The sequence below is a fragment of the Psittacula echo genome (genome assembly GCF_963264785.1).
Source record: "Psittacula echo genome assembly, chromosome: 2".
Taxonomy (NCBI): Eukaryota; Metazoa; Chordata; class Aves; order Psittaciformes; family Psittacidae; genus Psittacula; species Psittacula echo.
Window position 1 is genome coordinate 42,222,786 of NC_137737.1, and position 288,358 is coordinate 42,511,143.

The following is a 288,358-nucleotide window of genomic DNA, read 5'->3' on the forward strand; positions in this document are numbered from 1 at the left end:
TGTTTTTCTAAAGTTAAGAGTGAAGCTATTGAAGCTGATTTTAGCTTTAGGGAAAGAGGGATCTCACCAAGTATCGCAGATGATTTTTGTAGTGAAAAGTTTCTCCACAAACTAATTGAGCATATTTAATTAGAAAAAAGCATTAAAGCCCCTAAAGTACAATATTTCTGCCTTAAATAAGATTACAGAAAGTCAGATGGAATGGCTGGAAAAGGAAAAAATTATCAGGTCTCACAGCTGATTTCCCTGACTGCTCCTTGTTGGCTTACTGAGCACATTCACTTTTTCATCAAAATGGTCACCAGAATTTTGTTCTGCTCTGTTTGTTACAGAGCATCACAGACACTGCAGATCTTAAGCGACATCTATTCTCCCTCCTTCTCCCAGTGTGTTAAATTGCCATCTTGCAAAATGAACTAACCTTGCAATTTGGTATTAAAATAAACCACGATACAAGTCATTTCTGCAGCAGGAACAGAGTTTATGAAATGAATGCTGATACTCCCACACAAATATACATACGTGCACGCACTCCCACATGCAGCCATCCAAAACGAGGACTGAGTTCCAGCCTCTGTACAAATTTGCTCTGGGCTGTGCTCATTTCGGATGTGGAAATCTGTCGGTTCTGCGGTAAATGCCTTAGAACAGTGTGCAGGGCAGCCATAACACATTTGCAGAAGAGCAGTATAAATAGCAGGTCTGAGATAAGATGGGTGATAAGCTCTGGCTTACCAAACAGAAGATGCCTCTCCTGTTTGTGGAAGAGAACAGATGCTTTGCATATCTTTTAATGTAACTCTTAGAGATCTGTGCAGGAAAAAAAGTAGAATGTTGTGAATTGCCCAAGTCTGAAGAGTCCAAGCCTCACTTTCCAGAATGATTTTAACTAAAACATCATGATTGAAAAGACTCAGTGGTGCATAGGCTGCTTACACTTGCTGAAAATATTACCTGTAAATGATTGATGCTGAGCGCAAAGCTGAAGGTTACACAGGGTAAAACTAGAAGACCTCTTGCAAGTAAGTAAAAAAAAATACATTGACCTGAGTTGTCCTCAGCACAGTTATATGTGAAGGGTGCCCACTTTCCACAACCCCTGCCCAGCAGCACGGGATGGATGTACTTGAGCTGCCTTTACAGCATGATCCAGCTCCTGTTTCAATCTATGTAACATGCACCAAGGGCAGACAGAGTGAAGGACTTAGAACTTACAGCGCCAAGAGCTACGTTTTCCGTATCTTCCACTCTCTTTCATTAAATGTTTTCAAGGGACATCAGTCCCACAGATTTTGTCAGAGTTGGTATTTTAGCATACATTGGCAAAAAAGACACACCATTAAGTTCTGTATTGGACTGCTGCTGCAAACACTTATTGAATGTTTATTGGACTGAGGTAATGTAAAAACTGAACCACTGACTATAATATGACTTACGGAGAGGAACTACCGAATGAAGTTAGGTGTTGAAAACCAGTTATCCTCTTCTATTTCTGAGTAGTCCTTTTTTTTTCCTTTTTTCACAGGAAATCATCACTCTTTCTAGAGAAGGTAAGTTGAAATGTTCCTCTGAAATTAGCTTTCTTCTTGACAGTGATTGTTCAATCCTCCCTCTACGTCATTCGCATTAGATTCCAGTCTTTATGGAAGCCACCGATTTGTAGAATCAGTTGATTTAAAGCACTTTTTCCCGAATGTCATCCTTGCTCAGTTGAAACATAGGATTGAGCATCTCCAATTTTACAGAAATATACAGAAATTCTCTTTCTGCTTTTGTGTATTCATTTTGAAGAGGATTCTAGGGGAATGCTGGATTGGCTGAAGAAATTTCTTCATCTGTAGGATATTTTTCAGAGTTCAAAGACCAAAAGCTGTTAGCCCCAAAAGACCTCTTTACCATCTGTATGCAGGATGTAGTTCTGTGCATCATTACTCACTACAAGTCCAAGTGGCCACATGAGGATGTACGAGCGTCACAGTCACAAATAAACAACACTAGTGATGGCAATCTCAGTGGAGACCTGAAACTGTATTTGCCAGCCCACTCCTATCCATTGTCTGCCTTATTTCTTCATGTCAGGCCTCACTCTGCAATGCCAGAGGATTCCTGAGTCTAGATCAACCCTACAGAGTTCCCACCCCAATGCTGCAGTGGGAAATGGCTGTGTAATCTTGCTTGCCTGCTGTCCTTGCTCTGTAGATTTTGTACAACTGTTGAAGACTTTGCCCTGCGGTTCTCCAGCCGTGTGCCCTGTTGTCCATTAAAACTGTTTACATAAATAAAAAGATGGATGTTTTGGAGCCTGTACATATGACAAGAGGCTGTATTTTTATTGCCCCTGCTCCTCACTGTGCTGCCTCCAGCACATCACCTTTCTACTCCAGAGTGTAATCTGGCTGACATAGAGTCAAGCAGAGCGTCTCTTTTTACAAGTTATTAAAAAAGAGTCAGAAACTGAAATTTCCCTGGCTCCTCTTTCTCCTTCATTAGTATTCCCTTCTCATTCACTGTTAATAGGAGTCAGAGGAGATACCACATCTCGCCTTTGGCTTCACTGTGAATGTGCCATAGGGCAGAAGGACAGGAGCAGAAGGAGGGTAATTTGGTTTTCTTGAAGGAATCTTGTTTTTTCCAAGAAGAAAAATAAAAAGCATCATCTTAACTGAGTGCTTTGTTCGAATACTTTATCAGCATGGAAGCATGAGGAAGGGCTGCCTCAGACCTCAAAGTCCACAGTCAGTAGCTTCTACTATTTACTTCTCATTTCAAGTGGACAGCTCTGCATCAAACAGCAGAGCTGTTAAAAGGCAAAAACTCACTCAACCACACAGTATAAAGCAACCATTTACAAACAGAACTTATTTTGAGATTGTGATTTAGCTCCCAATTAATTCAAACAATTCAGCCCTTTGAAGTTTATTTTCCTTAGCTGACATCTGCAGATTCTTAGAACAAAATGTAACAGGATGTAGGTTTTTGAAACATTTTAACAGGAATTCTGGATTTTGCCTTCTGTACATAAAGGCGAGTGGGCAAATACTTATCTATATCATGTAATTTCATTGGCTTCAGGAAATATATGCTAATCTACATCAGATGACAATTTATTCTATTTTATGTAACTGGAAGCAAAGGCAAGATGATTTTAGTTTTGGAATGTATTTGGGGAAAAAAAAAAAAAGGCATTGGTAGAAAAACCGGGAGGAAGAATCTGGAGCCAAGGATCCAGACATACAAAGTATAGTCACCATGCGGTTGAATTTTTGGTCACACCTTCGAAAGTTCAAAAAAGTTGACAATCCCCTAAATTTCAAGCAGAGAGAAACCAGGGAAGAAGACAACAGGTAGCATTTTATTGCCGTACAAACTGGATTAGGATAGGGTGATAAGACTTTGGCAGTATAGTGTGCATTCATGATTTATTGCTTGATGAAAGTTTTGTTGAGATATCATTGGAAATACTATGAATGTTATTCTTGTCATAAACAAACAAAGAAACCCACCTTGTCTGTGCTCTTATCCAGCAATTATTCTTCCCTGATAGTTCTGAAGGAATTACATTAAGCTGTTCAAAAGCACAGTATTGATTAGGATGCTCATTGTAATCAGTGGGTTCATTACTGAAGGCAAGGTATTCATAGGAAACTTAGCTACTCAGTATAGCACGTGCTAGTTGAGATTTAATTTTCCTGATGCTTATAATTTTTTGAAACTTTACTCTTCAGATGAGTCCTCCTTTATCTTGTCTTTGTGCATTTATCTCTTATTAATTTCTTGCTCACTCCATTCTGGCCTTGACAAGGTGGCAGTCTGCTGTTGGGCTGTCTTCTGAAAGCTGTGGTTTTGAAGCTCTTGCTAAGAAGGTCCTCCATCTCTTACTTGCCACTGAAATATTCTAGGCACTGGCTATTAATCTGAAGGTGAGCAATACCACAACCTCTGGCTGAGATTTAGTAGACATCCATTAATCTGTACCCAAACACATTACTTCAGTGGCTAAGCACAAGAAGAATTTTTACTGTCTGAGTGAGAGGCTGCAGTCAAATGCTGCTCTTGCTGCAGTCAGAACATATTAACAGGCTAGTGAGCAATTCACCTCCTCCATGCTTGTTACCGCTCTCCTAGGGATGGCTGAGAGGCCTATCTCAGCTGTTCATTCTGCTGCAGGGCTGGGGATTTAGGCTACCTTTTAGGCTTTGTAACGCAGGGCCTGAAACACTACTATCTCCTTTTGGATACAGCCTTATTCTACCGTTATTAGGGGTGTTGTCCACTCAATGTTCTTATTTGGCACACCATTTATACTGGAAATTATGGGGAAGTGGGATTCATTCTGTGAAGGCAGCCCAGGTACTAGGTTATTTATTCCATTTGTTGCACTCTGCCTTTATAGCCACAAACGTTTATGGTTTACCTTTATTTTAATTTAAAATAAAGAAATTAATGGAAATTGTCTTAGGGGTCTGACTTCTTTTAGTATGTGCTCTTAGTTGCGGTTTTGCTCTCCCTGGCATAAGTGCATTATGCTGTGTGTCCCTGCCACAGTTCCAAGGCATTAACGGTTCTCAGTATATGTGTGCAATGCTTCCCAACATTCAAATCATGTCTGTAAAGTACAAGCAGACTGGACTGTGTTTGCAACCTTAACTTCAGCATCCCCTTATCTTTTCCCAACTGTGGATAAGCTTATAAAGCTTTTGAATAGTGTTTATTTAAAATGCAGAGCCTGCATCTGCATATTAGATACATCTGCATATCAGATGCAAGTTCTCCATAAACAATTAGGAGTCAAAGCCATCAATATGTTGTCTAACAGACAATTTTCTCCTAATCTAGAATAACATTTTCTGTTGGAGATAAGACGTGATCTTCCAAACATAAACTACCACTTGCCATTCCAAGTGTTTGGGAGGAAGATTCTAAAGTTGGAAAAAATCATACTCCGTATTTTCAGAAAAAGAGATCAGAGAGATTATAAACAAGCCCATGAAATAAATATCACCAGAAGATTCAGAAAAGAACTATTAAACTACATTGTAGCAATCACGTAGAAAATAATAAATTGATGAAAATCAGCCAACGTGGCATCTTCAAGAAAACTCCATATGAAACAAACTGAATTTTTTTATTTGACTCATAACTGACCTCATGGATAGTGATGAAGCAGTGGATGTGCTATATGTCTACATCAGCAACATTCATTACACGCTTAGCATGAGGTTCTCACCAGGAAGCTAAGGAAATACTGTGTAGGCAGCTCATGAGTGGGTAAGCAATTGCCTCTGAAGTCATTCTCAAAAACTAAGTATCAGTTGTACACTGTCAAACCAGGAGGACATTTCAGGTAGATTCCTGAAGGGTTCTGATCTCAGCTACAATGAGCAAATTTGGTAAGGAAATGAAAGGTCATAAAATAAGCAAATGACTGCAAGAAACAAGGAGATGGTTACAAGCATTTTGAAGAACAGAACAGGAATTAAAGATAATCTTGAAAAATCAGAGAGATGGCCTAAAATCAGTAAGGTAAAATTTAACAAATACAGTTGCAAATTACTACCCAGCAGGAGAGCTCAAATCCTCAAATAAAAAAAAAAAAAAGAAAATGGATAACCAGGAAGCAATATGTTTTGAAAGGTTATGAAGATTACATAGCATTACAGACTTGAGTAGTTGTCAGTACAGTGGGGAAGGTGAAAAACAGGCATGCCTCAATGTGGGGTGGATTAACAGAGAATTTTACATAGCCTGCAGAAGATTCATAGCAGGCTTGCTATATCCTTGCCTGGGACAGGAAGAGAAACAGGCTAACAAAATGGACAGTCCAGAAGAGAACAGAAGGGCCCACAACAGTTTTAGAAAGCATAGAAATTCGTTTAATTTAGCCCTGAAAAATGAAAAAAGGAGTAAGTCAAAGTGGTCTTTTGCAGACAGATACTGGCTTATGGTGATTGTATTCCGAGAAGAAAGCAAAGAAACAAAGAAAATAAAGAAGACTGAGCATGTTAGAGAACCCCCTCACCCTACACTTGGTGCTAAGGTGATGAAACCTGGAACAAGGTAGTTAGGGTGGCTGTGGAGTCCATCTGACTGGAAGTTCTCTGAGAGAAGGTAGATAAACAAGAGAGGGTCGTGTTGTATATAATGCTGCTGCAGTGCAGGAGTGATGACTGGGTAACCTCTGTGAGGTTCCTTTTGTCCCAGTGTTTCCAAGAAAATACCCAGTGGGTTTCAATTTCTCACTACAAGTGAATGCTAATTTACATGTAAGCTCTTCCATCTTCTTCCATCAGCTTCTAAGTAAGAGCTTTAGTACTCTGCATTTTGGCTATCTCATATTTCTTTTTTCTTTTTCTTTTTTTTTTTTTAATGTTTAGGTGGTGGTTTTACTTCATTTGTGAGAGGAAAAAAGGAGAACTAACGAAGCTTGGTTTACAATGGATTTGTGCTCACTATCTGTGTCATCATCTCCTGCAATAAACCCAGCATATCTCCCAGCCCCCATGTATTCTTTGCATCATATATTAAAGCCTTATAGCACTGTGCCCACCATCAACAGTACCTCCAGCTCCTTCTTGTCTTTTTGAGTTCTCCCCCACCAGCCCTGTTGGCTGTTCTCTGTCTATTGAGCAGGGAGGCTGTCCATGTGCTCCAGCTGTTTTGGGGTATATTTATGCTATTGGCCAATATGAGCAGCCAGAAGAAAGACCAAAGAGACAGTGTAACAGTTGAAGTCACTCTGCAGCACAAATATTAACGTGGGTTGCTTTCTTTGATCCACATGTGAGTTTCACATGATTTGTAGAAGCTTATAGAAACTTTGAGGCCTTTGCAATGCTGTCAGACTTAGCTGAAATTAACTAATGAGATCAGAAGCTATTGGCAGACAGAAGGGACTCATCAGACAGACAAAAATATGATTGCAAGAACATTATTTCCTTAGGTAATCAGGCTAAAAGTAAGAGTACCTTTATTTTAAAGTCGCTTTATTTTTCATCTGTTTTTAAATACCATTAGCAATGATTTTGATAAACATTTTGTTTCTGTTTTGTGAGAGAAATAAAATACACCATTCTCAGAATTTTAGCACTTAGTGAGTATACTGTTTTTATCACCTATTTAGTTTAGGACAAATATTAATAAATAGTTTAGGACAAATAATAATAAATTAATATATTTCACAGCTACGACTGTCTTTCCTTCATTCCAATTGATTTTAAGAGTGCAGTAATTCTGATGCTTCTAGCATTGCAAATAGTTCAGATAAACCAGGATCTTTTTGCATAGACAGTATTTGGAGAAAGTAGGTTACACTTACTCTAGTCTGTTAAAAAATGGTAACATTTTGCTCTGCTATTTTTTTCTACACTGTAATTAGACCCCAGGTTTAGCTCAGGCCACATCTAAATGCAGACTTCTAGCCTGATAAGTAATATAATGAATCAAGATCCTTCACACACAGGTACTTCGCATGCAGCAATTGTGATAGTTGTAAAAACTCAGAAGTATGCAGCACAGTGCCCAGATGCCTTGATTCCTTGCTGGTGGATGGCTTGAAGCAGCAGCTCTGGCAGAACTGAGGCAGAAACAAAGAAAACATTATCCAATCGCAGTAATTGTGTGTCTCGGGGACTCCCAGTCCATTTTCACATTTTAGCGGTCACAGCTGAACAGGTTCCTGACATGGTCAACTGACTATAAATGACACACCAGGATCATTACCGCATTTCAATATTAAGATAAAAATACAATGACCAAAGGTTCCTGCATCTCTTCCAACCCTTAGTAAACTCCTGTAAATAAAATGCCTGGTAGATTTCCTTAATGTAAGAGGGTACTATCTTTCCATATTGCCAGTGCCCCAGATCTGGGCACTGAATGGTGGGCTTTGTGTCCCACAGCACAGTTTTTACAAAGCCATAAGGAGATGCACATCTGCAATGGCTTAAAATCTGTTTGTACCTTACTTTGGTCCTGGCTGTACACAACAGCTGATTGAGAGCAGATCTGAACTGACTACAGGAGGGAGCCTGAGAGGATAAAGAAAGGCTCACTGAACCCTCTGCGATGCAGCTGTATGAGACTGAACAATAAACCTGGCACCCTTAATAAGAAAGTTCTCTAGTTAACCTCTCCTCCTCTCTCTCTGACTCAGTAGGACAGAAACACAAACAGAGAGGAAACAGGTAACAGGAAAAAGAGCCTTTTAACTCTTCAGATAGATTGCCCAGAGAAGCTGTGGCTACCCCATCCCTGGCAGTGTTCAAGGCCAGGCTGGACTGGACCTTGAGCAACCTTGGTCTAGTGGAAGGTGTCCTTACCCATGACAGGGGATTTGGAACTGGATGGTCTTTAAGATCCCTTCCAACCCAAACCATTCTATGATATGATTCTCTGAGGTCAAGAAATAGAAGGAGCTTACTATGCAGGTACACTAAAGGATTTTTGATTGTCCTAGCAATGTGTGAACGTGGCCATTTAGCAGGCTGAGTGCAATTTAGATGGATATTAATAGTCAGGCTACATTAAGGGAAGCGAATTACCATCAGGGAACTGACCTTTCCTTTAGAGCAGCCTGTGACAGTCAGTAAAGACAATAAGCACAGGCACACCATTAAAAAAATGCTTGTTTGTTTATGTTTCCATTGATATCTTCCCATGTAACTGATCCCATGTTAGTTCAGCTCAGTTCTAACAGCTGCTCCTGTCAAAAGCCCTGGTTCTCACTTATCCACAGCAAATAATGCATCTTTAGGTATTTGTTCAGTGCAGACTTGGAAACACAGACTCCCTGTGCTGTGCTAAACCATAAATATCAGCTTCTGAGTTGCTCAGTATATGTGCTTTCTAAATAATCTCACAGGCTATTCACCTGAGGGAAAGTTCAGAACAAGTAAGTTATTCTTAAGCAGTGAATATCCTCATCAGCTTATAACTTTCTCTCTTATCCACATGTGATACTATAATTATTAAAGGTTACCCTATGCAAAGATAAAGTGCATTTACATCACTAGGATTTATGGATTGCAAATGTGATTTATAGTTAGCTGTATTAGAATGACCATTCCTTTAAGTATAGTTTCAAATAATTCTAAAATAAGAGTATGCTTAAAGGAGCACATCTTGTCAGTGGTTTAAAATTAGATCATATATTTTGCATGACTGAAATCTGCTCCTTATAGGATGCGCATGCACATGTGTGTGTGGGAGAAAGAAAAAAGAGGATCCTCTTTTTACAACTCTTTTCATCTGCACTTTTGAATTTCAAAATGAGTTTTATATTAAGCCAGAATTGAATTAATTGTAATTAGAAGATTTTGCTGCAGGCCTCCTCCTCTAAAAATTCACCCTTTGCTACCTGCTTCTTGCCACAAACCCCTCATCAACAGTCAGATATTGAGCAGGTGAATACCTCTGCCAGCGATGATGCACAAAGTTAAACATCTGTTTAGATGCTCTGCAAACTAGATCCATATTACTGATCATGATGGCCCTATGACTCATGGCTTATCTGGAAAATCCCAACTACTTCTTGAACACATCTGTGCTTTTCCAAGGGTGGTTTCAGCAGAGCAAGTGGCAAACCTAGGCGATCAGCCAATGCTGTTTTGACTCCACGCAGGTGCTCTGCAGGTCAGTGTTGAAAGCCACTGGATTAAGGGCTTTCTTAGTTTTGAAAACAGCAGTAGGAATTAGCATCTTGTAATTAAAAAGGGAGGAAAGGAAAAAAGGAGGAAAGGTTATGGTTAAAGAAATACAGTCAGGCAACCACTGTAGTTGAAGGGAGAGGGACGTGACTCAGCTTCCTTTATGGTGGGATGTACCCTGTGTATGGGCCATTCAGGGTTATGTGTGAGGTGACATGGGGCAGCCCATGCAATAAGCCTGGGGAACGGGGTAGCACCTGCACACGATGGGGGCATCTGGGTCATGGGCCTGGAAAAGACAAAGTTCCCCATTCCCACCCAAGCCTCACACCCCTGCCAAACGCCTTCCTCCTCCGTCAAGTGCAGCCCGGCTGACCCACTCCCCTCGAGAGAAGACGAGGCTCAGTCTCATGCCCGCCTTCTCACAGACCCCCGCACTGTCTGAGGCGAGCGCGCCTCCCTCACAGCGGAGGACAAGCACCACCCCACTCTGCGAGGCTCTGGCTGCAGCCGCCCTACCCCTGAGCGCCGGGCTCCCCCTGTGCCCCGCGGCGGGGGTATTCTTACCGCCCCAGGAGCCGCAGCACGGCGCTTTCCGCCCGCCCGCCCCCGGAGCTGAGGCGCAGCGGCACGCCCCTCGCCCGGCCAGCAGGTGTCGCTGCCACACTCCCCGGGCAAGCCCCTCTCAGAGCCCCAGCCGCCGCAGAGCCGGCGCTGTGGAGCCCGCTCCGGGCCGGATTCCCGTCCGCGCGTTTCGGCCGGGGGAAAAGCAGAGCGGCTGCCGCTGCGGCAGACAGCTGCCTGCGCCCCGCCCCGCGCTGAGCCGGCAGCAGGTGAAGAGAGGTGCCTCGACGCCTCTCCGCGGCTGCGGTACCGCCCCCCTCAGCGCCGCACGGCGCCATCCTCCTGCCCCGTGAATGGCTGCCGGCTGACTGACAGCCGAGGCGGCCACACAGGGCGGCAGCTGCCCGGCGTACACCTATAAGGGCCGGCTGGGAAGGGGTGCTCGGCTGCCCGCGGCGGAGCTGCACGGTGAGCAGTCTCACCTAGGTAGGAGTCCTCGCTTGGGGAGCCGGGTGCTGGCTCCCCGGCAGCAGCCCCGCCCGCTGATCCCGCAGCAAGTGGCAGTCTCGGTCACCCCTCTCCAGCAGCAGCGCTTGAAGGATGCGGAGCGGCGGAGCGCGGGCGGCCTCGGAGCGCCGTGGGGGTACCCTGCGCTGCGCTGGGCGCGGGCGCCGCCGCCCCTGCGCGCTGCGCTGGGCAGCAGCTCAGTGAGCGCGGTGGCCGCGGCGGGAGGAGGCGCAGACGGGCTCGCTGCGGCCGCTGCCGTCGCCGGAGGGGCTGCGAGCCGCTCCGCGCCGGCGGCAGGGCTGCGCGGCGACCCGCGCTGGGGAAGGCGCGGGCGGCGCTGCCACAGGTGACTCGCGGGCCCGGGGCCGATCTCCGCCCCGCTGCCGCTCGGCTGCCCTTGCGTGTTCGTGCCCCTGCGCCGCGGCCGCCTGCGCGAAGCCCGTCTTCAGCCACTTCGCCGCGCCTGCAGGAGCGCCGGGGGACATGGCTTTGCTCCGGCTCCTTCTCCTCTTGCTCCTCGTCCAGCGGGGGCTCGGGGCCGCCGCCGGCCAAGGGCAGGCGGTGCGTAGCCAGGATTGGGCACTTAGAGGGAGACAGCGTGTTTACAACCACATCAAGAGCCGGGAGCCTCCGCCGGCCCCGCGGAGCCGCTCTACGGCGAGCACCATATTGGCGCAGCGGCTCGCTGAGGAGGTACCCCAGGACGTGGCCTCGTTCCTCTACACGGGTGACTCCCGGGAGCTGCGGCGTGCCAACTGCTCCGGGCGGTACGAGCTGGCCAGCCTGGCCGGGAAGTCGCGCTTCACCCCGCACCCGTCCCTGCACGGGGCCCTGGACACCCTCACCCACGCCACCAACTTTCTCAACATGATCCTCCAGAGCAATAAGTCGCGGGAGCAGAACTTGCAGGAGGACCTGGAGTGGTACCGCGCCTTGATCAGGAGCCTCCTGGAGGGGGACCCCAACATCTCCAGGGCAGCTATCACTTTCAGCACGGAGCCTTTCTCCTCCACACCCCAGGTTTTCCTCCAGGCCAGCAGGCACGAGAGCCAAGTCTTCCTGCAGGACTTATCCTCCTCTGCTCACCGCCTGGCCAACGCCTCTGTGGAAACGGAATGGTTCCACAGCTTAAAGCGCAAGTGGAGGCCACATCTGCATAGGAAAGTCTTGAACACGGGGCCCAGAACTTTAGAGAACAGCTGGAAGAGATGGGAGAGCTTCACTGCCGATAAGAACCACATCAGGTGGTCCTCGCCTTACCTGGAGTGTGAGAATGGGAATTACAAACCCGGTTGGCTGGTGACTCTCTCAGCGGCTTTCTATGGGCTTCGGCCAAACCTCCTCCCCGAGTTCAGGTAGGAGGAGTGTTAAATCTGTTTGCTTTCTATCGAGAAGGGGGTAGAATGGGGTTTTGGCTATGCCTCCTTCCTAGGGAAGGGCATGCTGTGTCTCTGGAGTGACCTGACCAACCCTTGCCAGACTGGCTAATCAGTCACACCGCAGAGCAACCTCAGGCCTTCCTGTTGAGCACTACCTTAGTGTATCTTAGGGAACAGTTGGGCACTAGAAGAATCACTTTCATCTCCATCTGTAAGATAGTGTTTGCTTTGCATGCATTGAAACAGATGTGCGTGTGGGCTGTACTCCTGGTGTGCTTCAGGTGGGGTGAGGAGAGAAGCAGTTGCCAGTTGCAGTTATTTCTAACTGCAAGAGGGAGATGTTTACCGAGGTGTCAATTTCTTACTACACTGTGTAATTAAGCATGGTTTGACCCCAGCTGTGATTTCTAACCAGTTGGGAATCAATGCTGTTATGCTGGTAAGCTGTGGTTTCTGGCCTCCAGAGCACATCCACTGTGGGGTGCTCAAACCTGGTCAGTATGCTTGTAGGTGAATAAGTATTTGTGACTGCAGTTCTGTCATAGTGCATGTGGCTACAGCCTGAACTGGCAGTTGGAAAGCTTGCTTTAAGGACACCCCGGTTTACATGGCTGTGGAGCAGATGCTTGGCATATGTAAAGAACTGCCTACTTTTTTATTCCTGTTACCCCAGGACTTTGCAGCAGAGCTGTGACTAGCAGAGAGGAGGGTATAAGAAGAACCATTCTTGGGTCTTTCTAGCAAAGGGGTATTTGTCCAAAGAGTGAGAGCAACCTGTGCTGTATGAGATGCCCAGTTTTCCCACTGGCACTTCTGTAGTGGTGCTCATTAATGACACTATCCCTTGGGGAATACGCACTGCCCAGAAGCAGCTGGCATTTGTCAGGGGTGAGAAGAGCATGGAACTTGTATTATGCTGCAAATCAGTAGTAGGTAAAGGTAGACAAGAACACAGCAGATGCTGAAGAGATTTTGCCATACCCAGGTGGTGAGCCAGTAATGTTCGTGAACATTGGTTGTCTTCTTGGCTTACACTGAAATCCCATGGTGTCCAACAGGTATGAATATTTTGGTTGTTTTTTTTGGAAGAAAACCAAACCCCGAACAACTCTTGACTAAAGAGTGGCTGCTTATTTCTCTATGGAATCACCTTTTGCTCTGAAACTTTCACACTTACAGGGCTGGCAGGGTTGAGGTACAATGAGCTCATCAGCAGGCTGCTTGCTGCTGAATTCCTCTCCAGGCCAAAACTCAGGAATAGATCTGTAGCAGGGATCTGCTGGACCTTGCAGGTGGTCCAGAAAAGTTCATGAAGCTTCTCATAGATCATTGAAATGTAGTGTTCTATTCTGTAAATTCATGATGCAGATGAAAACTAGTGTAGGTTGATACTCTCTTGTTGAGGACAGAGATTCACATAACCTGAAGAACTACCAGGCTGGGGTGGGGTGGCAGCTACTAACCAGCTGTCTGAGAATTTAGATCTTGATATCAATTTAAATCAAAGAAACTTCTGTCTTAACTTCAGTGAAGAGAAAAAACCAAAACCATATCTTTTAATCAGAAGAGTCTAAAGGCTCGATCTCAGCTCTGTGCCAAGATCCTGTGTTGCCAAGAAGCATCGCAGTGGTGTTGGTTTTTGCTGTGGTAGCTCTGGTGTGAGAATGCACTAGGTCCATTTTAGAGTAACCTTAGCCAACCAAGGCAACCAGTAGAGGTCCTCCTGGGTGCAGTACACAGCACTGCCTTCACTTGCTCATCTTCTCAGCCTCTGTTTACTGTGTGGGAGTCACTTCATTTGAAAAAAATAGAATAACCTGTTGTAATTGTGATACTTCAAAGGGCATCCGTTAAGCACATGTAAGCTTGGAGAACCTCTTCTAATTTAGGAGATCTTGTGATGGGGTATACTGTTACAAGGTCAAAGTGTTTTGTTATTGTTGTAGGGCAGCAATAGTTAGGACAAAACTAACAAAGTTTTGGTGCATCAAAACCAGAGATGAGTTGGTAAGCATTTCTAAGAAAATGGGTCAGTGTGTTTTTGGTAACTGAATAAGAAAGCTGGTGGAAGAAGTACATACATATACACACATATGCATGTGTTCTGGCAAGGCTAAATGATAGTTCCTCTGTGCCTAGTTTGAGCTATGTGGTCTTCTAAGGAAAGTTTATAGCAGATACATAGGAAATCCTATAGACAAAGTACTCTTCTCACGAGACTTGTGGGATGTTTGAATATTTGCACGATATTTCCTGTACTTGATAGGCACACAGCTTCAGTGTGAGTTCTTAAGAGAAGAAATGGTTTAAATTATAAGCATGTAATAAAAAAAATGTAAAATCTAATGGAGTTATTGGAATGCTAGTATTAATACTGTAAGGTGCCTCTTGAAATAAGCTTTATTTCCCCTCGCCATCTGTCTTTAAGTGACACAGTGGTTTAAGTCCTGTTTAAGGCTCATATGGTAAAAAGTGGAATGTATTAACCTCTGTGTTTTGAGAAAGCTACATTGGTTCTCCCAGCAAAGTATCTCTGAACCATCTGTTAGGAGCATGTTAACGGATCAGTTTGCATGTTAAAGGATCAGTTTACATGCTCTTTACATCTAATAGTCTGGCATAGAGGTCATTGGTGGTAAGTTAGTGCATGCCCCTTGAATTTTCTTCTAATAGTTTATGTACCTTCTTCTTTGCTGACATTAGGTTTATGACATGGTACATCAGGTTAAGAGACATTTAGGAACACGTTATCTCAGTGGAAAAGAATTCTTTCAGATTACAGCTGGGAGAAACTGTTGCTTCTGCTTCTTGGTATCTCTTCTGTTGCATGGGTATGTCATGTGGTGTAGCAATGGAAAGAGTTATGAAGGTAATACTGATGATTTCTACTGGTGTGTTCAATACATGCTACTAAAGTGCCATTGTCAATGACATTCTGAAAGGGCACGGGGAAAAAAAAAGAAGCTTCATGTTGTGAAGGGTTATAGTGCTTATGTCATAGGAAGTGAGTATTACAGGCAGGGGGGCCTCTTGCAAACAGCTTGCTATCCATCTTAAATTTCACCTCCCACCCTCTCCCACTTTCCTTTTCAAGAGATGACAGCCAAATGGTCCAAAGTGAAGGCGAAGAAAGGTGAGAGAATATGCCTGCTTTGCCAAGGCTAGCACTGTAGGCTAATACTGAGATGAAGTGGAGAAACTGAAGACAAGTTGATTGTGCTGACAAACATACCAGAAGCTGTCCAAGTGAATGGGACCACATGAGCCCAGTGCAGTGCTAAGCCAGCATGCTGACTGTCCACAGCTGCTTAGCAGTGCTTGCTAATGTTTTGGTGTTTACATTCACAGGACTTCGGACCACGCAAAGTGCAGGGAGAGAACATTACCACTTGCTTGCAAAATACAGTGTAGTCTTTCATTCAGAAATGAGGATCCACAGAGACTAGGAGTCATCACTTGATGGTAACCATTCCCATCTCCTTTCTTAAAAAGTCTAAGCTGATGCAGTTTGCAGCTGGAATTCACTATCTAGGATGCCTAATCACTCTACAACTCTACTGCTGTAGAGGGTAAAGCACCATAAAATTTGTCACTGATCTTTGGAGACCCTCCCCTCCTACTCCCCATTACAAGACTGAGCCATATTTCATGGCTCAGGGTGATCCAGCTGGTCTCTTTGCAGTCCTACTGTTGAAGCAGAAAGGTGTGAGAAGCTGCATGTTGTGAGCACATTTCCTTCTCTAAAAGTACTTGCTTGGCCCCTGGAGAGGAAATGTGGGGTTGTCATTGCTAGAAGGCCAGTGGGGAGGATCACTTGGTTTGGAAGAAAGATGTGCAAGTAGTCAGCTAATAGGAACATGCAAGTTTTCTTAAAAAAAAAAGATCCTCCTGGGTGGATGAGTCAATCTCCTGCTGTCACAAACCCTCTTAATGTCATCAGCTGACCAATATCCATCTTAAAGTACGTGAGTTTCCCTCTCGACTCTCTAGTCTACTGCCATGCTGGGCCTAATGGTTGCTGGGCCATGCTGGGCCTAATCAGCTGCTTCTGATTTCAGGTCTAAACTTAGTGCTCATCCGTTTATTTCTATTCCAGAGCTGCCTTCTGCCTGAAATAGCACTCTGCACTGATGTTTATTGCCCTGACCTATTTATAGGCAGTAGTCTCTTTTCCACCTTTGTTTACTAGACTACACAAACCAGCTTTCTTTAGTCTCCCGTTATGAGTTCTCTGTTGCCATGGTCCCTCTTTTCAAGTCTTGTTCCAGCATTTCTTGAATGTGGTTAGTCAGAATTGTGTGCAATGTTTCAGCCTTGTGCGGTGACATCAATTATCCCCAAACTCTGATGAATGAATTGCTGCTTTTGTAGTTCAAAATGTTCTCTTGTGTGCTGTTCTCATTTTCCTTAATGTTGTGTTTTAATATGTCAACATTTTGGGAAGTGGTCATTGTTCTTGTGCTGTTCTTCATCTAGGAGGTCAGAATAGCTTTAGGATTTTTTGGGGACTTTTTTTTTTCCCCCTTCCACCATGTTCCAGCAAGGGCAGGTAGGTTTTTCACCAAATCTGAGGCAATATTTGCAATGTCTTTAAAGGATTTTTGGGAGAACACAATGGAATAATGGCTGTTTTGGCAGAAAGGTGCACTATAAGCAAGGTAAGGTTTTTAAAAATTATTTTCATTTTGACCCATGATGTGTTCTGGAGCATTTGCAGATAACTTCATTCTGATGTGTGGCTGAACCAAGTGTTACCTCTTAATATTTTTTGTCTTCCTGACATTTGCTGCTTCTCTCAATTATTAGAGAGGTGTTTCTGAGTGCAAAGATTAATCTTCATTGCACAGTTAAATTTAGCTGTTTCTTTCCTAAAGGCAGTCTAATGTGGTGATTTCCACTGAACCATTAACAATGACTCTGACCATTCCAGCGTTAGGCCATAATGGGGCTCTTAGTTAAGGAAACATTATTGAAGGCAAATTAAACTGTAGAGGTAGAAGTATATATGACAAGTAAGTAATTTCTTGGGGAATACACATTATTTCATCTTCTGGTAAATATTTCATAGCTGTTAAATTGTTTGGTAAAAGAACTATAAATATAGACATAAAAAAAGTTTGTAAAAATCAGATTTTTCTTTCAAGTATGGCTTAATTTCTTCTTCTAGCCCTCTTTTTTAGTCTTTCCACCCACCCCATCTGCCTTTAGTCTCAGTACTGAACTAAGAAAGAAAATTGGTTTTAACTGTTTAAATAGGCTATAATTTTTTTTTATGACATGATGCATTAGTTTTATAATCCTAAAAACATTTTTAAATGGTGAGGCATTTATGTCTATAACATGCCGTGGCCTGTACAACATGATTGAAGGTGTGGGTGGATTTTGAACAGGTTTTAAAAATAAAAGTAACTTATTTCCTAGAACTTCTGAAAGTCTTGGTTTCATATTCCTGGAAAGAGGTGAGAAGAAACCTCTTCCTATATTTACTGTCTGCTCATAGAAACGTCCAACATGTTTCAGGTATTCTGTAGCAACCAATTATGTTTCTGCCTTTTTTTGTACGAGGTTGTGGATAAAGATAGGGAACTGGATGGCAGTGTAACAAAAGGAACATGATTCAGCTATCTTCAGTATTGGAGAAACAGAAGGTTGTCTTTGAAGGAAGAAGTTAAGTATGACTGGAAGATTGAAACACATACTGCATTTATGCCCACAATTATGTAGTACATGGTAAGATGCCATAAAAGGAGCTACCTTTTTGGGTCAGACTGCTGTTTCCACTCCTGTTCTCTGCCATCACCCCTTTTGGGCAAGGCTTCCAGAGCGGCGGGTTATGAAAGCCTTTTTGACAGGAATGGACGTGTGACAGTCCTTACTATCTGAGATTCTGCTCCAGGACTGTCACCTGTTCTGTCTATTCATGAAGGTGGGCTGAGTTAGAGAACTAAAAGTTCCTGGAGGTAAGAACAAAAGTGTTGCTGTGTTAGGTCAGATGAAACACTTACCTAGCCTTCTCTCCAAAAGCAGCTTCTGGCAGGTACTTAGGGAAAAACATAAGAGCAGCAGAAGTGCCAACTTCTCATATCTTGGATATGTCCCATTTATGAATAATAAGTAATGGAAAAGGAAGTTTTTCAGACTTGAGTCTTGATAGTAAGTATTTAGTGTTAGTAAGTATTTAGTATTAGTGGATTTAATTGACCTTCATGATTCTAATTCACTTTTAAGCCTTTTTCTCTTCTGCAATATGATTGGGCATTGGCTTCCATAATATAAATGTTTGGGGAAAAAAAGTGGTTTCCTGGTTTTAAATTTGCTTCATTAATCTAATGAAGATTCTTGTGTCAGATTTAGAATTACATGAAGTCACTGGTCACCCGCGTTCGGTCATATGTGAATGCATTGAACAAAGAAGGGGTAGTTGTGGTGTCCAGCTTGTTAACGTCCTTGCGTGTGAAAGCTGACGTTTGTCACATTGATACGCTCTAGAGTTGCTCAAAGGTTGGAGCCTTTCTGGCTCTGAAGTGGGCAGTGATGAAAATAATTTTTCTGCAAACGACTGTCTCTACTGCAAGCAGTTTTTATATCCTGGTTGTCTGTTGGCCTTACAGATTCTACTTCAGGCTTTCTTCTTCTGAGGTATTGAAAAGCCTTTTAGTAGTAGAGCCTAAGCTTTTAACGTGCTGCTTCTAAAAATGTCTTGGTTTTGTCTTACGTTCTTGTAGATTTGTATGTTCCTTGCCCAGGTTTATGCTTCACCATTTTCCTTTGTTCATTTTTTTTTTTTTTTTTAATGTTGGTTTCCACTTTTCATTTTTAAAATTAACTTGTTACCTCTAAGTCTTCATTGTCAGAAGATTGGGTAGTTAGGCTGAGGCCATCTCTCCCATGTAGGATCCTTCTGATTCAAAAGCTTTTCCTACTCCCAGCCTCTTTTATTAGATCACTTTCTGTGCTGTTCCTTGCGGTCCCTTTCTTTCACCTGTCTCCTTGACCCCATGGATAGTAATGGCAGCATTAAAAAGCCATGCTGGTTTCTTACTAAATAGCTTGAATTTAGCTGCAAGACTTCTTGTTTTTATAGGGAGAATCTAGAGTAAGTGGTACCCCACCATCACTGACACCTTGCATTCCTATACAAGGTGGTGCTTTGTGACAGAGTTAAGATGATAGCAGCAACTTGAATATCGCCAAGCAGAAAAAGAAATCACTGTCCCTCAAAGCAGGGGAAGCCAGGAAGCTCTGCCTAGGAAGCTCTCTGACTAAACTGCTGGGAAATCCCCAGAGAGGCAGCATTGCATGCCCTAAATCTGAAGGCAGGTTTCAATCTGAAATAATTCTTCAGACAGAGGGTTCAGCTTTAAGTATTCTGCCCTTGTAGTACTATTCCAAATGGCCTAGAGGGACTCGGTGAATCCTAATCCATGTGCCCAAACAGATACACCTTACATTTCAGTTAAGTTTATTTTGAATGAAAGCTGGTTCTCCTGTGAAAATGTGTGCTTAAAAGCAGCAGTCATACTTTGGCTGAGAAATTAGGTAAGTCTGTCTCTGTCCTATTAGTAAGAAATTAGTGGTAACTGCGTGACCAGATCAAAATCGCATTGTAGAGGTAATGTCTCAGTAGCCTTTTGTGAATCTGGCTGGGTATGCAGAGGTAATGGTTTCAAAAATGCCTAAGTGGTGCAGAAACCTAAATCTTAACTTTCAAAAGCAACTTGAACCTGCAGAAGGTGCTGATTGTGCCAATAAGACTTGAGGCTGAAAGTCACTTGTACATTTGGCACCAGGTTTATTTTTGGATGCTCAGTTGATGGTATGCTGAAGGAGCCTCAGGTGTCAGGTAGTATGCACTGTTTGAAAATTAATATTCTTGAAAGTGTCAGCCTCCAAAATGAGAATGGTCAGAAAAAATACCTGCTCTGGAAACATTTGCTATGCTAATTACAGTGTGCGTTTATCTAGAAGTGTGGGCATTTGCAGATTTGGGATGGCTGTAGAGTATTTAGGTTTTTATCTCCTTGTTTTGTGATAAGGAGGGCTTATGAAGGACAGCATGGAGGTCTGAGTGATCATGGCAGCACGAATCTAGGCAGACATTTAGATTTGGGTGATGGTGTCAGTTTCAGCCATGGCTTATACCTTAATTATGGCTGTGTGCAGTCCTTGTGAACACAAAAATAAGTGTACAAACTTAGAAGACAAACTTCAAATCCCTGTGTAACTAAGCTGTGATGACCTCTGTGCCAAAAAGCTTCTGAACATCTAGAGGACAAATATACTGTTTATAACCATTTAAATGTTGGCAGGCTACTTTTCTGTGCAGTTCTTGCTTAAGCTGGCTGGGAGGAAAGAGGACATTCTCCTTCTGCTTTTTTTATGATGTAACAGTATAGGCAAAAAAAATTCTCTGTAGATATAGGTTTTACAACATGCTGTTACAATGAAATATTAGAGCTACTGAAACTATCAAGATAGCTAGTAGGTTGGGAAAATAAGCTTAAATCAATTTCTGGCACAGATTTCAAGGCAAACAGCATGCCAACAAACAGTGGTACTGGAAATTAAGACAGACATGAAAGCCTCTTAAATCAAACCTCTGACCTGACAGAAAATCCTTGATGTCATCATGAATCATTGTCTATTATGTACAATTCAGCTAGTTCTTCCAACTGTATGTTGGACATGAATGTGCACTCTTTAAGCATCTGAGTTTTTTTTGTGTAAGGACTGTAAAATTGTGGCAGAAGACAAATGTTAATCTCCTTATAACAATAAATATACTTACTTGCAAGATGGTACACAATTACTAGTAATATTGTTATTAACATATCACCGTGACTTGAGTTCAGCCAGACAGCATTGTCAGTGTGGATTAATGGGTTATGCAGACAAGCTGAGTCTACTCCTAAGCCATTGATATTTGTCTTGATCTCTTCTCTCAAGATAGCGGAGCTGCAATTACTCCCAGTTAATACAATAAATGCAGCACTTGCAGGTAGTTGGTCCATCTATATTCTAGGAGGATGTGTTCTTCCATTTGTTCCGTTTTCTGAATGCTGAATCAAAAATAACTGAAAATGTGGGTGGCCAAACAGGCTGTGCCAGCTACTGTATTAATCACAGATGAATTTCAGAAATATACCAGCATGTTGGTGTACTCTATGTGTAATAGCGGTGGGGTACAAGTCTGAGGTGGTGGTTTAAAATGGCAAAGCATCCCAAATGAATGCAGTTCCCTAAATGCCGCATGTATGCTTACAGAAACTTTTCTTTTGAAAGTATTAGGTCAACAAGTAGTTGCAGACCCTGTTGCTACCTCAGCAGAACTGTGACAGTGCCATGAAGCGTGAACCTAAATTGCAGAGGCCTAGTGAAAACAAAATAATATGCACCATTGGGTTAAAAAATGGAAAGCTTATGGCAGATTGTAACTGCTAGGAAAGATTGTTTTCATATATGCCTTCTTCTGGATTATATGATGTTTCTTTCCGGTAGGTTTTGTCACCCTATAAATTCGTAAAGCTCTGAGAAAAGTTAAAAACAGAGTAACTTTAATCATATCAGAATTTGAGGTTGTGCTACAGAAGAGGCGCAGACAGGAGAAGAGCATAAGTAGAAATGTTTGTCTTGAGTTCATAAAAACTGGATTTTGTGGAAGGCAAACATTCATGTAAGAAAGATCTTAACACAAGAGAAGCAAAAGTAGAACGTGTTTAGTTGCAAATGGAAGAATTTTGTACTGTTTCTGGAAGAAGCAGTGTAAAAGTATTTTTAAAATAGATGCTTTTCAGGCCCCCTGTATGGCTTAACAGGGAACTCCTGACAAAACTCAAGCATAAGATGAAAGTGCATAGGAAATGGAAGCAGGGTCAGGTAACCCAGGAAGAATAAGGAGAGATGGTCTGAGCATGACTATGACTGTGAACGTGAGCATCTTATATTGGAACTAGTGTGGCCAGCAGAACTAGGGAGTTGAACTTAGCACTGGTGAGGCAGCACCAGTGTTAACTGTGTTCAGTTTTGGGCTCCTCACTACAAGGAAGACATTGAGGTATTGGAGCCGGTCTGAAGAAGGGCAGTGAAGCTGCTGAAGTGTCTAGAGCACAAGTCTGATGAGGAATGGCTGAGGGAACTCAGCCTGGAGAAGATGAGGCTGAGGGGAGACCTTGTTACTATCTACAACTATCTGAAATGAGGTTGTAGTGAGGTGGGTGTTGGTCTCTTCACCTGAGTTGTAAGCAATAGGATGATAGGAAATGGCCTCAAGTTGCACCAGTGGAGGTTTAGGTCAGATATTAAGAAAAGTTTCTTCACTCAAAGGGTTGTTGAATATGGCAACAGTGCCCAGGGAAGTGGTGTAGTGTCACCATCGCTGGAGGCATTTAGAAGAGGTGTAGATGTGGTGCTTAGGGACATGGTTTAATGGTGGACTTGGCAGTGCTGGGTTAATGCTTGGATTCTATGATCTTAAAGGTGTTTTCCAACCTAAATGATTCTGTTTCTGTGATTCTATGTCAAGGTGTGGTTAGGGAAACCAAAGCCCATATGGGGCTGAATCTGGTGAGGGATATGAAGGGCAGCAAGAAGCAGGAAAAACTGGAACTAGGGAGAATGTGGGTCTGCTGCTGAGTGGTGCAATGGACTTTGACAGAGGGTGTAGAAAAGGCCAAGGTACTTCTTGTCTTCCAAGAACTTCAAGGCTGATCAGCCTCACTTCAGTCCCTAGGAAGGCAATGGAACAAATCTTCCTGAAAACCACTCTGAAACACATGAAGGATATGATTGGGAGTTTATCAATGGTTTATGAAGGGGAAATAGTGTTTAACTAACCCAGTAGCCTCTTGTGTATAGATGACTGGAGTTCAGCTGGAGGCCAGTTACTATTGATATAACCCAGGGGTTGATGCTGGAGCTGGTTATGTTTAACATTTTTGTTTTGTGGTCCTGGTGGACACCAATTTGGCATAAATCACCAGTGTGTGTTTGCATCAAAGAAGACTGATTGTCTCCTGGACTGTGAGAGGAAGAGTATTGCCGATGGGTTGAGGGAGGTGATCCTTACTCTTTGTCCAGCCTGATGCAGGGGTGGTGGGTGCTTTCAGGAGTGCTGTGTCCACTTCTGGGCCCCTCAGTCCCAGAGACATGGATGTACTGAAGCTAGCCTACTGCAGGGTGACAAAGATGGTTAAAGATTGGAGCACCTGACAGGCAAGAAGGGCTGAGTGAGCTGGGACTGTTCAACCTGGAGAAGAAAAGGCTCCAGGGGGATCTTACTCATAGATAAATACCTGAGGGAAAAGTGTAAAGGAGACAGAGCCAGTCTCTTTTCAGGGGCAGTTGGTGAAAGTGCAGAAAGAAATACAAGAAATTGCATTTAGACATCAGAAAACTTATTTTGACACTGTGAGGGTAGTCAGACACTAGATCAAGTTTCCTAGAGGTGGTGAAGCCTCCATTGTTGGAGGTATTAAAAAACCCAACTGAACTGAGCCTGCTTTGAGCAGGTGGTTGGGTGGACAAGATGATCACAAGAGGTGACAGCTGCTATATAAATCTGCTTTCCACATATGTTTTGAACAAGATAATCATATCAAAGAGTTTTCAAAGGATACAAGCTATTTAATCAATTCTGATGTGAAAAATCTGGAAGTACCTTTCCTTTCTTTCCAGTATGTAGCTCTGGGCATTAGGATGCTCTTCTGCTTTCTGCCTTTTGCCCACTGGAACGCGCCACTGATTCTTCAGACTGCAGAATGTCTTGTATAAGACCACACTTAAATGCTTGCTCAGTGTGTGTACTGTCCTTAATTCCTCTGGCTTGTATCTGTTGTCCCTCTTACAAGTGACCTCTAGGTAAGTTTTCTTTTGGAAATTTTTAGATCCCTTTGTACTAACACTGTGCTTCTACATGGCCTGCTGTTGATACCACACAATCAAGTCTTAAGGTGTTTTTCCTCTCCTAGCAGTGATTAGTTTACCCTTGATTTGCAATGTGTACCTCTCTTGGCAGAAATGTTTGTAGAGGGAAAATGGAGTTTCCTGTCTTACCAGTTAAAAACAAAATTTACACAAGGGAAAAGCTTTCCTTGTAAAGAAAATAAAGACCCATTTCCTTAAGGTGCTTGAAAGTCTGTTGCAGTCCTAATCAGGATGAATCATCACTTTTTCCTCCTGTATAAACTGATTTCTTTAGTACACTCAGAATGATGCTAATGCTTGAGACCACCTTGGCAAATTGCTTTGCGTGTAACATGAGCTAGGAGAGCAAGGAGTAGTGTTGGTCCTGGTCCCACTAGTTGCTTTGTGCCTGTAAGCAGCCACAGTGAGATTATTCTCTTCTGACCCTAAGCATTCTATGATTCACTTGCAGAACAGGTCCTGTCTCAGCCCCCACAATAATATCTTTGCTCAGAAAGGTCCAGAAAATTAGAAGCCCTATCTGGTGGGATCTGCTTGTGACCAGATGAGGACTTTGTTATTTCTGTTTCCAAGAGCATCTGAGACAGATAGCCAGTTATCAGATTAAGATAAGCTTGTATGTTATGGCAGATTTTTCCCCTGAAGTCACTGGTTACCTGGAACCATCAAGGGGGGAAAAAACAAACAAAAAAACCAACCAACAAACCACCCCCAAAAAACCCCACAAAACAAAAAAACAACCAAAAACCAAAAAATGCTTCTTTGGGGGGAAATGTGATTTTGGCACTCCCTGGAGAAGCTGTTGTTCAAAACAAGAGTGGAAAGGCACAAAGCTGTAGACTAAAAATATTTCTGGATATTCTAAGAAGCATGATGTGTGCTATTTCAAACTGAACTTCCTAGAGCCAGCACTTCAGTATTTCACGTAGTTTCTAAGCATGCCCAGCATAAGATTACTTAGATTCTAGGCAGGAGATGGACGGGCATGAAGTGCACCTATACTGTGTAACTTCCTACTGGCAATCCTACATAACTTCCTAATGTATTCTTCTTCAGATCACTTAAATGATGTACTTGTGGTTTTCTTTCCAATGACTGTACAGCATGTCTGAAAATGAATGCCTAAATATAGCTGTTATGGACACTTTGCACTTGGTTGTACTGGAGCCAGGCATGAAGGAGCAATAATGTCCTGGGGTTTGATCAAGCTCCATTCCTATTCCTGTTCTGGTTTTGTTCACATGTGGTCTCTCTCAGATATATGGCTCTGTAGTTCCATCATTATTATTGTTCTGCATACACTGAGCTTTAATTAAAAGACAGAATATGGTTTGAGGTGAATGAGGTATTCTTGAGATAGAGGTTGGGTCATGCCTTTGGTAGTCCACAGTGTGAAAGGAGGGATGATGGTGTTTATAGTTGTGGAAGTTTAGACTGTGAAAATAGAAACTTTTGTTTCAAGTGGCTGAAATGGTTGACTTTAAAGGAATGGTAACCTAGACTTAAGAAATTGGTAAAGAGCATTCATTATGAGTGACTCCATGTGATGATCTAACTACCAGAAGCTCCATAGTGACATTTCTGCTAAGCCAGACAGCAGTGAAGCAGTCACAAATATGTGTTCTCACAAGATGATGCTATAAATATTCTACATACAAAGTGATTGTGGAGGTTATTTTAGAATAAAGACATTTTTGAAGGCTTTTTAAAAATATACAGCTGCAGTCTTACAGCTTTCTTTTCTTGTGATTTCTGAGATGTTTATAAAATAGTGTTGGCTTTGAAATCAAATTGTTAGCTTTTCATTCAAACAGATTTGAGGGAAACTTGATGAAAACTTGAATGTTCTTGGCATAGATCTAACACAGTTCAGACAGTCCTTTAGGGCTTGTGTGTTAGGAAACTTTATTTTTTCTTGGGGAGTTTCACAGACATCAGCGGCCTACTCCTGGCTTGTCCTGACCTTCTGATGATGTATTGGGAGTTATACCAGTTCTCAGGGAAGACCCTAGAGCAGCCTTCCAGGACCTAAAGAGGCCCTGCAAGAAAGCTGGAGAGGGTCTTTTTTATAAGCGCACGTAGGGATTGAACAAGTGGGGATGGCTTTAAACTGAAAGAGGGGAGATTTAGGTTAAGATATTAGGAAGAAGTTCTTTACTGTGAGGATGGTGAGACAGTGACGCAGGTTGCCCAGAGAAGTTGTGGCTGCCCATTCCTGGCAGTGTTCAAGGCCAGGCTGGATGGGGCTTTGAGCAACCTGGTCTAGTGGAACGTGTCCCTGCCAATGTCAGGGGGGTTGGAACTATGTGATCTTTAAGGTCCCTTCCAACCCAAACCATTATATGAAATTCTGTATTTTGAAGAAAAGAGTAGTTCCACTTTCCAGGTTACAGCATCATAAAACTTAAACCTGTTTCTGTAGTTGCTGTGTTCAAGGCTGTTTTTCTGTGTTTTCAGAGGTGTTGTCAAAGTGGACATCAATCTGCAGAAGGTGGACATTGACCAGTGTTCGAGTGAGGGGTGGTTCTCGGGGACCCACAGGTGTCATCTCAACAATTCCGAGGTATGTCTGTTCCTAAGGGACTGAGCTACACTTCAATAGCAAGTCTCTGCAGTATGAATAATTTTCTGTAGTATAAATGCTATCTGTTTTATGGACTTTAACTGTGGTTTGCAGACTGAAAAGATCTTTCTGTGCAACGCATTATGGTATGCATGAGTTTCGGGAGTGCCTGCATTTCAGGAGTATTGACATTAATATTCCTGATAAAACAGAAGGGAGGTTATTGTGCAGAAATCACAGCTATGAGGAAAAAGAATATTACCAGTGGAATGATTGATGAAGTTCTGCTTGCAAGTCAAACTGTTATTTTGCAGTCAAAATCAAAATAGGCTTTTAATGTCAGTGTCACTTTTGACTGGACTGCCTTGTGAAATACAGTATCTCAAATGCTAATAATAATTATTCAGAAATACATGGGCTTTTGGTAGAATGATACAGAATAACAGGCAGAATTGGATACTGTAGTTAGTTCTTAATAGGAATGCCAACATTTTGACTGAGCTGACTAAATGTTTCTGTTCAGCTCCTTCCTGCTTCCCCTTTCTTTTGAAGGTCTGTGTCTGGCTCCCTCTGTCAGCGTATCATAGATCATTCAGCCTGGCTAGTCATATTTGTTCAATGTAACTTTAAACCAAAATGCATTCAATGTTTTTTCTTTTTATTCTGGCATGCGATGTTGTTTTTCAAAGACACCCATTTATTTTCTGTGAGAGAAGGTACCTCATGTACTTCTGTGCCAATTTATCAAAGACAAATCTAAATTTAGGAAAAGCGTTGGTTTTGATGCATTCACCTACTCGCATTTTTGCGCAGGAAGAACTTGAAAATTTAGTTAACCTCCTCATTGGTATATATATATTTTTTTTTAATTCTCCTTAGAATAAACTTGAAATGAGGAATTGAGTAGTCTTTATTCAAGAGTAATTTTAAATATTTCTGAAAATGTGGTGGTGTGTGGTTTTTTGGTTCTGGTTGGTTTTTGTTTGTTTTTTACTTCTGAATGCAAATGACAGATACATTTTTCACGTTGGGATTCTGGGGTGTGGTGGTGTAAAGCTGGCTGTGCTCAAGCAATGCTGCTTTGTGAAGCAATAGGAAGCACGATGTTTGCTGATGTTACAAAGGATATTTTATTTTTCATACTGGACAGTTGCATGTATTTGTTTAAATAAGCTTACTGTGATGCTGTAGTCCGTAAAGGTTCTTGTTATGTTATGCAAAAAGGAATTAAAACACGTCTTAGGGCAGAAGTCCTTTAATGAGTGATGCTGTGTGTGCAAGTGGCTCATATTCACACCTTGAGGTGTTAACATAGGTAAGGAAATGAATGTCGCTTCATGAATGGTTTTTCAACTTGTATGTAGAGCAAAAACCTGCCAGCTCTTCTTCCTTCTCTGTGGCACTTTATTAGAGTGTTAAATCACCAATGCTTTCATGGCTAAGAGGATATATAGGTAATACAAATCTCCTCCTAATGAAAGTTGCAAGCAGGGAGTGCCTTTGTTTATTGCACCTGAAGAGGATGAGACTCCTTGCTTAATTACAGTGACTCTATGGATGGGGACTTGCTGGGAGCAATCTATAGAGAAGCTTTCTCTCTTTTTACCTTGTGGTCACCACTTTAGGAGAGCTCAGACTGATGGGCGCTTCTTTACAAGCAGGACCCATATGCTGCTTCTCACACTTGGTTTCATTGGAATTCACCCTGTAGAATAAGGGTAAATTATGTAGTTGTATGACAATGCTTTCCACACAGTTTGCCTTCTAAATACTAATGAAATTATATTCTCCATTCTTTATTCTATCTTCTTTGAGGCAGATACAAAAATACCTGCTGATGCTGGAATGCTCTGTTCCAGATTACAAAGTCTCTCTCCAGCAGATTAAGGAAGAGAATGGAGATCTCTGGATTTCCAGTTCTGCTTAAGTTAGATCCTCCTTCCTCTCTTTAGATTTTTAGGTGACTTTGGTGTTTAGTGCAGCATAGCCTTTCCAGTGACTGGTAAGCCTTTGCTGTAGGGAACTTCTGATTTGGTGCTGAGTCTGTTTACTGCGTAGCCCATACTACATGACTGGGCAACCAGTGTCATTAAATCTAAGGCATAAAGCTCCCTATTTCGGGCAGTCAACTCCCTTCTTCCCTAACACTATGAAAATATAGCAAATGACAGATGAAGGAAAACGGAGTGACTTAGAGAATGGACAAGAGGAGAAAAACAACTTATGGTCACTAAAATGCTTCTTTGCTTTGTCTTATGTTTCAGTTAATTTTATAGTGACTAAAATCTACTAGGCACATGGCAAGACATTTCCCTACTTTCTGTGCTGTCTTGAAGTGTTTATCTTCTAAATAAAAATCAGTTGAAAGGAGGGAGATGGAGGTGATACACGGATTGACTCCACAACTCATTAAAGTTGTAAAGTAGGTATGCTTTCATTCAGTGCTGAGGTGCATAGGGATCGCTCCTCCAAAGTATGCACACCTCAGTGTCGTTTCCCTCTACTTTTATCCTCTAAAGTTACACGCCTATACATATTCATGACCTATCCCGGCTTTGTATTATAATGAGCTAACAGCTCCTTTGCGCATGCGCAGTGCCCCCCCCCCCCCCCCCGGTCATGGGCGAGGATCTCAGGATGAAGTAAATGAGTCTTCTTCTTCTTAAACTTTTCACCTTTGGCACAGTTGGATGCCCCAGTAGTCACACAATTAGCTGAAACCAACCATATCTGTAATTCTTCTGTTAACTAGCGAAGATTTAGAACAGGGTGACCTTCCTGCAAAATTTATTGCGGGATGGGCAGGCAAGGAGTATCCCAAGCTAGCAGATGTTTGGGAGGCTCTTCTCTAAACTAATTGGTAAGTAGAAGGATGGTGTGAAATAACTCATTCAGGTTTAGTGGTGCCACTAAATCCTGTTATCTCACCACAGACCTACAACACAAATGTTGTTCTTTAAAGCTAAAGATACTTTAGAAGACTAGTGTGAAACAATTAACTCATGTTTAGTGGGGCCCCTGAATTCCACAGACTTATAACATAAACATTGTTTTCTTTCTACAACTCAAGCTAAAAAATACTTTATATTTTCCAGGAGCTAACGTTTCTTATATCAAGCCCCCTGTATCAGAGGTACGTTACAGTGGATGTAAACACATGATAAACCAGTGGTCTAAATGTGCTAGACAGAAAAAAGGAAGGAATGGATGGGACCTAACTTCTGTTAGGAAATAAAGAGGTGCTTGTTGAAAGTACTGTATCACTTTCATGTGCTGGGGCACAGAATCACTAGGAGATGATGCTAACTGTGACATGGGGATTTGGTTTTGGATCATCATCAAGAGTAACCCGATTGTGAGATGGAATAGTTGTAGTGCTAGTCCTTGCTTGAAAGAAAAATAGTGTGTGATTGGGGAATTAAAGAATATTAGGCTCAGGCACAAAATGCTTGTGCATGTTCCTTCTTTCCTTAGATTTTGTGTGTCCTTAGATTTAGGTGTAAGCAGTGGGAACTTTAGTTTCCCCATTTTTAAGTTGATGACCTAAATTCCTAATACAGTCACTTTTTTTTTTTTTTTCCCAGATTTGTTCTGTTTTGTGCACAGGACCATATATTCCTGATTTCACAGCAGCCTAAATGAACTGGGAGAACAAGAGTGCCTTCCTTCAAACTCAGGATGAACAGAAACTGCCCAGTCCACTTAGGCAGGAAGTTAGGTGAGACTTTACACAGGAAAGCCATACTGTAGCAGTGGCTGAAGTCTTTTTCAGTTCTGATTTCCCACCCCCCCTTTTAATTGTATCAGCCAAAAAGAGGCTGATGGCCAGGTTGTCTTTTCTTGACCTGGTGAAGCACAGAATTGCATTCTCCTTCCTGCCCTCTCTACTTTGACACCCAAATAGTCAACAGTTTCCCTGAAAAGATACATGCGCAAAAGATGTGGATTCAGTGGGGCTACAATAGATGAGGTGGGTAATATCTGCAGAGTTAGAGATAATTAAAATGAATTGGGTAGAGAATAAAATGATGCAGATAACGTTGAAATTAACAAACATTGAAAAATATAGTTACCCTATAACAAATCCAAATTAATTTCATTGTACAGGCAAGGCTGGTTATGGGGTAAGAAAATGTATGGTTTTGCCCTCTTTAAAGCCTTTCAATATTAATTTTTTTTAAATATATTACATTCCTTCCTCATACCTGCTGGCAGCAGCTGCTGGCACTTTTAGTAACAACTTTGGAGTCCTTGTTGAGACACCAACAATAAAATCAAGGCTGAGGAGAGTCTGAAGCCTGTTGAATCAAATGCTTCTAACCGGCAGCATCAGTCTGTGAAAAATGACAGGGGACTCCACACTGTTCCCCCATCCTTAATAAGGCTGCCAACAGCTTGCAGTGCGAGGCAGGTTTAGCTGACATCCCTTTGGGTTTCAACAGTATTCCACAAATGACAATATGCAAAAATATCTAGAGGGAATTAGAGAGGCAGAGTAAACAGAAAAGCTGCATTGCTCTCTGTATATAGTGTGTGTATATCTGTGTAGGAAGACGCATAGGCCTACTCTGTGTGTGTGTGTGTGTGTACTCTGCACAAACAAAAAACCAATTGAGAAAAGAAAACAGATGAGCAGTACAGCCAAAATCTGTTCTTTTTCTGTTTAGCAAAACATTTGGGACCATCGTATTTTATTGTACTGTATGTAGTGTTACAGACAGACTACCAAAAAAGAGGAAGGCAGGGGCTGGACAGATGCTTTGCTATACCCTTGTCAAACTGTGAAAAGGCTGTTAATACACATACTCTGGGAGGGGAAGCATGAGGAGAGATAAGCATCCCAAGTCATAACTCAGTGGGTCATACCCATTATCACTGGTTTTGCTTATTACTTGCATTTATTTTCTGTCCATTAGGAAAGATGCAGTCAGAATGAGAAAAAAGTTAAAAGAGAGCTGTTTGATTTAAACTGAGTGAACGGGATTTACACAATACAGTTAACTTCTAATTTGGAAATAATCATTATCCTTAGAGCTACAGATTGTATCCAAGGTAGGGCAAGAGAAGTACCCAAACCAGGGTAGAGAGCATACATGAGAATACATTTTCTCTTAGAAGAGAACAAGATATTTAGTGGCAGAATACAAATACTAAATGCCATATCAAATCCTGTGCTGAAGTAGCAATCTAAACCAGAAAGGGGAGCAGCTTATTTCAGTACACAGATAAAGAAAATGTAGCCAGTGCTTCTTAGCTCCAAAAGCAGAAAGGCGTATCTGTTCTCTGACTGATGGCTGCTTGCACAACTCAGTGTATTTGAAGAACATGCAGTAGACAAAAGAACATTTTGGATGCTATTTTAAAAATAACTTTGCCATCATCTGCATTCATGGGAAAAGTCCCTTTGACAGTATACCAGATCTAATCTGGCACTCCCCCAGACATTACATAAAATTACATGAAACAAGGTGGTGGTTTGTCAGAGCTTTCAGTGATAAACAAGGTGCTATGAAAACCAACTTTCAGTTTAGGGAAGAGTGAGGTTGCTTAGCTACAGCATCTTTGCCTTTTTAGACAAAAATTTTAAATGCCTCTGTTTTGCAGGAGCTAATTTTGGTTATCAGTGTTTTCTTCAAAGAAAATATTTCCAACAATTCCTTTCATCCTATTTAGCAGTGTTAACTTGAGCATTTAAATTAATCCAGGTCAGTTCTATTTGCTACTGTTTTCCTTCCCACAGAGTTAAGATGTGAAAAACAGTAGATGATTGGCTGAATGATGCTGTTTGACAAGAATGAAAATAGCAGGGAGGTATTTGGTTTCTCTTGCAGTTGACAGGCAATGATAGCATTGCATCAGTTACCAGTTTTCAGATCTGTGGCTACAGCTTTCAGATATTTCTCTGCTGGACAGAACATCCTGTTAGGCAACACCAATTAGCTGAACTGGTGGTTCTCCCCATTGTGTTTGGGAAGGAAAAGAGGTGAGGCCCAGAAGCTGAGTTAGCTGGGGGGGGGGCGGGATGGGGGATGGATGGACACGTGGACAAAATATACCTGATGGGAGCAAAGGGGAAGTCACAGAGAGGGGAATGGGCTTAGGGAAAAAGCTCTTCTGTGGGGAGAGACTGAGAAACTGGAAGGCTGGGGCAAGAAAAGGAAGATCAGGGTCTGTTGGAAGCCACAAAAAACCTTCCAGCAAGGAGCCTGGGCACTGTAGCCAGGCTGGACCGTTCTCCTTTGGCAGGATGGCTGTGAGTTACCTTTCTCAGATGTGAAGTGGCAGTCGCTATATCAGATCTAGGCATAAATAGCATGCAGCTTCGGTCAGGACTTTTCATTTGTTATCGCTACGTTCAGAGGACTGTGCCATGTCTGAAGAATGTCACTAGTAGCATTAAGCACAATTAGGTAAATATACCGCATTTCAGTATCAAAACTTCTGGTCCATCCTATAGAATCATAGAATAGTTAGGGTTGGAAAGGACCTTAACATCATCTAGTTCCAGCCCCCCTGCCATGGGCAGGGACACCTCACACTAAAGAATTGATATACTTATCTTGGAAGATACACAAGTAGTCCCATATATTGTGCAATAATATAAAGACTGTTACCCCTGTATTACAGCTGAGGTACAGAGGTAAAATTATCATCTCTAAACCTGGCTCAAGTTGAGGTAGTATCTCCAGGCATGTAAATTATCCCCTGCAGTTTGGTTTCTGCAGAATGGTGTGCTGAACATTTGACCTGAAAAGGAGTCCTGATGTGCACTAGCCAGGGCCCAGGCTGCATCATCTTCAGAGTGAGATTTTTGGGGTGCATTACAGGATGCACCCACCCTATGCTTCAGGTAAGAGTTAAGCAGCCTGATATATTTTTGAAACCTGTTTCCCACCAGCTTCAGAGTGTTGTTTATTATATTTTTCTTTATTTTCAATGATACTGATTTGTGATAGCTTTCTGGTAAAAAATGAAGCCACCTAACCTCCTTTTAGCTGAATGCACTGTTGCTGCGCTTGCTGTCATTGCAAAGGACACCAGCATCCTATGAACTGTGCAGACTCCATTCCTGACTTGCATATTTGGCTATTTGCTTACTCAAGCAACATACTGCAGAGGGTTGTTTTGGTTGATAAAATATGGAAATTCTGATCGTGCATGTATTCTGCAGTTAATAATTTTTGTTGAAAAAACACAGACTTGAGAAACAGTAAACCACTTGGAAAAAAAGGGTCTGCCTTTATTTTAAAAATTTTATTCAATGTAGCAAATGTTGCCTTTTTTTTATACTTCATGATACCTGCACAAGAGATGAGTTTAAATTAGCCTTGAGAAGGAAGTTCATTCCTCTCTTTCTCTAACAAATTAAAATTAGATTGAAAATGTATTAAAAATCCCGAGATGAAAAACTAGAGAGAATAGCTGCTGAGTTTTCATACTCAAAGCTATGTACTAAGGCATGGTAATAGCCTTAATGGAAACACACTCATTTAGTTTTGTTTTTGGAGCACAGTTTTATAGCACTAGACATTCAAATACCATCATTTTTGTTGGTGACTTCTGGTAGGCGGTGAATGGTTTTTTTGCAAATGAAAAAAAAAAAAAAGCTTTTGATTTACCAGTGCTTTTGTTCAAATCTCAGTAATTAATTTTTGGTCTTCCAGTTTGCATTTGCCAGTACTGTAAATTGATGACTCTTTGGTCATCCATTCGAGGAGCAGCAGGGGCTGGTTTCCCAGGTATTTCTCTTTACTCTTGTACTTGATATCTATTGTGTAGAGAAAAAAAAAAAGAGTAAAAAAAAAAAAGAGTAAAGACTAAGTCTTTACTCTTGTACTTGATATCTATTGTGTTTCTTCATTGCTTTGTCATCCTGTGCTGTTTTAGGTCATGAATATATTAAGTACCAGTATTAAGATGGGAATGCAGAACATTTGGTTTTTAATCTTTATTTCCTTTTTTATGTTTTAGATAGTTTATAAGCTGTTATTGAGCTTCACTGTATTACTGCTTTTCTTTCTTACTCATCTCCTTCAAGGTGTTACTCTTCTTTCAGTGAGTAAGTACTGAAAGAAAAAAACACTTCTCCTCAACATCTTAAGATAAATATTTACTATCTGATTTCTCTTTTATTTGCAAGAGATGATGAAGAAAAGTAGATATTACTGTAGAGACAAAAACAATTTTGTATTTGTAATACTGCACTATTTTTCTTGCAGCAGGATCAGGCTTTCTCTGCTAGGCTAGGGTTGAAATGTATTTATCTCTTTATATATCTTATCCAAGTATCTGATGATTAAAGCTTTGAAAGGGGTAAAGATCTGTAATATAGATGTGTTAGTGGGATTTATTTGGGGAACATACACTGCATTATAAAATGTGAGTTTTCTAAGCAGAGGAAATTGGTCTACAATGTATAGGATACTGTCCTTGTTGTGGTTTAAGCCCAGGCTGTAAATCAGAACCACGCAGTCCACTTTCCCCCTCCACCTTTCTTCCCTCCGCTTCTGGAGGGACAGGGAGGAGAATCAAAAGAATGCAACTCCCACGGGTTGAGATAAGAACAGTTTAATAACTAAGGTATAACACAAATCACTACTGCTACCACCAATAATAATAATGATAAAGGAAATAACAAGGAAGAGAATACAACCGCTCACCAACCGGTACCTCGCCCCCACCCCGCAGTGATCCAGCCCTTCTGGGAGCTCTCAGTTCTACATCCTGGGCATGATGTGCAGTGGTATGGAATACCTCTTTGGCTAGTTTGGGTCAGGTGTCCTGTCCCTGCTTCCTCCCAGCCCCTCCTTCTCCCTGGCAGAGCATGAGACTCACAAAGTCCTTGGTCAGGGTAAACATTCTGACCAGCAACTGAAAACATCAGCTTTATCAGTATTATTCCCAGGCCAAAAGGCAGAACACAGCACTGCACCAGTAGAAAAAATGACTGCTACTGCTAAACCAGGACAGTCCTAGAGATAGAGATTTGCTAAGGCTATTCAGTAAGCTGTTACTGGCTTGTTTGAAATTGGCATTTCAGTACTTGTTTTCATCCTGAAATGGAGTGAAACCAACACCAGCAGTGCATTTTCCTGAGCTAACATTAAAAAAAAAAAGTACATTTGGAAGTATGTGTGTATTTTGGAGAGCTGCCCTATGAAATTATATAATTTTAAAGACTAATAAAACATCTCTTTAAAATGTGCATTAATTTTAATGCTTTCTTATGGGGGGAAAATGAGATAAAGGCATTTTGACAAAGTCTTGTGGTAATGGAAAATGGCTTGGTGATAACATTTTGAGCAATTCTAGAAACCTATCTACCAGTCACAGGCACACCAAAAATGCCCCTTTTCCCTCTTGAGCAGTTTAGAAACTTTTGATATCATTTGTCCAGTTCCATTGCTAATCATATCTATCTTATTCCATTATGGTGTTTTAGCTCAGCCAGAACAGCTTGTTTGTCATCCAAGAAAGGAAGTCAAATAAAGCAGCACTCCAGAACTTGTAAACTTTTATAAGGCACAATAAAATATCTTTATATTCCAGTATGTACCAGACATGGCACAAATTGGTTTTAAGCAGGTGAGAGCAAACATTTGCCCTGAAGGAGCTTAAACTCCTGAATTCGTATTATTCCAGAGCCCTTCAAAGTGAATACTGCATTACAATAGCTGAAGGAGGTATTTCTTGGTATTTCAATTATACAGAATTTTTATATGGATAACTAATAGGATGCTTGTTTGAAATAAATGTCTAAATAAAGTGCTCCAATCATCCTGATATGACTCTTCCGGAGTGTTTTTATGAAAAACTTTTTCTTGATAATGGAAGGAAGTTTAATTTTAAAGTTGAGTTTTCTTGCAAGATAGGACTCCATAATAATTATTGCTTTCTAAGGGATTGCTTTACTGCTGCATACTCTGCATAATTCTAAAAAGCAATTTTAATGAAGTATTAGTAAGACACTTAAAGAATTGTTTTTATATATTTAGTGCGTATCTCAGTTATGTTTCATTTCCATAGGTGATTGAGAGTTGATTTTAATTATGCATCAATGGATTTTTCTAGCTGCTTTCTGACATGGCTTAACAAAATAATACATTATAACAGTGTATTTTGTTACAAGTGTGAAGCACCATGTATGTCAGTGAGATGCTATGGTTGCAGAAGGCTCCCTTTAAGCTAGAGCTACAAGCTTCAATGTCCTGTCAGGAGAAGAGCAATGGAAGGAGAGGAGGGCTTGAAAAGGAAAAGTTCTGTACAACAGCTAAATACTTACCTTCTTAGTAAGAGTTACTTAGTAAGAGTTACATAACACTGTTAACATTAACTCTTATTTACAGTGAAGTAGGATCTCAGTTGTCAATTGCAAACATCAAACATTTGGCACTGTGCTCTTATGCCATTCTGTTTATCTCCAAAGATACAAACACAGTTACAAAGGGCAGTCCTTGGGTATTTTTCCCCCTATAGTATTTCTTGCCTTGATTAAGTAATGAATAATTTTGGGATGCAAATGTCAGTATGTTTATAGTTATCCATTCAGATGTTCCATAGCTGTATGATTTCATAGCAATAGCTTTCCATTACGAATTGGTGTTTCAGTCTGGAGCATGCAGATAGTTCTCACTAGTATGATTTCAATCCTTGTTTGATCCGGAAGAACAGAAGCGGTAATCTGTGATCTCTGCAGAGATGTGTGGAGCTGCTGGCCTGTTGTGCTGGCCCTCAGAGCCCCTGTTGTGCTTTGTTCTATGACCACCTTTTTGGAGTATCCTCTGTAATGAGGCATTTTAGATCTTGGATGAAGAATGAAAGCAAATGGGATATGTTCTTCCCTCTTGTAACAAAGGCTAATCAGCACACCATTCATTGGATCATTCTCCCTTCATCACCTTCTCAGGTACTATTGATCTTGTTCAATTTAACCATCAGTACAAGCAATGTACTCACTTTAAGTACAGCTCTGTGGACATGGTCCAAATTGTTGAGGTCAGACTGGTTTCTGGCAGGCATTCATTCTGTTTTCTGGAGCACCTCTGTGCAGGTTAAAAAAATGTCTTTAGTTTCTGCTTCCTCTTTTGGAAAGGAGAACCCTTTTATTTTCTGAAATGAAGGAACCACTTATCTTACTAGTGGCATTTCCCTTCATTTTTTGGAATGACTGCAGACTTCACAGTGGTCATATTTTTACCTCTCAAGAAGTAGCTTTGTATTAATAGCCACCACTGTAGTGATGTGTTTTTAATATTTTCTTTCATTGGCGATGTCTTTGAGTGGAGCTGAAATCTGACTCTGTCTAGCGCCTGGTGCAGTGGGACCCTGGGGCTGTTTGGCCATCTTGGATTTTACCCATAATTATTTTTGCCTTTTGATACAGTGTCATAATTGGGACAGTTGGACTCTTTCCCTTTTACCTTCTCCCGCCATGCCAAATCCACGCTACACTTTTTTTTGAGGGGGGGAGGAGGTGGACCGATAAAAATCAAAACCCAAAGCCAGCAATCCCAGAAACTGTATAAATTTGTGCTCTTGATTCTGCAGTCATATTTTAAAGAAATAAAGCTTAGCCTAGCCTTATTTTTATATTGTATTCTTGGTATGGGAAAGTATGCAGATGGAAATGAAGCTAGTTGTATGCAACTCTTTGTGCGATAAATCTGCTTTTTGTTTTTTCTCCTCTATGAAGGGACTATTCAGTGAAATCCTTTGGAGTTTCAGCTTTCCTTTCTAGCTATATTTCTGATCTATTACTCTCTTCCTATTATTTTTGTTTTCTTACCAGCTCGTGTAGTGCCTCTAATAAATATGCTGGAATGTATTGATTGAAGTGATTTTTGAAACCAGCAGACACTTGAGTACTGTACAAGTGTGCAAATGTTTATGTATGCAGGGAAGAAGACTGCTGCTCTTTCCCTTGGACCTGGGCCTTCCTCTTTTATCTATATGAAATTCCTTCTGCTGTCTGATACAGGGCCACTAAGGAGGCTGAGTGGTTGACGGTATAATTAGACATTTGTATGTGTTATATTGCCGTGATGACGGTGAGTGCAAATGCATTGTAGAGTGGTGATACTTGCACTGTTGACCATAAAAATAAAATCCAAGTGGTCCAACATCTTCTCTCTCTGGTTTTCAAATGCAGACCAGATACCTTTCTGGAAGACCTTAAGTAGCTGTTCACGTGCTGTTGGGATCCAGGCAGAGTTGTTTTGTTTGGAGCAGTGTGGTCTAATACTCCTCTTTGACTTAAAATACAGTCAATGAAATCATAGAAGTGCTGGATCATTTAATCATATGTACCTTTGGTCCTGTTATTCTTTCAGTTGATGAGTGTTTTTGAAACACAGTAAATGCCTCACTGCCTTTGATGTCTTTTTTTCTAAATCAAATTGGCTGAGAGTCTTCCAAACCCAGATAATTTAACAACAGTCCTGTACAATTTTTAGTCTAACCCCATTTGAGAGCTTTTTCCTTTAGAACTGTTTTCCTTTCTTCTTCAGCCACTCATATTTGTGAAGTTTTTGCCATTAACAGCACGATGCATGTGGAAAAAACCCCAAAACTTCTGTAAAGCTTAAAAATGTTACTACTCAGTCATGAATTTCAAAACAAAAGGAGCTAATGTGGTTGCTGTAAAACTCCTGGTTACTAGAGTATAGAGCAAAGGCTGGTGCAGGATGTGTGGCTTCAGGTGGGTACTGGGAAGGCATCTGCCTCTTCTGTGAGAGGTGAAAATGCAGAAATGGCAGTATCTGGCTTGCCAAATCAGTCACTATTTCTATTTTGAACCAGTTCTGCTCATATGTATGAAAACTCTTGGCACAGCTGAACAAAAGTAGAAGAATAGCAGAAGAAACCTTTTTTCCTTCATGAATCTTCCTCAGACTTGTTAACTTGTTAGATAGTTAAAAGCCTAATTCAAATTAAGCTTGTTTCTGTAATGAAAATCAAAAGGAAAGATTTTCTTTGTGCCTTCTTAAATATCCTGCTACATTTCAGTTACAGGATTAGTCTTACTTATTTTCTGCATTGTGTCTTGTTGAAAGAAATGAGGCAATGCGCTGGTATGCTGTAACAGCCTGAGAGCCTTGTGGGGAGCACCACTGGACTGGTCACATCTCTCTCTCCCTGAAAATAGACTATGAGAAAGAAAATAACTACTAGATTTTGGATGCTTGCCTGAGACTGCCAGTTTGGCTTTGGAGAGGAAAAGCTACAGATATGAACTAAGTGAATCTTGTTCAGAATAGATACATGAAGTGTGGAGCCTTATAGTAACAGTCTTTGACAGTCTTTATGCAGAAGAAAACAGGTTTTTAAAGAAACAGAACAGCTATTTTAAAGCAGCTTGCACAGTTTGCACATTCACCTTAAGACACTGTGGGCAGGCATTGTGAGGAAAAAGTCCAGGTTCAGAACAGCAGACTTCAAATTTATTTGTCTTTTTTATTTTTTCTCCCTACCTGTATAAAGTAAACCACTGCTAACACTGATCTTGTGAGAGTTGACCCAAGACACTGTGCTCTGACTGAAAGGTAGAGATTGCCTACTGGAATGATGAGTTGTCAAGGCATCTAAAGATATCTACAATGTAGATTCCAAAGCGAGTACTTTTTCAGCACTCCTTCAAAACAGTGTTGTTTTTATCTCTTCTCCTTTCTCACAAACAATTGCTTTCTCTTGTCTCTGTCAAAATGCCATTAACTGACATTTCAGATCTGATGGTCCTGAATGTTGAGGCATTGTCTAATCTTCACAGGAAGGGCCCCTCATATAGCCTCTTCAGGAGAGATGACAATGAGGATGTGTTCTCTAACATGATGCCATGTGCCAGAGTTAGTAGTTTTTATGGAGACCAGTGCGAAGAACTTTTCCCTAAAAAAGCCCACTTGTACTGGGAAAATGTGTGGTGAGTTCTACATCACAGATGTAAGGTATACAGACATGTTTATTACCATGTAAGTAAACGTTCCACAAGCAAATGTAAATCAAGATTGGAGAGTTTGCAGTCAAATAGACTGTATTCAAGGAAAAGGGATAGGATGATAGGGGAAAACATGCCACTTAGTGGGAGAGGCCCATGGTTTTTCTGTTTTTCTTTCTAGGTATTTTACGTTTTGTAATGAATTTGTTTATCAATAACAAAGCAAGTGTTTAGGGCAGTAATTAACAGTACTGGGATGGGTTTAGACCTGGCTGGGCAATTTTGAATGGTCGTTTTCCTCATGCTGGATAGGAAACTTGGAAACAAATTGGAAACAAACTCTTTCTTATGGCTTACACTGAAAATATTTATAGTGACTAAAGGTAAGTACTTTGTCAGCTCTGTCCATGAAAATGATGCCATTAAGTTAGTTGTTTTATAAGGACAGTCATTTAAAAGTGGGGCTGTATTTGGCTGTATGCAGTCACATTTGGAGGGATTAAAGCATTAATGCCTAGTTTGTCAGCATACACAAGTGAATTCTGACAGAGGAGCTAAGTGGTATTGACGCATTGCCAGTGTACCTTGCTGTGTGCTATTGCTTTGTAAAACATAACTCAGCATCTTCTAGGTCACAATGAGAAGATACTTTCTTATGGTTTGGTGGTTTTTTTTCATTCTAGAACTTAAAAATTACAACAATATTCTATTGATAGAATAAAAGGTGCTTTCAGGTATGAGAAGCTATGAGGATGAGTGATCAGCAGGCATCTTAGCTAAAAAAACCCAACATGTAATGAAAGATAACAGGAGCCTCTTACTTGAGGATGTAATTATTCGACAGAGCATAGTGAGGATATTAACTAAACAAATCAGATGAGGGAAAAAGCCATTTTATTAAATTTAGAATTGTAAACACTGAGAAAAATGCAGCCCTATAATTTAATTGTTTTCATCAAGGAAAGTGAGCCAGTTTTATTCAGTAGAGTGCTATGTGGGAAGCTATTACAGTGTAAGTTAGAACTAACTTACATTTTAGACTCTTAAGTTTAGATTTCTCTTGTATATAAACTTCTATCAGACAGATTTTTAATTGGAAAATCCCAGGGTTTAATGTTAATTTTAGATTATCCAGAATGAAAGTAATGGCAAAGCTGTTCTGTAATAAGACATTATTTTACCCAGTAGGAGTATAGTTCTGCCATTACAGGAGACATGGCTTCCTAAGAAATTTTCAGAAAGAGCAGAGCAAGAAGTATTCCTGTAAAGATGTTAACGAGCACCTGTACAGTTAGGTGGTCTGAGGCTTTTCAAGTACACCATTATCTGCCTGCACCCTAAATTCCTACATGAGAGCCACAGTAACAGTTTGGGTAGGCCAGGCAGTCCTCTTCAGCTGCAGGACCAAACCTTCTGAGGGGTCTGGTACTGACTTTAAACACAATTTGAATGACCACAGAAATTTGGGAAGTGTTAACTTAAATTTTGGGATGAAATGAGGACAAAAAATTCTGCTGTATTTGAAGAGTTGTGTTATTTTACTGTGTTCTCACTGATGTTTGGCTGTAAAAGTTCACACTGCTGAGTCATTTATGAATCTCAAGGTTCATGCCAGAAAATGCTAGGAGCAAAGAATTAACTGTGCAAGTCTACAAGAATGCAACTAAATTTTTAGTGCATAAAACTGGCTTTATTGCTCAGAGGCCAAGATACTTTGTCTTCCAATTCCTTGAACTGGAAAACTCTGAAAACTGATTTTATTTTTTTTACTTCTATGCATTGATTTTGGCCAAATACTATTGGTTTGAATACTGGAGTGAAAAGGTGTTTGGAGAGATCACTGCAGGAGCTCCGAGATCTGAAGCTTGCAATTGTGTAAAAGTTGCCATAAGACCATAGGAGTTGGCAAAGCAACGTGTACCTGCACAAGTACGGCTACTACATGTAACAGCAACAGAAGCTGGTCTGGTGTGGGTCTTAGAAATGTTCAGCTTTGCTCCTCATTGGACAGTGCTGCAGCTGACTTAAGTTTAGGACTGAACTTCCCGTGGCAGAGCATTGCCCTACAAATGACTGTATGTTACCATATGGCCTCTGAATTCAGAAAGTATTGATTAAGGCCTTTGAAAGCATTATAGAAGTTTTCAGAACTTTCTAAAATGCTAATTTGTGGAGAAACTATTGTATTAAAAGTTCACAAGAATATGGTTGGTTTGTGGGGAAAAGGACCCTAAGTCCATTTAAAAAGATCTTTCTGAAATGCCTTTGTTTTTCACTTTTTTCCCCATGCAGTCCTCCTGAGCACAAATGGATGTTTATCTGCTACATGCATGAGTGCTTGAGCTTCTCTCCTGAAGTGAGGCAGATGTCCACCAGTTGGTATTTTCCCAGTGCAAGTGGCAAAATCTGCTATGCTGTTTTACAAGTGTCCCCGCAGCAGCTGGAAGTTTATTAGCATTCTGTAGCATCCTGTGGCCTTTAGGAGGACTTGACTTGCTGAGGACTTTCTTGGAAGAAAGTGGGAAAGCCATTACTTTTTTGCTCTGCCTGAGAAGTCAAAGCAGATCAAATGACTCCATTATGCAAATAAGTAATGGATACATTATTCATCTCTGTCGCTCCCAGTTCATGCATTTTGTATATGATCTATTTCCTTCCATTTAATGAAGCTAAGACCCACTTGTTCCTGTATTTTTATTATATCTTATTTTTATCTTTTTAATTTTAACAATGTTATTGCTGGTGCTGGCTTGTAAGAAGCCAGATCAGGGTCATGGTGTCCAGTCCAGTTTACCCAACATAAAAGGCTGGACCTAGGGCATCACTTTTGAGAGCTGTTTTACGGCTACAGTTGGTAACTGAGTTTGCTTTTATAATTGCATGCCTGGATGGGATGAGGAAAAACTGATTTGAGAACTGGGTATTTGAGAAAGCCCAACTGAAATTATTGTCTGGTAGGGAGCATATCTTGCTGCTTGTTTTATGCCTCACTCTAACCCTGGCAGGAAGATATAGAATACTTGAAGGTTATTGAAGATTAATGCTGACAGGTTAATAAAGGGTTACTTTTTCCTCTTGCATACACAGGGTTTACTTGAATGTGATTGCATAGACTCCAAGGAACTGCTTCCGAGTTAAGCTGTCAAATCATCACTGAACCTTGTGTTCCTTAGCAATTTCAACCTGAGGCATTGCTCTAGCAACTGTCACGTGAAAGGTAGTTAGTTCCCCAAGAGTCACAGAACATGACTCAGAGGTTTTTTAATTATTCCTTCTCCACTTTTCTGTTTTATGTTTGTGGCTACTGTCTAATTTCTGTATTTACTATTTTTTACAGATGTTTTCACTTTAACTTTTCACCCATACCAACCTCAACTTGAAATCTCAAAATTAATATGCTCTTTGCTTTTGCTTCTTTATATGAAACAAAATCAGGTTCAAGTTTTTCTGATCATATTCGTGTATCATGTAGATACCAATGAGTGAATACAGAACTAAGAATTCAATTGTTTATCCATTTGAAACTAAGTAAGTTGGTCTTTAGGTACTTGCCGAGCACCTTTCTCTGAAGCTCTGTGTGTGTATTGCTGGTAAAGTTAGGGGAGGGGAGAAATCCTGGGTAAGAAAGTACCATCTTTCTTCCTATCCAGGTCTATAGCAGGACCAAACTTACAAATAGCTTGAACAATTCAGTATTGTGTCTGAGTGTTAAATGCAAATAATGTATCTAAACAGTTTACAGTGCAGTGTTTAAATGTTTCAGCTTTAAATGTTGCTTTGACCTTACTTTTTCCAAGTATTTGTATGCACTTTGTGTACAAGAGTTGTCAATCAGTAGGTAGCAATGCCAGTAATGAAAGGAAAGCAAAGTAGTATGCACTTGCAGACTGTGAAAAGACTTGCAGGTCTTACCCTGTATGGTTGACTATACCAAAATGGAATTTTTATTTATGAACCATTACTATAACTAAATTCCAGGGGTTTTAGGTTCTGTGTTCCCACTGGAAAATAAGAAAAGTAGGTCAGAAGGCATGCCAGTAAATACACAAGCCGGTTTTGGAAGCAGAGCTCAGCTCTTGGAGACTTTGACAGTTCTGTTCTTTTGTGACTGTTACATGCTGAGCATGCTGAAGTTTCAGGTTTTTTTCCTCAGAATGTAGTGGGAAAATTGAGGAATTGCACTTCTCAGGAGTTTAGTGATAACACCTCTGTTATCTTTAGTGGCTATAGTGTGGTTAGACTTTCATGACGTGGTTAAAAAAAACCAAACCCAAATCAACAAAACAATGCTAGGAAGGAAGGCTTGAGAGCCTCATTTCTCAACAAGGCTGCAAACAGAGGAGAACCAGCAATGAAGGAGCCAACAGTAAGATTGGCTATCTGAAGTCTTTTGCTGTTAGATGAAAACTGACCTTGAATCTGTTTGTGTATTGGTTCAAGGTTTTGGAGGAGGAAAACATCAGGGACAAGATAGGACTTAAACCTCAATGGTACTGAAATACAACCTTAATTTTTAGCACAAGCTGAACTGCATTCCTAATAGGAAGTCTGGCTTAGAGCTGATTGAAGAAATGGGACAGTACATTGTAAAACTTCTCTTCAGTCAGAAAAGGGTACAAGACCACTCTCTTTCGATCTTTGTAGTGATTTTTTTCATACGCCTCTGGGAGGAGGCTTGTAATAGTGCAAAGGATTGTTTGACAGGTCCATCTTGTGTCACTCTTTTCTGGCAAAGGTATTTTCACATTTAAATAATGACAAAAGTGACAAAAGTTGGTCCATAAGATAGCTTTTGTCTACCTATCCCAGGTAGCAATAGTGAAGAAAGATAGGTAATGCAGTTTGGGGCAGATTATGCAACGTGTGTATGTTGCCTGGTTAAGTGCAGGTAGCTGAGTAGTTTCCTCTTCATGCTGAAAATATGATTTCCCAAGTGTTGCATAAATACTTAAAGGGCACCATGCTTCATAAGTAATGTGAAAAAAGTATGAACTATATAAGGAGAAAAAAAGCTGAGAAAAATGCCACAATGGATGGCATAATCTTGTCTGTGGTAGTCAAAAGGATGTGTCAGCATTTGTCCAAGTAACTGAACACTAGAAAGCTCTCTGGTCTGACAGACACAAAGCCAAGCCATTTTTATTTGAAGACTGAGAAGGGCATACAAAGAATGGTAAGAGTGCTTGCGCATCACCTAGTGAGCTTGGTGAGACTCCACAGGCAAAGGAAACTGGATGTGTTTGGGGCTTTTCATGATGGGGAGGGACAGCAACAGAGGTTGGGGAAATCAGACAGATGGGTTGAGCCCTGTGGATCTCATTTTTTTTTTTTTATCTACCGAGAATCTCTTTAGTCTCAGTTCTCTTGCAAAAACTGTAATTTCCCTACTAAGTAGAGTTTGCATTTTTTAACTTGTCAGCACTGACACAGCAGTAGAACTGATTATTAGTTTTAATAGACCAGAAAGAAATACTGGAATTTTTGTGTTGATGTGGACCGCTGTACAGGTCCCCTTACCACTGTTTAGTAGAAATAGGGAAATCTTTTTATGTCAAAATGATGTGGAAATTGTATCACAGCTCCGTTGTTAGAGACATGATGAATATAAATTTAATGAAATACGGGACCATTCCCATTGCATTCTCTGAAAAAGATGCTTATTACTCTTCCTTACTTCAGTTACACCTCAGTTCACAGACAGCTCTACTGGGTATAGTGATGTTAGAAAAAAGTGCTATTTAATGTAAAGAGGCACAGAATTTAGGAATCCTCATTTCTTTGTCACCCACTCTAAAGTGATTTTAAAACATCCATTTTTATTTAATCAGAAATTATTAAAGGCTATTTTCAGGCATTTTTTCTTTTGTCCTTCCACCTTCAATCAGTCTGTAGGATTCTTGTAATAAACATTTCAGTCTGGACAGTCATTTTTGCAGGGTCTGATACTAGCTGATTGCAAGGGATTCCTTGCTTAGAAGAGAAAGGTTGACTTGGTGGTTAACACAGATAAGAGCTGTTACACTCTGCATCCACAGCTTGTTTTGATTAAGATCAGTTGGTTTGCCATTGGGTGAAGACACATTTTTCATAAAGGCTTCATAAAAGCAAGAAAAATACATAGTTTTATGCATGTCTTTTTGGCATATAAAATATTTTTTTAATCAATAGCAATGCTGAGTAATCCTAATCTTTTTATTTCTTAGGAGAAATGATTCTCACTGCCACCCTCGTCCCAGCTAGCTCGACCTACCACGTGCATTAAAAGTAGAGTCATGTTTTTAACTCAAGAAAAGATATGGGATTCTGCCATCCATTTTTGCAGAAGGAACAACCATATTCTATCAGTCTGCTGTTACTTTTATTTCTGATAGTTTTTCTCTTGCTTTCAGGAAAGTCTTTTGTGGTTGTTTTCACTGTATTATCATTGTAATAAACTGCAGCTGCTGTTTAAGTCTTTTACCTTTGCAGAATGCCAAGATTGTGATTATTTCAAGGTCAAGCAATGAAAAATCAAAGGCACCAGCTGTAGTCCTAGCTGACTGAGTTAAAAATCCAGACTAGAAACCTTCTTGTCTTACATTATTACTCAGAGAGTATTCCAGGATTTCTTTGTTACATCATTTGTGAAACAATTCTGTGCAGTAATTTCCTGAGAAAAGAAATCAAAAAAACCAAGCCCTTGTGCAGCACAGGTTACCAAGTTACCTACAAATTCCTCCATGAAATCAGCAGGCCACAAGGCGATGACTTGGAGAGGGAGATCCCCTCTTTTTTTTTTTATCTTTCAATAGTCTGCTTGGTGGCATGATAAATAAGTCTCTTATTCCATATTTGTGTTTTTCTGTCTTTGGTTTTTCATCATAAATGTTGTATGCAGATTCATAGATAACATGTAAATATCAACCTCATCAGCCTTGTATCTAAAGATCTCCTTTACTGTTAACTTCTTCCACTATAGATACTTGGTTCGTACTCCAGTAAAATTTCCCTTCTTTGTGAAAATGTGTTTCGATCTGAACCACTCAGTCTTTTTTTATCATGAAGATGTCTTCCAGTAAAGCCCATTTTCTGGTGCTCAGCTCATTTTTATGGATCTCTTTCTGAATTTACTCCAGTGTACCACCGGTCCTTCACAAAACATATATGCCAGGAATGGGCATACATCCCAGAATGTGCTTCACCATTTCTGCATTCAGAGATGGTATCATCTCCTGACTTCACTATTTGATATTTTTCCTGGTATTATATTAAAATATTATGTTCTCTTTCAGTCTTTTAGGTGACTGGAATGTTTACCTTCGCTTCTGAGTGGCTCAAACTTTTTTTTTTTGGAAATAAAAAACCCAAATTGGATGGTATCTTTACTCAAACTGTGAACTGAATGTAGCCTTTAGTGAATAGGAAGGGATTTTCAAGAATTTTGTACATATTGATGTTTTTACTCATTTTTTTTCTGCTCTTGAGAATTTGAAATGTGAAATGCATGCACACAGTGTGTTTTTATAGATGTAACTGATAAGAAAAAGAATTTGAAATTTGAAATGAACTGCACTTGCAGGCCTGTGATGCGTCAATATTTACCTAGGATGCCTTCCTAAGTAGGTGGGTTACTTGAACCAACCATAATTATTTTTTTGGTTGGCCTATTGCTAATCTATTACATCTTGCAGCATTTAAAACGTGCCACTAGAAAGAGTAGATGACATGATACCAAATAGACATACCAATAGACATATAAATATAATATAAATACAATATTATAATTAATATTATTATAATTATATATTATAATTATTATAATTATATATCTATAATAATTATTTATTATTGATATAATAATTATTCAATAATTTATTATTAATATATCATTATATATAATATATTATAATTATTATAATAATTATCATTATATAATTATTATAATATTATAATTAATATTATTATAATTATATATTATAATTATTATAATTAATAAATATAAATACAATAGACATACCAATAAACATCCTTTGGAGGCGATATTTAACAATATAGCATGCCTAAGTATCAGTTTTCCTTGAAACTTTCCAAACATCCTTACTTCAGTTTGAACTGGATGCTGTAATCTTTGTATGTTATTCAGAGTCACTGTGCTAGTGCTTGATGTCATGTAATCTATTTTGAGGTTATGTAACTTCAGGTTTTAATAATTGGAATGAGCCAAGTCATTTTGTTGTATAAAGAGGCTACCGGTACTAGAAGTCTGTCTGGCAGGGAACTATTTATGAAACGAAGTTATTATTATTTTTAATGAATTAGATTATCACTGTATATTTCTGACCTTTGACTTACTCCTGTAGCTGTTACTGACATTTATTTGTCCATATCTTTTCTGAAATTTGAACATAAAGACTGTCTTTATGACAGGCTGTCTTCTCATTATGGCCTCATGAACGCCATAGTATATTAGTATTGTCTGCTTACTCTTGCAGCATTCACTCCTGATTATATACACCAGGATCAACTCTGCTGTCTTAGCAGTCAGTAGTAATTGGTGATGAATTTTAATTACTAGTTATTAACTTCTAATCCTTCAGAAGTCTGTAAGTTTCCTTTCCGTGATTTCAAGTTCAGTGGTTATCAAACTCTTTTGTGAAGATCTGAGTTTCAGTCATGTTCTGTGTAACTGTTTTCCCTAACACTGTCATCATCTACCGTAGCATCTTGCTTCTTTAGTTAAACAATTTCAAATACAGCTATGTTAAATTTCATGTTCTTTGAACCTTCATAACTGTCTGTAACGTTCCTATTTTCCTATGTAATCTTAGTAGCATTTGTTCTTGATTATGCCTTCCTTTTAAACAATAGTTTTCTAAGTTTGGCTTTCCATTTCTTAGGACATCAGTAGGAGTTTCTTGTAAGATAAAAAGGACCAAAATCTCTCTGGTCTTCTTTCTTTATAGTAGCTACTTACGCGTTTGATACTAGGTGAAGGTGACTGAGTTTATCAATTCAAATTAGGTATCTTTGACATATTATTGGAGTTACCTGCCCAAGCCTGGTTTTATTTAAGCGTCGGAAGACTCCATTAACCCTGCCCAGACTGTTTGCCCTGCATTTTTTGTAACTATGAGTTAGTGTGTTTAGGTGTCCAGAACTGAAGTATTTTGCATAATTATTTTGGGTGAAATTTTGTTCTGCTCATGTAAATGAGAAGATTTTTGCAGATGTTTCTGTAGCAGAAGGGCAGTGTTTCCTATTGGACGTAACACCTTTTTCCTTTGTAGTTTCAGCAGTAGGTTGTCAGCAGGAGGATGGCACTGGGGTACAGATGAAGCTTCAGGTTTGTAGTAGCTACATAATATGTCTAGATGTCTCTGTCTGGCTGGGACAGTTCCAAAACCAGAATGTCTTGGTACTGGCATCCTAATGGAAATAGTCAGGATGTTTTTGTCCTGGTGTTTTCTCAGGATGAGATCTTCTTTCTACAAACTCCTCTCACTCCACAGCTGCAGCTGTAGGAATGAAGCTGTTTCTGAGCCTTGACTGTGAAAACTGATGACTTTGTAGGGTTGTGGAACCTGTCAGAGAGCAGGTCTTACGAGCTAAGTAGCCATACAGAATACAGGGACCAAAAAAAAAAAAAACCCACACAAAAATCTCAAACAGGACAAAAAGCACATGTATTTGAAACAGAAGAAATGACTTCATATATATATATATATTCGTATAATAACCTGAGGTTATTCATTGAAGGCTTGAATTTCATCTAAAATACTACTGTTCATTATAAATCTTTTTTGATAAAACTGATTATCACGTGTTCTGTGACCTTTTAAAATGGACAGCACTTAACTTCTGAAGGCCTACAAATTGGTAAGGTCCAGCCAAATGAATGACCAATTCAAGAGATGCAGCATCACAGCAAGGCTGAACTGTCTTGGTCCTTTGGCTGCTTTGTAGCCTTTATCGCAACCCACTGATTTGGTGTGAGATACACCCATATGCACTGCTATGCAGTGCCTGTGTTGTTCTTCAGTCAGTGTTTTGGAGAGTGGAGATCATAGTAAATGGTCAGCAGCAGGAATGATTCATAGAGGGGTTAGGACTACATGTTTTACAGTGACTTTCTAGGTGTCTTGGCCCAATACGCTCCAAATAAAGTAGCTGGATCTCTGTTACCCTGAAGATGATGATCTGCTTCAGCCCTGAGCTACTGTTGTCAAATAGAAAAGCAAAATGCTGCCCTCTCTGTGATATAGTTAGCTATTACCAAAGGGCAGACTTGGTGGATCAAAATAAATCCTGTAAAAAATTTTAAGTGAAGACTTCATGAAAGTGGTGTATCCTTTTCAGTCTGCACAGCTAGGACAGGTTTTCACGTTCTTATAACTGATGGCCTGAGAGAAGCAGATCTTTTATTAGCACAGAAAAAGTAGATCTGTGATCTTCAAAAGTATTCTTAGCTTCTTCAACCAACTTCTGAGAGTTTACTCTGTTCTTATATAGTGTAAAATTTTGCTTCAAGTTAGTGACCGTTGCCCATGTGCAGCAAGCATCAGCATTTGTTGGGGGCTGGATGTGTTTTCTATGACTGTATTTCAGTTATATCTGGAAACTTGCTCACTGATATTTTTAGCTTGTTCTTGTCTTAGCAGATTTCTAATTTTTGCTCTTTTTTTTTTTCTTGCTTGTGTCTGAACAGCTTTGTTACTTCCTGCTGGCTAATGGCTTCGAGTAGGAAAGGCTGCTGCTGCTGTGGTAATGGATTTTGATAGGCATATTTCAAAACTTAAGCAAAATTATGATCTACTTAGGCTGTCACTAACATAACAGAATAAAGGTAATTCTGTAGAACAAATGAAAGCACTTTAATATTGTGAAGTTTTGCTTCTGATCTTCTGCAGGAGTCTTCCTAGAATTGATATGCTGGTATCTTGAAAACAGCAAAACCACAAACTTAATGTTTAAGGTTGATGTCTAATTTCTCCATTAGAGCCAACGCACACGAAATCCCACAAGGCTGATCAGGCTTAAATGCTGACTTGACTGGGGTGAAATGTCTTAGCTCCTTGCCCCTGCTTACTATAGCACATTTTGCAGGGGAAAAAGTAGTTTTTCTCTTGCCTGAGAAGACACCAAGAACCTGTGCTGACCACTGGGCTTCCATGAGGTGTTGGCTGTGTTTATGGAGGCCAGGAACTGTAGAGGTTTGGCTGCAATTGGCAGCAGTTTCCTTGATTGTGGTGTTATTTGGGGTATTTTTACTGCATTCTGCTGTAAGAATAATGACTGCAGTGTAGAGAGGCAGTGCCTATCTCTATGGCAGTTGTTTTTCTCTTAAAGTACCTATGCCATAATCCACTTTAATCTTGAAAATATCATGTGAGCTATTAAGTGTTTCTAATTTTAGGGCACATCTTAGCATCCTTATCTAAGTGGCAGATCATGGTCATGCATGAGAACTAAGATTAAAAGGGTTGTAGCTTCCTCCTCTTGCCTCCTTGAAAGCATTGCCTGGAGTGGTGAGTAGCATCAGTTGCTGGTGGTGGCTGATTGGCATCAGATTCCACTTTGACCCTTGCACTCTAGTCCACTGCACAGTAACAGCGCTGAGTATATGGAATGGGATCATAGAATCATTAAATGGTTTGGATTGGAAGGACCTTTCCACCCCCCAGCCCTTGTTTGTCTTCAATGTTTGAAAGGACTTAGAATATGAAGGCTAGTACTTTAGCACTGTTTTTTGAATACATTTTTCAGATAATGATCTTTCTAGTTTAAAAAGAAGTCAATGAAAGCACAATTTGGAACACGTGCGTCTGGTATGGTAAACACCAGCAGAACCCACTGGATAATGTTTGAAATGCAGAATGTGCAATTTGTCAGCAAGCATCATTCCGGAATTCAATCAACTACTAAAACAGTAAACAGTAATTGGAACTAAATCAAAGGGGGAAAAAAATCATAATGAAAACCCTCAAGTTGTTGTAGTTATAAATGTCTGGTTATTTTTATTTCTTATTTAAGCTTTAAATTGAATTTCGTGTTGATGAAGAACATAGTGTAATGTGCACAATAAATTAATAGCCAAGTGAGATGGTGTGCAAGGGGAAAAGGAGACATCTTGGATTCCTTAGCAAATACATCCATGTTCTTGCTTGTATTAGTGAAAATAGCCTGATTTTTCATTAAATCCGTAGTGGGTTTGAAAAGGATGTGTGTGTACATATGTATACATAACATAGCTGTTGAAGATTTGCATTTTATTTTGGAGAAACAGTTGTCCAAGAAGGGTGAACAGAAAAGGCCGTTTACTACTTTTCCTAAATAACAAACCAGAAAAATGCAAAAAACATTGAAACTTATAACATACGTAGCAGAATCGAGGTGGAGCTTTCTGTTTAAGACAGATGAATATCTCTTAAATTCAGAGGTTTTTAAAAATAGTTATGTACAGTATGGACTAGATGTCTATTGGGGATTTAGTGCATGAGTGTGTTAAGCGCAACCAGACAGTACCCTGTGCTGGTACGGGAGTTGGAAGGCATGTGATAGCTACCATCTGCCTCTGAGCCTGAAGTGTGTTATCTATTACCAGTGCCATCAAACAAGACTGTGCCTTTTGTAGGCTCTCTGATACAGATCAGCTCTGCTTACCGTGTGTGCATAACAAGGGTTACTTTTAAGCAAGGTCTGCTGTCTGTCTCCCAGGATTCTATGACATTATATGGCTATTGGAAGCCTGTGCTGATGAAACCTCTGCAATTTTGCTTCTTGTTATAGGGTGATTATTTCCTCCTTACTTTTAGCTCCCTTCCTTAGGACTAGCTCTATATTAGATAACTTCCCGAAGTCTGTGGCTATTTACCCTAGAATGTTCAATTGCCTGCCGTGTTCAGGTGAGAAATGCAGTTATAAGTAGCTTTCTGTGGAAAATATGTTGCACATTCCTGTTTCAGTCAGAAGTAGTTAAACATTTACATAAAAATCTTTTTAAATGGTTGGATATAAATATACACTGGCGCATGCACGTAACTCCTTTGGATGTGAGTGATTTTATTGATTAGTCTGTTACTGTATTCAGTGTTGTCTCCCATCCCTCCCAAACTGTGGAAGGCTGGCAGACCCAGAAACAATTCTGGTTCCTCACTATGATACTTGTGGCAATGAGTTGACTTCCTCACAAGAGCTCGGGGTAGAGCTCTGCAATCTCTGCTACTGACTACAGTTACAACCACCAGCTTTAATGATCTGGTGTAGCCTTTTGGGATACAACTCTCTCCCGGAGAAGGTGGCTCTGGTTTCTCACATTGCTTGGAGAACGCCATTCTGTACCAACCTTCTCTTCCAACACTGGTCTGTTACTGTGTACAAGGAGGTCAAGATCTGTCCGATTTTCTTTTTGCTCTTTCCCCCCAAGTGGTGACTTAGGCACCGGCGATACTTTCTCTTTCAATAACAATGATACTCTGGGAAGGAAGATACCAAATAGATGGAGCAGGTGACAAAAAGAAGCAAGGATTCCTTTGCGTGCTGAATAGTTCAGCACTGAATTTCCTTGACAGCATTGTGGAAGCTAACAGTTCACATGTTCAAAGAATGCCTGGATACATGGAAGCAAAATCAAATGGGGATTATAAAATCCAGTGGTGTACCATCTCTTATCCCTGAGCTGGAGGTTGGGAGAGTGTTGTAGAGAAGTATCATTGTATATTATTCCAGTCCTTATGGGCTTCCCTATATTTGATATTAGCAAAAGGTACCAGATTGAACGCTAGATGCCTTTGCACCTTTGGTCTGATTTAATGTCCTGTCCTGTGCTCTTGATGGCTTTTTTCAAAAGATGCTTGTAACAAGAAAGCCAGCTGAGTTCTCTAGCTGCATGGAACAGAAAGTGCTGGGGTGGTTGCTGGCACCATGTAGCGGCAGCTTTCCACCTTAGTGGAGAATAGGAAGGGTTAAAAACAGTAGTGATTTCTCTCTTACTTAGCTTCCTGAAGTCTCCCCTTGCTCTCTGCCTATCACCATGCATTACTGAGTCATAAACCTATGGATTTTTTTTTTTTCCAAGAGATCCTTTTACAAGCATCATTTTGGACAGGACACACACAACTGTACAGTGATCTCCTAGAAGCTGAATAATTATAAAGATCTGTGCTAAAATTGGATATCTGTGCTACAGCTCCTGGTATAAAGTCATCTTTCTAAATGATTATCTTTTGGGAGTGAATAGCTTCGTGAGTTCTGCTACAGACAACTTGTCATGTCCCTGAAGCAGGAAGTGGCTCCTAATACATGCCTGGCCCTCCTGGATGCTCAGTCTGGGGTTGTGCCACAGGTGATACAGGATCTTTCATGCAACCCTGGTTTTCCAGGGTGAACCAGTGGGATGACAGTTTCTTGTTTACTCCTTGCATGTTGGCTGAGCTGGCTGTCCTGAGCTGGTAACTCTTGCCAGCAAAGAGGGCTTACTAACTTGTCTGCAACACTCGCTACACACAGCATCTTTATGTGTGGAGCAGCTTTTCATGGCAAGGTATAAGCTTCTACTCTTCTAGCCTTTACAGTTTCAGCACTATTAAGCTATGAGCATGATTTAATAGCGGAATTACCACTCGCAGCACCTCAAGTAGCCCACACTGATCCAGTTTAGCTATCCTACTTGATTTATAGCTCCCCCTTTACCAAATAAACATCCCAGTATATCATGTAATGCATTTGCTACTTTTTTTTTTTTTAGCAATGGTTTTCATATACTACATGCATTTCACTGTGCACAGGGAAAAAAGGTGCCAAATTTGCTCTTTCATTCCTTTGTGTTTTGTGTGCACCTAAAATACACAAGTTTCTAGCTGTTTCAAATTATTATGGTATGCAAGTAATATGTACCATGATTCCAGATACAGTTATTTTCAGTTAAACCCATAAATATATCAATTTAAAGTGTCCTGTTCTTAGCTTTGTTAGTTCCACCTGCTTACTCAATGCTGTCCATACTGCTGGGATCACTGTTATTAGTGCTTGTCTACAGGTTTGTGCAATTAGCATAGACCTTTTTCAATACAAAGCAATTTTGCCTGTTGGCAGGTGTATTCTATGTTATTTTAATGCATGTAATATCAAGGTGTCTGAGACCTTGCTGAGCTGTCATAATAACTGTTAAAAGTCTTAGTGCTTGATATCCATATTCTCAGCTGGCAACATTCCACAGTCGTTTTAAGTGGTTTCTTTTGATGAAAATGGTGAAGAGAGAAGACCTTTGGTTCTTGCAGCAATGTAAAAGTGGTGACAAATCCTTTCCCTGCTATGGAGAGATCCTCTGGGTTCTCCTGTGAATGCTGGGTTTGCATTGTTTTTGAAAGGAGATTTGAACATGGTTTCTCACAGTAGCTTGGATTGGACAGTTGCTCAGAATATCATTCTAGACTACTTCTGGAACAAAATGAGACTGTAAAGCCAAGGCATAAAGTGAAAAATTGTCCTTTTAAATTTTATTTAAAACCCTCCAAGGACCTCAGATGTGGTGTAGTGGTTATCACTGGGAGTTTGCTACAGCTTCTGTATTGTTTCTGTGAAATTTTAAAAAGTTTCTAATCTATTTTTTGTCAATTTTGAGAATCCTTTAGGGTGAGACAAAGTAGGAAAATTTTATTTAACTCCACTGACTTCAATTTCTTCTACATCAGGCCCAAGCAGAGCCTCATATTTAACCCCTTTTGCTGCCACTGGAGTGTGGTATTCACTGAAGGGCTGATTTTGGTCCCTGTGGACTTCCCCTCATCAAATTCAGCCGTAATTATATTTTTTTTTGTTGCTGTTGCACTGGTTACTGCAGTGTGAAAGCAGTGAGACAGGGGAATGCATTGCAGCCGATTGCAGGGTGCTTTGTGGTACTGCTATTGAAAGAGATTACAGGGTACAAGTAATGTTTGAAATTCTTATGTAACCTTGTGTTATTTCTGTCTTTGCCGAAGTAATTATTTACTGTGAATTTGTGGGATGTAATCTTTTGATACCTACTTCTAATGTTGCCTCCTCCCATTTCCCGTATGACTTAAGGCTCCAGTATATAATACCTTAAAAAAAAAGTTAAAGGAAAAGGTTAATGCTTCATAGCCTTTGAAATGGTTTTCCTTTTTATTAAGCTATTCTTGGATAGTTCAAGGATCTGATTTCTGTTTCTGGCTGCTCTTGAGTTATTGGTCGCTAATATCACATCCAAATTCAAATGAGGGGGAAGGAAAGTAAAAACGTTATAAAATGAAATTATGTGATTTAATATGTTTGATATTGTGCCTCTTGCCAGGAATTGCATAGAATGCTTTCTACCATTTGGTAATTGAGAATTGCTGTGTTCCATTAGTGCAAGAGTTGTTCTGCTGCTGATGGCCTGTGGGATATTAACTTTCCTGGCCTTGAACGATTTTCTGTGGGGAGCTGTGGAAATTTGAATTCACGGAATCTGCATGAGAGTAGTTTTTATTCTTTTAATTCTTCAAAGATAAAAAGAATACAGTAAAGATTACAAAATCACTTTGTATTCCTCTATCTCAAAATAACTGAATGTTAGCAGTGATCAGAATTGATTTATTGATGTTATTGAAAGAAAATATTGGTGGGTTTTGTTTTCTTTCCTGCCTACAACCTAAAACTGATTATTGCTTTACTCCAGGCTATGGTTTGTGCATACATGAAGTTTCCTAATTTTGAATTTGGATTAAACCAAAGCTGAGAAACATGTTCCTATCCAAGAATACTAAGAATTGGAATCAGCCAGAACCTGGTCACTTGAGAAATTGTGCCACCTTACAATTGTTTGAGGCGAAGACTAGCCTATAAAGTGCAGTACTCATTTGGAAAGTCTAGGTGACTCAAAATCAGGTATCATAGGCTCGGCTGTGACTCACCAATTTCAAGGCTGTATAGAGAAGATACCAATAACCGATCTGATCACCTGCATAAATCAAAGCACAAAATGTCACTCGGTAATTCCTGCTGTGGAGGAAATTTATCTTTCTAGGGTGTAAGTAAAAGCTGTCAAGTCTGATAAATTGTAGCTGATCTCAGGTATTTCTTTGAGACAAACCACAATGTGAAATTAAAGACTCTAATCAATGAGAAATTCCATAGTTCCTTTGGTAATCTATCCCACTGTGTTACTCATGGCTGTGACTAGCTCGTAGTCTGCTGTTGGACTGAACAGGAGGTGTGATTTGAGTGGATTAAATGTATGCTAATGCTAGCCTTTCTCTATTTCTGCCTTTCTTCTCCTGCACTTTTTTCAAACTGTAATTCTCAACTTGAAGAAAAGTGCAAAGCGAAATGAAATGACTAAATTATAGTAGATCGAAGACAAGGAAGGATAAAATTATCAGTGGAGAGACAATGAAAGAAGAGAATCTCAATGATGACAATGAAAGGAGAGAATTTCAGGATGACGTGTGGTGAAAAGCACCTCATCGTGAAATATAGTGAACATTGCAGCTTCTTTGCCAATGGGCAGAAGTGATGCATATCAGCTGAGATAATTAGGGTGGTAGTGTTCAAATCGTTGAAGTTGTTTAAGTTTGATTGAGAACAGAATTTGGCCACTTATGATCTGTTTTTAGCATATTACTCATACAAAACCACGAAGATCAGTTTAGTTTTCAGAACAGATGTCCTTAATGTTTATTTGAGCAGTCTCGTCCAAATGTTCTGGAACTTCTGCTTGTCGTGCAGGGTATTTCTTGAAGATCTATTTGTAAAAAATCTTGGATAGGAAGGAAGGCGTTAGTTCTTGTAGAGCAAGTGGGAATTTAAGATTGCACAACCAACCCGTATTTTGAACTGGGAATTGTGGAAAAGGAAAAGATAGGAAGATATCTATCTTATCTCTTTATTAATTCAGGAAGGCTTGGCAAGGCTGGATTTTGAAAGGCACAACTCTGACTTCTGGCTCTTGCAGGGTTCTTCTCTGTCAGCTGGGCTTGTAATTCATGTTTTCTCCCTAATTCTTACCTGCCTGTTTGGTAACTTTTTGGAGCAAGCAGTTACAGTTTCTGGACATTGAACTCAAGAATGCTCTGCAATAGAAAGTAGTTTGGAGGAGTTCTGATTTTCCTTATGTCCTGTCCCCTGTCACCCCCTTTCTGAAAAAACAGATGAAAAATTAATATCATGCTGTAATTCCAGCCACTGAAAGTGGTGGGACCATTTTAAGTGCAGCAAAATGCTGTCAGAATTGATAAACTGTACAAGTGGTTTTAGGGAGATAATTCTGAATTTGAAGTACTGCTGGTTTCCATGGGTCCTTCCAGTTGCACTGCAGCCCTGTGTCTAAGATGATGAGAGGTAAATTCATGCATGTTGCTCCTTCATCTGTATAACTCCACATTATTTTTCAACTGTCTGCAAACACAAGAAGAAGCACAATATCATCTACTTCTGCATGTTTATTTTTGTAGTAAACAGCATTTTATGAGAAGTATTACTTTTTATTTTCTTTAAATTGGAACAGATGTTTGTAATTATGTATATTATGTATACAGCTGTTGTATTAACTGTTGTATTCTGAGCTGTGCTCTTAACCAGTGAAAACAGAACAATTTCCTTTTATTGACAATTTAATATTATGCTGCTCTAGTACCTTAAGGTGTAGCAGTTGTCCCTAATGTCATCATGTTTGAATATAAATAAATAAATACCAAAAAAGTCAACACTTGTGAACTTAGTTTTGAGAGCAGTGTTATTTTGGAGAAGTAAGATGGGTTATCCTGATCCTTGAATGCAAGGAGGATCTTTAACATCCTTTTGCTCAGCAACCAGGGATAGGCAGAAGGGACTTAGTTTTATCCTCTTATCAAGGCTATAAATAACTTCATAATTAAAATATATAGCCTTTGTGAGGTGAAGTTCTGAAGTAATTTCAATGTCAAATAGTATAAATATCTTATCATTAGACATATGGTTTGCTGATTGTCTGATTTGGGCTGTGCGTGGAATCTCCTGTAAGTGATGACTCTGAATTTCGGTGTTGGTTTCATGGAGGTCGTGAATGAATAGAGGCATTAACACTGCTGTGCAGCGATGCTAATTTCTGTTGTTAATGTAATTCAGGATCTTATCAATTGCTTGCAGGAGCAGCTTGTAGAGGTGGGGTGTGGTGCAGGGCATAATAAATGTCCTCGCTGTACACTCAGCACCTCTGAGTGATTTTTTTTCCAGAGGGAATGACAGCAGCTAAGGAAAGAACAGAAGTGCTTGCGCACTGGGAGACGGGGGCTCACAGGCTGAGCCAAGAGTATGGACAAGCCTGAGGCTAATCCAGATTTTTAGCTCCTAGAGCCACAGAAGTTCTCTTTATTGGTATTCCTTACGGATATGCATGTATTTGACTAAGGTGTAAATATGCTGGGTGCATTGTTCCCACATCCAGCCTTACCTTGCAATAGCTCTTGAAGTCTCATGTAAATTATTCCAGGTGGGTAGGAAAAATAATAGCAGCAAGACATGCAGTGGCACTTGAGACGCTTAAATATAAGGTCACCAAGTTTAGGGAATAGTCACTCTGGCTCAGAAAACTTTAGTGCTTTCTTGGAGCATCCTAAGCTTCAGTCCTGGGTGCGCTGCTGGTTGCTCTGCAAAGAGTGCAGGGGGTGGCAGCTCTCTGCCTGTGCCACTACTCAAACCCTCTCTGAGCAGCTTCACAGGGCTTGCACACTGGCTGAGAGCGCCGCCACTGCAATTTGCTTCAGCTTGCTCCCATCACGTTTTCCTTGCATTTTAGCACTGCAGTCAGGGAGCCAGGGACCAAAGAAAGATGATGCTTAAAGTGTTAAGGAGTTAACCTGCAAACCTGAATGGATGTGCTGGTCCAAATGGGAGCTGTGTGCTGCTGTGGCAGCAATTTGGGCCAGCTTAGTTAAAGATGGTATCTCTCTAAGCTGCACTGCATCCTGCGGCACCAACACACCCACTGCCTCCTGCTGTTTGATTACTTCTGTGCTCAGGGAAATCAGACTTTTATAAACACAAACACAATTGTGTCAGAGGAATTTATTTACTTCTTTTTCTGAAGGCAGCCCCAAAACCACTGACTCTATTAGTGTGCCTCAGGAAAAGTAGCAATACCATGTAATCACATATATACACACAAATTAGCAAGTCATTTTGGCTTGGTTTTGCTTCTGTTTCGTGCTTTTTCTTCTAAGTCGCCTTTACTTGCTGCTTCAAAATGAGTACTCTGTGGTGTGCCCTCAAGTTTGTTTTTAAGAGGTGACTGAAAGCTATAGAAAACTGAAGGGCAATATGTCTATAACAACTGAGGTAGAAAACCTGTCAGAAGATAGTATTAAAATTTCTATTAGTCAGTGGGAATTTTGCTGATTCATGCCTGCCAAGTATCTAGCCTGATGAAGAGGAAGAATCTGGGAGGCAGATCAAGTGTTTTGGCTGTGCTGAGGGACCAGGGAGCTCAGTCTCCTCAATGTGGATCATGTTATGATCAGTGATGGAAGGGACCTTAAAGATCGTCTAGTTCCAACCCCCCTGCCATAGGTAAGAACACTTTCCACTAGACCAGGCTGCTCTAAGCCCTGTCCAGCCTGGCCTTGAACACTGCCAGGGATTGGGCAACCACAATCTCTCTGGGCAACCTGTGCCAGTGCCTCAAAACCCGCACAGTGAAGAATTTTTTCCTCATATCTAATCCAAATCTCTCCTCTGTCATCTTAAAGCCATTTCCCCTTGTCCTGTCACTACATGCCCTTGTAAAAAGTCACTCACTACTGTGCTAGCAATAGCAGTCTACTTAAATGTACGCAACCTGCTTCTGGAGAGAGCTGGCACTTGATGCATTTTGTAAGTGGGCCTTTTCAGGCGAATTGAGCTGAGGCATCCTGTAATCAGAATATGTACAAGAGCTGGCTGCTGGGGAACTGTTGGCAAGATCTATACGTACCTTTGAGGTAATAATAGAAATGTGGGAGGAGGGCATTGCTCTGCCTGCATCCATAGTCTCTTATAAGAAAACAAACATCTGAATTGAAGTCCAGAGAAATTCCACACTGTAATAGATGTTTGCTGGCAAACCTACATGTGGTAGAATAAAACAATGCTGCCCCAGCCCTCTACATATCCCTGCTGTCAGAGGCCTGCACCTCTGTGACAGGGTGCTGACAAGGGATTATGGACATTGGTTTTCCATCCTGGACTTTAATGCAAACCCATCTTTACCAGCTGCTGATGGTAAGGCCAGAGTGAGAACTGAGTAATTCAGCTGTGGCTGGGGCAGAATAAACACCCAGGGCAGCAATATCCTCAGCAGGTAGAGCCAGCCCTGCTGGCTGTCTTTCTAAATACTCAAAATAATTAATAACAGATAAATTCTTCAGGAACATCTACGAAACCTGTCTGTTTTGCATGCTTATGTGCTTCCTGTCCTTACGAAGTATCTGAACACTCACAGCCTTTTAAAGCAGCTCTTTGTGTGACTGCCTGGTTGCTAGGTATGCACTGTACACTGTGTCTTCAAATGGTGATGCTTTCTCAGACAAATAGCTAGATTCTGGTTGGGAAGAAACTGCTGCTTTTCTTTTAAAGTGCAGTTGGCTATGAACCCAGTAGACTCGCAGAGCAGTTCAGATTGAAAGGGATCTCTGGAGTTCATTTGCATGTTCCTGGTCTTCCCAACTAAAATTAAATATAAAAATAAATTCAAGGGAATGTGAAGCAGGTTGAAGAGAGGGTATTTATAGACTGCCCTTGAGTAGTCTAGTCCACGCGAGAGTGTAAAAGGATGTGGCCAGAACAGCTGCAGGGGTGGGATGGTCAATTTGAAGAAAGAAAAATCGGATTTCTATAGCCAAACCTGGCAGCAAGGGGTGAAACTTGAAGAATAAAGTGATTTTAACACTGGAAGCATTCAAAGAACATTTTACTCAACAGTAGTGCAGATCCTGTTGGCAGCATTGGAAAAAAGAAAAACCCAAACAAAACTGTCTTCAAAGAGTTTAGAAAAGGAAACTGAAAATTTGGAAGGCGAGATCACAGAAGAGACTACCTAAAGAGTTTAAGGACATACAAAAAAGACAGATAAAAAGCCTGAGGTAGGGAAGTGCATTAATCCGGCAACAAAATGGATGATGAACTGTGCGATGCTGTTCAGTGTGCCCTCAGCTTTGGCACCAAGCTGGCAGTGAGGTCTGGGGTATGACAGACCATTTTGAGGCACCTGCTTCAGCACTGGATGGATAGGTTAGCTGAAATTTGATGGCTCAGACCAGATAATCAGATGGAGTTTTCTAGCTTACCTGTCTCTGTAGTAGCTGAATTTTTCTATTTAGTGGATTTTCTCCCTTGTAGCTCTGTGTAAGTCCCTGAAAGAAAAGCCTTGTACAGTCTACAAAGACTGTTTTGCCTTGTGGTTCACATAGCCTGGAGCACATGTGGTCCATAGATGACCTCATTTTCTCAGGGAAATTTGCATGACTTCTGCCATCGCATTTGGGTGCTTGATCTTTGCATGATTTCTGATAAGCAGAGTTATAATCTATGGCTTATATATAAATTATGACAAGCAGACTTAAGAGGTCATACTGTTTGTTTTAGATGATCCAATTTGATATTGCTGCTGTCATCAAGTGAAGCTTGATGGATAAATGCCATATCAAGTTTACATCTGGAAGCATTGCAATTTGTTATTCAATGTGTCATATTTATCCACTTCTGCTGAAAGCTTTAATGAACTGTAGGTCTTCTGAGTTTTATTTCTCCTGTGGTCAGTCATGAAATCGTTTATTGAATGGTCAATGAAGTCAGGCAATCAAGCACTTCAACAAAAAGCCTGACACAATTTGATTTGCCATAACACGAAAAGACGGATGTTATTTATTAAATAGGAGGTCTAATAATCAAAATATGGTGAGTCACAATGTCAGTGGTGGTTTTCTTTTGTGCTACTAATATACATGTTGACCCTTACTTTTTGATGATGTAATTCCCCCTACTCCTTGCCCTCCAAATTTACCTCTATGGGAAGCTCCTCTCCAAGTTATATATATGGAAAAGTAGGACAATTTCAATTCTTCCTTTCAGAAAGGTGCCTTCTCCTCCGGCTTCTGAGTCATCATGGCAGTGACTCACATGGCTTGCTTTCATGAAGATGAGTCATTCTAAATTTTCTGGAATTTAAGACTATCCTACTGTCTATCAGTGTGTTATCTGCCATACACTGCGTAATGTTCCGAGCCACAGTTGTAAGTAGACGTTAGAGAGGGGTAACAAAAGAGAGGTAAAGTCTTTAAGTAGGTGATGGTTAGTTTAATTTATCCTTTTGGGGGAAAGGGAAGATGGAAAAAGGTGATGGTGATAAAGTATAGATTATTCCTTTGACATTATCAGATGTTATTCCTTTGCCTGCCAAGCTCCATGAGCAGCGATTTGGAAGACAGTGCTTTAGAGAGATTCTTTGCCAGTTAACAGTGAGAAGGAGAGTGAAAAGCCCTTAAAAGACTGAAATAGCTGATGTCTGAAAATAAGCTTTTCCTCCTTCCAATAGCTGTAGGAAGCATGTCACCAGCTGTAGCAAAAGCCAAAGAAGCTGGATAGTGATCACGTGCTGTGTAAACTGCAAGAGTAAATACCCACCAATTTTTTTCTGTGAGCTGTTACTTCTTTTCTTCAAAGGACCCAGAGAAGAGAGGTAGCAGCGCAAACTGTTTCACTTTGATCATTTCACCATAGCCATGCACTCTGAGAAGGCTCCCCAGAGGCTGGGCAGGTTGTCTTTCTGCATCTTTGTACCTTTTATTCAAAGTAGGGGAATGCCACCAAGACGTAAAACCAGCAGGGGAGGAATAGTGTGTGTGTGTCTTCTTCGTCCAAGAGGAAATGTGCTGAAGGGCTTAAGCACTCTGTGAGGCAAACTTATATGTTAAGCTGGGCAATCGTGAGTTGCTGAGCTTTACTTCAATGCTGGGAGCTCAGAAGATGCAGCAGAAGTGGCACTGGGTCAAGAGGCAGGTTAGATTTAGTTCCCTGCTCTGCTGCTGACCTATTGTATGACTTCTGGCAAGCCAGCAAGGGCATGTTTCTTTACATGCTGCTGAGCCCCCCTGTTCATTATGGTCAGCCTTTCTTATTTTTTTCCCATGGAACTCACAATGCTTCACTCTTTTAATTTTAAAACACAGCCGAAGGAAGAGCTGCTGCTGGTATCATTGTTCTGCAGTGGCTCAGTAATTAAAACTCTCACCCAGGATGAAGGAGACCAGATTCCAATATGATTTCTGAGTGAACGCAAAACCACTCAGATCAGAGGAGTAGTGTGCCACCAGGCTAATTATATTCTTAGCTGAGGCACTCACCTTTCTGCTTGTTTACTTGATACTACTGTGTAACCAAGCATTCAAGATGAATCAGACAGGAGAAAAGGGTTGGGGAAAGTGCTGGTCTGTAGCCAAATAGTTAGGGACCTTCCTAGTTAGGGAGGAGACTTGCATTCTTCTGCTGTGTATGTAATTTCTTTGTCTTGTATGGTGAATCTTTAATTCTGTTTGATAATGCTTCAGCTACATGGCTAAGGAGTGCTCCTCATCTCTTCCTGCCCTTCATCTCCTTTCACATGCACGAAGTCCAGTGTGGCAGTTAATGCTCTTTGTTGGGATTTAAAAGATGTCTGACATGGTGCTGACAAGAGGGACCCAAACCTATGTCTTTCCATGTCCTATGTAACTGGTCTAACCTGAAAACTATTACAGAAATGGGGAAGAAGCACAGATGCTCAACCAGGCAACTGCAGCAGCTGCTTTCTGCAGGGAGTCTGCTTTGTCAGTACTTGGCGTGCCTGCCAGGCTCCATGCCAGGTACGGGGGGAGCAGCAACGTCAGGAGTGCTTAGGTTTGGTGCCTTCCTTGGCTGTCAGCATCTGTTCAGAAAGTTTACAAGCCTGGTTAGCTCTTGCTAAGGAAAACTGTCAACAGGCTTAGGGCCTTCATGACCCAACTTCTGCACTTGTTCTGCAGGGAATGGATGGGTGGGTCAAAAAGGCCCATTGGAAATGGAAAAGCGTTAAGGCTGAAGTCCTTCTGCAGTTTCTGGGTATGTTCCAGAGTGGTCTGAGATAATGGATACTCAGAGCTGAAGGCTGGGGTTAGCTTCTCTGAAGGTTTTGTCACCAAGACTTGAAAGGTTTTCAGACTTAACCAAGATGCTTGAACTTCCCTACAGTATTATCTTTACTTTAGAGCCACCTTTTCGGAAGATAGCAAGTCAGTGGAATAGGCAAAGATCTCTGTTGGGGAGGTTTGTGGTGCAAAAAGTTCTTTCTCCTTTATTCTTATTTTGACAGTCATGTTTTGGAAGGGGCTTCACAACTTTATGGAGTATCATTTGAAAGAATTAAAATTATTCTTAAAGATATTTGTTGCAACATGCATTTCTGTAGTTACTAGATTTGTTTAATACCCAACACCTTCAAGCACAGATGCTGAATTGGGGTCCATTTTTGGTCCAATTTGAGTCCACTGAAACAATTTTTAAGGCCTCAAACCAACTGGCAGTGTCCCTTTAAATTTGCTGCTGCACTGTTTTCATCAAGCTAAGTAGCACAATAGTCTGTGCCATGAAGAAGCTTAAAACATGCATATTTTATGACTATTTCAGAGAACTGCCACACAAAAGGAGAAGTAGGCTATGTCTACAGTATTATCACTTCACCTATTGTGACTTTACCAGGGATTTTTTTTTTTAGATAAAAGAAAAGCTGTGACATATGATCACTGCAGAGCAGGGTCAGAGATCATAGGAAGGGGGAGGAAAACAATATCTCACAGTGTTTGAGTACACTTACTTCTTGACACCTTGGTGCATGCCATCTGATCATCAAACCCTGTTCAGAGCTTTGTTCTAAGGTTACTGTTGGAGTCATTCTGAGCATATTAACCCCCAACACTAGTTTCTGATTTTTCGGGGCTAAATTATAGGAAATGTTGGCTGGGTGTTTCCTATTTTACGGTAACTCTGAAGGCTTGTGAAAGCTGGGAATTACGTGGGATTCACAAGGCATGTAGCATCCTTTACTCAGTTTCTATCAAACCTTGTGAAAACAGCTTTTCCTTTTAATGAAAATGAAGAGAAATGTTTGCTAAAATGAAAAGTAATAGTTGCCTCTTTAAAAATAGAACAGCACAGTCTGCATCCTTTTAGTGTTTTGACTCCTAGAATATTTACAGGTTAATTCAGCTATAAACCACCCTTGGGAATACTAGTTTAGATTTAGCATTATGCAAGTAAAACTAAGTCAGCAACACAGCTTGTGTTTGCTAGGCCATGTAGAAATATGTGGAGTCATATTATTGCATACAAATATATAGGAAGAACTGCAGCAGTTATTATCCATTGACAGAGGTGGCAGGCAGGGGCAGAGGCGACCTCCCGGCAAGATGTAGCGTGCAGGGTGGTTTGGGACCAGGTGGGTGTGCAGTGAAGCCAGCAGAGCTTACTCCTGCTGCTGGTGCCTCTTGCTGTGCAGCTGGGAGGGTGAGCAAGCACTCTCTGAGTCTGCGAGTCTGTAACTCCAGTGCTCAGCGTGTAGGATGCTTCTAACCTGCAAATAGCTGCAGGTTGCTGAGCACTCTGATGCTGCCGTTTATTTCAGATTCCTTGTGCAGTGGCCTTTGGAGGACTCTTTACACACAAATTTTAGAGGTGCTGTTAAGGCAGCTCTCATTGGAATTATTTTCCATTATTTACTCCTGGGTGTTGTTTCTGTACCATCTTTTTTACTTCCTGCTCCCATCTGTCTAGCCACTGAAGTCGCTGATCACACTGTGTGTGGATATCAGGCTGCTTCAGCTGGCTTCCCTCTGCAGCAGCAAAAACATGTGAGTGCGATGTCATCTGCTGGGTGCTTGCTTGTTTCTTCTGATTTCTGCTGCTTTGCTTCTCTTGATTTTGGTTTAACCAAAGTCTGCTATGTCCAGGTTTCAGCAGATGTCTGCTTCTTAGAAAACTCTTTTTTGCTTCCTATCTTGATAGGAGAGCTGTCAGGAAAGCTCAGGATAACTGCCTTGAGCTGCGTACCTTTGTCGCAGCAGCAAAGAAAGTGTGATGGAGTCCAACCAAACTGACCTGTAGGAAAAAAGACAGCATTCTTGGTATGCACTTGACTGCTGATTCCAGGCACCTTACATGCAGCCAAGTGCTTGACTTCTCGCACAGGGCATATAAGCCTGAGCATTGTGCTGTGGAGGCACATGGCCTTGGATCAGCTCACTGGCCAGGTGACCTCATGTTGACTTGAAGGAAAGTCAGCATGACTGGTGAATGAAGTTGCTAAGCCACTGGCCATCATATTTGAAAAATCATGGCAGTCAAGTGAAGTTCCCGATGACTGGAAAAAGGGAAATATAACCCCATTTTCAAGAAGGGGAAAATGGATGACCCAGAGAATTACAGACCAGTCAGTCTCACCTCTGTGCCTGGCAAAATCTTGGAGCAGATTCTCCTGGAAGGCATGCTAAGGCACATGAAAAACAAGGAGGTGCTTGGTGACAGCCAGCATGGCTTCACTAAGGGGAAATCCTGCCTGACCAATTTGGTGGCCTTCTATGATGGGGCTACGGAACTGATGGACAGGGGCAGAGCAGTTGACGTCATCTACCTGGATTTGTGCAAAGCGTTCGACACTGTCCCACACGACATTGTTGTGTCTAAATTGGAGAGACATCAATTTGATGGGTGGACCACTCGGTGGATAAAGAACTGGCTGGATGGCTGCACGCAAAGAGTTGTGGTCAATGGCTCCATGTCTGGCTGGAGACCGGTAACGAGTGGTGTCCCTCAGGGATCGGTGTTGGGACCGGTCTTGTTCAACATCTTTGTCGGTGACATGGACAGGGGGATTGAGTGCGCCCTCAGCAAGTTTGCCGATGACACCAAGCTGTGTGGTTCGGTTGATACGCTGGAGGGAAGGGATGCCATCCAGAGGGACCTTGACACACTTGTGAGGTGGGCTGATGCCAACCTTATGAAGTTTAACCATGCCAAGTGCAAGGTCCTACACCTGGGTCAGAGCAATCCCAGGCACAGCTCCAGGTTGGGCAGAGAAGAGATTCAGAGCAGCCCTGCAGAGAAGGACTTGGGGGTGTTGGTCGATGAGAAATTTAACATGAGCCAGCTTCAGTGTGCGCTCTCAGCCCAGAAAGCCAACCGTATCCTGGGCTGCATCAAGAGGAGCGTGACCAGCAGGTCGAAGGAGGTGATCCTGCCCCTCTACTCTGCTCTCGTGAGACCTCACTTGGAGTATTGTGTGCAGTTCTGGTGTCCTCAACATAAAAAGGACATGGAACTGTTGGAACAAGTCCAGAGGAGGGCCACGAGGATGATCAGGGGACTGGAGCACCTCCCGTATGGAGACAGGCTGAGAAAGTTGGGGCTGTTCAGCCTGGAGAAGAGAAGGCTGCGTGGAGACCTCATAGCAGCCTTCCAGTATCTGAAGGGGGCCTACAGGGATGCTGGGGATGGACTATTCTTCAGGGACTGTAGTGACAGGACAAGGGGTAACGGGTTAAAACTTAGACAGGGGAAATTTAGATTGGATATAAGGAAGAAATTCTTTACTGTGAGGGTGGTGAGGCACTGGAATGGGTTGCCCAGGGAGGTTGTGAATGCTCCATCCCTGGCAGTGTTCAGTGCCAGGTTGGATGAGGCCTTGGGTGGCATGGTTTAGTGTGGGGTGTCCCTGCCCATGGCAGGGGGGTTGGAACTAGATGATCTTAAGGTCCTTTCCAACCCTGACTATTCTATGATTCTATGATTCTAAAAGGCAGGATGAGCTCAATTCTGCAAGATTGACTACATATACCCTTTGGAGTCTGGGCAGGGATAGGAGCAGGTTCTTCAGGGAAGTACATTCTGTTATCTGAATCCCAAAATCATCTTGTCAAGTCCTCTAATGCACTGCTCATCTACCCCAACAAATGAAGCAAGGGTTACTCAGGCAGCAGGCACTGTCAGTGAGTACTGGGATTTGCCCCAAGTTCAGATCTAGCCTGTATCTTGAATGAAGAAGGGGTGACAGCCTGGGATTATACAGATATATTTTATGTTGTGATTCTTGTCTTTGTCTTGGTGTTTGCTGGGCAAGCCATCCTGAATTCCTTTCCTTGTTTCTGGTGTCAGAGCAGTGCTATAAGGGCCACAGAAACATGAATTTCAGGACCATGCAGTGGAGGTGGAAGACAAGGGCAGACAAGTCATCCCAGGAAGTCTGTTGCTATGTTCAAAAACAAATGAAAAGAAGCCCAGATGGTTTAGCTGAAATGGCACCAGGACAGAGCAGGATTTATAACATGGAACAATCAGTCACATCAATTCAGAGACAGGAAGATGTGTAATATTTATGATACATGGCTTGAGAAAACGGTAGAGAAAGGAGCCAGTGTAGGGCATTCAGAAATGCAGCTAATGACATGGCAATAAAAGGACAGCCCAGGGAGCCTGCAACAGAGAGGTACATGTGGCTCATTATGGCTGGAACATCACCAGCAGTGTCATGGAGTGGTGATCAGGAATGGCCCCACCCCCTGGCATGGTGTCAGTCTGTCAGGCATGGTGAGCTGTGTTAGAAAAGTCAGACAGCCAAGGGAAGCGCAAGAGGGGAGCAAGGCTGCAGTTTACTCTCCAAAGCTCTACTGGAAGCATCCTTTGCGGCTGATGTCTCCCATAGGAAGGAGCTGTGACTGAGAAAGCGAGGTCCTGGGAGCCATGGTACAGTGCAGGACTGTTGCTGAAAACACATTCTGAACTGTTGCTTCTTCTCATCAGTCAGAAGCTTCAGCAGAGCTGGTCAGAACTTGGAGCAGACAGATCACAGTTTATGCTGTAGTCCTTTGAGATACAACATATAAAGTATATATCACATTTGAGACAGACTCATGTCCTGTGATGCAAGGATTGGATAATGCAGGAGTTCATTTTTATGTTGAATAGCGGGATGGGTAACAGCTGCTAATGGGAATGAATAGTCAATAGTGACAGAAATGATCCTGGGGCAGATTGAAATTATTCCCATATGATCTGGGGAAGATTTGTGGTAGCAATTAATCACAGGAGGAAAGGAAGAAAGAAAAATAAAAGGAAACTACTACTGCTTGAGTAACCTTTGCCTTGTGGTATTAAAGGAGTGATGAAATGGGGAGCGATTAACTTAGCAAAGGGAGTGATGAAATGGGGAACAATTAAGTTACAGACAGCAAAGATGCTCTGAGCCGAGTTAGCTACTAAAGCAAAAAGAAAATGCAGTTAGAATGCTATAGACAATATTTCTTCAGAAATCTGTTTAGTGTCTTCATGTTGACATTTATGTAAAGCTTGGTTTAAACACTGTAATAAGGCAAGAGGAATTTTTCCACTAATCTTGACTGTATTTGGCTTAAATTCTTTATTGCACAACTTTGGTGTTTTTTTGTTTTGTTTTGTGTATATTACTTAGAACTGAGAAAACTGAAAAACAGATTGGTTTTAAAAATTGCCTTCTTAGGTATGTTTTTTTGCAGACATTCACACAATATTTTGGTGGCTAAGTCTTGGTTTGCCTTAGCTTTTCTCCGCAACTTATTATTACAAATTCAAACCACTTCTTCTGGTTTTCTTAGAACATGTTTGTCACTTACATTCCTTACGCTTATTTATATTGCAAATGTCTAGCTATTAGGCATTTGCCACTTGGTTTTCATTGTTCACACCATTATTTCTGTTGGCAAACTGCTTGGCTGAATATATGTGGGAGTTTGGATTAGAGAAGATTCATTGAAACTTTTACTCATTCTAGAGTACTATGTGAAAAATACAATGAAAAGATGTCAAAATGTTGTAATGGTGTCATACCATTCTTATGAATAATAAGGAGAATGCATATTTGGAATGACAGCTATTTATATTGCTAGCTGGTTAAGGAAAGCATGATTTTTTATTTATGAAAACAATACAATGATCCTAATGTAAACACTTCATTAGTTTCTAGATAAGTGTGTTTTTGAACCGAATGACTTGAAATGAAGAAGGTATATAAAATTTAAAACATTTTAAAGAAAGTCATTTTGAGAGAGGTATCAGGATGGTGTGCTTTCAGTCCACAGGCACTGAGACATGAAATAAAAAATCATGTAATTCCCAGACAGAAAACCTTATCCTTAATTTGGCTGAAAGTGTAAATATGTATCTGCTAATTAAAAATCTTATTAGAGTGTTATAAGGATCTCCCATTGCACCAGAAAGCAAATCTTAAATTCAGACAGAAGGCTAAGCACAAACGCAAATGTGTACCCATATCTTCATTGGAAAGAGTAGCAGCACACAAATCAAAGACATTTTTATTTGTCAGTAACGATAATGGTAAAACCCAGTAGTGGTTTATTCAACCTTGAGCTTGATTTTATTTTTTAAATGAAAAAATCACTTCAGTGAATTGACACTTCATTTCCTGCATTTTCTTGCTGTTTATGAGTTTCTGGTCTGACATTGAAACTCTTTCTTAGTGAAGGCATGTAATAATTATTAAAATTCTGGGGATTTACTAAAAGGAAAAAGAAAACAGATGTTGCCTGTGTTCTAGGCTCTGGCTCCTGTTTCTCCTAGAAGTCTTTTCCCACCACTGTTGCATTGCTTAGGGGACAGCAAAGACATGTTCCTGTTAGTGGGGAAAGAATATAGGTTTCTTGCAAATCCGAATGTTTGGAATTGAATCCATTGGGAAAACAAGATTAGAAAGTACATTTTGTTTTTCATAGGCAGTTCTCTGTAGTCCATCCTCATAATCTATCTGTAAAGTTGCAGCTGCAGCCTTGGTTAAGATTGAGGGCCATCTGATTAACAATGCTTGTCTGAACAAGGTGCAGCAGCCCCCCAGATGTGAAGACATTTCCAGTGAATTGAAATGGTGCCATTGAGGCTGCTCATCTTGCTATCAATGCTACAAATGTGGCAAGGGATGGTTCAAATGCTGCTGTGTTTTCTGGCTGGGTGTAGGTCAATGATGCATACCAAGTTGCTTATGCAGCTTTTATATCATCTTTGGATTTTGGGGCAGATCCTTTTAGGCTGCAGACAAGTGACTCCCTGGTTGGGAAAAGTCCATGAGGAAACGCTTATACTCTTGTTTATTTTGCTCAGGAAGCTGGTTTATGCAGATGATAATCAAAATGATTATTGATCAATAATCAATTAGTATTTATTATATCATTATCCTTGCTTAGTTGCTGCTTTGAACAGGGTAGGAGCCATGCTTGGAAGGAGAAGTCATGGCAGCAGTGGTGGGCATGAGTGCCTCAGAGTGCTATTAAATAGAGCAGCTGATGGTTAGCTGCATGGGGTCACTGGTTGGCTGGTATAGTCCCCTAGCTCAGAAAGCATGTAGTGTTGGGTTGTTCCCTTTCCTCTGAGGATGCCATCAATCGGTAGGAGCCCTTCTTTCTGCTGCTGGATGGTTACAGAGGCTGTTAGCATGCTAATGTCATAATGTTTGTCTGTTGCACTTGACTCAAATAGTGGAACTGAACACAAGAAATGCTTAGTTAGATCAACATAGCTATAATGAGATTAACCTATCTGCAGCTGTGGCAGTGCTTGTAGAGACATGGAAGCTATGGCAGAGATAAATGATCTTAAGAAAGGGAATGGGTATTCTTCTGATGATTTCTATGTTAAATTGGTAAGGTGTCAAATATCTTGGTCACTCCTCTGTTTCAGGTAACTGCAGTCACCTCTCTACCCACGTCATGCACTTGAAGTTGTGATTGCAGAGATGTGCAAAGCTCAACAGCAGAAAACTGCTGAAAGTGAGTGGTCTCTAATGGTGTTCAGACCTGCCCTGGGATAAAGAAGATTCAGATCTTGGTAGATTTCTGGGCACGCTGCATACCCCAGTGGTGCTAAATGGGGAGTCTGCTTCAAAGTGTTTTGGAGGCCAGCCATCCGGGTTAGGTGGGAGCAGTCTTGCAGCTTGGTGGGTAATGAGCACAGAATCTAGGGTTTCTGAGTGATGGGAGTGGGGGAAAACTGTGTTGGATACATTTCTATTGCATTTATAGCCTCATTTCCCATGGAAAAGATGCATTTGCAACTGGGTTGTGTGACTGTCAGGCCATCTCACAGAGAAAATTTTGAGCCAATTTGCCAATATGACAGTGGGATGGATGTCACAAACACGTTATGGTCTTACATGCTTTGCGAAGAGAGAGGAGTGGAGAAGAGTGAAAGCTCTCCATGAAGTGAAAGATGTGGAGTGATTTCATCTGCTTCACACAGGAGAAGCTGCACAAGTGCAGAGCATGTTGTGAGTGTCCCAGCTATGTGAGATGATTTAAGTAGAGCTCTCAGTGAAAGATAGAATCACAGAATGGTTAGGGTTGGAAAGGACCTTAAGATCATCCAGTTCCAACCCCCCTGCCATGGGCAGGGACACCTCACACTAAACCATGCTACCCAAGGCTCTGTCAGCCTGGCCGTGAACACTGCCAGGGATTGAGCATTCACAGCTTCCTTGGGCAGCCTGTTCCCAGTGCCTCACCACCTTCACAGTAAATCTAACATGAGGTACATCTGTTAAGAAACCAGACTTCCTTCATTGTACTGACTGTAGAATTGCTTTTTAGGTGGTAACAAAGGCATCTAGAGTAGCAAGAGAGATGTTAAATGCTTTTGTCACCCACCCTTTATATAGTCTAAGGTCTAAAAGCAAAGACTTTACATCCTGTCAGTACTGTCAAACACTGCACTGTCTGAGAAGGCATTTTTGAAAAAACTTAATTTCTAACAAAATTCAAGGGACGAAGCCTTGTACTAACCCATAAGCTTGCTGAATTCTTGCCTACTAACCATTCAGGGTATGTCCTGGGTTCAGCAGATTGCAGATTGCTTTGATGGGGCTCTGTTCCTCTGTGGCCTTTTGACTATTTGCTATACCGATAGCACACAAATGGGTAGTAAAGTGTTATACAAAGCAGCATTTCACTTGTCAGCTGCACCTCTGCTGATGATGTTTCCCACTAAGGAGCTATTGAGTTAAATGGTGCATGGTCAGCCCGCTGTATTTTTCTTCTCTCCCATGCAATGACTTCACCTCATTACCTCCCAGGTGAAACTGGAGCTGTCTGCATCAGCAACCTGCTGCTGATTTCAAAGAATGAGTTAGGATTTATGGCTGTTGACTGTGGAAGGTAGGGCATTAGAGCACTAGCCTATTTAAAATCTGTTATACCAACTTTTTGTTGCAATCACTGCTTCTGGAATTAATTGCTGGGCTTTCTGGGTCACTTTTGTTTTCAAATGCTGCAGTGTTAGTTGAAAAATATAGCAAAGGAGAGCAACAGAAGGAAAAACATATTAAAAATCTTCACTGTGACTCCTGAGAAATGGCACAGTAATCCTAGTTGCAGTGTTCAAATTGTGCTTACAGCTCTCCATTTATCAATTTTAAAAGTATATAGCTAACTATTGAGGTGTGCAGAACACAAAAAAGCATTAGTAAAAGAAGGGGAAAGAATAGTGGTTTGTTTGCTTCTCTTCGCTGGCTGCTTTTTAGGTAATGCAGACTGAACACTTTTAATTATCTTTGTAAGATAAGTTTGAAAACTCATCAAACCCTTATGTATTATTTTAAACCAGTTATTGAAAAATATGTAAATCCTTTAATTTCTATGGAGATGAGCAGTGACAAATAATTACAAGTGTAAGCTAGGATCAAGTGTATCTGCAAATAAAAGCTTGTGCTCTCCCAGGGTGTTTGCAGCTCTGGAGTGCCTGAATCCAGGCTGCCTAGTGAGAGGTTCCTTGGCATTCATCTCCTAGTAGGCTAATCCTATGCTGATAACACTTAAGAAGAAATCTGTTTTTCTTCATTCTCCCTCAGCATTCAGCATAACATATGTAATGCAGAGGCAACTACTAACGCAAAACATCTCTGGCTCAGCTTGTTCTGTAACTCTAAAACTTTAGTGTAGAAACTGAGGACGATGGGTCACGTGGAGCAATTCCACACGTGTTTAAGGAAGCTGCAGGCAAAAAACGACTGGAATGAAAAATTCTGTCCCCAAGCATAGTTTCATACTTCTGCACATGGTGCTATTTGCAGCACTGTTTCTTATGGGCCCCAGGTGGGACAAGCACTTCCTACAGAGCCCTTGGGAGCTTTTAATGTGATGGTACTTTATCAGGTTGCATGCCTCATTTCTTGGAGGTTACCAGCTTTCCAATAGCAGCTGCTCTGACTACACAAAAAATACTGCAAATGTGGTATACGGATCACTTGAAGTGCATTGGGAAGGTGACAGAAGTGGCACAGGGTTGTAGGGAGCTGGCTCATCCTGGCTGAGGATGCCGAGCTGCTTCAGCCAAGCTAAAGGTGCTTCTGAATTAGTGTTCTTTTTTGATTGTATAAGTTTTTCTGAAAAAATAGTTAGCTCATATAAGCCTCTGCTTGGTGACTTTTTAATTCCTAAGCATTTCATGTGTCCTGTCTTACGGGGAAGAACATTGTGATTGAGTTTGGCCTTCGTTCATCAATCAACAGTGATAATAGGTTTGATTTCAGTCATATCAAACTGATCTAACAAAGAAATGGAAAATGAGGGAAAAACACAGAAGCAGAAAAAGATTCTGAAGGAAATTAAAAACAGGGAAAGAAGAAGAAGATCAGCAGAGCAATTCCTACAGGTGCAGCTCTGGACTGTAAAGATGTCTCCCGAAAGGCAAAGGAGGCAGACAGGAGAGGACCCAGCACTAAATGGGAAAGCCCAGGAAGGGCATCTCCCAGAGCTCAGAAATTGTTACACCAAACTGCTCCCTCCATCCTGCTGCCTCACCCTTGCCTGCTTCTTTGGACTGTGAGTCCCTTGGACAAGGACCGTGTGTCTCTGCTGTCCCTCGCTCTCCTGAGTGGTATAAAATATTTCAGTGCTCAGTTCAAACATGTGAAAGCCTAGAGGGCACCCTGAATAGGAGAAAAGTATGTGGGGAAAAAAGAGTAAGGGTGTTATTTTGGTGTGAGGAAATGGGAAGCGAATTTTACACTTCAGCTCTACCCCACTAGTGTCACTTAATAAATCACTTTATTTAAGTGCTGCCATAAGGCATGGAAGTGCTGAGGAGGTGTGAATGGATCAGTAGCCTGGTAGCTAAAGGGTGCATCTGAGAGGTGAGATACCTTTTCTAAGGCATATTCAGAGACTTGAAATAAAATGCTTAGAGGAGCCTCTAGAGGAACAATTCTGAGGGTTAGAGCAATCTCTAGGGATACAAGATGTGAACTTGGGTCCTTAAGCACAAGGGAAGGATCTGGACCTGTGATGCCCACAGCACTATGGTAGGTATGAGTAGTCCTGGTTTGTCAGCGACCAGTTGGAAGACTACCATTCCTGCAGCCATTGTTGAACCAGTGTTTTAATTATATAGAATTTAAGCTCTCCCTCTCCTCACCAATATTTTTTACTGGTTTGGATATAAACAGTTTAAATATTAGCCAGACCATTCTTATTTTGCTAATAATAGTTAAGAAGTATTTGCTCACCCCTCCCTGTAGTAGTGCTGGAGCTTTTCTTCAGTCCATATCTCATCACTGTAAATTAGCAAATAGGAACAACCCCAACTTTTTGATGGAGGTACTAGTTCTGCTCTCCTGTTGGTAGAATTTGAGCCTTTGTGATATACCCACCACACAACATAAGTTTGTTAGGGGAACAAGTGGTGTCATTGCTATGTAGCTGCTGACAGAGCTGGTGCTCATCCCCAGGATAGGACAGGCATCAGCTGGGCAAGGCAGGGAGTGTGGGAAGGGTTCTTGGTCTTATCTGCAAATAATAAGTGTGGGTAGCTGAAATGGTCATTCCCTCATGGAGAAGGATGGCTGTGGTCTGTGTGTGATCAGTGGGTACCCCTGCATGGCTAGGAGCTGGGGTGGGAGTGCATCAGGCAGCAGGGGAGGAGCATAGGGGAGGTCAGGAGTAGCTGTGGCATTGGCTTCCTCCTTACAGACTTGGCTTCTCTTCGAAACTGAACATTCTCCTCTTGCTTCTGTTGAAACAAAAATAGTATTCGTGTCTCCCAGGCATGTGTTCTAGCCAGGATTTGGTCTGGTTAAAACTGAGGAGGACAGTGGACCACAGCCTTTGCCACTGGGTGGGATTGATGCTTTCAGGCCACTTACTGCCTCCTTATGATCTATATTAAGTAGGGCAGAAAGTAGGAAATTGTGCTGTGCTAGGTGGTTTTTGGCAGAAAAAATGCAATTTGCTAATAGCCTTTCCCCAGTTAAATGCTGTACAACTACATTCTTGTAATTAATATTTAATCAGACACTAATAGTACTTTATGCAGAATTCAGATGTGCTGGTGAGACTTTGCTGCATCTTGGAGCTCTGGGCTGTTGTGCCGCTTAGAGAACAGTTGTGTGTGTATTTAAAAATGATACATTGACAGATAGCTCTGCTTACATCTCTGCAGTCAATGTAGAGGAAATATATTATAACATAGGTAAACATGACTGCAAGTTGTTTCACTCTGAAATATAACACTGGCAGCAAAAAAAGACCTTTTGAGGCCACAGTTCCTTCAGAAGACAGGGCAGTATATTTGGGAAAATATGGTTAATGAAGTGGAACTGGCGCTGTTTCTTTTTAAAATTTTACCTACAAAATTCAAGGTTCCTAAAAATTACAGTCAGTTTTTCTCTTTTCTGTCCTCTCTATTCGATCTCTTAACTGTGCTGTCAGGCAGTGTGGCTTGATCTCTTCTGTTCCTGAGAATAAAAATGTGGACTGCACTGCTAAACAGGAAACCTTAAAACCAAGCCACAATTAAAATACTCAGTGATATTAAATTGAAAGCTACATGTGTACAATTAAGAATAATAATGAGGAAAAATCAATCTTCCTGGTGAAGTGAGTGTTGACGTACTAGGTATTGCTTTTAAGGTTTGAATGAAAATGCTTATAATCCTTTTTTCTTCGGCTGTCATTCAACCCAGTGTTAGTTACACTGTAGGGTTTCCCCAATGACATGTTTGTTGAGCTGTATGTAAGTGACAAGATGATTATGTCTAAATGATTGGTAAATGTGTTGGCTTTGAGGGCTTAAATATTTGTATAAATGATTCTTCCAAAAGCTGAGGAATGCTTGACATCCCCAAAGATAACAGAATGACAGCTTTGTTATGCACCTTGTTTTAGGACTATGTTTTGATTGTCTTGCTCACTTTGGTAGTTTCTTATTCCAGCAAGGCAACCATGAAAATCCAAGCAACTATTTCAGAGTAAGCAGCAAAACAGTATAGAGAAGATGGCATAATCTCCCATGCAAAGAAGGAATTTCTGTTGTAGCCATATGATATATGCAGCTATGATGCCTTCTTCTCTGAGAGCAAATGGGGAGAAAATATATCGGAAGTTAGTATCTTCATTTGAGAAGTGCCTGTTACCTCTGTGAAAGAGGTAATTTATTTGGACAATAAGTTTAATGCAGTTTTGTTGTTCTGGAGGATGAAATTTTGCAGTAAATGTCCTGATTGAAATCTGCATGATCTTGATAGGAGAATATTCTAACGATTTTAATTTCAAAGGAGCTGCTGAAGCATTCAATTAAGGAGATGTGTGTAATGAGTGTGAATGCCAGGATAATGGCCTAAAAACATTTAGCAACTTCTCCCCAATTTTGCTATAAATTAAAAAGTGTGTCTTAGACCAGAAAGAAAAGTGAAATAAGAGAATATATGAAGGAGGGCAGAGAAGAGAGAGCTTTAACTGACACAGTTTCAAGTTGTGCAGGTAGGGAAACCTCCCAAGGATGCAAACAGGGCTATAGGCAGGAGGGCGGAAAGGGTAAACCCAACATGTGTGTTGTGGCACATGGCCTTTCCAATCAGCTGGGCAGTTTGCATGAAGGATAGTTTAGAACATGAGAAGTATGATGGGTTTACATGATAAAGGTAGAGTTTGCTGTCTATGGAGTAGGTGATTATTGAAACTGTGAAATTCTCATAGCTCAGCTATGAGTTGCTGCTGTAAAAATTGGCTAATCTACTGAGAGTGAAAAGGTGTCTCTGGGCTGTCAGAAGTTCTGCCAGTAGAACTGCTTTTTTGAGACAGGCTTTTTGCAACCTAATAGCGATTTCTGTTGTCTAATTAAGATGTGCATCAGGCCATGGCACAGTGTTATGTTCTGAGCTAGCTTTTTCCATAATCTCAAGTGATGCTACAAATAGATATTCCAAAGGATCTTTGTTTTTTTCTTGGAAAAAGCCTACCTTTGTTAGTCCTACCAGTAAAGTTCAGGCTGTCCCTATAATCTCTCTGGCATTGATTATGGTGAGTAGGATGTTCAACAAAAATTGAAGTGCTGTTAACAATCACATAACTCTCTTCGTCCTTCAAAGATCCCACAGTCCACTTTATTGACTTTAAGAATAGCTCGGGGATTTTTTCCACCTGCTAACACTGAAATCCAACTGTTTCAATGGTGAAACTTAGCAATTGGTTGGCATCTCAAGGCAAGTTTACTTTACAGGCAGGAGAGGGGCTTGCTGAAACTGTGGATTGAAAAACAGGATTTGGGGATTAAACAGCTTTAGGAAAGTATTCACTGTTAAAGCTGGAATTTGGTGAGGGCCTGGGAAATCATGTGGCTTAATGAGTGTTATTTGCTAATTGACAATAGCAGCAAGGCTGCCCTACCTTAGGTCCTTCTGGAATCTGCTGGAAGCTGGCATTTAGGGTGGCACCTGAGATGATGGTGGTCTTTGTTCTTTAGGTTTTACAACTTCTTAGTAGTCTCAACAAATGAATTTATATTAAAGGAATTGAATATAAATTAAAGTATAAAAGCAGAATGAAATGGAGTGGCTTTGGTTCTGGCATCATTAGCCAGTAATTTCCGTAAGGTGACTGGAAGCATTGGTGTCACTGGAATTCTGTTTTATTTAAAATGAAGGCAAATGAGAACAGAATTGGATCCTTCTCATTTTGTCTTTCAAGTGTCTGTTACAATAAACCTAATGTGACAGAGACCATATATGTCTTTCGTTCTGCACAGCTCTGAGCATAGAATCATAGAAGCATGTTATTGTGATTCTGAAAATAACCACTAATCATTTCCTGAAGAATTGTCCTTTTTGATGAACCACTGTGTATTTTCAGCTGCTTTTGACATTGTGCCACTAGAAGCTGGTTTGTCTTTCAAATGTGTTTCCTCAGCTGTAGTTTGAGATTCAGCAGCACAATTGCCAGTGAGGATAAATGGCTTTGTTTGGAAGATTTAACAATTACAAGGTTGGGGAAGAAGTAAGGGGAGGATGATGGTGGATATCTTGTGATAATAAGATGTAGTAAATTCCCCCCCCCTGTTAATTTTGAAGTAAGAAAAACTAAAATAAGAGGAGTTTAAAATAAGAGCTGCAGTTTTCTGATGAAAAGAGGTTTTCATAGAAAATGCTGGTTCAACTGATGTGATTTTTTTGAGGGCACGTGTCAGTTATGTTCAATGAGGTGCAAAAAGGCAAGGAGACAACCCCAGTACATGACTGGGCTGCAGCACCTCTCTGCTCCTCCAGTGGGCTGCCTTCTGGCTGCAGGCTTGTTCCCATCATTTCCCCCATCTCCCCCTGTAACATTGATATTTACATTGGATTCTGCGTACATTTTCTTGGGATTTTGCTTGATACTGTTCTATATTACACTCTTACGGTTAGAAATTCCTTATTGCCAAACCAGCTTTTAATCCAGATTCTGATGTGGGCATAAGAAGTAATCCATGAGGGTACTTTCTGTTGCTTTAGCTATGGCTAACTGATGGTGATCGTAAATATCCACTCTAGTAATTATGTTGGGTATTTTCAGTGCAGGTTTCCATGCAGACATGTTTCCTTGGTGGCTCAATATGAATTATGGGGTTTTTTTTAGTATTAAGTTTATATGGTTGGTATTTTTATAAATTTATGTAATTATTATTTCAAATTAACAGTAGTATTCACTTTTATTACTACGAGATGAGTGCAGGATGCGATGTCTTCCCTTCCCCTCCACCATGTATTTATTTCAGTCTTATAAGAGGAGTTAGTGATGAGATGTGGCTGAGGAGCCTGCAACATATCTCTAAGGGAGTGAGACAGTTTTCAGGCTACTAATAGTTTCTGTGAATGCCTGTATAAAATCTCGTAAGGTGCTAAAGAGTGCTGTTGAAAGTAATGTTTCTGTCTTGAAGCTGTGGAAACTATAGTGAGAGAAAGCACAATGGCTGCAGTACATAACTGCCCATCCTTCCCCTCTCTCACATGTGGGAGCTGGAAGTGGATGAAGGGGCACCTGGCAATCACCTAGCTGCTGGGGGAATGATGTGTCCTGTAGGTGGAGGTGTTTCATTTCCCCCCTCATTTCTTTACATTTGGTCCTTAAGCAGGGAACTTTTCCTTCACAAAACTGCTAATTGTTCTAACACAAGCCTATAAAAGTTCATTGGGGGAATGAAATTGTGCATTTACAGTAGATTGTTATTTGAAAAGTAGCCAAATGCTGAGTGCATCCCAGTACATTCCCAAATTTACTTTACTTTGAATATAATTAACTTGCTCTGTCAGTACCAGCATCACTGCCAATATTACTTTTTTTTACAGGTCAGGGTAGTTATGAGCTGCATACCAGTCTCAAATGAGCTAATAAAGAGAGCAAAGCATTATAGAAAAATCCAAGTACAGTTTAGCTTGTCAGGTAACCTTCTCTATGCCACAATAATAACTATTTACATTATAGTGAGCAAGTTACTGCATTTTAGACCAAAGATCATGCCTTCTCCCCCCTCTCGCCCCTCTCCCGCCCATATTTCCTTATGGATGTGATATTGAGTAAATGTCCTGGTATTTTTACTAGTTCACCAAAATACTTCTCTTGGTACAAAGCTGTATGAAATGGCCAATCTTCAGATGCCTTGAGGATTTGCAAGTGGGGTCAAAAAAAAGTCCCACACCCCACGAAGTCCAAAAGTCCATAGGTAAGAAAAAGATAAATCATTTGCAACACAAACAAAAAAGAATCCTGTAGATAAGTAAATGAAACATTTTCCTGGTGAGAGACAGATAAGGATGCCTAGTAGGTAGGTCCCATTGACAATCTGCTGAAGTACGTGTCCTGGAGTGACCATGCAGGTGCCTGTGAACTCTTGAGTATACTGAACCTTATCAAGAACCTGGAAGCCTGTGGCTCTGAAGGTCAGCAGGGCCCTCATGCTGATAATAGAGTGCTTTGCTTTTTCACTTGATGTTTCTGACTTTTTTGAGCTTTCAAAACACTGTTTCTGGGGTTTAGGGTTTTCATTACATTTTCTGCAGCTGACTCTGGAAGGTTGAGGTGAGCAAAAACAGGATTTCACCATAAGCTTCTACCATGGTCAATTAATGAAGCTTTATAATTCTGTAATATAGTGAATACAATCATAGAATCATAGAATAGTTAGGGTTGGAAAGGACCTTAAGATCATCTAATTCCAACCCCCCTGCCATGGGCAGGGACAATATATAATCCTATAATATGATAACTAGGTTTTTCATTTTTGGATATAGTTATCATATTATAGGATTGTATTCAATGTATTATAGAATTATAACTTTTGTATGTAGAATCCAGAAACTTCCTGGAATCTATGAAGCAATGGCAGTACTTGGGAGACTTTGCCTCATGCTCAAGAAAGCTTGATAGAAACTTGTTTTCAAACTTAGCTGGTTTATAATTCACTTACCATACAGAAACATGTTAATACAATTTACCTTTGGGAGGTTTTTTTTTTCTTTGTTTAAATGAAGTCAGTGGTCAAGATAGAATTTCAGAAGTCTCAGAAGAGAAATTTGTAAGTCCCAATCTGTGTCCTGTTTGTGCTGTTAGATTTGGAAAAGTACTGGTCGGTGTATTTGAACAGGGAAGGCTTTTTTGATTATTGAATGGACTGGTGCCTGATTTGCCACTTGCTTCATAAATATTGGAATAAGAGTCTGTTGGAGTGAGGCAGATGGAGACTCTGTGCCATTCCTGAGGGTGAGGTTTGAGACCTCTGGGGAGGTGGGTCAAAAGTCTAATGTCCTTAGTGACATGTGTTTTGCAGTGGAAAGGACAGAGAGGGGAGAGTGGAGAGCAGTAACATAAAATGTAACAGTAAGTTAATTTTAGAAGCCTGTGTATAATATTCTTATTCTTGTGGAGCTGATAAAAGGAAGATAGGTTAAGTATTTATTTATAAATACAAAGCAAAGTCTGATGCCATTAACTGCAGGTTGATGAAGTTACTAGCCAAACATTTTCTCTCTTAACCTGAAAGTTGTTTCCTTTTCTGTTGTCACGTTTATAATATCTACATGTTACCAACTAAAATCTATGCATGTAATAGACCTGATTCTGCCTTCATGTGTTCTGGCTTTAGTTACGCTGATCTCAGGGATTTTGCCACGTGATAGAAGTGGTAACTGTGTTGCAATCTCTTCAAGTGATTTCAAAGTGAGAGTTATAAAGTGAGATGATGATGGATGGAGCGAGGATGGGCTTTCATGTGTGCATGCATGTGTCACATTAAGTCTGGCAAGTCTTTGGCTCTATTTCTGTAGTGGTTTCATAGAATAGAATCAGAATCACAGGATGGTTTGGGTTGGAAAGGACCATAAGATCATCTAATGCCAAACCCCTGCCGTTGGCAGGGTTGGCTCACTCTAGACCATGTTGTCCAGTGCTCCATCCAGCCTGGCCTTGAACACTACCAGGGATGGAGCATTCACCACTTCTCTGGGTAACATATTCCATTGCTTCACCACCCTCACAGTATAAAGAACTTCTTCCTTATATCTAACCTGAACATCCCCTGTTTAAACCCATTACCCCTTGTCCTGTCACTGCAGTCCCTAATGAAGAGTCCCTCCCCAGCATTCTTGTAGGCCCCCTTCAGATACTGGAAGGCTGCTATGAGGTCTCCACGCAGCCTTCTCTTCTCCAGGCTGAACAGCCCCAACTTTCTCAGCCTGTCTCCATACGGGAGGTGCTCCAGTCCCCTGATCATCCTCGTGGCCCTCCTCTGGACTTGTTCCAACAGTTCCATGTCCTTTTTATGATGAGCACACCAGAACTGCACACAATACTCCAAGTGAGGTCTCATGAGAGCAGAGTAGAGGGGCAGGATCACCTCCTTCGACCTGCTGGTCACGCTTCTTTTGACACAGGCCAGGATACGGTTGGCTTTCTGGGCTGCGGGAAACAAAATGGGTTTGCTCCATCAGATGGAAAGTAAACTTGACATTTTGTTGAGTCTGAGGCAAACTCTTCCAAGCATCTTACTGTCTGCTGAGGTCTATATGTCTGCAGTATACTGCTACCAGATGCTGTTTCACCATTTCTGAGAGCTCTGAGAACAAGAGGTACATTTCTCTAATTAATAATAGAAAACAATTTCCTTTTTAATTTTAGCAATGTCAGAAAAGATCCAGTCCATCCTGCTTTGTGAACCAGGTCCTGGCAGCTGCTGAATAATAGACAGAAAACTCCAGCTTGCTTTCTGTCCAGTAGATGTACCATTTTACTTGTTATTCATTAGGACCCGCTTTCATTCGAGTTCATTAAACACAATTGGTGGGTTATAGGTACCTGACTGCCTGAAGGCCACTTTGATTCCCGTGTTTTAGTGTGAGCTTGCTGAATTTTCTGACATTCTTAATGATCCCTAGGAAACTGGCTTCCGTATTTGCAGTCATGTACTTTTTAGATAGCACTACGAGTAGTTACCCTGCAGGAGAAGGAATACAAAGTTCCAGAGATTGTTTGAAACTTTGCTTTGGCCTCTGACTGCAAATCGGAGCAATGCTGTCTTTGTGTTGCTGTGTGCCATTGGGGTTAGCAGAGAGCTCATTTTAGAATTAGTTAAGCTGTCTGCTGTTTTAGGACCTTGGCTCAAAAAACGGTGCTGAACTGAGGGAAATTGCAGACCTGAGGGAAAGCAGAGTACTAAACAAATTAAAGCTAAAAGTGTATTTCATTCTTCCAGTTTAATTTGAACTTAGCCTTCATTTTTGTGTGTGTATCGTTATACATCTTGGAGGATTAATTAAATGGGACTGTACTTCTATAGAAAAGATGAGTTATACTTCTGATTTAGAATCATAGAATAGTTATGGTTGGAAAGGACCTTAAGATCATCTAGTTCCAACCCCCCTGCCATGGGCAGGGACATCTCATGCTAAACCATGTCACCCATGTCAAGTGCAAACCTGAGGGAAAAATAATGACTGGTAGAGAGAAGCATCATTAAATACCAGAAGTGGTCATTTAGAGACAGTCTTCCAAGGAATTTCTATGTATGGCCAACCCCTCCAGCTCCAGAAGGCAATGGAGGAGTGAGATATGAGTCGCCATGGGTACACTGGCTTTAGATAAGAAGTCAAAGTCCTGATTTGAGATAAGGGAAGCAGAACAGAGGAAAGATTTTTGAGGTACCTGCCTAGAATATGGTGGCTCCATATGGGGAACTGGATTACCAGTCCTCTGGCTAGCCTTAGACCTAGAAGTGAGGACTTACCTATGGGACAGTTACTGCTCAAAATTAGAGCATTTTTTCCTCAAAACTGATAAAAGTTGCAAGAAAAAAGCTAGTGTTCAGAGAAAAACCCAGGATTTCATTATGTACTCTCATGGCTGATCTCTTTTTGGTGTCCTTGGTGAAGCAGTAAGCAACTAGACAGTGTACTGTTTGATATTAGTTTTAGTTACAACCTCTTGTTACTCAGAAATATATCTATATGTCTTGCCAAATGCATTTTTTAAAACCTTTGTGTTCGCCTAGTGCTAAAGAAGAGGCTTTATGAGCTAGCAAATAGTGCTCTCAACTTCAGTTCTAGGGGACATCCCAACCAACCCAGGGGATGGGAGACTTGTGGCTGGAACATGGAGGCATATGTGACAAGCAGAAAACCTCATACTCTGATACTGTCTTGTAAGCAAGATTAACTTTCTTGATGAGCTGACACACTGTCAAACTGTATAGGCTACAGTCCAGAATAAAGCAAAATTCATATGAGGGTATTGATCAAGTCATGGATGGAGCAGTCACCCTGCTACAGGACTTGACTGTCTTCTTGAATGGAAGAAATATGCTTTCAAAATGTGTGCTGCTGATGGACAGAACCTAGCTGGGAGTTGTGTTTTACCAACGACCTCCAAGTAAAGAGAAAGGCTTATTTAATTGATCATGTTAGATTCTGTTTTGTGATAAAAGATGCTGCGTCTTCACTCAAGTACCAGTGAGGTGGGTATTTCCTTCACTTGCTTTCTAATGTTGCACTAATATAAAAGGAAAGAATACTGCAAAATTGAGCAAAGATAATAAAATTTATATCCCTTATGCAGCCATTTTCTCAATCATGTTTCACATAAAATACTCAAGTAGAACTTCAGTAAGAAGTGATTTTGTGACTAAGAGCATCATTTACTGAACTTCGCATAGTTGAACTCAAGACTCCTGGCAGCCTTGAGTAATAGAAACCTCTGGAAAAATGGGCCAGCTTGTCCTGAAGATGGACTAAATGCCAAGGAACAGGAACATCAGATTATTGTAGCCTGTTTTCCTAATGCGTTTTCTTATGCTGTTAGCTGACGTCTAAGAAGGCATCAGTGGTAAAGCTTTTCTTATGACTGATGTTTCAGAAAGCATTCTCTGGTGTCCAGTGAAAGGTATGTCATCATGATAACATCAACATAAGAAGGACATGGAGCTGTTAAAGCAAGTCCAGAGGTGGGCCACGAGGACGATCAAGGGGCTGGAGCACCTCCCGTATGAAGACAGGCTGAGAAAGTTGGGGCTGTTCAGCCTGGAGAAGAGAAGGCTGCGTGGAGACCTCATAGCAGCCTTCCAGTATCTGAAGGGGGCCTACAAGGATCCTGGGGAGGGACTCTTCATTAGGGACTGTAGTGATAGGACAAGGGATTCTGGCTTAAAACTTAAACAGGGGAAGTTCAGGTTAGATATAAGGAAGAAGTTCTTTATACTGTGAAGGTGGTGAGGCACTGGGAACAGGCTGCCCAAGGAAGCTGTGAATGCTCAGTCCCTGGCAGTTTTCAAGGCCAGGCTGACAGAGCCTTGGGTGGCATGGTTTAGTGTGAGGTGTCCCTGCCCATGGCAGGGGGGTTGGAACTAGATGATCTTAAGGTCCTTTCCAACCCTAACTATTCTATGATTCTATGCTATAGTCTCTCCCTTATCAGGGACATTGATAAGGTTCTTCTTGTCTACCAGGATGTTATTTTCATGAAGCTTGTAGGAACTTAGCAAGTTTCTCACCCTGATTGCACTGTCTGGAACCAGCCAGTTGGTCTGAAAAGTTATACTGGGTTGGGAAAACAGACAGAAACTGTTAGACGCAGTTCCAGTGTGATCACATATGTCTTCCTAGTGTATGGAATCAGCCTAAAAATAATGTGTAAGGGTCAAGAAATAATTACATCAATGGTTGCTGGGAAATGCAACAGAAATTACAGCAATTCCCCTTTTTGAATTATGCATCTCGATTACCCATTTATTATAGCAGCTATTTGTTAGCTTTTGGATGAACTGTAGGATTTTTTTCCCTTTCCAACTAGCAGGGCCAGCAGGCTATCCGTGCTGGCAGTACTCTTACAGTCAGACTGTTTTAAAGCTGTGGTGCAGTCTACAAGATGCTTGGCCGTGCACTTCTGTGAGATGATCTGCGCAATTCCCAGGCACTCTCTTTCCTGTTCTAAATGAGTTTTCCTTGCTTAAACTCCACAATTCTCTTGATGAGTTACTGGCTTGGACTGGCTATTCTAGAATTTCCTATCAGCCTTTAGAAGAAAATGTGAATGGTATTCTTAGTATTGGGAATAAATATTTTTAATAAAGTTTATAAATGTGCAAAATGGATTTCAGAATGAAAGTAATTTGTATTGTCACTGTGCAGATAATTGCATTTACTGGCAGAGGCAGGCCAACTGTGAAAACTTATGCAACACTTGCTGCCAAGTACAGATGAATGCAGAAGTAGTTGACAGAACCAGATATCCAGAGGTAAAGGGCCTCTGTGTGTTTTGGCATATTCCTTAACAGCATCCAGAAGGTATTCTGCATATAATGTTTGGTATTTCCAGCATTGCCTGTGTTTAAAGCTCAAAATATCCTGGTGATAGGAAAAAAGGGGTAAAGATTCAGTATTGAGATAATTCCCTCTAATGTAGGTAAGATGCTAAGAAAGTGAATTAGACTTTGCTCTAAATGCAGTTTAACCTGTGCTAGTAGTGGAAAAAAGTCTTACTTTATCCTCAAAGCCAAGGAAATCTGGCCCTGAGAACGTGCCTTTAAATTAATCATGCTACATTATTTAATGGCTATACAATTCTCAATCCTTTTGGTGTCTGTTAACAGGTTCCCCTGTAGTTACTGCTCAGTTTTCTAGGAGAGATTGTAATTTAGTTGTTTAGTATGTTAGTTGGAATCAAAGTTCGATGTGTTCTAAAAAGATATTCAGGTTACCAATGACACTTCCAGTCTGTCGTGTGGAGAGACTTTTTAAAAGATTTGGTTTTTTTAAAGTAGCCTGATTGTAGCCTGCACAATTGTAGCCTGGGTATTTCCAGCAGTAGTGAAAAATCTGTCTGCAACACTGTTGTTGCTGAGAACCTTGAAGTGTCCAAGCTACCCATCCTCTGAAAACTGCTGTAATTGTTGTGCTTTCATCATTCTGTAAAGGATCTTGACTGTGGGAAGCACAGTTCGTAAACTGACCCTGGGTTTTCCGTGTGTGTTGATAATGAGTTTTCTGTTTAGCCCCTCTGTGGCCCCCAAGCAACTTGGTTTCAGACACTGCCAAATTAAACTTTTTCCCCTTTCACTGTCTTCTACACAAGTACTGTGATTTGTGCATATTTCTGATTTCTCTTCTGTCTCTTTGCAAAATGCTCCATTTCCACCATTATTTTTTTTTTCACAAGCACTTGCATTTTTGGCATGTTTGTCCACCAGTGGGCTGATAACATTGGTGTCATAGGAAATGAGAACCAGAAGGGAATCCTGTATGTCCCCAAACATAGAGGCTGGTCACCAAACTGATTCACATTGCAGAAGAGGTCAATTAGAAGTTAAAGACACTGCAGTCTGTTATGCTTAGTGAATGCCTTCTGCTCGAACTGGGGATGATTTGACATTGACTTTTCTGTCTGTGGTTTGTCAGTAGTCACATGTAATTTATAATTATTTGTGTAAATGGACTGAGGCTCCTTACCATTGGTATTGAATCTTGTCCCATGGCTTAACAAAACCAAAACAGTGAAAAATCACATTAAAAAGCAGTGGGGAATTTTTAGCAAAGCCTCTAACTATCAAGGCAAATATTGTCCTGACGGCTACCTCTGCTCTAAGCTGAATCAAATCAACTGTCACTGTGATTTGCCTGACTCAGGGCTTAAACAACTCAGTGTCAATGGAAGTCCCTTGTTGGAAAACACGTTTTTAAACTTGAATTTAAAAAATAATTAACTCCACTAGCACACTCAGAAGGGACAACGAAAGCTATAGGGCCTATCATGCAACCGTGCAGCGTACATTATGGAGTGGCAACCACTGTCCTGTCCTTTTCAAAGAAAAGTTTGTATGTGAAAACAAAGAGCTTATGACTAGTGTTGTTGGCAGTCTGGCTGCCTCCTGAGCTGGCTGGAGGCAAGCAGAGGGCTCCCAGGTGATGCACAAGGCCCTCGGATGCGCAGATGTGCTCGCTGTTCGCTTCTGAGGGTGCAAACACACAGTAACACAAAACTGCTCTTGAAGGGTACATGAAGTGAGAAAATGCAGTGGGTAAGGCCTTTTCAGTGACAGAGCTGCCACTGACTTTGGCAAAGAGAACTTACTCTGACTTTTATCTTTATTTTTATGAGTGTGCGTGCTTGACCACATGGTAAACATGATCAGAAAGAAGGTCTCAGGACACCAATCTGCTCCAACTGCTATTATATGCCAGGCGCAAAATGACTATTACATATGTAGCATTTTCTAGCATTTTTCTATGTGCTACTCCTGACAAAAGCAAAGAATATGGGCTTATTTGCATTATTTCTATAAAGCTTTATCTATCATGACTTTGCTTGTATCGCATCCTTGGAACAAGGAGTTGACATTAGAAAAGGGAGATGTCCTTATTGCTGTATGTGGAAATGCAGGTTTTCAGAGGTGCTCTTTGAAAAACTTGAAATACCCAAGTCAAGTCTGGCTCATTTTTTGACTTTTTCTTTTTTAATAAAAAAAGAAATCTAAAATTTCTGGTTTAACGCCTCTGTTCCAGAATACCACATGACAGATTTATTTAGTGTTAATGGTTTATCTCAGTTTCTAAATTACATGTAGGACATGATGCCCCACACTTTCTCTTAAACTACTAGTTTCTTTTTGCCTGTTCTCTTCTGTTTTCTGGTGTGGATGTAACACCTGCTTTGGTATGTGCTGAATACTTTGTCACTTGGTTTCTGGCTATCAGATCTGATGAAGGGCTTTGCCTGTCTTAATGTTGAAGATTTGTCTCAGACTTCCAAAGCAATTGCACAGGTTATGTGAAGGATTTATTTGCTTTCCAACAGAGTTATTCTTTATTGCATTAGATTTTTCCAACTTTGTCCTTTACAGCAAGCAGCATAAAATTAAACCAACACAACTATTCTTTTTTTTATTATTTTTAAACTGGTTTAGATGGTGTGTCTGTGTTGCTTCAGGAGCTATATATTTATAAATAATTTCAAGATAAATATTCACTGAATATCTTATTTTTGAGCTGAAGCAAAGATTATGATAAAGCTGATCTTAATGTACCCAAGCCATCTATAAGTACTAATGGCTGGAAAGTAAAGCAGTACAAATTCCATTTAGGAGAGTGGTGTCCTGAAGGGTATATGAGGGAAAGATGCCACCCTGCATCTTTCACTGTTTGCCTTGACACTGACTGCTGGGCATTTCAGAGATGTGATACAAGACTAAACGGAGCTTTTGATCTAAGCTATGGTAGCTGCCCTTATGAATTAAATAAGGCATGGTTTTAAAAAAGCCAATGACTGCTGATGAAGAAAAAAAAGTACTCAGGAAGATGGTAGTTTTATTCCCAGAGCTTTGCTTTCACATTTATAATGAAATCTGAAGCCAGATCGGTTTTATACTTCTTTTTTTGTTTATGTGGAGGCAGATATTTTTCACACATGTGCTTTTTTTAGTGCTAAGTTCTTTATGGGTCAAATCTTAAGTAACTCAACAGCAGATTAATATTTTACTGGCTGTGTCTACATGGTCTGTTGTGAGTTGCTCAGTCTCTGTGGTCCTGACAGTCTGAAGCCCACTGCTGATGCTGTAGGCTGCCATGGCTGAGCTAGTACAGCTTTGCAAGGTTCAGTCTTGGGATCTGCCATGGGGGTCACTGGAAACCAGGGTGCTTCTTGCTAGTACAGGAAGAAAAGTTGGTTGGATGTGCCTGCTATGCATTATGTGGAGTCACATACAGGCAGCCAGGAAAAGCCTCTGTATCTGAAAAAAGAACCTTGATTAAACAAATCTGGGCTTGGTTTGCTAAACTCCTTCTGTACCAGCAAACTCTTAGTTCACTTATTACTTTTTTCACCATAATATTTACCTCCATTGGTTAATATAATAGTAACCGTTAAATCATTGGCAAAAAGAAGGGGCTTTTTTTCTTTCCAGGAATAGTGTTTTCTGCATTTTTGACCACATGATATGTAGTGCAGTTCCTTGCATAGCTGCTGCAATTTGTTAAAAAAAGTCAGGCTGTAAATCATTCTGTTTCCATGTAATGTTGAGCCACTTGGAATTTCAGAGTTTGAAACTGCATCTAGAGAGATCTAGGCTGCTTTCTCGCCTTCTCTTCATCCCTCCTTATAACAGACTGACCTTCTGATCCTAGTACACCTTTGCAGGGGATTATATAGACTGCAAGAAACAGGATTTGACCAATGTTTTTTTAAGGTGTGCGTTACAGCTGCCAAAGACTGGAAACAGTGATAGTATTCCAGACCAAGAAAAGACAGTGTTTTGGAATATTTTGCTGAATTTAAAGTTCTAGACTGGTCAGTGGCTGTAGGGATTGGTACATGGACGGGAGGTTGTCAGGAGGGACAGGAACCAGCTGACCCTGGGGAGGTGCTTAGGCAGCAGATATAAGGAATTGTAACTGCGCAATAAATCGTTGATGACCCGCATTCCGTGAATGCTCTATGTCTCAGCCCTAGTTTGGAGGGAACTAGTGCTTCCGTCCCTCACCACACGAGTAGCGAGAAACTACAAGTGGTGACCCCGACGTGATAGCGATGGATGTGAGCCACGTGGTACAGGTACTGGAGGCCCTCGTGCAGCAAGCTGGGTTGCCGAAGGTGATAAACTCGGAGCCAGCGGGCCACTGCATCCAATGGTTGCGAGGCCGGGGGGCGGTGGAGGCCCCCGTGGACGTATTAGATACCTCCCGATGGGGACGGATCTGCCAAGAGCTTTTGGAAGCGGTCTTGGCTGGGGAAAAGAAAGCAGGAGATCTAGGGGAGACATGGGGTGCCATCGAGAAAGTTGTCTCCAGGACAGGAGCTGCTGGAGCGGCTGCGGGACACGGAGGCGCTGCGAGTGGAGGAGCCGCGGGTGCAAGCGTGGGAGCTGTGGAGGAAAGTGCCCCGGGAGGCGCGGCCGGAGCCCCTGAGCCGCGCGGCTGAGCGGGCAGCGCCGAGGCTGCAGCGGGACTGCCAGAAACCGCGGCAACGGCAACAGCAAAAAACCGGGAAGTGGAGTCTTGTGAGCCCTGGCAACACTCCCCTTTGTGCGACAGGGCAGGGGACAGGGGGGTTCCCCACAACGAGCGACAGCAACCCTCAAAGCCTACCCTGGGGGAATCCTCCCTACTAACGACATTGTCTTTATCCTTGGCTACCAGGCAGGAGTGTTCAGTTTGGTTTTGATTTTCCAGAAAAAAAAAAAAAAAAAAGAAAAAGGTACCCTTACAGCCTTTTGAGCACGGTGTGTGAGTGCTGTGGTGGGCTGTGGACTTGAAACCCCATATACAACTCATTTGATAGTCTCTTTGTTATCCACATGTACTAGAAGTTGGCAAATATGTATCCATGTATATCCATGTTTCTATTAGCCCTTGGAGATTTTTATGGATATTGCTGACCACTTCTTCCAATGTAGGCTGGCCACCTGCATCGGAATGAGTGTGCATTTTGGTCAGTGTCAAAGCCCAAGGCTCGTGCGATGTTGGGGGGGCAGAGCCTCTGCGGGGACGCCCACTGAAGTTGAGCCTGCCACCTCACACTGTGATGATGCTGCTTGGAGCTGATTTTTGATTGTCTTCACAGGGTCCTTATGCTACGTTCTGTATGAGGGACCATATAGTGGGAATAATGATCGTCTAGGTTTTGTGTTTCAAATATTGTAATTGTATGGAGTGTGCTTGTGGGATCCCATGCGTGTGTGCGTGTGTGTGTGCTGAGGGCGGACAGTGCTCTATGTATTTTTTGTTGTTGGGTTTGTGTAAAAGTTTTAATGGGTAGCAGATTAACATTTTGGACAAGAAAGGGTTAATGCAAACTGCCGTTGCTGGCAGGTATTTACTGCTGCTGATAAGCAGGCAGGCAGCTGTAGCTTCACATTTCTTTCCCATCAGAATGCCTTTGAATCACTTTAACCGGCCTCCTTCTCAAGAGCTGATAGCGTGGGAGAGGGGGTATGTTTGTGTTCTCCTACCTACAGGTCCATGGCAGCTGCCTGCAAAGTTTGCAAAGCCTTGCCATGAGCTGGACAGACAAGTGGAGGAACCCGATGCCTCAGCTACAGGAGCTGACAGTGAATACCCCGAGCAGAATGACATAGAGGAGGAGAAAAATAAATGATTACAGGACATCACTTGAGGGCAACTGAAAAGTAACAACTTGAATATGTGTGCTTGTAACGTAGCTGTTATTAGAGGCTGTGATTTTGTGTATAAAACCCACTTGTATTTACTAGCCAGTTGCTAATGAGAAACTATACCTTGTATTGTGTGCATTTGTTACTTGTAAAAGATGTTAGAGCATGCAAATTTGCAGCAGCTGCTAGAAAATGCTAAGGCAAAAGCTAGAAAGATTCTAATATGATGGTAGTGTTATAAACCAGGTAATGGAACAAATTAAGAGGGTGGAAGAACTCCACTGGTAAGAAAATTCTTTGGCTAGTTTCTTGCTGCCATCAGCATTTTCAACATGCTGTTGTAACCTGTAATAGTTACTCTGGTAATGTAAATCTGTGTATGCTTTGCCACAGTAGCAACTTGTTACTGGATGAAGCAGGTGAAACTCTGCACTGACAATGAGGTACAAGAACTGAGGTTGACCAAATGCCTGCTGCCACAGTCAAGGGCAAGACTGGGTTGGCCTCTGTGTTTGCCACCAAGAAGAACCTTTAGCTCCGCTGTTGGCTGCAACCCAGCAGGCGTGGAGCGATGGGGACACATGCCATGCCAGACCTTGATGTGAGGGGATGGCCTCCCCTGTTATCAGAGAGCCATCCAGGAGAAAAAGGGCAGACCCAGCAGCCTGTGACTGACCTGTGTTGAAGAAATATGGAAACATGCTAAGATCTTACACATGGTGTATGAGGATGGGCAAGCCTTTTGGGTGAACAATTTGTTAGGTGAATGGGGACTGACAGGTTGGCTGGTTGCTCTAGTAAAAGGTGGACTAATGGTGTTTATTGTCATTTTAACGATTTTGATTTTGTTGCTGTGTATTTTTAATGTATCCAACGAATGATTATGAGTGCTACAAAGCGTGTTTGGCTTGTATAGAAAGAAAAAGGCGGAGATGTGGATGACTTTCTGGCAAAGAACAGCCATGTACCCAGATCAGCAAGTGCCTACGTGGAGTCGGACATGAACCAAGGGACAACAAAAGCTGAAGGAATCACAGCAAGATAAGAAGGAACTGACAAATGCTACTGTGCTTGCACTAAGTGGGCTCTTGACTGATGTTGATAGTGTTCATCATGCCACCTTACAAATAGGGCAGCAATCGACTTTTTTATTGTTGGCACAGGGGCATGGTTGTGCTGAATTTGAGGGAATGTGCTGCATGAATTTGTCAGATCATTTGGAATCAATTTATAAGAGTATACAACAATTGAAAGAGGGGGTTAAATGGCTAACGAAAGATGGATGGAGTAACTATATTATGTGTATTAGTTTTATTTGTATTAGTAGCAAGTTATATGTTGCGGTGTGTGATATCTATGGTTAAGAAAAATGTAAGATCTGTCTGGTTTGCTCAAAGACAAAAAGAGAGAATTGTGGAGTGGCTGAGGGACGATGGACATTTCATGACCAACCCAGAGGTCTTAGCCTTAGGAGATGGTGGTTATGAAGAATACAGCTGAACAATGGACATGTGAGCAATCCCAGCTCTTTGGTCTTAGCCAGACTCTGAGTTAAGTTGCAAGGCCTGAACTCAACTTACCCAGGCTCAAGGCCTAGCCTTTGGTTACTAAAGGACAGTTACGTGCAGTAGAATAAGGAACTTGGCATTTGCTCAAGGCTAACAAGATGTGGGAGCGGGATGGTGAAACTGCAAGTTATGTGAGAAAGGTAGCGAATGGATAATTTTAACTAGCTTGTTACCTGCTTCAAAAGTGTGTGGACTGCACTTCTGAGCCAATCACAATCTATATTGGTTACGTCTAGCCAATAGCAGTTCAATTTCTGGAAGCATATACTGTAGCTACTGTGCTACGACAGTGGTCTGCGGACCCCATTAGCCATTGAGGCTACGATGGAGTGTGCGCAAGTCCTTTTTCAGGCCTTGTCTGAGCAAGCTGCTGAAATTTGCCCAAAACACTGGTGATAGTCATTCGCACATCCCTGGACTCCTGACTGAAGGTAACAATAGTGCAGACCGTGTTGCACAAGGTCTGCCAGTTCCTGACTGTTGTGCTCCAGTTTTTATGCGCTATTTACATGTCACAGTTGATACCTGTAGCGGTGTCATCTTGGCTACGGCACAACGCAAGCAAGACGCCAAAGCGGCCATTTTGCATTGGCGCGAGGTCATGGCGATTTTGGGAGTCCCTAGCCAGATCAAGACCGACAACGGCCCAGCATATTCAAGTCAACTGGTGGCTTTGTTTTACAACAGTGGGGCATTGAGCATAAGACCGGTTGTCCTCATAACAGCACTGGCCAAGCTATCGTCGAACGCACGCACCAGACTCTGAAAGCTCGCCTCGTGTGTCTTGAGGCGGGGGAGACCGTACCCAGAGGAGCTCCCGCAGTCCGTGTGCGCTGACTTTTACTTTCTGCTCTGACTAGTTAAATCAATTCTCGTGTGGATCAAGTGAACAATCCCCCATGAGCTCACACTTAGCTCCACCTCTAGACAAACCCCTGTATCCACAGGTACGGGTGAAAGATCCGGAAAAGGGCAAGATAGGTCCATTTGCCCTACGTGCTCACAGGCAGGGCTATGCCTGTGTGGAGGGGGAGACTGGGCTAAGCTGGGCACCGGCAAAATGGCTATTGCTGTATTTGTAGTTGTGTCTGTAAGTTTGTATTTGAGCTATATTTCACAGGTGGTGATTGGCGCTCGTCTATATCTGGGAGGGAGTGATGGAAAGAAGTGTGAAATGACATCCATGGCCCTTATGTGTCCAGATGACTTCACTCATGGATCCAGTCACAACGTGCCTTACGAACTTTGTAGCCGGCCATTGAATACAACATCATTCAGACAGGAAACACCTGCGTCTAGGTCCCTTTAGGCTGACGCTCTGTGTTTATTAGTATTGGGATGTTTGTTTCCTTCTTGTTTGATTATGTAATGCGCACTGTGTTTGAATACTTAGTGGCACAAACCTTTCTTACTTAGTTAATAAGAGTTATAAGTTACTTATCTGGAATAGCTGTTAAAACCCTGAGTTTTCTAGTCTTGAGGCGGGGGAGATGTAGGGATTGGTACATGGACGGGAGGTTGTCAGGAGGGACAGGAACCAGCTGACCCTGGGGAGGTGCTTAGGCAGCAGATATAAGGAATTGTAACTGCGCAATAAATCGTTGATGACCCGCATTCCGTGAATGCTCTATGTCTCAGCCCTAGTTCGGAGGGAACTAGTGCTTCCGTCCCTCACCACATGAGTAGCGAGAAACTACAAGTGGCAATAAGTTGCAGACTTTTATAGACTGCGGTTTTTTGGTGTGAATATTGGATGTGTTTGAAGGGATCATCAGTATTTATTCTAATGCAGAACAGATTAATGAGTCTGTGATACATTTTATATGAAGAATTTGTTCAGTGGAAGTGGATTATGGATGTGGTACTAGGGTTGCTGCTGTGTTCTCAGAATACAGTAGAAGCTACTTCTTTTCTTCCTTGCCTTCAAAAAGAAAATGCAGTCTCTATAGCAGCCTGTACCTTCCAGTTACAAAGCAAGATGTCAGAAAGCCAGAACAGATTTTTCCCTAGAAAAAAATCTTTTTACTACTTTAACTATATTTTTGTGCTTGGTTGAGGAAGTTTTGCTGTTATTGGACTCTCATCTCACTTCGATTTCTCCTGTCTTCCACCCTGTCAACAGTCACATTTCTGTAGGGTGAAGATGAAGTGTGAAGGAAAATGATTTGTGCCTTCTCTTCCCATTTTTTCTTGCTTTCATGTTTATACAAGGGCTGACTGAATTTTCACTGTTCTTGTATGCCAGTTTTCTGCTTATTAGTTGTTTTCCAATAGCACCTGCAGGCCCCCAGTGCATGCATGGACATCAGATTGGCAAAGGACGCAAGAAAAGACAGTGCCATTTGGGGAACTGATGCAAGGAAAAGCAAAGTGGCTTTCCTAACATCAGGCAGAATTATGGCACAAAGCTGAAATTTGAGATAAGAAAATTCAGTTTTTCTTGAGTGTCATTGCAGACTTGTCCTGTCTTGGTGTACTTTTGATTTTTGAAATGCAGGGTTTTTTTAACAAGGCGTGTCCTCTGTATATTCTTCCCAGTCACAGGCATTAAGAGATTGAAGTGTATTCTAAAGTCACAGTCACAAATAACTGAAATGTAAAGAAGTGAGAGGACAGAGAGTGTTTCAGTTAAATCATTCAGTTGCTCACTGAGGAACTGCTAGTGTCTTCTTCCTGTTCATGGAGGCAAGTTGATATAGGTACACCTATATGGAAGGGAGAGGCATCTAGTACAGTAAACTACTTTGATCTGATAAAGTGAAATAAGCTGTACTGGGGCAAAACCATCTTACCAGTGTTTTTACCTTTATATTGATGAACTGTTTCTTTCCTCTGTATTAGGCAGGGTCTATTTGTTGTACAGAAGTGGTCTGAGAGTAGATGTTCTGTCACTGTAGTAAATTTGCTGTGGTTGTCCTGATGTCAAAATTAAGCAAAAGTGAAGTTAAAATAAAACTTGTTTCACTTCCTCAAAAAGGGACAAGAGAGCTCAGAAGCATGAGGTTTCTGTTGGTGTAGGTTTGCTGTCTTTCACATAGGTTGGATTTAGGTCTGCAGCAGTTTTCTCTAACCAGCTGTTGGCTTTGTTTGACTGGGTCAGTCTCCATTCCTGTATGGTTGCCATTGTGGTAGGGGCACCAGTACCGGCACATGCTGCTTGCAGAAGGTTGGTGACTTGGCTGCAGGTGTCCCTGTTCTTCCTCAGGTAGCGTGAGCTCCAGCCATCTGAAACGTGCCTAATGTGCTGGGGAAAAGTGCTGGAAACTCTTCAGGAAAAAGCACAGCCATCTGATGTCCCACCTAGAGCCGAGGTGCAAGAGTCAAATTCGGCGCTTGGTTGTTTTATCAATGGGACAGACTTGATTACAGCTCTTCATTGTGATGAACAACAAGAAAAAAAACCTGGAGTGATATATGACTATGGGAAAAGTTACTGAGAAAATATTGTCAGACTGGACAGGCTGCCTATTTTTTGTTGGAAGTCTGCTCGCGGTATCTTTTAATGTGTTTATGCTTGAATGTACATCTGAGTATATAGCTGTATAATCATCTACATGATTTTCCTTCTTCCCTTTCTCACAGTGCATGCCGATTAAAGGCCTTGGATTTGTGCTCGGAGCCTACAAGTGTATTTGCAAAGCTGGATTCTATGATCCCAACATCTTCTCAGTGAACAGCTTTCAGAGTAAGTGCCTTTGCATGCGTTTAAAAAAAAAATAGAAAAAATAAACCAGAGCTAATATTAATAATGCAGGGCTCCTTTTTATCCTCATCAGGGTTATACAGTAAAATCCCAGTGGTTTGCAACTCTCAGATTATATAATCACTTAAGGAGTTCTAGCCCTTTGGTTTGTCATACATGATGCTCTTGGGGATCCTGTAAAACATACCCACTTGAAGAATATTTGATTTGTAAATAAATTTAAAAACATGAAAAGAACTCTTGCTATGGAGAAACAGAGATTTCTAGCATCTGTGCTCAAGCACAAGTACTGAGGAAATTTTCCAGTAGTTTTCTCTTTGGCCAAGGTAAATGAGAATGTCTTAGCCTCTGGCTTGTGTAGGCTTTAATTGTTTTCATAGAATCATCATAGAATGGTTTGAGTTGGAAGGGCTTAAAGGTCATCTGGTTCCAACCTGCCTGCCATAGGCAGGGACACCTTCCACTAGACCAGGTAGCTCAAAGCCCCGTCCAACCTGGCCTTGAACACGTTTTCGTTTTACTTTGCAAAGGAGAATTCAAAGGAGCATTTAAATTTTAATACTTGCTGATGAGGTATTAGAAATGGGTCAGGCCTGAGAGTCTGGCTGGCTCTATGATATGAATGACATACAGCTCACACTTGCCCAGGACACACATTGTGTGGTACTTAGACTGAGTTGCTTACAGTAAGGGAAACGGAACTCTGTTGATACTCAGCAGGGAAAGTACATAAACTGCATGCCCAAAGCTGATGTCTGTTACTTTCATCATATGACCAAAGTGTAATCGCTGCACAGATTTTGTGCCGAAATTGTTGCAGTTACAGTAGTAGAGCTCATGCTGCAGTCACAGGTGTAAAGCTGTTGCTTGAAGGTGTAACAAGGCATCCTTCTCTGCCTCCTGCTTTCATGCATTTCAATACCATCCCCAGCTTCACACCATCCTTTAGCCAAAGGTTCATGTCATCAGTTCTCTGCTGCAGGAGCAGTTTGTATAAATACCTGGGGATGAGTAGCTTTCACCAAGCTTGGTCCATGACTGTGTGTATTACCTCCAGCCTTGTGTGAACCCTAGCTTTTCCTGTTCCTCTACAGAAATACCTTTAATATCATTCAACACTTAATGTGCACCCCTGTGATGCTCCTAGATACAGATTCAGGGGTTTTGTACTGGTAAATCATGTGTGGGATTATATGACATGGTATATATAAAATCATGCCCCTGTACTACAGATCTGCAAATAAAACTTCCAAGTTCCTTCCTATATTAGTTACTCTTGAACTCTGCTTTCTTACGTAAAATGTGATGGGGATTATAGAGGAAAGGTGAGTAACTTTTGATATTAGGAAAGCTTTAAAATTCTCTATTTGTTCACAGCCCTAAGTTCCAGATACTAAATCTTTTGACCTATGTCATGGGTTGGCCTGTTTTTTATTGATTTGATCTGGTTTGCTTGTAGATTGGCCAAGATAACTCAGTATCTCATAAATATGTGAGAGACATATATATTGTGTGTCCTGTATATATGTAGCATAAATAGCACAGTTTATTCAACAGCTTGTCTGGTGAGTATTTTTTTCCCTTTTCATACTGTGGAGTCTCGCAGAAGGCAGCTTTGTGATAATGCTTTTTCTCTTGGTTGTTTGAATCTTTTGGTAAAGATGATGTTTGGTTCCTCCTGCACCGCAGTAAGTTATGATGGAGTTGGGATTTAACTACTATAAAAAAAAAAAAATCTTAAATTTTTGTCATACCAAATGCCACAGAACATACAAAAATAATGTGGGCAGAGATCATAACAGCGTTGATCAGTAGGGATGAGGATGAGATTTATTTTATCTCATATCAGTTGTCCAAAATGTGTATGCTTGGCATGTATTAGTCATCTGGCTTTCAGCTGCAGTCAACACCAAGAGCAGGGCTCCCCTGGAGGGTACTTCTGCTGCTTTAGAAAGGCAGAAATTGTCTTTAGATGGGAAAAGTAACTCTTCAGGCAAATAACCTTTATATTCTCCATTTAATATAGAAGGAGGAGTCTATATAGCTACCTTAGATTAGATATTTAGCTTTTAAATAGCTAACATAAAGTGAAATTGGTCTCATTAAAGTTTTTTCATGTGCTGATATGTTAGGGTGTGTAATTACATGATCTGGGGTCACTTTGATTTGAGCATATGTTAATGAGAGCTAACATAAACATGAGTTTTGATACAGCTAGTAATAAAAAACCCCTTCAGTTCATCCAAATGCAGCTGAATCTCCTAAGCTCTACAGGTGATTTCAAAAAGTGAACAATGAGACAGCTATTATGAGACTAGAAATGACTGAAGTAATGGGAGAAAAAACAGTGGTTCAAGAAAACTTAACCCTGTCACTCAGCTGCATTCTGTAAAAAGAATAAAGCAAAAGATGGCATGGTTAGAATGGCTGTAGTATGTGTTTGGAGGTTCAAACTGATACCAGTACAGGAATTCTAGACATGAATCCTGCAAGCAGTTTTGACAGAAGATCTCTTTGTGGAGCTAGGATGGTGAAGTCTTGTGAAAAATGGGGATGGCATCACACATTTTAACACACCATTGATTTGGCTTCAGCCACATTCTCTTGCTTCTGGAAGTTCCTAAGGGCTGGCTTGCTTACATGAAACATCTTCAGCAAATTCAGTTTTCCTTCTCATTTAACAATAGTTTAGGGTTTGGGGTTTTTCTTTTGTCTCCTTTTTCTTTTACCTTTTTATTCCATTTGTTGCCTGTAGGGTAAGCAGTCTTAAACAGGGGTTATGGGCAAGTATTTGTGGATAAGAAAAAATAGGAATCCCCCTCTGTGCTCTGTTGCTGGGTCCACTTTGATGGACAAGATGTCAGCCCAAGAATCATTGATTTTTGTAGACAAAATACTAACTTGCCAATAGGTTTTCCAGATTTCCTGGTGTGCTGTATGAACAATGGAAAATTATGCTTAGTGTAAGTGCACTGGTTTTGCTTTGGAGACAGAGTAGTGCAATCATGCAACAGAATGATGAACAAATGTTAATTAAGAAGGGTTTTATCTAATTTGAAGACAATTAATTCACTGGATAGCATGTTTATGAAATTGAGGAACAATCTGAAATAGGATCAGAGCTTGTACTGTGAACATTAAGTAGTTAATGGGTCTGCTCTTCCTGTGCCTGTGTAAAGTCCTTTCCTTATTCCCAAATCTTTGATGTAATTTTTTCACCTTCGAAGAATTCCCGTGCAGATTTAGCCCACTTTAAATTCAGTAGGAAAGTGTTTGGCAATTAATAAGATCACTTTCCCTCATGTCTAAATTGGTCTGTCTTTTCTGAATGTGACAAAAGGAGAGTGAAACAAGAAAAGCAGTCGAGGCAAGCCATTTTGTAACACAAAGGGGCCAACAGGGAGGGAAACGGAGTCAGCACGGGACTTCTTCTCCTGTATGGTTGAACTGCCCATCCTGTACAACTAAAGGTGTCTCCCCTTTACTCTCCTGAAACTTTCAGGAAAGGACGCAGAAAATCGCTTTTCCGGTGGTGAATTGTCAGAGGAAGTCTACACCTGCCTGCCCTGCAGGGAGGGATGTTCTTACTGTACAGATGATACTCCCTGCTATGCACAGGAGGACAAGTATTTACGGCTGGCTATCATCTCATTCCAAACGCTCTGTATGCTGCTGGACTTCATAAGCATGCTGGTAGTCTACCATTTTCGCAAGGCAAAGGTAAGCAGACATGTTTTACTTTGATATTTGGCTCATTGTGTGGTACAGACTCATTTACGTTATAGCTTCTCATGTTATAACTAACTGAGGCAGTCAGTTTCTCAAGTAAGGAGCTCAACTCAAGGACGCGGTGTGATTTACAAACAGAAATGCTTTGCATTAGGCATGGAGGTACCTAAATTGTTTATGTATTTTTTTTTTGTGGGGTGGGTTGGAAATCTGAGCAATATATATCTCCCACTGAAATCTGCTTACATTTATAGATGATCGGCAAAAATCAAGGAAACTACTATGTTCAAAGTAGTTTCGGAAAATCAGGCTAATTACATGGGTATCTGAGGAGGCACGTGGGTATTTATAATCTTGGGATCTTGAAAGTCTGTTTTACTGCTGCTGGGAATGATGTTTAGTTTCAATGAATTTGAGAGACTAGCTGGAAAATAATGATATCAAAGAGAAATCTTTCCAAACAATTCTAGTTCCTAGAGAGTTTAATCTCGATTCCATGGTCAAAGCTATTTTTTTTATCTAAAGTGTGAATATATTAAGGAGTGTTTATAAACTGCTGATGCAGGCTGTGGTTATGTTTTATGTAATAACCTAATGAACTTTTTGCTTTTACCTTACTTGGAACCTTCTAACATGTAAGATGCCATAGAATCTCACTGTTGTCTCAGTAAATGTGGAATATTCTCTGAAATTTCCAAATTAGGAAAAAAAAAAAAAAAGGAAAAAAAGAGGTAGAAGCTGGCACATATTTGCTACCTGTATTTGGGAGATGTAGGTGTGCGCACAGTAGTATGCTACACTGTTGAAATGAATAGCTTCATTCACTTTCCATAACTAGGTAAGAATTTCCGTTTGGGTTTTTGGTATGCTTGGTCCCACAGTCTTCCTTATCGTACAGTGTCTGTGTTACAAATGTGTGGTTCATTTTGAAAGACTTTAATATCGTGGCAGGAAATCACAGAATGAGCAGTAACAGTGTTTGTTTTATTCTCTTCTGTTTCTGACAGAGTCTTTGTATTTAATGATATTGCATAAAATGATTCAAATGACAGACTTAATTGTATCTATAAAGTTTTCATTATGAAAGGTCTGTTGTAGGCATCTGTTCAGTTGCTTAACATTAACTTAGGAGAACTTCATTCCAGTTTCATGAGGTTTTAGTCCACATAGTAATGTAACTCAATTTTAATGTCATAAACATCATCCTGAAAGAAGCATTTCTTGGAAAACTTTACCCTCTAGACCTGCAAAGCGAAACAGAGTAAATTACTTAGATCACTTGATATGCAGCTATTGCAAGTTTGGTTTGATTATTATTTCACGCTGAAATATTATTTGTTTTGTAAGAAATTTCGCTGTTTTCTGATATATAGTTTGAGATCTGAGATGAGTAAAATCGCGTACTCTTGCACTTGTACACTTACGTGTGTTCTGATGCACATACCCACTAGAGAAAGAAAAAGATACATCTTTATTAAACATACTACTGAAGTCTTGTATTTCACAAAACCTGCTAGTGATGAAAGGTGCATTTTTACTTTTGTGATGATTAGCCATTTCTCCAAAGTAGGCTATGAGAAAAGAAGCAGATGGGATCTGAATATTTAATACCTAAGTAATGCCAAAGAGGCACATACACACCTTGCCTTGTTTCTAAAGAACTTTTCAGTCTTCATGAAAAAGATTGAGCTTATTTTTTTCTAGGTTACTTACATCATAACATCTGAATGAGAGCTGGACATAAACCAAAACCTTTTTTGTTTCCCAGAAAAGAATGTGATGCCTTTGAGACATTGCATTTCATTCAGTTGGGCAGAGATGGATTCATTTGTAATTTTGCTACCTTAGAAGAGTGTTTGCTTTGCTTTAACCGTATATCCCACAAGGAAAAGTGGAGGAAAAATGAGACCAGAAAAAATAAATGGCGATTAACAGTTCTTTCCTGTATGATCAATGTTTTCAAGGAACAGAAACTGATAAATAGATGTTCAATTGCTTTTCATGTCATTCAGCTGAGTTTTTTTCTTGGATTCCTTTTATGTTCTTTATCTTGTTGGTACAGCATGATTTTTAAAAGAAAAAGATCTTGTGTGATTACCATGAAATGAGAAGCTGTGTGAAAGGCAAACACACTGAGAACAATGAGTATTTGCATGAGAAAACTGCTGGTTACGTTGGATAATGACAGAAATTTGGAGTGAAGTAACTGGTTGTGTACTCTCTGCCAAGGGGGAAGACTAATGAAAATGAAAGAACAGATACTGAAATATATTCACAATATCTTCATTTTGAGAATTTCCAGCTGTTAGTGAAACAAATTTTAATTAGGTTAGTATATCTGTCTGTGATTAAAGTTACTCTGTTAAAGTGCTCATTTCCATCGTGCTGGGTGGTTGTCAGAGAAGAACATTTTTTGGATTCTCTCCTACATAAGGGACTATAATAATCAAGTAGTTACAAAAAGTGATTTTTAGTACAGCTTTCTAACAGAAAGAGCTGTGTACTGCTACAGTACCAACAAACAATCTTCAGTCTTTGGAAGAGCAAAGGATGTGGGTTAAAAATTAAAAAATTTATAAGTTAAGGCCACAGTGCTGGAAAGAATGAAGAGTAGATATTTGGCATTTTGGTACATTTGTTGATCAATAAAATGAGCTCAGTAAAATGAGAAGGCACATAGGATCAGACTACCACTCTAGAAAAAGTGACTGTGCAAAACGCTACTTAATGTTTGTAGTTTCTAGGGGCTCCTGGTAAATGTTAACTAAGGTCCTGAGAGGTTACGGCCTGCAAACAGAAAGCACCTTGGGAAGAAACACCCCTGGCAGCATGACTATGATATTGTGAGTATAATAATTCAAAGAATGATAAGGACCCTTTAGATCATGATGGAAGTGACAACCTTGGTTGCAAAAAATTCAACAGATCAGTAAGAGCAGATGCACAGCTGAAGTATTTTAGAGAAGAGAAGAAATACTTCAGATATTTGTAGCATAGTGGTTACACGTATTATGACCAAACAGTACTTAAATAAGGAAACTGCTGTGGAAGAGTCACTCATCAGCTTATTTCATCAATAGTGTGGAATATATGCTAGATCAAAGCTGGTTACTAAAAGATCCATCATTGGCAAAGGATCTAGTGATCCTCTTCCAAAGAACATAGCAATAAGAACAGAGATGTTTTCAACAGTTACTACCAAAGTGGTTGGATGAGTGAAAGATTTTGACAAAATGAATGGTAATAAATAGGCAAAGCCTACATCGAGCCAGATGACTGGCTTCTAAAAGCAAGAGTTCTCTTCAGAGGAACGTTTAGAAGTCTCTGAAGTTTCAGGTCTTTTCTTTCAGAACTTCTGAAGGTTCCTCTAAAGAGTCCTCTTCAGGCTTCTGAAAGAGCTCTGCAAAACTACTGAAGTATTTGCTGTGGAGTGAGCTACTGCTTACCTTAATAGCAGTAGAGGAAGAGTGGAAGATAGGAAATGAGACATCTGTGTTTACAAAGGCTTCCCTTGATGGTGACAAGTACTGAAGATCAGTAGGTCCAACTTACACAACTTACAAATCACAGGAATGGTAATAAAAAATAGAACTACTTGTTCCATGGATGAGTGTGGGAAGTGTGCTTTTGTGAGAATGTGACACCCTACAAATATATTTATGGCTTTGTGAAGGTGGATTATGAGCATGTGGATATGAGAGTACTTTTGGTAAGGTTTGCCACCAAAAGCTTTTAAAAATTATGATCTCAAGGGGTCGAGCTACACTTCTTGTAGGTAACCGAGAGATGATTGAGGAAAAAGACAGTGCAGGAAATATGGGATAAAACCATGTAAGACAGAGGCATGTTGACATGTGAACAAGTATCATGGTTCCTCTTAAGATATCACTAGAGGGTGTTCAAAGGATCTCTCAAGTGGTTAAAAAATATCAAATAGGTGTTTTACAGAACTTGAAGGTGCTTTATGTCACTCATAGGCCAAAAGTAACATGGATCCCAAAGTATAAATCAATTCAAATAGAGTTTAGAAAGATATTTCCATTATTGGCTGTTGAAACACAGGGTTTTGGTGAAACATCTGGTGCAGGAAGTCCCTAACTTTTATTGTTGGAACCTGGGAGGACAGATGAGGAAGAATCACTCTCTGGTATCCTCCTTTGATAATACAGCACAGGCTGTGATCTGAAGTAAGTTGGCAGAGTTTAGATTTTATTCCTCTTCTTGAAAGCATTGTGGTTGCTCATGCAGACTTGCATGTTTGATAAGTGGCAAAGCAAAATTCAACTCATTTGTCCAAGACACAGTTATTCCAAAGTACCACTGGTACCAATGAACAGAGTCTTGGCATTGCTATCTGTAAATGAAACTGCCAATTAGTGACTTCAAGCAGTAGTCAGCATTGGCAAACGGCGCAAAATAGAACTGCAGAAAGATCCTGTGAGAAAGCTCAGATCGATGCCGAGGATTTCATTTGAGGCTTTGTCAAACACAGGTGAAAGTGACTCAGCAGCCCCAGGATTAGCTCAGCAGCAATGTTATTAAACTGCAAGTGTCATAACTGGATAAAATCACAGGCAGAAAATGTGGCCCTTTGCCGAGAGAAGGGAGAATTCCAAAATGATAAGAATAAAAAAAAAGGAAGAATGAACAGAAGGAGCAGCAGAAGCTGAACCACTAGTGAAAAGCATTGTAGGGAAAGACAGAAAAAGATGAAAAATGTAACAGATAAAGCAGATGCTACTGCTATAATGGGAAAAGACAAAGCATTTCATCAGGAGAGTAAATTGAGGAAATGTGCCAAACAAAGAAAAAAGAAAAAGATACTCATTGGTAATACAGAAGGGAAAGCAGATGTGCAGATCACTTCAGAGAAATCTTTTGACTACTCTAGACAACACTCATGCCAAGCAGTAGTGAAAGCTGGAAGCCCTGAGCCTGGCATTGACACAAACTGCAAGAGGCTGAAAAACTCTGGGAGATGGAAATGGATGAAATCCCATCAGAAAGCTGACACCAACTGGCAGCACCAGTTTGATGACACTGAGGGAGCTGTGCAATGAAACCTGGGAAAAAGAGGTTTTCGCTGAATAGTGGAAACACTGAGTTTTATTAGACTGCCCCAACAGGGTGATCTTGCTGAATACTGCAGCTGGGGAGATGTTGAGGCTTCTGCAGTGCAGGGGAGGTAAAGGGACATCGGATGCAAAGCAAGGAACAGGCTTAACTGAAGCACTCAGCAGTTTGGATGGACTAGGTCTGTGTTCCAGCAGTTGTAGAGGAGTGTATAAAGGAATAGGCTCCTCTTACTTCAGTTTTCAAAGGCCTTGACAGACTATGAGAGGATCCTGCAGAAAAACTTTTAGTCCTCCAGTCACATCTTCAAGGCTGTATACAGAGGTGCAAAATATTCTCCAAGCTGAACAGCTAAAAACCAAATCAGTCAAGGTGAACATTAGCAAACATCCTTGCATGCTGTGGCATTATTACTGATTGGGAAATGCAAACATTACTACTAAAAACGTGTCCAAAAAGTATGAGGCTAAGCTAACAAAAATAGCTGGACAGGCAAGGACAGAAATCACTGATGCTGTAACAAATATTCTTAAAAGTAAGAAGCTGAATAGTGATTTTGTAATAAAAATATCAATAAAATAGAACTCATCTATGTGAGTAGTGTTATATGAACCAATGGAAAGCTCAAACAGAGAGTGACAAGCTGGAGCACTGATTACATGCAGTGCAAACTTTGCGGTAGCAAAGCTGTACGATACCAGCAAGAAACAGAGTATTTAAATATAAATAAAAAAACAGATTATTTTTTAAATTATTTCAAAATTAACATAGGATTACAAAGGCTAAAGATCTACCAGAACCTTAGAAAGAAACCAGCTGCATTGTAAACACATTCTTAGAATGATAGAATAGTTAGGGTTGGAAAGGACCTTAAGATCATCTAGCTCCAACCCCCCTGCCATGGGCAGGGACACCTCACACTAAACCATGTCACCCAAGGCTCTGTCCAACCTGGCCTTGAACACAGCCAGGGATGGAGCATTCACCACTTCTCTGGATAACCCGTTCCAGTGCCTCACCACCCTAACAGTAAAGAACTTCCCCCTTATATCCAATCTAAACTTCCCCATTTAAGTTTAAACCCGTTACCCCTTGTCCTATCACTACAGTCCCTAATGAAGAGTCCATCCCCAGCATCCTTGTAGGCCCCCTTCAGATACTGGAAGGCTGCTATGAGGTCTCCACGCAGCCTTCTCTTCTCCAGGCTGAATAGCCCCAACTTTCTCAGCCTGTCTTCATACGGGAGGTGCTCCAGTCCCCTGATCATCCTCGTGGCCCTCCTCTGGACTTGTTCCAACAGTTCCATGTCCTTTTTATGTTGAGGACACCAGAACTGCACACAATACTCCAAGTGAGGTCTCACGAGAGCAGAGTAGAGGGGCAGGATCACCTCCTTCGACCTGCTGGTCACACTCCTCTTGATGCAGCCCAGGATATGGTTGGCTTTCTGGGCTGTGAGTGCACACTGAAGCCGGCTCATGTTAAATTTCTCATCGACCAACACCCCCAAGTCCTTCTCCGCAGGGCTGCTCTGAATCTCTTCTCTGCCCAACCTGTAGCTGTGCCTGGGATTGCTCTGACCCAGGTGTAGGACCTTGCACTTGGCATGGTTAAACTTCATCAGGTTGGCATCAGCCCACCTCACAAGTGTGTTGAGGTCCCTCTGGATGGCATCCCTTCCCTCCGGCGTATCAACCGAACCACACAGCTTGGTGTCATCGGCAAACTTGCTGAGGGCGCACTCAATCCCACTGTCCATGTCACCGACAAAGATGTTGAACAAGACCGGTCCCAACACCGATCCCTGAGGGACACTTTCTCATGAATGTCCTGGACTGTGGAAGGACATTGCCTGCAAAAAACCTGAAGAGCTCGTCTGTTACTGGGCTGCCTTTTCAAATGAATTGGAAAGAAGAGCTGAAAGTAACAGACCTTTGTGTAGCAGCATACCAATTCAAACATGGAGCTATCAGGTAGAACACAAGTGCTGTGAGGAACTGTAAATGCCCTTAAGAAATGCTAAGAACCACTACTGGCAAGGAGACCACAGAAGCTGAATTCAGCCATAGTGTGGAAGAGGCTAATTGCTACTTCGGTGATGAAGAAGAGATGAAAATGCGATGCCAATCTTGACTCACACTAGATCTATTCAGAAGGGTCTTGTTTGCTGTGAATTCTCATTCAGATCAACACTAAAGGCTTCAGAGTAGTTGCACTAAAGCCAAGCTACTTTGCCATCATCTGTGTTATGCACTGTAGTGCTGCCAGGGTCTGAGTGGGTTAGGGAAATCATTGGTGTGTTGGAGAAGACATTTGAGGGAATCTGGTCTTTTCATCTTCCTGACGTACCTGTGGATGTAGATCCAGTACATCAAAGTAAAATTGACCTCAATGAGCACATTTGGAAAAGGATGTTTTCACCTCTGAAAAATAATGGAAAAAATCCTCAGAGGAGAGTCTTCAAAACAGCAGTTGGGAATGGTGATGTCATATGATATTATCAGTGATGAAAGGCTGCAATATAGACCACTGAAATGAAGAGCTTTGCCTCATTCAAGACTATTTCCAATCCCAAATATTTGAAATCTATAACAAAATGACTTTATATCTTTTTTTTAACCCCATTTATGAACACTCAAGAATTGTTGGAAATACAGAAATACAAGTACTTTTAATGAGAGGATAAAAATCTGTATCTGGAACAGTGATCAAGGAGCAAACAGTTAACAAGACCACATGGCTCATCGTCAACAAGAATAAATCATTTTACTTCTCTTGAGGGAACTGTGGCAAATAACAGCAACTGACTGGTTTTACATGGTTTTTGCACTCTGTTGAATAAAGATTTCTAGTGTTCAGAGTTCAGGGTAGCTAGATGTTCTGTGCCATCACTTTCCTATTTTTCCATTTAGTGTAGATACTTTTAAGTGTTCTGCTAAATCTGATTAGAAAACTGTGAATTAGTCCCTAAACAATGTGATTTTAGATACCGCACAAAACTGCACATACATGGAAAGGCAACATGCAAATTAATGCTGTAATTCCCCTTTCTAATACTAAGAAATCAAGAATGCCTTTTCTCCCTTACTGCAGTCATGGTAGGATGCAGTCATTCAGAGTGAGATAATCACAAACTATTGATGTGTGATACACGTTTAAATATTAAAGCATGCTGACTTTGCAAACATACATTTTTTTGTTAATGTAAATCAGCCAATCCTGTTGGGTTTCTTTAACTCTACAGTGGCATCTTGATGTGCTTCTCTCTGGATGCCTTTCATCTTTGGTGCACATTCTGCTTTTTTCTCCTTAGATGCCAATTTCTGACATTTCAGCTGAAGTGGAAACTTGATAGAGGGGAGAGATCTTGCGCAGATGGAGCAGCTGCCTTTACATGCTGTGCTGGTGGGCATACCTGACAGTTCACTCAGCACATACACATTCTGTGCAGTGCTTTATAAACCCTTCCTTCATCATATCCTAGGGTGAGAACCTATTTTCTTGTGATTTGTCAGGCAAGCTTATTGTAGTCTTGAGCTTTTCAGCTTTAAAGACATTGGTGATGTTGTTTTCAAAACTGTTGTTGTTTTTAGTGGAATTCTCATTTCCTTTATTCATAAAACAGGACTCATAAAATGTCCTTTTCCATTTTTCTGCGTAGTTAAGATACGCCTTTAGGGATGCTGTATGTTTTTAACTCCCACATAAATAATTGCAGAGTGCCATACTGAAAAGATAAGAAGTGCAGGAGCTGTTAGCCTGCAGCAGCAGTTGAGAATCAGAGATGATGTAATGGCCGCTGGAGTTCCCAAAGGCAGCAGGCATTGGTAGGCATGGCTGCAGTGGTGGTGTTGCCCTGTGTTTGCAGGGTGTTGTGACACTCACTTCATAAATCCAAAGGCTTCACATCTGTACAAATTTGCATTCTATTACATGGCTTAGAGGAATGAAGTAGTTATGAATAGAAGAATAAACCTACTTCCACTATAGATGCTTTAAGCCTAAGGTAAAACTTAAGTGTGAAGAAAATAAAGATCTAAATACAAAATGTGTTGGTTTATTTCAGTTCAGTCTTATGAAGAAGAGATAATGAGAAGAGCAGGGCAGTCGTGAGCACAAAAAGGCTATATACAGTGTTGTCTAGACAGAGTCTACCCTTAATAGACAAGTTCGGTCTTAAGAATGACTTTTCATCAGTACTCAGTTTATCGACAAGTGCATTGCCTTTGAAGTGATGTTAATCAACCGTGGACTGTGACATGTTTGCGCCTCTTTGTTATTGAGAGTGATTCTTGGCCTTTACTTTCTTAACCTTAATGTCCTGCTGTTTAAGACCTTGCAGTCTATGAATCATTGCCAAATTCTATTCCACCAATAGTCCACAAAACTTTGCAACATAGAGCCCCAAAGTTTAAGTTAATGGAGCTGACAGTAGTGCATTTTCAGTGTAGGGTGCTGGCTTGGAAAACAGTTGTCACCAGAGACAAGGCTGTGGTAGCCTTTAAACGGCATATGTGAGTTTAATTGTATTACACTATGATTTTGCTTTTTAAATGAATTATATAAAGTAAAGGTAATTGAATCCTTGAATTTCAGCATATGTTTTCTAGTGAGAAAAACTTTTACAACATAGACTAATTTTTCCAAAGCTGTTTCAGAGCTAGAAATAAAACTGATCAAACTGGTAAGGTTTTTGGTTGTATGTTACTGCCTGACTTCAATTCTTGCTGAGTCTTGTGTTTACAGCCCTTGTAGGGAAGCTGAGTAGACCTCGCATGATAATAAGCTTTCCCCACTGATTCTTTAATGCAGTAACTTCAGAACAGTTGCATTTACCTGAAGTTTCATTTGGGTTTGTGAATGGGCATTTGCAGATTGGCTGGGATGGGACTTCCTGTCATGTCAGCAGAATAACAGCAACATTATTTATTTATCCTGCTATTTGTCTTGGAGTTGTATGCTGCTGTGAACCTTCCTTGTACAATCAATAACAATAGCAAAGTCCCTGGTGGCTTGCACGAGGTCTTTGGTGAGCTTCCATCTCCAAGACATCTGTCTGAAGTAAGCCTCTTTTTGTTTTAAGGGTCCAAGAAGAACTTCTCCAAGTGTGATTCAAATTTGTTGTGGAGGGGCTTTTCAACCAGGAAGGCTTGCAGAATTTCATATTGACAGTCATTTGCTTGATGAGCTCTTTGGGAAAAACACTTGGCCAGTAGACAGGGCCAAGGTTTGGAGATTGAAATGAGGGATTTGATACATCTGGGATTTGCATTCCAGTGTGCCAGTGTATGGACCACATTTTGACACTGAAAACAGGTATAACTAAGAGGTATATTTGAATATGAGAAAATAATATTTTTTTTTTTTTTTAAGTTTCACTCAAAGAGAAGGAAGGAATAGCTTTAATTAAGAAACTGGGGAAACAGTGTCAGAAAAAGCATAGCATGAGAACTTTAAAATAGCAGAAATAAAACTGTTTTGGAAACCTTATTCTAGGAAAAACCTTTCATTTTTTACTAAATATTTTTTTACTGTAAAACTTTAATGGTAGCATCCTCAGAGAAACTGCATGTGCTGCTTTTTATGTGGTGGGTTTTTTTGCCCTATCGTATGGTGGAAGGTGAACACAGATCCTTCACACTAAAACATATGCCTGTTCTTCATTCTTTTCTTCATTTCTTTGGCCGAAAGTTGTAAGTTTATGGCTCACAAGCAGCTGCCTTATGCTGTCAGCTTCTCTTTAGGACTTCGTGCTGTGAACACAGTCAGATTGCTTTCTGCCTTCGCTGTCCCAGCCATGCCTCCCACTGTCTGGAATAAAATCTTGACATTTTTCTCTGACATCTTCTCATCAGTATCAATATAGCAGAAAAGAAGCCTTGATCTTCTCCTGCTTCCCTTTAAGACCTTCCAGCTACTGCTTTCTTAGTTACTGTAGCAACCTGCTTATTATCTAACATCATTTTGGGCTCTGGAGCTCTCTTAGCCTTACTGCATCTTACAGCCGTCTATGTCTAAGCCTTACTGAGCTCCTTCTGAGTTCCCTTTTAATACATGTTTTCTGCTGGTCCACAGACCCAAAATTCTTGTTTCAACTTGTTATTTTGTGTCTTGATTTCTTCAATGTCCTTTCAGCTGGCCTTGCAATCGTGGCCTGCCTCTATCTGGAATGATGCAATTTTCTGTTCTGCCACTTTGTGTTGTCCTTATTGCATCTCCCTGTTGACATTGTACATGAGCTATATATTTTAGTTTTTGAATTCCCACGTGAGCTTTTCTCTCCCTCCTGATGCCATTTCTTTGATGCATAGGTGTCAACACCAGCCTCCATCATCATCTTCTTGTTACATTCTTCAAAACCACCCCTTGCTCCCTTCATACTTCTCTTATGCTTGGTGGCGGCTTTTTGAGCGCATCCCCTGCTCTCTGTATCATGTCTTCAGATCCAAGTGCTAACAAAGATGTGACTGCAGGTGGGATGCCGGTAGTCCGGGCCTACTGATTGCTTGTTATGATAAATGATATTGCCTCATCGTTCCATTTTTGTTTCCATTTGTCCTTATCCCTGTGTTGTCCCTTATCTTTGGGGAGGAGGGACAGTCTATTTTACCGCCTTTTTCTGCGGGACTCATGATAACTTGAGGCTGACCTGAGGCTGGGGCTTTCAGCAATATAGTGGTTGGAAGAATAGTTATATATAACAATATTTCCTTCAAAGGCAAACATGCTTTTGTTTTCAGTGAAACATGCAATCTGTGATCCAAACTTATTACTTACAGTAAGAAATTCTGATGAACCAAAAAATCTCACCATTTTGGGGATCAACATTTCTCAGATCCAATCATAAGCTATTAGTTTAGCCTCTTGGCTCTTGTAAAGTAAAAGTGAATAAAATAAAATGGAGTTGGATTTAAAATCTTCAGAATTAAGAGCCTATGTTTGAAATTAGTATAATGTTCTTCATCTATAGTTCATTTGCCTTCTCAGTCATGTGAATAATGAGATTTTATCTTTATCAGATTTATTCTAACCCTTCTCTTCTTACATCATTCTCAGTTTGTTTTTTTCTGAGATACTACAAATCTTGAGCTTTGCATTCAGGTTGTTATTCTAGGGGCTTTTTTTGTGGGTTTTTTTTCCCCCCTTCTTGTAATTTACCATAAATTATTTCTTTCTACATGGTTGAGCTACAATTTGTACAGATTGTTTTAGTGAGCCGTGGTATTGCCTTCTGTAGCAGGTGACACACGTTGAATAAGAAAGCTGAACGTCAGGTATTCTGAAGCTATTTGTAAACTAAATCGAGGAACATGCTAACTGAGCCCTATCTCCTGCTTATGAAATCTGGTTTCATATTCCATCACATTTTCTGTATATTCTGTCTGGTCTCTCGCTGATTAAACAGCTATCAATACTAAAGTGCATTTTATTCTTGAAGACCATAATGCTTTTGCATCTTCCTTTCATTTAATTTCTGCATTAATTGAATGCATAACCTAGTGAAACAGGAACTGTAAATGATCCAGAATTTTGATGATAATCATTTTACGTGTTCAGCTTTTAAATTAACCCATAAGGATGTGAACAGACTGAAACTGAACTTAGGCATTATTTGCCTCATTACGGATTTTCCTTTGTCTACATATTCACTACTGTTCGGTGAGAACCAGGTGTCTTGATCTAAGCAGTATGTCCCCAAGAAACGAATTCCTGCTCTTATAAGAAAAGATGTCCCTGGGATATTAACAATTTTCACCGTGAGGGTTGTTCATAAAAAAATACTGTTTTTTTTCAAATATCTGTCTTTAGGTGGTGTAGTGAAACTTATATGCGGCAGGACCCATGTTTCAAAGTGCGTAACACTTTATCTTCATCATGATATATCATAACGATATTTCATTACTTGTATAACAGAAAGGATCAAGGGCCACATGAGTGGAAAAATAAAGTATTTGGGGGTTTCTTGGTTCCCTGACATCTTGTGCACTTTGAATGAAATTGATTTATGATTGATGGCCGCTTGACCTTTGCTTTTCCTGATTTTTTTCAAGTATAAAGTAAATTTAATAATTATATTTTATTTGAATTCTGCTATAACTAGTAATAAAAAAAATGACCTTTGTGTTAGTATTCTTTAAAGAGAAATGAGGAAAACCCAAGAGGATTATATTTATTTGGTTTAGGAATACTGCACAAAACCTGCAAATGCCAGAAATTTCTGTCAGTTTGCCAGTATGGCTTAAGTGGCAGCACATAACTGTGGGTCTATCTTTGGAAAATTGGCCTCTGCTATGAAATTTACTGTATTTGCAATCCATATTCTATTAGGAGGCTATTATTCAAATAGAACAATTATCATTAAAAGTATTTGTCAGTGTGTTAAGAGGTTGAACAGGACACAGAATTTCATCTTGATTATTTTACAGAGAAATTTTCAAAAGAGGTACAGCCCTTTCTCGCTTGAAGTCAAGAGTGTTTCCTGCAGTTAGCTGGGAAATGAGTTGCTTGAATTTCATACATCAACCAACAACAATAAAATGAAAGCATAGCCTTGTGATGGCATTTGATTTTCCCATTTCCTGGGTAGGAGTCCTAATAAGGGCTTGAATTTATTATCCAGAAAATAAGAAAAAAAAACCGTGACAGCACCATTCAGAGGACTCCTTCCAGTTGTTTTTGTGCCAATTCTTTAGTTCCTACTAATTCTCATCCAGGTGTGAACAGTGAAATGCAGTTCCACTCTTTTCTTCTCTAAACGTCAGCAGTAAACCTGGGAACTGGCAGGTCCAACTTTTGTCTCTTAACCAAGTAGCCAACATCTTGCTCGCTGTAGGTCAAGCTCAGGGACAGAAAGAAGGATCTCTATATACTATTTCTTAAAGGTAAACTTAAAATGAAATAAAATTTCTGAAAATTAGCAGTATAGTTTTTCCATGCACTGAAAAAAGATAACAATGTACGTGTAGTTGGGAAAAGTTATATGGGACAAGACCAGGTGAAAAGTTAAATGGACTTTAGAAGAACAGTGCATAGGAATAGACTGAAGACTGAGCAAATCCCAAGTCATTTGCAGAAATTTGCAGCCCTTTGCAAACAGTATTTTTTGCAGGCCTAGTCAAGTCAATTGCTCTGCTAAGGCAATTGGTAAGGGGAAACAGAAGGTAAGATAGGGGATATTTGGCCTGCCCTACCTAGGAACTCCCCACCCACTCGTTAGTTTCATAGGCAGTCTACAATATATGTCCATTGCATGAAAGGAGCTGATGAATAGCTCCTTTGTAGCATAGAGAAAGTCTCAGTAGTAAACCAAACAGTGCATCAACACTGAAATCCTGCTTTTGAACTGTTGTGACATGATCTGTCTTCACCCATTCTTCTCCAGTGACATCTGAGAGATAGAATACGTGTGCTTGCTCCTCAGCTCTCATAGTCACTATTTCTGCTTTTCTCCAGGAGCTGCCCTCTTGTTTTGTTCAGTTTCTTTATGCAGTATCTGAAGGTAATACCACAAATGGAGAATGAAATTCCAGTTTTGTGCTCCCTCAGATCCAAAACTGGAACCAGTAGTCAGAGAGATAAAAAACACTGGCTAAAACACAGCCTTGGAATGAGATGGATGAGGAAACTCAATGAAAACCCCTTGCCTTGATACTATCATCTTAACAAAGGCTGTTCTTATGTTGTATGTCTAAGTCTTTATTTTATCCTGATCTTTCCATTATTCGAATGTCCTGAGTTGCCTGGCTGAAGAAGTTTCAGTGAAATCAGGCCTCATATGAGTCAACAGTGAGCTCTGCCACAATCCAGGAAACCATATACTGGGCAACAGGAGGATGGCCAGCAGACAAGGGAAAGCTGTTACTCCTCTCTACTCAGTTCTAGTGAGGCTGCTTCTGAAATACTGGGTCCATATTTAAGGTCCATGGTTCAAAAAGAGTGTGGAAAAACCAGAGAGGGGCCAGTGAATGACTACTCGTGGGGACTGGAGCATAGAACGTACTGGTAAAGTTTGAGGGAGTTAAGCTTCGATAGTATGGCGAAGAGGAAGTTAAGGGCCAGGAGAAACTAGTTAGATTTTATTATGCACATTGTGGATATTAGAGTGTTTATTTGTTAGATACAAAGTGTGCTTGGTAACTGGAACTGTGAAAAGAAAAAGGCATCTCAGTCTTCTTTCAGCTCATGACTAGTTGTTTGTAATGTTCGTATTCCCTTTATTAGGCTATCCTGGAGAATATCAAGACTTGGAACTTTCCTTACTCACTTTCTTTGGATAAAGTAGATTAGAACACGAAACTTCTAATTATAAGATTTTTTTCTGGTGACTTTCCTTGGCATCATTTTAATCCATTTTAGTGAATAGTGTTACTATTCTAATAGCTAAAAGTCAGCCAATCGATGTTTTACTTTTCTCAGGAGTTACCATTTTACTCCGCTGTGTGGTGTTACTTCATCTTCTTTCAGAAAGTGGTAGAGACCAGTACATAGCTGGCCTTGATCTTTAATATAATATATACCGTACTGTTTAAATTTCTTCTTCTTGGTTTGATTCCAGCATTTCTGGGTGAGGGCTGGATTGAAACTAATGCCTAGTTCTAATACTTATTTTTCCTCCTTGGACATCATCATCAACATCATAATGTTGTTTTAACCAAGATCTCAGTTAATTAAAAAGCAAACAAACCTAGAGAATGTGGAGAATACATGGTAGAGGTAGCTAAGCTAAGTATGAAAGTTAGTATGAAACTTGAAGCAAAATAAATTGCAGTGTCACTCAAGTGTCAGCAATATATAACCATGAAGTGAGACAAGGAAAACCAGAAAGGATAGTTTTACTGACACAAATAAGTAAACACAGAAATAAAATCCCAAAAAGGAAATGAGCACACAGATGAAGTGGCAATAAACAAACTGTACACAAGATGAACAGCCAGAAATAAATTAGCAAAAACCAAAATAAATGCCAGCAAGCAAGGCAGATGCAAAAAAAAAAAAACCCAAGCAGCTGTTAAGAAAGAGAAAAAGGAATTGAGCAAATGTTACATGTAAGTGCAAGAAACCCCACTGCATGGCATTTCAGGGATATTTGCTAAAATACCTTGATTTCTGTGAATTCCATTGGAGAATTTTAACCATGCAGACAGTATAGGAGGACACCAGTTGGTAGAGGCTTTAGGTTATCATTTGTTCCCATTCTTTTATTTGTTTTCTTAAAAGAGCAAAGGCTTTTCCCCTGAGGTATGTGGGCATATTCACTGCTGAGTATGTTGCACATTCCCATAAAATCAAACATTTGAGATGCTGCCCACAGCAATGCCTTAGAGGCCTGTATTTGCGAAGTCTGTACAATGGAGGATTCAACTTTTGGTGGAAAAATCTGTGCTCAGAGACTGCTGGCAATGCTGTCTATCTGATATAGAATATCTTTATCTAATAAATTAGTTAAAAACCATCCTGCTTTAGTTTTGTTTTTCAACTCTTTAGCTCTTCTCTGTTATTAAAGCTTCAGTGCTGGATGAAAACTTTACTTCCTGGACCATACCTCTTGGGCTATCATGGGGGTTGTTGGAAGAAAAAAAGTCTCATATATTTTTTCAGTTGGCATATGTATTTTCTCTAAAGCAAAAGTTTTCATGTTACTTTTTTTGATATTAAAATACCTTTGCAGCAGAGAAAGTTAAAAATCAGAGTTTCAAAAAAATGTTTGGGAGAATTACGATACTTCTGTTTCCATCCTTTTTCTTTTTTTTCTCTACACTTACACAGAAGTAGTTCTTTGTGCTATTTCTTATTTGAAGTTTTGTGCTTTTCTTCATCACTGTGGATGGCATTCATCTCTGCCGGAATGTCTACTCTATTTGCTGAAATTCCTTTTAAGGGCAGCTGTGGTATTTGTAAATATTGGGTTAAACCCCCCCATTCTCCAGATACCAAAGACACAGTCAAAAAATGGATTCAAGCTCATTTTGATTTGTAGTGTTGCTGTCTAAGCCACACTTCTTTTATGGCAGGAAACTGAAGCTCATAGGCAGAATTCATAGAGAATGGTTTATACCAGAACACAGATAAAAAGAAAATCATAGGTTAATTAATTGTTTTGGAAGAAGAGCTGGAAACACTGAAGTTCTTTGCCTCTGCAGGTTATCTTATGATTACACTGCCCAGAAAAAAGCTTGATATAAAAGACTTAGATTGGATATAAGAAGGAAGTTCTTTACTGTAAGGATGGTGAGGCACTGGAATGGGTTGCCCAGGGAAGTTGTGAATGCTCCATCCCTGGCAGCGTTCAAGGCCAGGTTGGATGAGGCCTTGGGTGGCATGGTTTAGTGTGAGGTGTCCCTGCCCATGGCAAGGGGGTTGGAACTAGATGATCTTAAGGTCCTTTCCAACCCTAACTATTCTATGATTCTATGACTGATCAGGATGCGAAGGACTTGTTTATAAAAGTGTGTTCACACAGAAGCTGATTGAAGACCAGCTTTTTTAGATAATTTCCATTTTCTCCTTATGATGTCCATTTCAGCTACTTTTCTTGGCTAGTCTGACATTTACAGATGCACTGTACAAAATAAGAAAAAAAAAAAAAAAAGGTTCAGTGGTTTGAGTATTGATCAGTCGTGAGAGATGTGAGTTCAATGACCTCTGCCAGTGTTGTGTATGCTGTTCTGCATTAATTCCCAGTGTGTAATGTGCCATTGTCTTACAAAGATGCTGTGAAGAAAAACTGTCTCAAAATGTGTGGAGGTCCTAGTTATGGCAGAATTGGGGCCACAAAAGGAGTCTTGTGGACACAGTCCTGTAGTGCTGGGAACTTGACATCACACAGTGTGAAATTTATGCTATCAGAGGCAGATTTTAACTTTTTCTGAGCTTTCTGAGCTTTTTTTTTTCGTGTGCTGCACAAAAAATTGCATCTTGCTCAGGCTAAATCTGTGTTCATTAGAAGTGTGAGACAACTCATGCTGCATTTATAATTTATAAAAATATTTGCACTTTCTATTATGCATGTCCAAGCAGTGTCCATGATCCATAGCTTCAAACATTTAAGCTGTAAAATAATTGGGAGTCTAGTCACTTCTTAATTAAAGTAACCTGGAAGTATTCCATTTAATGACTTCATAACTGGCATGTAAACATTTGCTTCCAGCTTTTTGCTTTTAGACTAGATCAGAGGTGTTTGCAGAAAGCAGTTTTGAGCAGTTGTCTATATGTACTGATTTTAAAGTGCCATTTGAAAAAGTTGAATGCATCTGAATACAGAAATATGGGTAGATTAACAATTTTATTACAGCAGCCATGGAAGATAGTATCATCCCTTTGGGTCTTTGTTTATTGTTTAGGGATGCTTATAACAAATGACTGTCTCACAAATACAAAATAAATGTGTTTGGGCAATTTTTTGTCTGTTGATATAAATACTTCGTGAGTGTCTCTGGAGCATCCTTCTACATATGAAATGAGGCAGGGCTATTGCATGGGGAAATGTAGTACAGAAGTGCTGGACCATCTTTACATTAGCAGACTAGTGGGTGAGGCTGCCTGTCTATCCAAGTGACAGAAACAAATTATATAAAGTAATGACTCAGTTGAATTTGATATGTCATTGAACAATGGGATCACTTGAGCCTAAAATCTGACACTGGCATTTCAGTTATCAGTTTCCCAGCTTTTTGCTGAGATTATGTTTATGCTTTCCCCAACATCACAATAGAAAAAAAAGAAAACCCAAACCATTTAAGTTTGGGTCCTTGAAACCAGTGCCTTGCATTGTAGGAACTCATTGTAAGTATAACCTGCACTTGTTGATCGGTATTCAGTAAGGAACATTTCATGGAATTACATAATTTCCATAAAAATTTTGCTAAAAATATATATATCTTTGTTTCAGGGTTCAGTTTTAGAGAAAGGAGGCAGAACAGTTGTGCAGTCTTTATACGAAACTCTTAATGTGAAAGTCTAAGGTTAAGATCCACAAGGAAAAGTGAAAGAATTGGAAAAGTCTAGAAAAGAGGAGCCATAATAATGATTCTCGAATACATGAACAATTCTGGCCAAAAAATAAGGAAACGAGCTGTGGTCCCAAGATTTTTGTAGGAACATCTTGCAGCAGTTGAACCAAAAAGGTGCCATTATAATCTTAAGATGAGTGGAAAACCATTCATAATCCTCACTCCAGGCTTAAATTGTGGCTAATACAGCATCAGTAGCACTAAGATGGTCCTGGAGCTGTTATTTTAGTGTTTTCCTTAAAGCAGGAGCTTTGATGTGAATACCCATTGGAAGTACTTCTCATGATAATTTTTGAGGTGAACACTTGTGTAGCATATTGGTGACGTCTATGCTGATACACATGCTTTGGACAGCCATTGCTGCAAATTTCACCATCACTGGAAATTAGGTAGCTCCATAACTGTCCCATATTAAAAAGGCTTCCTAAGAATTTTCTCCATGTCTTTCAACCTATGTTCAGTACTTTGGATGTTTTAAAAGTGACTAGTTAAAACAAAATAATGATGAAATAGGAAACCTGAGTAAGATTCTAGGTTCACTGAAACACTGTATTTTATCTAGAAAATTCTACCAGCAAGCAGAAACTGGACCCCAGGGCACCAAAAGTTTGTCTGCAAATCCATTCTGATAGACAATTTATATTTCTAGTGATTGCCTTAGTTCTGAAAGATAAACCACTCCCATCTAAAACCATTACAGAGATTACCACAAACCATTAATTCCAGCCCACAAGAGGAATTTGTGATGCAAAAGAAGGGGATTTTTCAAAAGATTCTTGGCAAAGCTGCTTTTGCTGTCCTATCTGCCTGCATTGCTTGCAGTTGGGAAAGAACTGTGTTCTACCAGAGCAGTGTATGAAACAGTATCTCAGGGGAATGAGATGGCTAAAGAAGTTGGAAGCAGTGTTGATGTTTTGTCTTTAAGATGCGGATGCACTATACATAAATCATCAAACTTACTGGAATATATTTTGTATTAGGAAAAAGAATTCACTTTTTGAAATTTTAAAGTGTAAGAAAACAATGATGGAGAGACTGAATTAGAATCAGTGAGGAAATGGCATGGTATTTTACAAGCCTGACAAGTTAATGTCTGAATCAACATCTTTGTACAAAATCTCAGGAAGAATAAAGGGTGCTTTCAATCTAAGAGCACACTCTGTATTCATTAAAATTGTCAATTATTCATATGTATTATAGAAGCCTAGTCATTAATATTAAATAAGTCAAAATGTTCAAAGGAGTTCTTGAAATTTAAATAGTACAGAACAAATTCTGAAGTCAAATTCATATCTGTAATTCCCACGATCCATAATTCTTCACACTTGAGAGCAATTTTAGCAGTTTCAAAAGGTATCTAGGTAATGTGTGTTGAATAGTACCTAACATAGGAAAGAATGATTTTTTAAATTGGATTTTGTAAAACACAACCATTGTAATGGGCCTGTGAATTAAAGAATGTGGAGCATGCCAGTATGACAGACAGCTTAATACTGCGCTTTAGTAAGCATTACTGTGGAAGAGTTATGCTGACAGGAGTGAAGGTGCTGCTGCAAAGAGCCCAGCATGTAAATGTGACACAGAGAGAATTTCCTAATGTTTTCTATTGTTCTTTGTCTTCTAGAGCATCAGGGCTTCAGGGCTGGTGCTGCTGGAGACAATTCTTTTTGGATCACTTCTTCTGTACTTCCCGGTAAGTCAAACTATAGCTTTTTTGAAAAATTACATCCTTGCTGACATCTTAATACATTGAATCACCTTGATGAACATATAAATGTCAAAACTATTTATGTAACGATTAGTTTAATCTGACTATAAAATGGGTTGTGTTCAGTGAGCATTCTTAAGAACACTGGAACATTTCCTATATTTTTAGTAATTCTCCATTTTCAGTTTAAGGAACTTTCCAATGTTTTTTACTTGGAAGTTTTTAGGTGTTCTGGGTTAAGCTGAGTTTTTGCTTTGAAAGATGATACCTCTCTGTACTGTCCTATGGGAAGAATATGTAAGGTGTGTAAAAGGAAGACACTGATTATACCAAGTATTTCTCTGGAATGTAGTATAAAGAGTAATTACTTCGGAGTATTACTGGCATATATTTTGATGTTTCTGAAGCTATGTGAAATCTGCAATACCATGTATTTGGGAAAATGATGTTATCCCTATGCTGTAAGTAGGTAAAAAATTATTTCACAGTCACCTGAGGAATATATCACAAAACTCATAGAAATATCATTCCTTTCTCTTTTCAAAAATCCCAGAAAACCAGAGTTTGGTAATTGCCACATAAAACCAATATAATGACTAGATAAAGGAAGACACCAAAGTGTCAATTGAATGAAGTTGATAGCGTGCAGATCAGGAGACAGAAGAAACAAAAATGGAGTTTTGGATTATTTTCCTGTTCTGTTTTCCTCAGTAGTCAGAATCTTCTGTGCTTGCACAGACCATCATTTAGTTAGTGAGAGATTAGCTGGAAAACAGAACTCCTTAGCAGTTGCAGAACAAATAGCAGATAAACTGTAGTAGAATGAGGTGTGAAGAATACTATAATAAACACAATCCCCAATGGAATTTTTATGCAGGTTTTTTTTTTTTTTTTGCCACGTGTGCCTGTCAAGTTCTGAAGAAAAAGTGTGTGCATTTCTAGGATAGTTTTATGTGGTTTTTCATCTTTCACTTTACAGATGCCAGGAAGAAAAGTTTTGGGGTTTTCCGTATTATTCCACAAATGCTTCTTTCATACTCTTTTCCAGTGAGCAGAACAGGAAGCCCGCACACTGCTTTCTTGGCCTGTGTGGAAATGCTATGTAGCATTTATAGAAAGTCACAGCTTAAAGCGTGAGGGGTTTCCTGTCCATGGCTGTCTTCTCTGTGCTTTCCCAGAAAACCCTGAGGCCTCCTAGTGGCTTTCCCAGAGAACTCTGGGACATTGTAGTGGCTTCCGCAGGCCAAGGCTCCATAAGAAGTGTTTGCACAGCCTCAATTATGAAGTATGCCAGAAGCCTTATCATGGCTCTTGCTGTGTCTGCAGTCTGCTCCCCTGTGACTGATCCCTCAGTTTCTTTCCCGGGTTTTGTCTTGATCCTCTATGTCGCAAAGGACATCCTTTGGTGGCTGTCTATCTTCAGGCTTCAGGTGCCAACAGATGGCCATCCACACAACCTTTAAAGGCGGAGGGAGAAGAGAGGAAACGAAATGGGGCTGGGAGGGAGGGGTTTGATAACCGAAGTGTCCCCTCAGCTTTTCATTGATGTTTAAACATTCCGCTGCTTTTTTTTTTTACTGACAATTTAGTGTATTCTGAGGGAAAATCTTTTGCTGAAAATTCCTGATTAGCGCGTCTCCAAGCTGGGATATAGATTTCTGACTAGAGCTTATCCTTCTCTGCACTTTTCATTCTCATACCATATAAAACTGTCCACTGAGAACCCATTCTGTTAGACACTAATATGCAAGTGTGCAACCTGACTGCTCTCTTAGAGCAGTTTTGTGCTTCCACAGTCTTTGCTGGGGCTCTCTTTCTTTATTCCATAGGTAATTACTGATCAGCCTGTGACTCCTGATCAGGCTGAAACACAGAAAAAATGTTTCTGTTTTCAAGATGTTAGGGGAGGGATGTAGAGAGTGTGGTACTGGGAAGTCATCTTAACGTTCAGACAGAGAAATTAATCCTGATTTCACCAACTGCAAGAATATGGTTTTGTAAAAAACGAAGAAGATTTGGACCGATACAGAAATATCAGGATTTCAACATCCCTGTCCCTCAATGCACTGCAAGGAAAATTTCATCAACTTCTGATCCAGGGCAAGAGAGTGGAACAATAAATGTGCGAAGGATGCAAAGCATACCCAGAGAGGTCTATTACATGATCTTTAAGAAAGAGGAGCCTATGTTTCTGCAAGGTGTGAGTCCTTGGAATGTGAACTCTTGGCATTTTGCTGTACATAGGCAGTATCTAAATGTGCTTGCCTCTTTATTGTCTGGAAAAGGAACACAATGCAGAGCAGGATGGCATGAGAAAGAACGAGAGAAAACCTGAGCTCTAAATGGAGAGTCTCATTTGTACCAGCTGACATTCACACTGAGGTCTTCATAGCAAGGTGCATAGCACAGATTATCAATTATCATATTGGTTATTAAGACATATACATGCAAAGCAGGTCATCTTTTTCCTGGGTCATATCCATTGTTTATTCTTTTTGTTACTTCTTTCTGTAATTTGGTATTTTCATTTGTTTCTGAAAAGAATATTCTGTAACTCAGTGATGTGGTTAAAGATGGCATCTCTGCTGATACACATGCACAGAGGTAGTTATTTCAGCTGTTTGATTTGGTTCTCATTTTCCCATAGAGGAGTACTTAGAGATTGAAGACTAATTAATATAGATTTCACCTTTTATGCACCTGCATTAGGTTATGTTTTACACAGCTAGCATGAAATGCAAGTTAAAATACAGAATGGAGTTCAGCAGTTTGATCCAGACGAGCATCACTACAGTACGAGCATCACTACAGTAAAGTGTTCTTTAACATAAGGCTGTTCTCCTCTTTGTGTCATCTCTTCTTCCAAAAGGCTAAAACCAAAAAGCTTTACTTTAACACTCAACTAAGTGCAGAATTACACAGCTGTAATTTAATTACATGTAATTTACGTGTAATTGCATGTACAATGTAAAGAGATAAACTGACAGCATTTCAGTTCTAAATAACTCAAATCTCTGTTCTTTTAAGGATTCAGTGCAAAATTACATTCTTATTTAAAAAACAAAATCCCCATAGATTTTCTCAACACTGCTGTAAGTCTTTTGCGTCTTCACTGTCTGTCTCTCTACATTTCCCTAATTCTTGCTTTTTGTAGAGCCATTTACCCAGTCTGTCTTGGCTTGTTTTGAGAGCCTTCAGCATACAAATTTCAATGCGTCCAGAAGGGCTTTATTGCATCTCTGACTTTCCTTACCCTCCAATTAAACAGAAACCAAAACCTACTTTGTTAATTGCTTAATTTCTTTCACTAATTGTCATTGTTTTCATATCTACATGCAGTAATCTATTCATAGTGTAGTATCATTAATTGAAAAATAATATCACCAGCCAGCTGCTTTTGGTGAGAAAAACATCTGTTACAATGCCCTTGTAACCAAACGGGAAGTGCAAATGATGGTCTCCGCCAAAATTTATTATTCAAATTCTGCTGTACTGATAACAACACATGGATCTTTCCTGAATTATAAGCAGGCAGATGAGCTTTGTCTATTATAAATGCAGAGGTTTTACCCAGGAGTTGCTGGGAAGCTGTCATTTGTGAGGCACTCATTTCTTGCATTTTCTTTAGTTCTCATAGTAACATCTCTGATTTCCCTTTACTTAGTCTTTCCAATTATCGATGGACCTCATCCAAATTAACAGGGGGCTTTCTAATTGATTTTGCTTATATTTGTTTGTTCTTAGATTTTGAACAGAGAGCCAAAAACTGACTGTCTTACGGAGGAGTCTCTTAGCTTCTATACTTGGCATCTGATGGGAGGATTCTCATTACTTTCCTTTTCCAGAAATACTGACTATTGTTGAGCTTTTTTTCTAACCTTTTTTTCCTAGCCTTTTCTAACTCTCTGTCTTACTAATGTTTGAAATACATCTTGCAACAACACAGATTTGAAAACTCTCTGCATGCTGCAAAAGACCATTGAATAAAGTGAGCACAAGCACAATATTATGAAAGAGTAGGCTGTTAATTGCATTAGGAGTCCGAGCTCAGCTGATTTTAGATGTCTTTAATGGTAACAAGTAGGAAAATAGGAAATTCTGATTAGACACCAGAAAACATACTTTTTTACTGTGAGGGTGGTTAAATGCTGGAACAGGTTCTCCAAGTTTGTGGAATATCCATCCTTGGAGGTAACAGGAATTGACTGGGCACAGCTCTGAGTGACCTGATATGCTTTGAGCAGGTAGCTGGACTAGATGACATCTGGAGCATCCTTTCAAATGAAATTTTTCTGTGAGTCTGTGTTTCTTATATATATATCCATAGCTGAAACAGTTTTATGCTCACCAAGTAGCTACTGAAAAGAAACAGGGCTTTTTATGACTTGTTTTAGACTTGGATCATGGCCAAGGCTTAATTGACTGTAAAGAAAGCCTGGGGTATTCAGTGATGAGTTCCACCCTAGGCAACTGATATATTAAAAATTTTCCATAGTGCTAGTCAACTTTAACTGAAACTCCAAAATGCACTCCAAAATCCATGCAGTATTATTATGTATTTTCTACAGCCAATAATAATAGTTAGTGAGTACCATGAAACAAAGAGGAAGGGAATAATTTCTTCTCCATGTTCTTGACATAGCAGATAAGAAGTACTGGGTTTAAATTCCAGCAAGTGAAAGTTATATTAGCCAGTGGGAGGAGAATCCTTATAACAGTGAGGTCAGACCATAAGATGAACTAGTTTAGGAAGCAGCAGAGTATCTTTTTAAAGACTGTTAGGATTTTTCTCTTCAGTCTTCTCCTTTTTTTGGCTTAAGAATCCAAATTCCTTGTCTTCACTGTTATCCCTTGTTTTTCCAAACCTCTAACTATAGTGTGTCAATCTAGTTATAAGTTTAGAGAAACAGAGCTTCTGAGTGGCAATGCATTGACTCTCTAATGCTTATAAGGCAGTTCAGTAGCAAAGCCTGGAATAAACCTTGTTCTCAGACATCTTGTTGCATGTAATAGGTGTTAGGATCTGTTTCTGGGACTGTGCTACTCCCGTTTCCATACTCAAGCTAGAATGACTTACCTACCCCTTCTGTGATACGAGAAGGAATAGAAAGTAGGGAGCAGTGGAGCTTAGGTGTGGATGTAGGCTTTTTGCTCTCAAATAATCATACATTACATGCATACATAATGTACATACATTAGCATGGAAGGAGTGACCCATGAGTGTTGGGAGGATTAGGCTGGTGTAGCTCCATTAGTCACAGCCCTGAACAGAGCAAGAAGGTCACTGAAAACCTCTGGGTTTGGCATTAATGAATGTGAAAATGGAATCGTGCATAATACTTTTATGCATTTGTCCCTCAAGTATGCCTATAAAAGATGAATTGCAAGAGCTCTGCCACATTATTCCTTACATGTTGATGTTCTCTGAGGCCAATTGAAAAAATTTCCTTTTTCCAGCATATTTAGTGCTGCAAGCCTGCTCTGATACCCTGGAAGTTTTAGCTTGATTCTTTTTCAGTATGTAACTACATCTTCTTTATTCATGAAATAGGTTTTAAAGCTTTTGCAGTAGAGCACCGGTCATTTTATTGTTCTTGTTTCACAATAGCTAAAGAACCTGCATGTCTTCAGTATAGTGTTCATGGTACTGAAGTCCAAGGACACAGTGTGACTATCTGCTCTGAGATAATCACTACAGATTTCTCTAGTACTCTAGAAAAGGGTTTTTCTGTTTTATTTGGATTAGATATCTAGCCAATGGATAAGGCAGATTATAAATAATTATGTTGCCAGGATTTTATGTCTTGCTTGGGAAAAGAAGTGAGGGAACTGGGCAGAAGATTATAGAATCATAGAATGATTTGGGTTGGAAGGGACCTTTAACAGTCATCTAGTTTCAACCTTCTGGCCATGGGCAGAGACACTTTCCACTAGAGCAGGTTGCTCAAAGCCCCATCCAGCCTGGCCTTGAACACTGCCGGGGATGGGGCAGCCGCAGCTTCTCTGGGCAACATGTGCCAGTGTTAGCACCCGCATAATGAAGAACTTCCTAATATCTAGTCTAAATCTACCCTCTGTTAGATTAAAGCCATTGCCCCTTGTCATGTTATGCAATAATTTGTCTCTCTCAGTCAGTGTCATTGTCAGACAAAGATACTTTTTGAAGTTAACATGCAACTAGTAAACCAATAGTTTTGGGTTTGCATTCAAAGCAATATCTTTGTGTATATGACAAATGTTTGGGTTATTGGAAACTCAGTGGAGTTGCAACATAATAAATTCTAAGAATTTATAAAGGTGGAATTTGGTGAGGAGGTTGTCCTGTGTGTTTATGTATGTTTGTGTGCTGTATTCACAGGATACCTCAAGCTGGAAGGGACCTCAGGAGGCCTGCATTGCAAAGGAGGGTCAATTATAAAACTAGCCATAAGACAAAGTTACTAAAGGCTTCATCCAGACAGGTCTTAAAAACCTGGGCAGCATGCAGGCACATAATAAAGTTACATGGTTGTGGTTTTTAAACCATGATGAAATATGTGATATTGTTGGAACATATAGTAAGATTTCTAAATGACAGGCTGTAGATGGGTCAGTGAAGGTATGGGTACTGATGTTACTATTCTTTCATTTCTTGGACTCCCACACTAATACTTGTGATGCTGCTTGTGATACTGAGACAAAACCTGATTTCCTCCTCCTCTGAATCCAAAGGTGCAGTACAGGACTGTAGGAGAACAGTATTATTTTTGCTACTCCGAAAGATTTTTTGAGAACTGAGTTTGAAGGACACATTCATCAGAATCTAGGTTCACTGAATAGCCAAGTGTATGTGCATGCCAGGCCTTAGAGCTGGAGAGAAAAGGACAGCAGTCGGTGACCTGAACCAACTGCCACACTGGGTTTTCACTGACCTTTTGATTTTAAATGACTGTCTTGCACTGCTGGCTTGCAGGGACGTATGTGGTACAGTTTTGTCAGCCCTTCATTCAGTGAAATTAATCTTTGTGGTAAGGGGAGCGAGGCAAGATCTTGTGGTCTTTACTCAATCCTACTAAAGTAACTCGCATGAATACACTTCCTTGCATATAAAAGAATTTATAATAAGATAGTCTTTATAATAAGATAAAGACCCTAAATTAGCATCTTCTTTTCAAAGTAGTATTATAAAACCAGACCACAATCCTGAGAAAAAATGCACAGTATTTAGTCAGGACTTTTAAACTTCATTTGATATAGAGTGAGTAATAACATGTGCACAAGTTAAAAATCTGCTACATTTGAAAAATAGAAGCTGTGGAGAGCTCTTTTCTAATCAGAGAAAGCATTGACACACAAAAATTATCAACAGGTGATGTATGGGTACATTCATATGGAGGAAAATATTGCTCCGTGCTAATGCTCCTTACTAATCCCTGGAACGATGCTATAATAATTGATCCTCTTTGTGCCGCTCTCTAAAGCTAAACCATTAGAGGATTGGCTAGCACTTGAGTGGAAGACCACAGCAGTGCCAAAGGCAAGCCAAGGAATTACTGAAGAGCACCTGGCAGAAAAAAAATCTGATCAGTGAAAGTCTTTACTTGGCCCCACTATTTCTGCTGAATTAGAGTAACAAAACAGGAAAAAAGTCTTACTGAGTGATTATGTCCTTTATTTTTTATAATTCTTGTTGGATCTCAGTGACATATAAGCTGGAAAGGATAGAAATGTTTTTCTTGGCTGAACGTTCGTTGATAATCGCATTGACCACTGAGCAAGTGAACTGGGTCATTGTGCACAGTGTTTTAGAATATGTTCAGATTTTTCTGCAGTGACTTAAATTTATGAAGAAATCAACACATGAAGCAAGCTCTCTCAGGTATATAAATGTGGTAGAACTTTTACAGGAAAAACGATGAAAAATGAAACACCATGTTTTTTATTAAACTGTAACAAGAGTTTTTGCTACTATAGATGAGCCAGGATTGAACTGTGACAGAAAGGAAAATATTAAAAGTTGTATTCAACATTTGACATATTCTCAGTATAGCATAGTCCTGACATCAATGATTTACTTTCACTAATTAGTTTAGCACCTAAGAGACTACGTGTTGATGGGATATAGATTTCCATCATTTGTTTTCACTTACCCAGGTGTCTTTCAGTGAAAACGAGGGGTATGTTCATATTTTTTTCTACACCAAATGTGCTTACTTGCTGTTTATTCATGCTTTCATACCTGAGACACACAGAGCAACAGCTGTAGTCAAGTGAAAAGCCTGAACCATGTTGTTAAACCTTGCTGAACTTGTTTGACTCAGTTGTTGCCTGCTTCTTTAGTTCAGGGTTATTGCTGTCTGCGTCAAGAAGAAGCTGAAGCAAAATGAAAGCAGAAGCAGTTCATGCCTAAGGAAGACTTGACCTAGATAATCTGATATTACCAAGATGTTTCTGATATGAAATTGGGTGCAATTGTAAACCAGTGCTGTCAGAGTGACACAGGCGGTATGATAACTCGCTATGCCTTGGAATATGAGGCTAAGATATTAAAGGTAAGACACAGACTGTTTAAAACATACAGCTGAGTGATAAAACAGGATATCTTACCTGTCAACTTCCATGTCATTTGACAGAGTGCTGTACATCAGGAAAGGGTAAGGAAAAGGGAGGAAAAGGGTAAGACAGAATCTCCATCTCAAAGCCTGTTCACCGTGAATAATACAGGAGTTGAAATAGGCTTTTTTCCGCGCTCAGTTTTTCTTCTCAGTCCCTCTTCTTTTATGTATGTGAATGCATTAGTATTTCCTAACCATCTACTTAAAGTGTCACATCAGGGAAGATGATTAATGATTAATGATTAGGAGAGATGAGAAATTCAATGCATTGCAATGGAGAAAGAGAAAAGGTGATGGTTTTGGAAGAGATCCTTAAGAAAGGAGACTTCATCCATCAGAGATGAGACTGCCCTTAGTCAGTTGTTCTATATTCTGAGAACTGAGAAGATGCTGGGAATGATATCTTTATGGCTTTTAATACCAACTGCTAGATTTTGTTAAGCAGTTCTCAGTTTACATGCAAAATGCTATGATAACTAGTGAAATCTTTGCACTGGAAAAATCTTACAGATTTGTAATATTGATAGTGGAAAGGTTTCATTACTGTGTAGTGCATTTAAACTTCTCATTTCTAAACTCTGGGATAAGTGAGATTTAAATCAATGCTTTTACCCCAAAAGCTGTTCTTACCTGATGCAAAGAAGAAATTAGCTTTTCACTTGTAGGGAGGAACTGGAAAGAGTAGTGCAAATGAGAGCAGAGACATGTTTACAACATAAAATGTAAGTTGCAATATAAAATTATCCAAGCACATCAACAAGGACTAGTGTATAATATGTGCTGTATTTCTTCTTAGCAGTTCTTCAAGTAACGGTAGTACTGGAGGTGGAATGTCACTCCAGTCTTCAAAAAGGGCAAGAAGGAGGACCCGGGTAACCATAGACTGGTCAGCCTCACCTCCATCCCTGGGAAAGTGATGGAACACCTTATCCTTGATGCCATCTTAAGGCATGTCAAGGATAAGAGGGTTATGAGGGGCAGTCAACATGGCTTTACCAAGGGGAAGTCATGCTTGACCAACCTCATAGCCTTTTATGAGGAAATAACATTGTGGATGGATGATGGCAGAGCGGTGGACGTGGTCTACCTTGACTTCAGCAAAGCATTTGACACAGTCTCCCACAGCATCCTCATAGCTAAATTGAGGAAGTGTGGCCTGGATGATCAGGTAGTGAGGTGGACTGCAAACTGGCTGAAGGACAGAAGCCAGAGAGTTGTAGTCTATGGGGCGGAGTCTAGTTGGAGGCCTGTATCTAGTGGAGTGCCTCAAGGGTCAGTATTGGGACCAGTATTATTTAATATATTCATCAATGATTTAGATGAGGGAATTGAGTGTACTGTCGGCAAGTTTGCTGATGACACTAAGCTGGGAGGAGTGGCTGACACGCCAGAAGGCTGTGCTGCCATCCAGCGGGACCTGGATAGGCTGGAGAGTTGGGCAGGGAGAAACTTGATGAAATATAACAAGGGAAAGTGTAGAGTCCTGCATCTGGGCAGGAACAACCCCAGGTTCCAATATAGGTTGGGGAACGACCTGTTAGAGAGTAGTGTAGGGGAGAGGGACCTGGGGGTCCTAGTGGACGGCAGGATGACCATGAGCCAGCAATGTGCCCTTGTGGCCAAGAAGGCCAATGGCATCCTGGGGTGTATTAGAAGGGGGGTGGTCAGTAGGTCGAGAGAGGTTCTCCTTCCCCTCTACTCTGCCCTGGTGAGACCGCATCTGGAATATTGTGTCCAGTTCTGGGCCCCTCAGTTCAAGAAGGACAGGGACCTGCTGGAGAGAGTCCAGTGCAGGGCGACTAGGATGATTAAGGGAGTGGAGCATCTCCCTTATGAGGAAAGGCTGAGGGAGCTGGGTCTCTATAGTTTGGAGAAGAGGAGACTGCGGGGGGACCTTATTAGTGTATATAAATATATAAAGGGGGAGTGTCATGAGGATGGAGCCAGGCTCTTCTCAGTGGCAAACAATGATAGGACAAGGGGTAATGGGTATAAACTGGAACACAAGAGGTTCCACTTAAACTTGAGAAGAAACTTCTTCTCAGTGAGGGTGACAGAACACTGGAACAGGCTGCCCAGGGAGGTTGTGGAGTCTCCTTCTCTGGAGACATTCAAAACCCGCCTGGACACATTCCTATGTAACCTTATTTAGGTGTTCCTGCTCTGGCAGGGGGATTGGACTAGATGATCTTTTGAGGTCCCTTCCAATCTCTAACATACTGTGATACTGTGATACTGTGAATAGAAGATGTTCATTAAAGCAAACAAATAGCTTTTTCCGGTGTGATACAAACCTGATTGCATGCAAGTCTGTATATTAGGCCCACATAGAAAAAGCAATAGTATTTTCAGCAAACAGTGTTTTATACAAACTATTAGATTTCTAGATCCTCTGCCTTTGTGGGACTAAATACAGATCTGCAAATACATACAAGTTTTGAGGAAACTCTTAAAAATTATCCTGTCCATAGCCAATGTATAGCATCTGTGTACTGATCTGTCCTTGAAATATGAATCCAAAGTAGATTTCCTGTAGTAGTATGATATAGTTCAGTATTCAACACTTTCTTGGGAAGAAGAAAAAAGCATAGAGAGAAATACGTCAGTTTAATCAAAACTCTCACTGGAAATGGATGGGTGGATTTCAAAGCAAAAAAAACCAAAAAGTAAGCAATTCCAAGATAATATGTATGGGCAAAAGGCTCATAGAAAATAATGAAATGAGACGTTTTTTCATCATACAAGAAGTTGCAAGTGGAAGAAAATAACATGTTTATACAGTTCTCTTATAGTGTATCATTTCTCAAATTTATATTAAATTATTTCAATCATCCACAATTTTCATTATTCTTTGGTGTTAATCTTTTAAATGAGATGGGATTCTAAAACCTTGTTGTATATTGTTTAATTAGTAAAAGCAATATATGGAGAAAAAGGAAAGGATATTAGTGAGGAAACAAAATGGAGAGCTTTGCCCTGAGAATTAAAACACTGCTAAAGTCAAATATAGCAGCAGGAAAATTAATCTGAAGTTGAGCGACTAACAATAGAGAAATGAAAACAAGACAGAAGTGACATCTTGTACTTTGATATAGTGCTGACTTTCCTCTCATTGTCATGATTACATGTTACAGAAAAAACCTGTAAAGCCACAGATTGTACATTCAGTGCTTGTTCTTTGCTTGCATACAGTTATTTCTCAATACTTCTTGCAAGCTTTCTTCTCCTTTCCTAAACCACCACTTACATAATTGTAGAAGATAAATCTTTTATTCTTTCCTTGTGCTTCCTCTGTATTGACGTGCGGTTTCTCATCTCATATTTTAATTATGAAGTCTTTGGTACAGGGATGTTTGGCATAGCTGTGCTGTGCACAGCAGGGTCCTGATCAATGAGTAGGAATCACATTACAAATGGCTGTTACTAATAATAACAATGAAAGTGTTTAAAAATATTTTATTAAAGATGAGAGCAAGGACATATTTGATGGTGAATTTTTCATCTTCTCAAAGGATTGGTAGCATGCAACTGTTTTTATACTGCTAGAGATGACAGGTATTCTATGAGAATGATCTGAGAATATTTGATTTGGGCTTGAAAAGATTAATCCATAAAAATGCTAACAGAAAAAAGCCTGTTTCCACCATGTGGACTGTATTTTAGAACTACTGTACTGATTTCTATGGAGCTGCACCCCACTTGCATGACAAGACATTAGATGATAAAAAAAGCTGCGGGCAATAGTAAGAAGAAAAAACATCACTCCCACTAGAAATTCTCAATCTGGAGGATTTAAGATAACAAGAGGAATAGTGGGAATGCTTGCAATGTCAAGGGGCAAGAACCGGAAGAAGTCCCAATTTTACTGAAGTGAATTCTTCAGTGTTCTACTGAATAGTCAGGGAACCATGAATTTGTAACTCAGATTTGTCTGATTTTAGGGGTCTGACCTGAACTCGTAAAGTACAGACTGTCCTGGTGAATGCAGTCAAGCATTCCACATGGCCTGCATTCACAGTCTGTTCTGCTAGTGTGGGTTGAGAACAGGCCAGCTTCAGATCGTTGAGCTGCCTCACAGTTGGCATGCTATTACAGATACAGGTCTTTGAACTTTATGTAACTGATCAGGGATTTAAAACTGCTTCTCCATGGCTTGAGTGAGGTCGCCCAGTTCCCTGGTCTGGCCTTGCCAGCAAGTCTGGCTCTTACATGCCAAAGCTAACGAGGGCTCAGAAGGGAGTTAGATGTTCCATAGTTCAGCACTGGCATGAGTTACATCTGTTTGTTTGTGTGGAGTGGTAGTGCTGGGTGGGGGGTGGTGCAGATGCATGCAAGATTAGGCAAGGTTTTTGTGACTAACAGCAGTGCTTAAGTCTTGAAGTTACTGTAACTTCATTTACATGCCTTAGGCACCTTGGCAAGTAAGGACTACTTGTCGTCTTCTCCTCTTATATACTGTACACAATAGAAAATCTTTTCTTTGTATATCCAGTGTGAGATTGAATCAAACGTAGTGAGAAAGGCAGTAAGCCGAAAACCAGGAAAAAGTAAGCCTAAGAAATCATTTGGAATACCTGTAAAATTTATTAGTGTTGGGGTCATTGATTTTAAAAGTAATCTGAAGGGCCAGATCCACTGGATGGAAAATGCAAAGCATAGTCATAGTGTACATACTCATGAATTCTGATTAATTTTGAATGTGTCATGGTGCACATGGGCAGATCTGCTGCAAAGGCAGATCATGTTCCTTGGCTATGCTGAAATCTTGGTGCTTTGTAGTGAAGGAAGGTTGTGTTATGAATTTCTCAGAGGAAGATGTGCCCTCTGCTGCTGCTGTGGTCGGCTGCCACTCAGGCAGCAGCACATCACCATGTGAGCACCTGCTGGCTGAGAGCGTATTACAAAGAGGTTTGGTTCTGCTTCATGGTGTGTGTACAAAGTTTGGTGAAGAAACAATTTTGATAAAGGGAAATCTGCATAGTTCTTCGTTTAACTTCTCCTCCCCCCCGCCCACCGATTAAATGCATATTGATACTATTTTTCCTGTATTATCAAAACTTTTTTGGTCATTTTCACTAGAGGAATGTTTAAGCCTGTTACATGTGTATCCCACAGGTATTTTGTATAGCATATGCTGGTACTTACGTAGACTATAATAACATTCAGGAAGAAAAGTAAAGAAAGTTTTATTGACATAAGGAAGTTCTTCCACTTTTCTTTCCAGTATTGTATCTTGGTTTAGAGTTTTATCTTTATTTTAAATTTGGGAATTTTCTATAGGAAATAATATAATCATTGTTTTTAAACCTTGGAGCTATGCTTTAATGTTCAGATCTCTTCTCCCATGTCAATCAAAGTGCTCAAGTTGTCATATTAGTCAGAGTTGAAAATAATTTAATGTGTTCCAGTAGTATGTTGCTAGATCTACTAATCTTACTTAATTTGTTAAGTGCCTAATTCTTTCAAATATAGCATGTATTGAGGTACAAAGCTAGTGTTCTCAATGTTCAGCTCACTCCTAACCTGAAGTCACTAGCATGCTGAACCACTGAAATACTGTTTTGAGGCTCTGGCAAAGCTCCCAGGCCCATGGATACAGCTCATCATTTTTTATGTCTATTGATGGCATTGCCTTGAAATCTGTAAAGAGCTCATCTGTAAAAGTCTGTGTACTGGGTTCATTTCTGTATTTATTAAACTTGTATCTACATTCCAAGCCTTGAGGCATATTTATGTCTTGGAAATCATAATCCAAATAAGTTACTGCTGTAGTAGCAGGCACTCTATGTTCAAATAATCACCAGTCATTGCTACAAGAAGAAAAGGCAAAATGCTGACATAACAAGTCTTTCCAAACCCTAAGGAGTATGTGTATTAGCCATTAATTCAACATAAGGCTCTGTTAGCTTAATGCTTAATGTTCTTATATGGTCAATTTTGTGAAGACGCAGGAATTTTGGAATATACCTGGATCAGAACGTACTCTAAATACCTACAGTGTAAGTCTGAAACAAGATTAATAGATATAGCATTGGTAACAATAAGGTGTCAGCCAATTTCAGATGTTACCAAGAATATTTTGAAAAATCCAAATTTAATTTTTAGCTGCTCTTCATGTAACTTTTCTGGAACCAAAAGACAAGCCAGACTGCTAGGTTTATAGCATAAGAAACTTAATTTGTTTGACCCCAAGCCAAGATAACTTTCTATGGGCTACAGTTACTGCTGTTGATTGTGAGAGTTAATAAGGAGTACTCCCTTTCTCAGGGATGATATCTCCTCTGTTCAGGGCTAAGTGCCGTCAGTGTTTACGACATTTGCCAAAGGAACCTCTAGTGTCTCAGGATTTCCTCTAGTGTCTATAAATGGGCTAACCTGATAGCATCAAAAGCCTTTCATATCAAATGGTGCAACTGTAAAATGTTTCTGTTTTTACTCTCCAGTGTGCATTGCTGACATCAGAGGTGATCAAGAACTTGTAGTCATGAAATTAATTTCATAGTAGATAACTAATCCTACTTTATACCATAATTAGCATATGGAGTTTTTATACTAATGACAAGGCCACAGATATAAAACAAACATACAAGTTGTTGGAGAATGAATTATTGAAAAGAAAGTTGGAGAAGTCACTCTGTTATTTTCAGCAAACAAACAAAAAAAAAAAGTTTGGAACCTTGATCTAACTTCAGGTAATGTTTAATCTTAACTGATTAAGAAATTTGGGTAGAGTGCAGAGAAAAGAAAGAAGTTGAAGCCACTCAGAGTGAAAAGGAGGAAAAGAAATAGAGGATAGAAAAGTCCCTGTAGCTAAACGTTGACTGAGTGCTCTGTTGGTCTAGAGAGCATGGCGGACATTCTGAGATTTTGTAGTTACCTAAGCAAGTTTACAGAAAGGTTTTTTCCCCCTCCATGTGTATCTTTCATAAAGTAGATGAAATTTTGTAGCAGGATACACAGAATCTGCTAGGTTCTTTCCCTTAGACTGTCTAAAGTAATGCATTTTTCTGAGAGGTGTCACAAGCAATCCTGTCAAAATTTGCCCGAATGGGTTTGTTTTAAGTCATAAGTAGTTGTGATATATATAGTAAGTGTTCAAGAACCTTGAAGAAAAACAAGGTCATGGCCTTTTTGGTATTCCCAGTTTATCATCTAACTGTGGATCCTGAAGTGTTTGTTTTGGCCAGTCTCAGATATGGGGTCTCCCTGCTTGGGTATTTTACCCACCTTTCTATCCTTTCTTTTTTATCCTTTTTATCTATTGCACCAGCCTGATGTCGTGGTTTAAGCCCAGGCCGTAAATCAGAACCACGCAGTCTACTTCCCCCCCCCCTTTCTTCCCCCCACTCCTGGAGGGACGGGGAGGAGAATCAAAAGAATGTAACTCCCACGGGTTGAGATAAGAACAGTTTAATAACTAAGGTATAACACAAACCACTACTGCTACCACCAATAATAATAATGATAAAGGAAATAACAAGGAAGAGAATACAACTGCTCACCAACCGGTACCTCGCCCCCACCCTGCAGTGATCCAGCCCTTCTGGGCACTCATTTCTACATCCTGGGCATGACGTGCTGTGGTATGGAATACCTCTTTGGTTAGTTTGGGTCAGGTGTCCTGTCCCTGCTTCCTCCCAGCTTCTCCTCCTCCCTGGCAGAGCATGAGACTCACGAAGTCCTTGGTCAGTCTAAACATCGGTGTTACCAGCTCTGTTCCCAGGCCAAAAGTCAAAAACACAGTGCTGCAGCAGCTATTAAGAAGAAGAAAAAATGACTGCTGCTGCTGAACCCAGGACACCTGACTTCTCTTTAAAAAAAAATTGCTGTGTTTCTCCCTGCCCCCCTGGGGTTTGTTTATTTTGGTTTCTGTTTCTCATCTCATTCTTAGTTCTGGTGACAACTGTTTATTTTGCTCTTAAAGATTTTGTCCTTCTGCTTTTATGTTGTTTTTGTTGTAAAGTTGTTTATCCAACACTCCAAGCGGCTTGGTTGGGAGGATGGAGAAAGAAGTTCATATAAATAAATAATTTGTGTTAAATGCAGAAGACTGCTAACAACAAAATGCAGTAGAATATGTCTCTTCTGGTAGAGGGTAGGCCTTTTCTTTGAGAAATAGGTGAAATATTTGGAGAACACCCCTTGTGCTCAGAAAGGAATGGCACATTGAAGAAAGCCTCCTTCTGCTGTTTTATTTTCTGCGAATGAATGCATTTTGTGGACTGTGCAGGTGAGATGTGTCAGGAATGCAAATGAGAGATCTTGCCCTCGAAGATCAGTAAAATAATATGTATTTTTACAGCTACAGCCACAGGAGGGAACCATCAGGTATGGTTATAGCTATTTTGGTGAGTGTCTCTGAAAGAAGACCAAAGATGGTTGACTAGTTAAGCCATTAGCAGGGAACCTGTTTGCTAACAGCTTCATTTTTTATCATGGCAAGTCTTTTAAGGACTCGGCTTGTAGCCGTAGGGTTATGCATTGCAACTCCAGATTGCAGTGCCTAATTTTGGTGCCTTGAGGTCAAGTGAGGTACTCTTTACACTAGAGAACCGTGTGCTCACTGTCAGAGGCACAGAAGCCAGCACACCCGCTTCGCTAGCTTAACGAATTGGACGTGCTGAAGAGAGAAGGATTTGTGGTTTATGATCTGCCTAGTTTTTGCGCATGGGAAAATGCCTTCCTTCACAAAGGGCTGCAGACTTGAACTCTCCCTTCAGGTGCACATTCAAGCCTTACTTTCTTAATGAGTACAGGTGGTAAAAAAAAGCAATCTATAGATAGCTTCTTTTATCCAGTATCCCACTCGATACTGTTTTCATTCTGGACATGACACTCGGGTTCAGTTCCCCTCTCTGGCTCAGAGGATACAAATGTGTACTACCTTGAAGAAGGTTTTAGTGCTTAGGCTCTAAAATGCTGTAGCATGAGGAGTGTTCAGCCTCTTGTGCTGCTCATGCTCCATTTCACATTGCTTTGTTAGGCAGTAGTAAACAGGTATAAGCACAAATATTAATCTAATTCTACAGTGTAGTAGGGAAGGTATTTTACCTATTGGTTAGGTTACCTGTTGGTTAGAGACCCGGCTTCTAATACCTGCCTCAATGAATACTTAAGTTATTTTTAGGTATGAGCAGTGAGTAGCATATGGACCTCAACTGTTATCACTGGAAAAACATAGCTCGAAGCTGGTTGTTTTCCAGGTTAAAGCATTAACTCTCAAGGACTTTCCTCAGAAACCTGCTGATTGTTGCACTGAGAACAGGTCTGTTGTTTTTCTAATCCCACTACATTTTCAAAATAATGAAAAATTGGCTCCTCTGAGTTTCTTTTCCTTATGCACAATTGATTTTTCTGCAGTTATTTTACATGATTGAACTAAAAGGCAATTTTAATCACAAAAACCCAAACCCTAAGTTACAGAGAAAGCGTAGTTCAGCAAAAAAGACTGCAAATCATAACGCTGTTCTGGGTGTTTGAGTTCACATCTTTAAGACCTGAGAAGTGTTCATCTCTTATGAGAGAGAGGACTGAAGTTTTTTATGACAACTGAAAAAGACATTAAAGATCAAAGATGCTGGTACAACCTTACATCTCAAATGTTTTTGTGGTTTATCTGTTTCTTTTTGAAAAAGAAATTGCCCATGTCAGACAATCAAGAACTCATCAATATGTTTACTTGTGCATTTGCCAGTGCAATTTATGGAAAGCCATAATGTATGCAAAGGTTAGCAAATGTGATTCTTGGAAGATGAGATGTGCCTATTATCCCTGAGGGATTTTACTGTTGCTGATTTTTCAGGTGATGAGCAGTAATACAGATCATTAAGCTGTCATGAAACTGGGGTTTCCAGAGGTGGAGAATTTATTATCCTTAGTTCCCCCCAGTCAGTGATTTCACACTGTGCAGCTCCCCTTCTCACCTGATTCCTCTTTTACCTGCACCACTTTACTTCAGACTTCTCACCAACTGCTCGATGACCTCCACAGACTAAACTTTTTCAAGGCAACATGAAATTTCCTGAAGATCTGCTCTGAGATTCATTCCTCCTACTTCACACTTCTGTGCAGCATTTCCAAAGGGAGATTTGTGTTCTTATTCGTTGCTCTGTTTAGTTGATTGCCACCTACATGTGTTGAAGCTTTGAGAACTAATCTTTCAGAGTTGAGTATGTTGTTCTTATACCTTTCAATAAATATTCCTCCTGCAGGCTGTAAAGAAGAATCCTTTTCAGGCTTCTCTGAGATCATCCAGCTCTGTTGCTGATATATTGCTTGAGATTGCTTCTTGTCAGATTGCATTCAGTGTGGCTAGTCTGAGATCACTGCTTGTCATTGTAAGACCTCTGCATTTTTTTTCTGTAACGAAACTAACACTTGTCCATTCAGATCATAGCCCTCAACAAGCTAATGTTACTTTGTTACTTTCATTGCCATCTTATTTCTGTGTTCTGCATTCGCTAATAGTTACCTTAAAATCCACAAAACATGCCCTGTGTTCTAGGCCCATTTCTTTCCAAAACAGTTGAATTGTTGTAAGTTCTTTGCTGCCTTTGAGACCCACAATTTAAAGTAGTAATAAATATTAGATTAGGCTAAATAGTTCTGAAGCTTCTTCCAGCTTGTTCCCCTCTGTAGTATTTCAGAGTTGAAGGATGTGATTTATATAGTCTGCCAGGTTACCAGCTGTATGTGAATTCGTTTCAGAAGGAGAGAGTGGTGAGAATGCTGGGAACCATGGGTAAAACTTCGGTGTGGCTATTTACCTCTGAATGTCACATTTTACCCCTAGGCTCCCTTTATAGCCTTGGGGAGCAAAGTAGGCATTTCTGATGGACAGCACTCATAAACCACCTTAGGGCTTGAAGGAGGATGATGTGAGCTGCCCTCTCTGATGTTTCCCATTGAATACAGAGGGATCTTAGACTGTCTTGAACTTAGATGTTTCACTTGGCTTGCCTAGCTCAGATGTGTAGAAACTTCACTCCAGATTTATATTCGCTATAGAAATATAGGGATTATAGTATCAAATCACTCCAGTTGCATGGGGTGGAAGAGAGTGAAGACAGAGAATATGACTTTCTCACATACTGTGTGAAGGAGTGTTTTCTGGCTCATGGAGATGCCTGTGAACCCCTCTGCACTAAAAGTGTATTTCAGGGAGACTGATACTGATAAAGTTCTGTGTTGCTTTTCATTAAGAAGAAAACATTGGCACAGATATACTTGAATTTAGTTATGCTGCTATTTTGGAATCAATGTGCTGTAGAATCAGTATGAAAAGTAGCTAACTTTTGAAAGAGAATCACGATTTTGCAGGCAAAAAAGAAATCACAAGCATCAAATCTGTTCTCTGTATAAATGTATAGATAGATAATACTCATACAAGCATGGGAATAAGTTTGTACATTTTATGTACACACACATGCATACATGCCAACTAGAAAAGGGATTAAGAAATGTCTGTGTATGTAGAATTTACATACAAAAAATGCTTGATGTTTTATTTACAACAGTCCTCTCATATGCACACATATACCCATAAACAGAGAATAAAGTTCTGCAGCACCATAGTGTCAGTGTATGTCTATAGGATCTTGAAGTTTTTTGAAAGCATTCATTTTTGCACCACCCAAATATCTACTCTGTATTGCTTTTATTTGTTTAAGAATATTTTCCTCCTCTGAAGCGCTGTGACAGGAGAAGTAGGACTCATGTCTACTGAGACCTAGTTGTTCACCTTCATGCAGGGACCTGAAAGGCTGGTGAGACAGATTTCCCCAGTTAAGGATTAAGTGTGCTGGTTAAATGCCATGAGAGATAGGAAATCCTATCTCTAGAAAAGTAAAAATGTTATTGATTAATTGATCTGGCTTTATCTTGCACATGCATGGCAAGGAATGTAAGGGCCCAACTGTGAGTTCAAATTCAGATGCCAAGAGCTGGGAGCTCCTACCTGTGGATCTGCAGTAGCAGAATTTGTTTCTGGTATGTTTTCAATGGCCAACTGAAAATCAAAATAGGAAGACAGAAACTGTGCTGTAGTCTTCATTCGCCTGCACCTTGGAGCCTAAATGAAATCGGGAGATAAGAAGCGTGTTTCCTTGTCTGTAGTCCTTCCATTAATCTCACCTGTTCTCTAATTATAGAGGTGATTGAGTTTTTTCTTTTCTGTCCATGCTAAAGAACCAGAATGGCAGAAATACATCCCAAAATACAAGTTCTGTGAAGAAAAAGTTAATAAAAACCTGGAGGAAAGGAGTTGCCTTAGGAACACATAAGAAAGGTCTCCTTCTTCACTGAGATGAGTCCCCTGCTCTTCCAGTCAACCATGGTAGCAGTGCCACTCATACATTTATCATATCCACTTTGCCTTTATTGGGCCATTATTTAACTACTGCTTTGCAGCATCCCTGAGCCATCTGTATGTAAGCAGTGACTTGCCTATGGTTGTGTTTCCAGAGAAGTGGATCCATAGTGCATGTGCCTGTGTTCTGTGCAGAAAAGAGCTGGTTCTGCAGGCTGCTCTGCTCCAGTGCTGCAGAGAGGACCAGAGCTGATTTATGTGTTCTTTAAAAATCACCTTTAGATCATATGTGACAGAGAAAATCTCCAAAGAGTTGATTGTTTTGAATGTAGAAATTTGTTTTGCTAAGTTTGTCTTAATTTCTCAGTCATAATAATTTCTCAATACCTGTTCAACAGTGCGTAAGTATTTTTCTTGCCTGGACTTATATAAAACGTTTTTGTTTCCTTTTGACTAGAACCAAAGAGCATGAGCACTCTGTCCCTCTTACCCAAGCCAACTGTCCACAGTTTTTTTGGAAGGCAACAATGTTCATATCCTCATGCTGTGAGAAATTCAAGAAAAACAGTAGGAAGAGAAATGGTTTCTTTCCTATTTCTATAGTTTCTACTATGGAGTGAATTTTGAGATAGCAGCTGTGGCTGGTTTCTTTTGGACTTTGTTAATTACCTATAAATAATTAATTATGTTAATGGAATAATTTGCTTAATATGGTTAATGTAGATTTAAGACCAGTGGGGTTATAGATCATGTCATGAGAGTATGTCACTCATTTTCACAATTCACCCAATTGCCTCTACTGAAGCCGATAGCTTCAGTTTACCTAAAGCAGATTTCCCAGACAGGCATCTGTTCTTTACTTAAGAACACGAAGAGGTGGAGCCCACCACTTCTGCTGGAGTTTTGTCACACCGTGGCCCTTGGCTTGTCCCCACTGCTGTTGCTGCCACAGGTATATAAGCCGAAGATAAAAAGTCAATAGTTCCAGCGGTGATGCCTGCAGTAAACTAATCAGCATTGACTGGACTGAGATGTTCGGCCGATATTTTATGTAAAGACATTTTCTAAATCAGTAGTTGTCAAAATAAATATTGACAAAAACTTTCCTGCAGAGGATAACAACCAGTTCTGTCCTAATCTTTGCTGTGGTTTAACAGGTTATTTTGAAGACTTGGTGTCCCCATTATCTTTTCCAAGTAACCATTTTAAAAGTCGATGTCAATAAAATTCCTACCTTAGCTCCTGAATCTGCCCAACATGTAGTTCAGAGAGAGCATGCAGCCAGGAAAGAGGTATTCCTGGAACCATTAGGTAGTTTTTTCTCACAAACTTGGTGTTAAATACTTCACTGGCTTGGTTAGATTAAGACCAGGAGATAAGGTATTTTTGGAACTCTAAATAGCTGCACGGTTTCTTTTTCCCAGGTAGAAGTCACTGTTTGAAAATACTCCACAAAATCCCCTTTCCACACTGTATGTTAGTAGGGATTTCAGCCATTTTGTAATGAAATGCAGACATCTGTGAGGCTGTTTTATGACTTGTGTCTTGCATTGAGTATACTTGACAAGTTGCTCTGAATAATTTAGTCTATTATGTCTTGATTTAGCTTCAGCTCTTGCAAGATTTATTTTAATATACACTACCATGATGTTTTTAAAAGGTTCCTTTTTCTTCAAATCACAGACATTGTCTTAAAATGAATTGTTAGATTTTCCTTTTTTTAATAAAATACTGTACTGCGTAGTGCACTTATTCATAAAATGAAACTAACATATTCTTAACCCTGCTGTTAAAATATGTCAAGTATTTGGCAAATGACTGAGTTGAATAAATGTCTTGTCTTTTTTGATAGAGATGTTTCAGCTCCTAAAAATGTTTCTCTTTGCCTATTTGGTGACCCTATCTTTGTTAGGAAAAGATTATAGAAGTGCATCCAGTAAGAAAGGGGTTATTTTGGTTTGGTTTTGGTTTTTTTTCTTCACACATGAAGTAGGTTAACTAGGACATTCAGTTGACTGTTGAAGCATCCAGTAACTCAAAATGGTCAGGAAGGCACCTTTTCTGGGCACATATTTGCCCCCAAGAAATTGGATTTGCCACCTCCAGCAGCTCAATGCCTATAGCCCATTAGGCTGAGAGGCGTAATACTTTCTGAATGACCATGCTTTACTGTCTTAGGATCACCACTTCCTGAGCTAGTACCATTGAAATCTCTCTTTATATTTGAGAAGTCTACAGTTAAATAGTTTATTCTATTACAGTGAAAAGCTAGGCATTAATTTTTGTGTTTGGGGATAGATACAGAGAAGGTATGTGATAATGCATCTCTTGATTTAGCTTGGTTTCAAGGTAATTTCTGTTTCTCCTCAATTACCCAGACAATTCCTGCGGCTGCATGGAGCAAGGGTCCAGTCCTTTTGGTAGTACTAGTTCTTAACACTTTTCTTTCCCCAAAGAGAATACAGACATAGTGTGTTGTCTTTCTTTGTATCCCTTTTCTCTTGCTGGTTGTCAGTTCACCCTTGGGGAACACTACAACCCTTAGCATTTACAATTAACAATTGATGCTGCCAGGGCATCAATTGACATCTCTTATAAGCTAAGGAAGTGTTTTCTGGTGAAATTGTAGTCCTTATTAGGAAAAAAACCTGGAATGCCCTCCTTTACTGTACGTGCCTTGTTGGGCTTAACACTTCATCTATTGTGAGCAAATCTTTTTACCGAGTACAAGTATGTCTCTTCTTAAAGATATTGTGGATTATGTGTTAGCTTTGTATTTCTTTACTTGCGAATGCTATTCTTTAGGCCAATGTAAATAGGAACAGTGAAGCTGAATCATTAGTAACAAACTAGAGGCTAGAATAAATAAATGAATTTTCAGGCCATGTATTCAGGTCACTTATGAATGGATATTTTCAAAGCTGGTAGGATCTGTGACATACCACTTTTTCTCTTCAAATTGGAGGAAAGACATGATGCCATCTTGGAAATCACATGAACATTCATTTCCCTCAAAATAACCTATTCAGAGGTGCCCTGTCAAGTGTTACCGTAATTGGAGACACACCAATAAAAAGCGATGCTAAGTATGCAGTCTTGTATCAAACCAGAATGATCTTGAAGGTTGTGTTTGCTTACTTGCCAGATAAATCTCTCAGGAGATTAAATGAGCTCCACTGTAAAAAATACGTTCTATAAAGAGCTGTAAAGATCTGCTGTTACTGCCTGATGGGGATGAATCCAGAATGTAATAAAACTTTGTGATAGCAAAGCATTCTGATGAATTCAGCTCTAGAAGTCTCTCCTTGTATCTTACACTGCTCCTTGTGGTTATGCACATATACTATGTCATGGTCTCCCAAAAGACTTCACAGGCAAGACGTGTCTTTGCTGAAACACACCAGAGGCTTAATGTTTGTTTTCAGACAGGTAATGAAGAAAACCTATCTACAGTTGAAAGTATAGTGAGAGGAAAAAGGTTTTCAGAATTTCAAGCTGGACTTTGTGTGGGTGACTAGGAAAAAACTTGTCTTTTATGAAGAAACCTAAAGGATCTTAAATGGCTGTAATTATTTTTACTTTGGCATGCATCTGAAACACATTGCCCCCAGCAGCAGAGAGCCTCAAATGCTATGTACTGTGGAGCTGATTTACTTCCAATTCAAAGGCAAGAATAAACCCTACTGAATAGTTACTGTGGTTTCCTGCAGCAACTGTGTGCTCTACAGAGGCATTGAGCTAATGAGCCAGCACAGCTCTGCTTCAAAATTGTGAGATTTTCAAGGATAACAGGATTTGGTGGTACTGTGTATCCACAGGTCTATTAGAATAAAATGTTATGGCTTAGAAAGCACATGTGGTTTAAAAAAATGGGATGGAGATGAAAGGAAGTGTTCTTATGTAATTAGCCGAAGTATATATTTAACTGTTACCATACCTGTAAAATGTTTTGTGTAGTTGCACCGGAAATATTTGTTGGTGGTACAGGAGTGGATAATGAGTTGTGCATTGCTAATACTTAAGCAGCTGCTCTGAGCTGTGAATCATGTTTCGAACAGTGGTATGTGGTACCAGTGGTGTACACAGACTCATGAATCCCTTTATTCATGCCCATCAGTTAAGGTGGCAGTGTGCCCACATGCAAGTGGATTGGTCCCTTTTCTAGAAAGCATAGTGCCAGACTGTTGTGAGTTTGGATGGCAAGCTTATCTAATATTGCAAACAGCATCTCTGTTGCAGGAAATCCCTTCTCAGTATTGGGATTGAAGCGTTAATAGGTGACTTGATATACTAGGTTACCCTAGAGGATATTTTATATGTTGAAAGAAACAACTGAGACATGGACGACTGCCCTTCTCAAAGCACAGCACGGTACCAAGAAGAAGCATCTGATGACTTGTTCCATAGCAGAATTGCCTAGAGGCAGCCCAAGACAGCTATTGCAGACAGGCAAGGGCAGATGGTGTTGGGCAGTGGAACAGATCGGATGTATCTCTTCACAGTATCTCCTAGATGCTTGTTAATGGAATTAGCCCAAAAGGCATCATCTTAAATGGCTGTGTCATGTCCTGCATTGAACTATGCTGAGTATTTGCAGCAAATTCTTAAGTTAAATAAAGAAGTAGGTAGTTTTCTTGTAAAGCTTTTTTGGGTTAATGAGGCACAATTTTAAGAGAAATTTGGTTATTTGAAAATGAGAAAAAAAGTAATACTTTTGCATGCTTTTATCCAGCGTAGGTGACTTCCACTTCAGACCCATAACCAGATAATTCTGATGCTCAAAGTCTAAGCTCTGTATATCATTTCCAAGTATATAACATGGATAACATCCCTGCCCACAGCATTAGGAACTTTATGATCTTTAAAGGTCTCTTCCAGCCCACATCTTTCTGTGATTCTACAACTGAGGACAAAAATAAGAACAGTTCAAAAGTGACCACTTTGGAGCTTTGTGAGTTAAGCTCCTGCTCAGAATTTTACACGACAATTCCATGTATTTTTAAAAATATTTGTTCTCTGACTACTGATCTTTTGAGATATTATAGCATTGCCCATTTCCTCTCAACATGGAGTGTAGAAATTTGATGATTGAAAAAGAAAATGAGGTTTTGATATATTCATGTGATTTTTATGGCTTAAGAATCAAAGTAGCAAGCAACTTGTCTTAAATACATTACAAAATTGGTAGAGCTGGCTACAGAGTGTTTGGCTTAGTCTTCCTAATGCAGATTATTAATTGACACATAGAGAAGGGACTTCCCTAAAATAAGTGCTGAAGTAGCTTTCTAGTCAGTGGCGATGATTATATGAAGCCTTTAGGCAAAGATTCTGTCCAAGTAGCTGAAGTCCTAAACGTCTTCAAGGTCCTTCAAGGTACCTGCTTTTATCCATGGGCTATCTGTGGAGTTCACATTAGTAGGGCTGATTTACTAGACCCCTACAATGTAGATAGAATTTATATGCCTGATTTAGGCAGACTGAATCCCAGTCAGTGCACCTTGGGCAACTGCACAGTATTAATTAAAACATTTTCACCTGGATCTTGTTCCCAAGGTGAAGGGCAAAATTAATTGTGTTATAATGTGCACAGTACAGTTAATCAGAAAAACAAAGAGTATTTTGTATTGCATGGAAGTATTGCTCACTGTTTACATCACAGAGCACTGATAAAGTTTGATAAAGTTGTGTTGGGTTTTTCTTTTTTTTAAAGAATCTCTCTAAATGTTGTATATCTTTCAAGGAGAAGTGGCGCTGAGGCTAGGAAACTCATTATTCGCTCATTTCTTGTCAGGACAATGTCTTTTATGCTTTTGAACATTAAATTGTTAAATGTTAGTTCTCTTTGCACTTTTACTGTCCTACTTGTCGTGATAACAAAGATTTGCTGTAGTGGGCAAGGTGCCTGCATCGACTTTAGCCGTTGTCTTTAGAGAGCGTGTGCGTCTGTTCATTGTGTCAGCTGCATAACTGAGCTGGCTGATCGCTGTGTCAGCAAGCTAAGTCTTTCTTCCATGTCCGTAATTCTCCAGCTCTAAACATACTTGACAGTTAGCTAGTGACCTTAGAAAGTCTTTTCATCTCTGACTCCACAAGTGGTAGCATGACTACTGGGAAAGTGTTTTGGCAACAGTAACAATAGCTTAAAATACATTCAGGTTAAAAGCAAACATCTAAATGCATTTGTCCAAATGTCAAAGATGAACCACTGTTCATGAAGTCTCATGCACAGCTGCAGAGGTTGGGATATTAACAGGCACTGACTTTTCTGCTGGTTTTCAGCCATTTTTTTCCCCAGATCTTGGGTGTTTAACAAACAGAAACTGATGTCTAGTATTTAAATGGATTTCAGAAGCTGGTGAAACAGAGGGTATCACATTTCCTTATGTACAGTAAATAGATTTTGTGACTTCCATCAGCAAAGCTTCCATCTAAGCATTTTTAATGAGATTTATGCTGCTGTCATGGTCTAATGCATTATAAAAGCAAAAAGGGAAAAAGAATGGTTGTCAGATTTTTGGTGGGCAGAGTAGTCTTTTAGAACTACAGAGGGATTCCCCTGTTCTCTGAGAGCAGCCAGGGTATGTGGGTGAATCCTGTGCTCATCCTACTCTCCTAGCTTGGAGCTCAGCGCAATCCTTTGCTGCTTATTGTTTGACACTTTAAGGGAAGCTTTTATCTGAGAATAACAGTAGGGAATGAAGTTTTGATAACCAGAAGTTAGAACAGGCTGATTAAAACCAAAACCAAGACTTCTTCTAGGGCACCCCACCTGGAGTGTTGCATTCAGCTTTGGTGCCCCCAACATAAGAGGAATGTGGACCTTCTCAGGAGAATCCAGAGAAGGGCTACAGAGATGGTCAGAGGGCTGGAGCACCTCTCCTGTGAAGGCAGACTGAGAGAGTTGGAGTGGATCAACCTGGAGAAAAGAAGGCTCTGGAGAGACCTTAGAGCAGCTTCCAGTGCCTAAAGGGGGCCTACAAGAAATCTGGAGAGGGGCTTTCTACAAGGGCATGCAGTGGTAGGACAAGGGGGAATGGCTTTAACCTAACATAGGGGAGATTTACATTAGACATGAGGAAAAACTTTGTCACTGTGAGGGTGGTGAGGCCCTGGAGCAGGTTGCCTAAAGATGCTGTGGCTGTCCCATCCCTGGCAGTGTTCAGGCCTGGCTGGCTGGGGCTTTGAGCAACCTGGTCTAGTGGAAGGTGTCCCTGCCCATGGCCAGGGGTTAGAATGACATGATCTTTAAGGTCCCTTCCAACCCAAACCACTATGTGATTTTCCGTGTTATGTTTCTTTTTTCATTTGCTTTCTAGCTAGGGAGAGTGAGGGATGGAGAGCAGCAGCCATACTTTTCAGCAAATACCTTTTTTTTACAAGAATGTGATTCCAGCAAGATGAAAAACTTGAGCATGGCTTTTGTTGTGCTGAGCTTCTGAGGCAGTGTTTCTGTAGCCCCTTGGCTTCAATCTGTTAAAGATTATTCAGTTTAAAAGTTGTGCCTTAATGCTGACAAGAGCTTAGAGGGGGTGGTCACCTGAACATCCCCGTGAGTCCTGATGGGAATGAGAATAATGTATTCTTACAATAACTTTCTGGAAAACCTAAAAAGCAAGCAAAGCATAAGTACAGCAATTCTTGCTGTTCAAAACCTTGGCCCATGTCAGACCATTTTGTAACTGTCCCTGCCAGACCAGACTATAATGTGCAGGTTATGGAAAAGTAGGTTGAAATGGGTATTGGCCCTTGGGGGGGATTGTAACCCATGGCAGGGGGTTGGAACTAGGTGATCTTTAAGGTCCCTTCCAACCCAAACCGTTCTGTGGTTCTATAGTAACTACTCTCCCTTGTATGAACACAAGGAAGACCTAAAAGGGGATCAACTTGGGTCAAGTTTTACTTCTCCAATGTACTTGACCACTAGGCAAATAAGTAGTTAAAATTTGTCTACAGTTCAAACTGGAGAAATGGGAACAGTTTTCACCAACAGTCTTGCCTCTGCAGCCTTCACGGTGAGCTGCCATGTACCTGCTCACACAATGCTGCATTTGAAGTGGTGTTTTCTTGGTTGATAGCCAGCCAAGTGCCTCAGCTGCTCATACAAATGGTTCGGTGCGAATCAGTGAGATTTTCTAGACAGAAGCAGTTAATATTTCAGCAAGCAACTGCAGATAGAATTGCTGTGTCAGATTGCGTGGCAAAGAGAGCTGTTGCACTTCTATGCCAGGAGAGTTTCCAGACCTACCCATTTCAATAATCTGAAAAATTCTGCTTTCACATCAGCTTTGACATGTTCAGAGTCTCTGTGTGCTAGTCTTTTTTTGACACAGTTTTTCTAGTTTGGAAGAATCAAAGATTAAACATGGTGTTTTCCACCCCCTGGCAAACCTCAGGAGGTGGGTTACTGCTACAGACCTTGCTCTGGTTCTGCAATTATCCTAATGTGTATAATATTAGCATAAGAGGTCATTACTATTACTCAGGTCCTTCTGAGAAAATTCTTGCTTGTATGCTCTATTTACATAAGCATGTTCATGTGTGTGTGTGGATGCATTTTGGTTTTCCAGCTGATTTTCCAAGGAGAAGTGGACCTTTTGCTGTATTCTGTTATCTTCCCCTACATGCAGAATTTGTCAGATTCCCAGAAAGTGTCTGCCTTGAAACATGTCAGTCCAATAACAGTGAAAAAAAGATTAAATTTTGCACCATGGTTTGATTCAACAAACCTTATTTTTTAAGAAATAGCTTGATTCTGCTGTGAAAAAAACATGCCAACTAAGCACAACAGCTTTTTCTACCTCAGCCCGCATGTCTGCCATTTTTGCCCCCCCTCTACTAAATATGTCTGTGTCACCCAAAGGACATAGTCCTGGGCTTTTGGCCAGTATCCTGGGCTTGAATTCCCACATAGAAAAGCATTTACTTAGGAAAATAATATCATGTGGCAGCCGGGAGGCACAATACTACCTCTACTGCCAGAATGTACTGATTCTAAATGAAGCTGTGGCAGATGGCCTGAAATGTTTCAGTGCTTTCTTTCTCTAGACCAGGATTACCCAATTAATTTGTACTGTGGTGCTTTGGGTCATTTTACTACATTCTAGTCAGATAGGTGAGATACACCGGATCTGGCTTTGCTGGACCAAGCCGGGTCTTCACGTGGGGTAAGGGCAGTGTACAGCCAAAAATCCCTGTGACTGCAGGTTCCTGGTGAGGCTGAACCAGAGGGAAGAAACCCCCTGGACACCTGGGAAAACATCTGTTGGAATGAGAAGAAATGGACTCCATGTTCAGATCATGACCAAGTCCACTATTTGAGTAGCCCTGATTTAGATAAGGGTGACTTTTTACTTGCTAATGATGCTTTTATAATCTGTGTGTACTTGCAGAAGTAGCTTTATGTTACTATTCATTGAGTGTTGTTCTCATGCATGATTAATTGGTAGATAGAGTAATAGGCCAGTAGGACCTTTCTGTTGTGATTAGATAAACCATAAGTGCACAAATAGGTTATTTTCGTTAAGCAAGTGGTGATGCATAGGGAGATTTAGTATAGCTTAGGGAAAATACATGGGAAAGAATAAGAAAGGGTCAACTATGACGTCGAGATTTGGGGGTTTGGACAGAGAGAAGGTAGTGCGATCAATTTTAGTGTGTCAGAATAGTTGGTAGAGGAAAATGGCCAGCTATCATTTTGCTAGTTTATTAGAAGTAGTGACTTTGAGGTGTAACCTAGTAAATACAGTCCATCGAATCAGAATTAGGCCAGCCGCATATTACTGGAATAGCTTAGGGAAAATGTCCTTGTCTGTTCTATCCCCTTCTCTGGGTACATGTTTTCACTCAGTTAAGAAAAGTCAGTGGAATTGCATTTTAAAGTGTTGTCACTTCACAGTCTGTCATAGGGCTTTTTCCAGCTTCCTTCAAAAGGAGTCGGTGCCTAGAACTGTGCCAGCTGGTTGATCTGATCCTCCTGCCACTTTACTAGAAAATCTAAATATACAGCAGTATGAGCTGAAATATGTCTGCTGTCCTGTTTTGCAACTATTCTGCGTTTGAATGAAGAACCACTTTCACGTTAAAACAGTACTGAAGCTCTCTCTATCTTTCTGTTCTATAGGTTGTCATTTTGTATTTTGAGCCAAGTGTATTTCGCTGTGTTCTCCTAAGATGGGTTCGTCTTCTGGGCTTTGCTACTGTTTATGGAACTGTGACGCTCAAACTGCACAGGTATTTCGCATATTAATTTCCATCTCTGTGGGAGTATGTGCAATCTGTGTGGGTACGTAGATGGAAGAGCTGCAAACATTACCATAAACAAGCGCCGTTTCTGATTTTTAAAACCACTGTGTATTTCTCCTCATGATTGCTCAAATTGTGTGCTACTAATCCCAGTAGAGAACTGTGAATGCAGACAGGATTTGATGAAAAATGTATACATCAGCTGTGAAACTGTACAAGAACTCCTTTTCACAGGAAGTGAATATGTGTTCCTTGAACACAGGAAATATAGAGGTGTTTGTAGACTATTCAGAAGTTTCCTTGTAAAGTGTTCATAGAGAGATGATTTCCTGGTGTAAACTAAGATACAGCAATGGTGGGTAAAACAATGCAGTATGGTGTATATACTTACTATATTTTCTTATGGCTCATAAGTCAAGGGCTGCTTTCTTCAGGCGATCACGGAAGACAGGCTACATGCTTACAAACAAAAGTGCCTGTCAGCAAAGATGTGTGGGAAGTTCTGGGTTCCACAGGGTGGGCAGTACATTCATATGCGATTCATAGACCCAACTTCAAGTCCCGCTTCTACAGTCCCGTTAAAAATTGACACCTTTTCTGGGTATGCTGGATAAAATCGTAATGTTTTTTCCTTTTTAAACTGAAGTGCAAAAAATTACTGATACATTCTGTAAGTATGCTTATTGGAGCAAAGAAATCTGCAGTGTGTGTATATTGGTACTTGGACATCTTGGACGAAGTAGGCTTGTTCATCTTTTTATCTTAGTTTCATTACTGTGTAGGTATGTTAGAAAGACAAAGACTGAGAATATCTTGTGGTTTATGTTGCACTAATGGCATGTCATGTTTTTGGAGAAAAACTCTGCTTTCCCATTGAAATGGAGCCTCTTCTTGCAGATCTCTTTTATTTGTGTCCCTGGTTAAAAGCGTACACTTTCGCTGGTAAACTCTGACTGTATAGTACTATGTCTGGCCACATCTTTGCATTGAAATCCATCCAGAAAATCCTACACCCTCGTGGTATTTTCTGGGATGAACAATTTCTGATGCAAAAAGAGTAACAAGTAGGTCACTGTAGAAGAGATAACAGAACTGGTAACTTTGCTTGAATCGTTTGTTATCTATAGCTCAGATATATAAAGAAACAGCCTAAGACTATGGAAGACTCACATTGCCATTGCAGTTTTACTACCCTAAAAGGTTGTTTATATGATCTTACATGATGTAAGGAAGCAATTTCTTGACAGGGCAGTTGATCTTCTGTTTATATGAAGTGAGGACAGGCTGCAAAATTGGGCAGAAAATCTTGCACTTCTGCTTTGCTTATTCAGCTGTTTTGTGCTACTTGGCACCTCTGCTGGACAGGGTCAGCAAACATGACAAAGACTGAATAGGAAACAAAGAACGAACTACATCCTCATCCTTGATCAGCACAAAAGAATGAAGGCTAGCAGCCTACTGGACTGTATCAACAGGACAGCAGCCAGAAGGCTGGAAGAAGTGATTACTCAACTTTACTCAGCAAGCCTTTGACCATATCTGCAATTCTGGGTCCAGTTTTGGACTCTCCCAAGGCATCAATGAACTTGAGTGCATTCACTGAAAGGCCTTCAAGATGTTCAGGGGTTGGAGCGCTTGCCCTGGAAGGAGAGGTTGAGGGAACAAGGCTTGTTCAGCCTGGAGAAGAGATGGCGTTAGAGTGACCTAGCAGAAGCTGACACCTACAAGGTTACTGAGAAGATGAAGCCAAGCTCTTTACAGCGGTGTATATTGGGAGAACAAAAGATGACAACAAATTGAAATGGGAGATTTCAACTTTTTACAATATAAGTTAGCATCAGGGTCAAGGGAAACATTTTCACTATTAGGGTAATTAGGCAGTGGAGCTGGTTGCCCATGAGGTTGTGCATTTCCATACTTGGAGGTTTATAAGACCCAACTGGATAAAACCCTGAGCAACCTGGTCTCAATTCAGCATTAAGCCTGCTGTGAGCACTGGATGACCTTGTAGGGTAATTCCAACCTGAGTAATTCTGTATTTCTTTCTGAAAAATGAAGAGAAAAAAAGGCCCAACTATTTAATACATGAATCTAGAATTATTTTCTCTAGGAATCTATCTTTGTGTTCCTCAAATGGTCCTGTCCTGACCATTCATCTCCTACACTCTTGATAGTGTGGTCTTTTTAGTACTTAATATTTCAGTCCAGGAGAGTGCCTTGCAAAAGACTGAGTCAAGTGAGATAATAAGCTTTATTATATACACTTGTAGCAGTTATGCTAATTAGGAATAGTACAATGCTAATAGAAATTTGGTAGAATTTTTGGCAGTCTAATTTAATGCACAGTCATTGCAGGGTTGAAGAATGGCTCACTGCAGACACCACAAATACTCATGACAAGCACTGGTTCCCTGCTGCAGGTAGCCTGTGTCTTGCCTGGAGGAAGAACTGATTGCTAGCAAGGAATTTTACTAATCTTAATGGGAAAACCAGTACTGTGTAAAAGCAGCTGTTAAGGATAACCAGAAAGTCTAAAGCTGTATTTCCCAACAACTGAGGTGCTTTGAGTAGCACTGGCACATGAAAGGTATCCAAAGCCAGGTAGGAGGCACTGAAAAATTCATTTTCTTTGTGGCTTTTTTTCCTCATAGCTTCCCACTTCCCAGCCTTCTCTGAGGTTTCGTTATGGTCAAGCACCAAGGAGAAGTCAGAAAAGTAGCCAAAAGCAAATGCTTAAGGAAAAGAACAGGGAAGTCGTACTGATTCATTCTTTCAACTCCTGTCACAGTCAATTTCCACAGTGCCTCATCTTAAATTGCCTCTTTCTTATTCATTGTGCATTTTTGAAATAATGAGCTGATGTTTATGGGGGTGGAAGAATGGGGATAAGGAAATGAGCTTAATTTAAGACATGTACCTGTAGAGCTGTGAACATAAAAATACTTTCCTCAACAATGAATTCTTCAAAATCATTCTCTGAAGAAATAATGATGTCTCAGATTTAATCTTATAGTTTTAAAAGAGCTGCTGATGTTGCAACTTTCAGTATATTTCTGTGACTGAAGACTCTTTGTGTCCTTTTATGAGTGCTGTATTTGATGGACAGATTAGCTCATTATTTTCAGTATTTCGTGAACTTCTGCCATCTTGGCGTCAGGATTAATACAGAATCCTTGATTCTGGGTTAAATCGTGAGAATGGAAGAAAGCTATAGTTTTATACAGACGTATGTGTATGCGTGTGTGCGTACAGAGGACAGCTTGCAGACAGTTTAGTAGAATGAAACCCAGTAATGGGGTCACTAGTTTGTGGGAGTGTCCATTTCTTATATTACTAGAAGAAACAGAGGAAAGTGGGGAAGTGAGGAGAATGAGAAGGTATGGAGAACATAATGTTCCAGATATGGAAAACAAGGCAATGACATACAATGGCTTTTTTGTAAGTAGTGATGGGTGTGTTAGTGGGAGGACAAGATCTTAACACTGTGAGGCAATTCTGCACTTGTTTTAAATGCTATGCTAAGATTGCATTGCTGTGCCTTGCCATTTGGAACAGTTGGAGCAAGTAGTGACACTTTCTACAGATCTTTGTACATGATAAAGGAAGAATGATAAGACCAGTGTGGGTAGTGTGCAGTGGTGCACGTATAATTTAGTGGTGGACATGATTTAGTGGTTGTCTTGGTAGTGTTAGGTTTAAGGTTGGACTTGGTGATCTTAAGGGTCGTTTCCAACCCAAAAGAGCGTGATTCTCTGTGTCATAGTTTGGTATCTTACTGAGAGGAGACTGGTGCTAGCAGAGAAATCCAAGATGTTGGTTTGCTTCTTGAAGCACTTGGGTGGAGGTGTGCAGTGATAGAACATGAAAGAGGAGGTCATGGCATAACCTCCTCTTGTACCTAGGGAAAGGAAAGAAGATACAGATGATTTATCTGACTTTCCTTCTGAGGGATTTGTGGGACTGTATATAACTGAATGATTTCTCATCTCCTGCTGAAAACGTGCAGGCTGCAACTTTGGTTAATATTGACCCCAAGATGGCTTTTTGTAGGAATGGGGTTTGAATTAACAGTTAATACAGAGAAAAACTCAGTTTTGTGCAGTTATGTATCAAAAGTGTAATCTCAAGTTTCTTTGTAAACGTTAATTCCTGACAGTATAAACAAAGCTCAGTGACACCATGTTTCTGTATCTTCCACGCAACATCACAGCAGGAGGTTCCATGTGCTGTTTCCCTGGTCTCGTGGCTACATTGTCTTAAGCAGGAAAAGAGAAGGGGTATGTGGTCAGACATGAAGCTCCCGTCAGAGAAGCAGTAAGTGCTGTGTCTGGTACACAAGCCCGTGCAGATCCCTGTGGACAGGGAGGTGAAGGTGTGAAGACTTTTTTCTGGAGAGGAGAGAGACATGTGGTCAGACGCGTGGTCTGAAGCTTTGGCTGAACGTTGTTGCCAGAGCACTGCCTGTTACCATTCCGGCTTCAGGAAGAAGAGCAGCTGGACTTCAGAAAATAAACATCCTGCACTGACAAGACACGTGCTTTGTACTGCCAGTTTCTCTTCTGCGCAAAAATTATCTCAAGAAGGTTCCAAAATTTGCCAGTGCTTGGCAGAGAAGAGCTCACAGCCATATAGGTTTTGCTGTGGGCTGCTGGAGCTCCATGCCTCTGATGCTCTTGCAGCTGTAGCTCCTTGTTGTGCCTCTTCAATTTGTGTTTGTGTGAGAGCTCCATGACGCTGCTTTGAATATCAGAGCCAGCAGCGGTGCAGAAATTAAAGATTAAAAAAGAGCCTTCCTTCATTACTGTCACGTCACTATTATCAGCTTCATTTTCTTATACTGATGACTCAGATGAGAGGAAGATACCTAGAGCTGGCTGAGAGAGACATGGTGAACAAAGAAGGGCATCAGGTACTTTTGGTATTTGTTATTAATTTAATGTAATTGGGAAAAAGTAAGTCTTACATGAGAACAGGGCATCTCCGTCCTCTCCCCCTGCTTTTTCCACGTGTAGCACATTTACCCATCTTTGTTTAAAGAAGGAGAGCAGGACATGGAAAATATCAATGCATTCTTATGTCATTTGTGTTTTTTGAAGCTTGCATTGCTGATGTTTCTTTCTGATGAAAAGACTTCAATGATAGCCCTGAATAAGAGGTTGTACACACTAGGTCCTATAATGCTTTGAGAAGAAGTGTTGGGGCAGAAAACAGACCATACGAAGGTTCCTTTAGAGAGAAGGCCGAAACCCACGGCATCAGCAGGTCCCTCTCTGCCTGATGTGCCCTGAGTAGTCAGTGGCCACATGCTGCTGGTGGCTCCCATGATGTGCCTCGTGCCTGGCTGCTGGGGGAAACGGCAGAGAAATGGAGGCTTTAAGGGCTTAGGGCAGAGTGAAAGGCTGGGAGATACAGTTTAGGAGGAAGAGAGTTGGACTTGCTGCAGAAGTGTTGTGTTCACATACAGTAGGAGTTCATAAGGAACGAAGTTTCATTAATTAGACTGGTCATGGAAAAATCTGTTTTCTTGTTAGTATGTTTTAACCTAATTAATTAATTTCCTGCATGTAATTCATTTCTCTTGCCTGCAGCCAGCCTTTGCTAGTTTGTTTATTTATTTTTGCAGCATATGAAAAACCCCAGGGCTTTAGATAACAACTTAGAGATGTTAGTAAATTCCATATAGCATTCCTGTATGATGCACATTGAAGATGGAATTCTCATTTCTGTAGTTCTTCCAGGTTAAATAAGAGTTTCATTCTGCTTTATTGTGGCTTTCTTCCTGCTAAAATCTGCATTGTTAAAATCGTATTTAGGTCTTTTGTATCCCTGCCATTCCCAAGCAATAACTAACCTTAACTAGACAGCATAATGGTTCTGTTTCATATTTCTGAATAAAATAACTACTTTCATATGTATAAACTAATAAAATGTAGCACAGCTGTTATAAAGACAGTCAGTGCAGAATTAATCTTGATGAAGCACAGTGTAGAATTGGGACTAATAAACATTATCTTTAAGCAAAAAAAATCAGCAGCACATAAAGTATGTAAGATTATTAGAGCACAGTGATCCTGAAAATCTTCTCATACATATTCCTATTAATATTTCATTTATATAAAATATTGTAGATACAGCTGTACAGTTCCAAGGGCTGCTTTTTTAAACCACCTTAATGTGACACACATTTTGTTTTATCATAGTAGACTGAGTTTGGCTAGGAAAGTTCAAAGAAAAGGTAAAGAAAGTATCTGGTGTTTTAATATTAAGTTACGTTGCTATCATGATTAGGGAAAAAAACTACAGTGGGTTGGAAGGCCCTCTGCAATGATCTACAGGAATCACAAGACTTTTCAGATGTCTTTTGATGGCATTCACAAGCACCATCGCAGATAATGGGAGGAAGGACTGGTTTTGCACATCAGATTACATGGTAGCAGAAGAGCTTCAGAACTGGAGCTGGAACCCATCCGCTCAGAGACCTTGTTCAAGTCCAGGACCCCCTCAAGTGGCAAAACTTTGTGCTGTGATACAGTACAGCAGCAGCATCTTTGCACATGCACTTGCTATACGAGTTACGTAGCTGTACAGAGTGGGGGAGGTGGTCCTCATTATATTGGAAGGACAGAACTGGTTGGCTGAACACAATATCTGCTGCCCAGCTGGGTGGGATTGTGGCATGAAAGAGAAACCAGGCATTACACTGTAATACATGAGTTACAGGCTATTTGTGGAGGAGAGTGAAGCGGGATTTAAGTGTATGACTCACACAGGGGCTGATCAGAGTTAAGTGGAAGCAGAGACCTGCAGATCACATACACTGATTGTCAGTGCAAAATCACGACGGGACAGGAGGCTTCTGGTGGGCTACTGTGAAGGATCAGGAGTAAGCCTGATTCTATTTAGCATTTTCAGTTCCAATGAAGAACCAAGCAGAAAATCATGAAATTTATGGATAATGGAAAGCTTGGTGAAATGGTAAATTTTGTTTCAAAAAGGATAGTAATGAAAAGTAATCTTTATTGCCTGGCAACTTGGTTTTAGCCAAAGAGGTACACTTGAGTACAGCCAAAAGGCAAATTATAGTTAGGGACTAGTTAAAGACACAAAATTGAGGAGGAGTTTTAAAGGTTATCAGTAGAGATTGATTTTGCAGCAGGAGATAACATCTTTGAGAGTAATACAAATGCATTATGCCCTTTTCCTGAGATGCATTCTTAAAGGAGGTATGCAGTAGATGGATGAGGTTCAGAAAGTATTTGAGGCCTGGGAAAAGTGCTTGACACTACGAAACCTAATCTGTTTCTTAGATCAGCAAGAAGACTGAGCAATGACTTCTTGCATGGTATATAAACAAACAGAGAGAGAAAAAGTAGTCACAAAAGACTCTTTAATCTATTGGACTGAGGTTTAATATCTGATAGCTGGAAGCCAAAGCCAAAGAAATTCAAATGAGCAATCTGGCACAAATTCTTCTCAGAGGGGTGCTTAGCTATTGAAAAAAACTAACAAGAGACATGAGGAATTTTTTGTGCTGCTTTCAGATCAAGGCTGAATCCCTTCTTGAGAGATACTCTGTGGTTAAATACTACTACAAATTGCAGGAGTTTCTATAGAAAAGTGTCATGATCTTCAGCTGATCAAACTGTATAATTTAGTGGTTAGTCTTATATTTGGCCTTTATTTTATGAACATGCAACAGAAATTATAGAATTCATGTACTGTTTAATGGGATACACCAGCAGCTTTGAAATCAGTCCTGATCGTTTACCCTAATGCGGATCTTTAGTACTGGGAAAACTGGTGCCTGGGCCAAACATTATCAGATATTAGTTCTTCTTATAGGGGTTATTGTGAAGGCAAAAAAATTGCCATTATGTTCTTGAAACCTTGAGTCTGTATCTGACCAGTGATAACCAGCCACTGGTGACGTAAAATGGTATGTTGGCATACTGTAACATACGCAGGGATGAAGCTCGGCAGCATTGTACCAGTCTACATTGGTGAGTTATCCTCATATGCACTTTTCTGAAAGATGCCCAAGGTGCTCTAAGAATTTTAGATGCAATGAATTAGATCTGTGATCTGAACTGGAAAGGCCAAGACAGCATTGCCTTAGCTGCTTGAGGCTCAGGAATCCATAGACAGTAGGTCCTGAAGAAGGCTTCAATATGTATTGACTCAGTTGCAAGTACCACGCTATTCCTTTTAGACCTAATCTGTAATGTTTTCAATTAAAAATTACCACAGAATATTTGTATTAAAAATTAAAACTCTTTTGCTGTTTCACGGTATTATAGTACAGTGCGCTGGCAGATTTTGCATGCAGCTGAGTTTTAATTCTCTTGACATACGTCCTGCCTCTTTCAGGTCCAAATGTGAACCTCTGTACATAATTGCAGTTAGTTGTATAGGGTTCAAGCTGGAGCCTCTGTTTCTGGGCACATCTAAAAATACTAGTGGTTAATAATCAGGGTAAAATGTTGAGTGCCTATTCCTAATGTGGGAATTAAGTTAGCTGGCAGCACTGAGATACTCAAGCACCTCTGAGTCTCATCGCAGCCGTCACCACCAGTTGTGCTCTCGCAGTTCATAGCAGCACAGTTGCCCTGGTGGAGCCATGTTCTGCGCTTGGCCTCTGCAGCAGCAACATCTGTTATTTTTCTGAATCCTCTTGAGCAAAACAATCTCTGCCCCTATTGCTGGGATTTCATGGAGATGCCTCCTGTTCCTCCCAGGTCTGCCTAGGGAAGACTTCAACTTTGTGTGAGTATGGGCTGCTGGTGGTGAAGCCCCTGCTGTGGGCAGCCTCTGCCTCAAGCATTGGCTTGCATAGATTAATGGGGAAGTGGCAGCCACTCTTGTGGCTTTTTGTTTCTCCTTACTTATCATTTTATATATCCATTGAGCACCTCTCACTCTGGCATCAGTTTTCAGCAGTGCAGGCTGCGGTTCTTGTTTTCATCTTTGTATGCTAAAAAAAAGTCAGACAGCAGCAACCAGAGATGCACTGGTGCTGCGTTGTTGCTATATGTGGAGCAGGGTTGTTCTCTGGTATGTTTTTCAGCATTACTTTGCCATCATTTTCTACTGTTCAGTTGTGAGTAATGCAAGTTGGCATTGCATGTCTGAAATCATACTTCTGTTCTAACTACATAAATTCATGGCCTCTAAACAAGGTCCAATGTCAGAAGGCACGTGGCAGTTTCATCATAGAAAGAGAGTTTATAAGTGTGGAATTGTTTGGTACCATTGTCTCACTGAAATAAGGCTAACAATCTACAAAATTTATTTCCATATGTTGCAATCAAATTTGTGTGTATGTTTTTTTCAAATCTTCTGTTCTTGTGCTTGTCTTTCTAGTTTTGACATGTGACAAGCTTTTAGAATTTTTTTATGTTACTGTTTGTTTTGTTCTGTAAAGTTGTATATTGAACATTATACTTGAAATAATTTTTTATTAAACCATATTTTTTTCTAGCTGTTCTATGATTTCCTTCTGTGCAGAAATGACCATCATTTATTCCTTCTATCATATTTCTCTAGCACCTCAGAAATCACTCTCATTGGCTTTGAACAAATCTCCATGTAGTACTGAGAGCCTTGACACTGATAAAAGGGCTGGAATTACCCTGTCCTAGCCATCCCTTAGTAACAGCCTTGATTACTTTATGTGGGATCTTTCCTCAGCTGTAAGTCTGCCTTCTATCTTAGACTGGACAGGCTTTTTTTTCTTTTAAATCGGATTAACATAATCCAGCTCTGGACTTTGCTCCTCTGCACTTTTTCAAACGCTTTAGAGAATGTGGCTGCAGTGACCAAATCTCTTCCAAGTTTTTATTCAATTTGAAAATCATACTTTGCTTGTTGAGAAAATAGCCTGTGTATTGCTCTGGAAACCTTATAGGTGGCGACTGTCAAACTCTTTTCAGAAGTAGCAATTGACGGCTTCTGGTAAGTATCAGCCGGCACTGGCCTCTGATGAATAAAACCCTATTATATCCATGAAAAAGACACATTGACCATTTTACCATTTGAACATACTAGGATGTAGGGTTTTGCAAGGACATATATTATGCAATGTTCAGTTTTGTCTGTGGCTTAGTCTCTTTAAAGAAAACTTTGTCAGTGTCCCTCAGAAATGTTGGCTGGTTTGCAGTTCAATTTGTTGGCTTCCTAAGATGAAACCTCAGGGCTGGAAGCCCTATGAACAAACTTGTAATGTTTTTCTCATTCTTCATTGGGATTTGCATTCACGTTTGTTGCACAGCTGAATGATCAGGATCGCTGATATGGGCAAGACACAAAATCCTTGTTGATCATTCTATGTGTTTTCATATCCTTTTCTTATTTGGGGGAAACATGATGGTGATAGCCACTGTCTATTTATACTTCTCTTTGAAATTTGTTCCTGTGCTTGCTGTTCCTCTCATGTGGCATTCTGATACTGATACTCATTTATCTTTGCCCAGAACCCCTAGCTCTCATCAACGATACCTAGACCCTTTGATAACTGCTCTAGAGTTCTTTCTGTGCCAAAATCACACTTAGATGAATGGGGTTTGTGCTAACAGCTTTTGTCTTCCTGACTGAAAATTTAGGCATGCCAAGTGGGCATTTATGCACTATATGTGCATAATCATATATATATGATATAATATATATCATAATCATATATGTGACATTAGCATGCCAAATGTGCTGAAGCATGGTGCAGGAGTACCAAACAAGTGTTTTGTTTGGTACTTGATACGTGATTTCCCCCCACAAGGTACAGTGTCATGCAGATGCCTGAAGGCAGTAAAGCCCTGCAACAGTGCACCAATCATAGAATCATTTAGGTTGGAAAAGGCCCTTAAGATCATTGAGACTAACCATAAACCTAACACTGCCAGATTGATTCACCACTAAACCGTTTTCCTAAGTGCCACATCTACGCATCTTTTGAATACCTTTAGGGATGGTGACTCAGCCACTTCCCTGGGCAGCCTGTTCAAATGCTTGACAACCCTTTCAGTGAAGAAATTTTTCCTAAAATGCAATCTAAGACTCCCCTGGAACAACTTGAGGCCAACTTGAGCAAAAAACCCTGACTCTTAACAAAGAGTTGAGGTACACACCTCACTAACAAAGTCATGGTGCTTCCAGTCCTGATACTGGTGTGCTTTGTTCTAATACAGCATCTCTGTATTAGAGATACAGAGATATGAATTAGATTAGCATGTCCCATAATGCCTTCTGAAGATGAGAGTATTGCACAATTTCCTGAGCATTTGGTCTAGTCCATGCCCTCCAGGTTTTCCCTGGTTAGGGCATCCACATGTTTCTTTCATGTTCTTACTTTTATTGTAGCCTTACAGGGACCGGGTTATACCTTTATCTAGTCTTCATTTCCCTTCTGGAGAACCTGAATTACCTATTCCCTTGCTTGTTTGTCAGAGCAGCAAGAGATTCTTGAAGATACCAGAGATCAAAATTAGTGAGATGGGTTTTGTAGCTATCTTCTCAGAGACAATGGGCATTTAAGTTTAGCTGTTTCCTAGCTTCTTGTAGCCTGGGTGCAGCCGTTGCCGGCTCTGATGTATGAAGAGCTGGCCACATGCTGTGCCCTGCAAAGCCTCAGGTCTGTCATCACGCATCTGTATTAGCGTGCAAAGTCAGCATCATCAATGTCATTTGCAAGAGTTGTCAGATAGAATACAGAAAGCAAATTATGTATCTCAAGACTATTGCAGTAAAAACAAACCATGTTTTCTGTTCCATTTTATCTCAGTATTCACTTAGACTGGGCTAATTTGTTTTGTCTTCATGCTATATGAAATAGCACATTTAAGCTGCTTGCTAGATTTGCAAGTCCAAATATGTTTCTTGTGTGATTAATTCTTGTTGCATGGATGTCACCAAGTTTGAATTGGGGCAATATCTTACTATAAATAATAAAAGAGTCTTATTAATTCTCCTTTTTTCCCCCATTTATTTCTTTGGGTTATGAAGGAAGGTCACTACCGCAGGACTTCTTAGCAATATTTGATGTCTCTCTGACTGAAATATTTCTGTTTAAACAAAAAATTCTTGGTTGTCAACACTTTCTTACTGTGTGTGTGACCTCAAAGTGGAGCTGGAACTCTTCATCCTTGCTTCGTCCTTGCAGGTTTTACAGAGCTTCAAGCTTATTGCATTTTCCCCTCGTTCTGTTCAGTCCATTTTGTTGTCAGTAGGGTTTCATTGCTGTATGTGAGTGGATTGCTGGGGTCTGTATCTTTTAGATCTTTCACATTTGATTTCAGTGAGAACCTCTGAGTATATCATCTATCTCTTAGCAATAAACCTCTTTCTTCTTGAGGACTGTGGCATTTAGATTAGCTCTCCCTTATGCTTGCTTACTGCTCCTTCAGAACAGCAGAATAATTTTAATTCCATTTGTCTTTAAATAGACACTTTTTTCTTGTTTTTCTAGATAGGCTTAGAAGCAGTGACAACTGAACCTTTGACCTTAATTTAAATTGTCTTTTTTTTATTTTCATTATTTTATGATGAACGTACAAAGCAACACTTTTCAGAATTCAGCTCATCAGAAAAGGCTGTTTCTTCCTGTGCATACGAGAGGAAGTGCAGGAGATGAGAGTTCATTTTTCTTGCAGTTGACTTTTTTTTTTTTAATATTTTATTACAGAATGACAGATGAACAGAATGTTTCATTTATTTCTTGAAGTTTTATGTTGCATTGGTATATATAACCTTGCAGGGGAGTATGAGCATTTCGTTACCTTCTTCATTAAAATGGGTGACAGTGTTGTCTAGTAATAAATTTGGAAAATAAAAGTGAAAAGGTGTACTGTAGTGGGCCCTTGAGAACAGAAATCTGTGATACTTCATAGAATATTCAGTCAAAGCTCTGGGGAAGTTTATAGAACTTATACAAAAGGGTTTCTAGAGGTAACTATACTTTTGATGCTAATATACTTCTGAAGAGTATTAAATCTTAAGATTTAAGGTCTGAATAAAAAGCTTGTTGCAGAAAACATACCAAGAAAATACTTTTTTCTTCCATCTATCTATACGTATATATACTGGCTACACAAAGATTAGAGAATCATAAGAGTTGAGGTTGGCAAGGACCTCTGAGGTCATATAGTCACACCTAACTGCTCAGAGCAGGCTTAGCCAGATAGGATGCTCAGAGCCATGTACAGTCAGGCTCTGAATTTCCCCAGGGATGGAGATCCACAGTCTCTCTTGGCAACCTGTTCTATGGTCTGACCACAGTTACAGCAAAAAAGGTTTTTCTTACGTTTAAATGAAATTTCCTGGATTTCTTTTTGCACCCATTGCATCTTATTTTGTCACAGGGCACAAGTGAGAAAGGTCTGGCTCTATATTCTTTACTCCCATCAGATATTTATATACATCAAAAAGATTCTTCCTGAACCTTCTTTTCTCCAGGCTGAACAGCCCTCTAAGCCTCTCCCCTTATGAAAGATGGTCAAGTCCTTTACTTAGCTCTGTGGCCCTTCACTGGGCTTAGCTCCAGTATGTCGTGTCTCTCTTGTACCAGGGAGCCCAGAACTTGACACAGCACTCTAGATGTGGCAACACAGCACTTCAGATGTGGCCTCAACAATGCTGAGTAGAGGGATAGGACCCACCTCCCTCAACTTGCTAGATATGCTCTGCCTCAGGCTGAGTATTCAGGTATACTCAGCCACGAAGCTGCTGGCCACCTTTACCACAAGGGCGCATTGCTGGTTCATGGTGAATTTGATGTCCAGCACTATCCCCAAGTCGTGTTCTGCAAAGCTGCTTTCCAGCCAGTCAGCCACCAGCATGTACTGCTGCATAGGGTTATTCTTGCCCGGCTGCAGGACTTGGCATTTTCCATTGCTTAACTTTGAGACTCCTGTTTGCTCGTTTCTCCAGCCTGTTTTGGTCCCCCTGAATGACAGCAAAACCATCTGGTCTCTCAGCCACTCCTCCCAGTTTCGTACCATCTTCAAACTTCTTGAGGGTGTACTCTGCTCCACTGTCCAGGTTGTCAATGAAGAGGTTAGTGTTGACCCCAGTATTGACTCTTGGTGAACACAACTAGTGGCTGGCCTCCAACTGAACTTTTTGCTGCTAGTCCACAACCCTCTGAGCCTGGCAGTTCAGTCAATTTTCAGTCCAGCTCACTGTCCTTTATCTCACCTCTGTTTTATCAGCTTTTCTAGGAGGATTTTATAGAAAACTGTGTGAAAAGTCTTTCTGAGTCAGAATAAACATCATCCACTGCTCTTCCCTCGGCAAGCCAGTTATCTTTTTGCATAAGACCAGGTCAGTCAGGCATGATTTCATCTTCATAAATCCATGCTAACTACTCCCAGTTAGCTTGTCCTTCGTGTGTTTGGAAAAGATTTCCAGGAAGATTTATTTTTGTCACATTCCCAAGGATTGAGATGAGTTTGACCAACCTGTAGTTCCTGGAATCCTCCTTCTTGCTTTTCTTGAAGATCAAAGTGACATTTGCTTTCTTCTAGTCAATAGTAACCTCCCCTGATTATTGTGACCTGTCAGAGTATTGAACATGGCTTCACAATGTCATTGGACAGATCTTGTCATGACTCATGCATGGACTAAAGTATACGGAGTTCACTTAAGGACCTGGTGACCTTGCTGAATGTGGGCCTGCATTTTCCCTAAACTTTTATTTCTTTGCTACTGTTACCCCTTTAGAAGCCTTTCTTGTTGCCAGTTGCATCTACCCTTACCAAAATGAACTCCAGGTGGGTTCCCTAAATCCACTGCTGTATGCTCAGTGTCTCCATATTCCTCCTGAGTCACCTGGGTCCTCCTTCGCCTTCTTGTATGCTTCCTTTTGATGTCTGAGTTTAATCAGGAGCTCCCTGTTCATCCGTGCGCACTTCCTGCCACCTTTGCTTGATTTCCTGCAGATTGGTAAGATCCATTCCTGAGCTTGGGGGAGCTTGGAGTTTTTTTCCATTCTTCCAGGATCCTGAACTCCACCATTCATGGTCACTGCAGCCAGGGTTGTCCCTGACCTTCACAGCCCCAGCAGTTCTTCTTTCTTTGTAAGAATGTGGTCGAGCAGAGTGCTTCCTTTCCTTGGTTCCTCAGTCATCCACATCAAGAAGTTATCATCAGTGTGTTTCAGAAACTTCCCAGACTGCATGTGACCTGCTGTGTTGCACTTCCAGCAGTTACTGAGGTTGCTGAAAACCCTCATGAGAAGCAGAACCTGCAAGCGTGAGGCTTCCACCAGTTGTCTGAAGAAGGCCTACATCAGCGCCTAGTCTGTATTCCTGATCAGGCAAGCTGTAGCAGACACCCATCAAGTGTCACCATAAGCTCTCAGCTGGCTCAGCCAGTGTCCCGGGGCAGAGCTCCATGCATCCCAGCTGCCTGCTCATGAAACAGAGCAACTTACCCTTCCATTCTGTCTTTATCAAAGTGCCTGTACCATCCATGGAGCACTCAAGTCGTGATCAGCAGTGATTTTTAAGGACACCATTAGTGCTGTCACTTCAGGGGGTAGCCCTAGCTGTTGAGGCAGATTCCTAGCAGTGTGGAATTATGCAGTGCAGGGGAGGGAACAGCAAGTATTTGTCAAAACATGCAACTTTAATTATTTTCACAAAGTTTAAAATCAGACAGACATTCAGAAACTAGTTTCCAGGAAACTGTAGCTTCCTCAGAAGAGTTCATAACTAGCCTAATTGGCAGGTTTTTCTGATTGCTACACTTGCTTGCACATATTGAGAGTAAACATAGTTGAATGGGCATTTACCTGGCAATAGAAATGGAAGCTTATGAAAGGATTCCTTTTATCCAGATATTGCTGACACTATAGAGTGATTCTGGACTACATGTCTTTAAATTTCCTTTAATTGTATGTTGTATTTTATGTGAGACATTGGAAGAAGAACATACAGAATGCAATTTATCTCTTCCAGAGCATCATTATAACTGATCTGTTTCAGTAACAGTAATCAGTAGCATGCCAGATCCATGCAGAAATAGCATATGCAAAAACACGGGGCTGATCTGCACTGCTGGGTACCGTGCTGCTTGCACGAGCCAAGCTGAGGCTAATCAGAGCAGAAGAATCCATCCCTCTTCAGCCGGTTATCAGACATTGATTTTATACAGCTGGGGCTTTTTTGTTGCTGCATTTTTCAGTTATTTGTCCCTTTACTGTAATATTATAAACAGAAGAGATGGATTCTTCTCATTCTTCTGTACTTGGCTTTGCTCTGGCCCGAGTTTGTTTTCTGCTTTAGAGCTGACAAGCTGCTGTGCACATATTGATGTTCATTTTCTTACATGGTCATTGCTTTACTTGTTCTTCCATCAGGAGAGGTGTTTGACAAACTGGAGTATGAGTGAGATTGGGCCTGAAAAGTTTTATTTTGGTCTGTTTACATTTACTGTATAATTCTTTTTTTTTTTTTTTCTCTAAACTTCTTAGTGAATGCTAAGAAGGAAACATAAAGAAGTTGGGCTTATGGGCAACATAAAGAATATCTCATGGAATTTATGTGACTAGCAGCTTGGTTACCAACTAATGTCTGTTTGTCCTCTGCATCATCTGCGTTTGAAAGGAAAGAGGGGTTTGAAATAATGAATGCACCTTGAACAATGACAACTTTTTGTCATTGTTGCTTTTAAGAATGGAGGATTTTAAAATTTAAAATAAAAAGACTAACAAAGCAAGGGAGGTCTGTGGGTAGTACTGCAACCTTTAGTAGCTATATCTGCACATCTATATTGATGCTGTGGAGGCATATTTATGTGTGATGTTGTTCCTGCACCATAAGTATCTCTTGTGAGCCTGGGAGTTTCACTGTAAGACATGAAGCTTCTGTGGAAGCCTTTGGTGTTTAACTTGCATGTTGGACTTTATCGAGAGGGTCCCTGATTCTCCATGCCAGCAACTGACCTCTTCCTTTCCCTACTGTATGAGATGCGTAATGTAGACCAATAACTCAAAGCCCAGCTATACAAGGTCCTGAGTAACTTGCTCTTGTTGATCCATCTTGGATCAGGAGAGTTGGATTAGGCAATTTCTTAATTTCTCCCTTCCAGTCTTGGCTATTCTGGCATTCTGTGAATGAATCAATCAGAGACACAAAAACTCTGCAGATGCCCAATGAGCTTTAACACCCTTGCCAGGATTTTAACTCCCTTCAGTGTAATCTACTCCAGGTGCACATTTGCAGAGGAATATTCTTAATAATAACAAAATTTTATCACATGGAACTTTTATCCAAAGAAGTTGGCATTGTTTATGGTCTCAGTTTCTGCTGGTGGTAACACTGCTGATTGTCGTGACACGTGGAGATGTTCCTGATTTTATCTGTTGTAAGAGTGGTTTGAATCTTATCTTTTGCAGACAAGCTGAAGAATAAACTTTCCTTTCAAATACACATGAAGGTCTTAGCCGTGATACCTGTATGCACAACCACAAGATAAAGTTAATATTCATTCTACAAGTGGAAGGAGAGCGCAATGCTGATAAAGAGCTGCTTTTTCAGGAGGGTTGATATAAAACACTGCTGACTGTCAATCACACATAAAGTGGTTAACATTTATTTTATTAAAATGGGCACAAAACCCTCAACAAATATTATAACTACATATTACAGTTGTGTCTCTCTGCAGCTTTTTGTACCATATTTCATTAACTCCTGTCAGCTTTGCATCATACAATAAAGGTGCTGACAACCCAGTACCTCTTCTTGAGCTCTGCTGAAGTACAGGAGTCTGCATTACGGATCTGAGAGGAGGATTGTGTCCAGTGGGTGTGATTACTCTTTCTTAAGCTTAATGAAATAAAATAGTAAGACAAGTTCTTTCTGTAGCATCTGTGCTGTTTAATTATCTGGCATGATAGTGAATGCATGTAAATGAGAGCAGAACGCATCAGAGACTGGACCTTTCAATGTATCCTCCTCTTCAGTGTCCTCGTAGTTGAGAAGAAATGCAGATTTGTATTGTTCTTGTTCATGATTACTTAACTCTTCTTTTGTTAGAACAAGATAGATGACTTTGAGGGCTGTTATATAAGAACTCTGCATGTTTCATTTATATGGACTAGTAGAAGAAGAGATTTTTCCACATATTAACTGTATTAATTTGAAGGAAAAGCAAGAACTTCGGAAAATTCCACTATGTGAATTTCATGAATGTTAGCTGAAATACAGGATTTTTGTTTTGGTTTAGTTTTTTAATAAGGTTTCCATATCTGCGTATGATTAGCAATGAAGTGATAAGATTGGGAGCAATATGTAACTTAAAAATGTAAGCATTTATATGGCTTTTTTTGAATATGTAAAGTGTACATGATCATTTGATATGAAGGCAGCTGTATGAACCTCTCTTAACCAGTTCACAGTAACTTCCAGCACTGAAACATTCTGACAGAAGAAAAGTGAAAGGGAAAAAAACACATTCCAAAAGATATTGAAGAAACAAGAGGGCATAAAAATGATGATGCATTACATTTAGAAAGATGGGAGAGGTTCCTGTCCCTTCAATTGCTGATATTTGCTTCCTGTATCTTTAATAATGGATTTTCATTTTAAAGTACTGTATAGGAACATCATTTCACAGCAGAAAATGAAACAAGTGCTTGCAAGTCAATTTGTGAGGAGATACTTTTGTGCCAAAAGATTTTATGCATACTGCTTTCGTGAGCACTCCACAGATACAGAACTTCTCCTGATCTCTTTCTGTTCATTGGAATTTTTTCGAGGCAATAGATTTAAAAGTTTATTTTGAAAAACACTTGTCTCAAGTGTCCTCTGACAATGCAGCAAGACCCATAGTCAGCAACAGGTCTGAGCTGTGTGTACCTTCTCCTGCAGGAACATCTTCCAAAAAGGCAAAGAGAAAACTCAGGAAGTTAGGCACCTGTTTGACTGGTCAAAGTGACTGATTCTTTTAATGGGAAAAAAAAAAAAAGACCATGTCAGTGCAGAAATAGCAGTGTTTGTTCCCAGTTCTTCACTTGTGTGTGATGCCATTGCAGGGCAGGTCTTGATTTGATCCAGCTTAATGAATTTTGAAATTGCCTTAAGCTCTCCACAGTCTTCTCTGTTTCTTGCGAATTTTGTTTCCAGGTTCCTACTCCAGGTCTCCTACTGCCATCCCACTGCTACTCCCAGATCTGTCTCTTCCTGAACTTGCTCACCAGTCCCTGACAGACAAGGCAATATCACTTCTGTCAAAGAAGTCTACTGACTCCATCATTTCTCAAAGAATTTTATCTTTAGTATCTTACAAATATAGCTAATACGCAATATCACATGGAGTTTGAAGATCCTCAGGAAAATCTCACCAGCATGAGAAACTGTGTAAGGAAAACACAGTTTGACTCCTAAGATAACTGAATTTTGCTCTGCTTTTCATCTCTTTCAAGTGGAGTATTCAGAGAAATCATTTGGTCACTGAATCTCCTGTGATGACAAATCCAAACTCAAACTCTGAGATTAGGTCTTGTAAATCAATGGGTTTGTTTCTTTAGAGCAGGGATGGGGAATCTTCTTGTTGTTGGGGCCATGGAGACCATGCAAACACACCTGTACTGGTCTGTGCATTAATAGGGTCCCAGGGATGTCAGCTAGTAACTGCCCAGCCTGGGTGAAGAGTTACATCTGGACTGCAAGCTGTAGGATCTCAGATCATGCTCCAGAAAACTCAGTAGCAGAATTGTATGATACTGTTGTAAGAGCAAAATTAGTAGGTTTTAGTGTTGTTAAGACAGCTAGTAAGACAGAAGAGATCACATAACAGCACATTTCATTTTATGCTGCTTTAGCATAGAAAATCGCTATGTAATTAGAGATATAAAAAATTAAATTAATCATATATTTTTATTAAAATCTTTTTATCTTGTTCAATCTGCAATGTAACACATATGAACTAAAAGGTACAATATTGTATTAGTCACATGTGTAATGGGATACAAAGGGGAAACCAATGAAGCATCCATCCTGAACATGAAGACATTTATCTGTGAAATTATGCTGTATTCCTTCAGTTGCTGACTACTGTTTAGTGCATTTCTCAAAAAGCAAAGTATAGTGATCTGTAAATATGCTATGAATATATAGTTCAATCCTCACAATAAAAAACTGCTAGCAGAATGAATTGTAATTCACTCAAGCTCACTAAATTATTGTTCACTACTTTTTGATCCAGAGAAAAGCTTTGCATTCTTCTTGTATAGTACCTAATAAATTAACCTAATAAATCTATAAGAGTGGTGAAACATGTAGCACAGCTGTTATGGATTACTAATTCTTATGATCCTGTTGAAAATGTCAAATGCATTGTTCTTCTTAAAGCGGCAACTCTTCATATCATGCAAACAGCTCAGAATATCTGCTGTCTTTGGCTTTAAAGGAAGGAGGTATTTTGGTTTTTTGGCCACATTAAAAATGCTAAAAAGGTATTGGCTTTTTAAGTGGGGCTTGTCCTTCTCTGATCAGAAGAACAATGTATGCCATAGAACTAAGGAAGAGAAGAAAGGAAAGAAAATCTTTCTGTATCAAGATATGTAGCCACTCCCAAATTTACTTTGGCCTGGATTTGAGCTTTATCCATGGCAATACTCGCTATCTGTAATGTGACTATTTTAAGAACAAAAATACAAGATTTGGCATATGGTTTTGATGGGATATCTTACTGCTGATCACTAGAAAATGTCTCTGATGTTTAAAAGGTTGTTGAAATTGTCAGTGGATGTTTTCAGCAGGAGAGGGTGTCTGTATGGAGCAGCACTAACAATGAGGGGAATTCGTGTCGTCCCAGCTGGTTTTACTCATCAGCCTTTGTTAAATGAAAAACTGTAAGCTGGGATCAGGAGGGGAGTTGGCTCTTTTATGGTCAACTCCACAGTGCTGTGTGAAGCAAATTTTATAATGAATGCCTTGAAAATGTTTTTGACCTTTTGTAGGAAGGGATTACCTGGAGGCAGGTCTTGGGTCTATTTTCTCAGTGTAAACTTCTGAGAAATAATGACCTTGAGATCGTTTGTGCTGCTTGTTGTCAAAGTATTTGATGAGGGTAAAGAACTGAATGGCTTTAGATTTGCAAAAAGTTAGTAACCACCTGATGATTTTTAAGAAGCAAATAATTAGCTTAGCCAAAGCTTATATCGGCTGAAGGACTTACAATCTTCAGCCTACACTACTAGTGGCAGGAGTCTTCAGGATCTATGAATTAAGGTTTCTGCCACAAAACTGCCTGAAATTTGAATGAAGAAAAGAGCTCAACAAAATTGGTTTGCTTATGGAGTAAAATGTCTGAGGAGCTAACCTTGCTTTTACTGAGTGAGGGCTGGAGTTATTTAAACATTTCTATCAGAAAGAAATTACTGAATTGGCTATTCTGTAGCAGACCCATAAAGAGATGGCTTTGTCCTGTCCCAAGGACCTGGGATTTTCAGAATTCTAGGCATCTCACCCAGGATTCTGTGGCTGTGAGCTCTTGATTTTGGTGACACCAAAGTAACTGTGTGATGTAGCTTTAACCTTGAATAGTTGACAGACAGGAGATATGTCACTGCTAGTTGTCTGGGAACAGATTGATGGGCTTTTTATTTAACGGTTTATATAGTCATGGTATGCTCTGTGACAGCTCTGTCTGGTCAGGGTTCGACGGTCAGATGTTTCACTGACTACTCTGTGGTTCTGCTAATCTCAGCAGGATTCATGGGGGTATTAATGCAGTAAGTGGTTTATTAGAAGAGATAATTAGCACAAAGCAGATGAGGATTTCATAAATAAGGAGACTTGGTCTGCCTCACTGAAACCTAGTTACGTGACATGGCAAGTCCCCTTGTTGAGCCTTCTTACCTCTCAGATGCTTAGTGCTCAGTATATCCCTCAGCGCACACACAGGATGGGCAAATCAAGTTGAGGAACAGCCATTTCTGATGAGACTTACCTAGGTGATATGGTAATATGAACAAAAACATTGCAAAAGACAGCGCACACAGTTTCAGTGTCTCCTGCAATGGGAGCTAGCAGGCAGCTGGAACAGATGTGGGCAGCAAGGCAGCAGGCTGGGGAGAGAGGAGGCACTCGGGAAAAGCAGACCTCACAGCTGGTCTGTCAAAAGATTCCAGCTACGGTTCTTGGAACTGGCTGCAGAGAGAGAAAGCTTTTTGATCTATAGTCCACTGGGAAATTGAGAGTGTCTCAAGTGAGACTTCAGTCTTGAAGGTGAAAAGAGAAAATAAAGCATAGAATAGCATGAAAAATGTTAGAATCTAGGCTGCATTGAAAGAAATAACAAATAATTTTGTTTGCTTATTCCAGGCTTAACTACAGATTGACAGACAAAAGCTACTTCAAATCAATACACTTTCATCAAAGTAGGTCATATTTTTAGGCTCTTTCCATGTTATTAAATATGCATGAGGCTGAGAGTCCAGTGCTGCTCACATGGGAATGAGTGAGTGATTCTGATTGCGGTGGGAAATCTATTGGATTCCTGTTGCCTCCCAAAACCCCGAGCCTTCCCTTGCACAGCATGTGATTTCCCTCCTACCTTCCTCAGTCTGCTCAAACTCTTGGAAATTGCAGCAGCACAGTTTATCTCCTATACATTGATCCAGAAGGGGAACTTCCATTTAAGCACTGTAGAATTACCGTTGTATATGTAGTATCAAAACTAATCTAGGAAACTACAAAGCAGGTTAGTGTCAAGTCACGACCCATACGTCTTTGCTTATTAATGGTAGTTTTTACCAGGCACTGAAGTAAGATGCATTTTGTAACTCCTCTTCACAGCTTGCTTTTCTAGCCATACATCTGGTAAATTTGTATTACATTATTTTTCTACAATAGGAAATCACTTTAAAACTCTATGGAAGATACAAGGAAGGTGAAGTCTCACTGTGCAGGCTAGCCTTCGGCCAGTTTGTGCTCTGTTGCTCATGACAAAATCCAGTGCATTGGGAAGGGTTAGTCAGTTCTTCTAAGAATTTGCTGCCTTTCATGGTAGTGGTCTTCTTGACAGTGTATTTGCTATACAAAATATCTCCTGAAATGAAAAATATGGGAGATAGTCTATTATCTATACTTTGATTTATTGCAAGTGAAGTTGAAATATTTTGATGGCTGTCAGTGATATGTGTCCAAGTTCACTGGCAACACTCAGGATGAGGACTCTTTGAAGTGTTCATACACCCAAATAATTGCCAGAACTTCTTTTTCTAGTTGTACTTTTTTGCTGGACAGGAAGGACATGATGCATATGATGTAGGTCTTGCCATGCCGTTTTCGTGCTGTTGACATGGCACAACTCTTAGCCCAGGTTTGCCCAGGTTCGAGATTATCAGACACAGTAAAGTGAAAGATCATCCCAATTTCAGTATCTTCTTCAGTGATGGTCTTCAAGTCTGTCCTATGCTGAGGTCTTGAGAAATCACTTGGGAAGTAGATGATGACTGATTTGGAGACTTTCAGCTGGGATGTGGTTTAGAAAGCTGTTCAGTTTTCTCAGTTGGGTTTTATCCTTCCCAGCTGAGAGCCAGTAACTGGTGGTATGAGTGCATCTAACTATAATTTCTGAGGTCTTTGGCCTTAAGTGTTGATGTTCTTCCTTCAGTCACCTTTCCTGATGTGGAAATAAAACCTGCACTCACTATTTGTGTATGTGTGTGTGCCTGTGTGTCAAGTATCAAGTGTAGGCTCTCTTGTATTGACATAGTGCCATACATACATGTGCCATCAGTACCTTTTCACTTTTAGTAATTTCACATCAGTTTACAAATGGAAAACTGGAAGTAACTGGCGGCATGTTCACTGTTAGTCCAGAAAAAGCAGATAAGACATAATCCATGCACCACAGGAGGGCAACATTCTTCATAAGAGCTTGACCTGTTATCTTTCTGATGGAGCTTTCGTATCACAATAAAAATCATCAGTCTGGAACAGAACAGTTTGACAGGATGACTCAGTAGAGCCACAAAATGACAGATGCTAGAAATAAAAAATAAACAAATTGTGCCAGGTCATTGCTGTCAAAACAGGATCCTTCACCTGTTGTTCCTGCCACTTATGCAGTCAGCTGATAGTTCCGGGGCCGTGTTTTCTGTTCACAGGGCAGATTATTGATATGACATGAAGATTTAGTATGGTTTTATTTGTTTTCTAAGATTACACACCGCATCTCAGGATTTAACTTCTACAGCAGCAGCCACATGCTTAGCTTGCTGATTCCAAGTGGGTGCTCCCAGCCAGTACTGTGAACCAGCATGCTCTGTCCGTCTGCTTCAGATTCACTTGCAGCATCACTTCTCTCCCCAGCTGCTGGGCTGCACTTGGCTCTCAGCTCTATGCTTGCAACCAAGCCCACCCCTTGTTCATATATATGGAGCCAGGCATACCAAATAAACCTTCAGATCCTATAGCTTAGTCTCCCCAGACTTGGCAATGTAGCCAGCAGAGTTGGGAGTTACCTGCAGTGGTCTCCAGGCAGTTCATTCAGCCTGAACTGGGCCTTCTGTTTACTCTGGAGAAAGGATGACTGTTGCCTATCAGCTTTAATGCTGCCCGTCGCTGTCTGTAGGTCAAAGCTTTGCTTGAAGGCAGCTGTGTCTTCCAGCAAAGCAGGTAGGGCACATCGCAGTGTTCTGTCTGATCTGCCTGTAAACAGAGCTGATGACACATCACTGAAAATGATTGGTTATCCAGTAAGAGTGGATTGCATATGCTGAATGGTTTTAGCTGGAGGAAGAGTTAGAAAATGCTGAGGAAGATGGTTGACTTTCTTCTGCTTTAGATCAGAGTCCCTATATCTCAAACAATGCCCTAAGCTTCTACCAGAGCACTGCCTGGCACTACCAGGCATTTTGGGGATAGACAGAACAGGAGGAGGAGTCTTTCAGGTTGAGATTGACATAATGAAACATTAATTTGCTCAGAGATTTGAATCCAGGGCTACATCTATATTAATAAATTAAGCAGCATCAGAAAACATTTGTTGGTGCTGGAACTCCATCTTCTGTCCTGCTGAACTGTTTTAGTGGTCCCTGGCTTGCCCTTGGTCTGTGGTAACCTGAATGTTTCCAAACTGTTTCCCAGTGTGGTTCAGGAGCTGGCACAGGCATGCAGCTGCCTTTGTGCTGGAGGGTAATAGTATGAATGCCTGCTCTTCTGTGCTGGTTGGCATCGATGCCAGGGACAACCCTGGGTATATTTATTTTCCTAGTGTACATGCATCCCACCAGCTCCATTTCTTACCTCCCTGTGAGAAATCTCTCTCATTTGTTGAATAGCTAGTTCAATCCAATATATAGATATAAAACAGCGCAGAAAAGGAGGGCTGAGCATTGTCTACCCAGAAGTCAGGGCAGTTATTCGGATGGAGAACTCCCCAGCTTTCTGATGCAGAGTATTACTCATCAGACAGTACGTGTTTGCAGAGGCATTTTGATCAAATATTGCAGTGATTCAACTTTTTTATGGTGAACTTCGATAGCATATGAGTCAGAGATATTGGAAGGCAAATGACCCTCCAGCCTGGTGAGTAGGGCTGCTCCTGGGAGGGGCAATCGTCTCTGCTTTCATACATGTTCAATAATACACAAGACATGAGAGGAGATGGAGCACATCAGCTGGTGTTGAGATGATGACAGGAAGGTGAGGGAATTGTGACTCTGGAGCTTATGTTCTGATAGAGTACTTTTATGCCACAACCTCTGGAAAGGAGATTGTCAACACTACAAATCCAGCCCGGCTTTCCTTACAGCTTCTCAGAAGAATAATTTGGGGAAAACAAGGTTGGGTTATATGTAGGCCTACATGTCCAAGGTAGAAATGGTGGTGGATGCTTATTTTGGTGAAGAGAAAAAAAGAAATATGATCTAAATTGGAGGGGGTTTGACTGCTGTACTCCAAGATGTTATTTGTTTCACTCTCCTCAGATCAGTAATGCAGCAACAGCCCACCCATCTCCCTTAGAAAGCTGTCTCATACTTAGCAGTTAATGAGCTAGTACTGGAAAAAATGTAATGAGTCCTGCCTTGTTACATCCTGAAAAGGCTCACATCTTGACTTTCAGTAGAATCACCAAGAACTGACTTTGGAGAGCCAAAACACAAAGAAAATAAATGTGTCTGGTAGTTCTGAGTTGGCTTGTATAATTTCTCTAATTCTTAAACCTTCAGAAACATGTACAATGAGATTTTTCTCAAGTGGCAAACTGTAGCTGTGAAAAGATGGCGTTTTCCAGTTCACTACAAAAGGAATACTTTTTTCTTCTCCTCAGAGAAGCTAAATATTGATTGGCATTTACAACAGGGAGGAGAAAAGCCCTCGCTTACTGATTTTTAGAACAATAAAAGGAGGATTTACCAGTGCTGCCCTGAACTGTAGTGCTGTGAGTAAGCAATGTAGAGGGAAGTAGCCTGCCTTGCCTCTGTGGAGTTTTCTGTCTATCCTGCCTGAAGTCTCTGGGAAGCTGCTTCCAACATGAAACACTTAGCATCTGTAAAGGGAGAGCAGAATATCTATCAAACATGGAAAGATCAAAAACTGTGACTCCCTGCGGGTTAACTGTTGGGAGGGAAACAGCTGAATAATGTTGAACATATTCAGATCTCTGACTTCACCTAATGCACACTGTGAAGGCTGTGTTTGTAGTCAAACGATGATTCATTTTTATGGATGTGGAAAAGCTTTTGTGCTTCTGCCTTAAAAGACACTGTTCTATTATTTGTTTGAGAGGCAATGCCAGTTGCTTCTGCCTTCTCTTAGACAAATATAAGCATAAATATTAATCTGGAGTGATACTAACTTTTTGCTGAAAAGCCAAGCCTGGCCATGGAGCAGCTTGGGAGATGGCTTGGTGCTTGGTACGCTGAAAAAGCTTGGGAACTGACAAGGGCATTTGAAAGCCCAGCTTTCTGAAAAAGTTCAAGTTCCATAAACCTCAGTAATAATTTGTTGCTTCATGCATATCAAGTGTTCACTGTACATGCTCATGCTCAAGAGTCAGGAACCACCATGGTTTGGAAGACAAAGTCATTGAAACAGCTCACCTCTTACACTTTAAAAGGCTCCTCATCCTAATCTCAGCATTTAAACATTGGCCCATCTGGTTCTGATAGCATTTCCTCACTGCCCGGCCTTGTTAGCTTGGCCAGGTCAAGGCAGGAGCACTGCAGTGGCAGCCCCTGCAGCTTCCTTTTCTTGTAGGAAAACACTAGGAAGAGGTTAGATGCTTCTGGATCTCATGCTGCAGACAACACAGAGAGATGCTCTGTGCTACATGAAGAGTCAAACTACTTGCTCTTCCCGAGGCTGTTTCATCAAATTTTGGTTGCACTCATACTCGGAGCAGGACCTTTTTCTGCTTTAGCAGGTGGTGATGAGTAGAAAATAGAGGTGATATTTCCTTGAACAGTTCTTGGTGGGAGTAAACCTATTCTAATAGTAAGTGCAAATATTTTTAAATTGAGTGTTATGTGTCCAGTGGCTGTTACATAGTGTGTGTCCAACGTATGATGTGGCTTTTCTTTCGATGGTTCTGTCCCAGCTCAGCAAACTTTGTCCCTAAGCAAGTCAGAAACCATTTAATGAGCAAAATGCCTTCCACAGTTATTTCTACAAGGGAGTATTGTCTCAGAAGCATCAAACCCAGTGGGAAATATATCCTAGAAGTGTTAATTTTTTTCTCTCGAGATAGTGTGATTGGGGATGAGCAGACAAACAGCATCAAAACAAAATGAAATCTCACACACGATTGCTGTTTTATGGAAATGACCTTCCCTTTTCCAAAGACAGAAGTCTTCCACTGGGAGCTGGAAGGTACAAAACAGCTTGACAGCACAGCATGTGAATGTGCATCTCTAATATAAGCGTATCTAATACTTTCTATTATTGCTATGTAGCACTCTCTGGGCAGCAGTCAGTTCTATTTAAATACGATGAATATGAAAGTAATAATGTTTCACATTTCACTCTTGTACACACTGTCAGGGGAAAGAATGTTGATTTTTTTTTTTTTAATAATCTGATAGTGAACTAAAATGAAAATCCAGTTCCTGCAACACTGCTGGTGCTCATCTTAATTCCCTGCCTGAATTTTTCAGGGTTTTGAAGGTATTCCTTTCCCGAACTGCTCAGCGTATTCCATACATGACAGGTGGGCGAGTGATGAGGATGCTGGCTGTTATTCTCCTGATAGTCTTTTGGTTTCTCGTTGGCTGGACTTCTGCAGTAACCCAAAATTTGGAGAGAAACATTCCACTCATTGGCCAAGGGCAAACATCTGACTACCTGATCTTCAATATGTGCCTCATAGACCGCTGGGATTACATGATGGCTGTTGGTATGTTCATTTTCTATCTTATCTTTTAATTTCTAAAATGAAGCTTGGTTGCCTTTTCATTTTTCTTCTTTTAGAATATCTTAAAGTTTTGTCAGACTGCCTAATATCATGTAAAAAGCTTCTAGGGAAATAAAATATTGGCATATATGTTTTTAAATGGGCTGAGAAGTAAACCATAATTAAAGTACACTGAGACTTTTATGACTTTCAAAGGTTTATAACTTGGATTGTAATAAATCATGATGGGTGCTCAAGAAACTTCATCTTTGAAGGCAGAAGGTACTTAGCTCTTCTGTGCTATTAAAGTGAGAAATAATTGCTAGATTAATGGACGCTTTTTGCTTCTGCACCTCAGAACTGGGCAGAGCTCTCGTGTGTGAGGAGGGAAGGAACTTGCCAGACCACTCATTCATAACTTACGAAAATTAGTACCAAATAAAGGGAGTAGAAAATGCACATCTAATGTTCAAACTTAATGTTTTTTTTAAATGGGCTCTCAGTGCTTGGGATAGGTAGGAGCTAAAACATGACACCCTGCAGAACTCATATCAAGAAGAAAAATGACTCAATTTTGTTTCCTTACTTTTATAACAAACAGTGTCTTCCCTGTGCCAGGATTCAGTTATACAGCATAATGTGCTTCCTCCCACTGGCTGGACAGCTTCAGTGCTTCTGCACCTAAAGCTCTTGTTTCTACTACAGCCCAGCGGCGCCACTCGTTATCTCGAACACATCACTGTTTTGAAAGCTGAAATAAATTCTTGCGTTTCTGCCCTTACCTTGCTTCTCCCATGGACACCCCACTAACAAGAGTGTGGCTGCTGAGGATTAGGGAGAGGTAACGGTGGCTTCTCCACATGGGAGTGCAGATGAGATGGATAGAAGCAGCCTGGGGGTTTGAGGAGTGTTTTCTCTGGCAGTGGTGCACAGAAAGCCATCACACAACAGTTTTAAAGGGCAGAACACTGCTTCCAGCTTCGCCAAGTACTTTCCATGGCTCCAAGGTGCCCCTGTGGTCTGCTTTTCTCACCTTTGTGTAAGATCTCAGAGGCAGTCAGGCACACTGGTACCTCATGTGTCAATATGGTCACTGGTAAACCATGCAGAGAGGACTATAAAGGAGGACATTCTGAAATTTATCTTGATTTGAACCCTTTTGGAGAGGTGTACAGATAAAATATAGCTATACTTTGCAGTAATGGAATAGTACTGTCACTAGAGATGATGTAAAATTAATAACAAAAGAGAATTAAATGTAGAACACGATGATGTCATCTACACAAACCCATTTTGCATCAAAATTTTAGTACATTTCACAGACAGTTATACAGTGTAGTTTAATAGAACTTTGATAGTGATGGTTGTTGCATAATGGTAACCAAATGTTTTTATTCTCTGGATACATGACTATGATAGTGTAGTGACTAACAACTGAGATCTTAATTCTGATCAATAGTCCCTTTTTGGTAAGAAATTGTGTGAGTTGCTGTCTCCCTAGTACTGAAAAAAAAAAAACAAACCAAACTCTAAGATGATTTTTTTAAGGTATATTTACAATTAGAGGGGTTTAAAATGTTTTTCAAAATACACTTAAGAGCAGTAGAGGCAAAGCCAGCTCTCAAGCCTGAACAAAATCATGCAGAGTTTCTTATGTTCTGTTGTTGTGCCTTCTTACCCAAACTACTTTATAAACAGAGTTATGTTTCTGTAAATCTTCAGTAAACTATGCAGCCCCATTAGCAGTACCGGGAAATGTGCACCTACAAGTCTGTACTAATGTGTATGTGTGTATATATATAAATATTTAATATACATGTGTGTATGCACTTCAAGATTTTCCTTCTTAGTAGTCTGAGAAGCTTACAGCCAGTGGGAGCTAGTTCCAAAACCAGATACTTCATCTCAGAAATATGTCAGGAGAAATACCCATAGTGCAGAACCCCTTTTATTTCTTTAATTGAGTGGGAACAGCCTTGCAAAAGATGGATTATGATATTTAATTTAAAATGCCAAAATAAAAATGCTGGGCAATAATTTATGAAAGTCTTGTTATTTAATTTAGTCAGGCACAGTATTTTACATAAAACTAGTGTGTGTTTTGTAATATAGCCTGTCACCTGTAGCCCTTGCTGGAATACCTTCCTGTTCCAGTCAGCTGTCAACACTTTACTGAAATGTGGAGAGGGGATTTTCAAGGTCGCAGATTAGTGAAGTGAGAATTAACAAGGCTCTGTTAGAAAGTCATAATGAGATGAATCCTTTATGCTACCAGAGATTATTGGAGTTAGGATTTATGAAGCATTTTCCATACTAATCATGATACTTCGGCTTTATCTCACGAGACTTTTATTGGAGTGAACGTTTTATATTTACATTTCCATTAAGTTTAAGAGGATTCTCTCTGTGAGAGAAGTAGACTTAGATGCAAGGGTTGTTGCCATTTCTAGCATTGCCTCTGTACTCTGTGATATGCTGATGAGAAAAATTAGTATTCAGTGAATCTTATTTTATCTACAAACATAATGTAAGTTAGTATGCATTTTCCTTGAGGTTGGATATGTGTGGGTAGCTTATTTGTTATTTGCCTACATGCTTTTATTTCCTTTGTGTTCATTTCTGCATCACTTTCAAGGTTGGGGCATCTGTCTCGTTGACAAGCGATGGCATGGTTGACAGTCTGAGATGTTACAGAAAGACCTGAGTTGCTTGAAAATGCTCACCTACGAGGCCTTTTTCCTATGGCCTGAATATATTCTATATGTCCACCTGTCACAGACAATATTCCAAGTTAGGGGAAAAAAAAAACATGCGATGAACTTTTGGTACCTGAGGGCTTGCAGTGTCACCAATCAAACTATTATTCTGTATCCTGAGGGAAAAGATCCTGTAAGTGAAAAGGATATCAGCACAGGGTTTAAAAGAACTTCCCAGAAGCTGGAACAAAAAAAGAAGCAAAATAGTCAGTTAAATGAACAAAGTCTCAGGCAGGAGAGAAAGGCAGAGAGGTAAACATGCATGCACAAGCACAAATAAGGAGCAGAGGTGATATCTTAACAGGTGGATGTTCCTGACTTCAGCCCAGCCAGCTATCAAATCCTATCCAGCATGGATAGGATTTGAGCTGTAGTGTTGCATTCTGTGTATGTTTTTCAATGTTTTATTTAAACCAGAAGCGATGACAGGTATTAACCAAGTGCAGGGAGTATTTTTCCCCAGTACCTGTTTGACTCTGGGCTGCAGGAGCTATGCTGCTCCTGTGCAGCTGGCTGGAGCAGCTGCCATAGCCTGCTAATCAGTGTGTCATGCTCTAGGGCTTGGGCACCAAGAGGATTCCAAACACGAGGCTGCACCATGATTACTGCATGCCCTCAGCCAGGAAAAAGAACAAAGTGAGTGTTTCAGACTGTTCACAAAAGAGCTCCCTCCCACTGTTCATTTGTTGATATTTAACATATATAATCTGTGCATCTAAAGAGGGCATGAGTTGCCAGGACAGGCTCTGACAGATTGGGCTTTGAGACCACCTGTACAGTTCTGAGTTAGAGCATTGTAATACAGCCTTACAAGGCCTTTTATTAAATTTTCTACAGGCCCTCTGCTGCATTCAGTGAGTGAATGATTATTATTTCTTTTTGTTATCCTCATTTATTGTGGCCCTATGCCATGTTCGGGATGTGTTGTTCAGAGAATGCAATGAATAAAGAACTGTTCGTTTCCAAAATGGGCATTTTTAGGCCATGTTCTCCTTAGCATTGATGTATAAAGATTAAAACCAAAATTGTCAACAGTAGCTATCCATTTTGAGTGTCTGTCTTGAGACATGGAGAGATTGTTTTTTCCGAGTACTGTTTATAGCCTCCTCCATGTGGACAGCCTAACCAGGAGGCACTTGTTAGAATTAAACACCGATGAGGATCTTGCTTCAGTTCTCACATTAAATACTTAGAAAATGTATGATGTAAAAATAAGTGATCAGTTGTGGAAAGCTTACTGTAAATGATAATACCAGGGCTGTATAAAATGTTTGCAGCAGAAATAGGCAAAGAATCCTGTTTCACAAAGGAGCCTTCAGCTCCGTCCCTTTCCTACTTGTAACCCATGCCTCCTGCTACCAGGTACACCTCTTTCACAGTCCACATCACCAACACTGTGTGTGGTTTATGTCCCTCATCTCTGAGATATGGTAAATCTGGAAAAGATATGGGGAAGAACAGCAAAGACGCTGGAACCCCCACTTTGAGCAGTTTGGGTTGTATTACTGCCTGTGGTGATGTTGCTTTTTCTTGGTATCTGTTACATTCAGGTGAAATCCCACAGCCTTTATTTGGGCATCATTTCTACGAAGTACTTCTGCTAAGGAAATCATATTTGGTTTGCCTTGGCTGCATGTTTATGTATTGATAAATGTCGTACTCAAATGTTTCTGCAAGCCACCCATGGGAAGAGATTGCTTTAGGAGAGGCTAGAATATGCTCTAACTTCCTCTTATCTTTGCACCACCCCTTCTGGAATTCAATTCTTAGAATCATAGAGTCAACTATATTGGAAAAGACCTTTAAGATCATCAAGTCCAACCATTACCCCAGGTCTTCCAAGACCATTACTAATCCATATTACTGAGGGCCTCATCTACATGGTTTTTGCATGCTTCCCGAGATGGTGACTCCAGCTCTGCCCTGATTGGGATGATGCCTGCATCCCAATGCCTGATCACCCTCTCTGTGAAGGATTTTTTTCCTAATATCCAGTCTAAACCTCTCCTGGCACAGCTTGAGGCCATTACTTCCTGTTCTAACACTTATTTCTTGGGAGAAAAGAACTGATTGCCACCTCACTGCAACCTCCTTTCTAGGTAGTTGTAGAGAGTGATAAGGTCACCCCTGAGCCTTCTCTTCTCCAGGATGAACAAACCCCAATTCCCTCAGTTGTTCCCCATCAGACTTGTGCTCCAGACCCTTCACCAGCTTTGTTGCCTTTCTCTGGACCCGCTCTGGCACCTCAGTATCTTTCTTTTACTGCTCCAAGTCTTCCCAGCCCTTCACATATTTTAAGTGCCATTGGCCTTGCTTGCATCTTCCTTAAGATGTGAGAGAAGAGGTCCCACATTCAGCTTGCTTTCAGCTGCTGCTGGTAGATCTTTCTCATCCTGTTATCTCTCTTTGATCCACATGTAAGCGAAGCGGATAATGGGGCACATGAAGACTGAAGAATGGCCAGTTGACCTTAGTAATAACAGTGGACTATGGAAGGAGTAAGGCAGAACAGCACATCTGTGTAGAGAAAGGAAAAAATGCATGAGTATAATGGCTAAGAGAAATGCAGAAATTAGGGGAGTTCCTCGAGATTGTAAACGTAAGTACTGGCATAGGTTTCATGCAGTGAGACTTCTAGGCATGTTGCTCACAGTCAAGTCAGTGGATATGTCTCCGTTGTCAGCAAAAGCTATCTCTGGGTCACCCTCAAGCCATGGGGCCCACAGACCATGGGTCAGCATGAGCCGCACGTTGCTTTGAGTGAACCTGCAAGGCAGTCTCCTGGCTGTGTGGCATGCCCCCCACCAGCCCACAGACGCCTTGTCTTCTCTCTCAGCCTTGCCCAGTCACAGACCATGGAAGTTCTGACAGAAAAAAAGTCTGGATTTGGCACCGTTAATTCTTCCTCCATACATATGTCTCTGTATTGCTGTGCCTAGCTAATGAAAACAATGCTATGATATGGTGAGAGGTAGAGCTCTGGTAATTTATAATTTGCTAGGAATAACTTAATGCTAAAGACTTCCGTATGTGATCACAGTTCATTGAAACATATGAAAATCCTTTCAGCTGAAGAATAGAACTTCTCCTATGACATGGTACACCTCTCCAGGTGGGAGATTGGATGCAGTGAGGCAGAAAGAGTTTGTGCTGTGCTGGCAACACAGGAGCAATTGAGGACACAATTCTTTTCCTATTTTAAAATGGTGCATGCTCAGCTCCAGCTGGCACCCTGAGTGGATGAATAGATGGAAGAGCCATGCTTCCAGATCCATAACAGGCTTTATTTCAGTAGGGGGAATTTAAACTGTATGAAATAAAGCCTGATGGGGAAGTAGATGAGTTGTTGTAGCTACATAAGTAGATATAAGTAGATACAAGTAGATATAAGTAGATGTAAGTAGATATAAGTAGAGTTGTAATCAGTAATTTGTGTCCAAAACCTGAGGGAAAAAATGGCGTAACTGAACAGTACTGCTTAGCCAACAGGGCAAAGTTCAGAATGCCAAATGAACTTAGTCAAGCCACAGCTGTAATGGGCTTTCCCTTGTTAGTGTAAGGAAAGGACACAGAGCATGTCACTGTCTTTGGAGAGCAGTGGTCTGTTCTTGGCCTACGAAGGTGCTTGTGCTCAGACATAGAACATCATACAGAGTCATGAAAGTGGGCCTTAATCCTTCAGGGATGTCTTCTTTTTCAGGTAGCTTTTGGATAGCAGAGTGCAAGTGAGTGTGGGGATGGGTATCCTGGCTCCAGGGAGTTCCTTGCAGCAATTCTAGCCTACAGCCATCTCCACCAAGAGGCTACCCTGAAGAAGCACAAGAGAAAGACATTTCTGGTAGGGTAGGAGGCCTAAGAAGCAACCAGGACAGCCTGAAATAACTCACTTTCCTTTCCTGACCATGGCAGGAAGGAAATTCACAGTTTAGGATTTAAGCTCTTCACAAATGTGGGTAAATTTATTTCTACTGTCATCTTGCAGTGACAGGGTGGCATTATCCCCATTTCATAGAGCCAGAGCTGAGACACAGTTGAGATTAGGGTTATATGGTCCATTTAATCTGGCTGCCCATTTTACAATGCCTTTGGCTCAGTTACAAAGCTTAGCCAAAGCTATATATAACATGTTACGTATGGTCTCACTGGCTACAAATACAGCTCTTAGTTCTGCTGCATATTGCAGCAAAAATGTCTATGTTGGCATCCACATAGCAAGAGAAATGCTCTCTGTGATCATCTCTGCAAAGTTTGTCTTTAGTTGTTTCTTTAATATGCACAGGAGCTTGAGGTAAATATAAAGTTAGAATTCAGTTGTGCACGTGCACAGGGCTGCTTTTTTTTTCACCTGCAGTCTTTTCTCATTCACTGGACATATGAATGCTGTTTGCAACAAATGACAGAGCTTTCTTCGTTACTCAACCTTGATTCATCTCTGGAATTGCTCTGTCGCATGCATTAGATGAGTTTGGTCTTTTAAGAAATTATATAGTTAACTGAAGATTATATATGTAAAAGAGAATTAGTTAAGGCTGCATATGTGGTATTTTTATTTTAGTGCTGTCCAGTTCTTAGAGACAGCAAAGCTATAGGAGTAAGGATTAAGTACTTTCCTAAGGCCTCTAAGAAGAGTTGATGTGTAAGCCATCTTCAAAAATCCAGCTTCACATTTCTTGATTTTTCGTGTTTCCTTTATATGATCTTTCCTTCTCTGAATCTGCTTTTTCTTAGCTTTCCTGAAGTCATGCCCTTGCTGCCTTTACTGCAGTTGTCTTCTGTGGGTATTCTCTTCTTGTGCCTACCCAAGTGTAAGGAAGTTCCCGGTGACTTCCAAATCTTGAATGGGAGGGAAGCGGCTTGATCACTGCTTTCAGTTCATCAGATCTTGCTTTGCAGTTCTATGCAGTTAGGTGAACTACAGACATATGTAGAGCAGGCAATGAGAAAGGATATGGATTAACATGGGAGTTTACTTGTGCTGGGGGTAGGCAGGTGGGAACAGGTCAATCTGCATTCACTGTGCTGTGCAAGGCATGACACAACTCAGTGAATGGACACTGAAAGAAAAGGTCACAGAGACTGTCGACATGGCTTTGCCTTGTACTGGCTTTAAATATGAAAGAATTATTTGCAACAAAGACAACTGCGTGTTTAGCAAAAGCCAGTGAATGTATTAACCAACATCTTCTGACAAAGTTTAAGTCAATAATGCCAATCCAGAGCCTGCCCTTTTGTATGGGGCAGATGCATGTCACAAACTGTGAACATATATTGTTGTCCTTCCTTATCAGAAGATGCAGAATATGAGCAAGGGCCTAAGCAAATCCCAGGTGAGCAGACATGGCACACTGTTAGTTGTAACAGGCTGGTGGCATTAAGCATGATTCTGGTCCAGTATATTGGGTGAACAAGCTAAGTGTTCCAAAACACTTCATTTTCTGAAAACATGATGGGCATTGCAAATAAAAGAAACAATCATGGGGTTTAAACACTAAAGAATATAACTAAGCAGGTTGATTAAATGGTGCAAAGACCAGGTAAAAGGTTATGTGGGTAAGAAATAGGTAGTGACTAGGAAGAGACATATTTAAAGATTAACTCATTTGTGCACATGATATATTGAGGTCACATATTTTCATCTCTTACCTTCCATTCATATCTGCATCCATTTATGCCTTTAAAGCAATTGTGCCTTTTCTTACTCTTTTATCTGTCAGAGATTTGCACCTGGAATCTGAATTCCTGGTTTGGGTAGTTACAGAGTAGCTACTGCAAGTTTTTTTCAGAGCTCTTTTATGCTTTATTTTTTTGACTTCACATTTTCTGTCCAGGCAGCTGTTGACAGCTCTGTCTCCTAGGAATTTCCATCATTTTTCAGAACGGGAAAAGATGGTATTTCTTGTTCTTAATGTGCAAAATGGGCTGATTTATAAGCCTTATGATAAATCATACTTAAAGTAACACAATCATGTGTTTTGAGCTTTGAGATTGGTCTTGGCAGGTTTGCAATATGCTGAGATACTCCTTTAGTGGTCAGGAAGTCACTCTTCTACACCAGGCTTTTAGTGGAAAATTATTCAGCAAACCAAATAGAAATTTCATACCATATCTCACCACTTTTAATGATTAAAGATATTTGGCAGAAAACAGTCACTGGTGGGCCATAGACAGAACTAACAAGACCTCAGAGATGAGTGATGCATAAGAACCTTGCTGCATAGTGGCCAGATTTGCTCTATTATCTATCTATCTATCTATCTATCTGATCTATCACAGAATCACACAGTCAAAAAATGGTTGAGGCTGGAAGGGGCCACTGGACATCCTCTAGGCCAACCTCAATTTGAAGTTAGTTATATCTGTGTTTGTCATTGGTGTGATAAATACATTAGTATTTATTAGTATAAGTCACCTTATTTTATATTTAGAAACCAAAAAGGCCATGTAGAAAAACAGTACAACAAAATTTTGTAACACCTTCAGATTTTTATTACAAATTGCGCTAGTAGTTTGCAGTTAAATTATGTGAACTTAATTTCCCTTCTCAAGCATATCTTCTACAAGATACATTTTAGCTCTGTAATTAGTGGTTTAGATAATAAATTGGTTTTCTATCAGTCTGTTTTGTTTGTTATTGCTAATGAAATTATTGTAACATATATATTGTATGGCTTAGCAAGCATAGGAACTCTGTTATTTTACCTTGTGATTTAAAAGCTATTCTCTATTTGTGTTGCGTACTAGATGTCACACTAATTATTATCTGCAGACAGGAATGCCAACTCTGCTCTAAATGTAAAGCTTTTATAAAAGCATTGTTCGTTAAATGGTGCAAACTACTGTTATGCTTCAGTACATTAATACTTTGAAGTGTCCTCTTGTTGTCTTGGGGACTCCTTGTGACTGTGATTGGAAAACTGAAAATGAAAATTTTCAGAATTATTCAGATCTGGAGGTCACATGAGCCCAGCTCACTGAAATTGTTTTTTATTATGGAGGTGCGGCTTTTTCCCATTCATTTGCTCTCTGACATACCTGTATACAAATAAAAAATTAAAAAAAAATCTTCCAAATTTTCAAACGTAGAGATGATTGGGGTTTTTTTCTGAAAATAAGCAAAATTTGGCCCACACTCTTCAGTTCAAATAGGAATACCTTCAGCATATGGAGGTTTATATGTGTATTTTCATCTCTTTAGAAAACAAACGTTTTCAAGCTCTCAGCCTCAGTTAGCACTTGTAACTGATCATTTCAATCAGTCAGAGACTTGAGGCTCTTCTCACTTCAGTTGAGGAAAAGAAAGAAGAATGGGCCATGAGCAGTTTTGTGGACTATGACTGTTATTTCACAGTTAGCTCATCTCTTCAGTTCTGCTGATAATGTTGGGTCTTTTACTGCAGGGAGACTTTGGATGAAAGGCAAAATTGAGAGGAAATAGGCTCTCTGGCATGTTCTGGGGAATACCTTCTGAACCGTATTAATAAGAAGAGTTTCCATAGAACCTGGGATAGTAAAATACAGTGATTTGGCTTTAGTGACCTAATGCTAACTATTTTCCCCTTTTCAGTTTCTTCCAAATCAATACAGAGCAATTAAAGCAATAAATTACAGTGGTTTGAAGAGCAATACATGTCAGTGCCATGATTCTGCATATCCGAGACACATGTACTTAAAGAGAAAACCCAAAACTGCTAACATTTGTAAAGGAGCCTTTAATCTTATTTAATTGAAGCAAAATTTGTATTCCACTTGCTCAGAGAAGGCTTCAGGAGCAAGATGGCTCAGTCGGTCATTCCTGCGTAGGTGTTTTTATGAAACCAGAGTAATAGACTTCACTAGTAACACAGCTAATTAACTAGGAATGAAATGGAAGTAGCAGCCAGTTTGCCAAGGAATGAGTGTGTGTGGGGTATAGGAAAGACGTACCTGCATATATGCTTTTGCAGAGCTCAAAGAAAAAGCTGCAACACACGGTTTCAGAAGATTCATACCATGCTTTCTTCATTTTGAAACTTAGGTTCCAAGTCAAACTATTACTTGGTCAAAAGGTTTATTATTGTTGGGGTTTTTGTAAGGAAGAACACAAAAATAGCGGCATGCATGGATTATGCATCTTCAGATGCTTGGTTTTATGTAACTGGGAAAACTGACAGGTTTATGTAGGATATGTTCTAGTAAAAATAATGGTCTTAAAGCTAGGCCATCTATTTTTGATAGAAGTAAGAAACAGGCAAAGTGTTAGTCAAGAGTTCAAACTGAACTCTTGTCAGACCACAGAGATATCTGTGTAACTGAATTCATTTTCACTTTATCCAGACTTGTCTCTTAGGGTTTTAGCTGAGATTCACAGCAAAATTAGAAGTTTCTAAGTGCTGTAACAATATAATACAGCTAATTTACAGCGTTCATAGACTATTAAAAGTAGAGGAACCAGAGGACCTGTCTCATGAAATATCCAGTGCAGATGTTTTATTTCAGTCTGTTGCTAATGGCAGGGTTCACAAGCATTTGTGTCCTTATCCAAACCTGACCAGTAATGCTTTGCTGATCACTACAGTAGAGTGATGTCACCCATCACCAGTTCTAGTTACAGTATAATAATACTGTGCAAAAAATATCTGTGCAAAGGGACTACTCTACTATTATACTACCTTTGACTGTAGTTTTTACAGCAAAAATTCAACAAGGCAAGAGCAGTGTATGAGTAGCAAAGGGATTACACAATATTTCTGAAGCTGGTCTAGAGCAGTGCTGGCATTACAGGGGTCTAACGTGGAACTGCATGTTGCTGGTTAACACCCAGACACTTCCAGCCACCATCAACCCAGACTGCAAGGCAAACAGGCACCAGCTCTTCTTATAGCTGGATGTGGTTTTTTTTTCTGGAAGGGCAATTTTTTCAAGGTGGATATATATAAAATCACTTCAATTGTATCATAACCAAAACAAAGCACAGCAAACTGTCCAGTGGAAACTGAAGTCAGAGGAATGCTGGGTGCAGATGAGTTAGCTCTAAGAGGATAGTTTAAGATGATCCTGACCCCTTACTCCTCTCTTCCTTTACTCTTTTTTTCTCCTAACCGGGAAATGCGTCATTTGTTGTAATTATATTAGACCCTCAGAAATGACTCATCATATTATGGGCACCAGCAGAATGAACAGAGGATATTTTTAAACCCAAAATATATTGTTATATCTGAGTTATAAACCTTTGAAATGAAACTGTTGTCTTAAAAAGCTTGTAGCACCGGTATCTGCCTCTATAACAAGAAACAGAGCTACAAATAAAAATGCTTGTTACTCTAAGTAATGTCAGACTTTTGTAATACCAATTTGAAAAGCAAGCAAGACATTATTAGACATTGTCTTAAAGTTTGTCAATTGAAAAGCTGAAACACCATGAATGGAAAGCTTCCTGATTCGGAATAAAAGAAGTGTGTAAAATTAAAACCAAATCTATCATGTACAGTGACAGTATCTGAAAGAGTTTGAATGCCTATGTGTGTACATATGTACTTGTATAAGCATATATTGTCTTAACATAGATACTCACACATACCGAAGATACTGTACTACTTCAGATTTCCTTCCTTTTTCATCTATAAAACTAATTGTAAATTATTTCTTTTTGTTCTTCTCACAGCTGAATTTTTATTCCTCTTGTGGGGTGTTTATCTCTGCTATGCAGTGCGGACAGTCCCATCAGCATTTCATGAGCCACGTTATATGGCTGTTGCAGTTCACAATGAGCTCATTATCTCTGCTATATTCCATACAATTAGGCAAGTGATCTGTAGATCTAGTAATTAACTATTTATCTTTCAGGTTTCATATGGTGCAACTTAAAATGGGTGAATGGGTTAGGTTGCATAATGGAAGGCATTATAAATATTTAATTCTGCAGATCAAGTGATGACTAAGCTTAAAAGTGATCCCATATGATTCAGGAATATGTACAATAAACCTGTTAATTGTATAATTAGGGGTTTTTTTCAGTATAACTAGCTGTTATGATCTTGTCTCAAAGTTCAGCATATATGGTAAATTAGATAAAGCAAAACTACTGTCTGTCTTCAGTCACCTACGTACGGCTCGCTGGTTTGTATCCCTAGAACAGCAGGTAAGAATGTTGGTTTATGTGAACTTTTCCTTGTGTGTAAGATTGGTAAGGTGCAGCTGTATGTTAATTGTATTGGTTTGTGCATGAAACATAGTGCTTTATGTGCCGATATAAAAAATAGATATGCATACAATGCCATAACAAATATAAAGCACGCGTGTCTTGTAAAGATTATAAGGAGCTCTACATTTCATGCTTGTAAACTATTAGAGTAGTAGCAGATAAATAAGGTTATTGCCAGAGCTACTTGAAAATTACTATATATGCCTTTCCAACAGAGCACCCTGTAAAAATGAATTCATCCTAGAATACTCAAAACAGTAAGATAACATGAATTTCATCTCATCCTGTAAGAGATCCTAATGAATTTCCGTGACATTCTCACACTTCCCTTTGCCTCCTGACAGACCTTATCTACTAAGAACTTCTGGGGGTTTATTTGAATTGCTCCACTGACAGTCTTCAAATACTCTTCTCTGTTACTTGATCTGTCTTGGAACTCACATTTTTCTCTGCCTTCTTGATGTTTGCTTACATGAGGCATATTTTTTTTTTCTGAGTAAACAGCAGCAAAGCAAATTTTTCATCTCTGTTCCTTCCAGGTGCTCTTTTCCCTTATCATTGTTATGAAGTTCACTGCACCTTTCAGCCTTGCAATTTTTTGTTTCCTTCAGCTTCTCCTCACCCCACATCTCGACATCCACACAAACTCAAAATCTTCTTCACTCCACAACTAACACAAACATCTTCAAAAATAGTGTTTAAAATCTGTATTTGATAGAAGCAGTTTCCTTTTCATTCCTGGTAGATAGATAGGAAATTCAGTTACAACACTTTTGTATTGATGATAGCCGATATGAAAGCTTCTCAGTCAAAATTTTCACCCATTAATTAATGTTCCTAAACCATATTTTGGGACATGTTAGAAGATATAATTCAGTGCATTCGGAGAGCTATTATGTGGGTTGAAAGTTTCTTTTAACAATAGGACCAGATGAAGGTAATCATGGATTAAAGAGAGGGGAAAAGGGGAAAATGTGGCATTTTAATATATGCCTTATGAAGGAGACACAAAAGGATTAGGTCTCTCAGTTTATCCTCTCAAGAACCCTTCAGCCAAAGGTCTGCTGATCTTGTTCTTTAAAAAAATAAAAAAGTACAATTTGGATTGATTCTTTGCCCTCTGTCTGATACATGCCAGTTTATTGAAGAGATATCATATACTGTTTATGGATAGGAATAAATAAAATGCATGGGAAGTACATGATTCCTCCTAAGATTATGTCCATTTCTGTATACGCAAGTCTTAATCCAGTCTCTTTGAAGTTCACTTTTTATTTTTGTTTGCTTTTTTGCCTTTGTCTTCCCCCACCAAGTTTTGGATGTAAGCTGAAAAGGCGGAAATGTAAGACTCAGATTTATATGACATATCCGAGTTGTTGTGAAGTTGAAAGCACTGGAGCCCTGAAGGACACCTACTATATTACAAAGCAGCCATCCAGTCTGAAAACTCACAAAGCTCATATAAGATTCATGTAAGCGCTAAATAAAACCTTGAACTGTTTGCATTTTGTTTTCCTTTAAAAGTATTATTCCCATTTCAGAAACAGAGGATTCTTGATTATCTTCAGATCAGCATAGCATTAAATTCCTCCATTACTCTTTCTCTTGCATTACTGAGGACAGCAAAATTTGCATGGAAAAAATCTCATTCAAATAGAAATCCCATCTCTGCTAGGTCTGAAGGGCTACTGCAAATGCTGTTTTGCTTTCAAGGGTATGCCGTGGATGCCTTAGTCAAGTTTTCATACGTACAACAAGCGAAAAGCCTTCACAGGAATTGAGCATTGGAGATGTTAAGGGTTAACCAAATCTGGTGGCCATCAGGACCTGGGAGCTTTCTCCCCTCTGTCTGTCTGCCTGATGGACTTGGCTGCTGTTGTTTCCTAGCTAGACGGAGAACATCCACTGGTGCAGTCAGGCGCAACGCATGGCTGGCCACATGGACCAGCATAGGTCAAACACATACATGCTGGTTCTGTTCCTCCTCTACAGCTGATCACATTCCCTGATGAACCACGCACCGTGTGTAGGTTCACAATCACACTATGTTCACAATTCCTTCAAATATGAGCACAATTCTTAAGCCAATCTGATATCCATCTTCAGGTTTGGGGCCCTGTAGCCTGTCATGGGCTGAAACCTTGGATCTGTCTGATGTGGGTCTCCTGTGTGCTGGCTAGTCCAGCCTGAAGTTTGGTCATGAGTTGAACATACACACACGCACAGCATAGGGAGTGAGATGACACAGACATTAGGAGAAGGATTTAATGAGAAGATAGGAAATACTGCAGTGATCAGGTACAGGGCTCAGTCAGTGACAACTTGATTTCATGTCACTAGCCCTTTTTATCCCCGCTTCTTTCCATGCTTGTACTTCCCCCATCTACCTTAGACCCTCTCTGTCTCTGTCCTTGTATTCTCCCAAATAAACAACCTTTACTATTTGTCCCACTTTTGCTACATCTGTACTCAAATTTGGTATTTATGATATCTTTACCTAGGTAATCACAGCCTTACATGCTGTTACTGATACGGTTCCATCGGTACCACTAACCTTGCAAGTTCTCCTCCCCCAAGAGCCCCCAGCACTCCCTTCAGTTACCTGTAAAGTTTGTTTCAAATGGCTCCTCATTAACCACCTATGAAATCTTGCCATCCACCACCAGGACTGTCTGCAAGTTTTGTTCACTTTTCGCTCTGTTGTTGCATCCAGCAGTTTCTCATGTCATTTTCAGTAGCTCCTGTGTTGTGTTCAGTTAGCTAAACCTCAGGTCTGAGCCTCCTCATATCCCTGCACCCCTCAATAGCAACATCTCTGCAAGAAATAATTATAATATTTTATTGTGTTCATGAAACATTTCATTTACAAAGTATTAAACAAGAAATTATGACTGTATTATTATGGCATATAAACAAACCAGTGTTTCATGCCAGACTATTTCTGTTAACAAAAGCTTCTGCAAAATACACATCTGTGGACTTGGATAGGTTGCAAATGTCATTTCTATCTGAATGATTTTTGTAAACCTGCAGATTACAAGCCAGTGGTACATCCATTCATCCATTGCATTGCTTACCATTTCTGTCTTTGGGAACTCAGTAAAGCAGATAAGCCAAGCATGCTCCAGCTAGCTTTAACTGCAGTGCTTGTTCTACTGCTCTTTGAGAAAGCTCAGCAAGGAATTGCTTAGTCTGGGAGGTTCAGCCACTCATTTCCTAGCATTTGCAAGGCTCTTGGGCCCACAGCATTGGGCTGGGTGATCCTGCGATCAAGACCATTTCTTTGCTCCCTGCTAAAAAGCATTTCAGTTTGGTTCTCTCTTTGATGGCTTATCCGCTGCACTCTGTAGCTGCAATCCGTGGGCTTCCTGTATTTATGAAGTGCACTGCAATTTATCATAGTACATGTGCTTACTTAACCTAAAATCACCTGTTCAGATTCTTAATGTATATAAGCTGCCATAACTCAGTTCAGGCCGAAGAAGATGTGACAGTATAGACCATTGAAAAAGACAGCTAAGTAGGGTGAAGAAGGTGGAATAAACAATATCATTTAAGGTCTGTTGTTTCTTTTGTGCTCTGTTTTGGCTTGTTTTGTTGGTTGGAGTTTTGGGTTTTTTTCTGAGTTGTTTTCAAATTGTGGCATATAGGTAAAGCATGAGGATGTCATTTTTAGTCTGTATGAAAGCAGTACAGAATAAAACCAGTTGTGTCTGGCCTTTCAATGAAAAGAAACCTAAGGAACATTAAAGATGTTCAATCTAATGCACTGGAGAAAAGGCAGTGAATTGCAGCCTTGAATTCTATTTTCAGATTCATTCTTGCTTCAAGACTTCAGTCTGACTGGATGCTGATGCTGTTCTTTGCACACACACACTTGACTGTGACAGTCACTGTTGGGCTACTTCTGATCCCTAAGGTATTTGAGTCGCCTGGTTTTTTTCTTTTGCCAAGACTGAGGCACATAGATGTCCTGCAAAAGCAATTCTGTATAAAATAGCAACTGATAGAATAGAAAGATAAAAGATATGTCTATGTTGCCTAAAATGTTGTCTTTTCTTTTTTTTTTTATTTTAAAAACTCTTACACATTTTCAAAGATTGTTACTTTCAGCTTTCAAAATTCCAGGAGTTTAAAGTACTTAAAATTTTGATGTGATTAACACAAGGAGGAAAGAATCCCGCCTTGCCTAATGATGGTTATTTTCAGGTATTTGGTTCGACTTGTACAATTTTCAGGTTGATGAAGCCGCTGTTCCCATCTTTTGCCTATGTGTCAGCATAGGGTATGCTGATAACTGTCAAATACGCGTACAGTAAACAGTCATAGTAAGAGGACACACCGATTGAGCCTTGATACTGAATAACCTTATTTTAAATTATTTCCTGGTCTTTAGAATATTCTTATTATTTTCTATTTTATATCCATGTACTTTATTTCATACATTCAGAGAGGTCTTTCTAGACTAACCTAAAAAATGTGTTGACCTTTCTGAAGCTGACTCATAACTAAGGATCCAGCATTTCCATTTTTAGTTTATTATCTGTGTGACACTGCACAAACTTTTTTCCAGCACACCAATTAATGCAGGGAATTAAGAGAAGATTCACAAGGTTTAGTTCCATTCATAAAGTCCTGAAGTCAGATGACTGTGTGGACAATAGTAACTACAGATGAGTGAATCACCATGAATAAAAAAAATAGCTGACAGCCTCTCTCCACTCTTGACCCAAACATTTGCTAAAACTTAGAAGAGAGAAATTACCTTGTCTGCTTCTTTATTTGTTTCCTGATGGTTTTTTCCTTTCTCGTCTTTCTTTTTTTCTTTTCTTTCCATTTTTGCCACCTCATCTCTTCCTTCTCAGGGTCAGGATCTAAAATGGGAGAATTGCTTTCTGCAGGATTATTAAACTGTATGAATTATAAAATCTAGTCTTACGGCTTTAGTAGCCTAATTGGAAATACTGGCTGAAAGTCTGTTTCCATCCTAGCTTGATTTAAATGCAGTTTTAAAGAGGTTCAAATAAGCACCAAATTAACTGCGCAGGGAGAGGGTTTTCTTGTTAAAATCTCTGAGATTTATCGAGTTAAGCCATTATTAATAAGAGTCTGTTCCATACAATACTGATATTCTGTACTACATATGCCAATGCCGCCTATAGCTAGTGATTTGGGTTCAAAAGTTCGTACGAATTCCATAGAAGGATCATTGTGCAATAAAAACTGTTGATGTAAACTCCTACAGTAATGGTGAAGTAAACTTTTGAACTGATGGCAACGTCTTTTTTATGCAGTTTTCACATTCAAGCAATAACCCAAGAGATGATATAGCTACAGAAGCTTATGAAGATGAGCTTGACATGGGTCGATCTGGATCCTATCTGAACAGCAGTATCAATTCAGCATGGAGTGAACATAGTTTGGATCCTGAAGATATTCGGGTAGATATAATTAATTTAAATAGCATTTATTTTCAAGAACAACACTTTTTCCTATGAGTAAATTCTGAATTGAATCAATTTGAATTTTTCTGCAGGTATCAGCTGAAATAGGCCAGCTTAGATCTCTCAGTGATTGTGGTATCAGGTCATGTAAAATCTCTTGGAAAACATTCACTAGTGTGAAGAGGCACTGCATCACTAGTTGTAGTACTGGAGGCTAAAGAGGAGGAATCGTCCACAGCAAGAGCTGTTTATCAGTTTACATAGCCTCTTTGGATTGTCTTGAAGTACAAGCAATATGTGGTGTCAGTGTGAGCAGTCATTTGTATATAACTTATCTGTAACTATACATAACTATATAGATAAAATTAAAAAAACCACATGATTAACAGAAAAAAAAAAAAATCACACTTTATTCCTACATTACATGATAAAAGGGCTGATGTTCCCAGAAGAAAGAACAGCTGTGAGTTCAGCAGGAAAGCATACACACAGCCCTGTGAAATCTGAAACATACAGCATAAATGTATATGAATTGTGCATGCTGTATGATGCACAGCTGTGGAAGGTTACACTTTTGTGCATAAGGGTTGAACCTAAAATTGGGATTCAAGTTGATGGAGAAATGGCGTATTCAAGAATTAGACAAGTCAGGAATAAGTTCAATGCCATTTTTAGGGCAGTAGGCGATGCATTCATCAGGCTGCTTGTTTGACTGTACTTGTTCTGTACTTGCTAGTTTTGCCATTCACTTTGTTTTGCAGGATGAATTGAAGAAACTATATGCCCAGCTTGAAATCTATAAAAGGAAAAAGATGATTGCTAATAACCCGCATCTCCAGAAGAAAAGGTGCTCTAAAAAGGGGTTGGGGCGCTCAATAATGCGACGTATTACAGAAATCCCTGAGACGGTCACCAGGCAGTGCTCCAGGGATGAGAAGGACCTGATGGAGCACAGTGCTGTGAAGAACATGGCTACACTGAAGAAAACCCCACCAGATTCCACAAGTTCTGCAAAGCCAAAAGAGGAGACTTTGAAAAATAGGGTCTTTTCCTTAAAAAAGTCCCACAGCACTTACGATCATGTTAGGGATCAAACAGAAGAACCGAATAGCTTAACTACAGAAAGCACTGAAGTTATAGCTGCTGAGAATTCACTACTGGACTCACTGAATGATAACAAGTTAACCAAAAACGCTCCTGAAAAGGTTGAAGCTGTCTCCACTGAATCGGTCCCTTTGGTGTGCAAATCAGTAAGTGCACATAACTTAAGTGCCGATAAGAAGCCTCTGCATCCAAGAACATCTGTGTTACAAAAATCCCTCAGTGTTATTGCTAGTGCCAAGGAAAAGACTCTGGGACTAACAGGTAAAACACAAAGTCTGGAAGAAAGCACTAAATCTCATAGACCTCAGCTGAAGGGTAAGGAGGCTGGCAAAAAGCACTCAGTCTCCGATAAAGGTGAGCATAAGGATTCCCACCAGAAGAACTCTACCCCCTCTGAGGAAGCAAAGAAAGCCCATAAATCTTCAATTATGAAGCAGCAAAGGGTTAGTCAGACACCTGCAAATCCAGACACAGGCCCAGGTAAGTCTCTACACAAGGACAATTTCGACATAGGAGAAGTCTGTCCTTGGGAGATATATGACCAAACTCCTGGTCCTGTGCCTTCTGACTCTAAAGTTCAAAAACACGTGTCTATTGCTTCCTCAGAGCCAGAGAAAAACCACCCTTCCCAGCCAAAGGGGAAGACTCATCGTAAGCTGAAGACACCTGAGGGGTATCAGCAGTCAAATCAAATATGTTCAGAGAAGGTGGAGGAAGCCGCTCAGGAGACACAAGAGCAGCAGGTCTTTGAAAATGACAAAACCAAGTCGAATTCCAAGTCTCCAGTCTCCCCTGGGCTGAAGCATGAGAATGTTAATAGATATGCACCTAATACCTGTGCTGGGGAGCGGGAAGAGCTACCACAGAGAGCAGCAGAAAAAGAAAACCTCAATAAACTGGCAGAACAGAAAAAAAATGCCTCTTCCGAGGGAAATGTGCTTTCATCTGACTCCCATAAGCCAAGTAGTTATTTCCAGCAACCTTTAGCATCTCGAGCTGAAGTCTGCCCTTGGGAGTATGATACACCAGATTTACCAAATGCAGAAAGAAGTGTAGCTTTATCGAACACCTCTGCTATAAGTGCAAATAAAACAGCAACACCTCGAAAATAAGAGGCATTTGGACTGAGGAGAGTAGCAACATTAAGAAGAAAACAGGAAAGACAGAGGGGACTTAGGCCAAAAGGATCTGAAAATTCCTAAGGAGCATCACTTAAATCAAGGGAATCAGTACTACAAAGAAGTAGGAGTTAAGCAAAGTAAATTATCATTAATGTTGTTATTATTTAGTTCTTGAGTGCCAACAATGTGATTAGCAGTGTCCAGAATATGGTCCCTGCTCCAAGGATTTTACTGTGTCAATGAAAGAAACCTGCCTTTGTGAAATCACTTCTCTTTTAAAAGAAAAACATGCAGTGGTAACAAACTCACAGTGTAGATCTCAGTTGAATTATTTCTGAATGCCAAAACTGGCTTTAACTTGCCCTTGGGACTTTAAAGATCCAGCAGAAGTAGGGAACACAAAATGTCCTGATGGCAAAAAGGGGTATCAATGAGCAGCTTATTAAAATGACGACTTTTCACTTTACATATTTAATCTAGATAGCACCGCTAAGTCAATGCATCCCCAAAACACATTTTATATAATGATTGCTCTCATTTTCTTATTACTGTGTGTTTAAGTACATTGTTGTGTCTCATATTAAAGCATTCCAGATTGTATAATTTTTTGCAAATAACTTTGATATTATGTGACACAACAGCGCATTTATGCAATCTGCAGATACTTTCTTCTAATTGCAAGTTTAAATACCTGCTGTAGACTTTTTTGTTTAGATACAGAATTGCAGTAATCTGTCACTGGCTATGGAAGCCGTAATTCATATAGGGAAATTCTTTTGGGCTTTGGAGATTTCTTTTTTTTCTTTCCTGTGATTTATATAGTGATTTTTTCTTTTTTTGTTTACTCTCTGTTATTTATAGTTTGATACAGTATTATTCAGGGGTTTTATACGCAGTAAGTTACTTGTTTATGCACTTCCCTGTTAATGCTCATAGACTTTGTTTATAGTGGAAATTCAGTCGTCTTAGCTGCTTGTTCTGGTAAGTCTTAGGACAACTTATCTGTTGTTTGTTACTAATTGGAAACTATCATCTAACAAAGCAGAAATCTTGCTTAAGTATCAGTGGTGATACTGAGCATATCCCACTATTAAAACAAGCAAGAATGACAATGAAAATATACCCCAGAAATGATTACCTGTTTTACTAAAACCAGATAACCCTGGGAAATATATTAGCTAGTTCATATAGAACAGCAGTGTACTGTTTATCCCTGTTGGCAAACCTCAAAAAATTGGCCCTTGGAGTGAGGAGAGAAGCCCAAAATATTATTCTTCCCCCATATATACAATTGTAAGAGATAGTGGGAACGGAAATGATGGCATCTCTCTCCCACTCTCCAAAATGCTTTGATTTTATTTATTTACTCAATTGTTTATTTATGCATACTTTTGCAGTAAACGTTAGTGCTTAATACAGTGCTAATTTTCAGTAATAACTACAGTCCTCGTGCATATGAGCTTAATTCACAGATGGCCCATTCACAACTATGAGTCTTGGTGATGGTTCAGCATCAGGGCCTGAGGATGTATTGTAAAGGATCTGAGGAGTATCACTAATACTAAAAAACCCTCAGTTATCTAAATGCAGTACTAGTAAAGTGCTGTTCACTAGAATTGGCTATCTATACAGTACTCCAAAACAAAGACAACTCAGTCCTAAAGAACTTGTGCAATTTGAGAGAAGTGATGGGGTTCATTGGAAAAACTTGAAATGAGGATGATTGAATAGAATGTGTTGTTTAATATATATATAATATATATAAAAAATAGATATTTATATATGTTTAATATATATAAAATGTCTTATCTAATACACACATGCACCTACACGTATGTAGTATAAACTGATTTTTGTGGCATCATAGAAAAAGTGGCTTAAGATGAAATGAAATGAGCACAGGGACTTAAACGAGCTGGGCATGAGGAGGACTTTCTTTGTCCTTTAAAAGGGACAGGAGTTTATGGGTATGTCTACACTGACAGATCAAGACGGATCTTCCTACTGCCTCTGCTAAGCTGAAACTGAGAACGTGCCAACACCTGAGCCAGCTATGGTCAAGTTGGCTCAGGTCATTGGCTCAGGTCTCAGTGCTGTCTACACACATTGGCCTCAATCATAAATTCTGCTCATTAGTTTCAGATTAAAGTGGCCAAACTGCCCAACTAACCTGGTTAGCCTGAATGGTGCTCAGTTCCACCATGGGGACATGCTAACTTAGATCTTTGCTACCCTGGGCCTGTCTGACTCTCCCACCCCTCTTTTGTAGGGTGTAGTTACGGCCTAGAATATCTAGTCTTTGCCTTTAAAACACATCTTCCAACCGGGACCCCTTAAACCCCTCTTCATCTATAAAAGGGAGTCAGGCATATGAGCCTGGGTGCTTTGGACATCTGTGCATGCACTTTCCATAGTGCCAGTGGCATCCTACGTGCAGACCAAATCTAGCTTTCTGCTTAGTGTGGAAAAGAGCTGAGGTTAGACTTGGTGTGCCCAGATTCTCCCTTCCCAGTCCCAGAAACTCATGGGATTTGTTAGTAACCTTTTCATCAACTTCAGTGGGATTTGATCAGTGCTTCAGAGAGAAAGTAACCCTAAATTTCACTGCAAGGGGAGAAGTCGAGCCTGGGAAGACAGCTTTCTGTGAGTCCTCCAGGAGAGCACACTGACCCTGTGTGCAGAGAGAGGCACAACTTTCAACCTGCCGGGTATGGTGGCCACCTTGCACCTCTGCTACCCCTCAAGGGAGGTTCTGCATCCTATCTCAGCAGTGGTTTGTGTAAACAGGGAGGGGGGGCCACTTATGGGAGGTTGCCCTGATTCACTAACTGAGTCAGCACTTTGTTGCAGCCGGGTGCTGAGGTTAAAAGTGGGAGTCTGTAGGACAATCATGAAAGGAGATGTTTGTGCATACTCATAAGAGCAGTTGCCAGCCCTGGCACCTGCACTCGTCTTGCCCTCCATCCTTTACCTTGGTGCTGAGCAAGGACACACTGCCTCTGCTTTGCTCAGCAGCAGCTGTGTCGGGGTGCGGCGTGCGCCAAGGGTGAGGGGAGCCACATCAGCAAGGTATCCACACAGTACCACTGCCCCTGGTATGTGGCATCGCTGGCAGGATCAAGCCCTTCATGCATGACTGTATCTGTGCCACTGCTGTCCATCTACAATTCTTTGCTCATTTTCTTTTCTTTTCTTTTTTTTTTGACTTCATTAGAAACACAGAAACAAAGCCCATTCCTTGGCTGGTGTAAAACAACCCAGCTGCATGGCAAGCAAAAGGATGATGGCTGATTTACCAGGGAAGGCATTGGCTTGTATATTCTTGTTTGGTTTTCTTTTCCTTCATCCTGACCCTTTCCCTCACTTCTTAAAAAATGTCTGGTATGGTTCTTTAGGCTTCTTGTAGTCACATCTCCTAAGACTGATGTAATTGGAGAACTTCCCTTTAGAAAGCAACAAAGCTTTCCTCAGTTTATTTAGCAATTGTTATATGGGCTACAGATTCAATTGGGACTTTAATTCACACTTAAGAAAATGAGGGGCCAAACTTCACTCAACAATTCTATTTCACTATGATGCTGCTAGAAACATTGCTTAATGAAGGCATACTAAGTTAGACATAAACAATGTTCTGTATTTCATAGTTTTTTCTCCACCAGCATATATTGGCTAGATTGCTTAGCTGTCTTTTTCTGGAGTTTCATTGTCATCATTCAGCCAAGAGAAGTGCAACTCTAGAATTAAGATGTTTTCTAGCAGATCTGTTAAGAGAAAAGGTAATAAACACTAAGGTCACAAACATTTGCTAGGTTGTCCTTTTAAATGCATGTGCAAGCTGCATTTCTCCTTTATTTCTAAGCCATGGTTTATAAATAATTAGATTTCTACCAGTCTTATTAGACTTGTATAATTTATGCAAGATTATATGCTTTAAAATATAAATCAGTACATACCTATCATCAGCTTTGGTGGCATCATAGACCTGAAACCGGACAATACTTTTATAATTGCTCTCCTTAGGCTTTTGCATGCATATGACAACAGGCAGGCCTGAGAAAACACTGCCTTTTGACTTTCAACATTTTAGCTACTCCAAGTTGTAGACTATATAAAGCTGTAAGTCTCTTCACTTTATAATGTGGTTCTTATAACAATGCTATCTGGCAACCAACAGCATCCACCATGAAATACTTGATAGATTTATGTTGTAATGTGTTGCAGCATGTAAATAATGTAACTTCTCTGCAATAAAGCACATTTATATGAAACCTGTCTGCAGGCTTTTGTGTTGTTGCTTTCTGAAGTCATTAGTGGTCCAAACTGAACAGTTTTCTCATCAGTCTTATAAACTAACAGTGAGTTTTAAAGTTTATATGATCTGATCATGTAATTAACATTTTGCAGATTTTCCTCCAATTTTCTTGACATTAACCTGTACACTAGATGTGTACTGTGTTCAGGATTTTAGGTTAGGGAAATAGCTCTCTTTACTCAGTGGCTGCAATTTTGAGTTCAAAATTATAGGGTCCTTGCTATATTCCCATATATATTTAATGACAAATAGAATGTTAGAAAATATTAGGAAATAAAAAAATTGCATTTTATGATGTTAGCATAAAACCCTATAGCTCTTCTGTACTACATACATGCGTGCCTTGATTCCTCATCTAAAATATACATCTAACAGATACAGAAAAGGTACAAAGAATTGTAACAAAGGTAATCAGAGACAGAATGGCTGCTGTGTAAGAGGTGGCTAAATCAACTGCAACTTCTTTAGCTTGGGGGAGAGATGACAGAGATAGGAATGAGACCTGTACAAAATTACAAGTGGTCCAAAAGTAATGAGGGAAGTTGTATATGCTGGGTTTTGTCATGGGAAACTACAGAACACCCGGGGCAGCAGTTTAAAACAAATGAAGTTTTCTTCTATATATGGCATAAAATATATTGCAGAGTTCATTTTCACAGATTGTTTTGGATGAGTTTAAAAAGCATTAGGGAGGTCATGAAAGAGAAACTGATCAAAATCCCTAAACATGGTGGATACAAAACTCTTTAATCGCTCATTTGTAGAAGGCTGGTAAGTAGGAAGATTGTCTTTTATAATCATGCAGTTTTCTTTCCATAATCACCTGGTAGGCAGCTACTACCTCTCTGGGCAACCTGTTCCAGTATTTTACCACTCTCACGAGTTCAAGAAAGCATTGGATACCCCAGGCAGCTTTGACTTCTGCCTAAGAGTACAGGACATGTAACCAATTACACAACATGGAACTATGGGCAAACCTTAGAATCATAGAATAGTTAGGGTTGGAAAGGACCTTGAGATCATCTAGTTCCAACCCCCCTGCCATGGGCAGGGACACCCCACACTAAACCATGTCACTCAAGGCCTCATCCAACCTGGCCTTGAACACCACCAAGGATGGAGCACTCACAACCTCCCTGGGCAACCCATTCCAGTGCCTCACCACCCTCTCAGTAAAGAATTTCTTCCTTATATCCAATCTAAACTTCCCCTGTCTAAGTTTGAAACCCGTTACCCCTTGTCCTGTCACTACAGTCCCTGATGAAGAGTCCATCCCCAGCATCCTTGTAGGCCCCCTTTCAGATACTGGAAGGCTGCTATGAGGTCTCCACGCAGCCTTCTCTTCTCCAGGCTGAACAGCCCCAACTTTCTCAGCCTGTCTTCATACAGGAGGTGCTCCAGTCCCCTGATCATCCTCGTGGCCCTCCTCTGGACTTGTTCCAACAGTTGCATGTCCTTTTTATCTTGAGGACAACAGAACTGCACACAATACTCCAAGTGAGATCTCACAAGAGCAGAGTAGAGGGGCAGGATCACCTCCTTCGACCTGCTGGTCACACTCCTCTTGATGCAGCCCAGGATACGGTTGGCTTTCTGGGCTGCGAGCGCACACTGAAACGGGCTCATGTTCATTTTTTCATTGACCAACACTCCCAAGTCCTTCTCTGCAGGGCTGCTCTGAATCTCTTCTCTGCCCAACCTGTATCTGTGCCTGGGATTGCTCCGACCCAGGTGTAGGACCTTGCACTTGGCATGGTTAAACTTCATCAGGTTGGCATCAGCCCACCTCACAAGCGTGTCAAAGTCCCTCTGGATGGCATCCCTTCCCTCCAGCAAATCAACCAAACCACACAGCTTGGTGTCATCGGCAAACTCGCTGAGGGCGCACTCAATCCCACTGTCCATGTCACCGACAAAGATGTTGAACAAAACCTTGCAGAGAAGTTATTTCATTGACCACTTTTTTTTTTTTTCTTAATAATACAGTATTTCTGACAGGTTGGAGCACACTTTTCCTCATTCTAAAGGAGCTTTTTTCATTAACTGGGAAATCAGCTTCAGCAATGCTAGAAATTCAGTAAAAGATCCTGATTGTTCAACTTGGTTTGGCGGGCTGCCGTCATGTTTCAATATTTGATCTTCTGGTCCTTTAATACTTAGAATCATAGAATCATAGAATAGTTAGGGTTGGAAAGGACCTTGAGTTCATCTAGTTCCAACTCCCCTGCCATGGGCAGGGACACCCCACGCTAAACCATGTCACCCAAGGCCTCATCCAACCTGGCCTTGAACACCACCAGGGATGGAGCACTCACAACCTCCCTGGGCAACCCATTCCAGTGCCTCACCACCCTCTCAGTAAAGAATTTCTTCCTTATATCCAATCTAAACTTCCCCTGTTTAAGTTTTAACCCATTACCCCTTGTCCTGTCACTACAGTCCCCGATGAAGAGTCCATCCCCAGCATCCTTGTAGCCCCCCCTTCAGATACTGGAAGGCTGCTATGAGGTCTCCACGCAGCCTTCTCTTCTCCAGGTTGAACAGGCCAACTTTCTCAGCCTATCTTCATACGGGAGGTGCTCCAGTCCCCTGATCATCCTCGTGGCCCTCCTCTGGACTTGTTCCAACAGTTCCATGTCCTTTTTATGTTGAGGACACCAGAACTGCACACAATACTCCAAGTGAGGTCTCACGAGAGCAGAGTAGAGGGGCAGAGAGCAGAGTAGAGGGGCAGAACTTGGAAATTTCAACATTATCTCTCCATTTGTGCAGGGGATTTTTCTGTTTTTAGTAGCTAAAAGTGTACAAACAAATCAAACATTGAACGTTTTACCATCAAATTACTGGATTTTAGATTTCTGGGTATATGGGTTGGGTCCAATTTTTCATTGTGTCAAAGCATGGAAAACATTACATTATACTCAAAATAGCCATGTATTTTTTAAATGTGCATTTATGATCTCTGTATTATATAGATTCACATATTTTACATATGAGTGTACAGAATCATTATTACATCTTTGTAGCTGCAGAAGGCAAGGATTTCCAGTACATGGGTAGCAGCTTTTAGAAGCAATTAGAAGATTGCTGAGCCTGCCCACTGGAAGCCTTCTGATGAAATTCAAACCACTAGATGTCTTTCAGGTCTACCAGCATAAAATGTGTGCTAAATTAAGACTTGCCTGCTTGTTTTCTTCTTGGTATTGGTGATATGTTCTGAGGCAGAGCAAAAGCAGACACCTCTCCAGTCCCACCGTGGCATGGGATATTATGCCCATGAGAGTGACCATTCGCTCTCCTGCTTGCTGTTGGCCTGCTGTGTTCTTACTTCATGATAGGGAATCATGGAGTAAACTTAAAAACTGGTACTTTATTGATCTGCTTGGTACCCATAACGGTGGCTTTCTGTCATACCTTTTCCTCTACTGCTGCACTAACATTAACAAGAGCATTGGCAATAAGGTGAGTTTAGATGTTGCAGGGTAAGTTTTGGAGGCTGCCTGCATTTGTTTGGAGTTACAGTATTAGCTGTACTGCTTTGACAGATGATGTAGACAGGGATTTTAGACTGGCTGCAGTACTACAGATGAAAACCAGGTTGATTTGACATATTTCAGTGCTAACAATAGTATCATATATGCCAACCTTATGAAGTTTAACCATGCCAAGTGCAAGGTCCTACACCTGGGTCGGAGCAATCCCAGGCACAGCTACAGGTTGGGCAGAGAAGAGATTCAGAGCAGCCCTGCAGAGAAGGACTTGGGGGTGTTGGTCGATGAGAAACTGAACATGAGCTGGCTTCAGTGTGCGCTTGCAGCCCAGAAAGCCAACCGTATCCTGGGCTGCATCAAGAGGAGCGTGACCAGCAGATCAAAGGAGGTGATCCTGCCCCTCTACTCTGCTCTCGTGAGATCTCACTTGGAGTATTGTGTGCAGTTCTGGTGTCCTCAACATAAAAAGGACATGGAACTGTTTGAACAAGTCCAGAGAAGGGCCACGAGGATGATCAGGGGACTGGAGCACCTCCTGTATGAAGACAGGCTGAGAAAGTTGGGGCTGTTCAGCCTGGAGAAGAGAAGGCTGCGTGGAGACCTCATAGCAGCCTTCCAGTATCTGAAGGGGGCCTACAAGGATGCTGGGGAGGGACTCTTCATTAGGGACTGTAGTGACAGGACAAGGGGTAACGGGTTCAAACTTAGGGGAAGTTTAGATTGGATATAAGGAAGAAATTCTTTACTGAGAGGGTGGTGAGGCACTGGAATGGGTTGCCCAGGGAGGCTGTGAATGCTCCATCCTTGGTGGTGTTCAAGGCCAGGTTGGATGAGGCCTTGGGTGACATGGTTTAGTGTGGGGTGTCCCTGCCCATGGCAGGGGAGTTGGAACTAGATGATCTCAAGGTCCTTTCCAACCCTAACTATTCTATGATTCTATGATTCTATATAATGATGTCCTTGTTGCATGAAGGTTTTTTTGAAGCTGCAGGGTGATAAGAACCATGTGGTTCCAAGAAGTTATCTTGGAGATGTCACCGAGGGAAAATCACAGCAGCACTGGAGAAGGCACCTGTCCGGCTCTGCTCCCACATCATGTTTTATCAGGTACTTGACAAATGCACATGATTTGTGTAAGCTACCAAAACTGACTAGTGCTCCTCTGTATGCAGTGCATTTTAATAGTTATGTTTATATTCATTTTTATGCTTTGTTTTATAGTATTTCAATTTCCCTTTGCTGACAACAGCTTTGTTATCTCTGTGGTGACTTATTTTGATTGTTTTGCGGAAACTTGCTAGAGAACTTTGATTTGCATCTCAGCTGCTTCATTGCAAGGCCAGCATTTCCGTCACTAATTTCTTTGTGTTTGAAGTCAGAAGGCAATAGTTTCACGGTTTATGGAATTTTCATTCAGAAATAGTTGAATATTTTAAAACACAACTTTGACAGTTTTTATTCTGATTTATAATATATTCTGTTTTAATGACCAAGAAAATGCAGTAAGCAAGAAATGATGCATTTGTTACTTTCTAAGTGCTAGTTAGATGTACTTTTGCTTCTTGGATTTATGAGTAATTGTAGATTGCAGTTGTGCACTGCATGACCTTTCCATTCAACAGTTCATTGTCTACATTATAACTGGAATTGCAAAGTTGTATCACAAAAATAGAGCACCTAGGTAGGGTTTGGGATTTTTGGATTTACCACCTCATCCATGTATGCCAAGTGTTTTTACACACAAGTTTGTGTGTAAAACTACTTGCTAAACCACCTACTTTAGTTGTTTATGCATTGCTTTATAAAAGTATATATATTGTTGTTAATTCCTTGGAACAACTTTTTAATTCAATGTAATGGACTAGTAGATAATAATAGAAAATCAGCGGGATGAAAAATGACTATTCTTTTTTTCTTCATTAAACACATGATAGTAAAAATGTGAAAACCCTGGCACTTCTGGGGAAGAAAGCAAAACCATGAGGATTTTGTTTATTAATTTACCATTCAGAACTGATTGTTTTTAGAATTAAGGAGCTTAGAGACAACTTTACTACATTTCTGATTGATCAAATACTACCTGTGCATTCTGTCTATTTAAAATACCTGTAATTCCAGCTGAAACAAGTACATATCTTGTAGTTCTTGCCCCAGTTTTTACTAGGGGTGTATTTGACCCAATGGGGATTGATTTCAACAAAAGGTGCAGAAACAACTTCTGCACATGTATGTTATATGTATCTTAGTGTTTATTTATATGTGAATATAAATATGTCTATTAAAGATCCATGCATCCATATGATTGTGTATATATACCAAGGCACTGTTCTTGCTTTTAAGCTGTTGCTGCTTTTGCCTCCTATTAAATTGACTTTCTGTGGAAGTAAATTATTGGGATATTGTCACTTCAAAATGTGTGCGTGTTTAGAGTATCAAGCAGGTTATAATAGGAAATACATTTACAGAAAACAAACAAGGCAGCTTTGGGGGGCTGTTAATGCAGAGTTCCTGCTTTCCTCTGCTTGTTTCTTGTCTCCTCACGTGGGAAACACATTTCTACTGAAAGTTAAAGAAGACTTGGAGGACAGGAGGTATCCAGTTACTGAATGAGACACAAACTATTAGTTGGTTAATTCTTAGCATAGAAATTACAGATTTTCAAAGCCACCAGAAAAGGAAGTTAGTTTCCAGTCCTCTTTGAATTCAATGACTTGTTTGAAAACTCCAGCCTGAAAGGCTATTGTTTTTTGATGGTGTGACAAATCTTTACAAATGGCAATAGCAAATCTGTGAATTTAGCAATAGAGTCCATGCCCTTGTACAGCTGCTTGGAGATCCTAACTGCTTGGCTGATGCTAAGCCAGGTGGATTCTTGGCATGGGAAACTCTTTGAACAACACATTGATGATAACCAGAATTAATGCATTTTGGACTACCAGCAATGAGTTTTTAGAGCCAAACAGGAGGGGGAATGTGTTTGACAGCATAGACAGACACCTTTTCATCAAGACTGGGATGGAGAGACCACAAGCCCATTTTAACTAGGCCACCAAACAATCTGGCCTGTGTTAAGTCAGGATTTGGTCCACATTCACACAAGGGAAACAGAAACCTGCTGTCAGCAATCCGCCCAATACAAAACCCTTAAGGGCAAAAAAGCATTCATCATCCCAAGAGCTGCCGCTGCCCATTCACATCCCTGCTTTCCAGCTGGTGGTCTCACCAGGTGCTTACTGCCCTTTGCCACCCTGCAGGTAGTACAAAAGGTTCCTCTTTTCATTAGAAATGTCGCAGTGGCTTATGCTCGGTTTTGCTCTCTTTTCAGCCAGAGGCCAGAAGCATTGTGCTCCAAACTAAAGCTCTTTTCAGCTTTTTGTCTTGGTTGTTAAGCTCCCTTTGATCACCGGGAGTTAGTTTCCCCAGCTCAAGTCCTGGGCAGATGGCAGCACTATTATCCTCATCTCCAAGCATCCCACTGAATTTTTAAATCACATGAAACTGTACAGACTAGAGCTGTCTTGGTAAAATATCTCCCCCTGCCTCAAACCAGATATAACAGGACAAAGCCACACTTACTCACTCTTCTGCCTAGCTGTAAACTTCCAGCACAGTATGTGGAAAATCATTTAGGGGCAGAGTTTTTTACATAGGTACCAGTGTGGCTCCTAGGCTCCCTGTGCCTTAATTTTCCATCATTGTGTGGGGATGACATGACTACTTTCCAGAGGCAGTAGGAAGAAGGATGCAGTCAAAGTCTTATAGTCTTGATAGCACTAAGAAATACATGCATGATACTACGCCTCATTCTTTATATGACAGTGGACTATATATAAAGTTGAATGGCAGTAAAGTGCATATTGATCCACAAAGAAGGTGATTATTAACTTGCAAGTATGAAATTTAGGTTAATATAAGCAATTTTATCCTAGATGAGATTTCCTCTTGGCTTTTTTTGTAATTTACAGTTTTTCTCAGCCAAAGAGATAAACCCCAGACAAACTCAATTTTGAAGTGACCTTTTTCTACATTAAAGTTCTTACAGTCTCCTGAGCTGTTCAGACGCAGGAAATGAATACTTGCTGGGTTTTAGCACAGATGTCAGGAGTTCCCCAGAATTTCCCTTGCCCACCTGCACAGCTTCCTGGTGCTAGCATGGCATTCCTGTGTACACAGGAAGAACAAATTAAAATCCTCCTTGCTCCTCCAAATACTATCCAAATGTCACAAGACGGTCTCGGGTATTTGCCTCTCTGGTACCTTTGGTACAGTTTTGTACGTCTGTTTAATTTCTGCAGCTCTTCATCTCTGTTCAATTCCATAGGGACAGGTAAATTCAAAGAAATAATATCAAAGTCTGTTCCTCATCCTTAGCTAAAATAGCTGGGCTCTGTAAACAGAGCTGACTCCTCTCAGAGAAAGATAGTTGTGGCACAATGTGGAGATCAAATCTGTCATTAGCATCCAGTTTATTTGTATTTAATGGCACTGTCACAACCTTCATGCAAAATAAACCCAGATCTGTAAGAAAGCTTTATGTTTCCTCATCCTCCTTTCTAGCGTTCTCTACTGATCTCCTTCAAGGACTGCATTTTCTCCCCCTCTCTTCTCTTCCAAAAAGTGATCAAAACAAGCTCATTTACTAACACCGGCTCCAAGTAGGACTCTGAAAACAAGGGAGACTTAGAAGCACTAAGAATTTAGGGGGGTTCAGAAATCCTATTTGCCCTGCCTCTCCCACATGTTTCCTCATCTTTGATATTTAGCTTCTCCATCTTTGTCTCAGACACAGAAACTGTGTTAGTTTTCTGGTGCCTTTTCTACTAGGTCTGCACTTGTGCCTTAGCAAAATCCTACTGCTTTTTATATTCTTGCAGCTTCAAAATCATTTCAGTTAGCAAAGACCGCGTGCTCCATCCTCACATTCCAAACATTCCTCACCCCTCACCTTGACTTCTGCTCTCAATTTTCCTCTCCTTGCTGACACATGTTTTGCTCCAGACCCTGCTGCCCACTTAACTGAACTCTGCCTCATCCTCCGCAGCCTTTCTGGATCTTCTGAGCAGCACAAGTCAGGAGTGCACTATCATTGCATCAGTTTAGGCTGTGCAAAAATGACTGTAGAAAAATGCATTAAAAAAGTGCAAAAATAAGTCTAAATATTTATTTATTTATTTATTTCAGTCCTTACTGCTTAGGATTATGGACAGACAAAAGCAAAATGAGGAAGAGGGGTTACTCTCACGTGAGTAAAATGAACACATCGCTAACAGTAAAAAAATCTCTTCACCACTTTCCCAGCTATCTTTGCCTATTAAGATATTGCTTTAGATTTGTTAAAGTAATTTCAGGCAAAAATAAAAGACAAAAGAGACCAAAATAATTTTAAGAGATTAAAACAATTCCGCTGACTAAACTGAAGTTTGTTTGTATCCAAATACTGTTTAATAAACCACATACTCTACAATAATGTAGAAGACTCCATGCTGGTTTACACGAACTGCACTCTTTTAACAGACTTACATAGCTCCATTTCCTAGCTGGTTTGCTGACAGCAGTTTAAACATGTGCACTGACTGCTGCTTGCTGGTCTACCTCCCAGAATTTTCATGTTCCTTTCTTAGGACCACTCTGGATTAAGAACTGCTTTGTTTAGAAAAAGCTGTTTCAGTGGTGCAATGCTAATATGTGAATCACACCAAGGGCAAAGTCTTTGCTGCTGTCTGTTGTACCTTCTGGATACATCTTTCAAATGTCTTGGATTTTGTATTAAATGCTCCCTTATTATAATTGCTAGCAGGAGAAGTCATCCTTTCACCTTGCTGCTGTTGTCCCTCTGCAGCGTGACTCTTTGCAGAGAAGATAATGTTCATATACTCTGTTTTTTCCAGCTCCATCTGATGACAGAAACTTTGCTGTCTTGCTGATGCTAACCAGATCAGTTTTCTAGTTGTGGTGCTACCTGTTCCCCACCAGTGTATGTAATCCCTCGCTCTCTGGAGTCTGTAGACATTGTATATACTCGTTGTGTAAGTGTGGTTTTGTTTAGCAACTTGCTCGTGTAACTGGACATTTTCACTTGTATGCAGTCCCTTGCTTCTACATGGGACTGCAGTGGACAGTCTCCTCATAGAGGATTTCTGTGCTCCCTTGCTCTCTGTGTCAGATTCTGCTTCCCAAAGGGTGTACTGGAGCGGTTGAGCATTGCCAAGGAAGAATTCTGCTTGTTTCAGTGGCAGTGCGTACTGGCAACTTGGACTTTGTGTTACCTTATGGTACCCAGCAGCAGATGGTTTCGAGTGGGACTGTCTTGAATGAATCTCACCATGTGGAAACCTACATATAAGTGAGTCTTCCTTGGACCCTTGCATGGTCAATGAAGGCTTACTCAGCATACTCACTGGAGCCCATGGCATAATTTACTTCACACTTAAGGACAACGCCTACAGACGGTCATTTAAATGACACTTTAAAGTTGCCATCTTTTCCTTTTCCAAGGGAGATTAGGGTGACTAGCTCAGATTTAGAAGTATCCAAGATGTCTCATACTAGGTGAGATGTGGGATCCCACATAGGACGTGATTCATCCAATATTCTGCATATTGGCACTAACAAAGCCGTAGTTTTCTTTCTAGCCTCTCAACTTTTCTGTTGGCAAGGATCATTCAAGTACCTGATTTTTCGGTGAGTAAGGCAGAGCAGATACAGGCCACACATACATAGTACTCATTAGCATTCAGCATAGAGTGGTAATGTGCACAGAAATAATGTATTTCTTATCACTAAAAGGGAGCTGATCTGTTTTGATCTCTCCCAGGAGCTGAGTGGGGATTTCATTAAACTGAAGTGTCTCCATTTGGTTATTCATCACTCTGTTTATTGCACACTTTGTATGGTTGTGTGCTGCATGTATACTCTCATGTAGTCCCTTGCACCCAGCAAATGAGTAACAGCCTACCACTGGGGGATCAACAAACCCCCATCAAGTCCAAACAATAATGATTCCACTCTTTCTGCAGCAGGGAAATTCTGTGCTTTCTGCAGGAAGAGATGTCTGAAGGAATAAATTGTGATTACAGTTCCACCTAGAGCTTGGTCAAGCTCCATCTGTTTTGCTGAGATGAACGTTACAGCTACAAACTGTGCCAGGAGCTGATATGTAGGAGTCTGCCTGAGTTATCAACCTGTTGTCTGCTCCTTTCGTGATTGTGGTTCTGTTATTTGATGGCAGTCTGATTCGAAGCCTGGTGAAGATACAGGGGGTTTTTCCACTGACTTAAGTAGGTTTAAATCAGGCCCCAAAATAAAAATGCTCTCTTTAGAAGGCAGGATGTAACAGAACGGTGAGGAGCTGTGAGTGGCTTAATCATTGCATTTACTCAGCTTTATGACTAATGCCTCTGTCAGTTAACAAGTTTTATTAACAATATAGTGACCTTGAAAACTCTGTACATCTGACTAACTCATTCTCTTTTATGAGTAAGTGTTCTATATATTGAGCAACGATGTAATTGAAATGATGTCATATAAAGTGACTTGAAGTTTAAAATTACTTAAATAATATGTGGATTGCAATTTCACTTGAAACTGATACAGTTTTTAAATATTGAAAGAATACCTTAAATTACTAAAGTTAAGGGTGGGAGAATAGTATCAGTATCAGGTAAAATATATGTGTATAGTGAGGTGACTATTAAGGCTGTTAATCATAGGTATAAAGTGTGCAGTAGTACAGAAGTTATTCCAGCAGTAGAAACTATTAAATGGGTATATGATGAATTTGGGGCCTGTAATTTGTCAAGGTTGAAAATCTGTATGACAGTGAAAATAGAAGTGTATGGATCATAATGCTAATGTTGTGGCAGGTCATGCTTAGTATGAACATGAACAAGTGCAGAGAGCTGGACAATTACTGTATAGTTACAGTGAGTGGCTGAAATCCACTGTTTATCAGTGGTGGGGATGCATATGGTACACCACACTCTAACCCACTTGGAAATCTAACCACCCCTTCTTTCTGCCCCCAAAATGTCACTTAGCACTGAGCTAAATCAGCACATCTACTTAGCCATTTAAGTTCTTTCTCTTCCTTAAAAACTTTTATGCCATAACACAGGTGTGATATATGCAGCGTGATTACACCTCCTGAGACACATAGCTGGCCTGCCTACTGTTGAAGCCCATCTTACACCACTCAGCTAAATAACATACTCTTTCTTTGAGAAATGAATATCCATACATTTCTCTGTGCATACATGCTGTGTTTTGCCCTACATTATAACTCTGCAGTCCATAGCAACCATAAGTGTAGTAAATTGTATGTATCAGTAGTGCAGTGTGTTTGAGCACCATGACTCCATCTTCCCCTTGATGGCCTCATTCAAGAAACAGATACTAGGACCCACATGCAGGTGAAACCTGACCTCCTTTCAAATGCTTCCTTAGTTAACCCTTTATTTAACTCTGCTTAATTGTTCAAGGACAGTATGTACTCCTGTGTCAGTTCCCTCATTCAGGAGCACAGTAATGGCACAGCATTTCCAAATGGCAGCCTGACTCCGCAGCCTGGGGCTATGCTCTTTCACCGCAGTGCTTTGCTGCAGCCATCCAGGTGCCTCTCATCTCTTTTGGAGATCTAGCACAGGGCTGTTGGCATCATGTCCTGTTGAAAGGGCTGAGCCGAGTGCAGGCAGGTGAATTAGTTCCTTGTGAGCACCAGAGCTTTCTGCCAAACCTACCTTACAGATTACAGTGGTACAGCAGGATGACCATCCTTTCACACCACGTTCCAGCCAGATCGCATACTGGGAACCAAGAGAAGCCATGATTCTCCTGTGCTGCAGGGATTCCCTGCTGTCGGGGAAAACAAGCAGCAAGAGAGAGAACTCCACCAGGAAAGGGTGTGGGAGGGATGAGGGAGGGAACTGAGGAAACCAGGGAAGTTTGCAACTCTCTTTGCAAGGACTACCCAAGATAGTATCCATCTGAGTAAGAGCCAACATCTCTATCTGTGAGTCTCCTTAGATCCCCTTAACAAATCAGACTGAACAGATCGAATCAAGACAATTGATGGAGTCTGGGACACAGTCTCCTCCTAAATTCCATATCTAAGAGAGAAAATAAAACACACCCTAAAATGTCTTGTAGAGCATTGGAACGTGCTGCCTGGGAAAGGGTTCAGTCACCATCCCTGCAGGTATTTAAAAGATGTGTAGATGTCATGCTTAGGGACTGTTTAGCGGTGGACTTGGCAGTGCTAGGTTGACACTTGGACTCAATGATCTTAAGGTTTTTTCCTAATCTGAATGATTCTGTGATTCTATACTAATTTCTCCCCTTTGAACATAAAGGAAATTAAGGTTTAAGTTCAAACATCAATGCTGACATGTCTAAGGTACAACTGGGTTAAGAGCCACCACTGTTATCTTTACTGAATAATGTTAAGCAAGATTACTACTTAATTATGAGTGACAAAGCCTCTTTATGTCAGGTTTGTCAATAACTATAATTGTTAAGTAACATTTAACTTCTGTAGGTATACTGCCATTTTCTCTCTCCCTGCCCCAATATAAGTTTGGAGGAGTCTCAGGTTTGCTCCAATTCAATTAGTTTGCTGTTGGGAGGCAAGTGAAGTCTTTATTCTTAACTCTGCCCCTGTGCCTACAGTTCTTGCAACACCTGCCTGCTGGTCACCCTGGGCTCTTTGCTATGACAAGCTTTCTTGCCCCATGAAAGCTGCTTCGACTTCAGCCAGAATCTCTCTGGGAGCACTGACTGTAGGCAGCTGGAAGCGCACCAAACTCTGCTATGAGTCTTCAAGCTCTCTTTTGTACCATACTTTAATGGATAGCCAACCAAAGTAATTTATGTAGAAAAATGGCTTGTGTACGTGTATGCATATATATGTAATGTATATGTATATACTTGTATGTATATATGTGTGTATAATGCATTTAAATACACACGTGGGTGCACATACACAATGAAATCCAACAACACTGATTTATCTCCTAGGTACTGCCTAAAGACACATCTATTTAATACAAAAAAAAGCTCTAAAAGCAGGAGGCTAGCACTGTATGTTAACCTCATTGTTATGCAGATACATTCCACCACCATTGCAGGTACAAATCCATTAGGCTATTCCTTTTCTCCAGTAACATTTATGCAATGTTCCAAATTTTAATTGATCGAGATGACAGTTAGTCCACATACATTGAAAGTGAGCCACTATGGAGTGAACTGCTGCTCTTTGGAGGCAGACCTTTAGACAAGAGACTGTCAAACATCAAGAAGCTCTGAGATCTTGTTCTAGAAATCCTTTTATGCAAAAAGAAGCCAGTCTACTCCAATATACTGTGTCATCAGATACTAATTCAGGTTTTCTTCTGTCCCAGTTTATTGGGGTTTACTCTCTGGCAGTGTTTCTCCCAGAGTAGAGGAATGCTCTGGTGGCATTAGTATTCCCATTCAGAGGTTTCCAGTGTAGAAAATGCTGCTTCTGCCTTCTGTACGTGAGTGTCATGGATGACTATGCCATTGAAGCTCTAGTCTTGATTGATGCTGGCAATATACTATGCTCTTAAGATCTTACTAAACAAATTAATGTTCATTGTGTATGGCAGCAGCCTGAAGTGAGTTAAAGTATTTGTTACGGGCAGACCTGTAGCAACTAATGATTTCAGCCTCTATTTTAAATCTAAAAGAAATATAAGCATTTTTGAAAGTAAGGAAATACATAGCTAAAATACCTTGGAAACCCCAGCTCTGCCCATCTAGCAACAGTAATCCAACTTCCTTCCTCCTGGCACAGCTTCTCTGAGACATATGTTCTTTAAGCCGACACACTATGTGTTGCCATTAGGGAAAGACCAAGGAGAGGTGGAAAAATAAAACCTTCTTCTGTGGAGAGTGTCATTGCTGCTTTTCAAGTTTAATTAAAATATCTAGGAGGAGTGACTGTAGCTTTAGAGATCATGGCAACGTTCATGCATCGTGATGCGTTATTCTCTTTGTTTGATGAGGTGTATATTACGAATTAAAGAAGCTGTTAGTGAGGAAAGGTACATCAGTACATTGCCATGAAAAGTTTCAGTGGGCTGGCATTTTTTGACAGCAATGTGAAAGGCTTCATGTAAAAAAAATCCTAACCAGCTCCAGTGAGGGTATCTGTGCTATTGTCCTGGCACAGTGAGCATCCTCTGTAGCTTAGCGTTTGCCCTTTAATAAGAAGGGCAAGAAAGGCTTGAAAAAGCTTCCTGTAGCTATTGCTGCTATCTCCCACTAAGCCAGCACTGCCTGGCATTACTTCTCTTCCTCAAAGTTAATGCTGAGGAAGTCAACAATAAGATGAAAAAGTGATCTTAAGCTGGGTCAAAGAACCATTGTTTTCTAGGAAGGGAGCTGGAGGAGCAGCTCCACTCATGGTTTGCACCTCTGTAGTTGAATCAGAGAGAAGCGCATTTCTTCCATCTCTCCCTCCTCCTACACCCTTAAATAATAATGCAGGAAAGCATCTGAAATAAGTAGTTAGTTCTTTCATAGAAATGTGTCTTTAGTTTTCTTACTTAAATGCAGGGACTCTATTAGGTGGAAAAAATCAGCTTTGGTTTATATGAATTAAATAGCTGCAAGGAGATATTCATACAAACATGAATCCTAAAGGCTCAAACATCAGAAGGCAATTAAAACTTGAGGCTTTGCACATACTGAGAAAAAGAGCGGCTATACAAAAATAACTTTGAGGAGGATACTTTCATGGCAGAGGAGCAGCTAACTCCTACATGCAGCAACACATGCATGCAGCCTACTTTTTGTCAGGAATGGATTCAAGGGTCCCCAGGGGTCCTGTGTGAAAACTGTCACTCTGCATTCACAGCTTCAGGTGCAAGAAAATCCACTGCAATGTGCGCTTAGTCCCTCAGAGGATCCTGGGAAACCCAGCCTGGACTTTGTTACACTCTTTTGGCAGTTCTTACAAACCCATGCCCACCCCACTGCAGGTTTCACTGGGCAGGTGAGTTCTTCTCCTCTTTATCCAGCACCACTGGTCTCTGGGGAGTAAGGATCCAGAAAATCATCACAATTTCTCCTAAATGCAGAGATGGATATACTTGGGTGAGTATCTAGGCCACCTAATGATATGAAACTGCACTGTCCCAGTCCTTTCCCACACAGCTTGAGCATTGCTGGCCTTGCTTGGCTGCTAAGTTTCCAGGGTCTCTAAAACATTCTTTTTACAACACTGCTTTAGAAAAAAATAAACACTTCAAATTCCATGTCTGATTTAAGTACTTCTTGAACTCTGTTTAATTCAGGTGCAAAACAAAACATCTCCAGCACCAGTGGCTGTATCAATTAGCGAAAGAAGGTATTTTAAGCAGAATTCTCTGTGGGAGGCTCCATTTTCCCATTAGAAACTTCCTTCTCCTTGATTATTCCTCCGTCATCACTGGTGTTTGTAATTATTCTCATTTGCTGAGAACATCATTAATATTATGCACCAGATATGTAATGAAGTGACTAAAAAGGGGTAAACAGTAAGAAGACAGAAGTGTACTAGGCTGTTGGACCAAGCCTGTAAAAAGGAGCTCCAAGTATGGGGCCAGGACCTCACAGCTATGTATGTGTATATATATTTCATACAACTGTCTCTTACTAATTTATTTATTCTTTCTCTGAGCCTCAAGTAATGTTACTCCACTGGGAGGCTGTGAATGCATCATGTGGGCATAAGCTAGTTAAAAAAAATGGGCCCAGCATGTTTCCATCCAAAGATGTGAAAAGCTTTGATCATTTGTTAGGCGAGAAAGGGCACTATTAAAATCCTTTTTGTTTTGCTAAAATTAACTCAAAAGTACAGAAACGCGTTCTGCAGCCTGCCACAAGCCTGATCCTTCTGAGGGCTGAAGTTTAGGCTTACACTGCAGTAACTGTATATACCTATTTCTGAAAGGAAAGTATTGTTCCCTCAGGGCTTGAGAAGTCAGTCTCCTTTACATTGTGTTTTCTTTTATGCTCTGTAAATTTGTTATATTCACATATGCATATGAAAGCTTTTTTCTGTGTCTGTGTTTGTTATATTTAAGGTGGCTTTTTTTAAATGACCCTTTCTGGAGTACCGTGGTACTTGCGGTATGACAAAGAAGCATTTGCTGCTGTGAGAAATTTGGTGTAAAAGCAGATCCTTCTTATCCTTGGGCTGTCCATTTCAGTGTTACTGTGTCTTTCCTCCCCTGCAGTAGGGAACACTGTAATCTTACGAATACCGTGTTTGGGTTACTTGCTGGAGAAAGACAACTTGGGGATGCAAAGTATCTCTTTACTGTGGCAACTTCTGTAAGCCAAAAGATGACTGACAAAAGATGTGAAAGACCGTATTTCTGACTAAAGACGAACATAAATCTTAATAAATAAAAGATTTACAGACAGGTATAAAAATATAATGAATCTGATTTGCAGTTTCTCTTTACATCCTCCTAAATAAACTATCTGTAGAGACAAAATATATTGCATACATGAGGTCAGTGAAAACATACAAAAGAGATTGATGAAGTTAATTTTATTTTGGGTTTCCCTGAGAGTTAGCACAGATATTATCTTCAGCAAATAGAACATAAGACATACATCAATCAAAAGTGTAACAGTGGTTGGAATAATGTTGTTAGACGTGAGTGAATCTTAATATACAAGCACAAGTATTATCATACTGGCTTCCATATATCTCTCCCATATATATCTCACCCAGTGGATTGGCTCAGTAAAGAAGCAAGTGGAGGATCCTCATGTGAAGATGCAAATAATGCTTTAATAGGTCATTAGAGAATAAGCAGCCTATTGGGAGGTAGCTCACTCAGAATAACTGTACCACTGATGTTCACTCTCCCATTGTTAATCCTGCTTTGTTGTGGTGACCAGATTTTATGTCTTTTTCTGGTTATGGACATATTGCTGATTTGTGACCTGCAACAACAAAACCATAATGTTTTATGACATTTCTTTTTAATCTAATTCTCCCTGCTCTTTCCCATTGCCAGTGCATGGGGAGCAGTGCGGAGGGCACAGGTGGTGGTTCAACCCAGAAATGCAAAGGCTCGGGCCCTGTTGTTCCTGGGAGGTTGTGGAGGTCTGAGGGCCACTCGGAGCACATGGGACAGGAGCTGACAAGGAGCTGCCACGGACCACTGGCCATCCGCCTCTGGCATCTGAACCACATACCTATTTATTAACTGGTGGTATTAATTTTGACTGCCATTATTTCTAATTACCCATTCTAGCCACCACTCTGCATGCCATCTCCCACCTCACTGGACAGTGACATCTGGTTGCACAGGTTGCTCAAAGTCCCATCCAACCCACCCTTGAACACTTCCACAGCTTCTCTGGGCAAACAAGAGATTAGTGAGGCATATTTTTTCTTTGGCAAAGTTCTAGAAAGAACCTGATAATATCATGACTACCTGACAGTTTCACCATTTCACATATAAAATGTTTGTTACAGCCACTTACATGCTGCTGAAAATAATCCCCGGGAATGCACATTTTTCCTGAGTTACCCCTAGTTTTAATAACAAGAGGGCGTACACTTACTGCTTTCTGCTTCTCTCTTGCAGCCATTGCATTAATACCTGCAAAAAGCAAACTGTGGGAAGTAGGAAATCCCAACAGCATGGAGGTGTTCAAGCCAATACCCCACTGCAACTGAGCAGACTCACTCACTTCAAAGTGAGTCTATGAGAGCACATCTGGTGCGGAAGTTACAGATGATGATTCAGACGTTGGTGATGTAGCTTACAGTAGCAGGTATAACAGAAGGGTATAAAGGAACCATGCAGTGCTGTAGATTTACCTTGCCCATATTAGATACAGCATTAGGGAGCCAAAATTTAATCTTAAAACTCATCTATAAAATGAGTTGGCAACACTTGATTAAAAACATAGCAAGATTTACAAAATGGGACTTCTTCGTCATTCTGTTTGTTCTGCATTTACCGCTAGTGGAATGAAGAAAGCCTAAGGGGATAGCTACATGAAAAAGGCTTGTTTTCTTGAAGGTTAAGTTCATTAAATCAAATTCTGACCTTTTAGAGTTTACGCTGGCTGAGCCTTTCTGCTCTCTGGACCTCCAAGCAAAACTGTCAGTCCACAGATCTCACTTCTCTACAAACACTCCCCACCTTCCCGACCATTAGATGCCCCTCCTTGTTCTTAAAGTGTTTGTTGCCATTCATCAAAATGCAAACAACTAAAGGGCTGTCCTGGTTTAGCAGTAGCAGTCATTTTTTCTACTGGTGCAGTGCTGTGTTTTGACTTTCGACCTGGGAATAATACTGATAAAGCTGATGTTTTCAGTTGTGGGTCAGAATGTTTACCCTGACCAAGGACTTTGTGAGTCTCATGCTCTGCCAGGGAGGAGGAGAAGCTGGGAGGAAGCAGGGACAGGACACCTGACCCAAACTAGCCAAAGAGGTATTCCATACCACAGCACGTCATGCCCAGGATGTAGAATGGAGAGTTCCCGGAAGGGCTGGATCACTGCAGGGTGGGGGGTGACGTACCGGTTGGTGAGCGGTTGTATTCTCTTCCTTGTTATTTCTCTTATCATTATTACTATTAGTGGTAGCAGTAGTGATTTGTGTTATACCTTAGTTATTAAACTGTTCTTATCTCAACCCGTGGGAGCTGCATTCTTTTGATTCTCCTCCCCGTCCCTCCAGGAGCGGAGGGAAGAAAGGTGGGGGGGGAAGTAGACTGCGTGGTTCTGATTTACGGCCTGGGCTTAAACCACGACAAGGGCATCTATGAAGCAACTGTTAAAACAACATGGCTTCAGTTCTAGAGGAAATACTTTGCAAAATAAAACCGTTTCTGCAAGCACAGGTTTCCCAAATCAGCACACATGTATAGTCATAAGAACATCTGCACCATTTATACACACACATATAATATATATAAATATGTATGTACACACAGGCACACTTAAGCAGGTAAGACATTTCTGAGCTTGCTGTGCTGGCTGTGCTGTGGCCCTCACATGAATACATCACGTTCCTTTAACTCCAGCTGAAGATGAACAGATTGCCGGCTGAATGGAGCCTTTTTATAGCGCCAGTCCATGGGGAAATTCTTCAACAAAAATGCTTTTCTGATCACATTTGCAATTTATATATGCTATGAACAGGATTCTATTAATTGAACACTGAAAAAAATATACCAAATTATTGCATATATTATTAATGACCTTCATGCCTCTACAATAAGCAAACCAGCAATGTTCAGTACAAATGCACATTCTGAGAGTTTTCTCACTGTGGTTTCTGTACAACTGCTCTTCAAATAGTTATTTTTTCCTAAGGATTTCTACATTTAGATGACAAATCAAGCTTCTCTAATTGCCAAATTGTATCTGCTCCTTCACCAAGAGACACCTCACAGAGCTTCTGAGTCAGAGTAACCAGGCAACCCTAAGCCTCTAGACTAGGAGGCAAAGAAAAACGTATACTCCTACGGTAGAGAAGAAAAATGATCATTTCAATCTCTATTTAAAGATCTGTCATAATAGATGTAATGTTTGCTGTGACTCAAACATTTAAAGGATGATGTAAATCCTCAGCCTCCCAAGATGTCCCAGTCAGAAGCTGAGGGGTTTCTTGCTGTTTTCCCTGATGCTGCTGGGCAAACCAGAGCCCTAGCAAGAGCTGGTCAGGCAGTGCTTGGCCTCTGAGCTTTAGCATGGTAATGCCTTTTGATTCCTGTAAACTGTATAAAGCCATACCAGGGAGATACCAAGCACCAGTCTGTTGTTTTTCCTGGGGAGAAATCCCCTGATGGTCTAGGCAAAGCCAAGCCTTCGTAGTGCAAATCCCAGTGATGACCTTGTACCAAGGGAAGCTGCATAAGCCCAGCTGTGCTTTGAGTCCCTGAAGTTTATCCAGTGGCCTGACTGTGATCACCAAATCATATTTATCAAAAAAAAAACCCAAAAACAACCCACACACAAACCCCACCTTACAAATAACTGTTCATGCACATCTTCTTAAGGTCCTTTCCAACCCTAACTATTCTATGATTCTATCTTGATCTTCCAAGCGCTGTTTGTCCTCTGCCTTCTGAAAAAGCAAATCTCCTCACAGGTCTCATGTTTGTCACATCTTCTCCTGGGACTATCTCTGTTCTCAGCTTAGTGGGTAACATCTTCTATAACTATCAAATGCATTGCTCCAGGGACCATTTGCCCTACCAAGCCAGCCCAGGCTGAGGAGTGGGAAACACATCTGCTAGCAAGCCCATACAGACATATCCTGTGGACTGTGAGAAGCTGCCTTTCCATGGCATTGTATCTGCCCCCTGATTCTGATTCTCCAAAAGCATGGTTCCCATGGCAAAACATGGCAGCTAAAAAATAGATAAAACATTGTTAGGCATAATTCCTGTCTAAACTACCATGTGAAAGGGTAGAGGTGAGAAACTGAATGTTAAAAGAGTCAGTGACACCAAAAGAAAAGAAGATGTCAGATGAAAGGGTCATTAGCGCTGGTCATGATTCGAGAGGTGGCTAAATTGGGGTCTCAGGGCATATCTTGGGGTGCTCCCCCATCCTGGGGAGTGCTGCCCTGTGTTGTGTGCAGTGTCAAGGAGGGCTGCCAATGTGGCAGCATGGAAAGCAGCAGGCTGAAGGGCCAGATATTCAGTGGTGATTATGTGCTTGTCCCTCTCTCAAAGGCAGGGGTGTTCCAACAGCTACACAGTCGGAAGGCTGAAAATCCACTTTCCACACAAGTAGCAGTTCAGGCTGTCAAGACCTTTCCCTTTCTTTTTCTCTTTCCCTTTCTCTTTCTTTTTTCCTTTCCCTTTCTTTTCCCCTTTCTTTCCTTTTTCCTCTCCTCTCCTCTCCATTTCCTCTCCTCAGTGCTGTGTCCCCTGGCCCCTAGGAAAACCACCAGTGCTGGTGGCTCTGGCATGGCTGGGACTGCTGTGTGCCTGCGCTGGGACAGGACCACTGGAGCAGCCATTTGAAAACATCCACTGCAGATAGTGGAATCTACGGCTCCATCATGGAAAGGGAGGCCCACCCACAAACCCTGGTGCCCATCGCAGATGTCCCTGTGCCTCCCACCGTGAGCCTTCCCCAGTCCCCCTTCCCAAAAGCTGCACTCCCCCCCCCCCCCGCAGGTACTGCTCGCTCGCTATGTGCATCCCCTGCAATGTGCATCCCCTGCACGGGCACAGCAGCACAATGTTACTGAGCGCTGAAAACGGAATTCACAGGACGTGCCTTAGAAACTGTGTTTTGTAAAACGCACGGGGAACAGAGGGGCAGAGCTCCACCTGGTGATGCTGCTGCGCCTCTGCCTCACCAGGCCGGGAGAAGGACACTGCTCTTGATGAAGGCTCTTGGTGCCCATTCCAGTTTCCGCTCGTACCTTCTGCTTACAAGAGCCCACATGGTATTTTAAATGAACGAGTTTAAAAGGAAAAAAGCCCTACAAGCCTTACACTGGTATGTTTTGAACCATTTTTAGCATGACACCAATCTAACTGTTCACAATAGTTTTCTTATAGCAATACAAAATCCTATTTAGCAACTAAATAACACTTCCCTGTTTTTGTAGGTCATGGTACAGTTCAAGACTTACTTAAAAAACCAAAAAGGTCTTTCAGTGCTAATTCAGTGCTTAATTAGGCACTCACTCAAATCCAGGCTTTCCTAAACTATACAATCAGAGCAGGGAATCTCAAGTGCTTCATTTGCAAGCGTCCTAAGCATCTGATATTTCTTAGTGAAATCTGATGGATTTCTATGATACTGAGTGCTCATAAAGGCAGCTGAGTCAGACCAGTAGGTATTTGTGACAACACAATTTCCTTATCTATAATTAACTGCAATGGAAAAAGTTCCCCCAAGTGGTTTCTGAGCCCATTGCAACATTAAGTAAAAGATGTGGGTGGCTGTGGAAGGAAAAATGCCTTTATTTACATCTTAAAATAATAGAAGAGGGGTGCAAGGTAAGTGAGTGACTACATAAAGATGCTATGCACTCTCTATGCCTCTCCTCTTTACTGCCCAGATTCATATATCCAGGCAGCATTTTGGTAATCAGAATAAAAGAAACTGCCTGTGCTTCCTAAAACCTCTGGTTTAGGAGATGAGCATGCAAAGGAACCACATTGCTCCAGGAGGCTGCCCTTGGCCCTGGCTGCAGTGGGTAGGCATGGGCACCAAGAGCTGAGCACTCAGCCCCGGTGCAGAGCACTGCATGGATAGGCACTTCATCGCACTCATGAGACAGCCTCCTCTAAGCAGGCATGGGACGGGAAGAGCAAATCTCCACTGCGTGTTTCTGGGTTTGTAGGCACTGAAGAGCGAAAGATAAAGAAAGGGACAAAAAGTGAAGGTGAGGGCTTAAAAGGCTCTCACTAACTTCAGCGTGCTTTGCTGCAGGTGCTGCCTGCTGCTTTGTCTGCCCCTGTGATCAATCCTGTGGGCTTCCTGGGCCCTGCATGGGTGCAAGGCATGTGAGAAGTGAGGGAGCTTATCACACAGAACAAACCAGCAGCATCTACAGCACATGTTCCAGTGCTTTTTTGAGTCCCTGCAAGTATAGCAAAAAAGTTTGATGTTATAAGATGTCTGCAAACAGACATACAGTCACATAGGTTGTAGGAAGTGGGAGGAAGGGACAATTTAACCGTATCTGTCTAAGGTATCATCTTTCCAAACAAGGGCAGATGCAGAGAGAAAAGGAAAAGCACCTATCTGAGCATCACATACAGCTCTGTGGGTCTCTTCATAGAAGCAAAAGCTGGCCTTTGACAAAATGCACAGGATGAAGGAATGAAAAGTAGAGCAGAAACTGCAGAGGTGTCCCACCTGGAACACATCAGCTCTTCATTACTTCAATACAACGTTATCCTCTTAAATCCAGAAGGCATTTAGCCTATGAGTTAGTGAGTACAGATGTGGGAATGAAACTGAAGGATTTAATTTTCAACAAATAGCCAAACTTACGATGCCAAGTTGCCAATAGCAGTGAGGTGCCAGACCTTGCGGGTGCCCACATCATAATCTCAGATGGTGCAGGCGGGCACGTGCTACTCGTGCAGCAGGGATGGAAGATGAACAGGAGACAAAATACAAGTTGCAAATCTAAAATGGCCTCTGAATAAGTGAGAAAGAGTTCCCAGAGTCCTAGAATAACCTCAGACCTATTTTTGAGAGCAGCCAAGGAGGAAAAATGATTATTCAGGAATAAAGAGTGGGAGAGCAGTACTAACTCAGGCAATGCCACGTGCCACAGAGTGGGTACTGTAGAGTTATTGTTTCCCCACACTATAAAAGCATTTAAAAAATAGTGTTTAAGATGACCAGTGTATCTAACAGCTGCTATTTGAAGAGAGGGTAAACAGCCTGAAAAGGTGATGACCAAAAGGAGGTATGCTGGTAACTCTTTAAAATGAGTTTCCACAAGGCAAGCAGTTACTCGATGGGGCTCCCCATGCAAGAGCTGGGAGTCACCTTGCAAAATTGTGCACAAGGGACTTAAATCAAAATGAAAGCTTTTAAAGTATTGTATTTCCTTGCTGTGGGAACGACAGCTGAGGCGAGCAGAGGAGCATCCCTTGCACCTTCCCACGGCCGAAGCCCTCAAAGCCACACATATTTTCTTCACATTTGAAATTCAACCTGTGGATGTGGTGCTGTGTCTTCCACAGTGGCTGCTGTTTCTCTCAAAACTATTGCATCTTCTTTCCATATTAGCTTTAAAAACCGCATCAGCAAAATGAGAATATTTTTGATGCTATATAAGATGCAGATGGGCAGGTTTGGATGGCAGAGGTGGCACTGGCAGAGCCACAAGGATTCTGCCTGCTGAGCCATGTACAAGGAGAAACTGAGAAGCATGGGGGATGGGGATGGCATGGGAAGTGACAGGGAAGTCCATGACCCTGGGGGTGTGGGGTTTGGTCCCCCCAGGAAGGCAAAAGGAGCTGGAGGGTTCAGTGAGTTTTCAAATGTCTGGAGGAGAATATTGGTTTCTACCTCAAGGTTTTGTCTTTAAGCATGTTTTGTTGTCAAAGAGCATGAGACGTTGGCCTTTGAGCAACCTGCTCTAGCTGAAGGTGTCCCTGCCTGTGGCAAGGGGGGTTGGAATCTTTAAGGAGCCTTCCAACCCAATGCATTCTATGGTTATATGTGCATTTCCATTACGTTTTGAGAGAGAGATGTAGGTTTAGGGTGAGCACATCCAGGCACCTCTAAAACTGGGTTTGCACAGAAAATTCATGGGGAATATTCACTTTCCTTCAGTCTGCCCTCAAAGAACACTACAAATCTGCTTCGATGTAGAGCAAAATGTTCTCAGCAGATGAATTCTCCTTTCTTGGTGGGATCACTGAAGGAAGACTATTATTTAATGCTGGCACAGTGAGAACTGTCCTCTGCTGTGAATAAAAAATGTTTATTCCCAGCCAATGCTTGCAGAGAGCTAGTTGCTCTGTGACACTGTCCTAATTTTTAATTTATTCAACTCTACTTATGAGCAGCTCAGTTCCTTTGATTTACTTCATTGTCTGTGGCTTTTTGAATAACATGCACAGTATGGTTTGTTTCGTTGATGATCCCCAAGTACCTAAGTTATTATGACTCGCAATTAATTGTGCGTTACTTTCTATGCCTTTCTGAGAACAGACTTTAAAACAGTGTTCTCTTTATGTAAATCAGGTTTATTAACCAGTGAATCCCACACAGTACGGGGAAGTTTGGAAATCATGTCTGTGCAAAGGCTGATATTTACTGTGGGAACATTTCCATTGACGGCAGGATGGAGACGTGGGGTTGGCCTCTTTCCCTCTCCCACAGGCCAGAGGGGGAAGTAGGAAGGCACAGGTATGTGAAGAGGGGCTGGAGCACATATTCTGCCTCCAAAGGAAATTTGTACCTTTGGGAGATGCCTGGGCCAGACACATCCAGCAAGTTCCCTTCTCTGCTCCAAGATTCCATGGGATCCATGGAGACTCTAATTCAGCATGCAGGTAGTAGTTCTTCATGGAGATCACTGCCTTTCTTCATTGTAATAAATGAGTTCCCTGAAGGACCAGTGCTTGGAAAATGCTCTTTAGAAGGGAGAAAGATTTGGAACAGTTTTCCTACAAGAACAAATTTTCAAACAGATTTTTTCTACATATATGTTAAATAACCTGTGTGTCATCATTTACCACCGAAATCAAACTTCTGAATTAAACCACCTTTGCTGAAATGACCCAAAAGCGCGTGGTGTCAGCCCACTGCCTCCTGGGATGTGTAGTTCTGGTGCACTATGGGGCTGCCTTCTTGGCAGGGCTGCTTGCCATGGGGCACCCACACCCGTATCACTCCCACCAGGAACCACAGTGGCTGAGGCCACTGAATTAGTCATGACTGATTTCTTATTTATTTACCAAGTGTGAACTTTTCTTTTAGGAACTGAGCATCTGCTGGAGCCTGCTTCCCCCAGTGAAAGTGCCTCCCTATGGAAAATTCCCCCCCTTCCTGAGCTGTGTAAACCATGTAATGAAAAAGAGACACCAAACATGTAGTTAAAATTACATTAATTAGTTTCTTATATTGGGGAAAAAGGGATGGAGGTGCCCAAGATGTGTTCATTTCCAGGAAGAAAAGAAAGAAGACACTAAGGGGGGCAAAGGAGGTCACATACACATGTAATTTAGAAGGCAACATGGTGATAAATTAAATCTAAAGAGGAAAAATATTAAGGTTTGTTCCTCCTTTTCCCATACGGAATGCCTCTCTTCACTCATTTCAGAAAAAGACAGGCATAAATCCTTCATGTGACTAGAATATAGGTTGTGGGATATTTTATCCAAAGAAACATCTATGAAAAAGAATCTAAAAGCAACAACATACCTCAAAAAGACAGGTTGTTTAACAAATGTCCTCATTACATGGAACTCAGTCCAAGCTGCAGAACCTTGTATAAAAAGCCTGTGCTTGAGCAGTCTTAAAATCAGAGCCTCACTTAGGCTGGAAGGGACCTCCAGAGGTCCAGTGTGTGGTGGCATGAAGGATGGAGAGAGCAAATGCCATACACTTGCAGCACAGAAATGGAAATTGCTGCACAGCTCTTGATCTTAATTGTTTCTATCTTGTTCCTGGCATTCTAATAAGATGTTGCCAAGGCAGATCACAGCATCTTTAAACAAGTTTAAATAAAGATCGCACTAAGAGACATTCAGCTGAGAAGTTCAGTGAGAGGCCAGAGTAAGAATAACCCAAAATGTATTTCTCATCGTCAGCTTTCACCCTTATAGATTCTGATGCCAAACAAAAATACCTGGAAGAAAGCAGTTTTAAAAGACCACTAAACCTTCAGGTCATAACAGACACAGAGACAAGCAGTTATGTGGCAGGGCAAGCACTGGAAACATGTGACTGCACAGGAATGTGTGAAGTGTTCCCAAAACCCAGTCTCCATCAGTCCATGGGGAGAGAGGTAAGTAAAGCCAGTCATGGTCTGAAGCATATGCCAGGCAGCAAATGCTGGCTGGGTGCCTGGTGCAGGTTTCCTCTCTCCTCTGGTACAGGAGAGCATCACAGGATGTCCCCCACGAGAAGGAACGTGGATGCCAGGCTCTGCTTTGGCAGCTGCTGCCTCTCCCTGTTCCTCCTTTAGTTTAAGTAAGTTTGCCATTTGAATTGTCTCTTATCTGTAACTAGAGAAAATTATAGCCCTACAGGTACATGCCCATCTTCTGCCCCTTCCCAGTTCAGCAGTGCAGAGAAGACAGAAGTCACACAGCAACACATTCTACTTTAAAAGGTGAAGTCTGGACAAACCTGACATGGTTTTGCCATAACAGCACATGAACTTGCCTCATTCACTCTTGCCATCACAGGTGGATGTCACCCTCATAAGGCGATGGCAATGAGCTGTGGCAGCGCATTCACCACCTTCTTTCTCCTCAGGGGAATGCTAACTTTGTCTCCTGCTGCTGTGAATGAAGCGGTTTAAATGACAATGTGGCTGCTGGGCCTCTGACATGCTGCAGCTCTGGGCTCACCACCCATGCAGTCATCGGTCTCCCAGCAGGAACGGGGACCAGTGGGCAGCAGCCCCCTACCTCCTTCCTTCCCTCCCCAAAGCCGCTCCTAAGGAACTTCATCTGTCACTAGGACGTCATGCATAAAGTACATGCTAAACTACTTCCAGACAGTGTGTGACCATCAGAAGACAACAGGATGAGCCCTTCTCCTTGTCTGACCTTGGTAATGCTCCTGCACTCACATGGCAGAACTGCAATTGGTTTCCATTATGAAGGACTGCAGCGAAAAAAGGGAACCAAGGCAGGCTGCTAGCCTGAGGAGATGCCAGCATGGCCAGAATACAGTTGCCAAGTGACTGTAAGTGATTCCAGCTGCAAAATATGCTATGGCACCAAAGGCTCTACAAACAGCAAGGCTGGATTCTGAAGGGCTGCACAGGGCAGAGAGGGAATCTTCAGGGCTGATATACTTTAGTTTCAAAAGGGGATTGTGCTAGCTCTTAAGTTGTCATTTTAAAGTAGCCCCCAGAGACTAAATTACATCTTATATGTTAAATATTTTCTGTGCTACCAGTAAGATGGAGCTGGCCTAGTTAGCTTTCCTGTAATGCCCAAGACACAAATACAGTCTGCTGTGCTTTGCCTCATATAAAAATAATAATAATTTAAAAAGCACCACCTTAAATATTTGCTTTTAAAATCGATGCATCTCTGTACAAGTGTAAGTAGGTGACTAAATGTTCTAGGACGTGTGGCATGGTGACAGTGTAAATCAGATGCTGTAATCACCAATTATGGGTATTCAACATAAGCAATTCAACATGCTGAAATGTGCCAGCTGTGAGCATGGGTGCCTTGCAGCTCTAAAATACATATTTATGATGCATTTGTGTTTCCTTGTACTGTACTCCCAGGTGTATAAGCACTGCCCTTGCTGGCTGCCGTTTCAGGATTCTGATACCATTTACCCATTTACTCTTCAGCTGAAGATAAACCACAGCAAACAGGACAGAGTTCTGTCAGATTATATATGTGTGTTTGGATTACTGAGCAGGTGAAACTCATGATAAAATTGCAAAGCTCACAAACCTCCTGTCCTTACCCCAGGCAACATTTGCTGATATTTAAGCAGCACCTGCCTGTCCGCTGTATCCAGGGTATTTTGCTTCAAGGCTTATGTATATCAAAGGAGGAAAGCAAAGCCATCAGCAAAGGCTTCCTTTGAATGCTGTATAGACTAAATGGTTGTCTTCAAAAAGACAGAACTTTAGGATAACTAAAAACTGCAAAGACAGGATAGTTATCAATGGTACGGCAAATGTTTAGAGCAGACTAGTTAGATATAGGCTAATATTTGCACAAGGCTGTATATGCCAGAACTCAAAAACTCACATTTGGCATGAAAGTCATCGGGTTTGAGCATTTCAGTCTTCTCTGCAGCGTCAATATAGTAATTTGAAAGTTAAGCATTGGAAAATACAGTGTCATCCTTCACATTATGAGAATGAATTTCAAATATTGCAGTTGAGGACTTCAGAAATTATTTTTGGCTAAGCTTTATAAAATACAGCAGAAACTAAAACGTTGAAGATGCCCTTTATCTGCAGCACCTGAGATTTTAGAAGAACACAAAACATGAAAAGAACCTGAAAAACTTGTGAGAGTTGAGAGCGTACAGGTAGGGAACAATATAAACAAGCACGTAAAGTTGCACTAACTTTATCAGGCTGAGCAAAGTGTTGTTTTGAAAAGATAAGATGTTAAAGCAAATTGTGCAAAGCAGTTGAAAATCTTTCCTTTTAGGCTGCCATATCACTCTTGTGTCCTGGAAATGCAAAACTGAGGTTATCTATTAGCTCACCACACTCTGTGACTTAAGTTCCCAGTTCCTGTCATCAGCTCCAGCATCCCACACATCTCCCTGTCAGCCTTTCACTGCCCTCAACCATTTTATTCTCGACAACTTTTCTCATAACTGTTAATTTTTTACACAGAAATTTATTACATGAAAACTTGTGCTGAAATACCAGTTTCCGCTTGAAGAGGCTGGGGGTTCGGTTTGTTCCGCTGATCTGCTGCAGCCTGGTAGCCCCCATGGAGACCTCCCAGGATCATCCGCTGCAAAACCAAGTACTTTGTGGAGGCAATGCTGCCTGGATGACATGGCATTTCCCTCTGGGAAACTTCCTTCTGGTCAGTGGTGTAAGAAAAAGAGCCCTGTTGGTGTCGTTTCACGTGGCACATCATCTGTGTATCACTTAAACAGGTTGATCATGTCAAAAGTGCTGTTGTTGTGTGCTTTGAGGCAGGTGGACAGGGAATAGGAGCTCCTGCCCAGGCTTTTGCATTTGCAAGAGGTAATAGCAGCATATCCCCTTCATTGTATGCCTGAATAAGGGTGATGTGCTGTTATCTTACACTTTAATTAAAGTCAAAGCCCCAGAAGACTTCAGCTGCAAAGTCTGACCCACTTTTCTTGTAAGAGCACTGAAGGGATACTGTGAAGACTTACTTGCACTAGGCCTGCCACCCACAGCCATAGCTCTGTGAGGAAATCTGCCTGCCATTAAATTTTTCCTAGGGGGTATTTACAATACATAAATTGTAAGTGAGTACCAGAGGTGGGACACACAGAGGTAGATTTCCTCACAGAGCTACAGCTGTTTTTGAGTAGAGAGGTCACCCATGAGGTCTCTGGTGTGGATGAAACCCAGAACTCCCAAGGCTGGCTCTCCCATTGGGTGGTTCCTGGAGGCATTCAGGGAAATGAGGTGATGGAGAAAACATGTGCTGGGATGGAGAAAACAAGAGTTGGGATGTGACTTTGGTGGCACTGCCTGGCCACCCACCTGCTCATAATGCCCTGTACCACACCAGGTATGGTAGCCTGGATAAGTAAATAGTGAAGCTTGGAACATCCATTCACAACAGCTGAACTAATTTGGGCTGCAGGAGGCTGCATGAAATGTCATCATGTTCTTCTATTCAATATGACTGAAACGAGTTTGGAGGGATCTGTGTCTTTCAGTCACCTCTCTGAAATGTCTGGGAGAGATGTGATCTGTTTAGCACTGCTTCCTTAGGACTATATGTAATGGCATGGGCTGTGACCTGCCTTTACTATGAGCCCTGTGACATGCAGCATGCTTCTTCCAGCTCTTGGAGCTGTAGGATATATGAACATCTCTGCTTTCACCTAAAAGCTGAGACGAATGAAAAATCCAAATAAGCTCATTAAAAAGGTGAGGAAAAAATTACTACAGTTGTGAAGACATGAAAACATGATGCAAGAGCAGTCTGTAGGTACAGAACTGAAAATTTCCATCATGATTCCATTGTAAAGGGGATAAGTTGGTTCATTTTAATTTGTGTTTGATAATGAGATGGTTTGGCAACTTGGCAGCATTTTCAGGCTCAGAATAACCAGGAGGGGACACTGTTCCAGGAAAGCCTGGGGTGCTGAAATGATGCTGGTGAACTCCGTGGTACAAATGGAGGTGAAGGTTTGCAAAATCAGACTTTAAAAATGCATATAATCAAAACAAGTGAGATTTGTCACCCCTCCAGGGTCCCTCCAAGTTGTTGCCTTTTCTGTTGTGAATGTCATCTACCCTGAAGTCTGCTTTCTTCCTATGAGTAACAACTGATTTCTTAACTAACTCTTGCCTTCTCCTTGCTGGCATCTGATCATACTGCTTTTTTACAGATCAGCAGCTCTGCTGTAGCTAATAGCATTCACTGTGCCTCATGTAGTTTCTGAGCCAGACAAAGACAATAATTAAAGAGAATACAGAGCATGAAGCCTATTTCTCTTGGCACTGCTATTGAAAATGAGTGACTTTATTTTTTTTCACCTTAGCTGCATTGATTGAAATGTGAAATCATGGTAGTAAGTGGCTTTCTCCTGCCTATTTATTTGGTTCATTTGCTCATTCAGGCAGCTGATGGCCCATATCTAATACTGTATCTTCTGTTGCTTCATACAGGGTCTTTCTTTGGTAAAAGGAGGATGTCTACCCTTATAAATAATTCTGAGAATTGAAGTAAAGCAGTGCAGTACAATGAAAAATCTGACAAGCTAGTTAAATGCTACAGTCAGATGAATATGTTCTCCTGGTTGCAGGAGGTCACCATGACTATGACATCTTGACTCTCAAACAGCTTCTGGGCCACAGTTTTCGAACTGCCATCTTTATTTTGCGCTGCACAGAAGATGCAAAGTTCATCTGGCACCAGCTAACATGGGAACATGAGAACTCACTGCCCTGGGCTTCAAGAGAACAGACTTTGGCCTCTTCAGGAACCTGCTCAATAAGGTTCCACAGGATACAGCCCTAGAGGGCAGGGGGGCCCAAGACTGCTGGTTGTTATTCAAGGATCACCTGCTCCAAGCTCAGGAGTGTTGCATCCCAACTAGAAGGAAGTGCAGCAGGAGGGCCAGGAGACCTCCTTGGATGGATAAGGAGCTGCTCAGGAAAATTCAAAGGAAAAAAGAGGCTTATAGAAGGTGGAAGCAAGGACAGGCGGCCTGGGAAGAATACAGGGATGTTGTCTGGGAATCTAGGGACCAGGAGAGGAAAGCTAAGGCCCAGTTAGAATTAAACTTGGCTAGGGATGTTAAGGATAACAGGAAGGGATTCTATAGGTATGTAGTGATTAAAAGACAGACTAGGGACAACGTAGGCCCCCTCCAGAAGGTATCAGGAGAACTGGCTACCCTGGATTTGGAGAAGGCTGAGGTTCTGAATGACTTCTTTGCCTCAGTCTTCACGGCAAAGGCTCTGACTGCACCACCCAAGTCTTGGAAGGCAGACGCAGGGACTGTGAGAATGAAGACCCTAGGCCCACTGTAGAAGAGGATCTGGTTCGAGACCATCTTAAAAACCTAAACGTACACAAGTCCATGGGACCTGACGGAATCCATCCGCGGGTCCTGAAGGAGCTGGTGAATTAAGTTGCTAAGCCACTGGCCATCATATTTGAAAAATCATGGCAGTCAGGTGAAGTTCCCGATGACCGGAAAAAGGGAAATATAACCCCCATTTTCAAGAAGGGAAAAATGGATGACCCGGGGAATTACAGACCAGTCAGTCTCACCTCTGTGCCTGGCAAAATCTTGGAGCAGATTCTCCTGAAAGGCATGCTAAGGCACATGAAAAACAAGGAGGTGGTTGGTGACAGCCAGCATGGCCAATTTGGTGGCCTTCTATTATGGGGCTACAGAACTGAGGGACAGGGGTAGAACAGTTGATGTCATCTACCTGGACTTGTGCAAAGCCTTCAACACTGTCCCACACGACATCCTTGTTTCTAAATTGGAGAGACAACAATTTGATGGGTGGACCACTCGGTGGATAAAGAACTGGCTGGATGGCCGCACGCAAAGAGTTGTGGTCAATGGCTCCATGTCCGCCTGGAGACCAGTAACGAGTGCTGTCTCTCAGGGATTGGTGTTGGGACCGGTCTTGTTCAACATCTTTGTCGGTGACATGGACAGTGGGATTGAGTGCGCCCTCAGTGAGTTTGCCAATGACACCAAGCTGTGTGGTTCGGTTGATAAGCTGGAGGGAAGGGATGCCATCCAGAGGGACCTTGACACACTTGTGAGGTGGGCTGATGCCAACCTGATGAAGTTTAACCATGCCAAGTGCAAGGTCCTACACCTGGGTCAGAGCAATCCCAGGCACAGCTACAGGTTGGGCAGAGAAGAGATTCAGAGCAGCCCTGCAGAGAAGGACTTGGGGGTGTTGGTCGATGAGAAATTTAACATAAGCCAGCTTCAGTGTGTGCTCACAGCCCAGAAAGCCAACCGTATCCTGGGCTGCATCAAGAGGAACGTGACCAGCAGGTCGAAGGAGGTGATCCTGCCCCTCTACTCTGCTCTCGTGGAGACCTCACTTGGAGTATTGTGTGCAGTTCTGGTGTCCTCAACATAAAAAGGACATGGAACTGTTTGAACAAGTCCAGAGGAGGGCCACGAGGATGATCAGGGGCTGGAGCACCTCCCATATGAAGATAGGCTGAGAAAGTTGGGGCTGTTCAACCTGGAGAAGAGAGGGCTGCATGGAGACCTCATAGCAGCCTTCCAGTATCTGAAGGGGGCCTACAAGGATGCTGGGGATGGACTATTCATCAGGGACTGTAGTGACAGGACAAGGGGTAACAGGTTAAAACTTAAATGGGGAAGTTTAGATTGGATCTAAGGAAGAAATTCTTTACTGAGAGGGTGGTGAGGCACTGGAATGGGTTGCCCAGGGAGGTTGTGAATGCTCCATCCCTGGTGGTGTTCAAGGCCAGGTTGGATGAGGCCTTGGGTGACATGGTTTAGTGTGGGGTGTCCCTGCCCATGGCAGGGGGGTTGGAACTAGATGATCTCAAGGTCCTTTCCAACCCTAACTATTCTATGATTCTATGAACTTGCCTTCATTAGGTTCATTGCCAGATGGGAATGAGCTTATGCCAAGAGACAATGAGCTACATCAGAGGTAGGAATGGGAAATAAAGTGACTTAGTACCTGGATCCCTTCGGCTAAGGAGACAGTATGTCAGATTGCAATAGGGTATTGGCTAGATAAGCCCTACAAGGTTCAGGAGGCCCTGAGGACACAGACCTGCGTGGCAGGCATTAGCATCAGGTCAATGCTGCAGCTTGTGCTGCTGCCTGAAGTGAGGAAGACCACTGGCCATGTTGTGTCAGCAGCTAACAGTAAAACCTCCACAGAGCTGCTTTCATGTCCCACAGCTGGACCTTTAAGTAAAAGTCCTCTCATGTGTTTTCAGCTACAGTTGTTGGAGCTCTGGTGGCTCCCAGAGCTGACGTGACAGAGCACTTAAAGTGCAAGCACTCAAAAGGTCACTACTTATTTCTAAAGGGATGTATGACTGTCATACGGCAGCACCGCCAGCATAAGGGACTGCCTGCATCCACCAAGACTCCAAACCCAGCTTCTGAGAAAACTTCAGCTGTGTGAAATAGCAGTGTGTGTTTTGGGAGCCCTGCCTGCCCTGGGGCTGCACATCACAACTTCCACCCCAGTGTTGCTCTTCTCTGGTTGAGTGCAGAGATGGAGTTGCTAGATACCATAACCTTCTGACACCAGGTGTCACCTTAACTGTGTTAAACTGAAGATTACGGATTACTGCCAATAATGACTGCACATACGGACACCTGTGATGCAGAGCAGTGGGGTGAAGCTGGTGTATGGAAGCACCGGGCTCCTGTCTGCACCAGAAGCAGCCACCCCACCAATGTTGCTAATCCCCATAGCCACAGTTCAGATCCCTACACACCCACTGGAGCTGATGCAGTTGTAACTTTTCCTCACCCTGTACTTGCAGCTCGTACTTTGAGAAAGTTATTTTGCTTTTTTAGCAACTAGTTCGAAGGTGGGCTGCCTTCATTTCCATGATAACTGCTATCAACTGTTTGTATACTGCTGTATCCCGTTTCTGATGCAGGACCCAATTAGGTTTATGAAAACGAGTGTGTCAGAAAGTACCAGCAAATTATACCATAGAAATCTCAAGATGATTTCACAAGTCATCATCATCATATGAGGTCAGGGGGAAACTGGTTTGTTTAGTGACACATTGTTTGACTTAGCAGCTGAGTGACTCACACCAAATTGAAGATTTGTTGCTACACTGAATGTTTAATTGCAAAGATAAGCCATTCTGTTAGTTCAAAGATAGTGTGTAGGCTGGGATAAGCAGATGCCAAAATCGTGAACACAATTACTGAAGTTTAAATTATAAAGTCTGAATTGAAAGCTGTGATTAAATATGGACTGTTCTTCATTAATCACTATTTAGGTTTTTCTGTCTTTGTTTCATTCTTCACTTTGACAGAAGCAACCCTATAGAGAGGACCTGAGGCAGAGATAAATACGAGTGTCTGATTTGAATCTTGCTTACACGGATCCTCCATTTACACTACTTAATTATCACCAATGAAGCTACTCAGGTGCAAAAGTAATCATAATTTTGGCCTTATCCATTCTGCCCAAGATAGGATGACAGCATGCAGACCTCTCCTGTCACCTCCGTGCCCTGTGCTTGTCTCAAAAGGCATGTACATGAGCCTTGCATAAACCGTGCCATGTAATTAGTGATGCGGACTCCTTCCTCACGTACTGCTTCCGGTGCAAACAGGAGCACCCCGGCTGAGCGTCTGGTGTAAGCACAGGATTGGTGGCAGCAGAGAGACTGCAGTGGCCTGGATAAATGGGGTGGATGTAGCTGGAGCCCTCCTCCCTGCAGCTGCCTGAGGCTGGCAAGGGAGAGCCTCTTTTCATCTCTAAGCTGTCAGTTTTAAAAGAGGCACTGCCTTTTTCTAAAGTGGGACCTGGAAGCCTTGTCTCAGTGCCCAGACCTCCTTGGGGGATTGAAAAGCGGAGAATCAACTATGTGTATTTAATCTAATAATCTTAACTTTTCATATCTCCATATTAACATGCCATAAACCATGGTGGCAGGAAAAGTGTATTTGGTTAAAACTGAAGCTCCTGGCCTCATTCCCACCAGTCTCCCCTCCCCCCCAGCCAAGGGGCTTGTACCAGCTGTAGCCCAGCATTGCTGCTACAAACACCCCATGAGGAGCAGCCTCATCTCCCACCACGCATCCCCTGCCAGGGTCGTGTCTCCCGGGTCATCTGCCCCCGCTGCTCCTGTGGTGGTTTCCCCAAGTCTTCACTTTGGGATCCCACAGCAAGGCCATCAAATTGGCATCACGGTGCCTTCATTGTGTGGGACAGCAGTGATTTCCCCAGCATGTTTCGGGGTGCAGCTGGGCTTGGCCTCTCTCTAGTGCAGGAGGTGAAGGCACAGGGATCCCCGCAGTGGGCTGGTGGGGTGGCTGGCTCCCAGACGAGAAATGGCCAGGACATCCCTGCACCACCTCCTTCCTCTGAAGGGGAGCTGATGGCAGAAAGCCTCGCTCGCTGCTCACCAGCAGATGGAGCAGTCTCCAACACCAGAAGCCGCTGAAGGATAAAAGAGTTAAAAATGAAAACATGAATTACTCCTGCAAGAGAGCCCGTGCGCTCCCCGCTCCCCTGCTTTGAAGGATCGCTGCTGGCCGCTGCCCTCTCGGGCACAGCAAGTGTGTTCGTTGTGCGCACACGCAGCAGAAATGACTGTATCTGACAGAAGCAAAGGTAGGAAGTGTGATGCAATGATGCAGCGATTCCTGTCGCTGAAAGTAGCCCCGTGCTTGCCATTGACGCGGCTTCTGCTCGTTGCCGGAGCATGATGTCCAGCCGGCTGCCTCCGTCACACCACTGCCCTTGAGTGACGGCACTGGGATAACCCCTGTGTGTGGGGAAACAATACTGCAAGAGCCCTCTGTGCTTTCCCCAGACCTGCAGCACATGCATGCGTGTTTTGCTGGGGGAACTGGCAGGATGTATTTGAACAGAGTAAGCACACAGCTAATAACAGAAATCTTCAGTAAAACAAACCCCAAAGCTGATGGCTGAAATCCTGCAAAATGGGCACCATGAAAGGCACAGGCATGGGTTTGTGATGCTCTCGGCCATGGTTCATGTCACGAGACAGGACAACATACCGAGGGGAGCAAAGGTGGTGCTTAAAATCCCTGCACAGCAATCCTGGCTGTGACCCCAGATCCAGATCTGTACAAGGGAGATGACAGAGCCCTCCATCTACAAGGAGCACCCCAAGCACACTCCCATTGCTTTCATCACATCTCCCATTCAGGACCCAACAGCAGTTTAATGGAAGTTACAGAAGAAAGAAACACCCAACATATTATTAACAGAAAGGCAACTGTCATCTTTTCCCATTGCTTTGGGGAAGATTGCATAAGTACCCAAGAGTTTACAGAGGTAAAGAAGCAAAGCGATAATTGATTTGATTCAGAAATCATGGCTTTGGGGGACAAATTGCTCACAAAGCAAAGCACAGCACAGCTTTTCCTTCTTCTGAGAGGGAATACAACTGCATCAGAAGAATCATCACTCCCAGGGGTAAAATAGCTCTGTGAAAGCCTCCTCACTGCACCTATGGAAGTGCTGTCTGTGCCCAGTTGTTCCCATGGAATAACAATGCTGGCTGCGGGGCTTGTTCTGCCTTGCAAACAGATTAAGCTGCTGCCTCTTAAGCTTATTGGAGATATTGCCCCTCAGCTTTCAGGATTACCTTATCAGCAGCAACCAGATGGAGCCTATAAGGGCTGCGCCAGTCATTCCACACCCGTTGATCCTATGTGGGAGCCAAAAAATTAATTGCTTAGAAATGTAAAAGGAAAATTCTAAAATCATAGGAAAAAGATTAAAGGGAAAATGCAGGGAGGGCTGGGAGCTTCTTGCCTGATACCGGTATCAGTGTCAGCACATTTTGGTGAATGACTTACGAAGCATCTGATGCAGTTTGCAAACACAAAAGAGGTGGAGACCCCAGAGAGCAGATATTTTTGGCAAGAAATGCCTATTTAGCGGCCAGCAGCCATGTTTAATTTGCATACATTTAACTCATGGAGATAACAGCTGATGCAAAAAGCTCTCTGAAAGGATGCCGCACAGCAATGCTGTTGGCTTCCCACTCCCATTCGACGTGTCATTCCCCCTGAGATGCTCCCAGCAGGGCCGGGGCCCGCTGTCGCACGGCTCTCGGTGCGCGAGGAGCCGCGAGGAGGAGCTCCCGTGTCGGTGTGAGTCCTCACACCCAGGCGGGCTGTGCCTGCCTCCAAGCCCCGCTGCCCTGTGGAGCATGGAGGAGCAACGTTTCCCAGCTCCCCGCCTGTGACTGGCCGAGACACGAGCATGAAGCAGGTCAGATCCCCGTGGCTGCACAGGGACACCTACCATGAAACAGCTTGGGAAAGCAAATACGTCTGAGCTTTTCCGAGCAGGATCAGGCTTGCTCCATCTTCTGTGAATCACTAGTCATGCTTTGGATGAGGAGAATAACAGCAACAAAATAAGGAAAAATGCAAATAAAGATGCATATGGAAAGCCTGTCATTTTTAGCAGTGCATTCTGCCCTGCGAAGCCCCAAACGTGGGGAAGAAGTGAGGGTGTGGGGATGTTACTCAGCTCCCTGTACCCATGGGGTCCCATGCAACCAGTACAGCACTGGAGGACACAGAGAGCTGTAATCTCACCCTGCCCCACACCTCACAGTATCTCTGTGAGAACTCTGCATGCAGCTTAGTTTTATACATGCAATATATATGCAGCTCTGCATGTTGGGCACACAGGCTGCAGCTGGGCAGGTATCACAGCAGTTTTGGCTTAATGGCAGTCGCTGATTGGCAATGCATCTGTGGGGACAGCAATGTGCTCTCAGCTGCCTGGGCCACCTGGGAAATACAAGCCTACTAATGGCAATCAAAGTAAGACCCAGAATATGCAACTAGGGTGTCTGCGCACACACTGGGGAGACATGTTTCCTTCCTCTGTCTCTGGAAGTATCAATAGCCCAAAGACCATTAACTCTGTCCCAGCTGAAACCAGGGCAGCGGGTCATGGCAGAGGTTTGTGCTGTGGAGAAATGGGGAAATCACCTGTCACACCCCAGAGAAGCCCCATTCCAAGAAGTTACTCCAGAAAGCTGCATTTTTGGGAATGCCTTACCATTTTGATTCCCTGAAACTAACTTGGCATGATTCACACATTTTCTGAGCCTATTAAATGGTGGCAGTCATTCCACAATCCTGTATTTACGGATACAGAATTAAAATAGCACTGTTAAAACCAGCCGGGACTGAGGAGTGCTCCTATTTAATTTTCACAGCAAATGGTTTTGGCATCATTTTAATTAAAATTGGCAAATCTCTTAGGCCAGTCTGCATTCATGACCTTTAACCCCGAATTTGTTAATTCCTTGCTGGAATAATCAGGCTTTAATTCTCCAGCTTTGCCTCTTCTTTTAGTTCTCTTACGTGAACTGATTCAGGCAACTATCAGAAATTTCTTATTCTGCTGACTGATGTTCAGACTTCCCTGACCTCTCAAGAGGAGTGAGATTCCGATACTCTGCTTCTGTACAGAAGTCCACAGCTGCACCTCATTGCACGGACAAGTCATGCTGGGTGAGGTCATGGCAGTTTTAAAGAAGTCTATAACAGCATTGCTTGAAATGCATACGGATTGAGATGGACAACAGCTAACAGAGCCAGCCTACTTTCATGCATAAAGATGACCTCTTCCTTAGCATTGTACTTCATGTCCTGTTGTAGGTAACAAGTTTTGTTGTTTTCAACATACAAAGTAAGCCTTTGAGAGCTGGAGACAGTGCTGAAACTGGGTTCATGTGTCTGTAACCAACAATAAATAGTTTTTTACCCCTAGGCTGCAGCACTGATAATGAAATGGGAGCTTTGCTGGGCACAGGAATGCCACTGCCCATAGGGCCAAATTGTCAGATCAGCTCCTGGTGTGTTTACAACAGGGGCTAACAAGGGCTCTCTTGAACCACCTTCAGTCCCACGGGGAATAGCACAGTTTCTGGTGGGCAGTTTGGGGTGGGTCATTCAGCATCAGGTGCCTTTTCTGGCATGTTTAGCATTACAGAAATATGTAGAAAGCTGGCTTAAGGATGGTTAATAATGGAGTGAAGTTATGTAGGGAAGATCTACATACTGTTTCAAACAATCTGTTGTAGAGGTGCCTGTACTAGGCAAAATGGGTAAGACTCTTCTTGTCTGATTGTTCTACCCTTCAGCTGGTCACAAGGCTACTGCAGTGTCAGTCAGCAGAAATAGGTGCCTATAAGTCTTTACCTACCTGACCTATCTGCTAGAAGTGTTCTTTCTGATAGGATGAATCACATCCCTGGAATTGCCTGTTCCTCTTCACTGACTTTAAAGAGAGTTATATGTCTTCATTTGCCTGGCTGAATTCCTCCACCTCAGGCAACTGGTAGGAAAAAAAGCTTTCCATTTGTAAGAAAAGGAGTCTGAGTTTCTCACTGCCTCTTAGTAGCAGAGGTGCCTCACTTAGGGGCAGAGTCTCTGCACACTCGTCTATAATGGTGGAGAGAAGCAGACACCTCCAGGGTAATCCTGATTTATGGGCAGTGCTGCCCAGCGAAAGTGCCTAGCTGCAGACAGGCACCAGCAGATAATGCTGCTCCCGCAGGCAGCTCACTCCTGCACCCGATCACAGCTGCAGTCAGTCCAGCTGTGGTGAAGTAAAATACTTCCCAGCAACTGATACGAATATGAGCAAAAAATCAAAATACTACTGAGATGCATTGTGGCAGCTGTGCCACACTGTACACCTATCAAAGCAGAAAGCAGCACCTTATGGAAACGATACGGAAAAGATGCCTCTTAGAGTGCCACAAAAGGACCCAGAAACACACTCACTGTAAAATAGTAATCAAAAATATGAACGAGAGCCAGGGGCTTGCACAGTCCTTTAATTTCGATGCCTGTGCAGAACAGATGAGGGGAAGGGAATATAAATGCATATATGTATATATATATTTACTAAACACTATCGGTCAGAAAGTTGTCAGTAAGATGTTGTCTTTCGTGAGACAACAGTGACATCCAGTGGTACTGTAGGTGTAGCAGAAGAAAGGTAAAGCCTTCCTCGGGACAGGCTCCCTCACACTGGGACAGGCTCTCAGCGCCCCCGCCCCTTGGAGGAAACTGGCAGGACACAGGCAGCCGCCCACAGCCTGGAGCAGCACTTCCATAATGGGTGAATCTGTAAAAGATGAAAGAAGAAAGAAAGGAAAGAAAGGAAAGAAAGGAAAGAAAGGAAAGAAAGGAAAGAAAGGAAAGAAAGGAAAGAAAGGAAAGAAAGGAAAGAAAGGAAAGAAAGGAAAGAAAGGAAAGAAAGGAAAGAAAGGAAAGAAAGGAAAGAAAGGAAAGAAAGGAAAGAAAGGAAAGAAAGGAAAGAAAGGAAAGAAAGAAAGAAAGAAAGAAAGAAAGAAAGAAAGAAAGAAAGAAAGAAAGAAAGAAAGAAAGAAAGAAAGAAAGAAAGAAAGAAAGAAAGAAAGAAAGAAAGAAAGAAAAAAAGAAAAAGAAAGAAAAAAAGAAAAAGAAAGAAAGGAAGGAAGGAAGGAAGGAAGGAAGGAAGGAAGGAAGGAAGGAAGGAAGGAAGGAAGGAAGAAAGAAAGAAAGAAAGAAAGAAAGAAAGAAAGAAAGAAAGAAAGAAAGAAAGAAAGAAAGAAAGAAAGAAAGAAAGAAAGAAAGAAAGAAAGAAAGAAAGAAAGAAAGAAAGAAAAGAAAGAGAGAAAGAAAGAAAGAAAGAAAAGAAAGAAAGAGAGAAAGAAAGAGAGAGAGAGAGAAAAGAAAGAAAGAAAGAAAGAAAGAAAGAAAGAAAGAAAGAAAGAAAGAAAGAAAGAAAGAAAGAAAGAAAGAAAGAAAGAAAGAAAGAAAGAAAGAAAGAAAGAAAGAAAGAAAGAAAGAAAGAAGCGAAGGCTTTTTCTCAGAGCACGGAATGAGAACACATGCATTTCAAAGGCTTTGTATCTGCACATACAGGGCAAAAAAACCCAGCCTGTTTTCTGAAAAACAACGTCCATCAAAGTCTACTTCTGTGTAAACAAATGCATGATGTAAAAATTATTCCCAGGCATTTAATTTCACTAGCTTTAAGACACAATTAAAATTGCCCTTTTCTTTTATTTTTACCCCATTTCCTGTTTTGCACACTGATTTATAATCTTCTCAAAAATATTTTCGCTGGGCTTTCTCTCTAATCTCTTCCAACCTCCCTTTATTTTTCTACTATTCAGATTAGGATTGGCTCAGTTAAATTTTCTTTTCTGCTTCTGACCAGTGCTCTTGAATAAGCTCTCAGAGAGCGTCTGTCTCAGCTGTCATTTTGTCTTACTCCATATTGTTTTCCATTGATTTTCTTGTAGAAGTTAATGTTAATCCAATTACAGTGACAGTAATCTGGGTATCTTCTTTTAGTTATATTTAGATTCCCACTCATTTCCTCTCCATTGACAACTGTCTGACTTTCTCCATTTAAATCATCGTACTCACTTTCTCTCGGCCAGGCTGTTCCCTTTCCAGCTGGGGCTTACTAGCTCTCGCCTGCTGCTGCCTGGAAAGCAGAGTGAGTGACTGAATGGCTGGGAGATCAGGTGGCAGGAGGCAGAACGCTGTAGACGGACACCCTCCTCACTGTGGGTTTCAGCTATTTAGTTGTGGTAAGAGCAAGTAGACGGGATGCAAATCTTTCCTGCTGGATGCAGGACCACAGTGCCAGAGGTGATCAGTTCTGCAAGGTCCCAAGGGACATCAGGTGCAGCTTCCCAAGGACTCACGGACAATGATGGAAATTGGGTTCTGCAGTTCTACCACTCCCTGGGTTTGTTGAGGAAGAGTAGCTTGCCAGGGGCACATGTAAAGAGGCATTAACTAGTGGTGCAAAGCCAACACCCAGTAATCAAAGCATTTTGAAGCCCTCCCCCTTGCCTCCTGAACTCACAATGCATGTTCTTGTTACTGCAATAAAATGGACAAAATCTGTTGCATTTTAATTGCCCATTGTCAGGCATGAAGCTACAGTAAGCTGTGAACACTCTTCTTTCCAGGGTGACTCTAGGAGGTATTTGTAGCTGTATGATGCTCTTCTTTCTTTGGTTTTGTTCTTTTTCTGCTGTCTTATTTTCTTTTCTTGCATGATTCACCCATCCAATTCCTTCTTTGAAATGTAAATGAAAAAGCTATTCCATTAGATCTGTATAGAAAATCATCAATACTCTTATCTATAATAGCCTAACCACACATTTGGGGAAAAAACCCACACTGTAATATGAGCGCATTTTCCTCTCAGTAATGTACTTCTTTATAATATTTAATTAAAGGAGATAAATAATCTTTCCAGTTATTTTCCTAGAGATAAGTCTTTCATTTCTTCTGCAGGAATAGTGGGCAAGCTCTTTAAAATGAATTGAAAGGTAGCTGTGCTTGACAGAAAAGGAGCAAAGCTGTGGTATTTTCTGCTGCTCATATGGACCACCACCACCACAAACTCAGCTGAATCTATTAGGAAATATTATGTGCTCTTACCCTCCTATACACACATCTTTTGTCCAGTTGCCAACTGGCTTAATATTTCATCAGCAAATAATTTTCACTTAATGAGAATCTAATCTAAAGTGCCTTCTCCCTCAGGAGCACACATTTCCTTTTTGTCTAGCATGAGTTTTTCTGTGCAGATTGCAGCAGTTACTGGAGCATGATGAGCCTTATTACAGGTATTGATTTGTCTTAGGCTGCTGTCTAGACAAGTATTTACATTCAAGCATCACAACCATCACACACACACACACAGATCTGCCTTCGTTTTTTGACTACTTGTTTTACTTGTTGGGGCATAGGCAGGCTTGCTCTTGATCAGCTCAGGTGATTGTCTGAAGCTGTGCTGCTCCCTATGTTGTGAGGACACAGCAAGTAAAGGCAAGGTGGAGGGTGTAATGGACTGTCACAACTCGCAGATTGCACAGGTATATTTTTAGATCAGTACATCAGTCACGCTGTTGGGTAATGAGAACTTGTTCTCAGAGGATCCCTGTCTAAGAAACTTTTAGAAGTAGCTCAGTAGTCCTCCCCACAATGCCTGCTCTAGGCTTCTCACTCCTGAGAGGTAGGCGAGAGATGGCTGCTTGAGCACTGCAGGAGGAAATGAGGGAAGTACAAGAGGGATTCTGAAGACAGCGAGGGTAGCACCTAGCCATAAACCTAGCAGGGCTGAAAGTCAGTACAAATATCTCCAAAATACTCTATAATATTCCTGTCTTGACACAGACCCGCTTCTTGCTATACTCCTTGCACTTGCTTAACATTTAGTAAATGAAAAGTTCCCTGAAGGTCTTGGACCCCAAATTTTGTTCTTTAATAACATGCAAAAACCCTTGACTGAAGTTGCACAAGCAGCATTCTATTATTATTTTCTTGCATCTCTGCACTGATACTTGCTGTGTTACATATAGAATGTGTAAACAGCTTGCTATCAAACTGTTCCACTTCTGAGGAAAATGCTGCCATGATACCCTGAGGACCACTGTTGCATGGACATCTAGTCAAAATTTTCCAAGGGCCAATTTGCAAACAAAACCAAATCAATTTCCTTCAAAGAACTCTGAAAATGATTAATCTTGTTTCTTTACTGCCTCAAATATTATGCTGGGGCTGGGTTTCATGTGCTTTGAGATCTTTACTGAAATGCTGCTACATCTGTTCAGTATTTATGTCTTCATTCTTTTAAGGGCCATAGTGTTATTTGCACAGTCTCTGTTTGACTTCTTCTTTAAAAGGGGAAAAATGAGCACCACAATCATTATCTTGTCTGGCAAAAGATGAAAGAAGGCTTGCTCTAGAGCAATTTAAAATCATGAGACTGTAAGTTTCTCTTTAACAAGGTGTGTTAAAACAACAATGAAGTTATGCTTTTTCCCCTGTTCACCTCTGATGGACCACTGGTCCCTGTGTGGGACTGTGAGTGAATGAAAAGCAAGCAGGCTGGGAACAGGGCCCCAGGCACCTGCCTCAGGCAATGGACATCCTCAGTCAGGTGTGGACTTCATCGGGCTACATGCCTTGTGGGTTACTATGCAGGGAATCACACTCAAAAGAAAATTAGTTTCATTGGAGAATCCCTTGTTCTGGTGGGTTCAACACTCTCCTAAATGTGGGAGACAGGGTTTGATCCCACTTAAGCTGATCAAGTCCTCCAGCCCTGGAGAAGTGCCCTAACTAGTGCACAGCCCTCACAAGAGGTCCAGGTAGAACAAACCCATGGGGGATGATGGCACCTACCATACTCCTATGGTTATTTATGTTGGTGGAAGTGGCAATCCCCACTCTGCAATGGACTGGAGGACCCCTGTGGTGCTTCAGACCTCCCCAACCTCACTAGCTGGTGCAGATAGCAAGGCTCTCACATGAGTGGGCTGGGTCTCTGCCTATAGCAGCCTTCTCCATAGGTACACAGAAGCTAGAAAGAGCCAGAAATCCCTCCCCTAAAATTCTGGGGACACTGCACCCAAATTAAACTCCTAAAGTCTACATTTACCTCACACTTACTTTAGAAACACTGAGCTAGAGCTACCAGATACGTTTCCCCTTCTCTGTCAGCACCCATTGGTTGAGTTATGACATTAGGCATAAGTACTTTTGCATTTGCAATCAATTTAAAATTAGCAACTTCAGTTTCTTTCTTTTTCTTTCTTTCTTTCTTTCTTTCTTTCTTTCTTTCTTTCTTTCTTTCTTTCTTTCTTTCTTTCTTTCTTTCTTTCTTTCTTTCTTTTTCTTTCTTTCTTTCTTTCTTTCTTTCAGTAAAACTACCTCAGAGTCTGAGAGTAAGTGCAGATTGATAAATAATTGAAGAGATTTATAGTTCAAGTCAGGCAAACTTCTGAAGGATTTGGGAGCTGTTCAGAAGTTGTCTGTTTTCAGTCGCCACCAGACCCTGATCCCCCAAGCACTTCCATGCACCCAGTCAGCAGCTTACATTTTCAGAAATGACTAGTGATCATTGAAGCTTACTTAATATGAAGGAATTTCTCTCTGCCTGTACACACCTATTATGGTGCCTGAAATCAGACCTTGAAAATGACCTTGGAGGCCACTGGCCACTTGGTAAACACACGGCAAGATGTGTATGACTTTTTCAGATCTTTCATGGACTATTTGTAAAGCAGGGTAATAGAACCATGAGTAAAACAAAGATGCAGCTGAATCAGAGGTAGGTATCTGGGTGCTCTACCCTGAATAAAGCAGGTCTTTTCAAAGAAGTCAATTTAACATATGTCCTTTGTATGCATGCTGCCTTAAAGATTTGACCTTCAAGGGAAATTATCTAGAGAAAGACTATAAATGGAGAGATTTCACAACACTTGAAATCACGGGGGCTCTTCCCATTGAGCTCGATGGGAGAAAAGCCAGCATTTCATAGCTCTTGCATCAGCGTGGCTCATGCAGGCAGCTCTGTTACCATAGCATCAGGGCTTCTCTTGCAGCACATTTCCCATCAACTGCTGGTTAAGATTTTTTTCTTAAATCCAAGAATCCAAAGCAGGTAACATGTTTATGAAATGTCTTAAATAGAAAAGATATGGTCTGCTATTATTATACTGTAATAAGAATACTGAATCTGCAAGTTTCCCTCTGTTTTTTCTGTCTCCTATTTTGCAAGATGTTGAATTATCATCTTCCATCAATATACTACAATTTCCATTAGCTGGAATGGAAATCTGCCATGAACTATGGAAAATGGATGGGAGAATAAACATAGGTACTCCATCTCAGCACAGCATTCTGGATATTTTTTCTTATAGTTATGTGTATTATAGATACTAAACACACAGACAAATACTAAGGGAAAATCTCTGTCCAGTCTTGGTCAAGACTCAATTAGACCAAATAATAAAAGAATGGCAAGATGGCAGTTATACCTCCTAGTATTTTCATCCTATGGAGTGGATTTCGGAACTTCAGGTACTTCTCTGTGTTGCAGAAGTTAGAAGCCTCATCAGCTAGCATCTCCCAGAACTGCGTAAGGAAATAGTCACCTTCAGAGCATTTTTGATCCCATTTCTTCAAGAGGTAGCCCAGGCTGATGATGGTCAGCCAGCTGTATGATTAAATAGGATAATTTCAGCCTTATGTTCACAGTTTACAAGTATGGAGGGACTTTTTATGGAGGCTCAATTTATGTCTCTAGGTCCAGGATGTAGTTAATAATTTACAGATATCTAAAATCATATTTTTCAGCAGCACTGAAATACTTTTGACTCAACCTGTAGATTTTTATTGGCTTCTTTGTTTTCATAAAACAATGAGCTCCCATTTAGAGACAGGGAGGCCTGCCACTGCTGTCTTTAGTACCTTTTAATCAAAGAAGGAAGCTTTGCATTGTAGCAGGCAGCTTATAAAGTGGCTTTTACCAAGCTGAGCCACTTATTTTTGAGTATCTCTACAGATAAGCCATGTGTTAACTGAGCGAGGTCTGAGGGCTGGAGACCAGGATCTGCTCTCAGCAACACCAATACAGATTTGAAGAAACCTCCTTGAAGTCAATAGCTGGATGTTTAAAAGCTGAAAAGCCCTCCAGCCACACTCTCATTCACCTCAGTTTGCAGGTATTTCTTCTCTAGATCTTCCTGTTGTTATCAAATGGGATATTTCGTTCAGAGGGAAACAGGAATACAGCTTTGTTTTTCAGCACCCTTTTAATCTTGCAAGCAGGATTAAAATACTTTTTGGTTTAATGCTAATCATATGCTGCCTGATTTTAGAGTGGCCTGGAGTTCTAAATTATTTGTTTTGTGTGACAAGGGTACTTCTGAGAGGATTAGAGAATTCTGCACGTCATTTAAGGTCAAAAAGGCCTCTCATTCATTTTCAACATACCAAAACCTTTATTCCTAAAAATTCAGTTTCCCTGCAAATACAATCATATCCCTGCAAATACAACCATATGCATAATGCTGAAAATGAAAGTATATTTTGCCCACTTGAGAAGCCAGTCTGGTAAAGGAAGCATCCTGCATGTAATCAGAAGTGATTACTCTGTGCTCTCACTTCCAAAGGGGATGTCCTGAGGTACCTGCAGCCTCTGGTTTGTTAGTAAAAATCTCCTTTGGCACCCTGGTCTCACACCAGCGGAGCATACCCAAGGCATGTGGCTGGCTTCTTACTTAACTTCTCCTTTTGCCAAGTTGGGATAGTGGTGTTTCTCTGTAGTATTACTATATCGTTTACCTCGTTTTGCCCCTCAGGCAAAGCCACTGCGAAGCTTGGGTTCAGGATTGTGCAAATATGGATTAAAATCTCCTTAAGGGTCAAAATATCTGTCTGCGGATCTACTGCACATTTTGAAGAGTTGTTTTGCTTACATAGCCTGCTAAGCTCTTAGGCACAGTGATAAAAGGCAGAGAGACTAAATCACCTTGGAGAATTAAATTATTTTCTTATAAATTACCCACCTCCACTTTTCTAGTCAATAAATTTAGCAACGTTTTACAATATCTCTTCCTAACACTGTTAACATTTAAGTGCAAATTTTTAGTTCGTGTAAGAGCATTAACGCAAGACATTTGAAGGTTTGGAGTCTTTGTCAGCAGAATTGATTGGCAGCCTGAGGCAAAAAATAACTCATTATAGTGGGAAATATACAGAATAGATTAATTTCTTATTGCATTCAAATGATTTTGGGGAGAGCATTTTCTGTGCTAGCTTAAACTCCTCCCACACATACTTAGGTCATTCCTGCTGATATTTTTACTGCTTCTTTATTGCAATATATGTATTTTCAAAGCTTTGAGGTTTGAATTTGTTCCAAGAGCAGAGCACTAAACAATGAAAATAATCTTGCGCATCTCAGTGTTATTTGAACTGATCTCTATCTTCAAATATTTATTCTTACTAGGCATATCAGCTTTATTTAAAAGCATTTCATTACATTATTTGATTTGCAAATCAATCATTTAACATTCAAATCTTTTCCAGGGGAATACATTTCATATAAGATCAGCTTAAAAACCTTGACATGGGAGAGAGAAGTTAGAGAAGTATAGGGAAGGTGAAAAGTTAGTGACTGTTTCTCAAGTGCAGCAACTAAAGGGCATTAAATGACATTTCCAGGAAGTCTCAAAAATGGAGCAGTTTGACACAGAATGCATAATCAAACAGTGGCACTCCGCTGATGCCACAAAATGCCAAATGTGGATACCCATACAATGCTGGGCACTGGAGATACGATAATGAGCTAATCTGAGCTTGCACTTTCAGGTTCTTGTTGCGTTTCTTACCCTGCATCTAGAAAATTTAGACATTCATCTAGTTTCAGAATATGAGATAACAGTCCATGCTAATCTGTGGATGTAGTGAGAATTCTCACTATATATGCTGAAAGCCTCACTGTCTCACCCCATGGGGACAGGACTCACATGGTTCAGGCTGGCTTCTCAGCCCTAGCCTCATGGCCCATTCAGCATGTGGAACTGCTGTGCTGTTTTGTTTCTTAGCCCTCAAGGAGACTGATCACATTCAGATGGTAGATGACCTTTTGAAACAAGAAAACAGAACTTGAATAGACATGACAAGCAGTGATGCACCAACACTTTGGCAAGGAAAACTGTTTCCTTTCTGTGCCAGTCCTTCGTTGTCCTCTCAGGTAAATACATTGCCTGCCAAGATCTACTTCTTGCATATACACAGAAATACGCAAATCTTCAACATTGCGTTTGGGAAAGGCAATAGAAGTGAGGCAGCCTGGACACAAAAAGTTTAATCATGGTCAGGCTTCAGCTCCATGCCTTTTTCTCTCCCTTTAAAAGAGAAAGAATATGTCTGCATTGCTTGGAAAATTGTGCCTGACAGCTGTTGGCAGCAAGCTTTTTGTATTATCCACCACCACAAGCAGCCAAAACCTTGGCAAGGGCAGCATTACATAGCTCTGGGACATGGCTCAGCTCAGAAACCCAGCTTGGGGCTGATCCTCCCAGGGAGCTCTGCTCTAGTGCTCTGGGGGTAGGGGGATTCCTGATGCTGCCAGATGGCACTTTCTGGAAACACTTGAATGTGTATAAATAACCACTGGCTGTTCTTGGGTGTAGCTATGAAAGGCATCTCAGGAGGTTCTGCATGACCTATGACCTGTTTTTTTCCTTTGTAAGCTGTGCACCTCCAGATTAGCTGAATTGAGGATCTGACCTGAACTCCATGGTCATGAACTCCATGGTCCTGACCTGAAATTCATGGTCAAGCTAGGCTAGCAAAGATACAAGGCATTTTCTGTAAAACAAGCAAAATTACGTGGCTTAGTGGCCTGTTTTAAGAGAAAGAGGAATTTGATCTAACCCTTTGAGTTCTTGTACCCTAATGATCCTGTTGGAACAAGTGCAGAGGAGGGCCACGAGGATGATCAGGGGACTGGAGCACCTCCCGTATGAAGAGAGGCTGAGAAAGTTGGGGCTGTTCAGCCTGGAGAAGAGAAGGCTGCGTGGAGACCTCATAGCAGCCTTCCAGTATCTGAAGGGGGGCTACAAGGATGCTGGGGATGGACTCTTCATTAGGGACTGTAGTGACAGGACAAGGGGTAACGGGTTCAAACTTAAACAGGGGAAGTTTAGATTGGATATAAGGAAGAAATTCTTTACTGAGAGGGTGGTGAGGCACTGGAATGGGTTGCCCAGGGAGGTTGTGAATGCTCCATCCCTGGTGGTGTTCAAGGCCAGGTTGGATGAGGCCTTGGTTGGCATGGTTTAGTGTGGGGTGTCCCTGCCCATGGCAGGGGGGTTGGAACTAGATGATCTTAAGATCCTTTCCAATCCTAACTATTCTATGATTCTCTGATTTAGAACTATCAGACTTTTCAGATGATTCTCTCCTTCCTCCTAATTGCAACAGAGGTCTAAAAAAAACCCCAAAGTATTGATAGCTTTTTGTATGTATAGCTTATATGTACATGTGTTTTTTTTCAGGGTTGGGAGAGCATTTGACATCTCAAATGAAGCACCTCTGTCACTCTGTGGCTGCCCATGTTGTCAATGCCCATTTTCACAGCAAACGGGTAAGATCCCTTCTTGTAGAAAAGAAAGTCAGACAATGCAGCGTAGAGGCTTCACTGCACTTCCTTAACCCTTCAGCTTTTAGGACTCCCTGAAGGATCAGTATACATCTCTTTGGTGTGACACTGGGGAAGATATGATACTCCCTTATGGTCACATCAATGCTGTTTTTCTAGGCTGATGCAGTATTCAAAAACCACACAGTTTCACATGGCAGTACTCTGGCTCCTTTACTACATCTGCTTGAGTTCTTTTTTAACTCCATCCTTGCAGTTCAACAGATCAGCTTCATTTAATTAAAAATAAAGACAATGGATCTCAGCACAGAAAATTTTCACTCTTTGAGAGGAGAAGAAGTCAATAAGCAGCTGCCACATGCACAAGCATTCTGTGAGGGCCTTTCTCAAACTCAGCGGGGGAAATGAGATTCAGGCAGACTGTGTAATCGGTGATTCTCCCCAGCTCCTGAAAAAGCGCAAATAGACTTAGATATCCAAATTTAACAATGCAGCTGAATGGGCCATGAAATACAGTATCGACGAAACTCACCTTCTTTGAACAGTGCTCTTCATTTTGCAGAGAATGTGCCTCCTGTGTATGAGTTGCTGTGGGGAGAAAAGGAAGAAAACAGAAGACAGCTGTGCAAAATAAGTATTTCTTTATTTCTGTTTTAAGCATAAAATATCTCTAAGCTCATCAGGGTTTGTAATAGAGGGGTATTATTTTTCATAAATAAAAATGTCAGAAGTCCAATGTACGGGTTCGTGAGTTTAATAGAAATGGCTTCTGTTGTAACAGTATGCTTTATATTCTAGTCACGATGCATCAGCAGTTTATTCCGGAGTTCATTCTGAGGAGGTAATGACTAGGAAAATGACAAAGAAAACTGTTACTGACCATTAGTGAGCAATCACTCTGTCATATTACCAAGATAATTTAGATAAATGTGGGGTTTAGCTGTCTCCAAGGGAGACAGGATGCTGATATCTTAGATAGTCCTGCTTTTTAAAGCTTTTCAATTTGATGAATATATATTTTCGCCTCAAAGACACAGACTAGTTCCCCCTATCTTCCTGATGGAAATAGTAATAGCTCATTTCAGTGCTGTCATCTTTGCTCAGTTGTGTAGAGCATGAAGCTACACAGTTTTGCAGCAAATATGGAAAGCTCTGTTTGGAAACATAAGGTATTTAATAAATGAATATAGAGCATACCATGTTTTTCTTCAATTGGCTTCTATTCTTTTAGCAGCTGCTAATTATGCAGTGTTGATATTTAGAGAAAGAGTAACAGATTTATCTGTTCCGTCTGGATAATCAGGCTTTTAGAGCATGTCCTTCTACCAACATTGGACTTAACTCTTCCTGTTTCTGTTTTCCTTCTGAGGCCATATCAGGTTAAATAAAAATGCCCAGAATTTCAGTTGAGATAACCAGACAATTTTGTTCTACTTTTTAAATTATTTTTGTTGTTGTTCTAATTCTAAAATTGCCATTTCACTGCAGTCATCACTGGCATAAGATGGCTAACAAGGAGCTGCACTGGATCAGCTTGGTGTTAAGGCATGGATTCATAGCACACAGATCAAAGACTTTCAAGATCCATCTGCCAGCACTAGGTTTCAGCATCCTGTATAAGACAGGCTCTTCCATGTTGTACATCAAATACCATATCCTTCCCTAAAATATATAGTTCTGTAGGAAGGTTTTGCAGCAGTCAGATGATTGCCCATATCTAAAACCAGATATTCAGGTGCACGGTACCAAGAGAAGCAATGTCTGCACATTGTACATACAGTTGAGATTGAGCTCACAGGAGAGTTCTGCCTAGCATATTGAAGTGCTGTAAAGCCACTATCTCCGTATGTCCGTGAACAGGCCTAAAATGTATGTGCAGCTACTCATCTTGCTTGGCAGGAGCCACCCAGCTCTTGTTCCCCAACCTGAGCTTTCATCTTCAAATTGACTCCACTGGTGTGATCTATGTGGAATGGAAAACATTCTGAGCCAAGACCAGAGAGAGATGCAAATCACCCCAATTCACCTCCAAGGCTGTTAACTCTCCCGGTACAAATGGTGATTTATATCTTCAACTTCAGTAATTTTTTAACTAGGGATCAAACTAAACAAAAGGATGGCTCCTATAGTGTCAAGAATTGATGTTGCAATAGACTTAGGATTAGACCATTTTACTCCTGAACCTTTGGTCAATTTTTGCAGTACAGCATAATGCTTTTGCCTCAATTTAAGTAGCATAGCAATTGAATATTAGAAGGCAAAAATTAAGTGAATGGATGGGAGGCGGGGGAGCTGAAAAGACAAAACTGGTGTAGGTGGCTTGTCGGATGGGCGGGTCGGAGATACAAGCTACTGTGTCTTGGACACGGTGAGCTCATTTTGGGTGCCTGGGTACAAGTAGTTCTCTGCTGCAATCCCCCTGCCTGAGGTGAAGGCAGTCCCTCTGCCTGCAGGTAAAAAGAGCCAATGAAAGCATAATTAATAAAGGCTAAACTTCCACCATTAATGTATCATTCACATAATTAACTCAATTGGTTTACTCTAATGATTAATTTTACTCAGGCTAGAGTTTTCTGGTTTTTTTCAGCCTGCTTTTTAACACAGCTGAAATCATATTGAACACACAGCTATTTCCATAGCAACAGGCCCTTCTAAATCTTGATTAGGATTTCTTGGCAGAGCTGTTTTCTCAATGCTGGTTTTTGAAGGAGAAAGCTTTAGTCAAACACAAACCTTTAAAGAAGACATATACAGAGAAAACAACCAGGGAGGAAAGTTACTTATTTTATGGAAAAGCTCTTCAGACTTGAGTAGGATGTGTTTCTATAGGGTTTGTGAACCCACAGCAGTTGTAAGATAAGATATTTGCTAAATATATCACACGTTATACGGTATCAAAAGATGAGCAAAATATCAGCCTTGGGGGAACACTTTGTATCTAAACCACACATTTTTTTCCTCCAGAAGCGTGTTGGAACATCTCCTTTCTTTTTTCACAACAAATTTTTCTTAGTGTGCAGGTTCCTCTTTCTACTCCGATGTGTTTTCACCAGGGCTGCCTACTCTTTAACCAGGGACCAAAGGGGAGTTACATGCTTCCGAGGTCACTTCTCAGGTACTCATTTTTGTTTTCTTTTTTCCCCTAGTACATCTCTACTTCTCTGATCTTTTCCATCTCCAAGTATTTAATTCACTAAAAGTGCAGTTCTCAGAGGGGAAAGGGAAAGGATATATACTTGTTATGCAGTCAAAAAACTGGGGCTAAAGATCCTGATAAACTGACATAATCTCTCTAATATTATGTAAAGGTTTCAGGAGCTTTCTGATTAATCTGAATCAATCCTAAGAAATAACAAAAGAATAACGAAGCCCTAGTGTACTTTCTGCAAACAGTAGCATAAAGGCCAGCAATGATTTAATTTGGTAATCTTATATAAGCAAAAAGTTTCTATTTATTTATCCTAGCTGGTTAATTAATACGAGCACAGTGGTCCTCCAGCCTCCGGTCAGCTCTGTACTGGCAGAGCAGAGTAGTGGAGCTGGGCCAGTTGCAAAATACCAGTTTCAATTCATTTGCCAGGCTGAGCAGTGCAGATTTACTCCACAGAAAGGACCTGGTTTTTCAGTCTGATCTTTGGTGAAAATGTTCAAGCCTACAATAGATGGGCAAAACATATAGAAATGTATCTCCTAGACAGATTCTAGCAGGACAGCAGCTACCACAGGATCCATTACAGCACTGTAAGACATTTGTCAGTTTGGCACTCTTTCAATTCCTTTATTTGTATTTGAATAATTATTGTAAACTGTGGAAAAGCTTATTTATTGTTTGATGCTTTTTGTCACATGAGTGGCAAGCAATAGTGGCCAGACCGCAACCACAGGCAGCCCAGGGCTCTGTGCTGAGCAGTGCCTAGCAGCTGGAGAGCAATAAAACTCTGGGGCAAGCTTGGAATGAAGCATCCTAGCTCTACCATTCCAGCCTCTAAAAATTTGCACCTGAGACACTTCTCGAGACAGAAATTACTTAGGTGCCACTGGTAACCACCTGTGCTGTTAAAATTGACCATTCATTATCATAGAATCATAGAATAGTTAGGGTCGGAAAGGACCTTAAGATCATCTAGTTCCAACTCCCCTGCCATGGGCAGGGACACCCCACACTAAACCACGTCACCCAAGGCCTCATCCAAACTGGCCTTGAACACTGCCCGGGATGGAGCATTCACAACTTACAACTTCCCTGGGCAACCCATTCCAGTGCCTCATCACCCTTACAGTAAAGAACTTCTTCCTTATATCCAATCTAAACTTCCCCTGTTTGAGTTTGAACCCACTACCCCTTGTCCTATCATCCCCTTTTTCCTATCTTTTAAACAGTTAACTTTTTCAGGCCAGGGCATTCCTCCTTGAGAGCTGAGCTGCTTGACAAGCCCCTTGATAAGAGATCTTGTCAAATAACTTCTGGATATCTAAATGAATGACATCATGTATGTTGATGTCTGAATCTATTGATGCTGGCTGGAAGTCATCTGATCTCAGCAAGTTGTTGCAGTTTGGTTTGTCCACATTTGCTCTATAACTTTTCCCATTGCTCTATAACTTTTCCCACTGACCTTTCATGATGGTTTTTTCCACATGTATTTGGTACTAGATGTCTCTAGTACAGTCTGATGGTTCATAACCAGCACCTGGAGCACAGGCTGTACACATGGTGCACAGGAGCACTGAAGGTAAAACAACCTGAGCAGAACCAAGGCTCCCATTTCGCATCTTCTCATGTATGAAACTAACTCCAACACTTGTCTTTTCATTCACAATATGGATACACTCCTAATTTGTTCTTTGTTAACCATTTGATATGTTATTTAATAAATACAGTAACTGTCCCATTGAAAAAAAATTTAAAAAACAGTGTGATGAAAATCCCCCTGTCCTCCTCTGATGTTCAAGGGTAGAAAAAGGTCCAACAATGTGGGGTGTGTGCTGATACCCCACACAGGTAAATAATTTTGACAGAACATTGATGGGATGGAAAAAACACTCAAAAGCTGTGAGGTGCCAAAGTGAAGGTTGGCAGTGCCTTGCTGAGATCATGTCAGTGGTGTTCTCCTGGCTCCTTCTGAAACCCACCAGGCTGAACTCCACCAGCCAGAGCAACAGAGCTGTCTGTTGCACCAGACAGCAACCAGAGGATGCTGTCATGTACGGCCCATGGACCCTGGCACTTCAGACAGCATGTCTTAGTCCTGGTTCAGAGACCTCTTCCACACCCATGTTGACCATGATGCCCCTGACACTCCCAGATGTCTGCCCCTCTGCTCCCTTTTCAGCAGCATCATGAGGATGCTGGACCTCTATCTTCATTGCTCACTGCCCTTCTTCAGTGCTGCGCATCAGAGCAGATGTGTGATAACAACAGCTCCAGTGAGGGCAAACCACAGTATTCTCTGTCTGTCCTGTAGCTGTAAAGAGTCTTCCTTGACTTCCCTATTGCTCACGAGCAGCCCCTAAAGCCTTCACACACTCCTGCCTCCCCTGTAGCCCCACACAGCTGAACAGGCAGAATGTTTTAATAAGGGAGGAGGGAAAACCCACAGTGAAACACCAAAGCTGCCACTCAAATCATCTTCCAAGATGTGATGTTTCCCTGAAATGTTGATGCCTTTATACACCTTAGGGAGAATCTTAAATTGCGTTTTCTTACATCATCATCATTCAGGTTGAGGATATCTGATAGCGTGAGCGGAGGCAAACTGTGCTGCTAATGGAGGAACGTGAGCTGTCCACCTGTGGGTAGGGAGAGACATGACTTGGTGTTGCAAGACAAAAACTAGAGTCTTTATTTTCTTCTGCTTTTAATGATTAAAATGATTCTATGTTATACATAGTGACACTACAGTTTTATTTTGGTTTTCCTTCAGCACACTTCTGCCCTGAAAAATCTTTATTTTCCAAAAACTGGAGGAAAAAAACCCCACCTTTCTGCCACGATTTTTTAGTGTTTTGCTTGAGGACACCATTACATGCCAGCCATTTTTTGAGTGGGGATTTCAGCATATACTGTAAGTGGATATATGCTTGGGTTAGTTTATTCAGGAGCAGCAAATCTACACAAGATATATGAAGTAAAAGGATCTGAGGGAAGCAAATGAGTTCCCATTCTTGCTGGATCATGCAAAAGATAAGGTCACAACAAGGCAAAGTAGGGTCACTTTCAGATAAATTATATGTAATAATATCAGCAAAGACTTTCTTTGATTACAAAGTTAACTTTTAGAGGAATTAAGTGATGTTATGAAAGCGATTTCCATATATAGTTGCAAGATAACCTTTACTGTACTGCCTTTATGGTTATCAATTAAAATACTTATCCCCATGAAATTAATCGGTCAGTTATAATAGCTTTGTAAATCTTAATGTTCTTCCATGTGTAGTTCAAGAGGTAAATTCTTGGCACAAAAAGAGGACATATTCTTTCCTTCAAGGAAGTATCTGGTACTCTCTAGGCATACCAGGTATAAATAAATATAAGCTCTTACACATACTACACATACATATGCATACATATGCTTGAAAGCAAGCTATTCAAAACCTTTTAGTTCTTTTAAATGTGGTGTTCTATGTTGAGTAAGGTGATTAGCTCCTTTATTTGGGTGAATGTGGCTTCAACACTGATCACAATTTCCTTTGGCCAACACCAATAAAAATGAAATAATTCATCATAAATTAGACAAATGTGGATTCCTGACATCTAGCCCACTGGAAACAAGACAGATACATGAATAAAGAAATAGATGTCACTATTTGCTTAGGTTTATTCTCAGCAGAGTTCTGAGCAAGCCAGGTGATCATTTTTGCAGTACTACCCAGGGCCCAGCACAGCTTTGATGGTTTTGGTCTCTAATTTCAATCGATTTTCCAAACCTAACAAAAAGTAATCCTAAAAAAGGCCTCACTGGCAAAACTTCAGGAAAATTCAGTGTACTACAAAAAATATGCTTTGTGAGACTGACACAATGTAGCGTGTCTAGCTATATTGCTTTGCTGTCGTAGAATCATAGAATGGTTTGGGTTGGAAGACATCTTAAACATCTTACAGTTCCAACCTCCCTGCCATGAGCAGAGACACCTTCCACCAGACCAGGTTGCTCAAAGCCTTGTCCAACCTGGTCTTGAACAGTGACAGGGATAGGGCAGCCACAGCTTCTCTGGGCAACCTGCTCCAGTGTTTCTTCACCCTCATAGTGAAAAATTTCTCCCTAATGTTTAATCTAAATCTAATCTCTTTCAGTTTAAAACCATTATCCCTTGTCCTGTCACTACATGCCCTTGTAAAAAAGACCCTCTCTAGAACAGACTCCTTTTATTATTGTGTTATGGTAACCTGAATAGTACTACATATCTTCTTTATGCTTGACAATCCCATGCATTTAACTAATTTTGCCTTCAAAATTCTGGTGGGGACATTTGTTCTCCAAGAGGTGTGTCATGAACATGCCATAGGCTTGATTAAAGCAGTATATATTATTCAAGCATAATCAAACATGTTTTAGGTTTGGTGAGTTGCTGAACATCACAACCATAAATCACACATCAGAGTTTCTCCAAAATAATGCAAATACCTCAGGTAAATGCTGCCACTGTTATTACAGAACCTTTTGTACTCAATATAGCCTTAACAGGTTTATTATTAAGTTTTCTTCCCCCAAATCTCCTCAGTCTGCTCCAGGTGACAGATATAAATCCAGAAGACTGACCCTCTGTAAATGCCAAGCAAATATAAGACAATTGCAGTGCCTTTTAAAAACACATCAGTCACTCATCTCTCAGCACATCAGTCACTCACGTCCCAAGGCTGCAAGATTTTGATCTGAGTCATTGCAGTCTTTCTCACTTATTGTTCTTCATGTCCTTTGTAGGGTTCAGGATTGCATCAAGCCCCGAGTGAGCGTGCTGCTGCTTGCCTTCCTCCTCCAAAATTCATCTGGTTCATTTCCAAAGGGAAAAGTTTATTTGGCTTATCAGTTACCCTGCTTCCCTCAGAAGGTGTCCTGGTGCAGCCCAACATACTAGGCAGTAGTGAACTAAGAGGGTGCAATTTCTTTTACATTTGCTTGCTACCCTCAAGCCCCAGGTACTTTCCTTGGGTGTCTGGTCTTCAGAGTATTCACTCCCATTGAAAAAACTTACTTTCTACTGAAACAAAATCTCAGCAAATTATGTCCAGCCTCTGTTTTTATAGGTTACTCCAATTCAGCAAAATCTTCACACCACAGTATCTTTTTAGTCTTAAAGCTGGTCCCCTTCGGTCTGGTGGAAATGTAGCGTTGACGGCAATAACTCTTTTCAAAAAAGACCTCACTTAAAAAGACCAAACCCTCGTGTTTTACAATTAAAAAGGGCATAAATCTATCTGTTCAGTGTTATCTTTGACTCTTAGATTCTGATCTCTCAGATTACATTGATTACTCCGCATCCAGCAACTTAGTATGAATCTTTCTTATATTCTGTGGATGTATTTCTGATATTCTGTAGATAGAGATCTCCATGCTTTAATTAATTCAATTGACATTTTGTTCTGTTATTGAACAAAAAGAAAAGGAAGAGTTGAATGCCAGGGTTCATCAGAATAGTTATTTCTGATTCAGTCATTGACTATCTGGAGCATAAATGTGACTGTTTCATGTAGGAGCAAGATGTATTGCTTTTAGCTTTGCATTTTGGGAATAGATCATTCACTCCCCATTGCATTTAATTTTACCATAGCAAAAAACTTAATGTGACTTATGAATAAAATCATTATAATCACAATTATTGAGCAAGATGAGAAGTTTGCCAGGAACTGAGCAATTTCTGTTCCTTGGCTTCATATTCTATTTACTGAGTAATAATGTCATTTGGAAAATAAATGAAGACTAAGATTAGCCTTGCTAAAGAGAAGACAAGGACTGTTATTAGGCAACATTTTCTCTTAGGTTGTTAGAAATAATGTTCCATATGTTTCAGCATTTCTAGTTCTGCTGATGTAAACAGTTTTCTTTTTACATAACTGACTTAACCCGTATGTCCTAGAGATCCAAAAAGACACATGTGCCTCATTCATCCTGCTATAATATTAAGGCTGAGAAAGCCCAAGTCCATATTAAAGTGTTAAGCTATTAGCCATGGGAATCATAAGATGTGATTTTTCCTGCTTCTTGAGGACTCAGAGCTGACTATTGTCATAGGCAGGGCTTCTTCTTGACTGGGGTATTTCTGTGTTATATTAGTGGGTGTGTGTCCACATCATCACTGTATTTCTGACCGGGAGAGCTCTGTTTAAGTAAACCATCTCTATCTAGCATGTGGTGTAAACAAGAGCCTGCAAAGTATCTCCCTTTTGGGTGAAGCCAAGAAGAAGGTGGGCTCTGCAGTCACATGTCTGGTGCTTTGGGTGTTCGGGGTGGCCCAAAGTGGGTCCCCAGCTACGGGCAGCGTGGACATCTGGCCCTCAGCACCAATTGCTTCGCTCAACAGCTCTCTCACTGTGTTCCACTCTTCCTGCCAACACAGACAGCGGTTATCTACTTATTCCTCATGTCAGGAAAAATGATGTTAGAGGAGCAACTGACAGGTCTGTTTGAGACATGGCTGGTAGGTGATGAGTGTCATGGAACTGACAGATCGGTCTATTATAAGGGCAAAGAGAGGCTGCTGTGCTTGCTGTTGTATGACGGTGGATGTTGCAAAGGAGAAAGATACCTCCCTGTCATTAGTATCTGCACCACCCAGTCATAACACTTGCAATAGCTGGAGGAAGCAGGGCAAATATTTAAAAAAGAAACCCAAGATTTGTTTACATTTTCAAGTAGTTGCAGCAAGGACACTTCAGCTGTAACAATTTGTTTCCATGGCTTGCTACTTTCCCTATTTAATAAAACCCTCATTTCAAATCTGTTCAGTTTGCTGAGCTTCAGCTGCTCACCTTTGCATCCCTGTAGCAGCCAGATAGTGCTGGACTGCTGCAGGGCATCTTGATGAGGGTGCCCCATCCATGTCCCACTGCTCCGCCATCCAGCTCCTGTCCAGGCCACAGTAGTGTCTGTACAGCTCACACATGGGCTGTTGTTACACCGCTGGCCTTCACCGTCCCTGCCACAAGCAACACATGAAGTTCTTGGGGAGAAAGGACATAGTCTGAAGAGTAAGTTCCTTTTCCCAAGCACCACAGCAAGAGCAAAGGCAGTGCATTATCTCTGCAGGCAACTAGATGGTTTCCCAGTTGGTTTGGCAGCGGGGCATCCTTGTGGCATCATCTGTCTAGATGCCCAGAGCAAAGCAATGTGTGTAATTGAGGAAATGGTTTCCAGCTGCTGTCACCATTCTCTGAGACACAAGTGTAGACACAAACCCATCTTTCACCCTTGGAGCTGGGGCCTGCCCCTGTGAGGAGCTGCTAGCTAACATGAATAACCCCTCTGGACTTTAGCATCAGTGCCCACACATATTCCTAATGTAAAGCAGATGCCAGCTGTGTATTTAAGAAGTGAAAAAAAAGAAAAGAAAACACAAAAAGTTAGACAGTCATATGTCATACTGATTCTAAGGAAGTGCATCTTATTTGGCATTTCCCCCATAACGTGGACTTTGGATGAGGGGCACAGGGTGTGGAAGGAGGAGAGTGTCTTTCTTATGGTCTGTCTTTCAAAAACCTTGTATCCAGATAGAGTAAAACTTAATAATCTCACCCAGGACAATTACTTGGATTCCAATAAAACATGTAAATATAGTAAAGATTAAAATCCTTCTGTCAATAAAGAACTTGAATCTTTAAAAGTTCAAACAAAACCAGAGGGAATGTCTCCTGACAAGGGCCCTTCAGTTCAGCAGGATGCTGTGACTGTGGCTTTACAGTGGAAGTCTGGCCAAGAAACAAACCACTGTTCCCCCTCCTATTGTGTGGACACACAGTAATGTCAAGTAGCTGAAGGGCTTGCAAGGCTTTCACTGCTTGTGTGCCTTCATTTCATTTCTGCAGGCACATCTGGCAGTGTCATGCTTCACTAACACTAAGTGGTAGCATATAAATGGGTGAGAAACAAATGGGGGAATATTATTAGCCAATATGAAACTGCATCAGTGTGTTAAGATAGTTTCAAAGTAATAGATGTTGTCATTTAAATTAGAAGAAAATGCATACCATTATTAGGATCTAGCAGGAAACTAAAATAGGTCATCCCCAGGAATATGCTATGCCTATTGATTTTGTGTAATAGTACTGAATGAAGTTGTAACTCTGAACTGTTTTATCAAGACATAATCCCATTTTGGTAAGATTTTTATTTTCAGGAGGTGGTTTTAATCCTTTTTGAGTGTTTGGGAGAATGTGTGATATTTTACTTTCTTTAGTTCATTTGTATGTTACAAAAGACCTAATATACTTGTCTTTTTACAAACAGGACACTGCCAATTGCTAGGCAAGGGCTTTGTGAAACCACCTGATATATGGCATATATTTTAGCTCTTGTATTGCCCTAGCACAGTCAGAGTGAAAGCTTTACAAAATACAAAGCTCATAGGCCTCCACATCCAGTAGCTGCTGCTTGATTTTGACAGCTTACAGAATATAGCTGAGCAACAAGGCTTTTTCTGTGCAAATAAGCTGCTTCCCAAATTCAGTATAACATTAGTGCCACTTAACTGCTAGCAAGGCTGAAGCCACAACAGTGTCACTGGGATCGATGAATTGACTGTTTATGAATGGTTATATTTTAGTAAATGGTAAAGTTATTTAAGAAGTTTGTCAGGAAAATGCACTGGAATTTTATTGTGATTAATCTGGCTTTGGAGAAGTCACAAAGTTAAATCACCAAACAGATGAGAAAATTAATCTCTGCTGACTGTAAATGCAAAGTGGTGGTGTGGAATCGATAGCAATCTGTCCACCAGTGCTTACTTCCCTTCTCTTTCTCACCTTTAACTTAAAGTACCTGTTTCTCTACTAAACAGAACCACATAGAATCATAGAATCAGCTAGGTTGGAAAAGACCTTTAAGATCAAGTCCAACCTTCACCCCAGGACTGCCAAGTCCACCACTAAACCATGTCACTGAGGGTCTCATTTTTTTTAACACTTCCAGGGACAGTGATTCCACCACTTAGCATAGAAGTAGAACTACTGCTACTGGTAACACTTTTGACACTTTTTATCTTTGCAAAGATTAACTAGATAGTCTTCTACATTCTGAATAGAACTTGCCATCATGCATAGCCGAAGGCATTTAAAGTGTTTTCTAGACCTTCAGGGCAGAATTTTCTTGTATTTTGGCAAGATTTCAGGGTTGCTGCAAGCAGCTCAGATGGATTTTTGGACAAAACTGCATTAAGACGAAGGATTTCTCTATACATACAAATTCCAGGTTGATCATGTGAACTGTCTGTGTCCTTATGAGGATTGTTTCAGGACCCCCAAAGCCAGGGTGGGTAATTGCCTGGGTTGCTGGGAGCCTGCCAGCCATACCCTGCTGCCTGCTCTGCCTGTGCTGAGCCCTAGGATCCAGCCAGGTAGCTGCTGGTACAGAGGGAGGAAGATGTGACAACTAACAGAGAAAAAATTACTTTTAAAAGAGTTTCAATACGTTTCCCCAGAATCACTTACTACCCTCTTTTGCGTACCAGTGGCAGCAGAGAAATTGCACTCATGACCTTTCACTGTTTCTCTTTCCTCATACCCAGATTCAGCCATATCTTCATCCTAGTTCAGATGCTTCTCCAGCACATTCATTAGCTCCTCTCCCTTAGAGGGGAATTAAATAATTAAATTTGCCTGTACTGTAATTACCAGCTACTGTATTTTATTCTATACACCCCCTGTGCTTGTGTTAACAAGACAGAGAAAATGCATGCCACAAACAGATCTTGTTATGGAAGTAAAAGGACACCAGCGGAGCAGCAGCAGGAATGGAGCAGAGGAAAAGTTCAGGGGAGAAGCTGCATTTTGGTGTAGGACTCCAAGTACAGAGTATCCTGGTCATATACCAAAGCAGCGAGACATGGATCACACATCTGTGTCTTACCTCTTTGGCAGAACTACACATTTTTAATGTAATCCAAAACAAAAAAAATGGCTTTTTGCAAAGGATAGATCCATTCAAAGTGCTCCTGGATTGTTCAGCTGCATCCCACGGTGGCTCTGAGTTTGGAGGTCTGAAGAGGACTACACATCAACTCACACTAGGGTACCTGCAGTGGGCTGGAGAAGTCAATTTTCCAAGAAATGAGAAAGGGCTGCCAGTACATTACCCAGGAGGGATGCCAGAGAGGCTGAAACATGAGATCATTCTGGAAAATTTCTGCAGAACTTGGAGATATTTCAAAGGAAACCGAGGCAGCTGCCTTGCGTAAAGGCTGTGATATCTGGACTGCAAGCAACTATTCGATCCTCCATAGCTAGTTCTGAAAACAAGGGAAGGACTTTTTCATTCAAGGCTGTATCTATTTAACATCAACATTCGAGAGATTAAATTTCTGTAGCGTGAAGCTAGTTCAAACATTCAGAGAAGGAGATCACCCTGTACCAGTGCTATTGAACTGAACATCAGACAGCCAGTGCTCAGGACCAGTACATCTTCACTTACGCGTTTGTTCTTGTACTGCTGTAACTAGAGAGTCCTGGAAACCTGCTTTGCTGCAAAATGTTGCCTGTGGCTCAGAATGAAACCATCTTGTCTGGGTACATATAAGAAAACGGAATCATAGAATCATAGAATAGTTAGGGTTGGAAAGGATCTTAAGATCACCTAGTTCCAACCCCCCTGCCATGGGCAGGGACACCCCACACTAAACCATGCCACCCAAGGCCTCATCCAACCTGGCCTTGAACACCACCAGGGATGGAGCATTTACAACCTCCCTGGGCAACCCATTCCAGTGCCTCACCACCCTCTCAGTAAAGAATTTCTTCCTTATATCCAATCTAAACTTCCCCTGTTTAAGTTTTAACCCATTACCCCTTGTCCTGTCACTGCAGTCCCTGATGAATAGTCCCTCCCCAGCATCCTTGTAGGCCCCCTTCAGATACTGGAAGGCTGCTATGAGGTCTCCACGCAGCCTTCTCTTCTCCAGGCTGAACAGCCCCAACTTTCTCAGCCTATCTTCATACAGGAGGTGCTCCAGTCCCCTGATCATCCTCATGGCCCTCCTCTGGACTTGTTCCAACAGTTCCATGTCCTTTTTATGTTGAGGACACCAGAACTGCACACAATACTCTAAGTGAGGTCTCACGAGAGCAGAGTAGAGGGGCAGGATCACCTCCTTTGACCTGCTGGTCACGCTACTTTTGATGCAGCCCAGGATACGGTTGGCTTTCTGGGCTGCAAGCGCACACTGAAGCCGGCTCATGTTCAGTTTCTCATCGACCAACACCCCCAATAAGAGCCTTGTGAGCAGCAGCAGCAGCACAGAGCAGCTGAGGGAAGAGGTGTGACGTCTTGCTGGGTCAATGAGAGGGTGGACTACGGTGGAAGTGAGCAAAGTTCGGTACTCTCCTCTGCATGGAATCTAACCAGGACATCTCTCAGGAGACTGATCTCTAAAGTATTTATTACTAAGGAAGGATTGATAGCAGGAAGCCCATTTCTTACAGATTTTTATTTTTTTTTTAACATTTACATTTCCTGCCACCCACACAGAAATAAAGTGAGAATGATGCTCTCATCTACTGAGCCATAAAGCATTTTCAGTCATTTGGGTTCTGTCTCAGTGAATCTTCAAGTATTTTAAAGAGCAAGGAGGACAAAAACACCTTCACAATGATAATTACCTAATGCACCTGCATCAGAAGAGGGCCTCGTATTTGATTGCTTTAAAGAAAAAGAATCCAGTGGCAAACAATGGAATTATAAATCTATTATTTGGGATCAGTCCGTGACAATAAATCAATGACTGTGTCTCTTAGTTCCATTTTCAGCCTCTGTAAACTCCTTGGTACCCCTTAATTGGTTTGAGTCTCTTATTGATTTTTACAGCTTGCAGGGGTCAGCAAGGTTATAGAGAAGCTGTCTCTCTCCTCAGCCTGCTCCATGTTGCCACCCACTGCATAATAAGGCTCCTGCTATATTTTAAAATGCTAATTTATTCTCTTTCAATATTTGAAACAAAGTACCAAAATTCTGCATTAAGCATATAAGGAGCTCATTGTCTGTAAAATGCCAGATTTTTAAACAGTTTTCAGTGTCTTAAAATATTGCAGAACCTTATTATAAGGGGTTTAGCATGACTGAATTTACTTATATATTTCAATATTTATGTCTGGAAGAGATACAAAGAAAAGGGAAAAAAGACGGAAAAAAAGAGCAATTATTCACAACTCACTTGTCTGAATTTCTGCTCAAAGTAGATATATGATGTTGTCCCTCCCCTCCATCATTGCCGTCACCTGCAAGGGCTGCTAATAGACATTATAAGGGTCTCTCAACTATAGAAGTGCTAATAGATGCCATTCTAATGCTGTCCATCATAACAAATTATAATAATCTACAGCATGTCCATAGAGAGGTAAGAACAAAGGAGAGATTAGTAACTGAAATAGTGCAATGGCAATTAAAACACTTGTGGTTAGCAGCTGCTTCTAAATTGCTAGAAATGAGTATTTACATAAACAAGGACTTTCCTTTACCAAAAGGGGCTTATGTGTCATGTAGGGTTTGCTGTTCTTTTTTCTAGTTTCTAGGCATCAAGCAGCAAATGGAGAAGTTCAGCTGCATGATCATATTTACTCCTTCCTCCTGTGAAGATCTTCTTTAGGGCATTTGTATGATGTCCTCTAGTAACAAAGCAATTAAATTGCCTTGAGGAATAAACCACATTCTTAACTTGTAATCCAAATGCAGACATTTAGTTTCTTTCTCATACAATTTTTTAAAGGTCTTCCTTAGGTATTTTGAGATTCAGTCCGAGACTATCTATCTTCTACAGAAATCTGTTTGGTCTTTAGTTTTTCAAGGTAATTCCTGTTTCAAGGATAGGATTTCTCTGAACTTCCTCTCTATGGAACTGCCTTCTATCCCTGAGGCCATGCAGAGCTAAAAGTATATTACTGGCAGGTTTTCTTTTCTGATTGTTATAGGTATTTTCCAAACATAAATAAGACAAAATTAATAGGGAGGATATTATTTTAACCCACTTCGTTATGTGCCTATTACTAATCAATCAAATTCCTCCTTGGCTGCAGAACCAGTACTTTCAAGAGAAATTTCAGTGGTAAGTGGCCAAGGAGCAGCCTGTGCCAAGGTGTAGCAGGGACTGGGATCAGGGTTGGTTGTTGGTGCAGGGCACTGGGAGATGAGTGAGAAAATGAGAAGGAGAAGGGTGATGCTGGCTGTGGAGGAGGGGATATTTCAGCACTCAGGTACCAGCAGAAGGGTGTGATGGCAGAGCAGGCATATTTGAGAGGCACAGCAGGGGCACAGTTGTGCCCTGTGTGAGACAAGACAGGCAGGGGAGGTTGGTATAGCATCCTCCTATATAATATCATTAAATATATTTCTGTGGTTGATGCTTCTAATAGGCCAGAGTCAGCTTCAAGCAGAGAATCTATTTCAAAGATTATTTAAGAACAGGGTAATCAGTAGGCAAAGATGCTTGCTGGCTTGTTTGTTTGTGTCTCTGATGGATGCAACAAGCTGGTGACAAGGGAATGTTTTCAGGAAAAGCAAAAAGAACAGTATTAAAGAACATACTAGTTCACTTTATAAAGACATCCTCCACCTTTACCCTCTTTGCATAGAATGTCTTCTCATAACATGTATCCCAGGTAGGAAGGCTTTGCTAGTGCGCTGTTACAAACAGACAGAATTATCTCCCAGAAACATCTTGACAAAAGGCAATTTTCAATGTCTACTGACAAGATGATGCACAAATAATATAGCTTTACCTTTTTTTCTGTAGGGAAATTTTGTATAGGAGGCAAAAAGAGAACTTTTAGAAGAGAGAAAGAAAAATAAGAGAGAAAAGCTATTTTATCTCTGGGAACTGAACGCTTTTTCAGATATAACAATGTGGAACAGTAATATATTAGAAATGTTTTTTGTTAACTTTTATAGACAATCGACTGCCTCTGTAAGCATTTGGAGGGCATGAAGATTTCTCACGGCACAAGGTTAATTTTTTTTTTTTTTTTTTCAGAAAATAAGATATTTAGTAAAAATGTCATATTACAGATGACAATCTAATAGTGAGAAATTAAAACTGTACCATATCAACTTGATAATATATGTATGCTTCATGGTATGTGGCAGTTAATGATTCAAATTAATGCTTTAGAAAGGTAGTGGTTTCTCCTTTATTGAAATCTTAAGACTGCATGTGTTTCTAAATAAAAATTCTCTTGGATGTATGATTTTGAAAACTTCAGTGGAAAAAAGTTCTAAACTGCCTTTGTTCATTAGTGAGTGCACAAATCCTCATTGAATTTATGTCCTACTGACCTACTGGTGTTTATGGCTTCCTCAGACAATGTCAGAGAGGCTGACTAGACATTCCTCAAACCTTACAGTTAACTATCTGGTAGCTGCACCTCAGTCACTGGTGGCAGCTGCTTTTCTAGCTGGCTTTACATACCACACTTCCAACCCTACCGGTTTCTCTGTCCATCTCGTTCTTTTTCTGGATGGCAGCTAAATTTTATTTTCTTCTCAGTGATGGTATCCTCCACTGTATGACTTGCCCGTTACCAGTTTTGCTCATTCAGACCTGGTTTGTATCTTCACCACGATACCAGCTTTTACTGTGCCTGCTGTGCTGGTGTCTCCTGCCACTTGGCAAGACCTGCAACACCAGGTGACACAAACTTGCTTGAGGAGCCAGCCACACCAGGGCACAGGCTTCTGCCTATCAGTCCCAGTGCCTTGACAGTTTGTATTGCCTGGGCTTCTTCCCAAAAACTATTAAAGAAATTAAATTTTCATAGGATTGGAGTAAAGGTCCTTCTACAGGTTGAAAGCTGGGTAAGGAGCAAGAAGCAAGTGGTACTATTTAACAACCACTTTTCAGGATGGGGAGAAGTCAGCACTGTGGACCAGTTCTTGGGCGAGTTTTGTTCAACAACCTCATCAATCACAGTGAAATCTCCAGGTCTGCAGATGGGCAAAGCTTTACTGGGTAGCAAGATATCATCTAAATCATGCCCGATGCTGCTGAATGGAAATGGCAGGCCCCACAAAAGAAGGTCTTTGATCTTCAGGTGCCTTGAAGTCATTGATTGTCTCAATGCACAGCAGCAAGCAAGGAAGCCAACAAAGTGTTGCACATCAACAGGAACAATACTGAGAACAAGGTGGAGTTTTGATGCTTTGTGTTTTGCATTATGGCATACCCATATCTTCAGCAGTGAGTGTGCAGTTCTGGTGTGCACATCTCAGGAGAAACACAGAAAGGGCAGGGGCAGCAGAGAGGTCACTGGGGTGGGACAGCTGCCCTACAAGGAGAGATAAGAACACCACCACTTTTCAAATGGGGCACTGAAGGAGAGCCCAGCCTTCTAGTCTGTCCTCATAAGGCAACTGTAATTCCCCTGCTGAGGATGTGTTTAACATTTACAAGATTGTGAAGGTCATGGAATAAATGAATGCAGACATGTTACTTGAAAAAAAAATCCCAGAGTCTCAGAACTATGGGGTTTCATGAGCAGGAGGTGAGTTTAAAGCAGATGAAAAGCGAGCACTTCCTTACACAGCAGGTAGCTGTGGGAACTTGCTGTTGTGGGAGGTTTCAGAGGCACACAGTGTCAGTAGGTTTAAAAGCACTCACATCAAATTTGGGCAAGTTTGTAAGGAGTTCTTAAAAGGCTTAGACTGGGATAGTCCTTCTAACATCCCTAATCCAACAGTCACAGATGCTGGGGAGGTGTGAGAGGATGGACCGCAGGACGTGGCCAGGCTCATGTGCATTTCCCAGACAAGCAGCTCTGACTGATGCTGGCAGACAGAGAGCGGATCATCTGGCTGTGATCCAGCAGGGTGCCTCCTCTGTCCCAAAACATGCATGTCTCTGACACAGTAGGGCAGCCACAGCCACCACAGCGGACAGACCCTTCCCCTCCCATCCACTGTAACTCTGACCCCTTCATCGCCCTGTGCCAGACCATGGCGGACCCACTTGCAGAGCAAGAGAAAACATAGCTTGTCTTCCATGCAATCTGCATGCACTTATGTACCCTGGCAAACCAAAGATAGATGCTCAGATCTGTCTGGTTTGAGCTTCTGTTACCTGGAGAGTTCAGACAACAATTTTACTTTTCACACAGCCAGGTCCTGTCTGGCACAGAGAGAGCATGGTCATATCTAAGAGGCCTTCTGGATTCAACCTGATTCTTACTGAACAACTTCAGTATCTCTCCACTGTACTCCTCTGAGTCCCAAGCTGTTATTAATAACTCATATAATTAAAAGTTAACAGTAAAAGAATTTCCCATTATGCTGATGTTCCGTTTTCTGTGAAACTGAGATGTGGCTAGCTCGGAGGGAAAAAAAAACAACAAGGAAAAAATAAAATAGTGAAAGATTTTGTACAGTCTTTATCACTTTAAAGGAGTAGGAAAGGAGGAACATTAAAGAATAAGAAAGTAAATCTCAAGGTCAAAAGCACTGTTGTCATCATACGGTCAGTGCTATTTTCATTCACGTATTTCTGGTCAGAATGCACTTCATGTGATGCTGCAGGAGTGATGAAGGAGTTCTTCATACCCCTGAAAATCCTGCCCTGCCCTGCTCAGAAGAGGATCAGGTACCTTAGTATAGGATGGAGTCAGGAACCACATAAGTGTCAGGATGTGTCTCAGGAAGCAAAGACAGATTTTACCCAGGAGCAATGTGCCCAAGCCCCTCAGAGGACATACTGAAAGAATGATGAAAGATTACTTTCTCTTTTTTTCATAGTCTAGGGAAAGTGCTCTGAACTCAGATGGCTGAAGAAAAAGAATTCCACTAATAAAGACCCCTGTTTTCATGTTCAAACACCTGTGGCTTCAGGAAGGAAGATCTCAGTGCTGATTTAACTCTCATATATTCCAGTTATTCTCTTATGTCTCAAACCATATATTTTTTAAACTGCTGGCAAAAACTTCTGTAATAACATGGAGCAAAAACCTGAAGGACAGAAAACCCAAATGTGAGTTGAACATATCTGACCTAGAAGTAAAGTGACACGGGCAAGAAGACAGCTGTATCTGCCGTATCTACACAGGAGAAAGCAGAATGCAACATCTAACCAGAGGACAGATACCTTGAGTCTTCTACACAATGTTCCCAGGGATCAGCTGTGGTACTTGGTGGTACCTGTTCATCTATATGCCACAATAGACACTGTGATATATAGCGGTCACTGTTGTTCTTCCTAAATAAGCCCTTCCCGCTCTGGGAGCAATGCTTTGGCTGCCCCAGCATTGGCAGCATCGGCGCCAGACAGAGCCGATGAGGGGGGAGGCTGCAGCGCAGAGCTCGGGGAGCAGAAAGTGCCCGTGCTGGTCTCTTGAGGCAAGGGTGCACAATGAGCAGGGCTGCACTCGGTGCTCCCTGGTGGAGGTCCTGCTGCAGCAGGGGCTGAGCTGCGGAACGCCGTCGGTAGATAAAAAGCGTCAGGGAAGCTGAGAGGAAGCAGGACTGCTTGCTCCAGGCCCAAACTGTGCAGGGGACACAGTTGCACATACAGAAAAGGAGGAGGGCGTGAATCCAGGAAGCTGGGAGCTAGGAACAAAAAAAGAACACAACAACAAAAACGGAAGAAGGGGTGATTGTCCTGCTGTAATCAGTGCTGGTGCAGGCTCACCTCCAGCACTGGGTGCAGTTCTAGCCCCCACCATTTAAGAAGAGCATGAAGGTCCTCGAGTGCATCCAGGAGGCCGATACAGCTGGTGGCAGGGCTGAAGGCACATCCTGCGAGGAGCAGCTGAGGACACTGAGTTTGTCTGGTTTGGAGAAAAGGAGGCTGAGGGGTGACCTCATTGCTCTCTTCAGCTCTTCCCAAGGAGGAGAAACAGAGAGAAAGATGCTGATCTCTTCTAGCTGGAAACCATTGATAGGACGTGTGGGAACAGCACAAAGCTGCACCCAGGGAGGTTTAGACTACACATTAGGAAGCATTTCTTTACTTAGAAGGCGGGCAAAAATGGGAAGAGGCTTCCTACAGAGGTGATCAATGCCCTACACCCGTCAGAGTTTCAGAGGCATTTGGACAACAGCATGCTCAAACTTTTGGCCAGCTCCGAAGTGCTCAAGCAGTTGGACTTCATGAGCATTGTAGGTCTCTTCCAACTTCCATTTTTTTTCTCCCTACTTCCTTCTTTCCCGAAGAGTACATGCTGAGGAAACACTGGATGATATTTCTTCCCAGCCCTGCACCAGCGGCAGGGATTGAATGGGTAATCATGTCCCATCACAGGCATTGGCTCTATCACTTTGTGAGAAGGAGGCCTGTGCATTCTGATGGGGGTGAGAGATGTTGATTGTCTCTGGATGATTTGAGCACCTGAACAGATTTGCAGAAACCACGTGTGAACTGGGTTTTGAAACTCTTCTGCTTTCATCCAGTGTAGTTGGGTTTCCACAGCATAGCAAAAGACCACATCTCTGACATCAGTGAGGCTCAAAGATCAAGCCCTCGGCCTGAAGCAGGATGCGCTCCTGAACTAAATTGTTGCAAATCTCTTGTATGTGGGCAATACCTGCTCATGTCCTTGTGATTTCCCCCCACTCCCAATCCCAACCCTCCCCCAAATACTAGGTTTTAAAAATGCCCAAGTTGTTGCTTTTGGAGAAACACAAGAGCCTGACAACAACCGCACTCCGTCAGGAGTCCATCTGGCACAATACTCTTCTCTCCAGTGGCACCCTGTACATGTCTAAAGGAGAGTAGATGAGGAGTGCAGGTCTACTTCTGTCAGGGTCCAGAGGTTGTTCATAGGCCTCAACGCCTGCGACCAGCCTCCCTTGAGACCTGCATTGCAGATAGCCCATCAGATCTACATCAGAGCTTCTTATGCACAACTATACACATAACATATCACAGCTGTTCTGTTCTATTCTGTTCCCTCCCATTCCGACCCATTACATTCCATTCCGTCCCATTTGATTAAGTTTCATTCCATTCCATTCCATTGCATTCCATTCCATTCCGTTCCATTCCATTTCATTCCATTCCTATCCATGCCCTGCACTCACGCTGAGTTGTATAATGATGCGTCCAACTGAATTGCCAAGGGGTTTTCAGCACCAAAACCACTTTCAAAGACACAAATCAGACACAAATCAGATTACAGCTGGAAAGAGTATTTTGTTTATTTATAAATACAGGGGGTTTTATCTTATTTTACTTGAGTTTAGTTTAGCTTAGCTTAGTTTAATTAATATTAGTCTAGTTTAGATTATATCTTTTTTTTTAAATCCCTCAGACCCAGTGCCCACAAGCCTTAACCGGATGCACATGCGCAGCCAGCAGCAGGCTGATGCATCCTTCAGATTAGCTGGAAAAAACCTCCCTTGCAGCCTGAGAAAGGAAAACCGGTGCTGTGGTGGTGCGAGAGCAGTGCAAGAAAGAACCCAGGCAGAATGGGCCAGGGAAAAGCTGACAAGTGGTGGTGCTCAATGCAACAGAGAGAAGCAGCAAGTCCCCGGGCCACGCTGGGGCCACCCTGGGAGTGCAGAAGGCTTCCCTACCCCCGCATGTGGGGCACAAGGGCCACCTGTGTGGAGCACGATCAGCTGCCTTTGGGCTACAATAACCCAAAGGAGCACCATGAAGGGGCTGTGCTCGGCTTCGGTGGAGGGAAAAAACCCCCGGGACACTTGCTAGTCCAGCCTGGGGGCAAAAAAGCCCTTCCCCCTGCCAGCTGCAGGACACGAGGGGCCACCATCGTGTTGCATGAGCACCAGGCGATAACCCAGAGCACCAGCACCAGAGGAGCCCTGATAAGTGGTCATGCTCAGTGCTCAGAGGAAGGCAAAAAAACCCCCGGGGACCGGTACCAATCTGCCCCAGGGGAAAATTCCTTCCTGATCCCAGTCCTGGGGATCGGCTACTCCCTGAGCATGTGAGCAAGACCTGCTCCCCATCCACGGGCTGGTTATGCCTCTGAGGGGAAAAAGGGACACTGGCACTGCCTTTTCTGCCTCCACCTGGAGCCATCTCAGGGGCTCCCAACAGCAGTAAAATGCCACTGGCCCGATCTACCCTGGGAGCAAGAGCCCTTCCTGTGCCTGGCACTGGAGCTCCAAAGCACTGGCGGAGGGCAGTGGGCTTTATAGTCCCCCAGAGCACTGTGATGCTGCATTGCTGGGTGCTGGCACTATGACACGGGGGTGATAGGGCCCCCGCAGCCCTGCTGCTGCTGCACCTCGGCCCAGCATGCCTTGGAGAAAGGCCTTGGTGATGCTGGTCCTGAGGCAGTGTCTGTACCAGGAGGCCCAGGCGAATGTCCCTGCCCAAGGCGGCCGCACACTGGGCACCGCTGCGGGGAGTCCCTGTAAGTTAATCCCTATGTCCAGACTGTATCAATGAAGGCTTTCATAGCACGTACAGTCATTTGAGTGTGGTGATCCCAGAGGTGAAAGAAAGGGGTTTTGGTTCCCTCTGCATGAACTTCGCAGAAACGTAGAGGGCAAGCAGGATTTCCTCACCATTCCTTATCAATACACCAAGTGGCATTTGCTACTGCACAGCTTATGGTGAGGTCTTCTTCTTGGAAGGTCTTCTTTCTTGGAAAGAAGAAGAAGAATTTCGGAAACCTCCTCTGTGTGTTACACAGGCTTTTTAGATATTTCCTTGTGTTTATTGACATCCATGTGTCTACTTTGGGGGTTTACCTTTTGTATTGCTACTTGAAGGCAATGCTTCACCGACTGCTGTCTAATTCCATGGTTTTGATAGCTAAATAAAGCCTTTCGATCCCAATTGAGTTTCAACCGTGTGGACTGAGCAGCTTTTCCCTGCAACACTCAGGAAAACAAGTAAGTGACTCAGTTGTGTAGAACAGTTTTCGAAGCCTCAGCTAAGTATCACATGAGGGTACTGCAGAGAGGGCAGAGATTTAGAGGTTGGCAGCAAATCCCCCCAGCACATTTGTTCAAATCCTTGAAATGCAGAATGACTGCTGGTCTCTCTCCCATTGGCTTCTTTCTTCTTCATCTAGAGAGTAGCTAAAAACTGGAACAGGCTTCCCACAGAGGTAACCAATGCCCTACGCTTATCAGAGTTTCAGATGTATTTGGACAACAGCCTTAATAACACACTTATCTTTTGGCCAGCCCCAGAGTGCTCTAGCAGTTGGGCTTGATGAGCACTGTAGGATTCTTCCAACTTCCAACTTTTTTCTCCCTACTTCCTTCTTTCCCAGAGAGTACATGCTGAGGAAATACTGGATGATGGTGGAGACTGGCGCAAGCAATCCAGGATTTTCTTCAACTTTGTGTAAGACAACTTCCTCTTGCAAGTAATAGAGGAGCCGACAAGGAGAGGTGCCATGCTTGAGCTCGTGCTCACCAACAGGGAGGGGCTGGTTGGGAATGTGATGCTTTAAGGCAGATTTGGCTGTAGCAATCATGAGATGGTCAAATTTCAGATCCTCGGGACAGTGAGAAGAGCGTGCAGCAAGCTCACTGCCCTGGACTTCAAGAGAGCAGACTTTGGCCTCTTCAGGAACCTGCTTAGTAAGAGGGTAGGTGGGACTCAAGACTGCTGGGTGATATTCAAGGATCACCTGTTACAAGCTCAGGAATGCTGTGTCCTGACTAGAAGGAAGTGTGGCAGATGGGCCAGGAGATCTCTATGTATGAATAAGGGTCTGCTGAGGAAACTCAGAGGGAAAAAAGAGGCTTATAAAAGGTGGAAGCGAGGACAGGCAGCCTGGGAAGAATACAGGGATGTTGTCCAGGAAGCTAGGGACCACATTAGGAAAGCTAAGGCCCAGTTAGAATTAAATCTGGCAAGGGATGTGAAAAAAAAACCCAAACAAAACCAGGAAGGGCTTCTATAGGTACATAGCAAATAAAAGACAGACTAGAGATAATGTGGGCCCTTTCCAAAAGCTATCATGAAAACTGGCTACCCTGGATTTGGAGAAGGCTGAGGTTCTCAATGACTTGTTAGCCTTAGTCTTCTCTGGCAAATGCTCTGACCACACCACCTGAGTCTGAGAAGGCAAATGCAGGGACTGTGAGAATGAAGACCTTAGGCCCACTGTAGGAAAGGATCTGGTTTGAGATCATCTTAAAATAAAAGCCAAAAATGCATAATCACTGGCATTGCTTGTGCCTAAAGCCAGGCAGGCTGCCAGTTCCTACGGAAAAGGAGATTAAGAGATGAGAGAATTAATAGAGAGTTCAAAGGTAGAATGCAACTCCAAAACTCTGAGCCTGATTCATTGCCTGTGGGTAGGTCCTGTGTGAAAACCAGCTGGAAGTCAACCAGCTTCTAGGAGAGGCTTTAAGTATTTGACTGTATAAAACTAATAGAGGTTTCTGCTTAAACGTTTCTGTGCTTGGTCCAGTGTACTGCAATAACTGTTCCCACACTTAGCAGCAGTATGATATAACCTGTGTGTTTCCTTTCAATGAATAGAGACATTCATAACAAGTGACATCATCACCTGATTCAAAGCATTAAACCACTTATGCTGCCCAAACTTGCTCCCCCTTCTCCCTTTCTTTAAGTATCATTTCTAACTTTATCTGGATCAAATAGCACATTTCTGCACTACAGGGGCAAGTCAGTGTTTTCACTCATGCCATTTCACTTACATTTTGCCCCTTCTTTCTCCCTAAAGTGTTCCAAACTCACCATTCCTTGTTGTTCACATTCTCCTTTCTGAGCAGGCATTATACAGCCCATCATCACCAGGTTTGGACCTTTCCTCCCTGATGCCAGGTACCCCTGCTTCAGAACAGATTACCTGAATGGTGGCATGAGTCTATTGCTCATCTGGTGACTGCCCTGAAGGCAGAGCTACCCAGTGTGGAGGAGATGTTTGGACTTCCCACTGGATATGAGTTCAGCTGAACTGGGGTGCAGGATCTGATCTGACTGGCTTTTGAATAGATGCGGACCTATCACAGAAGGTCATACTTACAAATAAAGTATAATGATCACCCTTTTGGCACCATTAAGCACCCCAGTAGGCACCACATGAAGAAGGGCAAGGCTTTAAGATGGACCACAGGAAGGTTATAGAAGGAGGATGGAAGTGCTGGGACTGAAATGTTCTGCTCTAGATATGAGGGGCTCAATCTTCTTGAGATTGAGATGTTTCTTTATTTGAAGGCAATTTTCCACTTCAGAAGAAGAGAACAAAATAAAGGGTGATCACCAAAGTCTGTGGAGAGAGAGGACGCTTGAGAGTGTAAAGAGAAAGGGTCTCAGAAGCCAGGATATCTTTAAATTGCAAGCACCATGAGAAGATATTCTCAGATTGCTACCACAGTCCATAAATCAACTTTGGTCTTGGTCACCAATTTGTCAACAGTGTGAACTACTGCTTTAGTTCATATTTGCTGTGGGGCCAATCTGTCCACCCATGCTGCATGGGCCACAGCCCTACGCTGGCTGGTCTGGCAAAAGGAAGTACACAGTGACAAGCTGAGAAACCAAAGGCAGGCATAAATGCAAATGCAATAACTTCTAATTCTAAAGAGTATTTTGTGCAATAATATGAACCACTCCAGGGTCAACTCCCTAACCCCAAATGTCCATCTGTATTAAAGCAGTTGACTTTTCCACTGACACAGCACCAGACACATCTCAGGTCCAAGACTCAGCACATCCACCAGACCTGTGTGTGGCATGAGATATACATGACTTGATGGCAAGGGCCTTCTTCTGTCCTGGCATGACAACAAGAACTGCTGTCATACTCCCCACTGTGATTAGTATGAAGGAGCTGAGAATGTAACAGAAAACAAGAACACTATGAATATGCTGGACTGGGATAGGGCAATTCCACACAAGGAGGGGGGATGCAGGTGTCAGTCTTCAATTCTGTGAGTATATAATGGCTGAATGCAACCAAGTACATCTGTACCTTTTTTTGAAAACAAACATCACCTTGAATAAAACATCCCAGATTGACCCAAAACTGTATTGATATTTTTTCCCCAGTTCTTCATGTTTGCAGTGGTATCAGAACAACAACTATTAACACAATTATAATTTTAGTATCTGATTTTTAAATACATCTCTAACAGTGGAAACAGTCCACATCTGCAGTTCTCTGTCAATTTTCCCATCATGGCATTTCCAGTAATTTGTCTGCTGCTGATTCCCTCCATCCCCTTCCTTCCCATGAGAAAATAACAGTATTGTCCTTCGTTGTTATTTCAGTAAAGCATGATAGGAAGTACCAAAATACTGGTACATACTTCCAAGACTAGATATATAGAAAAAATATTTTCTTGCCACAGAATGAAGACCTCAGCAAAAGTCGTTGTACACAGCAAAATGGCATACATGGTGCATAACTACAAATGGTTCAAAACAGCATGTTTATTTTATAGTCATATTTAAAAATGATTCGTTGTGTCCGTTAAAAATTATGTTCATTGTATCAACATTAGACATTTCTTTGTGTCTCTTTCTCTAAGAGAAAGCCAAATAATGTCAAATTGTGACTTGAAGCAAAAATGTTTGTTTCATTTTTTTAATAAAATGTTGTGAAGAAGTCTTCAAATGTTTAATGTTACTTCTTGGGATAAAAATTACAGTATAAGAGTTTATAAAACCAAGCTTTCTGTATATGATTAACATATTAGTGGTATTACTGTATTAACATCTTTGTTGTTCTACTAATTAATTCGATATCCAACTGATATCAATTAGGTTCTCTAGTGATAATTTCCTTCTCTGTAGGGTTTATGAGACGGGCTTGATGATCTGATGTGATTCTTGAAACTCTTTAACATTTGAACTGACTGTGCATTGGTGAACACAGATATGACATTGTGCACCAGGATGTTTAGAGAAACAATATAGAATACATACATTTATATATAGGATATATATTTTATATACATACATTTTTGTAGCAGGGACAGAGCAAATCATTGCTTGAAGACTTGCATTTTAGTAGATTTACTGCTAAAATGAAGTGGAGAGAAGAGTTCAGCAATTTCACTCCTTCACTGAAGGCTCTTGCGAATCCTATCTTGTCATTGTAGATCGGAAATAAAATATCAGAAGACTTACCTCAAAGAACACGGAATATTCCCTCCTGAACCCATTGGTGCTGTGGGATAAAGTAATGCCTATTTGACAATCAGAAGGTTTCACAGGCAATTGCATCCTTCTTGTATGGAACAAGGGATGTCATTAGAAGAGCCCCCCGTCCTATTGTTATAGATCTCTGCTCAAAGGTGCTTCCTGGAATCATTGCTGCCCTGTCCAGCCTGCTTTTCTGCAGCAGCTTTTAAGGAACAGTACACAAGTCTGTGTGGCTGTTAATCACCTTTGGCTGGCCAAGAGACTGCAGACCTTACAGCAGTCATCCATGACTCTGTCTCCATGAGGTTTGTCTACTGCAGCGCAACTATTTTAAGTCGTTGCTGAGCAGTGCTGCTGATGGAGGGAGCGTCAAATGCCTTCTTGCAAAATTACCTCAAATAGGTATGGTTCTTTTCAGTGATTTGTCATGTATACTTACAGTGTTAGGAACAAATAATTTCCCTTCTATATAGAAAAG

General features: G+C 41.1%; 1 protein-coding gene across 1 annotated transcript; it reads left to right on the top strand.

Moving 5' to 3' along the window:
* Positions 1-11,198: 11,198 nt before the first annotated feature.
* Positions 11,199-204,289, top strand: GPR158 (G protein-coupled receptor 158; the record flags this gene model as incomplete). Its single annotated transcript, XM_080609853.1, has 11 exons — positions 11,199-12,070; positions 26,474-26,579; positions 99,576-99,678; positions 103,199-103,416; positions 124,132-124,200; positions 155,237-155,346; positions 183,458-183,696; positions 196,090-196,228; positions 200,443-200,548; positions 201,924-202,070; positions 202,835-204,289. The coding sequence occupies 11 exons, from the start codon at positions 11,199-11,201 to the stop codon at positions 204,287-204,289; spliced, it is 3,564 nt and encodes a 1,187-aa protein (XP_080465979.1).
* Positions 204,290-288,358: the final 84,069 nt, after the last annotated feature.